The 283,586-nt window shown below is 39.5% G+C and overlaps 20 protein-coding genes across 27 annotated transcripts; 8 read left to right on the top strand and 12 right to left on the bottom strand.

Annotated features, from left to right (window-relative positions):
• Window positions 1-31,720: 31,720 nt before the first annotated feature.
• Window positions 31,721-38,053, bottom strand: LOC121192180 (transcriptional repressor scratch 1-like). Its single transcript, XM_041053759.1, has 2 exons — window positions 37,930-38,053; window positions 31,721-32,493 (listed from the first exon to the last, which is right to left on the bottom strand). The coding sequence occupies exons 1-2, from the start codon at window positions 38,051-38,053 to the stop codon at window positions 31,721-31,723; spliced, it is 897 nt and encodes a 298-aa protein (XP_040909693.1).
• Window positions 38,054-68,697: 30,644 nt separating this feature from the next.
• Window positions 68,698-70,519, bottom strand: LOC121192138 (CD59 glycoprotein-like). The gene is made up of 4 exons (XM_041053711.1): window positions 70,488-70,519; window positions 70,000-70,077; window positions 69,208-69,315; window positions 68,698-68,975 (listed from the first exon to the last, which is right to left on the bottom strand). Exons 2-4 carry the CDS (start codon window positions 70,052-70,054, stop codon window positions 68,815-68,817), a joined length of 324 nt encoding a protein of 107 aa, XP_040909645.1. The 5' UTR covers window positions 70,055-70,077; window positions 70,488-70,519; the 3' UTR covers window positions 68,698-68,814.
• A 10,640-nt stretch (window positions 70,520-81,159) lies between these two features.
• slc39a4 (solute carrier family 39 member 4) lies at window positions 81,160-88,948 on the top strand. Its single transcript, XM_041053679.1, has 12 exons — window positions 81,160-81,369; window positions 82,778-83,119; window positions 84,481-84,682; window positions 84,978-85,192; window positions 85,653-85,836; window positions 85,990-86,162; window positions 86,447-86,644; window positions 86,859-86,957; window positions 87,170-87,224; window positions 87,329-87,481; window positions 87,577-87,764; window positions 87,863-88,948. Exons 1-12 carry the CDS (start codon window positions 81,160-81,162, stop codon window positions 87,989-87,991), a joined length of 2,148 nt encoding a protein of 715 aa, XP_040909613.1. The 3' UTR covers window positions 87,992-88,948.
• A 4,174-nt stretch (window positions 88,949-93,122) lies between these two features.
• On the bottom strand, window positions 93,123-104,653 carry recql4 (RecQ helicase-like 4). Of its 2 annotated transcripts, none has more exons than XM_041053357.1 (28): window positions 104,288-104,653; window positions 104,072-104,105; window positions 103,844-103,941; window positions 103,460-103,606; window positions 103,143-103,300; window positions 101,448-102,543; window positions 101,258-101,340; window positions 101,070-101,169; window positions 100,585-100,750; window positions 100,352-100,447; window positions 99,855-100,022; window positions 99,664-99,756; window positions 99,422-99,558; window positions 99,227-99,310; window positions 98,953-99,141; window positions 98,375-98,557; window positions 97,998-98,199; window positions 97,599-97,792; window positions 97,136-97,219; window positions 96,536-96,673; window positions 96,303-96,422; window positions 95,834-96,080; window positions 95,528-95,657; window positions 95,205-95,371; window positions 94,946-95,123; window positions 94,296-94,449; window positions 94,086-94,194; window positions 93,123-93,468 (listed from the first exon to the last, which is right to left on the bottom strand). In XM_041053357.1, exons 1-28 carry the CDS (start codon window positions 104,369-104,371, stop codon window positions 93,347-93,349), a joined length of 4,761 nt encoding a protein of 1,586 aa, XP_040909291.1. In that variant the 5' UTR covers window positions 104,372-104,653; the 3' UTR covers window positions 93,123-93,346. The 2 variants fall into 2 exon arrangements, with proteins under 2 accessions (XP_040909291.1, XP_040909292.1); XM_041053358.1 differs by having other exon boundaries at window positions 95,834-96,077.
• A 1,004-nt stretch (window positions 104,654-105,657) lies between these two features.
• cndp2 (carnosine dipeptidase 2) lies at window positions 105,658-112,259 on the bottom strand. Its single transcript, XM_041053910.1, has 12 exons — window positions 112,086-112,259; window positions 111,080-111,160; window positions 110,548-110,691; window positions 110,137-110,299; window positions 108,726-108,814; window positions 107,806-108,006; window positions 107,585-107,669; window positions 107,287-107,447; window positions 106,989-107,153; window positions 106,724-106,865; window positions 106,083-106,230; window positions 105,658-105,861 (listed from the first exon to the last, which is right to left on the bottom strand). Exons 2-12 carry the CDS (start codon window positions 111,137-111,139, stop codon window positions 105,795-105,797), a joined length of 1,425 nt encoding a protein of 474 aa, XP_040909844.1. The 5' UTR covers window positions 111,140-111,160; window positions 112,086-112,259; the 3' UTR covers window positions 105,658-105,794.
• Window positions 112,260-112,859: 600 nt separating this feature from the next.
• On the bottom strand, window positions 112,860-116,905 carry LOC121192243 (zona pellucida sperm-binding protein 4-like). Of its 2 annotated transcripts, XM_041053836.1 has the most exons (13): window positions 116,742-116,905; window positions 115,909-115,953; window positions 115,633-115,878; window positions 115,429-115,538; window positions 115,081-115,258; window positions 114,707-114,829; window positions 114,407-114,579; window positions 114,197-114,294; window positions 113,859-114,007; window positions 113,555-113,732; window positions 113,328-113,463; window positions 113,006-113,080; window positions 112,860-112,929 (listed from the first exon to the last, which is right to left on the bottom strand). In XM_041053836.1, exons 1-13 carry the CDS (start codon window positions 116,890-116,892, stop codon window positions 112,921-112,923), a joined length of 1,671 nt encoding a protein of 556 aa, XP_040909770.1. In that variant the 5' UTR covers window positions 116,893-116,905; the 3' UTR covers window positions 112,860-112,920. The 2 variants fall into 2 exon arrangements, with proteins under 2 accessions (XP_040909770.1, XP_040909769.1); XM_041053835.1 differs by having other exon boundaries at window positions 115,633-115,953.
• Window positions 116,906-117,464: 559 nt separating this feature from the next.
• On the bottom strand, window positions 117,465-122,826 carry dus3l (dihydrouridine synthase 3-like (S. cerevisiae)). Of its 2 annotated transcripts, XM_041052573.1 has the most exons (17): window positions 122,783-122,823; window positions 122,551-122,682; window positions 122,015-122,124; window positions 121,511-121,781; window positions 121,066-121,417; window positions 120,824-120,900; window positions 120,607-120,696; window positions 120,355-120,396; window positions 119,972-120,124; window positions 119,724-119,840; window positions 119,224-119,289; window positions 118,858-118,968; window positions 118,650-118,746; window positions 118,410-118,485; window positions 118,089-118,277; window positions 117,847-117,975; window positions 117,465-117,757 (listed from the first exon to the last, which is right to left on the bottom strand). In XM_041052573.1, exons 3-17 carry the CDS (start codon window positions 122,089-122,091, stop codon window positions 117,685-117,687), a joined length of 1,920 nt encoding a protein of 639 aa, XP_040908507.1. In that variant the 5' UTR covers window positions 122,092-122,124; window positions 122,551-122,682; window positions 122,783-122,823; the 3' UTR covers window positions 117,465-117,684. The 2 variants fall into 2 exon arrangements, with proteins under 2 accessions (XP_040908507.1, XP_040908505.1); XM_041052571.1 differs by having other exon boundaries at window positions 122,551-122,826.
• Window positions 122,827-123,105: 279 nt separating this feature from the next.
• LOC121191942 (transcription termination factor 1, mitochondrial) lies at window positions 123,106-125,480 on the bottom strand. Of its 2 annotated transcripts, none has more exons than XM_041053424.1 (2): window positions 125,404-125,480; window positions 123,106-124,516 (listed from the first exon to the last, which is right to left on the bottom strand). In XM_041053424.1, the coding sequence occupies exon 2, from the start codon at window positions 124,465-124,467 to the stop codon at window positions 123,307-123,309; it is 1,161 nt and encodes a 386-aa protein (XP_040909358.1). In that variant the 5' UTR covers window positions 124,468-124,516; window positions 125,404-125,480; the 3' UTR covers window positions 123,106-123,306. The 2 variants fall into 2 exon arrangements, with proteins under 2 accessions (XP_040909358.1, XP_040909357.1); XM_041053423.1 differs by having other exon boundaries at window positions 125,385-125,467.
• A 4,062-nt stretch (window positions 125,481-129,542) lies between these two features.
• On the top strand, window positions 129,543-186,154 carry akap9 (A kinase (PRKA) anchor protein 9). 3 transcript variants are annotated; one of them, XM_041052596.1, is made up of 55 exons: window positions 129,543-129,761; window positions 137,924-138,196; window positions 141,021-141,065; window positions 141,823-141,885; window positions 142,920-143,069; window positions 143,307-143,462; window positions 143,690-143,887; window positions 144,009-146,894; window positions 148,280-148,363; window positions 150,182-150,329; window positions 150,584-150,654; window positions 150,759-150,876; window positions 151,147-151,244; window positions 151,337-151,442; window positions 151,836-152,070; window positions 153,332-153,392; window positions 154,327-154,674; window positions 155,040-155,318; window positions 157,011-157,120; window positions 157,453-157,667; window positions 159,202-159,434; window positions 163,871-164,033; window positions 166,657-166,751; window positions 167,485-167,602; window positions 168,719-168,757; window positions 169,743-169,975; window positions 170,743-170,862; window positions 173,583-173,759; window positions 174,312-174,416; window positions 174,615-174,767; window positions 175,237-175,323; window positions 175,791-176,825; window positions 177,083-177,220; window positions 177,307-177,351; window positions 177,461-177,601; window positions 177,769-177,813; window positions 177,955-178,803; window positions 179,027-179,084; window positions 179,614-179,735; window positions 180,086-180,274; window positions 180,413-180,580; window positions 180,828-180,933; window positions 181,030-181,225; window positions 181,416-181,566; window positions 181,696-182,040; window positions 182,245-182,544; window positions 182,667-182,899; window positions 183,124-183,229; window positions 183,403-183,597; window positions 183,918-184,112; window positions 184,266-184,498; window positions 184,617-184,711; window positions 184,806-184,953; window positions 185,274-185,404; window positions 185,622-186,154. In XM_041052596.1, the coding sequence occupies exons 1-55, from the start codon at window positions 129,714-129,716 to the stop codon at window positions 185,663-185,665; spliced, it is 12,483 nt and encodes a 4,160-aa protein (XP_040908530.1). In that variant the 5' UTR covers window positions 129,543-129,713; the 3' UTR covers window positions 185,666-186,154. The 3 variants fall into 3 exon arrangements, with proteins under 3 accessions (XP_040908530.1, XP_040908531.1, XP_040908532.1); XM_041052597.1 differs by lacking the exon at window positions 141,823-141,885; XM_041052598.1 differs by lacking the exon at window positions 175,237-175,323.
• A 64-nt stretch (window positions 186,155-186,218) lies between these two features.
• On the bottom strand, window positions 186,219-190,357 carry LOC121191456 (lanosterol 14-alpha demethylase). Its single transcript, XM_041052599.1, has 10 exons — window positions 190,004-190,357; window positions 189,824-189,922; window positions 189,508-189,684; window positions 189,198-189,324; window positions 188,686-188,860; window positions 188,419-188,538; window positions 188,104-188,299; window positions 187,890-187,985; window positions 187,504-187,672; window positions 186,219-187,379 (listed from the first exon to the last, which is right to left on the bottom strand). Exons 1-10 carry the CDS (start codon window positions 190,163-190,165, stop codon window positions 187,201-187,203), a joined length of 1,500 nt encoding a protein of 499 aa, XP_040908533.1. The 5' UTR covers window positions 190,166-190,357; the 3' UTR covers window positions 186,219-187,200.
• Window positions 190,358-191,022: 665 nt separating this feature from the next.
• krit1 (KRIT1 ankyrin repeat containing) lies at window positions 191,023-197,010 on the bottom strand. Its single transcript, XM_041054123.1, has 17 exons — window positions 196,840-197,010; window positions 195,812-195,981; window positions 195,529-195,685; window positions 195,201-195,293; window positions 194,953-195,082; window positions 194,622-194,865; window positions 194,412-194,527; window positions 194,114-194,257; window positions 193,845-194,001; window positions 193,492-193,599; window positions 192,860-193,016; window positions 192,598-192,749; window positions 192,337-192,503; window positions 192,008-192,095; window positions 191,699-191,905; window positions 191,480-191,596; window positions 191,023-191,336 (listed from the first exon to the last, which is right to left on the bottom strand). The coding sequence occupies exons 2-17, from the start codon at window positions 195,911-195,913 to the stop codon at window positions 191,247-191,249; spliced, it is 2,229 nt and encodes a 742-aa protein (XP_040910057.1). The 5' UTR covers window positions 195,914-195,981; window positions 196,840-197,010; the 3' UTR covers window positions 191,023-191,246.
• A 1,226-nt stretch (window positions 197,011-198,236) lies between these two features.
• Window positions 198,237-200,351, bottom strand: LOC121191460 (protein rapunzel-like). The gene is made up of 2 exons (XM_041052604.1): window positions 200,286-200,351; window positions 198,237-199,309 (listed from the first exon to the last, which is right to left on the bottom strand). Exon 2 carries the CDS (start codon window positions 199,254-199,256, stop codon window positions 198,570-198,572), a length of 687 nt encoding a protein of 228 aa, XP_040908538.1. The 5' UTR covers window positions 199,257-199,309; window positions 200,286-200,351; the 3' UTR covers window positions 198,237-198,569.
• Window positions 200,352-200,903: 552 nt separating this feature from the next.
• On the bottom strand, window positions 200,904-203,078 carry LOC121192071 (protein rapunzel-like). The gene is made up of 2 exons (XM_041053615.1): window positions 203,013-203,078; window positions 200,904-201,912 (listed from the first exon to the last, which is right to left on the bottom strand). Exon 2 carries the CDS (start codon window positions 201,857-201,859, stop codon window positions 201,173-201,175), a length of 687 nt encoding a protein of 228 aa, XP_040909549.1. The 5' UTR covers window positions 201,860-201,912; window positions 203,013-203,078; the 3' UTR covers window positions 200,904-201,172.
• A 2,681-nt stretch (window positions 203,079-205,759) lies between these two features.
• On the top strand, window positions 205,760-208,535 carry si:dkey-266f7.9 (uncharacterized protein LOC100006223 homolog). Its single transcript, XM_041052656.1, has 4 exons — window positions 205,760-206,192; window positions 206,690-206,767; window positions 207,128-207,698; window positions 207,947-208,535. Exons 2-4 carry the CDS (start codon window positions 206,718-206,720, stop codon window positions 208,328-208,330), a joined length of 1,005 nt encoding a protein of 334 aa, XP_040908590.1. The 5' UTR covers window positions 205,760-206,192; window positions 206,690-206,717; the 3' UTR covers window positions 208,331-208,535.
• A 1,491-nt stretch (window positions 208,536-210,026) lies between these two features.
• LOC121191491 (transmembrane protein 272-like) lies at window positions 210,027-211,707 on the top strand. Of its 2 annotated transcripts, none has more exons than XM_041052660.1 (4): window positions 210,027-210,295; window positions 210,426-210,476; window positions 210,573-210,764; window positions 210,981-211,707. In XM_041052660.1, exons 1-4 carry the CDS (start codon window positions 210,235-210,237, stop codon window positions 211,139-211,141), a joined length of 465 nt encoding a protein of 154 aa, XP_040908594.1. In that variant the 5' UTR covers window positions 210,027-210,234; the 3' UTR covers window positions 211,142-211,707. The 2 variants fall into 2 exon arrangements, with proteins under 2 accessions (XP_040908594.1, XP_040908593.1); XM_041052659.1 differs by having other exon boundaries at window positions 210,028-210,295; window positions 210,879-211,707.
• Window positions 211,708-212,046: 339 nt separating this feature from the next.
• Window positions 212,047-215,764, top strand: mrpl9 (mitochondrial ribosomal protein L9). The gene is made up of 7 exons (XM_041052657.1): window positions 212,047-212,526; window positions 213,679-213,838; window positions 214,015-214,139; window positions 214,254-214,307; window positions 214,480-214,581; window positions 214,715-214,798; window positions 215,126-215,764. The coding sequence occupies exons 1-7, from the start codon at window positions 212,446-212,448 to the stop codon at window positions 215,444-215,446; spliced, it is 927 nt and encodes a 308-aa protein (XP_040908591.1). The 5' UTR covers window positions 212,047-212,445; the 3' UTR covers window positions 215,447-215,764.
• Window positions 215,765-215,852: 88 nt separating this feature from the next.
• Window positions 215,853-221,703, bottom strand: prcc (proline rich mitotic checkpoint control factor). Its single transcript, XM_041052655.1, has 7 exons — window positions 220,881-221,703; window positions 220,744-220,791; window positions 219,798-220,286; window positions 219,440-219,535; window positions 219,043-219,189; window positions 218,472-218,537; window positions 215,853-217,467 (listed from the first exon to the last, which is right to left on the bottom strand). The coding sequence occupies exons 1-7, from the start codon at window positions 221,190-221,192 to the stop codon at window positions 217,381-217,383; spliced, it is 1,245 nt and encodes a 414-aa protein (XP_040908589.1). The 5' UTR covers window positions 221,193-221,703; the 3' UTR covers window positions 215,853-217,380.
• A 679-nt stretch (window positions 221,704-222,382) lies between these two features.
• On the top strand, window positions 222,383-227,993 carry LOC121191490 (hepatoma-derived growth factor-like). The gene is made up of 6 exons (XM_041052658.1): window positions 222,383-222,849; window positions 224,808-224,884; window positions 225,302-225,440; window positions 225,848-226,006; window positions 226,110-226,298; window positions 226,826-227,993. The coding sequence occupies exons 1-6, from the start codon at window positions 222,763-222,765 to the stop codon at window positions 226,844-226,846; spliced, it is 672 nt and encodes a 223-aa protein (XP_040908592.1). The 5' UTR covers window positions 222,383-222,762; the 3' UTR covers window positions 226,847-227,993.
• A 1,740-nt stretch (window positions 227,994-229,733) lies between these two features.
• On the top strand, window positions 229,734-233,698 carry mrpl24 (mitochondrial ribosomal protein L24). Its single transcript, XM_041052584.1, has 6 exons — window positions 229,734-229,787; window positions 230,055-230,241; window positions 230,651-230,746; window positions 231,172-231,275; window positions 231,770-231,900; window positions 232,374-233,698. The coding sequence occupies exons 2-6, from the start codon at window positions 230,059-230,061 to the stop codon at window positions 232,508-232,510; spliced, it is 651 nt and encodes a 216-aa protein (XP_040908518.1). The 5' UTR covers window positions 229,734-229,787; window positions 230,055-230,058; the 3' UTR covers window positions 232,511-233,698.
• A 5,288-nt stretch (window positions 233,699-238,986) lies between these two features.
• Window positions 238,987-256,739, top strand: LOC121192172 (brevican core protein-like). The gene is made up of 14 exons (XM_041053748.1): window positions 238,987-239,142; window positions 244,551-244,630; window positions 244,872-245,246; window positions 245,789-245,963; window positions 246,262-246,389; window positions 246,723-247,016; window positions 247,201-248,073; window positions 248,601-250,262; window positions 253,532-253,639; window positions 254,210-254,368; window positions 254,481-254,563; window positions 254,969-255,113; window positions 255,301-255,483; window positions 255,873-256,739. The coding sequence occupies exons 1-14, from the start codon at window positions 239,123-239,125 to the stop codon at window positions 255,992-255,994; spliced, it is 4,407 nt and encodes a 1,468-aa protein (XP_040909682.1). The 5' UTR covers window positions 238,987-239,122; the 3' UTR covers window positions 255,995-256,739.
• Window positions 256,740-283,586: the final 26,847 nt, after the last annotated feature.

The following is a 283,586-nucleotide window of genomic DNA, read 5'->3' as shown; positions in this document are numbered from 1 at the left end:
GCTAAGATTCTTTAAGCATTCCCTCAAAGAGGGAAAAAAATCTGTATAATATTTGCTAAAAATGCTCAGTTACGTGATGGAAGTGTCTCTGACTGACCTGCCCGTGTGATTCAGAATTGTTTAAGATGTGACGAACTGTTCCTTGGTTCTCAGTAGGACGATTGGAAGAGAGAGTTTTAGACAAAAACCTCTGGCTCCTTTTAAATCACGATGAGGCCAACACGTAAAATTAGCCGAGCATTTGCACACAGCAGTACATGTCAGAGAGAAGCTCATGTGTGCATGTGTGTTTCTATAAGACACTATGAAAGGTTACATACAAATACGGGCTGACAATCCCAACTATTACACCGCCTACACACACACACACACACACACACACTGGGAAGGAGCCCTGACATGCACAAAGCACAGAGGTTTTAAAAAAATTATTAGCTAAAGTTGCTTGGCTGATGGTCGATGTTCTAAAAGCCCTGTGCAATACAACTTTAATAGCACTGGCAACAGGGTACACACACACGCACACATGCACACTCAATCACACTGAGCCATTTTCTCTTTCCTTATTTGCAACGTCTGGTTTCTCTGTCTCCTCCACTTTCTGTCTCTGTTTCTCCTTCGTCTGTCTGCCCGCTCTGTAGCCGAGGGCTAACTGTAAAATACAGCTTCTCGCTCATAAAACCAGTGAAAAAACACACAACCAGTTATTGTTGTGTGAGCGACTGTCAGCAAACTGACAAACGATACAGAATTAGTGCTTCACTGACACAGTTAGATCATGACATCAAAAGTGCAAAGCCTGTGTGTGGATGTGTACAGTGTGTGCGCATGTGAGTAGGTGTACGTGCGTCAGCATGTTTGTGTATCTTACATATTGTGTGAGCCGATAATAATATTAAGCCACACACAATATGTTATGTTTCAGCATGTGGCCTGTATGTGTGTATATGTGAGAGGTTATATGTGTGCATACAGCGCCTGAGGGCTTAGTTCTGTACTGGTGCAATAAAAGACACATTAGAGAAAGAGAGAGATTACAGGAAAAAAAAAACATTATCAGCCATAAATGGTGTTTTTTTTTTCATCTCAGAAAAAAAAAAAAACAATAAATCTGTGTGGGTGTGAGAAGCAACAGAGCAGAGTTTCACATGATGTGTCTGCCTGGAAATCCTGGAATGCAATGATCAACAGCAACATACATTTTTGAGGAACATGACATTGAGTTTGTTGTAACATAATGATGCAAACAAACATTTTACAGCCTTCAATGTACGAGCTATGACACACTGTCAGTCGCCTCAGAGGAGAAAAAAAAAATTACACGGGTCTGTGCACAAAAATCTTGAGGATGAAGAAAGAGAGAAGAAGGTGATGAAAGGAGGAGAGGGGCTTAAAGATAAGGAAGAGGGGAAGGACTGGAGGGGAGAAAAGGAGGGTTAGTGGGGTGTGTATGTACTGAGTGAAGGGTGGAATCAGTTTCCCTTGTCATGCTTAACACCTGTCTCACCCTCGCAGTGTGTGAGGCAGGTGTGTGAGCATTTTAGATTCCCCATTGGAAAGGATTCAATTTATACCCAATCTATCCTCTGCCTCTGTCTCTTTCACACACACACACACACACACACACACACACACACACACACACACACACACACACACACACACACACACACACACACACACTCTGGACAGCTCTTACACTTCCTCTTGACCTCTATGTGACCTCTGTCCGTTTCCTCTTACCTGAGTGCCAGTCATATGAAATCAGACTGACAATGCTGCTCTGCTTTAGCTCAGAGTTCCCGTTCTGTTCACCATCCCGCAGTTATGCTTGAGAATGAGTTTTTTCCTCCCAAGTGTGTGGGGTTAAGTTACAATACCAAGTTTGGTCACTGGGAAATTTAGGGCCAAGGCAGACTTGATGTGTACCCAGCACATGTAGTACATTGATGGAGAGTACAGTCCAGCCTGGTGGTTTAGCTTATTCCTACTGACCTGCTGTAGCAGGCAGGGTCTTCCTGCAGAATGAAGGATTATTGTTTCTGTTTTACCTTAAAATAAAGTGGTTTAGATTATTGGCTTGTTTATAATATGTCTGATTGTCTGACTGCTCCTTCCTTCTCTGAACACACGGTACCTCTTCCATCTATGAAGAAGGAATCTCCCTGAATTTTTTTCCCTTTTTCCCCATTTTCCTCATTCAAAGTTAGCCTCTAAGAACAGAAGGTGATGTACAGTCTCTTTTCTGCCTATATGCTGTGCTGCTTATGCTGTGCACCAAACAATCTTTCTTTCCATGCTGTACTAAAAACAAATTCCACCAACTCCTGTCATGTGGGCATTAAAGTGAAGTGAAGTGAACTGTGAAGCCCTCTCTGACTGTGATTTTGGGCTATATAAATAAAACAGACTTGACTCCACTTAACTTGACTTGCCTGCACTTTGGCGTAGCAATGTTGCCATGTTCCCAGATCTCAGCAATTACTTTAGTGAGCACAGTGTTATCAAAAGTGACAGAAATTATGGCCAAAACTACAAAAGTTGTTGAAATAGCCAAATTATCCTTTCATAACATGTTAATAATAAAGCAACTTCAGAGGCAAATTATCTTGCTGACATGGCTGCACTGTGTTGTTAGTATTGCATGGACACCATGTGCATGGGTGGTGCTGGTTGTCCTCCTCCTCCTCCAGCCCTCAGCAGACTTGTACCCAGGGAGAGACTCCTCTTTTCAGGCTGTTGGTGCAACAGCCTCGCCTGACAGCCCAGGAGGTCAAACCACTGTCAATCACACTGATATGGAGAGAGAGAAAGGGAGAGAGAGAGAGAGAGAGAGAGAGAGAGAGCAAAGTGAATATACAGAGAGGAGATAAGTAGAGAAAGAGGGAGAGTGAGAAGAAAGGGCACATACAGAAGGGAAGAGGAAAGAGAGGAGATGAGAATCCAAATGAATCTTCTTCACCCAACGGACAGACTGTCAAGCTCTGTGTGTGTGTGTGTGTGTGTGTGTGTGTGTGTGTGTGTGTGTGTGTGTGTGTGTGTGTGTGTGTGTGTGTGTGTGTGTGTGTGTGTGTCGTACCTACTAATTGAAATGCGATGAGGTGTGAAACACCCCCTTAAAAGACCTATCACCGTGTGTACGTGCATGTGTGTGTGTGTGTGTGTGCAATGCATCACTCATTTTGACCATAGTACAATAAATTGTGTGTGTTCTTGTGTGTGTAAGTGTGTTAAATGCAAATTTGTGAGTGCCATACTCAAGCACTTTTACATGCAACATATTTGTAGGAAATAAATTAAGGCATATTGGCAATGTGGGCACAAATTTACAATGCAACATGTACACGAATGTGTCACAATATGCATCGTACAAGTTGATATGCATGTTTGTTTACATGTGTGCAACAGTAAAGCATGAAAGCTTGGCAGTTCATCTGGATGTCAGCGTGTGTGTGTGAATGCGATAGTGCATGCGCATGTGTGTATAATTTCATTTTGCTGTCTCAGCCTCTTGTTAAGGAGCCATTTAGAGCTCAGGTTAAGTTTCTTCAGCGCCTCCTGACACTTCTTTCCTCCTCACTGCCTCTCTGACTTCCACCATCTTTTCTCCATCTCTGTCTCATTATCTCTGTCTCTACCTCTGCCTGTCTTCTCTCATCCTCTATTCTCTCACTCTCTTCGCTCTTCCTGTGTGGTTTCTTCACTACACAACGTTTTGCCTCTGATTTCAGCCTTTGCCTTTCTTTTCGGTCTTTACAGTTGAAAACGGGCACAATCACGACCTTGAAAACACTTTATTTTACAGATCTGCAATATCCTCACAATTTCTTAGAAGTGTCCTGGAAGGAGCTGTGTAATGTGGTACTGTTACAGTGAAAAGAGATGCAAAGATCTGAGATCATAATTTGAGTTTAGTGACTCGTGTTAAGTTTGTAGACAGGAATTCCTGAGGAATTTCCTTGAAATAACTCCTCCATTAAAAGCAAAAAATATCCACAAATAATTTTTTATATAAATATTTCTAAATCATAATTTCACATTTTTTACATATTCAGACCTACTGTGCACTGACTAGGTTACAGTAGTAAGTAATCAGGTAACACTTTATTTTAGGAGTCCTTATTTTCCTAATAATATATCAATGACATCCAGTTTCCAGGCACTACTAATTTGTTCTAATGAAAAGGGAAAATAGACACTGCGTTCAATTCATTTTCAACTGAGCAATTCCAATGAATTGCTAGTGTAACCTTTAGAGCCTTTTAGTCAGTACACAGCAGGTCAGCTCAGCTGAAACAGCAAAAATGTCAGAATTTGCCTACAGGCATCAATTTAATATACAATGATCAGCCACAACAGTGAAACCAGTTACCAGATTTAATGTTGTGGCTGAATGGTGTATGCACATATGTATGTATATACACTACACTACACTCACATTCCAGCAAACATCCTAGGAAATAGTTGTGAAATTACATGGACCTGTAAAAAAGAAAGTCAGTGCAGTGCATTATGCAGTTTGCATGAGTTTTCACTTAACAGTGGCAAATTACTAAAGTAGTTTTTGACGTAATTGACATTATTTAGTTGCAGCACAGTCCTTTAGGAGCACGCACTGTATGTATGTTTATGAGTGTGTGATGTGAACTAAATGCGTATTTGCTGTATGTGTGAATTTTCATTGCTTTGCTCAAAAAGTGATTAGATGTGTTTGTGAATGTGAAGTGAGTGTGTGAGGGGACCCTGGCTCACATGCATGCAATCTTTGTGCTGCAGGTGTTTGCATATAGATGCTCATGTGCATGTGTGTGTGTGTGTGAATGTGCTTGTATGTGTGTGTTTAAGAAGTCCTCTATATGTTCCCTATCAGATTGGTGAACCGTGATATTACACTCAAAGCTTATATACATATTCATAATATTTACACACACTGACACTGGAAGTCACTTGCCCTCGAAGGCCCTATTAAAATGATGCTGTGATATCATCAGGCATAAATATCCATATAAAAATAAAATTAAAAAAGGGACATACAGATTTTTGTTCAAAAAGGTAAACATGGTTTTCAAAGTATCTCTCACCTCCTCATTTTTATCTGCACACTCAAATTTACAATTTTCCACGTTTTTGCCATAGTCTTCCATCAAAATAGCTGCAACAAATTAAAGGTGAATCTTGTCTCTTGAGACAAATGGTTATGTCATGTCATCATACTGCTAAAAATGTAATCTTACAATAAAACGCAGAAATTTTAAGCAGAGACATTGGTTGGAAAAGCCAGGGACACAAGAGGATACTATATGTTGTTAATTTACGTATTTGGTAATTTGCACATATGTAAATACTGAATATAATGTTCACAGTGATGCAACATGTTTATTTACGTTTAACCAAAGCCACAACCCAAAACAGTAGTTTTGTTGCCATAACCAACCACAGATGTGACTGTGGATGTGAATTTCAGTCTCAGGTGTGACAGTCATCACCTTGTGGCTACTCTGCTGCTGTCTGCTGCTTCATCTGTACAGCGCTTTCATTCATTCATACAACAAATATATAAATAAACGTTACCACTGAAAATAATCCAGCCAGCACCCGAGAAAACACTTTAGTCGTGATTTTAAGCGACTCCTTTACACCACAGCATGTGATATCAGCCATGAATAAATATGAGACAAATCACCTGAGAGCATCTGAAACCCATTTCATTGTGGGGTGAGCTCTCAGTTTTTAACCACAGGGGATCTTACTGGTATGAAGGCACATCATAGTCACTGATAGTAAAATCAAAGATTGCCTTTGGGCTGTTTTATCGACTCATATAAGTGAAGGAAAGCATATTTTTCAGTAAAATAATGAAGCAGCAATTCATGTTAAACAGGCTTGTCATACAGTTTTGTGTAATGTTTTAGAGTCAAAACCTCTCTCAGTGAGTTTATTTGCTAGAGTGCAAAAATAAGACTGTCCGCTCAGTTTTAGGTTCACAGTCAGGTTTAAATCCTTCTGCTTTATGCATGATTTAAAGTGAAAACTACATACTGCAGGGACGGTGTATGAACTATTTAAACCTTCACCTGCTGAAGGCAAGAAGGTCAGGCGTCATGGGAAACAGGAATTAACATATTTAAAGGCTTTGGGGCAATAAATAAAATATTCGCTGTGTTTGGCTTTTCTACTCATTTTCTGTGTTTTTATCTGTCTTCTTTCCCTCTTCTGTCCATTTTATGCAAACAGATAAATTTCATTTTATTTGGAAATACGGTAATTTTGTTTGTTTACCAGGTTCCTGATTAGTTCTTGAGTCACAACAGTTATTCTCCCTGGGGTCACAGAATTTAACATTTTGATAAATCAACACAGCTGACAGCCTGATTTTAAGATAATACAAAGTAGGGCACTAAAACAATGTCAGACGCTGATCCCAGACTTCAAAATTCACTGACCCTCATAAAATGTGAACCTCCTGACTTACAAGCAGTCCTCTAGTATAAGTTAGATTGTTATTTGGTTAAGAACCGTTTCTCTCTTTTACTCAGAGCTCTTATTCTCTCCTTTGGGTGCTGACTTTTGGCAGGTCAAGCTGGCCAAGTGGAAAGGTGTTGGAGTAACAGGACCTTTCAGAAGTTTTGAGGTTGTGGACTTAATCCTCAGGCAACTTGTTGTACTTTGCAGTCCAGCACCCTGAGGAAAGACTGAAAGGCTGTAAGAAAGGGTTAAGTTTGAAGTCCACCACCCAAAAATTAAACATTCAAAGGAAATAAAGGTCACCTGTCTGACCAAATAGTTCACGGTGTTAGAGGACTGCTTGGAAGATTTCAGGATGTGAGTTTGATCTTTATGAAGCTCAGTGAATTTTAAAGTCCAAAACCCAAAGTGAAGACCAGAAAGTGCACAGAGAGAAGCTCCCAGTGTGAAGGGGAAGCAGGGGGTTGTGTTATGGAAAACAATTTTTCTGGACCATGGAGGTGGAAGAGTTTTATACACGTACAAGTAGCAATCTGTAATTTTTTTTTTTTACAAATACTGTGCTGCTGACCAATGTCTCTGTAGTGGTCCTGCACTATGCCTCCATATTGCATAGGTATGCGAGCACAAACACACATACACTGACCATAACCATTATAGCTCGGAAGACTTTTTTTCAGGTCCAGTGAATGTTAAAATTAGTATCATTAGTGGACCAAAGGCAATATAAGAAAATCAATATCTTTAGTAGGAATGGGAGAAAATCAATCACCTTTTAATAGAAGGTCATTTGTCTATAGGGTTAAAGTCCTGGCAGATGGTAAGCTGTCACAGTCAATGGGGTCTTCCATGTGGCCAATAGTAATCTAACTTACACTGTTATGGAGACTAACTTCAATAAAAATTATTGGAATCCAGTGAGAGCATGTGATGGTTAGTCATGCTAAATTTACTCTGGAGCTAAAGCTGATCTGGTGGTGTTGTCTGAGCTTGGATGGGTTAAAATTATGTATTGGGGTTTTGGACATAAAGATAAGTACATATGCAAAAAACTCACAGAGTCACTAACATGGCTGTAGACTTATCCTTGTTTAACATAGACTGAAAGGCCCAGTTAGAGTTTAAAAGGAGTTTTACACCACCACTTGATGCTTAAGCAATGGCTTAGAAAACTTACGGTCACAAAACTAACATGTGCTGGACCGTCACAACCTTCTCTTCACACAGATACACACACACACCAAATGTAAAAAGATACACAATCATATCAACATATAGACATACTCATATAAACAAGAGAATACACAGAAGTTAGCCATGTAGCAACAGTGTGTGTGGCAGAAAATACAGGGAATACAAGCTAAATTAAAGCTGCAAGCAGCGATAGGCGGGCCCTTGAACCCCTTGCGAGCCCCGGGAGTCACAGCCAGTGCAGCCACGCACAAGAGTCCTCCTATGTCCTCTCCTGTCTCCTGCTCTTCTCCCCAGAGAAGCACAGCAGTATACAGCAACACAAAAGACATGGCCCCCTCCCAGCAGGGAGCGCTATGAGTGTATCATCATATGAGCGTATAAAAGAGTTGAGAGTGTGAAGGTCATCCTGAACATCTGTGCAGAGCAAATATGTAATTTGGTTTACTGGACAGTGTGTTATTTGTAAATTACTTTAGTGTTGTTTAGAGTTTGTGTAAACATTTCAATGGTGTTATTTTCAGCCACATATGTTAAGAATACCAGGATGTCCTTGGTTAAATATATCCTGGTATTTGTGGATGTATATATATGAAAAAGTTAACTTTAATGGACATTTCTTCTTCGAGTGAGTTGTGTTTATGTGATTACATGTGTAATGTGACCGAGTAACCCAGACCACAGCTATTCACAACTTCGTTCACTTTATTCATGAAGGCCTTATGAGTAAACAAAGCAATTTTCAGCATGATCGGACCATTCTCCTAGGACGAGGTTGTTAAAGTACAAGCTGTTCGAAACGCAGAATGGCAGCATTTTTCCAAAATGGCTGACTTCCTGTACATCGAAGAACTTTCCTCCAAGAGAGTTTTTTTAATGTATGGACGTGATGCATCTGTGTATTGAATTTAAAGTCCGTGGGTCATAAAACAAAGTCATAGTATAGTAATGCGTCAAAATTGGCCAAAAAAGTCATATTTTAGTATTATTTAGTATATTTCATTTTTTGAGCTCAAAATGTCATAAAAAAATGTCATAGTATAGTAAGACGTCAAAATCGGCCAAAAAAAGAAAAAAAAAATTTTTGACCTCAAAATGTCATAAAAAACGTCATAGTATAGTAAGGCGTCAAAATCGGACAAAAAAAGTCAAAAATTTTTTGGACCTCAAAATGTCATAAAAAACGTCATAGTATAGTATGGCGTCAAAATCGGACAAAAAAAGTCAAAAATTTATTTGACCTCAAAATGTCATAAAAAACGTCATAGTATAGTATGGCGTTTTTTTCGGGCAAAAAAAGTCAGAATTTTTTTTGACCTCAAAATGTCATAAAAAACGTCATAGTATAGTATGGCGTTTTTTTCGGACAAAAAAGTCAAAAATTTTTTAGACCTCAAAATGTCATAAAAAACGTCAGAGTATAGTAAGCCGTTTTTTTCGGGCAAAAAAACTCAAAATTTTTTTTGACCTCAAAATATCATAAAAAACGTCATAGTATAGTATGGCGTTTTTTTCGGTCAAAAAAAGTCAAAAATTTTTTGGACCTCAAAATGTCAAAAAAAACGTCATAGTATAGTATGGCGTTTTTTTCGGACAAAAAAAGTCAAACATTTTTTTGACCTCAAAATGTCATAAAAAACGTCATAGTATAGTAAGGCGTTTTTTTCGGACAAAAAAGTCAAAAAAATTTTTGACCTCAAAATGTCAAAAAAAACGTCATAGTATAGTATGGCGTTTTTTTCGGACAAAAAAAGTCAAAAAATTTTTTGACCTCAAAATGTCATAAAAAACGTCATAGTATAGTAAGGCGTCAAAATCGGACAAAAAAAGTCAAAAAATTTTTTGACCTCAAAAAGTCATAAAAAACGTCATAGTATAGTAAGGCGTCAAAATCGGACAAAAAAAGTCAAAAATTTTTTTGACCTCAAAATGTCAAAAAAAACGTCATAGTATAGTATGGCGTTTTTTTCGGACAAAAAAAGTCAAAAAAATTTTTGACCTCAAAATGTCATAAAAAACGTCATAGTAAAGTAAGGCGTTTTTTTCGGACAAAAAAAGTCAAAAATTTTTTTGACCTCAAAATGTCATAAAAAACGTCATAGTATAGTAAGGCGTCAAAATCGGACAAAAAAAGTCAAAAAAATTTTTGACCTCAAAATGTCATAAAAAACGTCATAGTATAGTATGGCGTTTTTTTCGGGCAAAAAAAGTCAAAAATTTTTTGACCTCAAAATGTCATAAAAAACGTCATAGTGTAGTAAGGCGTCAAAATCGGACAAAAAAAGTCAAAATTTTTTTTTACCTCAAAATGTCATAAAAAACGTCATAGTATAGTAAGGTGTCAAAATCGGACAAAAAAAGTCAAAAAATTTTTTGACCTCAAAATGTCATAAAAAACGTCATAGTATAGTATGGCGTTTTTTTCGGGCAAAAAAAGTCAAAATTTTTTTTGACCTCAAAATGTCATAAAAAACGTCATAGTATAGTAAGGCGTTTTTTTCGGACAAAAAAAGTCAAAATTTTTTTTGACCTCAAAATGTTATAAAAACCGTCATAGTATAGTAAGGCGTCAAAATCGGACAAAAAAAGTCAAAAAATTTTTTGACCTCAAAATGTCATAAAAAACGTCATAGTATAGTAAGGTGTCAAAATCGGACAAAAAAAGTCAAAATTTTTTTTGACCTCAAAATGTCATAAAAAACGTCATAGTATAGTATGGCGTTTTTTTCGGACAAAAAAAGTCAAAAAATTTTTTGACCTCAAAATGTCATAAAAAACGTCATAGTATAGTAAGGCGTCAAAATCGGACAAAAAAAGTCAAAATTTTTTTTGACCTCAAAATGTCATAAAAAACGTCATAGTATAGTAAGGCGTCAAAATCTGACAAAAAAAGTCAAAAAATTTTTTGACCTCAAAATGTCATAAAAAACGTCATAGTATAGTAAGGCGTCAAAATCGGACAAAAAAAGTCAAAATTTTTTTTGACCTCAAAATGTCATAAAAAACGTCATAGTATAGTAAGGCGTCAAAATCGGACAAAAAAAGTCAAAAATTTTTTTGACCTCAAAATGTCATAAAAAACGTCATAGTATAGTAAGGCGTCAAAATCGGACTAAAAAAGTCAAAAAAATTTTTGACCTCAAAATGTCATAAAAAACATCATAGTATAGTATGCCGTTTTTTTTGGGCAAAAAAAGTCAGAATTTTTTTTTACCTCAAAATGTCATAAAAAACGTCATAGTATACTATGGCGTTTTTTTCGGACAAAAAAAGTCAAAATTTTTTTTGACCTCAAAATGTCATAAAAAACGTCATAGTATAGTATGGCGTTTTTTTCGGACAAAAAAAGTCAAAAAATTTTTGGACCTCAAAATGTCATAAAAAACGTCATAGTATAGTAAGGCGTTTTTTTCGGACAAAAAAAGTCAAAAAATTTTTTTGACCTCAAAATGTCATAAAAAACGTCATAGTATAGTAAGGCGTCAAAATCGGACAAAAAAAGTCAAAAATTTTTTTGACCTCAAAATGTCATAAAAAACGTCATAGTATAGTAAGGTGTCAAAATCGGACAAAAAAAGTCAAAATTTTTTTTGACCTCAAAATGTCATAAAAAACGTCATAGTATAGTATGCCGTTTTTTTCGGACAAAAAAAGTCAAAAATTTTTTGGACCTCAAAATGTCATAAAAAACGTCATAGTATAGTATGGCGTTTTTTTCGGACAAAAAAAGTAAAAAAAATTTTTTGACCTCAAAATTTCATAAAAAACGTCATAGTATAGTAAGGCGTTTTTTTCGGACAAAAAAAGTCAAAATTTTTTTTGACCTCAAAATGTCAAAAAAAAACGTCATAGTATAGTATGCCGTTTTTTTCGGACAAAAAAAGTCAAAATTTTTTTTTACTTCAAAATGTCATGAAAAACGTCATTGTATAGTATGGCGTTTTTTTCGGACAAAAAAAGTAAAAAAAATTTTTGACCTCAAAATGTCATAAAAAACGTCATAGTATAGTATGGCGTCAAAATCGGACAAAAAAAGTCAAATTTTTTTTTGACCTCAAAATGTCATAAAAAACGTCATAGTATAGTATGGCGTCAAAATCGGACAAAAAAAGTCAAAATTTTTTTTTCCTTCAAAATGTCATGAAAAACGTCATAGTATAGTATGGCGTTTTTTTTTCGGACAAAAAAAGTCAAAAATTTTTTTGACCTCAAAATGTCATAAAAAACGTCATAGTATAGTAAGGCGTCAAAATCGGACAAAAAAAGTCACAATTTTTTTTGACCTCAAAATGTCATAAAAAACGTCATAGTATAGTAAGGCGTCAAAATCGGACAAAAAAAGTCAAAATTTTTTTTGACCTCAAAATGTCAAAAAAAACGTCATAGTATAGTATGGCGTTTTTTTCGGACAAAAAAAGTCAAAAAATTTTTTGACCTCAAAATGTCATAAAAAACGTCATAGTATAGTAAGGCGTCAAAATCGGACAAAAAAAGTCAAAAAAATTTTTGGACCTCAAAATGTCATAAAAAACGTCATAGTATAGTAAGGCGTTTTTTTCGGACAAAAAAAGTCAAAAATTTTTTTTGACCTCAAAATGTCATAAAAAACGTCATAGTATAGTAAGGTGTCAAAATCGGACAAAAAAAGTCAAAATTTTTTTTGACCTCAAAATGTCATAAAAAACGTCATAGTATAGTATGCCGTTTTTTTCGGACAAAAAAAGTCAAAAATTTTTTGGACCTCAAAATGTCATAAAAAACGTCATAGTATAGTATGGCGTTTTTTTCGGACAAAAAAAGTCAAAAAATTTTTTGACCTCAAAATTTCATAAAAAACGTCATAGTATAGTAAGGCGTTTTTTTCGGACAAAAAAAGTCAAAATTTTTTTTGACCTCAAAATGTCAAAAAAAAACGTCATAGTATAGTATGCCGTTTTTTTCGGACAAAAAAAGTCAAAATTTTTTTTTACTTCAAAATGTCATGAAAAACGTCATTGTATAGTATGGCGTTTTTTTCGGACAAAAAAAGTAAAAAAAATTTTTGACCTCAAAATGTCATAAAAAACGTCATAGTATAGTATGGCGTCAAAATCGGACAAAAAAAGTCAAATTTTTTTTGACCTCAAAATGTCATAAAAAACGTCATAGTATAGTATGGCGTCAAAATCGGACAAAAAAAGTCAAAATTTTTTTTTCCTTCAAAATGTCATGAAAAACGTCATAGTATAGTATGGCGTTTTTTTTCGGACAAAAAAAGTCAAAAATTTTTTTGACCTCAAAATGTCATAAAAAACGTCATAGTATAGTAAGGCGTCAAAATCGGACAAAAAAAGTCACAATTTTTTTTGACCTCAAAATGTCATAAAAAACGTCATAGTATAGTAAGGCGTCAAAATCGGACAAAAAAAGTCAAAATTTTTTTTGACCTCAAAATGTCAAAAAAAACGTCATAGTATAGTATGGCGTTTTTTTCGGACAAAAAAAGTCAAAAAATTTTTTGACCTCAAAATGTCATAAAAAACGTCATAGTATAGTAAGGCGTCAAAATCGGACAAAAAAAGTCAAAAAAATTTTTGACCTCAAAATGTCATAAAAAACGTCATAGTATAGTAAGGCATCAAAATCGGACAAAAAAAGTCAAAATTTTTTTTGACCTCAAAATGTCAAAAAAAACATCATAGTATAGTATGGCGTTTTTTTCGGACAAAAAAAGTCAAAAAATTTTTTGACCTCAAAATGTCATAAAAAACGTCATAGTATAGTAAGGCGTCAAAATCGGACAAAAAAAGTCACAATTTTTTTTGACCTCAAAATGTCATAAAAAACGTCATAGTATAGTAAGGCGTCAAAATCGGACAAAAAAAGTCAAAATTTTTTTTGACCTCAAAATGTCAAAAAAAACGTCATAGTATAGTATGGCGTTTTTTTCGGACAAAAAAAGTCAAAACATTTTTTGACCTCAAAATGTCATAAAAAACATCATAGTATAGTAAGGCTTAAAAATCGGACAAAAAAAGTCAAAAAATTTTTTGACCTCAAAATGTCATAAAAAACGTCATAGTATAGTAAGGCGTCAAAATCGGACAAAAAAAGTCAAAATTTTTTTTGACCTCAAAATGTCAAAAAAAACGTCATAGTATAGTATGGCGTTTTTTTCGGACAAAAAAAGTCAAAAAAATTTTTGACCTCAAAATGTCAAAAAAAACGTCATAGTATAGTAAGGCCTTTTTTTCGGACAAAAAAAGTCAAAAATTTTTTTGACCTCAAAATGTCATAAAAAACGTCATAGTATAGTAAGGCGTCAAAATCGGACAAAAAAAGTCAAAAATTTTTTGGACCTCAAAATGTCATAAAAAACGTCATAGTATAGTAAGGCGTCAAAATCGGACAAAAAAAGTCAAAAAAATTTTTGACCTCAAAATGTCATAAAAAACGTCATAGTATAGTAAGGCGTCAAAATCGGACAAAAAAAGTCAAAATTTTTTTTGACCTCAAAATGTCATAAAAAACGTCATAGTATAGTATGGCGTTTTTTTTTCGGACAAAAAAAGTCAAAAAATTTTTTGACCTCAAAATGTCATAAAAAACGTCATAGTATAGTAAGGCGTTTTTTTCGGACAAAAAAAGTCAAAAAATTTTTTGACCTCAAAATGTCATAAAAAACGTCATAGTATAGTAAGGCGTCAAAATCGGACAAAAAAAGTCACAATTTTTTTTGACCTCAAAATGTCATAAAAAACGTCATAGTATAGTAAGGCGTCAAAATCGGACAAAAAAAGTCAAAATTTTTTTTGACCTCAAAATGTCAAAAAAAACGTCATAGTATAGTATGGCGTTTTTTTCGGACAAAAAAAGTCAAAAAAATTTTTGACCTCAAAATGTCATAAAAAACGTCATAGTATAGTAAGGCGTCAAAATCGGACAAAAAAAGTCAAAATTTTTTTTGACCTCAAAATGTCAAAAAAAACATCATAGTATAGTATGGCGTTTTTTTCGGACAAAAAAAGTCAAAAAAATTTTTGACCTCAAAATGTCATAAAAAACGTCATAGTATAGTAAGGCTTAAAAATCGGACAAAAAAAGTCAAAAAATTTTTTGACCTCAAAATGTCATAAAAAACGTCATAGTATAGTAAGGCGTCAAAATCGGACAAAAAAAGTCAAAATTTTTTTTGACCTCAAAATGTCAAAAAAAACGTCATAGTATAGTATGGCGTTTTTTTCGGACAAAAAAAGTCAAAAAAATTTTTGACCTCAAAATGTCAAAAAAAACGTCATAGTATAGTAAGGCCTTTTTTTCGGACAAAAAAAGTCAAAAATTTTTTTGACCTCAAAATGTCATAAAAAACGTCATAGTATAGTAAGGCGTCAAAATCGGACAAAAAAAGTCAAAAATTTTTTGGACCTCAAAATGTCATAAAAAACGTCATAGTATAGTAAGGCGTCAAAATCGGACAAAAAAAGTCAAAAAAATTTTTGACCTCAAAATGTCATAAAAAACGTCATAGTATAGTAAGGCGTCAAAATCGGACAAAAAAAGTCAAAATTTTTTTTGACCTCAAAATGTCAAAAAAAACGTCATAGTATAGTATGGCGTTTTTTTTCGGACAAAAAAAGTCAAAAAATTTTTTGACCTCAAAATGTCATAAAAAACGTCATAGTATAGTAAGGCGTTTTTTTTCGGACAAAAAAAGTCAAAAAATTTTTTGACCTCAAAATGTCATAAAAAACGTCATAGTATAGTAAGGCGTCAAAATCGGACAAAAAAAGTCACAATTTTTTTTGACCTCAAAATGTCATAAAAAACGTCATAGTATAGTAAGGCGTCAAAATCGGACAAAAAAAGTCAAAATTTTTTTTGACCTCAAAATGTCAAAAAAAACGTCATAGTATAGTATGGCGTTTTTTTCGGACAAAAAAAGTCAAAAAAATTTTTGACCTCAAAATGTCATAAAAAACGTCATAGTATAGTAAGGCGTCAAAATCGGACAAAAAAAGTCAAAATTTTTTTTGACCTCAAAATGTCAAAAAAAACATCATAGTATAGTATGGCGTTTTTTTCGGACAAAAAAAGTCAAAAAAATTTTTGACCTCAAAATGTCATAAAAAACGTCATAGTATAGTAAGGCGTCAAAATCGGACAAAAAAAGTCACAATTTTTTTTGACCTCAAAATGTCATAAAAAACGTCATAGTATAGTAAGGCGTCAAAATCGGACAAAAAAAGTCAAAATTTTTTTTGACCTCAAAATGTCAAAAAAAACGTCATAGTATAGTATGGCGTTTTTTTCGGACAAAAAAAGTCAAAAAATTTTTTGACCTCAAAATGTCATAAAAAACGTCATAGTATAGCATGGCGTCAAAATCGGACAAAAAAAGTCAAAATTTTTTTTGACCTCAAAATGTCAAAAAAAACATCATAGTATAGTATGGCGTTTTTTTCGGACAAAAAAAGTCAAAAAAATTTTTGACCTCAAAATGTCATAAAAAACGTCATAGTATAGTAAGGCGTCAAAATCGGACAAAAAAAGTCACAATTTTTTTTGACCTCAAAATGTCATAAAAAACGTCATAGTATAGTAAGGCGTCAAAATCGGACAAAAAAAGTCAAAAATTTTTTTGACCTCAAAATGTCAAAAAAAACGTCATAGTATAGTATGGCGTTTTTTTCAGACAAAAAAAGTCAAAAAATTTTTTGACCTCAAAATGTCATAAAAAACATCGTAGTATAGTAAGGCTTAAAGATCGGACAAAAAAAGTCAAAAAAATTTTTGACCTCAAAATGTCATAAAAAACGTCATAGTATAGTAAGGCGTCAAAATCGGACAAAAAAAGTCAAAATTTTTTTTGACCTCAAAATGTCAAAAAAAACATCATAGTATAGTATGGCGTTTTTTTCGGACAAAAAAAGTCAAAAAAATTTTTGACCTCAAAATGTCATAAAAAACGTCATAGTATAGTAAGGCTTAAAAATCGGACAAAAAAAGTCAAAAAATTTTTTGACCTCAAAATGTCATAAAAAACGTCATAGTATAGTAAGGCGTCAAAATCGGACAAAAAAAGTCAAAATTTTTTTTGACCTCAAAATGTCAAAAAAAACGTCATAGTATAGTATGGCGTTTTTTTCGGACAAAAAAAGTCAAAAAAATTTTTGACCTCAAAATGTCAAAAAAAACGTCATAGTATAGTAAGGCGTTTTTTTCGGACAAAAAAAGTCAAAAATTTTTTTGACCTCAAAATGTCATAAAAAACGTCATAGTATAGTAAGGCGTCAAAATCGGACAAAAAAAGTCAAAAAAATTTTTGACCTCAAAATGTCATAAAAAACGTCATAGTATAGTATGGCGTTTTTTTCGGGCAAAAAAACTCAAAAATTTTTTTGACCTCAAAATGTCATAAAAAACGTCATAGTATAGTATGCCGTTTTTTTCGGACAAAAAAAGTCAAAAATTTTTTGACCTCAAAATGTCATAAAAAACGTCATAGTATAGTATGGCGTCAAAATCGGACAAAAAAGTCAAAAAATTTTTTGACCTCAAAATTTCATAAAAAACGTCATAGTATAGTAAGGCGTTTTTTTCGGACAAAAAAAGTCAAAATTTTTTTTGACCTCAAAATGTCAAAAAAAAAAACGTCATAGTATAGTATGGCGTTTTTTTCGGACAAAAAAAGTCAAAATTTTTTTTTACTTCAAAATGTCATGAAAAACGTCATTGTATAGTATGGCGTCAAAATCGGACAAAAAAAGTAAAAAAATTTTTTGACCTCAAAATGTCATAAAAAACGTCATAGTATAGTATGGCGTCAAAATCGGACAAAAAAAGTCAAATTTTTTTTTGACCTCAAAATGTCATAAAAAACGTCATAGTATAGTATGGCGTCAAAATCGGACAAAAAAAGTCAAAAAATTTTTTTCCTTCAAAATGTCATGAAAAACGTCATAGTATAGTATGGCGTTTTTTTTCGGACAAAAAAAGTCAAAAATTTTTTTGACCTCAAAATGTCATAAAAAACGTCATAGTATAGTATGGCGTCAAAATCGGACAAAAAAAGTCAAAAAATTTTTTGACCTCAAAATTTCATAAAAAACGTCATAGTATAGTAAGGCGTTTTTTTCGGACAAAAAAAGTCAAAATTTTTTTTGACCTCAAAATGTCAAAAAAAAACGTCATAGTATAGTATGGCGTTTTTTTCGGACAAAAAAAGTCAAAAATTTTTTTTACTTCAAAATGTCATGAAAAACGTCATTGTATAGTATGGCGTTTTTTTCGGACAAAAAAAGTCAAAAATTTTTTTGACCTCAAAATGTCATAAAAAACGTCATAGTATAGTATGGCGTCAAAATCGGACAAAAAAAGTCAAATTTTTTTTTGACCTCAAAATGTCATAAAAAACGTCATAGTATAGTATGGCGTCAAAATCGGACAAAAAAAGTCAAAATTTTTTTTCCCTTCAAAATGTCATGAAAAACGTCATAGTATAGTTTGGCGTTTTTTTTCGGACAAAAAAAGTCAAAAATTTTTTTGACCTCAAAATGTCATAAAAAACGTCATAGTATAGTAAGGTGTCAAAATCGGACAAAAAAAGTCACAATTTTTTTTGACCTCAAAATGTCATAAAAAAACGTCATAGTATAGTATGCCGTTTTTTCGGACAAAAAAAGTCAAAAATTTTTTTGACCTCAAAATGTCATAAAAAACGTCATAGTATAGTATGGCGTCAAAATCGGACAAAAAAAGTCAAATTTTTTTTTGACCTCAAAATGTCATAAAAAACGTCATAGTATAGTATGGCGTCAAAATCGGACAAAAAAAGTCAAAAAAATTTTTTCCTTCAAAATGTCATGAAAAACGTCATAGTATAGTATGGCGTTTTTTTCGGACAAAAAAAGTCAAAAAATTTTTTGACCTCAAAATATCATAAAAAACGTCATAGTATAGTATGGCGTTTTTTTCGGACAAAAAAAGTCAAAAATTTTTTTGACCTCAAAATGTCATAAAAAACGTCACAGTATAGTAAGGCGTCAAAATCGGACAAAAAAAGTCACAATTTTTTTTGACCTAAAAATGTCAAAAAAAACGTCATAGTATAGTATGGCGTTTTTTTCGGACAAAAAAAGTCAAAAAATTTTTTGACCTCAAAATGTCATAAAAAACGTCATAGTATAGTAAGGCGTCAAAATCGGACAAAAAAAGTCAAAAATTTTTTTGACCTCAAAATGTCATAAAAAACGTCATAGTATAGTAAGGCGTCAAAATCGGACAAAAAAAGTCACAATTTTTTTTTACCTCAAAATGTCATAAAAAACGTCATAGTATAGTAAGGCGTCAAAATCGGACAAAAAAAGTCAAAAAATTTTTTGACCTCAAAATGTCATAAAAAACGTCATAGTATAGTATGGCGTTTTTTTCGGACAAAAAAAGTCAAAAATTTTTTTGACCTCAAAATGTCATAAAAAACGTCATAGTATAGTAAGGCGTCAAAATCGGACAAAAAAAGTCAAACATTTTTTTGACCTCAAAATGTCATAAAAAACGTCATAGTATAGTAAGGCGTCAAAATCGGACAAAAAAAGTCACAATTTTTTTTGACCTCAAAATGTCAAAAAAAACGTCATAGTATAGTATGGCGTTTTTTTCGGACAAAAAAAGTCAAAAAATTTTTTGACCTCAAAATGTCATAAAAAACGTCATAGTATAGTAAGGCGTCAAAATCGGACAAAAAAAGTCAAAAAAATTTTTGACCTCAAAATGTCATAAAAAACGTCATAGTATAGTAAGGCGTCAAAATCGGACAAAAAAAGTCACAATTTTTTTTGACCTCAAAATGTCAAAAAAAACGTCATAGTATAGTATGGCGTTTTTTTCGGACAAAAAAAGTCAAAAATTTTTTGGACCTCAAAATGTCATAAAAAACGTCATAGTATAGTAAGGCGTCAAAATCGGACAAAAAAAGTCAAAAAATTTTTTGACCTCAAAATGTCATAAAAAACGTCATAGTATAGTAAGGCGTCAAAATCGGACAAAAAAAGTCAAAAAATTTTTTGACCTCAAAATGTCATAAAAAACATCATAGTATAGTATGCCGTTTTTTTTGGGCAAAAAAAGTCAGAATTTTTTTTTACCTCAAAATGTCATAAAAAACGTCATAGTATAGTATGGCGTTTTTTTCGGACAAAAAAAGTCAAAAATTTTTTGGACCTCAAAATGTCATAAAAAACGTCATAGTATAGTAAGGCGTTTTTTTCGGACAAAAAAAGTCAAAAATTTTTTGGACCTCAAAATGTCATAAAAAACGTCATAGTATAGTAAGGCGTCAAAATCGGACAAAAAAAGTCAAAAATTTTTTTGACCTCAAAATGTCATAAAAAACGTCATAGTATAGTATGGCGTCAAAATCGGACAAAAAAGTCAATTTTTTTTTTTACCTCAAAATGTCATAAAAAACGTCATAGTATAGTAAGGCTTCAAAATATGACAAAAAAAGTCAAAAATTTTTTTTACTTCAAAATGTCATGAAAAACGTCATAGTATAGTATGGCATTTTTTTCGGACAAAAAAAGTCAAAAAAATTTTGGACCTCAAAATGTCATAAAAAAACGTCATAGTATAGTATGGCGTTTTTTTCGGACAAAAAAAGTCAAAAATTTTTTGGACCTCAAAATGTCATAAAAAACGTCATAGTATACTATGGCGTTTTTTTCGGACAAAAAAAGTCAAAAATTTTTTGGACCTCAAAATGTCATAAAAAACGTCATAGTATAGTAAGGCGTTTTTTTCGGACAAAAAAAGTCAAAAATTTTTTGGACCTCAAAATGTCATAAAAAACGTCATAGTATAGTAAGGCGTCAAAATCGGACAAAAAAAGTCAAAAAATTTTTTGACCTCAAAATGTCATAAAAAACGTCATAGTATAGTAAGGCGTCAAAATCGGACAAAAAAAGTCAAAAAATTTTTTGACCTCAAAATGTCATAAAAAACATCATAGTATAGTATGCCGTTTTTTTTGGGCAAAAAAAGTCAGAATTTTTTTTTACCTCAAAATGTCATAAAAAACGTCATAGTATAGTATGGCGTTTTTTTCGGACAAAAAAAGTCAAAAATTTTTTGGACCTCAAAATGTCATAAAAAACGTCATAGTATAGTAAGGCGTTTTTTTCGGACAAAAAAAGTCAAAAATTTTTTGGACCTCAAAATGTCATAAAAAACGTCATAGTATAGTAAGGCGTCAAAATCGGACAAAAAAAGTCAAAAATTTTTTTGACCTCAAAATGTCATAAAAAACGTCATAGTATAGTAAGGCGTCAAAATCGGACCAAAAAAGTCAAAAAATTTTTTGACCTCAAAATGTCATAAAAAACATCATAGTATAGTATGCCGTTTTTTTTGGGCAAAAAAAGTCAGAATTTTTTTTTACCTCAAAATGTCATAAAAAACGTCATAGTATACTATGGCGTTTTTTTCGGACAAAAAAAGTCAAAATTTTTTTTGACCTCAAAATGTCATAAAAAACGTCATAGTATAGTATGGTGTTTTTTTCGGACAAAAAAAGTCAAAAAATGTTTGGACCTCAAAATGTCATAAAAAACGTCATAGTATAGTAAGGCGTCAAAATCGGACAAAAAAAGTCAAAAAATTTTTTGACCTCAAAATGTCATAAAAAACGTCATAGTATAGTAAGGCGTCAAAATCGGACAAAAAAAGTCAAAATTTTTTTTGACCTCAAAATGTCATAAAAAACGTCATAGTATAGTATGCCGTTTTTTTCGGACAAAAAAAGTCAAAAATTTTTTTGACCTCAAAATGTCATAAAAAACGTCATAATATAGTAAGGCGTCAAAATCGGACAAAAAAAGTCAAAATTTTTTTTGACCTGAAAATGTCATAAAAAACGTCATAGTATAGTATGGCGTTTTTTTCGGACAAAAAAAGTCAAAAATTTTTTGGACCTCAAAATGTCATAAAAAAACGTCATAGTATAGTATGGCGTTTTTTTCGGACAAAAAAAGTCAAATTTTTTTTTTACCTCAAAATGTCATAAAAAACGTCATAGTATAGTATGGCGTTTTTTTCGGACAAAAAAAGTCAAAAATTTTTTTTACTTCAAAATGTCATGAAAAACGTCATAGTATAGTATGGCGTTTTTTTCGGACAAAAAAAGTCAAAAAAATTTTTGACCTCAAAATGTCATAAAAAACGTCATAGTATATTATGGCGTCAAAATCGGACAAAAAAGTCAATTTTTTTTTTTACCTCAAAATGTCATAAAAAACGTCATAGTATAGTAAGGCTTCAAAATATGACAAAAAAAGTCAAAAATTTTTTTTACTTCAAAATGTCATGAAAAACGTCATAGTATAGTATGGCATTTTTTTCGGACAAAAAAAGTCAAAAAAATTTTGGACCTCAAAATGTCATAAAAAAACGTCATAGTATAGTATGGCGTTTTTTTCGGACAAAAAAAGTCAAAAATTTTTTGGACCTCAAAATGTCATAAAAAACGTCATAGTATACTATGGCGTTTTTTTCGGACAAAAAAAGTCAAAAATTTTTTGGACCTCAAAATGTCATAAAAAACGTCATAGTATAGTAAGGCGTTTTTTTCGGACAAAAAAAGTCAAAAATTTTTTGGACCTCAAAATGTCATAAAAAACGTCATAGTATAGTAAGGCGTCAAAATCGGACAAAAAAAGTCAAAAATTTTTTTGACCTCAAAATGTCATAAAAAACGTCATAGTATAGTAAGGCGTCAAAATCGGACAAAAAAAGTCAAAAAATTTTTTGACCTCAAAATGTCATAAAAAACGTCATAGTATAGTAAGGCGTCAAAATCGGACAAAAAAAGTCAAAATTTTTTTTGACCTCAAAATGTCATAAAAAACGTCATAGTATAGTATGCCGTTTTTTTTTCGGACAAAAAAAGTCAAAAATTTTTTTGACCTCAAAATGTCATAAAAAACGTCATAGTATAGTATGGCGTCAAAATCGGACAAAAAAAGTCAAATTTTTTTTTGACCTCAAAATGTCATAAAAAACGTCATAGTATAGTATGGCGTTTTTTTCGGACAAAAAAAGTCAAAATTTTTTTTGACCTCAAAATGTCATAAAAAACGTCATAGTATAGTATGCCGTTTTTTTCGGACAAAAAAAGTCAAAAAATTTTTTGACCTCAAAATGTCATAAAAAACGTCATAGTATAGTATGGCGTCAAAATCGGACAAAAAAAGTCAAATTTTTTTTTGACCTCAAAATGTCATAAAAAACGTCATAGTATAGTATGGCGTTTTTTTCGGACAAAAAAAGTCAAAAATTTTTTTTACTTCAAAATGTCATGAAAAACGTCATAGTATAGTATGGCGTCAAAATCGGACAAAAAAAGTCAAAAAAATTTTTGACCTCAAAATGTCATAAAAAACGTCATAGTATAGTAAGGCGTCAAAATCGGACAAAAAAAGTCAAAAATTTTTTTGACCTCAAAATGTCATAAAAAACGTCATAATATAGTAAGGCGTCAAAATCGGACAAAAAAAGTCAAAATTTTTTTTGACCTGAAAATGTCATAAAAAACGTCATAGTATAGTATGGCGTTTTTTTCGGACAAAAAAAGTCAAAAATTTTTTGGACCTCAAAATGTCATAAAAAAACGTCATAGTATAGTATGGCGTTTTTTTCGGACAAAAAAAGTCAAATTTTTTTTTTACCTCAAAATGTCATAAAAAACGTCATAGTATAGTATGGCGTTTTTTTCGGACAAAAAAAGTCAAAAATTTTTTTTACTTCAAAATGTCATGAAAAACGTCATAGTATAGTATGGCGTTTTTTTCGGACAAAAAAAGTCAAAAAAATTTTTGACCTCAAAATGTCATAAAAAACGTCATAGTATAGTATGGCGTCAAAATCGGACAAAAAAGTCAATTTTTTTTTTTACCTCAAAATGTCATAAAAAACGTCATAGTATAGTAAGGCTTCAAAATATGACAAAAAAAGTCAAAAATTTTTTTTACTTCAAAATGTCATGAAAAACGTCATAGTATAGTATGGCATTTTTTTCGGACAAAAAAAGTCAAAAAAATTTTGGACCTCAAAATGTCATAAAAAAACGTCATAGTATAGTATGGCGTTTTTTTCGGACAAAAAAAGTCAAAAATTTTTTGGACCTCAAAATGTCATAAAAAACGTCATAGTATACTATGGCGTTTTTTTCGGACAAAAAAAGTCAAAAATTTTTTGGACCTCAAAATGTCATAAAAAACGTCATAGTATAGTAAGGCGTTTTTTTCGGACAAAAAAAGTCAAAAATTTTTTGGACCTCAAAATGTCATAAAAAACGTCATAGTATAGTAAGGCGTCAAAATCGGACAAAAAAAGTCAAAAATTTTTTTGACCTCAAAATGTCATAAAAAACGTCATAGTATAGTAAGGCGTCAAAATCGGACAAAAAAAGTCAAAAAATTTTTTGACCTCAAAATGTCATAAAAAACATCATAGTATAGTATGCCGTTTTTTTTGGGCAAAAAAAGTCAGAATTTTTTTTTACCTCAAAATGTCATAAAAAACGTCATAGTATAGTATGGCGTTTTTTTCGGACAAAAAAAGTCAAAAATTTTTTGGACCTCAAAATGTCATAAAAAACGTCATAGTATAGTAAGGCGTTTTTTTCGGACAAAAAAAGTCAAAAATTTTTTGGACCTCAAAATGTCATAAAAAACGTCATAGTATAGTAAGGCGTCAAAATCGGACAAAAAAAGTCAAAAATTTTTTTGACCTCAAAATGTCATAAAAAACGTCATAGTATAGTAAGGCGTCAAAATCGGACCAAAAAAGTCAAAAAATTTTTTGACCTCAAAATGTCATAAAAAACATCATAGTATAGTATGCCGTTTTTTTTGGGCAAAAAAAGTCAGAATTTTTTTTTACCTCAAAATGTCATAAAAAACGTCATAGTATACTATGGCGTTTTTTTCGGACAAAAAAAGTCAAAATTTTTTTTGACCTCAAAATGTCATAAAAAACGTCATAGTATAGTATGGTGTTTTTTTCGGACAAAAAAAGTCAAAAAATGTTTGGACCTCAAAATGTCATAAAAAACGTCATAGTATAGTAAGGCGTCAAAATCGGACAAAAAAAGTCAAAAAATTTTTTGACCTCAAAATGTCATAAAAAACGTCATAGTATAGTAAGGCGTCAAAATCGGACAAAAAAAGTCAAAATTTTTTTTGACCTCAAAATGTCATAAAAAACGTCATAGTATAGTATGCCGTTTTTTTCGGACAAAAAAAGTCAAAAATTTTTTTGACCTCAAAATGTCATAAAAAACGTCATAGTATAGTATGGCGTCAAAATCGGACAAAAAAAGTCAAATTTTTTTTTGACCTCAAAATGTCATAAAAAACGTCATAGTATAGTATTGGGTTTTTTTTTCGGACAAAAAAAGTCAAAATTTTTTTTTACTTCAAAATGTCATGAAAAACGTCATAGTATAGTATGGCGTTTTTTTCAGACAAAAAAAGTCAAAAATTTTTTTGACCTCAAAATGTCATAAAAAACGTCATAGTATAGTATGGCGTTTTTTTCGGACAAAAAAAGTCAAAAATTTTTTGGACCTCAAAATATCATAAAAAACGTCATAGTATAGTAAGGCGTCAAAATCGGACAAAAAAAGTCAAAAAAATTTTTGACCTCAAAATGTCATAAAAAACGTCATAGTATAGTAAGGCGTCAAAATCGGACAAAAAAAGTCAAAATTTTTTTTGACCTCAAAATGTCATAAAAAACGTCATAGTATAGTATGCCGTTTTTTTCGGACAAAAAAAGTCAAAAATTTTTTTGACCTCAAAATGTCATAAAAAACGTCATAGTATAGTATGGCGTCAAAATCGGACAAAAAAAGTCAAATTTTTTTTTGACCTCAAAATGTCATAAAAAACGTCATAGTATAGTATGGCGTTTTTTTCGGACAAAAAAAGTCAAAAATTTTTTTTACTTCAAAATGTCATGAAAAACGTCATAGTATAGTATGGCGTTTTTTTCAGACAAAAAAAGTCAAAAATTTTTTTGACCTCAAAATGTCATAAAAAACGTCATAGTATAGTATGGCGTTTTTTTCGGACAAAAAAAGTCAAAAATTTTTTTGACCTCAAAATGTCATAAAAAACGTCATAGTATAGTAAGGCGTCAAAATCGGACAAAAAAAGTCACAATTTTTTTTGACCTCAAAATGTCATAAAAACGTCATAGTATAGTAAGGCGTCAAAATCGGACAAAAAAAGTCAAAAAAATTTTTGACCTCAAAATGTCATAAAAAACGTCATAGTATAGTAAGGCGTCAAAATCGGACAAAAAAAGTCAAAAATTTTTTTGACCTCAAAGTGTCATAAAAAACGTCATAATATAGTAAGGCGTCAAAATCGGACAAAAAAAGTCAAAAATTTTTTTGACCTGAAAATGTCATAAAAAACGTCATAGTATAGTATGGCGTTTTTTTCGGACAAAAAAAGTCAAAAATTTTTTGGACCTCAAAATGTCATAAAAAAACGTCATAGTATAGTATGGCGTTTTTTTCGGACAAAAAAAGTCAAAAAATTTTTTGACCTCAAAATGTCATAAAAAACGTCATAGTATAGTATGGCGTCAAAATCGGACAAAAAAGTCAATTTTTTTTTTTACCTCAAAATGTCATAAAAAACGTCATAGTATAGTAAGGCTTCAAAATATGACAAAAAAAGTCAAAAATTTTTTTTACTTCAAAATGTCATGAAAAACGTCATAGTATAGTATGGCATTTTTTTCGGACAAAAAAAGTCAAAAAATTTTTGGACCTCAAAATGTCATAAAAAAACGTCATAGTATAGTATGGCGTTTTTTTCGGACAAAAAAAGTCAAAAAATTTTTTGACCTCAAAATGTCATAAAAAACGTCATAGTATAGTATGGCGCCAAAATCGGACAAAAAAAGTCAAATTTTTTTTTTACCTCAAAATGTCATAAAAAACGTCATAGTATAGTATGGCGTTTTTTTCGGACAAAAAAAGTCAAAAATTTTTTTTACTTCAAAATGTCATGAAAAACGTCATAGTATAGTATGGCATTTTTTTCGGACAAAAAAAGTCAAAAAATTTTTTGACCTCAAAATGTCATAAAAAAACGTCATAGTATAGTATGGCGTTTTTTTCGGACAAAAAAAGTCAAAAAAATTTTTGACCTCAAAATGTCATAAAAAACGTCATAGTATAGTATGGCGCCAAAATCGGACAAAAAAAGTCAAATTTTTTTTTTACCTCAAAATGTCATAAAAAACGTCATAGTATAGTATGGCGTTTTTTTCGGACAAAAAAAGTCAAAAATTTTTTTTACTTCAAAATGTCATGAAAAACGTCATAGTATAGTATGGCATTTTTTTCGGACAAAAAAAGTCAAAAAATTTTTTGACCTCAAAATGTCATAAAAAACGTCATAGTATAGTATGGCGTCAAAATCGGACAAAAAAGTCAATTTTTTTTTTTACCTCAAAATGTCATAAAAAACGTCATAGTATAGTAAGACTTCAAAATATGACAAAAAAAGTCAAAAAAAATTTTTGACCTCAAAATGTCATAAAAAACGTCATAGTATGGCGTTTTTTTCGGACAAAAAAAGTCAAAAATTTTTTGGACCTCAAAATGTCATAAAAAACGTCATAGTATAGTATGCCGTTTTTTTCGGACAAAAAAAGTCAAAAATTTTTTGGACCTCAAAATGTCATAAAAAACGTTATAGTATAGTATGGCGTCAAAATCGGACAAAAAAAGTCAAAAATTTTTTGGACCTCAAAATGTCATAAAAAACGTCATAGTATAGTATGCCGTTTTTTTCGGACAAAAAAAGTCAAACATTTTTTTGACCTCAAAATGTCATAAAAAACGTCATAAAAACGTCATTCGGACAAAAAAAGTCAAAAATTTTTTGGACCTCAAAATGTCATAAAAAACGTCATACTATAGTATGGCGTCAAAATCGGACAAAAAAAGTCAACATTTTTTTTGACCTCAAAATGTCATAAAAAACGTCATAGTATAGTATGAAGTTGTTTTTCGGACAAAAAAAGTCAAAATTTTTTTTTACTTCAAAATGTCATGAAAAACGTCATAGTATAGTATGGCGTTTTTTTCGGACAAAAAAAGTCAAAAATTTTTTGGACCTCAAAATGTCATAAAAAACGTCATAGTATAGTATGGCGTTTTTTTCGGACAAAAAAAGTCAAAAATTTTTTTGACCTCAAAATGTCATAAAAAACGTCATAGTATAGTAAGGCGTTTTTTTCGGACAAAAAAAGTCAAAAATTTTTTTGACCTCAAAATGTCATAAAAAACGTCATAGTATAGTAAGGCGTCAAAATCGGACAAAAAAAGTCAAACATTTTTTTGACCTCAAAATATCATAAAAAACGTCATAGTATAGTATGGCGTTTTTTTCGGACAAAAAAAGTCAAAAAATTTTTTTACCTCAAAATGTCATAAAAAACGTCATAGTATAAAAGGATGTTTTTTATGACATTTTGAGGTAAAAAAAATTGTGACATTTTGAGGTAAAAAAAATTTTTGACGTCGGCCAAAATAAGTCATACTTTTTTTTGGGGTGAGGTTTTCTCAAGCTACAGTTATTAATAACAATATGACTTAAGCAACTGGTTGTTTGTTTCTGACTAAAATTGTATAATTTAATATGATTCACTACTACCTATTTCTTGTGTGAGTGTTTCTCACAAAGTGTTCAGAGCTGAAAAAAACCTCAACACATAACTTCTTTAAACTAATTTTTATTTAGGAAGTGAAACAAAATGCCCAGTGTTGTCTTTGTGCTTTACATTGTTTCAAAAATCCTCAGAGGAAGAACTCAAAACACTGCAGGAAGCTCCAGAAAAATTAATCATCATCATCATCATCATCATCATCATCACTGTCAGTCTGTATAGATCTGTAGAAATAATTGGACTCCAAAGTCACATCAGTGCTTATTTACAAGGCCTCTTGCCGCAAAAAAATTACAGGTTTCATTTGCTCTAAAAAAAAAAACGTGTGGTGAAGATACTCATACAAGTGTATTAAAAAATGACAGAGGATGTATTGAAGTTGTTGATTTACACCATGTGTCATTTTTACCTTTATTTTCATGTGTAATTTTAGAACAACGCAGCATGTGTTATACCAGCATCTTGTTGTTTTGATATTGTTTTTACTTTTGAGTCATCATAGTAGAAAAAAGAGGAAAAGATTGATATTTCTACATACAAGGCTTTGTCTACCTGAATCTAAACTTTTTCATTGTGCTACTATCTTTGAAAAAAAAACTGTTGTAAGACATAATTCGTAAGAGGAAGTGCTTTTATATAAGAATAGGTAAACTAGCTTGTGGCTATAGTAGGCTACAGTAGTTCATAGTAGAATCTAAGTGTTTGTCAATGCTCTCTGGTGCTGAAATATTGACCAAATGTCTCTTCCTTCTCAACAATCCTTATAATTGCATTGGAGATCACCACAACAACCTGACAACAGCAAGAGGTGATGGAAAGAAAAACAAATGAAACTGTGCAAGGTATATAATGAACTGTGTTGGCTCTAGAGTTCTCACAGGGAGGTTGTAAATTAACATCTCATGCAAAGCCAAGGAGCAAAACTGGTCCTTTGATGAGATCCAGATTGAATAAAAAGGTTGCTCATTGATCCTGATCAACTCAAAGGAGGAAATTTGTCCTTCAACACCAAATAAAACTCACAGGGGACAAGCAGGGACCTGCTCAAGGACAACTCAGAGTCAAAGAGACCAATGTTCAGAATCACAGCTGTTGTAAAGTTGTTTCACTTTATCAACAAAGAAAACCATGTAAAGTACCAAAACATTCAGTGGTTCTGGTTCTGGGTTTTTGTTTTCATCCATGTTTCAGCACCAGAGGCCTACAGTAGTACCTTCTACTTTCTACAATATTTTAGAGTAATAATACGAGGCAGGCAGTGCATAAACCATGTACAAAAAGACCCGTCCCGACCCAACCCACAGCCCTCCATCTAAAGGAGTTGTGCCATCTGTGTGAATCCCTGGAAGCCCCAACAGCTCCTAATGGTTGTACAAACGTAATTGACAATAAGTTAATGATGCCAAGATATAATTATAACTGGGAGACATTTTGGATGATATCACATAGTGAAACAGCAGAGGTTTGAAAATTGGAAAACTGACTCACTGCTCTCCTTAATTTGATCTTTCCATTCTGTTGAAGCACTTAACATTCACATTCACAAAATTCACTGGAGAAGGCCTCAAAGAATCACAACAGTGTCACGGTTCCTGTAAATATAGAGCTCTTAACCCAACCCTCCATATTTAACATTAACTTGGTTTGCTAACTCCCTGAAATTTAATTTCTCATAACTATATAGAATAGTGGTACTTGAAAAAATCAAGATGTTACAAGCAGTTATGACTCACGTTTCTTCAAAAAATATCATGCATTATTGCTCTATCGGATATGAATGAAATATTGCCCAAGACAGAAATTTGCTTAATTTGCCTGTTATCTAAGAGGTTTGGCAAAAGATCCCAAAGATTCATAAAATTGGCATAGATTCCATTATTAGGCTATTATTTTTTTGCATGCAGTAGTTTTTCTTTTAATAATTAAAGTGGCGGACAAAAGTAAAAAGGTATTCGGTAAATAGAAAGTGTCAAATGCTTTGGCATATTTGTAACAAAGGCAAAAAAAAAATAAGAAGAACCTATAAGAAAGTGCAAATCAATACAAAAACACAAAAATAAATAAATAAATAGATTAGGCAATAAATAGACATAAAAAAAGACGGAAACCTCAAAGCTGAATACCGTGTGGTCCACTGGCGCTATTTTACAACAATTAAGAAAGGTTTGACCTTTTGAGGAAAATCAGGACATTTTTAATGTCTGGATCCTCATCTGACTTTGACAAGTAAAAATAGATAACATAAGATTTAGTTTATAAGAAAACACTGTTTGTCAAGGAATACCCTGGTGGCTCAGTGGGAGTTTTCAGCTGTCTGATCCTTAACTGGAAGTCCAGTTTGCCTCACTAATTCCCTCTTGCTTTCCACTGTTTACTGTCAAGTAAAGCACAAATGCCAAAATTAACCTTTGAGAAAAGAAAACAGTATTAGTGTCTGTGTCCAGATAAAACATTGCTTTAAAGAAAAATCACAAAACAAATCATTATTTTCCCACTACACTGGTGTACTTGGCCATATCTACTATGTTATGGCAGGTTTGCACATCTTATTTTCTTCACAGTTCAGTGTAGTTGTGTCAGTGGCCATAAGAGACACAGTTTACAGTAGGCAAAGTATGTCACTAGTGTAAATGAGAAACATTAAGTATTTTGTTTACTTGCAGAGAACAGATACCGTGTGTTTTCTTTGTTTTGATGCTTTATCCCCTTGTAAGTTCAGCCCAAGGTCAGTTCCACTAAAAGCAGGATACCAGATGTATCATGAGATTTTGAATGTTTGTTTTTTTAAAAAAGCATAAAATATAAGTTCATCGAATCTCTTTGTAAGAAAATGAAAGGTGTGATGCATGCTTTAATATGCCTGTCACAGATAGACAGAGAGATGGAAGAGGAATTGTGCTTCAGTGTTGTTTCGTCATGGGTTGGGAAAAAAAGAACGACAAGGATAGATACGGACATAAATAGATCTAGGTATCTTCAAAAACGATGAGCTAGATGTGCTGTGCTTTATTTATCTTCACAGATGCTCAAAACAGCCTCCGAAGGGGACGTAAATTATCGAAGCAGATGACAATCTAAATCAGGCATCAAAAACTTTTCTTTCCAGATAAGGAAATAGGAGACAAAGGAGGGAATGGAGGGGTCCTGACAAAAACAAACAAATGTTTTCAATCTGTTTTTTGTCATTCGCCCCATGATCCTTGCAGAAAAAAACCTCCTCCCCTGTAGCTCTCAGGCATACTGGTCATCTTGTTGGGGGAAGCAGAAACAGCAGGGAGTGACTCCAGTAAAATCTGATCTAAATAAATAAAATAAACCTCAGCTGTCCCTCATGAACCCATCATTCCCCCAGTGAGCTCAGAGGTGAGAAAGCCCCCTTGAAGCACGCAGACTCGTAATGTTTGTTCAGGTAACTCTTGAGTGCAAACGTCTTGTTACAGCGTTTACACTTGTAGTGTTTGAAGGCCGAGTGCGTCTGCATGTGAGCGCGTAGGTTTGACCGGTCAGCAAACGCTTTCCCACAGTGCGCACATCCAAACGGTTTCTCGCCCGTGTGCGAGCGCATGTGACCCTGCAGCAGCCATGGCCGGCTGAACGCTTTGCCGCACACGTCGCACTTGTGCTTGAGGTCGTGGGTCAGCAGGTGCATGGCCATCGCAGGCATGGAGACGTACACTTTCCCACATGTGGGGCACTTCTTGGCCATCTTGCTGTCTATGCTCCTGTGCGTCTGCTTGTGCCGGCTCAGGTTGGAGGACGTGGCGTAGGTTTTACCGCACTCGCTGCAGGTGTGCCTCTGGGTTGTTCCTCTGTTCCCCGTGGCTTTCCTCCGTGATCGTCCGTCCATGATGAAAAATGCATCCACTGTGTAGCCCTCGCTCACGGCTGCATCCCCGTTGATGTATCCGCCGGCCGATGACGAGACCTCGGACCGTGGGCTGTCCGGCTGGTCCGAATCACCATGGATGTCACCATGAATGCCGGTGTAGGTGTTGTTGATGCGGCCATAGATGATTGACGAGTGGCTTGGGGAGGGTACTTTAGAGATTACAGATGAGTCGCTTCCCACCACATCATCATACGGATTTGGACTCAGATAATCGCTGACATAGCCTGAGGAGACAGAGGAAGAGGTCAATCATTTGGCCAGTGGCAGGGGGATTGATTGGAAATTAGAAACTGATTGATTTGAAAATCTTTATAAGGATGCTACATTAGTCCTACAAAAGTGCTACAGAAACTTGAAAGGGAAAATCCACTCCTTGAAAGGATTCCTTTCCTTCCTTTGACATCTGAGTGTAAACATTTGATTATTGACAAACCTCTCCAAGACTAAAACCTAAAACCTAGAGATGCTCTTTCTTAACTGTTCCACCATTTCAAAAATAGATAATAGATAATAATTATTACATGAGGGCTACAGATTACCACTGTCATTAGGACCATGGGGGCTCTGTAGTATCCACTGCTTCCAATACAGTTCTTTCATATAATTAATCTTTCATATAACTGTAAAAACACAGGCCACAAATCAAACTCATTCACCCAAGTTCATTCATTATTAACAGAGCTGCTTCACATGTCTGTCTCCAGATAATATTACTAATTGCAGCCTGGTCTCTCTGGTTTCTAAATATCAGTTGGGCAGCCCAGGATCACATTATGTACATTATGCCTTAAGACAAACTTTTGTTGTCTCATCAATACATGCATTCATATGAGACACAAGTCTGTTCTTAAGAAACACCCTCATACTGAGAGATGTGTCTTAGGCACAGCCATTTTTGGAGGCGATATAAAGCAAAGAAGAAGGAGAAGGAGTTGTGGTATTTATAGTGGTAGTAAAGTGCTTTTATGTCTTTGCCAGCATGGAGGAGACACTTTCCCCATGAGTGGGAAATCTTTATTTTTCATGGAGGGGTTCAGTGAGCACACTTTCTCCTCATCAACAGCACCTCTCCTGACAGGTCTACAACTGCACACAGTCACACCTCGAAGCTGTCAAATCTTCAGCTGTTGTACACAGAGCATCTCTATTACAGCAGCCGGAGTCCAGTGCTTTGCTCAAGGGCATCCTGACACAATTGCATTTAACTGTGTAACCTTTCAGTCTCACTCTTGAGCTAAACTGTAAGTGTATTTGCCTGAGACTCACATATTGCTAAGCAATCTGCATATTTTTGCACCGCTCCTGACAAATCTGATTATTTGTTGCCGTGTTACAATGTGAGCTGCTTCATTATTTCTATTATTGGGTTCTACACTCAACAGGCTGGAGTCTAACAGACACAAGGAAAGACTGGTAGCTAATACCCCACAGCCATGATTCCTGTAGATCTATGCCGATCAATAGCTCTCCATTTCAATTAGCACTCCGTGAGCATTTAGACACAGGCAGCAGAGGAGATACTATTGCTGGTAATATAATTTCATGATGCAGTTCTGAGAAAGGCTCAGAAGGTGATCGATAATGTGATGAGAACAAGAGACAGAGAGAGAGAGGGAAAGAGAGAAGAGGCACAGTGAGAGTGAGAGATGGCAAAGAAAGAACAAACAAAAGAAACAAATAAACAGGCGAAGAAACAAAGAAAAGACAAAATGCTGAAAGAGGAGATGTAGCAGAGAGAGAGAGCGATGTTACACCCAATGTGGTTAGGTGGTTTGGCAGAGCTGTTTACAGCTCTTGTGCTAATTTAACGTTTTGAATTAAATGAAGATGTAGCATTAGAGGAAGACAGAAAATAGAAGAGGGAGGCAAGAGAGGGGAAGTCGGACAGAGGTGGAGAGAGAGAGAGAGAGAGAGAGAGAGAGAGAGAGAGAGAGAGAGAGAGAATCATGAATCATGAATATTCAATCACTGCACTCTGGAACAAAGTACAGTGTTTGTGTGTGCCTGATTATGTGTGTGTCTTGTTTTATAGAGCATGAGTAAACTTTTGAAAGATGACCAAGTGTTCGTTTTAACCCTTATTTAACCACATCAGTTGACTAAGAACAGCACTAACTATGGACTTGTGGACTATGGACATCTCCACTGGAGCATTCGCTGCCTTGTTGAAGGGCACTTTCACAGCAGATGTCATTTACTTTAGTCTTACAGATGTTCTCCAGCTGTTGCACAGACATTTAAAGGGGTGACCAGTATACCTGGCATGTGTTGCTGTCCCTCGCTCTCTGGAGGATCTAGTATAGTTTCCTGTATGAAGAGACCAAAACTGAAGATTCTGTTGGGCCAAAATATAACGTTGGGGTGTCCAAAATAAAAGAGGCTCATCCTTTCAGAAACATGAATGTGCTAGGTACAGATTATAGTAATGTGGCCAATAGATTTTTCCTGTGTACAAGTGGAGATTCTGGCCTGAACAGTGGTACTGGAGTAAAGGATGAACTCACCAACAATACTGGATTCATCTTCAAGGGATTATAGGTACAATCTATAACTAATTTTATGCAGTCTTCCCACAACAGTTACCAAAGCACAATGCTCTGGACTGGTCTGTTGAATGGATGAGGGAGAAACAGAGGAAAATATACCTTCAGCAATTTTATTCCCTTCCAGTACTTAGTAGCTATCATTTCACCTTTTCAATAGATGTATTTGTTTACTCTGCTGTGAAGGTACAAAGAGTCAGACTGATTTGTGCATATGTGACTGAGAAGCAGTAACGGAAATAAAAACAAACTCCATCCCTAGTTTTAGGATGCAAAAGGTTAAGGTATAAAAACAGTGTGTACCGCTGGTTTCTCTCACAGACTTTCTTTCTATGATCCCTGCCAATTAAACATGACCGTTCCCTGGTATCCTCTCTTTCTAAACTGTAATCGCTGTACGTCTCAGCATCTGTACGCCGTCTCTGTTTGTTTGTCTTTGTCTCTCTCCAACTGTCTCAGTCTCGCTGTGTCAACTCTGTATTCATTTCAAAGTACTCTGGCGGCATTAGAGCTGATAGCTGTTCTAAATGCTTATTAAAGATTAAAATACTCTGCCAAACCAGAGCCATCCCTCTTTTATGTGTCTTTGAAATGCAGAGGCAGAAAGACAGAGAAAATAAGAGATATAAAAAGAGAGAGAAAAAAATTGCAAGCTACAATTTAATTTTTGATCCACACCAGAAGTAACTGACACACACTTGTGTGCTTTGGACACTTGTAGGTCACTGACTGCTTCCGCTTTCTGTGTGTGTGTGTGTGTGTGTGTGTGTGTCTAATGCTGTGCACTCAGCTGTGCAAGCTGCCCAGGAAATGTGCCGAGTTGACAGAAACACAGTGTGTATGTTTATGTACATTTGTGTGTGTGTGTGTGTGTGTGTGTGTGTGTGTGTGTGTGTTTGTGTGTGTGTGTGTGTGTGTGTGTGTTTGAGCAACAAGCTGCAGTTGCTTCAGTCAAACTCTTGTTATATTTATAACAAGGGATAGCAGTCTCAGTCTTTACATGCTTGCCGCACTGCTGCTGCTGCTGCTGCATGTTCCTCTGTTCACTCAGTCATCAGAGCACCTGGGATTTCTTCCTCTCACATTTGACCTTGGTACAATGTGAGAACCACCAGGCTGCTCTGACACTAACACACTTCTCACTGTGCACTGACAACCATATTCTTTCTTTAGCTCTTTAAAGCCGCATTCATCAGATTTTGGGCCACTGGAGGCCACAAAAGCTGATAGACAAAGTATTGCCTTATAAAAGTGGCTAACAGGTTAGCAGACAATTATCTATTTACAGAGCATTGTGCTCAGACTAGGAGCAACTCAATTATCCCACTCAAGACATATTTTTTTTTGTCCACCCAAAGTAAACTCCAATTATCACTCCTCGTTCAGTGATGCTTTGGTCTCCACTAATTCCTGAAAAAATATCTGGTGCTTTGGCCTCTGAGTGTTAGATTTTCTCCAGTTGACTTTGACTGAGGTTTTGTGCTGTTTGTCACAGTTAATCTGCTGAAAACAAATGCTTGCTGCTGGAAGCAGAGTTCATGAGAATGTTGAGACTCACCCAAACTGTAAATGTGCTGTACAACCCGAGCAATGAAGCTAAAAGGCTTCCTAAAACTGTACATTTGGACAGTTAAATCTTGCATTTTGATCTTTTTAAAAATTATTGCTGCTTTGACATGAAGTCAGGCTGCTATCCCTAAGTCTACAAACCTCCCGTTGCTGTGGTTTTCAGATGGGTTTCACTCACCAAAAAAACATAAATTATCCTCTGTTCAGAAACTCTAGGCAAGAATTTTATCAATGCTTGAAATTTTCCACTGAGCGTTTGACCCAATATCGTCCATTCTTATACTGACTATTGTATTTTGCCTGTGGATCCAGGATTATATGGTGCGTGGGAACCATTTATAGTCAGTGTAGCAGGGCAATATTGTCGAACACTTGAAGAGAGACTCACAGCTGCTGGAAGCAGCCTGATTTGAATAATATACTGGGCAAAAGAACAACAGAGAGTCCCACTGTTTGTGCGCTGGTGACATAAAGGATCAACAGCATAATTATTTAACATTGCTTTCTGCAATGATCTTAGCTCTCTGGTTCCCTGTTACTCATCAGCTGTCTTCATCTTTCCTCTAAGGAGAAAACTGGCTTCTCTTTTCCCACATAACTTGTTAATGTCAGCATAGTAGCAACTACTACTTTATACTGTATACTGTATCTAAATAGCTATATCTAAAAAGATGAGTAATCAGAAGTACCTTTTCTATTTAAGCTGCATCAAAATTCATTCAAGCATGATAGAAGTGTGGGGGAACCAAAATACAAAATGTTACAGTTAAACTAAGAGACTAATGGAGTCTGATATGCTGTTTTAAAAGTTGCTTCTCGTGCTGGAACAAGGAATAGCCTGGAAATGAACCAGACTTCCTCTAAAAAAATCTCTTAAAAGAACATTGGAATCACATCATTGTCATAGACAACATTCAGTTGTTGTTGAATGTGTGAAAATGCTTTAATCTGCCATCCCACACAGTATTCACAGGGGTGAACATTCACACATAGATTTGGTTTGTTTAACCACTGAGTCATCAAGAATCTACCCTGATGAGATACCTTTGAGAAAGACCCCTGTCCTTTGCCCTGACCTCTGACCTGCCAGTGGAAATGTTCAATATTTATCACAAATTCATCAGTACATTACTTAAACAGCGCTTGTCTCTTTTATACCCCTGAGAAAGTGGGGTTCTTAATACTCTAGGTTACTGAAACTGAATAATTTCATGCTTCCTGCCACCTGTCTGATCTGTTTCTCCACATAAAAGCCAGTGTGACATGGAACCAACATTTGCAAGAAAAAGAAAAAAATCAGTAAAAAGAATTTCAGAGCTTGCAGTTGGTATATTTTTGTGTTGTGACCGAAGTTTGACCCTGTAATTCCATTTTCCTCCTCCTTTTGAAACAGTCATGACTAATGCTTTAAATCTGGGGATTAAAATAACTGTGGAGGGTGATGTATGGCAGACATTCTGTGTGTGTGTGTGTGTGTGTGTGTGTGTGTGTGTGTGTGTGTGTGTGTGTGTGTGTGTGTGTGTAGGTGTAGGTGGCAGGTTGACTGACCTTTGTCATGATGGTGGAACTGCAGACTGAGCTCTTCTCTTCGGCTGTGACCATATGAGCTCTCCAGCTCTGTGGCCGAAAAATCGTCCAGTTTGACTTTTTTCACCAAGAAAGACCGAGGCATGATGGGACAGTAGTTGCTCCTACACTCATACAATAAACACACACGCTTTCTCTTCTTAGTGAGCCACGTCAAACTTAACCAAAACCTATACGATACACTTTACGGCCTGATTTAACTATAGCCTAATGTACTCCCTTGTTTCAGCTCCTGAAGGTGCGTTTGCTTCCTCCCATCAGACAGCTTCGAAAGTGCAGAGGAGACATGGCTTTTAAAGATCAAATCAACCAAGTGCTCCTCGCGTGCCACTGTATTTTTAGCATACCTAATATTTATTTTTGCTGATGTTTGTCAAACACAGGTTGTACTTGTGTATGACTGTTGGATGATAGGATGGGGGGGGGAAAGTCAGTTTTCATTCCGATAGCTCGCAGCTGGAAGACCTGTAGAGCTCTAAAAGGTAAAAAATGGAAAGTAAAATAAACCAGTTCCTGTGGGACTATTGCCCCAGCAACACTGAAGGCGGAAAATCCAGGGGAAAAAACGTCTTTTTGCCTTGTTTATTTGTTTGTTTTATTTCCGTATTTGTAAAAAAAATAAATAAATAAATAAACAAAAACAAACAAAAAACCGTTTATGTTTGCCGTAGGTCTTCAGCACGCGGACAGCTCCCAGCAAACAGCTCCTAGCGTGCCCCTGTCCAGTCTCGTGGGTTCAGCACCGGACAGCTCCCCTCGTCGCGAGACTCTTCCCTTTCTCCGCGTGCCACCGCTAAACCGCCCCTGTTCCCGTTCAGCACCACCAGAGGAAAAAAGAGAGAAAAAGAAAGGGAAAGGACCACTTTAACGGTTTCCGTCGGTTTGGGAAAAAAAATGGCTCAAGTCGGAGCAAAACACACTCCGGTGGAAATTCCCATGCAGGTGAGTCAACTCAATCTGGATAATTGCCGAGAACAAACCGTTGGGTACACCGATGCCCTCAAAACAAGCAGAGGGACGCTGTTAACGAGTTATAACGGTCTGCTTACGGTCAAAGAGAAACGAAGGTTAAAGGGGTTCAATAAGACAGCCGCTGAGTCCAAGAAACGTTTCGACACGTTCAGAGCAACACTTCAGCTTCTTTTAGAAGACAAACTCAAACCCAAAATGTCGCCACAGTTCCTTAGAAATATTGCTCAAAATATGTTTTCGTTTTTTACAAAAAAAAAAAAAAAAACTGCAGTTGGAAGACCGGAGCAGCTTATCTCCCCGTTGCTAACTCTCTCTCTTCACTCTCCCCTTCTCTCCTCCTCTCTGCCTCTCTCTTTTCCTCTCCTCGGCGCGTGCGGAGCTGCTGCTCTCTCTGATGCACGAGTTCAGCTGTTGCGGCTTTATAGAGAGAGAGAGAGAGAGAGAGAGAGAGAGAGAGAGAGAGAGAGAGAGGGATGAAAGTGCTTAATTTTATTCATCAGAAGAAAAAAGAGCATCTTGTCTTGTGGGACCAGCAGCGGCGCGTTGTGATGGCCTGGGAGGGATTTAATGAGGCAGTTTTAAGTGCTCGCTCACGCTGATTTTTATGGCAGTGAAATGAAAAGGTACACTTAGTTGTTTTGGTTTGTAAACTGGGGGTCAGACACCAGCCGTGAATGCCTATAAGAAAGGTTGCAAGAGGTTACTCTGAAATTCTAGGTTAGATATTGCTATAGGTAAAAAAAATATATATATATAATCAACCAATGGTTGTTTGGTTGGTTTGTGTTCACATTTCATTTCATTTCGTTGGTGGGGATCCCCATGGCTTCACCCAAACAGAGAAAAACCTTCTTCCTGGGGTCCATACACTCCTTACATCAACATCTTTGGCAGTTCATTTTTTTTTTTATCACAACTCATTTTCAAGGGGTACTTTTCAAGGGGATTTTCTAACAGACATCTTTTAGGATTCAAAACCTCTATTGGCTACATGCGCACTACAAGCCTATTATATAGTTGATAATCAGACTGAGTTTGAAAATTTGATCTAAGAATAACATGTTTCATTGTAACCATGATTCATTTAAATTGTGTTATATCCACAAGGATGTGGGGATCATTAAACATGTAAACAACCAACAAGAGTAAAATCAAAATAAATTAAATGATGAGAATATTGCTGTAACCATGCAGCTTTGAATCTGATTCAGTGAGTGACCTCTCTGACCCAATTGCAGAACAGCCTGTTTGTATCACAATCATTACTGTGAAAGCAAAGACACAGCACTAACTGTTGCTTTAGGGGAAAAAAACTCACCCTACCACCTAATGACTCTAGCCTTTCTGAGGGACTGAACCATCAAACCAACCACTGAAAACCAACTTCTTGTGGCACTGAACACAGGTCAATGCTTTCACACTGCAGTTGACCAATTGAGTTCTTTATGCAAATCAGTGCCCCTCCTGGGCCAATCAGATCCTTTGTGTGTAAATCCATACTCAGCATTAGCCAATGAGTCCAGTCAATGTAACTGAGGTGGAGGTGTTTTTGCTGAATGGTCTCTCACAGAGCCAGAGAAACAGAGGGAGACAATGCCAGAGCTTCATAGGACTTCATAGGCACACAGTGTTCATTTGTGTGTTTATGTGTCAGAGGAAAGGGACATAGTGATAGGAAAAGGACATAGTGATGATGCACCGTTTTGGTGTTTGCACACTCATGCAAACAGACTTCTCCCTCTAGCCAGTAGACAGCAACACACACACAAAGCCCTACCCCCATTCATACACATACAGGCGAGCAGGATGATGGTGTGTGATGTAATTTAGTGACGTGTGCATTTATGTAAGATCTATTCAGTGAGGTCCTTGGAGTTAACCCATTTTTATAGTTCATTGATAAATGTTTGAGAGAAATGGAGAGTATGTTTGCGTGTGTGTGTGTGTATTAAATTCAAATTTGTGTGTGTATGTGCATGCATAGCAAAGTGAAGAGTATAGTCTTTAAACTCATCATCAGGCTGTCTGTCATGTTGGTTGCCACTTATCATTCCTCCTTTATTTATGTGTTGATGCACTGTATTGATAGGGATTCTTGTTTACTCTCAGATGGACTGTGTGATATCAGATGCGGAGGCTAACAGGATGTGTCTGAACATGGTTTGTAGTATTGAAGCCACTGAGAATCAACATCTAACTCTGCATCCTTATGCAGCTCTCAGCCACTATTCAGTGATTTTAACTCACTGTTGTGGTTTTCCGGCCCACATATAAACTGTATTATGTATAGCTTGTGTAGAGTCTCGCTTCAATGGTTCTATAATCACATAAACTGTGAAATATGCTGGCTTAAACCATGGTGTGATAAGGCTGCCTCTAATGTGCCCCCTGATGGCCAGAAATCATCTATTGTTACTTTAAAACATGAGGTTAGATGGGAATTTGTTTAAAATTAAACACATAAAATGACTGTTTTGTACTTTTAGAAAATGTTTAAAAAATGTTACAAAAACATGCTCTCTACTCACCAACGTAACATCTATGTTTTATGCAGTTTATGTTGTCATCTACTATACACATCTGCGTACTTGTTGAACAAAATGAACAGACTCTAATTAAATCCTTTTCAGCTCATTTTATATGTATTGTTTCTTGACTGCAGACACAAAGACAAATGCAGAAAGAGCAACAAGCTAGATAATGTAAGATGTCTGTCGCTGTGTCGGTCGATGATGCACCAGGTAAAACCAGTTCAATCAGGACTATTTCTACGATGGCGAAATTGTCCACTCCTCGTTATTTTTCGCACTAGCCTGCGAGTGCTATACTGCTGAGCTCAGCGAAACATATCTGTGTGTGTGTATGTGTATGTGTGAGGGTGTGTGTCTGTGTGTGTGTGTGAGTGGAAGATGTGGGGACATGTGGAGACTGGAGACTCATTAGCATAATAATAGACTCGGATGCATGTAGACAGGCAGGCGGTGTGTGAGCATGTGTGTTTGTGTGTGTGTGTGTGTGAGTCCTGTCAGGAAACACAATCGGAGGGTCCTTGTTGACTTTTCATTCCTCTGTCTTTTAAAAAGCTATTTAAATGACAGGGTTTTAAATAAAACTCCATTCAAATAGAAGGGTTTTACATATAAAGCAATATCCAGATGAAAGGGTTTGTAAACAAAAAGTGACAGAAAGAGACACAGAGCAGAAAGGGAGGAGGAGAGAAAACAGAAGGAGGGTGAAAGACAAATAGAAAACAAAGAGAGGGACCAAAACAGTGAAGAATAAAGGGACAAAATACTTATAGAGGACAAAAGGAAGGTCAGACGGGGTTTAAGTGTAAGGAGGCAGAGAGAGAAGCAGTTCACAGTAACATAAGTGTCACACTGGGTTGATAAAGGTAGTGATGAATGACCCTGACTTTGATATCAACCAACATAAATTTCTTACATTAGTTTCTTGTACTTATCACTTTGATCATGAGGCTGACACTACTCTATAGAGTCTGTGGGCTACGATATTGTACAGAATCACGAGTTTCCAGTATATTGTTTAGAGAGAGAGATTATTGATCCAAGATGAAACTGACACAAGGGTGGGACTGAGAGAAAAACGGTCAATCACAAATCCGTCTGCTACTTCAGCAGCATGGTCAGTGCCATGGATTTATCAATATATACTACAGCACGGTTCAGTTACTGATGTTTCACAGCTAAATAACAATAGAAATTCCATGCGGTCGATATGACAGCCCATGGTCGAAATGGGGAAAAATTGTCATATTTTCCTTGCCTTTTGTGTAACTTACACAACTTACATAACTTGACTGTTAACAAGATTATGAACACAATAAGAAGAAAAAAATGTGTCTCAAATGTGTTGTTTAGTTTTTTTTTTCTTTTCTTGTTTTTTTACCGGATACCTAAAGTGGATACTTACATCTTCAGGCCTCGAAAAAACGTCAGATAAATGAATAAGAACATTAGAAATCACTGCCCTAATTCAGAGCAGTCCTACTCAGTGTAACACAGTATATCATGTGAACATTACAGACCACAACAGAAATGCAATACAACAGATGTAAAAAGACCAGTACACAGATGGTCATAATAAAGAAGTGAAGAGAATATCACCAGTAAACCCGTCATGTCCATGTCATTAAGATGCATATATGACCCTGCATGTGTGCTATGAATATGTATGTTGTATGTATAAGATGTGACCCTGGACATTAATATGTATTGGGTGGTAATGAGGCGAATGGGCAGATCAGATGGGTCCTTTTTAACTGGTCACATGTGGCTCATTAGGACAGGGCCACACAAAGCACCTGACACCCTCAAGACGACTACTACACCCCAAGAATTATTTTATGTAATTTCTGTTTTACTAGGCAAGGCACAGAGAGACAGAAGGGATGAGAGACAGAGGAGAGATGACAAGACAAATGTCAAAATTTGGATCTGAACTCATTTGACAGGTTTGTGGTGACTCACTAAACTGACAGGAAGGGTACAAGGAGGTAGAGTGAAGTTCAAATGTGAATGATAGTGTCCTCGAGCAAGACTTTCAAGTATCAGCAGAGTAGCTGCTGCTCCTGTAGTTGACCCTGACCTCTATTTGTGGACAGGGGAACAGAAATTATCATCACACATCATCACTATAACCCAGGGCTTGACTTTTTGAGGCATAAGAAATGGACAATGTTACCTTCAGGATTAACGGTATTTAACAGGTATTTGAGTCAAAATCTTTGTGATTTACTTACTCTAATCATGCTTGCAATTATTTATTGAAATCTCAGGAACACAAACTAAATGTATTCCAGGAGGGAAGTGGATAGAGAGCAGCAGGACAGATAGTTGGGTCCATATTAACTAGTCACATGTGTGTCCTCATAATAGGTTGATATATGACAGCTGATACCCATGTGAGGAATGTTGGGAGACAGAGCTATATCACTGAAACCCAGTGTCTCTCAGTGTACCTCCAGATCAACTGTCTTTCTATATTGCTAGAATCTGTGATTTGATAGCCATGCATAAAGAGGAGCAGATAGATGGTATAAATGTTAGGCTGAAAGATAATTAGGTCTGCAAAAATGGAGACACCTGATACTAAAGACATCAAACAGGTGATGGTACATCAACTATTTGCAGTTAAAAAAAAATAAATAAAACAAAGACTTACAGCTAGTGTGATTATATTCCCTGAACATTTTCTAACTTGAAGCAATCCCTGTGTCATCATCTAGTGGCTAATTCAATGATCTTGCTTAAAAATACCATGAAATTGCAGTTTTAACAGAGCAAATAATATTGCAATTTTGCTACATATGACAATGAAACACCACTCCAATCCATATCCAAGATACGCGCCTCTGCCCTGATTTTGCAAGGGCTGATATTAAACTAGGAACACATTAGTCATAATGAATCCCCAGCTCCGCTTGAAAACTCTCTAATACTTGAGAATTATCTGACTTGTTGGTGTTCTCTCTGCATTCCTTACTACAAGGACAGAAAGCTGTGCTCTTCAGTGATGCTTATAAACAATGGCAGTGCCTTAATCCTACTCTCATTACCATGTTTCAAAAGTTTCAGTGATGGCTAACTTGTCGGGAAATGATGAACCTCAAGACCTCTTGTAGATGCTGATGGTATGGTGAGACACCGTTAGGGAAAAGCCTTGTAGGCTTGTAAAAGAAGTAGATAAATGTCTGTGACAGTGAAATGCCGTCCCTATGTCCTTCACTCAAGATTTTAAAACTTGGCAATTAAAGAAGGCAAACCATTGCTCTCTGTCAGGGTTAAACAATGAACAGCAGCAAATTACATCACTCTAAACTGTATGAAAGTTTTCTAACAGCAGTAAGGATTCATTTTGAACAATCTGCGCACATTTTAATTATTTAAATCTTTGTACTATCTAGGATAACTATGTTTATTGGATTTTATGTGTCTTGGCTCTCCACAGTTTCATTTTAGGTCTTTACCCTGAACAGAATTTCCCTGACAATGATCTGAACACCTTGTGATATAACTGAAATATTCGTCTCCCAATACAATATGAGCACAGGCAATTTTTGGAGGAAAAGTTGCATGCTGGTAATTTGCTGCCATGGAAAGTTACTGTTTTTTTATTTTGTTTTGTTTTAATGCTTATTCTTTTTAAATATGTTTCAAACTGCAACACACTAGGTCAGTAGACAATGGTGGCATCACATGAACATATCGCATTTTATTTAGATTATAATAATAATTTTAACATTGTTTATTTATGAAAAAAATTGTATTTCATCCTGGGTGTGAAAACTACTTTCAAATCTAAGACGATTGTAACACATGTACATAGACAGACAGATATATAGATGGGTTTATGAGTCATTAATTCAAACACAGACGGCTTATTAACCAGTCTGTGCTCACAGCTGGCTCACACCTGATACCTTAAATAGCCCCTAGACACCTTTAACTGTGTGTCTGTCTGTGTGTGTCTGTGCGTGCATGCCTGCATGCGTGCGTAGGTGCATGATTCTGTGGTGCGATAAAATTATAAGAAATGCTTTTACAGTTTCCTCTCTCCTTACTGTGCTAGATGCATTTAGACACATTTTAAATTGTGAACAAATATTTCCTTACACTGAGTTACAATGAATACAGCACATGAGACTAGACTGCATAAAATGAGACACGTGTAGAAAAAGTGAAGAGGAACAGGACAGGAAATCTGAAACTGCAGCACATTTGTGACTATGATGTCAAGTTTTCAATATATTACACATGAAAGAATTACTGTCAGAGAACAGAATAACGTGTTCCAAGATGGGGTTTCACTCATTCAAATGAAGGTTGCGCATGACTTAATAGGTGCATTTGTCAAAAATATTGGTCTGGGCTCCTCAGGATTTGGGGTCCATAGAGTCATTTTTGAGTGTATCTAATCCTCAGAAAACTATATTTTTGTTTTATAGCTGTTCTTTTCTAATGATTATATATGGGGAAAAGTCTTTTTGTACCATGAGTGTCATGTGACTTGCAAAACAAAGAATGGCCGCTACACTGAAATAAGCTACAGTTCAGCTGTTGAATTAAACTGTCATATTAAGTGAACTCGGACTCTCTGACTAGGAAAGAGAACATTTTTACTTTCCAAAGCAGGAAGTGTTTGCATTCTCAAATCACTAAGAAAAGCTGTCGAAAAAAAAAAAGTTTGTCCAGACACAAACTCTCCTAATAATCCAGCAGGAAGTTTCATTTCAACCTCTGGTGATTGCTTTCAGAGCTCAGTGAGAAAAAAATGTGAAATCTCCATTACAAGATATGCATGTTAAAATAATAGTATGTCTGTAAAATATTAAAAACTACATTGATTTTATTTCAAATTAAACCGATATCCCCATATTGATACTAATTTCTTGCTCCACTGAGATTTGATGCTTATTTCCTGTAAAAATTATCAGCAGGAGCTCTTCTGGTTAAATGCATTCACTTAAATAATACTTCCAATTCCTATTAAATGTTTGTTTATTTTCTAATTGGAATGAATACAACCAGCAGGAGCACCAGTGATCCATTTACCCTCCCTGCTGTTTCGTACAGTAAATTAAAACATCGTCAACACTCATCAATATTAATTTTATTATTCTTATTGCCATTAATAATTGGTGCTGCTATCAGTGCTCCTGTTATTATTAATAATGTCATTACACCTAGAAGTATCACTATTATTGTTGCCATTGTAACAACCAGTCTGACAGTGCTTGAATACCACAGTGTATACAGCTGTTCCTGGTTCTCTCCACCTCTCCCCCTGCTTTCTCCTCTCTCATACATTTCTCTGCTCTCAACCCAACCAGTCGAGGTAGACGGCCGCCCACTCTGAGTCTGGTTCTCTCGGTGGTCCCTTGCCATTAAAAGGGAGTTTTTCCTCTCCACTGTCGCCAAGTGCTGCAGTTCATGGTGGGTACTGCAGAGTTTATGTCTATGTTACTGTAAAGTCTTGATCTTATTCTGTAAAGTCCCTTGAAATAATGTATGTTGTAATTTGGTGCTACATAAGTAAAACTGAATTGACCTGAACTGAACTGAACTGAACTGAACTGAACATCTGATTTTCACAGAGTCAGGCATAGTCACCGCTCCAAAATTCAAAAGAAATGACATGAGTATGGAAATCGGCTAAAATTAGAGAGGCAACGAGCAAAGCAGAGACAGTTTTGATTGGCATAGATTCTGCTGTTATCAAACTGTGATGTTTGTAAAGCAATCCACCTCTGATCTGAGCTGTGTCAACAAGTCAACCTTCAAATGAAGAAAAGACAGTTCAATGATCCTCCCTCTGTGATCTCGGACAATTTAGTCTCCATTTGCAAACACAGAAACGTCACACATGAAGCTAGTTATTTAAATTGTCTCTCATTTTGTTTAACAACTAAGCAGAGAGGAGAGATTCAGGGGGTTAATTGGGTCTAGGGACAAAGCGCGCACACACACGCACACACACGCACACACACGCACACACACAAACACACACACACACACACACCACCACCACCAAATCCTCTTAGCTTTATAATGAAGGAAGTAGAGATGGGTAGAAGAAAAAAAAGCAGAAAGAGAAACATGGTGACACAGGGAAGAAGAGAAAGAGGCTGAGGATGGTGGGATGAGAGAAAGGAAAAAGAGAGACAGAGATGCAGGTCAAGATAAAAGGATAAACACAGAGGGATAAAAAAGGGAGGGATGCTGCGATGGAAGGAACAGCGAAATAGGAGACGGAGAAAAAGTTGAAGGGGTGACAGTTAAAAGTGGATTGTAAAATAACAATGCTTTGTTGCCATGGAAACAAACATTTTTATCAGCCCCAGAGGCAAGGAAGTAACCTGCTTGTTAAACCTCCTGTGCTATCTTGTTAAGCTGTTGTTGTGTTTGTGCGAGCAACAGTATGTTTGCAGTCGTGGCATTCCCTAATGAAACACTGTGGGCACACGTCTGGCTTTGTTCTGTTTTGGGTTTTGTCCCACTGGATTTTTAGATTAATTACTATTTTTGCTCTCAAATGAATGTGTGAGGTTGTGATATGTTTACAGTGTCAGTAAAATTATCCATTACATTTTTGTTTCAGTTACACAGTGAAGTTCTTACTTTCTCTTACTTTCCATTACATATCAAACTCTTCGTCCTCCTTTTAAGCATTATTTCTGTGGATGTTTTCAAAGATTGAAAGGTTGTTACAACCCAACAAAGGCTGGAGAACTTTTTAAATCCACAGAGGAGCATTTAGTGTTGATCTCAAATCATAAAAATCACCAAAATCAGTAATCTTTTGAAAGAAAGTTTCTATCATGGCACCAACAAAGCTGGGGGGCCTCTGTTATCTAGGATCAAAACAAGCCACCAAACTGCAAAACTTTTATGTCTTCAGAGTATACTGCATCGACTTGTATTCATTCAGAGGATTTATCTAATCTTAACCATGACCTCTAACCCCAAAGCTAAAGAATTCAATATGCTTTAAACAAACTTGTTCATACAAAGTGTCATCCAAACGTGTCTGAAGGCAAAACTGTTTCTTGCTGTTCTGAATGGTGACATTTGTGGGTGGATAAAAGGTCTGCCATCATGCAGTGGGTGAGAAGTGATGGACTATAGAAACGGGCATAAGGGTGCACATTTACGTCCCTCCTCGAAGGCATGCATTGAGTCATGCACTAAAAAAGACAGAGATGTTTCGTGTGAAGAATGAAAAAGAGGGTTTAAGAGAGGTGGGTAGATCTCATATACTTTCTCACCTCTGTACACCTGGATTACTCTTGAATTAAATAACAAGTCTGGACCTTACAGTTTTTTCCTTCCTTTGCTTTTTTTTTGTCAAGATCAGTTGTCATCAGACTTGCATTGTTACCAGTGTTATGTAGCTTGGACACAATAGAAATGATTTGTATTCCTGCAGAGTGAAGAAACTTAGAGAATAATAAAGTAGCACTGCTACAGAGTTAACACAAATACCACCCATTTTTACAAAGAAAAATATGTCTTTCTGAGCTCTCCAGGGAGCACGGTGATCACAGACAAAATGCTAAAATCAGGTCAGGTCATATCAGCAGCTCCCACACCTCACATCACAAGCTAATTTGGCACATCCCTTTTCAGCACAAAGCACTGTCAACAGAAAGATCAGATCTAAGTCCTCACCTGATGTTCTGAAAGCAGACTGATAGCTTATTTGATGGCCTCCACACAGCCACAGGGGAGTCTGCCATTTTCAGGACGTGTATGAACATACAGCGACGTAAGAAAAATCTAAATCAAAATCTGTCCCCCCAGCATTCTGTTCACTGTCTCTGTGCTGCTGAGTGCCACATCTCTCACCTTTATATGTTAAATATCTTTAAAATTTTCATCAACTCAAACCCCCTTTTTCCCTTTTTGTTACTATTTATGACCAGTTGCCACACTGGTTTTGTTTTCACCTTGTGAGTTTGCGTATGTGTCATCATGGCAAAATGTGGTCCTGGAGACACCAACTGTAGCAGAAACTACCACAAAGGTGGTCTTGAACACTTTGGCAGTGATTATATGTCTGTCTATGAATCTGTCTGTCTGTCTGTCTGTCTGTCTGTCTGTCTGTCTGTCTGTCTGTCTGTCTGTCTGTCTGTCTGTCTGTCTGTCTGTCTGTAGTGACCCATGAGTGCTGGGTTTTCATGTACTGATGCAGTGATGACTATTCTGTATTCATGGATCGGAAGGTCAACGTGTTGATGGACATCGTGGCTGGAGTGATCCCATTGCATCAAAAAGAAACACAACGAGCTGTTAGATGAAAAGCTATATGCAACAGGCTCTTATGGTTTGGAGCACCAACACACCTCCAGTTCATGATGAGGCAGACAGTATCCATTACAAAAGAAGTCCTCCAAATCAAACAACAGAACACCTGATTTGCCCATGATCTCTAGAACAAAGTGTTTTCTGATCAGACTCCCCTAACAGCAACAAAATTTGCCTGTTTTCCAAAACTATAACAAATCTCTTAGGAAAAACAGATTAAAAGAGGGGTTAAAAGAAGTACTTTGTTAATGTTATTATCACATTTACATTAATAAACATACAGTAACTTGCTAAAACAGGTGATGCTGTCATTATTCTCATAACCATCTCACTCATAACCCAGAGACAGAACAAACAAAATGCTACGTGAAAAAATAAAGCACATATATAATCAGCCAATCTACGGACATGCTAACAAGCGCCAAATATCAAAGGGTACTAGTCGAATCATGTTGTGAAAGTATTTCTCAAAGTCGTGCAGTTTTCACTCTAAAAAACTTAAAATGAGGACATTATGAACAGGACAGACATAAAATCACAAAATTATTTTGGGTCCTGTATTGTGTTTGAAAAGTGACTCATACACACACAGTGATATGACGCAGATGATGGAGCTGTATTATCTTCCGTCATTGTCAATGTCAGTTTATTTATATGGAATTTTAATCTTATATGCGATATAGAGGGTGGATTATTGCACAGAAATTTCTTGGTCAGCTAAGACAGTAAATGGATCAGAGGAGAATATCATGCAGACGTTTGGCACAAACGCACACACACGCATGCACCAGCCAATCCTTCTCTCTCAGTTTTTCTTCATTCCCAGTGAGCCTCTCTCTGCCTCTCTGTAATACTGCTGATTCCAGTGAGACAGAGTTGCAGAGCCATGCACTTATTCCATTGAGTTATCCTGTATCTACTCTAGTGAAGGAGAACTGGATCATATCTTGGTTTCTTTCAGTTTGAGACAAAGATGAAAGGCAGAAGTTATGTGTTTAATTGCCAGAAACCACACAGACCTCACTGAAGGTTTTTCAAAAAAAAAAGACAAAATTAATGATAAGGGATAAAAGGCTTTGATATCATTATTAACTAAAAAAAAACTTTAATCTTTATTTTTTATCGTTATCTTTTTTCATCAGGGTATTAAATTTAATTTATTTGCCTATGAAAAGTGAAGAAAAGAGAAGACATAATTCTTACTTCTCTTTCCAAAAAGATAGAAAGATATTTATTAAGATATTTGTTAATTTTTCATTAACAGTCTGACAGATATTTGGGTTGTTTTCACTCGGAAATGTCCCTGCTCACTTTCCTATTTTGTCAGACAATGCTCTAACAAAAGACTGTCGCTGTTAGATAGATGATGAGGCTCCCTAAACAGACTGACTCACTCCATCTGTGTTCGTGTGTGTGTGCATGTGTTATAGGGTGCAGGGGGAACAAAGGATTTCCATGACACAAGGGGCCCAGGACAGGACTGAAGGGGGGTTAGAGGAGGAGGAGGAGGAGGAGGAGGAGGAGAGGATAAATTAGGAAAACGCACCCCACGACCAGACTCTGGAGGAGTCGAGCCAACAGAAGAGGGGATCAGAGGATAAATGAGGAATAAATGACAGGGAAGTTTTAGAAAGACATGCTTTAATGGTTTTATGAGCTTTTTTTTTTTCCTTCTTTTTGCCTGTGCAGTTTCTTAGCCCAGCGTCATTCAACTTTGTCACAAAGCTCAGGAGAAGTCTGGTTAAGTCAGCTTAGGTTAGCTCAGTTAATGGGAGGCTGCAGCCAAGTTAGTGTAAACCGGTTAACTGAATTTAGGGCTTCCGAAGTCAACTTCAGCAAAGTCATTCTGACCTTTTGCTCAATGCAAATTTTTAATCCTTGTCTGACATTGTCTGGAGGGCTCTTAGTTTCTGCACTGCAGTTTCTTCAATAAATTCACAAGTAAACATTACAGGTGCAGTGCAGGTTGGAGCCACATGAGTGCAACTTGATAATAATAATTTCAGCTTAAGACACTGACAGTCTTTAACTGCAGTTTCTACAAGGTTTTTTTTTTCTTCCTCATTAATTGTTGTACAATTTTGTGTGAAATCTGCTGAATTTGTTTTATGGGACCAAACAGAAAGAGGCCTCTGTTCTACGTGCCTTCAAAATTTCTCTCAGTGGCAGATGGTGAAACAAGTGAAAGACCAAATAAAAACTAATTTCCAATGCAGTTATTCTCTTCACAAAAGCTAAAGTGAAAACAAGCACATGTAGAGTAACACCAGGAATAAAAGGATCTACGAACAATTGGGTTTTCATATCTGAGAAACACCAACATTAACAGTGACTCTGATGTTAGAAATGTGGCTTGTTTCCTAAGACGTGTTTTACCAACCTGTTAAAACGAATTTGACAAAAACCTAAAGTGTTATATTTAGCAACAAAAAATATAAGGAAATTTATAACAGAATTTCTTCTAAAGCTTTTATTAGCTGACATTTTATTTTATTTATTTTCATTTTTAACTCTATGTTTTTACTGTGTGACTTGATGTTTTTATTCAGCTGTTGGTTGTGCTGAGCTTTAGTAGAGCATGCAAACGCTTTTCCATGTTGTCACGCTTTTCTAGAAAATGCTTTGTAAAATCTGGTTTGATGGCTGATTATCAGCACTCACCCAGACGTCTGTTGTTCCCCCAACAATAGACTACCACCACCGGCCCCTCTCTCTGCGCGCATGTGTGTGTGTTAATCATGCAGCTCTTATCAGCAACCGTCAGACCTGCGGAGACTCCGATGTGCTCCCTGCTGATAGCTGCACACACAGAGGTCTCCTCCCCCCTTGGGGTTTTAAATAGAGAACTAATAGACCCCAGCCTGGAAAATAAAAGCCGAAGATCATTACCGAGCAAGAATAAGAACTCAGTAGAGCACTAACTACAGTAACAAACAGCAGATGATACACTGGCCTCTTGATGTGCTGTACTGAGTAGGAAGGAGCTTAGAAAGACACTGCTGTACTAATCTGTCTGACTGCAACTATGATTTCAGCAACGGAAACATGATTCATCACCCAAAAAGATCTCAGTTTTTTGTTTAGTGCTGCACTCTCCTATGCATATATATGATAGTGAAAATTTGAAATTTTTGAAAATAAAAAGGCACTTTGCTCATTTTAAATAATAACAAGCACAAATGATGCATTATAAAGCATTTCCCTTTTTTTGGCAACCTGAGGCATTAGAGGTCAGACTGAGTCGACTGTGTGTGTTTGAATCATGTCCTGCAACTCCTGTCTTTGACTCTGATTTCAGCTTTGACGTTGAGAGAAAGACGCACAGAGAGGGGGGTGAAAGGATAAAATCAATCATTAGAGTCTATTCACTCTGTCTCTATGGTGCCAATGGAAAGGCTCTTAACCTGCTGACACACACACACACACACACACACACACACACAGAAAGAGAGAGAGAGAGAGAGCTGTAATGAACAGTCGAGGGAGTCCATTGCCCCTTCTGTTCACATTTAGACTCTTGATTGGTCGAGACCTCTGACCATGAAGGTCAAAAGGTCAAAATTTTGACTCTGAGGACAACACTCTTTGTGTGTGTGTGTGTGTGTGTGTGTGTGTGTGTGTGTGTGTGTGTGTGTGTGTGTGTGTGTGTGTGTGTGTGTGTGTGTGTGGGTAGGACAGTGAACATAAAAAATATAATAATTAAAAAAACAGAAGGAGGTCCAGGGGCCATACCAAAATTTATCCTGAATATTTTGATGGAGAACTTTAATGATCAAATCTTGATGAGAGTTCACACAATTTTTTATGAACAAACACATTATAAGGGGTCAGTGTGAATAGCAGGTCAGCGGCGCATGAACTCAAGGGCTGTTTGGATGTGTGGGAACTCCAGTCTGCAGATGACAGCTCGTTAACGGAAGGAGGTCTGACCGTCAACCCAATCATTCTCTTTCTACCCCCAACAACCCCCCCTCCACCCCCAGGCTCTGCAGCAACAAGGTCAAACACCAAGGCAGAGGAGGAAAGCGTGATCCGGGCAGGAAGGTATTTGTGCTGGTATTACACTTAAGCACACACACATACACACACAACCACATGCCTGACATATCAGTGAATGAAGCGTCTGTCTCCAACATATTAGAAGTTCACAGCCCACAAAAACAGCAAAGCTTTGAGGATGGAAGATGAGGCTTTTTGTCTGCCTCTTCCTGCCTGCAGAGCACTGAGAAACTGCCAAACAAACACTAAGGAACTGAGAAACGCAGCACCCTAAAAACCAAGGGAGGGATTAACAGCACCGACCAAGAACTGCAACGTCACAGGTTCAATCTACATCAATCTAGATACCAACGCTTTTTCTAATAAAGTATCACATTACAAACTGAGCTCAGAAATGAGTTTTGAATAATTTACAGTCTAAACTGGAAAGGTCAACAGTCCATAATGACCCTCATAACTACTGCTTAGGTTCCTTTGAGCAAAGCACCCTCTCTGTCTTGTATCTGACCCTGACTATACTGTAACATCATCATGTTTCACCCAGCCGGAGAGGGCCTTTTAGTTGTTTGATTTGCATTTCCCTCTAGAAATGATCATGTAATCTGGTCACAAACGGCAGTACATGCAACCAGTGAAGTTTATGCATTTCTTTAGCTAAACTGTGGCAGGAAAGCTTGACAGCCTTGTTTAATAAATTTCAGTTTTCTTTTGTCACCACGCAGTCTCTCACCTGCAATAATTAACATTCAAATGCAGCCTTTAGCCAACGGCACCACTTTAGAGGCATTGTTCACCCCCAAAATGTCAGTGTAATAGGGGCAAATGACCAGTTTTTTAAAACCCAAAACAACTCTGTTTGCCTGCACACAACGTGAGTATGGGTACTGTAATTGAGGCAACTGGTTGTTGTTTATATTTTCTTACTGCTGCACAGTTTGCTCATTTGCAATACTGCAGTACATCTTAAAAACAGGCATTAAGTGGAGGCACACACCAGCCAAAAGTTTTGCAAGGGGCAACTTGGGGTCAAACTGCTGAATGGAAACGCTGCACTGCTTAATGAAAGGTAAACAGAACCCAAAAAAAAGTATCATTAAAAAAAGTACCTGCTGGATGTGAACACGATTGTCAGACAAATACCTGACATATTGTTAATAAAATCACATCACATCCTATTGGCGTATCATTCCACCCTTCTGTCTTTAATCTTTGCCAAACATGACAGTAATTGTGGGGTGCAGAGGCACATGTCAGCAGCTGGATCACTACATGCAGAGAGGATGAAAGGATGACAAAGAGAAGAGATAAAGGAGGAGAAATGCCTGCAAAAATATACAGTGGAAGTCATAATCGAAATTTAAATACCAAACTTTAAGTTGCAGTTGCAAAAAATTAATCAGCCTATAGCAGAATGCATGGCAAAACAAAAATAATAATAATAATAAACAGAGAAAGGGATGGAGAGGTGTAGAGATAGAGGGAGGTAAAGAACTGGGCCAAGCAGGGATCAGCTTCACACCGAGATCACAGGCATGGAGAGCTGCCTCCCTATCTCTTATTTCTTGTCTGTCTGTTTACCTCCCTCGCTCCATCTTTACCTCCATCAGTGTCAGATTTTTTTCTCTGTCTGCGTCGCTCCGTCTCAGCTCATCCTGGGGAGAGAGAGAGAGAGACGGGCAGAGTTAAAGTGAGGGAGAAAGTGAGAGAGATAAAAGAGAGAGAGAGATAAAAGATGAGTGGTGACAGAGAGATGGGGTAGTGAAAGCAGGCAGTTAGAGGAGAAAGAAAGAAGAGAAAGGAAAGGGAACGAAAATAGTAGTTTTATAGCTGGGTCAATGAGAGGAACAATGGTTCTCTCTCTCTCTCATTTTCTGTTTTTCTCTACAGGCTGTGGACAGACCAATAAGGTCAGAGAGCAATTTACAGAGAGGGAAAGAGAAGGATCATGACCTGATCAATAGATGTGTCACACAAACATTTTTTTTTCCTGTTTTGTAGAATTCAAAAATGGTTTTGACATAATCTAGCACACATTGCCAGTAAATAAATATATAGTGTAAATCAAGTGCATATACATACTAACATTTCAAAGAAAGAGTTGATTGAGTCTCATATTTTTATATTTTCCCCCTTTGTACAATGAAAGCCAAAGAGCAAAAGGTGCGTATGTTCAGTTTAGGTCTGTGTGTGTGTGTGTGTGTATGCGTGTGTGTCTGATTGTACAGATTGTGAGCAGTGCAGAAAACGAAAAGAGATTGTGATGACAAAAAATAGCACGCACACACTTAGACATATACACAGGAAGAGAGGGAATGAGAAGTGTAATCATCTCCAATCATGATGTTATTGATTTTCTGCTTGATTTCTCTCTCTCCCTCTTTTTCTCTCTCTCTCTCTCTCTCTCTCTCTCTCTCGCTCCCACCAGCACCTGGCTCTTGTCACAGTAGGACACTGAGGCTCAATAGCAGCAGAGACAGACAGTTACACATCATTATCTTTCCGTCTTACACACACACAAACACACTTTCTCTTTTGAAGTACAGTACACACATATAAACTCTCTCAGTCTGTTCCCTGGCCATTGGCTCTGAAACGAAACACATACAGATGTTTTCTGCTCCCTTCTGCTCTCTAATCACAATTGGCTGCTTGTCTGCAGCCACAACAACTGAACACAAACAGAGGAACATGCAGTTTCTGGGACACAAAGTGTTTCCATCCAGGACCGAGTGTCTCTACACGTCACTTCTTGTCTAAAGTACAATAAACCGGGTAATATCATGTTTCATCATCATTTTAAATTTGAACACAAAGGCAGGAACAGGCTGTATTGCCGTTTTACTGAGTGTATCCCATTCCATTCAATATGTTCATATTAAAACATGCACAGTTTGTGTTTTAAAGTAATGTGCTTATGACTGTTAGTGTACAAGAAACTACTCTCAGTTCTGTTTTGTCATATCATCCTATTATATTTGCATTTGGTGTGAAGATGTGCCCATTTTTCATCTCATAGCAGCTTCAGATCAGACACGCAAAAGCAAATAGTTTACGAATAGGAGCGGCTAACTAGAATGTTTTGTTACATAATTCAGAGATGCACGAAACTAACTTTTCATCCACTTCTCAGCGGTAAAATTGCAGTTTTCAAAATTTCACCTCCTATCAAGGCCAAGCTAGACCATATTAGCTTGAGTGCAATATTTAAAGTAAATTAAGACATAATTTTTAGCAACTTTCAACAGCATCAATGGCATTTTATGTCGAAAGGTAGAATTTTAATTTTTTATTCTGCACCAAAAATCAACTACAAAATCGTATGTGTTTATGTGCAGGTTGTGTCTTTTGTATTTTAACCGATCAACAAAACCCAGTTGCAGGCAGGAATCACAAGGGGTCCCCCAGATGTGTGTGTCAGTGTGTGTGCGTCGGTGTGCCTATTGCCGTATGTTAATCAATGCCGTTAATGTTGCAATGAATTAGTAGTTTAGATGTCACGGGACGCTTAACACAGCTGATCCTTACCAGACACCCACTGAAACACAGACACACATACTCTCACACACACACACACACACACACACACACTCAGCCCACAGGACCCCTGGGGACCACAGGCGGACATTGTATAGTAGGCTAATTATCCCAAATTGCTAAAGTAGTAGAGAGGGTGTGTGTGTGTGTGTGTGTGCTCTCACAGCTGCTCCTGGTGTCAAGCCTTTGATAGATGAGAGATAGAGAGAGTGTTCATTTACTGCTCGACACTCACACACACACTGACATACACACACACCTGACTGCTCATTTATTGGTCTAACAGATTGGTCTTTTGTTGCTCGGTCGCTGGTTCACGCTGGAAGAACCGCTGAAGTTCAGACTACGATGCTCGGGGGAAAAAGCACCCTGTCGTCAAGCATAAATGCCTTAAATGCTGCAACCAGACCTCCTATGAAATTTGTGGTTATAATTAGGAAATAAGAGGAGTCATGAACAGACAATAGTTTGACAATGAACAGACGCAGGGGAGAGTAAGTGTGTGATGGATGAATGAATGTGATTGCCTTCAGCTCCAACAACAAGGTCTCCACACATTGAGTTTCTGTTGTGATCAGTTTTCATTTTCTGCAGAAGTCTTTTTTTTTTTCATTTAACTGTGACCACACGTTTAATCTAAATGTGGTTGTTAAAGGATGAAGCTGTTGAAATTTTTTTGAAAGATTTTTTTCTTCAGACAGACTATATTGACAGTAAAAACAAGCTGAAACACGTGCTGAAATCTTTCTTCTATTTATGGAGCTGTGGATATGATCCATATGTACGTATTTTAAATGTTTGCTCACAGCTGCTGCAGCAGCTTTATACCCCCTGAAAGTTTTCATTAATACTAAAAAAATATCCCCAAAAACTACAGTATATGGGACATTTGGCTACTTTGCTCTCTTTTGTTCAGTGTACGCAATGTAAAAGCAGCAGCAAACAACCAATAATGGATCAAAGGATGATTTCTTCTTTTTTCATGTAATATGTTGTTGCCCCAAAGTAAAAACAAAATCTTGTCTCTTTTTCTATCTCTCTCAACTTTCTATTAAACAGCGCTGCCGGGTCAGAGCAAAACTGAACTTTATTATTAGTTATATCTATCTATAGATAGATACATGGATGGATAGGTAGGTTCCCAATCTTTTGTTCTCTTCCCATTATTTTTTTTGTGATACAATGCTTTCCCCTCTTTCATGTCCTCCTCCCACCCATCCATCCATCTCCTCATTCCACCGTCCCTCCATCTCTTAGATATTGATGAAGCGACAGGGCCACAGGCTGAACGACACCACCTCATCTGGTTTAAATTACCTCCAAACCACACACACACCTGCACCAGCACCACCAAGGCTGTGTGTGTGTGTGTGTGTGTGTGTGTGTGTGTGTGTGTGTGTGTGTGTGTGTGTGTGTGTGTGTGTGTGTGTGTGTGTGTGTGTGTGTGTGTGTGTGTGGGCGGGGGTTAGTGCCTTTGGGATAGGTGGTGGGGGAACGCCCATGACCCCAACCATACAGATAAACACACACACAACAGGAAGAGAGCAACAGAGCAGGTGGGGTGTGACATGAGCTGTAAGGCAGGGGATATTAAGCTGCCACATGTGTTCTGTTTACTATTCTCTAATTAACCCCCAGGCTGTCTTATAGACTACACACACACACTCTCTCTCTCACACACACACACACACATTATCTTGTCTACAATAAATTAACTCTGGTGTTCTATAGTCTGAACATCATCAGTGGTGACATTGTGTTGCTCCAAATTCATATTTAAACTGATGTGCTGGGACAAAGAAAGAATCTTTTATAAAAACATACTGGACCTACAGTTAAAAGTACATAAAGGACAAGTGTGTGTGAAGATCCTGACCTCCAAGTTTGACTTCTTTACCCGTCCCATGGTGCACAGGGGGAAGCCGTCTTACTTAAGGCGATGATGGATGGCTCACCGTGAAACACAGACTGGAGATGTATGGGTTTCCTCCACCTGCAACATTTTGTATGTCCAAAAGAAAGATTATTGTTGGGCTGCAGGACTCAGTCTAACTGGCTGAATGTCTCAAAGGCAAAGACAAACTGTACCTTGTTGTTCTCCCTTGTTGTGTCTTGTTAAACTGTACGCGACCAGCTCACTTCGTTTTCTTTGCCCATTCTGTTAGGCGCTTGAAGCTGCTTGTGTGTTCTCTGCGCTTGGGTCCTATTAAGTAACATCACAGTTACACATTTACATTTTCAACAAAACATTTTGTGTGTATCACTAAGGTGTGTATGTAAAAAAACTGTGCTACCCCACTTTGATGAAATCCATGTTTCCAGTGACTAGCAGTCATTAAAACCTCCCATTTACATGAGCTAAGTAACCATATTTCTGAGATTTTGTAGCACTCTTTGCAAAACTGTTAATTATTCAACTATCTGGTATCTGGTAAGTTTTATTACACAGCTTGTATCAGGTTTGTGTTACTCTAAGCATGTCTCATGGTGTCTTAATGAATGCAGAAACAGTTTCCTCTAAAAATGTTTAAAAACACTCATTAACTTTGGCTTGCAACTAACCCACAGCAGTGGAATAAAATAAAAAAAGAACAGAAGTTTATCTGAACCCTTCACATTTGCAACAAGTAATACTCAGAAACATGTCTCCAGTTATTTCTGCCCAGTTCTCACACTCAGCATCTGGATAACAAATTCAATTTGTTGGCTGTTAACTTTAACACATTAACTGTAAAAAATGTTTGGGGAAAAAACAAAAACAAATTAGTTCTATGCAGTCAAATTTTATTTCTGTAATCATAAGCATTTAAAAGGGAGATAAAGATGGTCCCTTGTTGCTTTCATGTGAATGCGATAATGTCACCTATAATGCAATCAGCTGTCACCACTAATGCTCTCATCTGCCCTAAAAGAGTGAGTCAGAGAAGAGAAGAGACGAGAAGAAGAGTGGGCGGACACTTGCTGCGTTTTGAGTGTTGGAAAATGAGCGGCTTCTTAATAGAATTCACCATGGTGTCTTTTCCTAAGGTGTCACACACAGATACATACACACTAAATGCAGAATTACACAATGACTTATATGCACACAAACACACGCACAGAGGGTTGGAGAGAATGGGCAAGTCTAATTGAAAAGAACCAAGCAGAGAGAAATCTGATATCTGCAATTTGGCCTGAGGGGGGAGGAAGAGAGAGAGAAGAAGAGGGAGAAGAAGGCAGGAGTTGAGGCAAAAAAAAATGGGAAGAGAGATGGGGTGAGATGAGGAGAGAGGGAGAGATGAGAGAGAGGGACAAAAAGGAGCGTAATCCATGCTTACACACTATATTAAAGGGTAGGTTCACCAAACCAACAACAAAACCTTTGCTTCTATTTAATATCTCATTAGATATTCTCCACTGAAAGTTCTTCTGCCACCTCAGTATAAAGGAGATTAATCTTAAATTAATCTTGAATCTTAAATGTGCACTGAAAAAAATTAAGGTTAAAAGGCATCTGTGTCTCAAAAGGTAAATATTAAGCAACATTTCAACACACATTCCAGTAGATAAGTGGGGGAAACATTTTTTGTGCGTGCCTCTTTTTTTACATCTTATTTTGGCCATTTGTACACTATACATTTGTAATCGCTACTGTGCGCTCAGTGAACTCAGCAATGAAATGATTTGTATTCATTCAGCCTATAAACTTGTATTTATTCAGGCTCTGCATGCATGCAGTAAACTGTGTAGTATATGCATGTTTTCATGCTGGAAACAAAATTTTTGGTCAGCACAGCCGTCACCAGTGTTTCTTCAATGCTGACTCAGTCCGAGTTGTCACTGTCAATGTTTCATATTAGTGACTGATTTATGTTTGGCTCATGCGGTGTGCAATCATTTTTTAGCTGTGACAAATGTGACAGCTTGTGTACAATACAGTAAGTCACTGGTTTGATCAAACCAAAATAAGCGTTCAAAGTGATGCCACTAAGAGTACCTTTTAGAATTTGTCTGCAAAAGGTTCCTCGGGCATCAGCATTAAAAAAAACAAAAAAACAAAAAGAACTTGTGCCACAATAAGTTTTTTTGAGGTCTATGTGGACACAAGTGTTTCCACATTTTAAAATAATTAAAGTGGGCTTTTTTGGGTTTTTTGAAAATTTCAAATTGAACTACTATGTTTGTGTTTATGAATGTAGCGGTTACCATTAGTTAACAATTTATTGGCATTTCTTTAAAAATAAAAAAACATTTTCAATTAAAATATTTCCTGTATGCCAAAACTGAACACCTTGACAATGTTTGATAGTATTAAATAAATAAAATAAAATTAATTAATTAAAATAATAAACCAATGGTTAATTTACTGGGTTTGTTGGTTCCTAGAAGATCTCACACAGAAATACAATAGCATAGCAGAGATAAAGAACATTGCTGCCTTATCTCACTTGTTTCATGACACGATTTGAGAGCTATCTAAAGACAATAAATAGGTTCTATCGTCTTCCTAACTAAATTCTGTTCTCTGCAATACAGCAGAATAATTTCTGACTTCTTTTCTCCTTTCTTTTGAGGTTGTTGCAGGTTGCACAGTACGGACAACAGTACTGTGATAAAGTGGAGAGAAAACAGAAAGAAAGGTCTGTATAATGTCCCTTTGTCCTGCCCACACAAACACACACACACAATGAGATGGACACACAAAGTTTGGACACCGATATGGGCTAATGAGGGGTAAGAATAATTTGTGTTACTGAGATGTCGTAACAGCAAAGGACACAAAGTGAATTATATTATATACCAAACAAAGGCCATGCACACACACACACATACACACGCACGCACACGCACGCACGCATGCACGCACGCACACACACACACACACACCAGCACAGTCTTTGTCTTGTTTCCACTGTCTTAACTCTCACATGTAATTAGCCTCACTCTCTCTGTCTATTGCAGATACTGATAGCACACAGGAGGGGGTCAGTGTGTGTGTGTGTGCCTGTGTTAGCATACCTCCCCAGAAGTGGACATTTCAGGGCTCCATTGTTTGTCATAGCTTGAATTGTGCTATAATTGTCTGTAAAAACCCTCTGATGGAGTTACTTTAATTTTACCCAAGAGGGGACCTGCAGGTGTTTGAGTTCATACACAATGCTGCCTCTGCAGGCTGGATCAAGTGTGCAGGCTTATTTGTCAAAGGCCCTAAGGAAAAGAGTGAAACAGTCCTTAACTAAATTGCTCAGCATGTTACAGGACTATTTGGACTTTTTGAGGATGTGGGTTGAATGCTTCCAAGCCTCAATGAATTTTTAAGTCCAACACACAAAGTGAGGTGTCAAAGCCAAAACCATGTGCACATTTTTTGCTCCACTCTTGTGCTGGAAGATTTTTGCAACTGTTACGAAACACTAATACAAAACCAGCCACAACATTTTTTCAAATTATTAAAAATAGTGGTCCACACATGGTCCACTGTTGGTAAGGTAGGAGTGTCTGTGTGTGTGTGTTTTCTTCTTTTTTGTATGTGTGTCTGTGTGGGTGGGTATGGGGGCAGGGGGTCCAAGCGTCTCAAGGGACAGGTTATGACAAATAAGATTAATGTGTCCCCTATTTCCAGACTGGTGCACTGGCCTCTCTTCTCCTCACCCACACTCACATCATAAAAAACACACATACACGCCTCCCTGATAGCTTTTTCTCGCAGGAGAGGGTCCATATGGGGACTAAAGGAGGGTGGGAGTGCATGTGTGCCGCACTAGGACTTCACCTCTCTGTCTTTTTCTTTGTTGTCAACTGAGAAACAATTACATCAAACATTTGCAGTCCGGAATCAAATTTTTGTCAACGTAAACACATCTTTGAAGAATTTGATTCATAGTTGCCTTAATTTATCCTCGTATCAAAGTTGTAAACAAAGAAATTTTACCCTTAATCCAATCAATACAGAAAATATGTTAATAATACTGTATTTCGAATGTTTCATCACATTCCATCTCTTATTTGTGTTTATTTCTTAAAGTTGAAAGACAGTGAGTGAGATCATGCAGCAACAGCACATGGCTGCAGTTTCACAAACAAACACGACATGTCTTCTCATGGTTCAGTAGACATGACTCTTGCAATGATTCAAGATGAGAACTGATCTGAGTTCAGTGCTGATAATGCTGCCAGCATGCACACTCTGAAGTCCGTTTGCGCTCACTGAGAGAAAGCACACACACAGACACACACCAGCAAGTCTCTGCCCCTTCTTTACCCTTGACCTCAGGTCTTTTGGCCCTCCATGCTTGAGTGGTCATTACATATCACCAAGACAAAGAGAAAATCTGTCTGTGTGTGACACAGAGAGAGAGAGAGGGAGAGAGAGAAACTGTGAATTTAAATGTATGTTTATGGTAGTAAGTCAATGTTTGTATGAGGTTAATGAACCTTGGTTTCTCCACTAAGTTTTCATTTATTGTTGGATACACAGAAAAACTCAACTGTGAGATTAAACTAAGTAGCATGAAAATGGTTTTATATGTACTGTAAATGTCAGCTTGGTGTTTTTCTGCTTGCACGAATCTCACTTCACTGCAGAAAGCTCAGAGTTTGGTTTGCTGTGTTTGTGCGAGTCCAATGTATAGTTTCATGTGTTTATTTGTTTGTGTGAGAGAGTGTGTCAGCTTCAGAGGTATAATCGTTTTTCCCTTGTACTCCCACTGTGCTTTTCTTGCCCCCAGATCTGAGCCTGTACCCCTGACTGAGACAATGCGTGTATATATGTGTGCGTCTGTGTGTGCTGTGTCCCCCCAGCGTGTACATGTTGCAGATACCCAGGAGACATGCACCCCATGGGATCTCTGACACACACATGCCTGAGGGCCCCCAAGAGAGCAAAAAAGAGAGACAGAAAGAGATAAATGAATAGAAAAAATTAGTTTTCAAAAGCAACGCAACTCAGTCTGCGGGTGATGGTGAAAACCATGCACACAGCTTAATTGCTGTGGTTTTTGTTAGGAATACAGAATTATTATTGTTGGAAGTAGTAGAAGTAGAAGCAATAGTAGAAGTAGTGAGGTTTTCTGCAAAAACCAAGGAAGGACTAAAAAGAGGACACGAAAAAAATGCGACAAGAGGAGAGAACAGATGAAACCAATTCAACAATTTCTTAGAACTAATTGGATTAATAGGAAGCTAAATTAATGTGGGACGATCTGGTGTGTGAGCGTTCATATGTACGTGTCTGTGTGCAGCAGTTGTGTAAAAACAAGCTGGAGAAATAATATGCAGAAAGAAATGAGAAGACAGATTTAGATGGACAGCGAGGAAGAGAAAGAGGGAGAGAGGGAGATTTGGATAAAGGAAGATCGAAGACAGAGAGAAAATCATCAAAGAAAGGAGAGAGAGATGCTCTTCCTCTCTGTCCTGGCCTGAAACTAATTGGTCCAGGATTAGAGGAGATTATATATAAAAAATACACAAAAATTATACAAAGCCCTCCACAGGTCTGGTTTCCATGGTGATAGTCTGCTATGCAACAGTACAACAGCAACAGGGACAGAAAATAAAACCAGTTGCTGCCTTGATTACCAGATCAGCACAGTTACAAACTGGTCGTACAAGACTATTTTCGAGGAACAGCAAAGCTCATTAGAGATCCGTTCAGGTGGTGAACCTGTGGCTTTGCTGCAACTGTTTAACAGCCTCCTGACACAGGCAGCCACACTGTATCATCTAATATAAAATTAAGCAAAGGGTGTGTATCCTGCAAACACAACAAAAAATCAAAAATTCTTTAATTATCAAGATACATCAAAGACATTTTAAGAAGGAAGTGCAGGTAACTATAAAAGTCAAATCAAACTTACTGATGTCGTAGCTAGTTTTGTTCTTGTTTAAGTTCAGAAATTCACCAAGCTCATGAGTTAATTTATTAAGGCTCATCCAACCAGTTCAACTTGTCATTTTTAGCTTTCTGTATTTCTAAAGTTTAATCAAACATATAGGGCCTAGCATTTTGGTCCTATTAATCTGAACACACAAGGTAACCATATTTCTGAATTTTGAAGCTGTCTCCCCTTGGTTCCAGTCTTTATGCTAACCTAAGATAATCAACTCCGAACTCCAGCCCCATATTTATCTTAATGACAGAATGCTATTCTCATCTAATACTTGGCAAGAAGGTGAATCGGCACATTGGCCAAAACTATACCTTAAATTAGCCGTCTGAGCCCATTAACAATACATTTTGTTAGCTGACAAGTTACACTTCTGACACGGGGTATTTAATGACTGAACTCATAAGGAAACAAAATCTATTCCTTCCTTTTAAATCAGAAGGTGTTTTCTGCTAAATATTGTTTGTAAAGAACAGACTTTATGATGATGACACATTAAAAAAATATATATATCCTGACAGACTAACAAGACTGGACACACAAAAAAAGTTCTGGACAGCATATAAAGTGAAGAATCACAAGCAAAATACTTAATAGTTTTTTAGAGGAAGTTTTTTATAGTTTTTTAAATCAAGTTTAATTGGTTGCATTAATCAAAAAAAAAAACGTCAGCAGTGGGAGGACTGTCATTTCTTTTTCTCACGCCAGTGCACATGGCAACAGACCACACACTAACAATCTTATGAAACTCAAAATTTGTAATCACTGATATTTAAAAATAAATAAACAGTTTTCTGTCTCAATAACTATGTTCAAATTCAATGAGAGAGAAAGACAGAAGAGGGCAGGAGTGTAGGGAGAAACAGAAAGCTCCTGAGGCGTCACACAGTCTGAACAAGAACACTTCTCAAAAATGTTAAACTTCAATTATTTGCTGAGGCATCTTCTTGTTTCACCACCTAAAAAAACATCTGCTGTTAATTAAAAACAGGCTTCTACCTCTCAAAAAGCAGCTAATTCTTTGTCTGGCCTTGGTTGCTGTTCATGGATCTCAGCTAAAACACATGTGCTGCTTTAGGCTTCAAATCCAGCTCAGTATATATTTCAGTGCTTGAACAAAGGTTTTACAACGTGTCAGCTCTTGTTTTTTCCGTCGGTGTCACGCCACTAGTTCATCTGTCAAATGCACTCAACTCTGAAACAACAAGCTTTCAGGCTGAGACATCAGTTTTTTCCTGTTTTTTCCCTCATTGCTTCTGAAATATTCTTCGATCTTTACAGACGATTTCTGAGCACAGACACGTACCTTTGACAAGCAGATAAACCATTTTCCATTTTACAAATGAAGAAGAAAGTGTTTGGTGGTTACTGAAATGTGACACGTTTCCATGACATTTTGTGCATGTTTTCTTCAGTTGCAATGCATTGAGCTCTCAAGGTCACGATATATGTTAACATGTATCTTGTTAATTCATTTTTCTGATTACATAACCAAAGGATCACTAATCCCACCCAATACAGGCCATTGTGGTCTCTTTTTCACCCACCCACACATACACACACACAAATACAAGAACACGTGTATGAACACACACACACACACACACACACACACACTCACACACACACACTCACACACACACACACACACACACACACACACACACACACACAGGGTCTGTCCTTCTCTTGCTTGGCCAGATGTTAGCATTGAGATTTCTATGTAAAATCAAGTGTGAGAAATGTTTTTAATTATCTAGCCACCTGGACAGGGTTGTAGCATGCACACATACACACACTCATTTTGCGCACAATGCCATCATGATTCGACACACATTGATATAACAGAATACCCTACAAGGCTTTACTTCAGTTAAGTTAAAATATATATTTTTTTTCCAACATAAATGCCCTCACTCAATCTCATTTTGTGACTTGTCAGGACCTCATGAGGATAGAACAACACAGACACACACACACACACACACACATACACATACACATATACACACACAGTGTTTCAGGTAACAGATGCCGTCCTTCTTTTAATTAAAGTCAATAAATTAAGACATTGTACTTACTCACTGCTGCAGAAAGAGGCCCCAATACACACACACACACACACACACACACACACACACACACACACACACAGACACACACACACACACACACACACTCACACGTTCTTTTCTGTCCTCTCCACATTATCCTATAATTGGCTGTAGGGGAATACTGCAGCTTGTTTAGAAACTCAGTGTGATTTTAATTATTATTCAAGGACAGCTGCAGACAGTTGTACAGTCCTGGACTTTGATGTGGTTCCTCGGACTGTTTTCAGGCTGTTGTTGTTGTGCTTCAGTGGGTTTAAGACTCTCACTGAGAGGTTTTGAAATCATAGGTTTGAATCCAGCCATCACACACGGCTCTCAGTGGAAATGGTCTGTGCTGCAGCCCACTGAACCACAAAGAGCATCATGGTGTTGACCCATCTCTCTGCATGATCTGTTTTTCTTTGTCTCTCCATCCATTTGAGTTTTTTCACACTGTGGATTAATAAGGAGCAAAGTGATGTATAAAGTCAATCACCTGAGATGGTGAATGTCACCTAATTGTTTTAGCTCAAAGCTGCCTTGAACTACCAAACTAAAATCCAATGCACGTTTAAAGATGTAAAACAAACTGAATTCCAATAAGGTACCTTCTATAAATTTGTAAGTAATTGCTTAATTACTTGTTTTAAATAATTTAATTAGGAAATATTGATCAGTTATATGCCACAATAAGAATAACTTTAAGGAACAGTAGGCACATGGGTAACACTTTAAGTCAACCTACATAGCATTTATGATTCATTATCTGTCACCTGCCTCCACTTACGGGCATCCACAGGAGGAGTCACAGTGGTTAACAAATACATTAATTAACACTTACATCTGCTTGCAACTACATTATAGTGTGTAATAAACTATTTATTAAATATATAATATAAAGCACTGCTTTTAAAATGTTAAATATGGAGCTTTAAAGTAGAGGCTTCCCAAAAATAGGAAACAAATTTTGATTTGCCAGGTTTTAAAGAATCCTTTTGGTTCATCCCTTATGTTGCTAAATGGTAAGCGATCACTGTTAGATCATAGTCCAATCTAGACTGAGGGCAACTCAACTTGTTCTCACTCCTGTTTATAATTACTTCATGAAAGGATTATTACTGATTTATTAACTTTTCTATGTATAATTGTTATGATTTAAAAGTTCTTCATGAAGAGGGGCCTTTACAGAAAGTCGTTCCAACCTCAGTACAAATCAGCTTTTTATGCAGTGTGGATGAATGTAGAAAGACACGTGCTGTAGCAAACTGCACCAGTATGACTGGATCAGTGATCTCTCCAGTTTCCTTGTCTATGTCCCCCCAGCATCAGTTCAGTCAAACATGTCACTGTTGCTTCGTAGATCCCTGTGTCAGTAGATGAAAGTCCACAGTTTCCTCTAGAAAGCAACAAATCTAACAAGCAGTGACTGTAACCAAAGCGTTTCATGGATCCAAGACTTTATTGTTGAGTGTTTAACTATGTTTTGCAGCATAAACTGTAATTTAGTGCTACAAATGTGGATCAAGAATTCCACTGTATTTTCTTATTTTTGATTTCTTAACCAAACATTTTTTTTAATTTTTCCAAGAAACTTAATTCTTGGCCATTGCAGAGTTCAGACTGACAGCAGGAGAAGGTGAAGTCAGGGAGGGAGTATCTGGGAGCAAGAGTCATGAAGTCACAGTCTGTATACCTTATACATCCAGTGTAAGTCTTTTCTGAGGGGAGACAGTGAGAGAAGCACAGCATGAGTTTTGTGGGCTTTTAGTTTAACAGAAAACAATGCCTGTAATGTACATGCAACATTTCAGAGAAAGACTAATATCAGACAGATTCAGAGACGTTTTCCTCCTGAATGATGAGTGTTAAATAACCCCCGGGTTGTTGTATTACTTGTCCAGTCCTATCTAATGCACACTTCTCAAGCTTTGTTTCCTTTACTATGCTTACCTCCACTGGTGAGTTTGAGGCAGGAGTCTTCACCTTGGTTACATTCCAGTTTGACTTCACAGCTGCTGGAGGAGCCGTCAGGGCAGGAGTAACACTCCAGTGAGTGGCCTGTAGAGACAGGGTTCATTTGGCTCAGGTTATTTAGGTACATAGGTCCCAGGATTGACTACCTAGTTTAAAAAATGAATGAGATACTGTCTTAAAGAAAGAAAAAAAAAAGTGTTTGTGCAAGGCAAACGTCCAGGCTCTCTGTGCTACAATCGATTCAGCACCCATGCAGTAAGAAAGGGACACCATCCTGTTGCCACCATGTCCTCAGGGACCTCCTTGGGAGATAAGCCCTTGAGCCTGAGGTAGCAGATGATGGCACAAAGGCCTTTGTTGTCCATTTTCTCAGACAGTGCTGACAGAAATACTACAAAGGTTATTCATTTTAAACTCTGCATATTTGCTCAAAGAGTTGAACTACACATGCATGTAACGAGGGCTATAGAGATTGAAGGAGAACTCCGTCAACCTTAGGCTACGAACTTACCAATTGTAATATGAATGAATATTATGCCACTGACTCTGAATACTGGGAACTAGAAGCTCATGACGCAGACTCAGCAACACATGCAACCTGCACTCTGACCTGCCAAAATGTTTCTTCAGGCTGTTGCGTGTCCTCTTTATGAAACATGTAATCTCTCTGACTTAGCCCCACTTGTGCTTTTCAGGAGAAAACAAAACAAAACCAAAAAAAAAAGCATTTCTGAAAGCGTTTTTTCTTCAGCCTTCCTTTTTTCTTACCAAATCCAAACATGGCAAAGCTGACAGCCAGGCAAAACACCACAGAGCTCCTCATGGTGACTGAAAGCACTGTCACGTCTGAAAATCAAAACAAAAGGCACAGTTTCCAGTGTTGTCACAGCAGGATAAAAGGCAGAGAATTAATTTTGTGGAGGTAACAAAGGAATAACACATGGGGAGTCAAAAAAAACAAAAAAGATAGACATTTGCACACATACCACCTCTGTATCTTTCTTACTGTTACATTGGTCAAGAGATTTTTCACAAAGCAAAATCAGTCTGGTTTATTGCTTTGCAGTACTGTCTGGAGTTATGTATTACCACTGTTTTGTTAAACAAATTTACAAAACTTACAGAGATGATTAATGTGAAGGAAATTCCTTCCAATAATGGAACTAAAAATAAAGGAGTATTAATTTTTACTGACTTAGCTATGAAATAAACGTTTTCGCCACAAATTGGTAGAGCTGCAGTCATCTGACACTCACCTGTGAATTGGAAGAAAATGACTTTCAACCCATGAAGAAGAGCCTTTTTGTAACAGCAACAGAAAAAGTAAACAGCCCATTTGTTTGGGTTCAGAGTCTATGTGTGAATTTGATTCATTGTCTACAAATTGACCAACACAGTGCAAAGTTTATGTAACAGAGAGAAAGAAGATATGTACTCATACTCATTTTTTTTTATGATTCTTACCCTTATTATCTGTATTTCTTATGAAAAGCCAAGTTTTCTTTTGCATCAGGTGACATGTAATTTGGCTTTTGTTTGATTTGGAAATGGACAGATGAGAGAAAATGAGGGCAGGCAGGGGAATGACCGATTACGTGTGACACAATTGTGGTAATTCAGCTTGTGGAAAAACACAGTAATATTATCATAGATGATTAACCAGAGATTTCTTGATGACAGGGAGAAACAAGGAAGATCAAAGGGAGGAATGTAAGGAGGAAGCAAGGAGGAGTTAGGTAAGAGAAAAAGAAGGAAGAAAAGGAAATAGGAAAAGGAAAAAGATAAAAAAGGTAAAAGAGTGGTTTATAATGCAACATAAAGTGAGTACCGGCGTGTTTTGTACCAGTTGAGCTCACGGTCCAGTTCATAACATGTCCACTCTGCCTGAACAGAGGAGTCATATTGGTGTGAGCTGGCAAACTGTTATTGCTGTAGGCTTTGGCCCTAAAGTCAGATCTGTGTAATATCTCTGTCCATCACAGAAGGAGGGGAGTCAGCACATTCCTGCTGAGAGAGAGGCTGAAATGAATCAGTGTAAACTCTACCAGAGTTATAACAGACCCCTTCAGGAGGAAGAAAACAAACAGAACAGTGACTGACAGCAAACTTTCACCTGCTTCAAGCTACAAAAATAACATCAACAAAAGATATGTGTGCTTTATGTGGCTAGGTGATGCCACAAACCATATGTGTGCATCAGATAAGGACAAAAAGACATCATTTTTTTCTTTTACTTAATCTCTTTTTTAACATTGTAAAATAGTTCAACAATAGGGAGGTAAGAAGGGGCTTAAGTCTACGTACTTTCCTGAAGAAAGATAAGGACCTTTTCAATTCAAAAAGTAACTGTTCTTTGTTTTCAACAGATGAATGAAGACACTAAAACTAACTGACTGGGACCGAGACCTGAATCAGGACAAATCGGGTCCTGGAATTCACAAGACATCTTGACCTCAACCCCATACTGTGTGTCATACTGTAGTTTTTTATTACCAATGAAAACTGCCAGGAGAGCTGTTTTTTATTATTAAGTTTTCACTCTGTAAAATGATGCGGCCTCCCACTCCTGTCAGCAGTGACACAGGTTTTATGTCAATAAACATTCAATCAAGACTGAAACTCTCCTCCGGGTGTTATGAGTTTTATAATCCTGAATTCATATTAAGTCTTCTTTCTTCCCCATCTCTCTCTCTCTCTCTGCAGATCAGTGTAAGCTTTGGAGACTACTAGAAGCATGAAATCAGAGTTCAGACACACACACACTCATATCCACGCACCAGAAGCATGAAATCAAAGTTCATGTTACAGTTTTTCTACTCCAAGTATTTTCTTTATGGACCGGCAGCTTTTTGAATCAGTTTTAGCCTCGGTGCAGAGATCATTTCAACATGAATAATAGATAAGATTATATTGTAACCTGTAAAAGTTAAATAAAACCTTAAAAATTGTGTCTTTAAAGAGTTATGAGTAATAAGAATTAAAAAGAATATTATTATTTGGGATTCCGGCACTTGTTATGTTTAATTCAGAGGAGTCTTAAGTATAATTGTGTATCATTCTTCCCTCGGGGAAGCTTCACTTTTTCTCACAGAGGTTTAAACGTTGCTATCTGAAAGTAACATGACTTTCCTTTGCCATTGCAGCTACAGTATTTAGGTTAATGACTGGCTGTCCTGGTGCTCATTACTTCTTGTCTGAGGCCAGGCTAAATCCTGGTGTAATGAGGCAAACCAGCGCTTTTCATTTGTTTCTGGTGCCAACTCAAGCTTCAGTGGGGTTTTCTTTGTACCTCTGCAGTGCTCACACCTCAGCTCCATAGATGTTTGCTATAAGCTGGGCAGGATTTTTTACTTTTTTAGTTACATGTCAAGGAAACTGTTGACACTGGGATGATGTGAGTTACCATAATTGCCAGTTTCCCACTTGTAAATAGCGTTCACAACAACATCTTAGATACAAGCTACAGCTGGGAAAGTCAATTTTGTATACTGCTTGTAACTGCTAAATAAAAGTAAATGAAAAAAAAGGGAAATAACAGTTTGTGATTTTATGTAATGTTTAACTATAACTGTTCCGCATACCACCAGTCCATGTTTTTGTTTTTACAGTTAAGTTTAATTCTAATTTCATCATTGCAGGTTCAGGAAAACTGCCCAGTCCAGTTCTGATATACACAAGTAGTGGAACAGCTCCTTCAATATTACTTGAAAGAAGATTTTCACACAAATGATGACCTATGTAAATGATCTGACAGCTTCAGCTGACAGATTGATGCAGTTATTGATCGGTGAGCATTCATGGACACAGGAGAAATTTTCCTTTCCTTTTCCTTTTCTCATCTTGTCCTTCATTCAGTCACTGCCTTGTTTCATTTTTTCTTTGCTTTTTTCAAATGTCTCCTCTCTTGCTTTCTCCTTCAATCTGCCACCATTTCTCTCTGTCTTTCTCTCATTTCCCAGTCCACTGAGTTAAATATGGGAAAACCAAACCAATCAGGCCATGACATGGTTATTATTTTTAACTGATTTTTTTTTAATTCCCTCTCTCTCTTTTTCTGTCATTACCATTTGTTCTTTTCTTCCAGTCAGTTTTCTGTCCAACTGCAAGGTTTCAACACCTGAAGATTTAAACCCATGAATTAAAAAATCATTAACATTTGACCAAGGTGTGTGTGCCATGGGTGCCTTTTTGAGGATTCTTGACAAAAAGCCCACCATGAATCAAGAAACCATACCTGTATATGAGCACGCGCGCGCGCGCACACACACACTCACACACACACACACACACACAAGTACGTGCTGATCCAACTGAAACTCTAAATGAAAGAGGTTCCATACTAAGTCCTAAATACATGCAGATTTACACAGACTACATGTATTATGCAAATTGTGCTCCAAGTGGGCAAAATTACTCACCTCATCCAGGGAATAAAGCACACGTTAGAACTCACCCCGTTGAGCTGATTCAAAGTGAGCGGTGAGTATTTATAATTTCTTCTGCAGGGATGGGGGGCCTACAGTTCTTGGATAAATGATGCAGCAGAAAGGTAGGATGAAAAAGAATAGATCAGGAATGATTAGACTTCCTGTTGTTTGACTTGTGTGCAAACCCATGGACTAAGTCATAAAATAAATTATAGAAGAAGAAAGAACTGATTTCTTTTGTTAGTTTGTTTTTTTCTTGGCCACTTGGGGGCAGCGGAAACCAGCTGCATGCACAACATTAACATATCATCAACCTTGGGTTGATATGGTGAACAAAAAAGTTGCCTCTTTACACATCCAGCAGCTATGGAGCAAGATTATCACCAAATCCTGAGGGAAATATCTGGTTCTTTAGCCACTAAATATACAGTTGTGTTCACAAGTTAGTTTGACAACAACGCTATGAGAGTGGTGAGAGAAGTGTTGGGTCAGACTTCTAAACAACGAACTGTCAAAAGTCAAGAGGAGCTGCAGATTCAGGTGATAATTCCTTGTGGGCTCATCACCATATGTAACTGCTTTCACAATGTTTTTGCATTTTAATTTCATGCATATTATAAAATATAGATTATAGCCACTAATCTTTTCTGTTATTACTTGTTTTGGTAAATCTCATGACAGGGGACATCATCTAGCAATATCACACAGTTAAAGTGGCCACTAAGATGATTTCTGCCTGATCTGTCTCACGTTTCCTACAAGGCAGCAATTTTAGAGGCTCGAGTAATATAATTCAGGTAAGTAATAAAAGTACTGTATCATGACCTGAGCTTCTTCCCCTCCGGACAAAGGTTTAGAGTGAGAGGGTGAAAAATTATTTTACAGCACTTTATGTTTCGTGGATGTTTTTATGTTTTGTGTATCTCATGCTGAAGCACACCCTCATTTTATTATTTAAATGGGGTTAAAATATAATAGAGAACACATTAGAGTATAAAGCAATACAGTTCAAGAGCACCACAAACCACAGCTTCCAAAATGACCATATGGGTGAATTAGCACTTCTCTAAAACAGTTACTGCAAGAAGTGAACATTATAACCTTCATGAAGGAGGATTTACTGCAGTACTGTGGCATTAGACCGTGTGTATATGATTAAAGTTGTTGTTGTCTGCTCTTTCTGTGGCCAAATACCATCAGTGTTCGTTAATGTTTTACTTAATATTACAGTTTGCCTTCAAAGATCTCTTGTATAATAACATTTTCCCTTTTATATGCTCACAAGGTCAGTGTTACCTGTGATGTCCTACTTCAGCCTGCATGTATGCACAACACACCAGCCTGTGTGCGACACAGAGATCCCTGAACACTGACAAAGTAAGGACATTCACTCAAACGCTCAGATCCCACAGGACAGCAGTTTTCAACTTGTCCGGTCATTTTCAGGACACCGACAATTAAGTGGTGTAACTATCCTTTAATTAGATATAGGAAGAAATAGTGTCCTCATTAAGGACGTAATTAACTCAATCAATGAACACGAAAGAGCTCTGTAATACCAATTAAACTTCACATACATGTACAGTAGTTGTAATAATGTAGTGTGTGTGTGTGTGAGAGAGAGAGAGAGAGAGAGAGAGAGAGAGAGAGAGAGAGAGAGAGAGAGAGAGACACCTATGTTTTTATGATCTTTTGGGGTCCAAATGTCCACAGAGCAAACTTGTGTTCAGGCGTGTGAGGGTTAATACAGTAAATTAATAAATGTATGGGGGTTGACAGAGGGAGAGAGAGAGAAAATGCCATAGGTAGTATAATTATCTGGAGTGACCTGAGTGTCCATGCATGTAGGACATATCTGCTCTCTCTGTCTCTGAATCTCAGTGTTTTCACTTTCTCTCTCATCCCTTCCTGCCTCCATCTTCATTGTTCTTCCACACTGAAACACCTCAATAACTCTCAACCCTTCACTGTCCCACTTCACCTCTTCTTTGATTCCTCCTTTACTACTCCCCATCATACCTCTATCTCTGGACTTTAACTCAAAAAACAAAATGTTCCACCTGAACAAAGTAACAGTTTAAGATCTGTCTCAAAAATTCTTTGTGTCCTTTCTAGGGAACAGTAGCTGACTAAAACAATAGAGAGAAGGTAAGAGCAGCATGTTAACAAAACATTAAGCAACTAATTCCACAAAGAAAATTTGGCATTTTCAGTTTAAAGAATTCATCTTGCTCAAGTCATGTTTTTGTAGCCCTTTAACAGCCACAGCTACAAAACATGTCATACTGTAGATGAAAAGAACACAGTCTAACCTTTGACCTTTACGCAGACAAAGGGGCATACACTCAGTTTCCAGTTTAGGAAGTACAGCTACAGTATGAAATAAACCCAGTCTTCATGAAGGTTGTAACGTTCAGTTTGTTGTGATGTTAAATTATGTTGACTAGTGTAGTGTATGAGGACAGATGTGTAGTCATGACGGAACTGAATCCAGACTGTGGCTTCTACTCAACCTCCTACATCTAAATAACTAACTAAACTCTAAATTATTAAAGAGAATTAAAGACAGGAAGCAGTAGAAAGATCTTACATCCTTCCTTCTTTTCCCTTGTTTCTCCCTATCTTTTCACTGCATTGGAAGGATGATGTGCAGCTCTGTGGGAAATTGTCTTGGGAGATAATCAGTGTGTGCATGTGTGTGTGTGGTGAGTGTGTACATGTACTCATGTGGTCGTATGTCCTGGTTTGTGTAATACATTTTTTATGGTTTTTTGTGTGTAGTGTGTTCATTTTGCCATTCAAGGTTCTTGTGTGTATATGTGTGTGTGTGTGTGTGTGTGTGTGTGTGTGTGTGTGTGTGTATGTGTGTGGATTACCGATGTTTGGTATTTATTTCCAGAGCTGCAGAAAGCTCTGTTTGACTTTTTCACAACAGGGGGTCTTGCTTCAATCATGTCCCCCGTGTGTGAGTGTGTGTGTGTGTGTGTGTGTGTGTGTGTATGTGTGTGTTTATGAGTGGTCTGTCTGTAGTTATGTTTCTATGTGCGCCCATATTTGCCCACTTGCAACATGTGTGTGTCTTTGAACTTGTTTTCTTGTGTTTAAGAAGCTTGTGCGTGTATGTGTGAGTGTGGGCTTGTTTCACTGTGACCTCTCTATACTTATAAGGCCCGACAGCTTTGTGAGGACCAAAGTGGTTGACTCTACAAGTTCAAATGGCCGTTTGAAGGTTAAGGCCTGGTTTTAGGATTAGGTTTGGAATTAAGTTTAGGTTGTATAATGTCAATGACAGGTCCCCATGAATATAGCGAAAACAAGATGTGTTTGTCTGAAGGATAATGTGCATTCATGTGCATGCATATGTGTGTGTGTTGGGGGGGTTGTCCAGGGAACATATAACTGGATTAGCCGTCATGCTTTTATTTCTGTAATGGAAACATCAGCTTCAGAAAGAAAGTAGGGCTGAGACCAGGCAGCGAGAGTGTACGAGACAGTGGGGGGTGGGGGAGAGAGGGAGACGGGTGTAAGCAGTGTAAACTGTGAGAAGAACTTCTTTGTCCAAGATGTTTTTCAGCTTCATGTTTGCTTCTAACTGCAGCACTGAAGCTGAAAGCTTCACATTAAAATCTGGGTAAGAATCTATGAAAATGCTTTTTAATAGGTCCATAAATTTAAATTTATGGAAAGCATCATATAATTTGGTGCTAATTACAGGTAAAACAGAGAGTAATCAGTTACACTTCCAGTTATTTCTAAATGCTGAGATGAGCCCATGAGATTTTCATTCAGAGGACTGAGCTTCTTCAGCTGGTACCAGACTGCATGGTTCTTTCAAGGAATCTTTCAAGAAACAACATAATAAATACCCTCAAACTCCATGACCCTACAATATAAGTTCATGTTATATACTGTGTGTTGATGTGAGGACATGTAGTTTTGGTTTCATATCCATTTATTTGCTTTGGCATGTGTTTTTCGTTCATGTTTGTTGTTGTTGTTTGTTTAGGTTGTGCTTTTGTCTCTCAGAAGGAGGTTATTGAGCATCAAGCAAGCAAACATCAGTTATAGTTTATGCAAATTTAAGCACTGATAAACAGATGTGTGTGTGTCTCAGTACAGTATGTGAGTGTGTTTGTGTTTTTCATAGATTTAATAAGCATGTGCTTTGACCCACCAGAGATTATGTGTGTGTGCGTATGTGTGTATGTGTGTATGCACACTGGTGGACTTGATGAATGTGTGTGCTGAGAACATCTACAGGTTTGCATGACAGACAACGTAACAGAGAATGACATGACGATGGGGGGTGTGAAAACAGGTCACCGGACAGTGTGTGTTTTGTCTCAAAGATTAGCGGTGCGGGGGTCACCATGCCTCCGTGTGTATGTGTGTGTGTGTACAGGGGCAGATGTACAGGGTCTCATGCCATAAGCGAGCTTGCGTGTGTGTGTGCTGCTGTCTGTTCGTGTGTATGAAGTGATGTGCAGCCAATCAACTCAATATCCTTCTCTCCAGTGATTTCTGCGGCCGACAGCGAGTGACTGCTAACATGATTTCAGTTCATGTTTCAGATCTGACGCAACGGCAGCAAAAGTCAGGGTCTGTGAAGCTCAGCGCTCTGAAAGTAAAAACAAAACAACACTGCAGTAACAAAAACTATGGACTGACACATAGGGAGGGACAATTAAAAGATTAATTCCACAAGACATTTCTTGCTGTTTTCTTAATCCTGATGACTTGTTTCAGTCCAAACACCAGGGAAATGAACTGGCGGTTCACTCATGTGCAGGCATACAGTACAGAGAGCAAATTTTGACAACAACAGGGAATGAGACTTAGCAATGTAAGCAATTTTGGCAATGCTGCAGGGCTGAACAGAACTGTTAGAACAGATTACAAAACCAGGCTCTGCTGTTGCTTGTCATTTTGCAGCTAAATGAAAACAGAACTGAAACAACAACTTTTCCCTGCAATCTTACTTTATATATGTAAGCTGGAATCACAATTTCATGTCGTAATGAAATGTTAGAAAGATTTTAATACACTGAACAGTGACTGATCGTGGATTTAGTGAAATAATACATGAAATAAAAGTAGCAAAATGTAATTCTCTATGAAGAAATTAATGACAGGTGTATGCTAAACGTTTTCTCTTTCAGTATGTAGAGGGAATAATCTTGTATGTTGCTGTGTTGTTTTCTACTGCATTGTTTTTGTTGGAATAAATTTTCTTTTTTTTTTCTATTTTCCCAGATTGTTTGTGTAATTATCTAAAGGCAGCATTTTCAATGCCCAAAACATGTAATTCAACTGTACTATAGCAGTGATTAACAAGTTACTAACCTAAATAATAACAGGATGTATTGAAATCCAGTTTGACACATCGCTTCAACATACATTCATTTATTTTAATTCTGACAACAATGCCATATTTCATGCTGTTTCTGTAAATTATTTTAACATTTCCAATAAATCCAATTCAAACCTTAAAAACATTAGATATTTATATTTCTAAAACTGAAATTTAAAGGCTATGTTTTAATATTTGGGGACTAAGAGAGGTTTTATAGGAAAGCGCAACACAGGCGCACTAATTGCCTAAGTGATGTCACATAAAGCAACTGCACCATCTAGTGGTTAATAGAGTGACATGCAGACAGACAGAGAGCCAGACACACTCACATGAAGGTATTTCAAATCTATTGATTGGCATGATACTGTAATGTCAGTATAATATTAATATTCAGCCAGAGAGTGTGTTGATAAAGAAAGATGAATTTGTGTTTTTGTTCTAGAAGATAAATATGTATGTCAACTGTATTCTCTCTGTATGAGCTGTGTTATCAGCTCGTTGCTTTAACCCACCAGAGATTGTGTGTGAGCTATTGTTACTGTATTTATCCTTGTTATATTGTAAATGTCATTATCATTTGCTTCTACATAAGGCACATTGAGTTGCATTTTATGTATAAATTGCCATAGAAATAAAGTTTATTGTTATTATTATAATATTCTTATGGATACAAACTCTTTTTTGGGGGGGATTGGCTATAAAAAAAAAGAAGAAGCTTGAAATGTTTTGTTAGTTTGGTTAATTGTGCAAACTGAAAGGATGTCTTTGAGATAAAGTATTTGCATTGTGTTGATTCCTTACACAGCTGAAATTGAGCCAGTGAAGGTACAATTTCAAGTTCAAAAACAAAACTTTTTTTTTTTTTAATAGCACAGTATCATTATTGTTTTGTATTTCCTCGTGACAAACAGATGCCATGGAACTACATGATGTCTTTTAGATCTGTAATCCAATATGATAATACACAGACAGTGCTGTTCACATTAAGTCCAGTCTAGTTTTAGGAAGTGTTAATCAAGCTGTGCAAGCACATTCATAAGGTTGTTTACTTTCCATGTGCTTGATGACTTGGTGTACCCATTCTTGTGCAAGGACAGCCAGTCCAAATACTGTGAGTCAGTGTTTTTGTGCTTTACTCTCAAACCTGGGCAAATTTTCAGTGTCTGTAACTCCATGATGATAAAAGCCAAAAGCTGCTGCTCTACAGCAGAGACCCACTTTTTCTAGTCTTCTTTCACTGCTTTGGCTTAAATCTATTAGGCTAAAACGTGATTACATTTGTGTGTTAATGTTAAAGAGCATTTATCTTTGTACTATGCCACCAACCCAACATATAAATCCTTACAAGAGACAATAACCTACAACCTCTTTAACCCTTGTCCCTTAGATTTTATTACTTACATTTAGTTTGATGAACTTCTAGGAAGGAAAGTTCTTTACCTTTAGTTGTTGCCAGTAAAATAAAACAAAATTTTAATCATCATCTTACAAAGAAATGTACAGATATTTAACATAATATTACTGATTAGGGCAGGAGGTTCTCTACGTACTGATTTACTGGTGTAACAAAACTTCCCTGAATATCACCTGAATGATGGCAAGAGTTGGTCTGTGTGATACACTACTTGGCCACAAGTATGTGGACATCACAATACTACCCCAATTTCTATAATATGTGCAATATGCCTGTTACGATCACCATGTGAAACATCACATACTGGAAGTGACAGTGTGCCTATATTAGGCACCTAATTTTCTTAATTTTCTGAATAGGGGTGCTTTTAGGGATGCTCTGTAGTGTGGAATCAAGTTAAAACAAAAACAAACATCACATGAATCACAAGCCTAAACTCTCATGTAAATGTGATGTGGAGATCTCCCCTGCCCTGTATAGGTTTAATAGACAAGTAAAGGTCAGCACGACCTACGTCTCAGCCAATCACAATCCAGAGTCCAGGTTCAGTGAATCCGCAGTGGTTTTTAAACTGATAACAAGCGTGAGCCGAGCTCTATACAACTCAATGTGTCTGCAGAAATACCTGGGGACTGTATCAGCCTCTATCTGCCTGTTTAGCACTGATTCCTTTCCATTTTTACTACTTAGTTTTTAGTATTTTTTTGTAAGTAGTTTCTAAAGAAAGTTTTAAGATGGTTTCCTCTGCGCTGTTCCTTCTCTATCTATTTGCCGGTTGGGGTTCGTTCGGTTCTGATTCGGCCTCTCCCGCTGTGGAGGAAGCCTACAAGGATGTGGTCAGCGTCGTGTCTCCGGGACAGCAGTTTCTGACCGGGGAATCCCTTCGCTCCCTCTTTAATACACTGGAGAAACGTGTGCAATGCGGCGAAGTGTCGTGTGAAAAGGTAAGTTTTATTGGGCTAACTCCGCAGGTTGGAGAGCCAGGCGGCCAGGTGCAGGTTCTGTGGAAAGAGGTCAAGGTCCAACAGCTATTAACCAGCTATACATACCGACCCGACGACCACACTGATAAACTGGATTTCTTAATGGGAATCTTGCGATACACCCATTTACTAAAAAGCAAAATGTTCACAAAGTTACTTTTTTTTTGTGCGGTGCGCACCTGAATTACAAAGCTATTAAACAAGTTTCTCAGTGAAACCTGAAATATTTAGCACGCTGTGATCTTCCTATTGAATTTAACCAGCAGGTCTGTTTTAATTGTATGAATACCACAACATAGAAAAAAAAAGAAAGAAAATAGAAAAAAATCTAGGCCTACGGTATTTATTATTATGATTATGATTATGATTATTGTTATTATTATTATTAAATGACTAAACTATTAAAACTTTTGTTAAGTTTGGCTTCTCAGTATGACTCCCTGGACACTGTATCTGCACTTCACTTGTAATTTTCAGAATTTTGCAATATTTATTGATCAGCTATTTTAATTGTTAAATCTATGGAGGCAAGCTACATAGTTTGATCCAATGCAAATATTTACTAATAAAGCCAAGCTTTCAGTCACTTTATCTGGGCAAGTGTTTGCAGGCAACTTGGATAAACCCACTGTACCAGTGATTCAGAGTAAAGTCCGTGAACTTCCTTCATGTCCTCTGTAATCCGTATGAATCGGCAGAGCATGATTGATAAGTATCAAGTGGTAATCAACTATAGCTGGCAGTCAGTATAACAGACAAAACAATAAGATGGATACACAGCTTTACTGCACTGGTGATAGCCTGGATTATAATACACTTAATATTACTAATAATTAACATATATCAAATAAAGCAGTGAGAGTTTCAGCAGTGACAGAGGCTTGTAATATGAATCGCCCATAGTAATATAACAGCTAAGACAAACAGGTTCAAACAGGCTCAATAAAACAATAAACACTGACATTTTAGACCCATAGTAAAAGTCTAAAATGTCAATGGCAATGTCAATGAGTTTGTAAAATAAATTTGACCTTGTTTTGACAGTTTAAAGGGTCAGTTCACCCAAATTACAAAAGAGAAAACATTCTCCAACATTTTCACACTTATCTCTACTGGTGTGTATCCATGTAGTATTATAAAATTACATTTAAAAATCCATCAGTAATGTTACTGTCAGTTAACCTGCATAATCCACAGACAACATGCTGTTTTCATGGGGACTGTCTCATTAGTTGAAGGTAGTTATAAAGAAATAAAATTAATACAACTCTGGGAAATAAAATTAATACAACTCCCCACCAGCCCCCACTGGAGTTTCTTTACTTTTCATCTGTATGTATGTTTTGTGTGTGTGTGTGTGTGTGTGTAGTGTGATCTAACAGGTGCTGTTGACCAGCTGATCGGCAATCACTCCATCCACAGAGAGAATGATACAGCAGAAAACGTAACCATCAGTGTATCTCAGTTCTCTGACCTTGCTGCCGGCAGCGTCCTGTACCTAACTTCTCCCAGCCTGGTCTGCAGCGCAGTAAGGCAGGGGAGGTGGGGAGAGGAGACCGAACACTTCCTACACAAAGTCACACATGGGGACCACCATGATCACCGGCATGAAAACCGCGGGGAACACCATGAACATGATGACATAGACATTCATGGATTAGAAATTGTACTTCAAGAGCTGCACCACCACTATGAGCCATCACACAATGAGGTAAAAAATTATGTTGGTCCATCAAACCCAAAAGAAATCTGTTTTTCTATCATGCCCCCTTTTGGAAGCTAGATAATGAGTATGCCTATTTTTCTATTTAACACCTGTCAAACATCTGTCCATCTTGTCCATCTCTAATCTTTCTGACTTGCTAATTGGTCTGATGAGCCAGAATCAGAGCATTTTATATTAATCAGATTAAGACGCCTCTTTTCACTTCTGACATTCAGGCTTGACGTAGCAGGAAATGCACAGTTGGAACCACTAGCATTAATTGAGGATCAGTTCCAGCAATTATTGCAGTGCAGTAGAGCAATTAATAATGTTGTTGTTGTTGTTTCACCTGTGTTTGAGAAGTCAAAATGTCTGCTGTAATTGACTTTTGTAGTATTTATCACTCAACATAGCTTATCATACTTGGGTGATCAGTATCACCCAAGGCTTTGCCCTGTACTCGGCCACATCACCGTAGCACTCGTCAACACAGTAATGGAAAAAAAAATGCCCTTTGGGATCTGATTCTGCTGCACTGACACTGAATATAATGACAGAGGGCACGCAAAAGAGCTTAAAGAAAGTGAAACTAGTAAGTCATCACCACAACAGTAATCAATTAGCTAACAATTATTTTTTCTGTTTCCTGGAGGGAAAGCCTGTATTTTCCTTTCTTTTTTTTTTGGTGAATGCATTACCTACTTATGATTTCACAAACATCTAGCCCTGCTTGTATTTAGTTTAGTTTTTAAATCATGTTATTTGTTCATATTGTTGAGTGTTCCTGTAGCTTCATCAGTTGTCTTCTGTTGTGAAATATATTATATATATTATTATTTTAATGTTGTGTGGTGAAGACAGTTTTCCACACTAAGGACAGCAACAGTAACTAACTTAAGCAAAGTGAAGAGAACAGCAACAAAATAGGAATCCTTAAGACAGTGGCCCCTCTGAGAAAAGGCACCCTGGGAAGTATGATAATGTGCTGATGATGCTTCTTTTAAAACTTAATGAAATGAGTTGAGTTGAGTCAGAAGGACTCATGTTTATAAGCTCTGAAGTGGTATGAAAATTAAAAACTAGAACTTGCAAGTTTAATCAAGTTGAAATGAATGAAACTTGTATTTTGACTTTAAGTTAATGAGGACAGATAAGTTGATTCCCACATGAAACTGAACAGTGGATGAACAAATCAAACTCCCCCCAAAGCTACTGCTGGATTAAAACAAAAAAGTAGAATTCGGTTAAAAATATTAACACTATTGACACTGACAACTCTGCTGTAGCTGAGAGAAAACCTAAGAATAAACCTCTGTTTCATACCGTTTCTCCTCATCCGTCCTCCTCCTTGTCACCATTGTAACCAGAGTTGCGCAACAGCCGATGGCATCATGACAGAGGTCAACGCGTCATCACCACACCAGAGACTGGAAGTGGGTGCAGTCTTGGGCCGCGTCCTGTATCACGCTCTGCAAGGTCGCTGCTTCACCAGCCACTCCCTGCCTGAGGAGAGCTTCTTCCTGGACTACATCATGGACCGTCTGGGGTCAGAGAACTTTACTGTCAAGGGTAAATGTCCTGTAGAGGTGCAAAAAAACATGGACACAGACACATGCATTGACAGACTTGCAGAAATAAAATGCAAATTATAGTGTAACTGCAGAATTTGTGAGACCAACAGATTTCAGAATCTGTTGGTCTCACAAATATTTGACTGTTACAGATTTTCTTTATGTTTATCAGCACAACTTAATAGTTTCTGTATTACCTTTCTTTATGTGCATTAGTCATGTGACCAGTACTTGCTGTTAATGTTGTAGAAATCCACATGAATCTAATGGTTGTTTCTGTTTGTGCTCTGTAGATTTGGGTACTCTCATGAAGAGTCTGAGCTTAGGGCCTGACCACGAGCATGACCACGAACATGACCACGAGCATGACCACGAGCATGACCACGAGCATGGGCACCCCCACCAGGAGGATGAACAAGCTGCTCATAATGAGGGTGGTGCAAGACGGAGGAAGAGGAGCAGCCACAAACGTCATGAGGGGCATGAAGGAAACACCACCTGGGATCAGGTATAAATGCCAACAAAACAGTGCAGAAAACAAGATCTTAGTCAAAAAAAAAAAAAAAAAAAAAATCAGCTCCTGCACATTGTCAACACTCACAGTATCAACTGATCTCAGTACTTGTGGGTGAGGGTTGTTTTGCTTCTATCTCCCTCCCTTCACGGATAAAGCACTTGTGGCAAAAAGTAACATGAACATAATAATTAATTGTAACCCAAAAATAATAAACTGGCATAAAATAGTATAATAGGTGGCAGGTGTTCTTCCAATGGATATCACTGTCTGTCAGAAGACAACATTTCCTTGATTTGCATTCATCTTGACAGAAAAACACAGGGTAAAGTCCACAGTGGTTGTAATGAACACACAATATGTGAAGAGCCGCAAGTGTTATTTATTTTACTACAGTACCTCACAGATCATCAGGCAGTTACATCCAATACTTAAACATTTTGACTTCTCCCAGAGCTGTTTCTCAGCTGAGGAGCTGGTCCTGATCTATGGTCTGGGAGACAACAGCCCTAACTCCTCTGGTCTGGGACGGTCTGACATGGCTCGGCTCAGCCCCGCACTCGTCCAGCAGATCCTGAGCGGAGCCTGTACACAGACCACAGAACAAGTGAAACAAGACGGGCTCACCCTGACTGAGAGTAAGTGTGTGTGTGTGTGTGTGTGTGTGTGTGTGTGCGTGTGGACTGGAGTCACAAGGTGACAGTGATCCTGCCTGGTATGCTGTCTCCATCACAGAGACTGAGGTGTTCACTTCCTTTTCTCATGATATCTGTTCTTTTCTCCTCTTGTAGGATACCTCTATGCAACCATCGCCAATGCTGTGATAACACTGATGTCCATGTTTGGCATCGTGGTGCTGTTGTGTACCTCCTGTACCAATGTGTTCCAGTTGTGTATCCAGTTTTGCATCAGTCTGGCTGTAGGTTCACTGACTGGAGATGCCTTACTGCACCTGCTGCCCATGGTGGGTAATTTAAAGACAAACAGTTTTAAAGCTGTATCAAGACATTAGCAGTAAAAAACAAAATGAGTTTAGTAAAACTAATGGCTTAAACACCCATGTCACAAACTTCATATTGTGGCTACATGAAAAAAAAGGATTCACTTAAATTTTAGTTTTGGTTTGGAGACTTTGCAGCTCTATTGCATTCTTCATAACCATTAGGCCAGCCAAGGGCTTATGAAATCATACTCATGTCGATTTTTGTGCAGCATACACTCATTCTGACATGCAATCTCTGTGTCCAGTTTCTCGGTTTACATGTGCATTCAGACGGAGGCAGCAGCGTAGATCACTCACATCACAATCACAACGAAGGAGTTCCGGACTACATTTACAAGATGTTGGTTGTGATGGCCGGGATTTACTACTTTTACCTGATGGAAACCATCTTCTCTCTGATCACAAATAAAAATAAACACCACCATCACCAACATCATCATGCGGTAAGAAAAATATATATATATATATATATTATATACAATTATTAATTAATAAGTTTTATGTTCACTTTGAATTATAAATCATTTGTGCTGCATGTAGGTAAATTTTCTTATATCTGTCCAATTACTTCTCTTCCTCTAATCATTCTCGTTCTTGCAATCTATCCTTTTCCCGCTCTTCTTCTTTGTCTTTAATCAGTCTTTTCTTTCTCTTTAGGAAGAATCAGAGCCTCACCACTGTGACCACGGGGGCGTTTTAGAGATGTATCACCAGGAAAGGAAACAAAAAGACAAGTCGGCATCAAAGACAGACCTGGTGAGAAACGAACATCAACACTTTTACCTTTCAGGTGGAACACCAACAAGAACTGGAAATAAAAAAGACAAATGCAGAAGTTAGACAGTACAAATAAAAATGTACAGACCTGTCCACTGAAACTTGTTTGTATTAGTACTAAGCTGAAACCTGTACATGTGTTACTGGATGTTTTATGTGCAGTTACATTGCGTGTTACATGTACATTTCAGGTCGGCTATGAAGACGACAAGAAATCACTTCCAGAGCAAAACGAGCGAACCAGAGGTGAGTAAAGCGATTTCCAACACAAAAATAAGAGTGTGATAATGGTGTTAATTATCGCGGCTGCTCCACCTCTAACTATAACTTTTGTCTGCCTGCCTCTGCAGAACAGCGTCTGCTGCCTTACATGATAACTATCGGTGACGGGATCCACAACTTTGCAGACGGCTTAGCGATAGGTGCAGCTTTCTCCCTGTCATGGAAATCTGGTTTGGCTACATCACTGGCTGTACTCTGCCATGAACTACCACATGAACTGGGTAAAGAACACGCCCAAAGGCAGACAGTGTCTGGTTTTGATCATTTTTTAAAAACATTTTCTTAACATCACCTTGTTGCTTTTGTTTCATGCCAGGTGACTTCGCCATTTTGCTGCACAGTGGCATGTCTGTCCGCAAAGCGTTGATTTTAAACGTCGGCAGTGCCATGACCTCGTTCATCGGACTGTATATCGCTCTGTCTGTTGCCACTGACCTCGCAACCAAACAGTGGATAGCTGCCATCACTACAGGACTCTTTCTGTATGTGGGACTGGCTGACATGGTGAGTGATTGTGTTTACAGATAGTGAAAGACAACAGAATGAGTAACACATAAATGACCTTCACACTTACCTCCATCTTATTTTCTCTCTCTCTCCAGCTCCCCACCATGGTCCATATCAGCAGCAAGAGACCCTGGCTGATGTTTCTGCTGCAGAACGTCGGCCTTCTAACTGGGTGGGGGATTCTGCTGTTGTTGTCACTTTATGAAGAGAGGATCAGCTTTTAAAGTAGAGACTCTGTCAAGACACATACGCCAACACGTTGGTCTGCTCAGCCAGTGTCCCTTGTATCTGGTATAATCTATGCAGACTGTAAAACTGATGAATAAACAACTTGTACAGTAACAATTGTGCACGTTAAACATAAGCAACAAAGATGAGACCCCTGAGACAGACCGAAAAAGCTGAAGTAGACAGACCACTTCCTGACACTCCTGGTTCCCACCTACAAAAGTGTAAAGAACCTGTCAGATAAGGAACAAATCCAGTCATAGAAGTTGTTGAAATGTGATTCAAATTAAATCCCTTCAATCCCAAAACCTCCTGACAACAGATATAGGTTAACTTATCATGCTTTTAGTGCTGTTCTCCAACAGGAAAATTACACAGTGACCTTCCTGTCCCATACATTTTAATAAATACAGTAGGTTGCTGTATTATTAGGTACAACAATAGTGGTGGGAAAAATATTAGAACAAAAAATAACACTCCCCTGACAGTCTCAACAAGAACTGAATATGATAAACTTTATAAAAGGTAAGATTTATTACAAGACTTCTGTCTCGATGTACAGTACATATCAGTGTTTTTGAAATTAAAGCAACATATCAATAATTTTCTGGTAAAAATTAAAAAAAGAGAAAAAGAAAAAAGTTGACTAACTTTTTTTAACATTATATAACTGATTTGGTTGTTCCTCACTTTATGACGCATTTTCTGGACACGCACATGCACGCACATCATCTTCACTCAGTTGACTTTTTACAGACAAAGTTAAACAGTAGTAAAAGTGTCAGTTCTGATTGTTCTTTTTTTTTGGTTTTGTTCTTTTTGCAGCACTGATAAATGACAGAAATTACACTGTGTTGGTTCCCTTTGAATTCCTCAGTGATACTTGTATCATACAGCTTTGATAATGATGAAAGTAAATGTATAAAAACTTGTTAATATGTTGGTACATACTGTACGGTATATCTTGTATTTTTGCCTTGTTTGAAAAATTAAAATTAAAAAAACTGTTTTCACTCACTTCCTGCAGTTATGTTTTAGGAGGGGCTCTGCTGGATCTACCAACATTAATGGTGGAAACAAGTCTTTGACAGAAAAACTTTAAGCACTTTTTTGATTTAGTTGTCTCATTTTAGTCGGTGTCATTTAAGAGCTGTCAATCAATTTAGGAGTGAAACCAAGTTCTAATTCTATGTTCTGAATTTTAGAGGTGGATTTATTCTTTTCCTCTTGCATTAGATCATGGATTTTGTTTTTAAACCGTTGGTTAAATTAAAAAATTAAGAATTAATTTTTTAAAAAATTACATTTGAGACTAAGTGAATGAAGCCGGGGGCACAGTAGAAACTCGACTTTCTTTTTATCTGTGTCATCTAATCTCCTCGACTGACAGGTTATGTGATCATCTTCGTTAAGGACAGAGTCCATTGACAAGTCATCGTACAAAGAGGGAGACGTACACTCACTTCATTAGGAGCACCTGTGCACCTGCGTATTCGTGCAATTGTCAAGTCAGATAATCACGTGGAGGCAGTGCATATTAAGGTCAGGAGCCTCAGTTAATGTTCACATCAAACATCAGAATGGGGGAAACAATGTGATGTCAGTTACATTAACTGTGGCCTGACTGTTGCACAACAGCCTCTAGACGTTTTACTCAGAGTGGTGCCAAAAACAAAAAAAAAACATCCAGGAAGCAGCAGTTCTGTGAACAGAAACACCTTGTTGACGAGAGAGGTCGGAGGAGGATGGCCAGACTCGTTAAAGCTGACAGAAAGACTAAGGTGACTCAGATAAGAACTCTTTACAACTGTGATGAGCAGAGAAGCAGCTCCGAATAAACGACAACCTGCCAATCACAGTTTGAACACCACAGCCTATCTAAGTGTTGCTGCTGACCATCCCTTTACAGCCACAGCTTATCATCGTCTAATGGCTACTTCCAGCAAGATAATGCACCATGTCACAAAGCAAAAGTCGTTTCAAAATGGTTTCTTGAACATGACAATGACTTCAGTGTACTTCAGTGGCCTCCCCAGTCACCGGATCTGATTTCAGTAGAACACCTTTGGGATGTGGTAAAACAGGAGATTCGCAGCATGAATGTGCAGCTGACAAATGATGTGACGCAATCGTGTCAACATGGAGCAGAATCAAGAAAAAGGAATGTTTTCAACACCAATGTCACAATGAACTGAGGCTGTTTGGAGAGCAAAGAAAGGCCCTACCCAGTATCTGCATGGCGTTCCTACTAAAGTGCTCAGTGTGGGCTCGCACCTTGACATACATGCAGTACGTATGCTTAGTCATGACTAGTGTTTACTTTCTCTCAGACAAATTAACCCATTTAATGACAACATATAGGTCATGTACTGATCCTTTAAGCATAAGTCATAAAAACAAATTACTGAGATTACATCATGTGGCTGCTGACAGAGGAAAAGTGGATTTTCCTGAAGTCAGCTTTACAGACTGGCATCCATAATTCTGAACCTCTACAGAACATTATAATAAGCCCATTGAGTCATGTGACCTTTCCAGTAAAACCATTTATAAATAAGTCTAAAACTGGACCTTTGAGATTTTCATACATCATACTAGATAATACAGTTTTTATGGTAGTGCTGATAGGCGCCGTCTGAAGAAAGACAGACAAGAGAAAGACCAAGACAGAGAGATCTAGTTCGGTTATAGCTGTAAGTCTTGATAGCTGGGTGGGAAGTTTTACAGCTTGAAATAAAAGAAACAGTAAAGGACTGAAAGAAGGAGCCATGAATAAAAATGTTAATGGACGTTCAGGTAAGGCGTTCACAGTGTTACAGCAGTTTCTGTAAGGTTGACTGGTGGCAGCATGTGAATAAGGGAACAACAGAAGCATACGACTGTGGTTGGACTGGTCATAGCCCACATTTAGACACCTGCAATTGAGAGAGTGTGTAAATTGTACTGAAGTCTTGAATTTGAGTCTTTGACATCTGTAATCAGTCATACACATCGCCAGTCTCTAAAAGATGATGGGTGTCTACTCTGTAATGAGCACCTACTAGACAGAAAAAATTGTCAGTCTTCCTCTTTGAAAAAACAGTCAAACATCTTTGTGCTTTGAAAGAAACTACACTGTGGGTTGGGACAATCCAAGGGGTCGCAAGATTAATCTGAGGGGTCATTAAATGAGGTAAATAAGGTAGGAAAGACACAGAAACGATGACTTTTCTCTGATCTTTTCTTTTTCATTTCTAGTTCAGGTTTTGAACAACTTTTCAAATTGCTGGTTAAACTGAACTGAACTCAAGCCAACACAGTAGGAAGCCATTGCTATATTGAATGCGAGGAAGGTCTTACAATATTCTTGCATTTTGAGACATTCAATATTCAAGTAAGATGACACTGATTTTAAATAGAAAAACTGAAATGTACGTATTCATGCTGCTGAGTTTTTATGTCTCTACCATCTCACACAGTGTGGGTTGATCTTTTAATGCAGAAAGAAAAAAGAATCAGGGTCAGCGGTGCTTCCAGAAACCTATTTTCACATTTCCACATTATTCTAAATCTACTCAAAGCTGCCATAGCGATGGACTTGTTGGAGAACAAACATTCCTTGGGAGTGGCTGCTGACTGTGCATCGATCGCTGTCACTGACCTTCTTTACCTAACCTTTCCGGAAAAGGCTGATTTGATGGCCCAGTTTTTCTGTTTCACCTATAGAGGAACGTGTATTATGTGAACGCTAAGTCCAGCGTCTTCTGGTGTTGGCCACTGGGTCAAGCAGTTTCAAATTAAGGGAACAGTTCACTCAGTTTGTTTAAATTACCCCTCCACCAACATTAACAGATGATGGAAAGACAATCATGGGAACTGCATTTCACTCAGCCAAAGCCTCCCCAGTGTGCATATGATCACTGGACAGATTTCTTGACATTTTATGACATGCTGTCAGAGTCAACGCAGATATGTAAAAGCCAGAGTCCAATGCAGAAGCACAACGAAAAAGAAGTTCAGGCTGCCACCTGAGCCGTGCTTTTATCTTCTGCTTTAGAAAATCATTTCAGGCTTCATTTCTCTCCCCTTAACATTCACTTGCCAGCGAAGGGTTAGATGAGAAAATCGGTACTACTCTCATGTCTGCAGAGTAAACATGACGCTGCAGCTAGAAGACAGTTAGCTCAGCTTAAACTGGAAGCAACTGGCAGGTAGATGTTGCAAGTCAGGCTAATTGTTTCCCCCGTTTCCAGTCTTTGTAGTTAGCCAAGCAAACCAGCTGTTTGCTGTAGCTTTAACATACAGACATAAGAGAGGTACTAATCTTCTTATCTACCTCTAAACACAAAAGCAAATAAACTTTTGCCAAAACAATTTCTTTAGGTCAGAAAATTAATGAGAACCTTTTTCCTTCCCAGACGGATGCACTGTTCACTAGGCCCCAAAAGTTCTTTGCTCTTAAATTTTCAAACAAATAAAATATGGCAACTGCTTTGAAAGCAGTTGCCAATTTAGTTACATTAACAGCAATAGTCAGGTCATGCAGTTGCAGAATCATACCTAGTTTAAATGTAATAAACAGATTTGCTTACTTATTCCACTACTTCTCTTTACACTAACGTGAAACAATTAAACTTTGTGTTGTTAAAGTTTATGATTCACAAGGTCCATGTGTGTCTGCTGAAGTTGAGAAAATGTTTAACAAAAGGCAAGACAAAGGATTTGAGGAAAATCCCGCACATGACTTGAGAAAAAGGCTCGCCATAAAAGACTGTTTTCAAACATGAGTCACAAGGTATTCCAGTCAATACAAGGCAGTATTTATATTTCTTATCCAACTGTTCGCTTCTTGAGTTAACAGTAACAGATACTGTTTGTGCTCTTCTATTTTCACTTCCTCATACCAGTTCACTTCTGGGTCAAGACCTTCCTTTCTCAGCTTTGAGTGTGTGAATAAGTGCACTAACCAACCCCACGACATCCAAGATAAGAGTTTTTCTGTCAAAAAAATCTAAAAGTTTTTTAAAGTTTTTTTTAAAAAAACACCTACCGGCTTTCTGAAGAAATATTCCTGAGGCATTTTACCTAAATGTCACTATAAAACCAAGTTAGAAAAATAGAAAGATTTTATTTAATTACAGCCCACAAAGAAAAAAGCTTTTAAACATATGTACAAAAACCTAACACTGTAGAAAACAGTATAAATTAAATTATTCAACATGATGGAATTAAGGTTTTATGTGAAAATAGGTGTTTTATCAAAATTTACCTAATTGAATTGGGTAAAAATCACAGAAGTGAGTGACAGAGTCAGTAAATCCACACATGGTATGCATGTGCAGATTTTTGTATGTGTGTGCATGTCAGGTGGGTCACTTGAAGCAAATGATCTCCTGAGTGGCCAGTCTGATGAGCTGGTTGAAGTCAAAGTGGATGTACTTCCGCCAGTAGCGTCTGTCTTTGCCGTAGGTCTGAGCAGGATAGCACGGACTGCCTGAAAGACAGACTGGCATTCAGATTGCAGGGTTTTTGGATAGAATTACCCCTGATTCATCTCTCCTGACAATCCAGGGAGATTCACATGGGGCCAAAAGTGTTGGTGCCTGTACACCTCATTCAAACAAAGCTCTGTTCTTCCTGAGAAGTGTTTATGTCGTACACACCTCAGAATCAGAATCAGATCAGATCAGATCAGATTCTGATTCTGATCTGAGGTGTGATCTGATTCTGATTCTGATAATTTAATATTCTCCAATCAGAACTCAGTCTTTGTGATACTAAACAATGTATCTCACATTTTTCACATAAGTCCTATAACGCCCTCTAGAGGTTCAGAGTTTCTATGGTCACTGTCACTGGACAGCCTGGTGTGTTTGTCTTCGACAGTGTTTTGAGGCTCCGCACTCTACATGATGGCTGAATGAATCAAAATACTGCAGTCTCCAGTAACCTGTCAGGTAAACTGATTTTGTGATAAATCATATAAATTAAAAATATTGTTTAGGTGCATAAAATACTTGCCCAGTGCGCAGGGTTTTTTTTTTCAAAGGCCTGGTGGTTTCATGCATCTACATGATGCAGGAATATGCTCAGATGCTCGTGTGCCCTCACCTATGCCATGGAGGATTCTAGCAACAGCTCTCCCAGAAAACTTCTCATCACTGCGGGTGGAAAGAAAACTTCTGATGTCCGCTCTGATTTGATTTTCCCAATCCAGCAGCTACAAACACACACAAACACACGAGTAAACCAGAATATTTAACACAGCAGACAAGACACAAATTCAGCTGAAAAGCCTGAAAACCGTCCTGTATGTTTTACTTTGTATCTGTCAAGCTCCTCGATGTCCACTGGTTTGCGTGTGTGGTCTCGGTCTCTCCTCTTGTCAAAGTACTCAGACAGAAGGTTTTTCAGCTGAAGACTGCGACTCGCATCCAAATCATCAACACAGGACAAAACACTTTGGAAGGCAACACTGGAAAACGACACAGCACACACACAGTTTGGAGTCAATCCTCCTAATCCTCAAAGGCCCCAAAAGAGATTGTTTGAATGTGGCTCTATTATTCTACAAATTATTAGCTGAGACTTTTGAAGGTTTCTCAAGAGCCTCCTCTGGATTTTACAAGAGTTTTAAATAATAATGTGAACAATGTGGAAGGTTTGATAGCAGAATAATAGACTGGAGAATCAAACATTCAACAGCAACCTTTATAGACAAGTACAGAACAACTTATTGACCAAACTGAGTCAAAGTATTCATAATTCATTTGTGACATTAATTACTTACTCAGTCTCTAAGTACAGAATAAACAGCAGCAACCTACCAATGCAAGCTATAACATGTCATTAAAAGAACTAAAAACTCCCCTAATTTATCTTTCAGAAACAAAACCCTTTTTAGCTGAATAAAATAGTTAAAGATAAATTTAACTGGAGGGTTAAACATTGAACATTTTAAAAGTGTGTACCTCTTGAAGGCCTTAAAACAGGCGGTCAGCTGGTAGAGCTGTGTTCCCTCTTGCTCCTGCACTCGATTATGGAGGAACTGACAAACTCTGTCCATCTCCTCGTCGCTAAGGTCACCATAGGAACGGAAGTAGAAAGATGGGGAGGAGAATTCGACGAGGACACCGCTACGGCCACCAGCTGTAACGCAGATACTGATAACCAACTGTTGCTGTATTTTTAGTTCACAAAAATAGTTCACAAACACACTCATAAACAGACCTCTATCAGTGCTCCACTGCAGCTGTCGGAGTCCTCTCTTGACAAGAGGAAGCTGCCATCCCATAGTGTCCGCAACCTCGACAACGTCAAACTCCAGCTGGTCACACGTCTCCACTCGCTCGCCTGCCATCCGCCTTCTGGCCAGAACCACAGCAATGGGAGGACAGCTGTCGAGGAAAAAAGTAAAATAAATTAAACCTGACTTCAATGTAAACAGAAACACAGATTCATGCACACATGGTGCAATCTGCCACATGCAGCCTGTATAGCTTTTTGTGATGCACTGTACCAGAATATCTTTAAGACCGACAAACATTTCATACATTTTAGTGATTTTCTGGAGCTGTCTCGGTCCATCATAGCAGCTGACTTTGCACACAGACATGGTGGGGTGGAGCAACTCGACAAAGCGCTGAGGATGCAGCTCCAGATAGCAGAGCAGCGTTTCCACACCTGAAATGCACATTAATAAAGAGAGGCAAAGAAAACAACTTGTTTTGTCTTATAATAAAAAGGTACTGGCTTTCTGCAATGCACACACTGTATCTATCTACCCACTAGCACACTTTTTTATTTTTTGTTTTGATTTATTTATCCATGTACAAGCCCTAGTGTGCGTTTCCATTTACCTTCCTCTGTGATGTCCAGAGCCTCGACAGTCTGTTGGATGGGAATCGCTCTCTCGTGCGTGTGACACACTCGCTCTCTGGGCCAATCATCAGCTGCCGTCACCTCCGCATCCTGGTGTTTCACCAAAGCAACTGCTCCCTCGTCTTTTACTGCCTGTTCATCTTTCCTATCATCCTCCTCCTCCTCCTTTTTCTTTCCTTCATCTCTGTCTTCTTGGATAGGTAAGTCAGCTGAATCAGACGTCTCCTTGAGGTGAACACAAGGTCATGTAATGCACTTGTACTGTCTAAAACACTGGTCCCTTACATATATATATGTAACTTTTTAAAATGTGTCCTTGTTAAAGTGAACTGATATATTATTGACCATAAATAGCTTATAAACTTTCTTCAGTGTTACCTGCATATTATCTGTCTTTTATTGAGTAAAAATTAAAGAGTAAAAGATATTAAAGACCATTTTAATTACCTGTGCAGCAGCTTGTTTTGGTTTGTCTGTAGATCCTATGTCCTGCTGAGTAGGAGGGTTCAGGCTGTCCTCCTGATCACACAGATCCATCATTTCCAACAGCTCAGAGTCTTCAACGTCCTACACATAGAGACAGACATACCATTTTTCACTTTATAGACAGTGCTAGTTTGAGTACCATGGACTCAAAAACTCTTCTTGGAACAGCAGGGTCTGCAGACAGACATACACACCTTGATGAGCTCCTGTTGTTTCTGGTGTATCTGTTTACATTTGCAAGGAGGGAAAACCTTCTGGACCAGCCTCTTCACTGTGTAGTAGTCCACTGTGTCTGCATAGATATGACGACGGAGCTCATGGAGGTCTCCACCCTACACACAAATACACAGGCGGTGCATTTATTTATAATTGGAATATACTGTGTAAGTGACAGGACCAAGTGGCAGAGAACCACAAAGAATGAAAATTAAAACAGACAGGTGTCAAGAACAATGGTGTTGTGGGGAAAAAACTGTACCTTTACTACATAATATATTTCCATATTTCTAGGCTAATGTTCGGTTGTGAGTTGGACATATTTAGGCATAAAGAAAATAAAAATGATTCAAGACACACAAGACATAGAGATAGGCTCTTTTATCAAAAACATCCTGAACTATTTCTTTCTGAAGACCATTCGATTTGTAAGCTTAAACGCTTTCATAAATTAGTTCAAGGAATGGCATTCACTGGAATAGACAGCAAGACAACACTGTCATTTTCCAATAACAAATCCAGCGTTCTGTGCTGTGAGTCAGATTAGTTCATTACTAAATGAACAGTCTAATTCTCACCTCAGGGTCCAGGAAGAGGTGACAGTGGGCCGGTTCTCCATCTCTCCCTGCCCTCCCAATCTCCTGAACGTAGCTCTCAAAGCTCTGGAAAAAAAAATACAAGTAAGGGAACACAGATACAGATAGGGCTTAAAAATAAAGTAAACAAACTGCCAGGGAAGCAGTGAGTTCCTTAGTCTTGCCAGAGTTTAGATTTTTGTTGTGATGTCTGGGTTTAAGATAAAATGGAATCTATGTGACAAGGTACCTTTTGGTTATATTTCAAAGTTTATAACAAGCAGCGTTTTGAATCTTCTCCATCTATGTTTTATTCATGCTCATGGCCACAAACATTTAGACTGTTGATATGGTTACAAATTACAAGCAAGTGTTTATTAGCTGCACACTGGATATGAGCTGCAGCTTCACTGGGATTACAAAGTTTGAAGAGCCACTGCTTTAGATGAATTAAGAAACAACCCACCTTTGGCATGTTGTAGTGGATGATACCACGGACATCAGATTTATCGAGGCCCATGCCAAACGCCACAGTGGCCACCACTATTCTGAGCTCCCCACACATGAAGTTGTTCTGGACACGACGGCGCTCTGATCCCGACAGGCCGGCGTGGTACGACTCGGCCTGCCATTTCAGTGGTTTACGAATCCTCTTCCTTGCTGAACATAAACAGACAAAAACAATGAGTCAAACATATCAAGTGGAGTAAATAATTTTTGTTTAATGTAATGTAGCAGCTTTCCATACCATGTTGCTGACTGAAGTTTATCATGTCTATTGTTATCATTTTACATTTCAGCCCCTTCCTCTTATGTTTTTCTCTCTCCTTTTTAGTGAGAAATAAACTAATCATTCTGCCCTCACCCAGCTCTTTCTTTTTCTGTCCTACAGGGTTGTTTTGTGTCTGGCTGCTGCCGTTGGTTTGGGTGTTTTCTTTCACCAGCACTCCCTGCAGGCAGGTCCTGAGTAGAGCTGCCACACGAGCAGTCTCCTCTCTTCTGGTGCAGTAGACGATGATGGAGTCCAGACAACCAAAACGATCACCTTTCAACAAGGACACTAAAGCCTTAAAACATGTAGAGAGGGGAGACAGAGACAAAAAAACTGAAAATTATAAATATTCCAGACAGTTCAGATTCTGGAATAATGGAAAAGTATACATTTGCACACAACTGCTGTCAATCTAGGATAATGATTTCAACGATGCACAGTCACAAGCTGAGACATATTAATTAACAAACCTGATCCTTCTCTCTATCCATGGACACAGACAGATGCAAGTTAGGAGGCACTGCTGCAGATCTAACTGCAATGCCGTCTTGATCAGTGATGCCCAGATGCTGAGCGATGTCCAGAGCAGTAGACAGCGTGGCCGTAGCAGTAAGTCCCAATAAGCACTGCACTCCCAAACGCTCCCTTAGTACCTACAAACGCACACAAATCACATACTTGACCAACAGTGGTGCTCAAGATTTCAGCTGTGATCAGGAGACAGTCTGAGATCTAAATGTACAATATTCTAAAATATAATATTGTAGAATATTATGTAGAATAATATTGTAGAATAAAGGATTGTAGAATCCTTTATTCTAAACTCAGTTTCATTCTTTTTTGAGGAATGTTCACATATGGTAAGCATGGTGATTTTAGATTTAGATTAGCTAAAATTGGGTTGTTTACATTCCTTTACCTTAATTAGTGACGGTCTGTTTGCTAACCATCTGCCATAAACTGCATATTCTCTTATAATGTTCTTTTCTCCCCCTTAAATTAACCGCTGTCCAGGAACCTAAACACACATACACCATCACTGACCCACCTTACAGAGCCTCAGGTAACAGGGTCTGAAGTTGTGTGACCACTCAGACACACAATGAGCTTCGTCTATACAGGCGAAGGCCACAGGAGGGAGCTCCTGGGCAGAGGGCAGACACCCTGCACCTGAACCACCCCCACCGACCAGAGCCTCTGGAGAGAGAAGCAGTACACACACCTGGCCTGACTTCACCTGGAGAAACAGAGGGAGAAGATAATGTGGATCAACCTCTGAAATCTTGTAATTCTACTGCGGAGACTCCTATTATGTGTGTTACCTTTTCTATCGCAGCTTCTCTCTGTTTCATCGTCATGTTAGAGTGGATACAGGCTGCCTTCAGCTTGGATGGCACGCCAGAAAGCTGGAAACACACAAGAGACATTCACAACAAAATGTGTTTACTATTCAAAGTAAGAGGGTATATTTATATTTGTACTGTTGGCTAATTTCTTCATGTGAATTTCTGGATTACCTGATCATCCATTAGTGAGACAAGAGGTGAAATCACCAGCGTGATGGATTTTGACCTCTGAGCGTACAGGTAGGCTGGAAGCTGATAGCACAACGATTTACCCATCCCTGTTGACAACACTACGAGGGTAGAAAGACCTAAAGAGAGAGAGAGAGAGAGAGACAGAGACAAATATGAACACAGATAACAGCTACACAGATACCGAGAGAGTGTGTTGAGTGTTCTGTGTATCATGTACGTACCTGACAGGATCCTCATGATGGCCTCCTCCTGCCCTGGTCTAAATGACTCATAGCCGAGGTCTTGCAGCGCTGCATACACCTCAGCAGGTGTTGCTGAACACACACATACACAAAGAGATGCCTTTTGAGAAAATCTGTACATTTTCATTTGCCCTATTTTTAAAAATACAAGGAGTCACATGTGTGTTTACCCTGGACTTTCCCATCATCTGTGGGATGATACAGCGGTGCCATTGGTGGTGGAGGCGCAGGCTTCTCATAGTCAGGACGAATCACATTCAACAACACCTTGTCTTTCTGCTCATGATCCGCCTCATTTTCTTGGTCTTGCTGCTCTTCTTTGACACGAGGAGATGACACTGAAACACACAAAAACATCAGGATTCACACCAACCTGACAAACACACAAGTATTTGTGATAGTAAAACTAAAATTTCTTGTATTCACAGCAGCTTTTTTCCCAAACTTGTGATGAGCTTTATAAAGTGTTATTAACTACAGCAAAACTGAAAGACTTATTTATTACTGATCAAGAAAATGCAAAAAAAGCAATAGCAAAAATTTAAATTTGTGGAATTATTCTATTTGAAAGGTATATTAATTATGCACCGTAACAAACAAACTGGTCAGCTGAAGTGGAAAGCAGAAGGCTCATTAGACAGACAAAACAAAAGTTCAACAGACATACCGAGTGTTCCTGTTGCCCTGGCCACGTCCTCCAGAGTTGGCAGCTCAAAAGGCTCCTCTTCAACAGGCTGGTCCTCAGGAACAGGAGGTGGAGGGGCTACAACATAGAGCTCGACTTTGAATGTGATTTTTTTTTTTTTTTTTTTGAGAATTTTTCTGGAAGTTTAGATTTGCCAGTTTTGATTCATCATTCAAGGAAATTAATAAGTCGTTAAGTGTGTGTCTCTGTGTCACCTCGTCCCTTGCAGTCGATGGCCCAGTGTCCAGTTCCTCCGCACTTGTAGCAGGTGTCACCCTGGCGACTGAGCCCCCCTCTGAAGCCTCCTCTCCTTCCTCTGCCAAAATATCCACCACCTCCACCAAAACGCTCACCTTTCAGCTGGAATTTCTGCATGTACAGCTGAAACATAAACGATTGGTTTACACATAAAAACACAAAAATATAGACATATTTGGTGCCATTATTTAAGAGTAATTGGAAACAGGATGCAAGATACACTAATACAGGTTTTATGTATTTAGGCTTATTTTCAATTAGCAAAAAAGCAAAGCTGACTTAGCGTTTGGCCAAGAATTACACAACAAACAAGCTCGTCTTAGCACCTTTAATACTTTCATTTTTTTCGAACAGTTCCAAGCACTAAGGATTGACTGTAGACAAATCAAAATGTTGGACAATCCTGCATGCACACATATACACACACATACACAAAACAAACCTGTTTGCGCAGAGCTACCCCTCTGAGGGCATATCCTTTCACATGAGATTTCTTCTTTAGATTAATCTTCACAAAGTTACCCTCTGCACCTTTCATGCTTCTGTCGAAATAAAAAAAGAATTTTACCCAGGATACAAACAGAGATGCTACAATACCTTGTTGTAGTAGAGGGTTGTGTATGATCTTACCTGGCTCTGACAGGCTGGCTGTGATACATTCTCTTACTTACAAATTCTTCCTCTATTTCTCCTAACAGGTTCTCCTGGGGCACCTTAACAAAAATAACACCATACCTGATGATCTTCACTTTATAGATTTGCACAAAATACTATGAATCATACAGCATGCTCTGGGATGAACAGGAATGTAACTCCTTACCTTTTTTGGTACCTGGGTTTGTTTCTCCTCTTCTCCCTCTCCATCTGGCTCTCCCTTGGTCTTGGCTCTCCTCTTCTTCTCTCCTCCTTGACCTGGGCTGGAGTTCAAACCAGAACTCTCTTCTTTGTTTTTGCCATTCCTCCTCTTCTTTTTCACTCCTCCTTCCTGTGTCATCTCTCCCTCCATGTCCTCTCCCTCTCTCTGCCTCTTTCTCCCTCTCTTTGTGCCTTTGGACTTGTGACTAGTCTCAACATCCCCTCCTGATGCTGGAGGTGGCGTTGACCCTCTTTGCATCTCCTCACCTCCTTTCCTTTTCACTCTTTTTTCTGCTCCTCCTTTACTTTTCCTAGTGGGTTGTATAACAGGTTTTGGTGCACCATCACTGCCTGTTTTGTCACTGGTAATGCTCTTAAAGCCATCATCTCTTCCCAAGTCAATTACCCCTCTTTGTTCTCCTTCTGCATCTGTTTCTCCTTTTCCTACTCTTTCACCTCCTTCTGTTTCTCTCTCTCCTTGTCTCTCTACATCTATCTCCTGGTTGCCTGCTCCAGGCGTCTCCTCTGTCCCCATCTCTCCAAACACCTGACACCTCTCCAGCCACTTCCTATCGATAACACTCAGCCTGCTGGCAGGAGAGGGCCTCCCTCCAGTGCCTTTACCTCCAATTCCTCCTCTGAAACCTCCAAGAAACTGTGGGCTTCCTCTCAAAGGACCGATATCCTGATGTGGAGTTCCTAATGTTTCAGAACTCTCTTTTTTGTCCCTTGAAGCGTCTACACTGTCATTTAACTCTTCTGTGGCTCCAACATCTTCTCTTGAAGCTTCTATGCTACGTGTAGGAGACAAGGATAACAACAAGGAAGAAGATCTGGCTGAAGAGGGACCTAGACTAGAGTTGTTTTGGTTTTGAGAACTAATGACTTTGCTGGTACTACTATTAATATTACTTCCACCACCACTAATACTCCAACTATTTGCAGGAGCTGAAGGCTCATCCCCAGACTCTCTGACAGGTTCGAATGGCTCAAACGGCTCTTCAGTCTCCACTGGATGCAGCATCTTTGAAACCAGGGACCCCAGGGAAGTCTTTGCTCTCCTGTGAACAAGAACATAGTTACAAAGAGGGTTCATACAAAAGTTCAATGGGTCATTACTGGCCAATCCATTCAAATAAAATAGCTTGGAAATTTAAGATGGCTCATACAACACACAGGAATGTGAAGTACATAGCTCAGGTTCCGAAGTCATGACAGACTGCAATTTCCAAATTGCTAGAGGTTTCAATTAATTAATCACAGTGGTGCCTGACTATTATTATCTGCATATTGTACAGCGAATAATAATAGCTGATATAAATCAAATAAAAACAAAACAGTAGAGTATAAATTATCAGCAACTATTTTGATTATCGATGACATGTTTCAGTCATTTATCAAAACAGTTCTCTGGTGTCACTTATTCAATGTGAGGATTTTCTTCTTTTTGTATCATTGTAAAGTGGATATCTTTGGGTTTTAGACAGATGGCTGGTTAAATAAGACGTGAAGAAAATAATTGGAAGACTAATCACTAATGACAATAGTCATTAGTTGCTATGCTATGCAATATTCATCAAAATTGGGTCATATAGCGGTCTGTGAATAATGCAATGATAGCATGGAGCTACCATTAAAATACTTTCTTTAATATAATTACCTTGGAGAGAAGGGGCTGGATGTGGGGTCAGTGGATGTGGTCTTGTCAGTGGCAGCAGCAGCAGCGGGGCTGGTTGTGTGACCACTCTGTCCATCTTTTAAGGAGTTTAGAGCCACCCGACCAGAAAGGACAGATTTCTTCAGTGAGACGGGTCTCTCCTAGAACAACAAAAAGAAATCATGTCAATAGTACAAAAACAAAGAAATTACTCTTACCATGGTGTTGTGGTCAAGCTCTGGTTGTTTTTATGGACACAAACCTTCTCTCTCATTCTAACCATAGTGAGCATAGTCAGGTTTTTTTTAAGTGTGCCTCACCTTACCAAGAGTAGCCAGGTTGTTTTTAAGCTTTAGGCCATAGTATTGGGCCGATGCCTTAAGACTGTCTCTGTCCTGGGATGTCAGTCTGGGAGAAGACGCTGGCAACATACTGCGATTCAGATGAGTGCCCCAACAGTCTGACTCCTAAATAGACAGACAACACACAGACAGAGGGAGAAACAATGGCAGAGAATAACAAATAAATGAAGGGAAAAGGGAGAAGCAGTGGACTCCTGCACATGGCTACTTCTCTAATATGTAACACTGATAGGCTGTGACATGTGCACTGACTGTGAACACATTCATACACACAAATATACAATATGTATATGTGAACAATCACAAACACTATTTATTCAGTACCTTGTGGCCTGCACTGACCTTAGTGTTAGGTCTGGACTGTTCAGCGTGTTCGCTGGCTGCATCACCGCCGCTGTTCTCTTTGGCTTGTTTCAAATTGCGATACTCTTTATACAGCTCTGAAACACAGTCACACAAAGTGAATCTCCTCTGTCTCAAAACAGATGATTTATACCGTAGCTGGACAAGATGTAAGGGTCAAGGAAATGCATCTGGGTATCTGTAATGCAATTCATGGCCTGTACTCACTCCTGGTCTCTTCTGGAGCTTGGTCAATGTCCTCCTGGAAATGAAAGAGCATTACAATATCCAACTTTTCATTATCATTACCCAAAGCTAAATAAATTCATCTCAAAGTGATCAATCATACATATCCTGAAATGTATGAATTTCAAATGTGCAAATGAACTGCTGCATACTTGTTCTTCGTGCAGCTAACTGACCGTGTGCTAACATGTAAATCACCTTGCTGGGTTTCCTCTGGTGCTGCTTGACAAACCCCTGCTCCCAGCTTTTCAGCAGAAGCTTCACTTCGTTGTAGCGGTCCATGTTGACTGTCGATGAAATACTCCGACCATCCGACAGCTTTAACGCCACCTAACTTCGTAATAACGCATATATAATGTGGGAGCACAGCTTCGGACGAAACCTGCATCGACTCCAAAATACGTCCTTCTTTATAAACACCGCGTTCTTCTTCGCATTTTTTCCCCGAACTGGGCAGCGCAAACCTTTGTGTTTTTTAATTGGCCGTGTCTCTTTTTAGTTTCTTCTTCCTCTAATAAAAGTTAGTGCAACTTCAGAAGACGCTAACAGTTAAATTTGTAGTGCAAAACAATCGTATTAGAGGACTGTACTTCCGCTTTGTAGTGTTTACGATTTTCCCGCGCCGGACAAAGGAGTGCGTGTTGCCAGGTTCGGCCCTTTATCCCCCAATCTCACAAAACACACACTTCATTACGAGCTGAAAATATTTCTTCATTATGATGATTTTATTTAAAAAAGACAACAACAATGATGAACATAAAGATAAAAAAATAAGATAAAAACACCTGTTGAAGTAATAGCTGTGGATATCTCTAATATCTGATCCATCCACTTAAAAAGCTGTTGTGAGGCAGCAGCACTTCCTCCAGGGTCCACACACACACACACACACGCCCCGCCTCCTTCATTCATTAAAGGGACACAGACGGTGGAAAACCCCAAAGTGCTCTAACTGCCAATGATTCCTATAGTTTGATATGTCAGGTTATAAGTTACTTTTTATAACACAACCCTGTTTTTTGATTTCTGTCCCTGCAGTGATGCGTGTTATGATATACTGGTATAGGTCAATATGTAAAAAATAAAATAAAATACTAGCAAACACCAAAGTCATCAACAATCACTATATGTAGTCATTACATTATTACAGCATGCAACACAGTGTTGCTGCAAAGCGAACCAGATTGCCTTGTACAGTCAGAATGAGCCCAGCTGTTCAGATGGCACATGTGCTTGTCTCGGAGTATCTGGCACTCTCTTGACTGGTCAAGGCAACATGCATGGCTTTACCCTTTGTGGTGACTGTGGGATTATACAGTTTGTGCACTCTACTGTGCCTCATTTTTGAATAAAGTCATTTTAAGATAGATTTGGCTTTGCCTTAAAGATTATAAACACACATCTTAGCTTTTGTCAGGCTGTTGTCACTGAGGCCTCAAACCTCTGCTTGATCATTCCTCACTACACACTTCAAGAGTTTTTTTCTAAATTAGGTGACATTATGGTTTACTGTGACAGCAGATAATTAATGTTATGCAAAAACGCAAAAGCAAAAACAGGACAACAACTGTAACAAAGAAAAACACTTTTATTATTAGGAGGCAGTGTGTATAATATACTGTGGAAGATAAATCATACCACTAAGGCTATGGCTGTGATAGGGAGGATGGAGGTTATTTTTCAGTTTTCATGATGAGGTATCATTTCATTCCAGCTGGGAAACCTCATGGAAGTATGCACCCAGCATCTTGATTCCCTGAATGTAGTTGGATCTAAAAACATAACATTTAACATAACATAAAAAATATGAAGGTGGCAGACAGTGATCAACACACTTATAACAATCTTTCTTTTGGCTTGAATAGTGTTATTTCTTTTCCTCAACATAAAACCTAATTCATCCATAGTGATGCTTATTCAAGTGACCAACCCACTCTGCACAATTACAATATTTCAGGTAGAAAAGGAAATTAAACTGTGCACTTTGACATACCTGTTGATTTTCTCGTTCTGGGAGTGGGCTCCATCATCAGAGGACCCAACAGGAAGCAGCATGACATTACGCCCTGTGGCCTCCTGAAATGTCAGGGTGACGGGGATGCTTCCCCCTTCACGAGTCAGGTCAGGCTCCACACCAAAGACTATGGCACAGCAAGGAGGAGGAGACAAAGGGGACTAATAGTCAAGTCGTGAAAAAGATGACAACAGCCTCTGAACTGTACCTCTTTCTTTAACTAAAATCAGTTGAAGTAAGGAAACAAAAACTATATTCAATGACATTTTAAAGTGATCATTAAAATGTAATTTCACCCAGGTTACAAAAACATTTCCCAGTTATCCCACGTGGTATCCAGTTCTTCAGAGTTTCAGCTTTATTTGTGGTTTAAGGGTTTAAAATAAGCTTGAATTATCACTGTTTTCTAACTTCCATCCAAAGTGCTGACAGTGACGTCTGTGGATTAGCCTGAGCGACCAGGACATTGTTTCTGGAAAGACACGCTACTTTTGTCTTTCAAATGTTTTCAGTGCTTTGAGCACTACAAACAAATCTCCTTTACCCTCCACTGTAGAGCCCTGTAAGAGTAGGCCAAAAACTTTGTTTCTGTCATGCTCCTGTCACTCCAGTCTTTGTACCTGTCTTCATGGCCTTTCGACCAGCCATGTAGTGCGGGTGGTTGAAGTCGGAGACCCAGGCCTTTGCTCCGTGGCCCATGTACACTTTCATTTTGTTGGGGGTTCCCAGTTCAGCAAATTTCTTCTGCAGATGGTCGATAACCTTGAAAATAAAAAAGTATTAGTGATACAAAAGTATAAAAGCACTAAGAATACTTTTAAAAAACTTGTCTATGGGGACAAATGTCAGATATTTTTAAGTAATTAACAGTATTTCAGGGTCTACCTGCTTCTCCACAACTTTGGGGTCCATGTCAGGGACGAGGCGGATGGAGAACTTGCCGATGACCTTTCGGGGGATAACCGTCTTGGCTCCTGCTTCAGAGAAAGCACCCTCAATACCATGAAGAGAAAGAGATGGGTACCTCCAGCGGTGCATCAGGATTTGCTCCTACATGTCAAAAAAAATGAAGAACAATACACCTTAAATTAGAATGAATTCTCATAAAGTAACTCAGAGTAAGGAAGCTGTATTTTTTTTTTTTTACTCTGAGTGATGTAAAGAACAGAAATCAGTTCCTTGCCTTGGTTTCATGCAGCAGGTGTTTAACTCCAACGTCTTTGCAGTACTCATCCAAGTCAAAATCAATTTTTTCATACAGCTTTTTTTCGTCATCTGTCAGAGGGGCAACATCGTCATAAATCCCCGGAATCAAAAGCTTCCCCTTCTTGTCTACTAGGGAGCCTGTTCAGGAAGCGACAAACACAAGATTAAAACTCCTCCAGTTCAAAGAAACACACATTTGTGACCAGAGTTTGCCTTTAAAAACTGCAATCAAATGGGTTTTATGAGATTATATTGCAATAATCAGCTTCACTTGCCCATAAGTGTAATAAGGTCAGTCATGGCCTCATGAACAGAGCCACCAAACACCCCCGAATGTAGGTCCTTCTCACAGCACTCAACCTTTAAAGTTAAGAATAAAGTGCCATTTTAATACGCTGCATGAAAACACAATTTTACAAAATGCTGGAGTACACTGGTGTTATACTGAAACACTGCATTACAGCTAAAAATGAAAATCACTGCGATCCGACTCCACCTCAATGAAGAAGTAGCAGATTCCTCTCAGACCGTAGGTGATGCAGGGTTTGGTCTTGCCCAGCCAGTAGTTGTCAGAGATGCAGACATAGTCCACGTCTTTTAAGAAGGTGTCTTTTCGAGAAAACACCAGTTCATCCAGGCCCTCAGATCCAGATTCCTCCATCCCCTCGAAGCAGAATTTGATGTTGATGGGAAGCTCCTGCAACACGAAGGTTGCAGGTGACATGAGTTGGTTTAATCATTAAGTGGTAAGTAGGTAAGACATGCAACAACGCAAGACCATTAATGACTGCATCCAGAGACCTTTGACCACTTATCCTGCTAACAGCTCTCAAGTGATCAGCAAGTAATTACCAAATCAGCTCTGTACTTTAGCACAGATAAATAATTCATTTCTCAGAATGATGCAGAATCATTATGGAAAATGATAGTTGTTGCGTGCTGTTCAAAATAACAAACATCTCCAGCAACTGTTTATGTAAACTCAATATCCAAAAATCTGAAATGACTGTTCAAAATGCAGCTTTGAAAACAAAAGACAATTTGAATTCTGTGAATCTGCGCAAGAGATGGGTGTAATCTAGAATTATCATTCCATTCAGTTTGTATAAAGTCCAAGTATAATAACATTCCCCAACCTGAAATAAATCACCCCACCTTTGTAGGTGGTCCCATCACTCTTGACCCACACCCAACTTACCAAGTCATACATAAGCAGCCTCTGGTTATTTCTGGACAAATTCAAAACAGAAACCAAACTAGGTCTGATCTCAGCATCTCCAGAGTTTTCTTAGCACAGAGAAAAGAGAAAGTTGGGTTTCTGAGCATGTGGATGGGTGACACAGGCAACTCGCCACACACTGAAAGAGTCTCTAGTGCAGAGTTTTCCCATTAAACAAACTGTGACAGTAACTTTACCTGTTGGATCTTCTGGTAGGCCTCGATGCAGTTAAACCAAGCCAACACTGGACCCTTGTCGTCAGTGGAGCCTCTTCCATAGAGTTTACCTGCAAATAGAAAACACCGGTTTAGTTTAAAGCCCCTGTAAGAAGAACTGACTAGCCAGAAATGCATGAAAAATTCCAAGTCAAACTGCTTAACGACAAAACCAATAGAAAAAAAAAATAGATAGTAAAACATGACGTAAGCAAGAACAGAGCTGAACAGACAGGAATGAGACAGGGGGAAGTGGATGTGGTGCTTACTGTCAGCTGACTGTCACCAGAGAATACATGAGACCATGTGGTATTAGGAGAGCAAAGAATCCAACAAAAGAAGGAAGTAAAACGTTGTCCCAAAATCTATTAGAAATCACCTAATACAATGTGACAGAATACATGACAGTCTTAATCTGTGCTGCTTTATCTGTCAAGCACAATGGTGAAAAAGGAAGCTGGTCGGGTCAGTTTGAACTAAATACAGTACACTGGGTTACAGGGTTTAAAGGAGTTCACACACAGTAGAGTCAAGTCATTCGAGGTTGTTTAACACACAATAAACACACCCTTGGAGTTTAAAATTAATCCAGTGCAGCACCTGAATTATTGTGTAGAGCATACGCACCAATTCAAGAATGCTGCAATGTCTTAGTTGTGCAAAAACAAACCAAGGGATTTATGCATGCAGCACACCGTGTGAAGTGAAGTAGAAGGTCCTGAAATAATAAATATGGAATCTAAGAATACCCAAAAAGGCTGAGTAACATCTGTCATTGCGTAATATACTGACTAGGTAAAATGCTTTGCCCTCTGAAAAGCTCAGCATTTTACTCATTCTTCTTAAAAACAACTCCACTGATTAAACTTGACCTGTGAGAATAGCAGATGTGAGATAAGAACACAGGTCTGGGCTGGACTTTGGAAATATGCAGCCAGCTGTGATATGATCACAAGCACAAAGCTGATAAAAGCTCAAAGAACATTCAAACAGAGTTACATTTAAGTAATGATGATGAAAACTTCTCAGCTTACCAAAGGAGCATGATGTTGTTGTTATGCCATACTGAGGTGTGAATGACATTACACACCTTTTGATAAATGGTTCTGATACTAAACTGCCAGTTTCATTCTCTTCTGTAGGCCAGTCATGTCCCAGTTAAACTAAATTTTCAATCATCCTCTTTGCTGGTCTACAGGACATACTGGCCATTTATTTCAGTTTTGATACTATGCGAAGTTAATCGTATCATGTCTCATCTTGCAGCATTCCGCCTACTCCAATAACTTCCAGTAAAGTGCTTTCATTTTCATTTTGAAAACTGTACGGATCATACCAAAACAGCTTCATGGTAATCTCATGCCCAGTGTAGCTGAAAAACTTCCACTCTTACCATCTTTCTCCACCAGAGTGAAAGGCTCCGTATCCCAGCCGTCATCAATACTGGCTGGCTGGACATCAAGGTGGCCGTAGATACACACAGTCTTCTTACCCGGGTCTGACCCCAAACGCCCCAGGACAATAGGAGGCAGGGGGATCTCCTCTCCAGAGTGAAGCTGCATGAACAAAATGTGGAATATAATGACTATAAAATGCAATAGCTGTAGAGAAATGGCCTAGATCTGAAGAAAGGTTAAGGTTTCTAAAACACAAATTATATAGTAAAATCAGTGAACATGTTATCCATTACTCCATGTGACATATAAGTTAACTGGCAATGCAAGTAACAAATTACTGAAAATAACCTTTTTACTAACAAATGCAAACAGTAACAGCACAACAGCACACTCTCACAAAGCCTTACCTTCTGTTTGCCAATGTCCACCATCTCCACTGTGCCCCCCAGCTTCTCAATGTCCTTGGCTGCCATCTCCATCATCTTCTTGATCTCCCCTCGCTTCTCTGGCCAAGCAGACACGCTCTGGACTTCGACCCATTCAGCGAGGCGCTAGGAAACAAGAACGAATTCAAATAAATTCTAATATTGTCTAGGAAAACATAAGTGTTTTCATTTAGCATAAGTTGGAGAACTGTAAGGCTCACATTTAGTTAAAGCGTCACCCAAATCTTTAGACTGGAGCCAGCGTTTCTTAGCACAGTGGGATTTCCATTAGCTACAGCTACAGTTAATATGACACTGAAACTGATGTGATTTCATAAGGTCCACTGGCTCAATGTGAATGACATTTGGCACACTAACTATGCCCGATGGTCCTCAGTATTTCAGACAAACACAACACAATCTCAAGTGAAGACTATATACCTGGCTGCAGTCTAATCACTGCAAAGATTAGTTGTCCATTATGGCAAGAGAACCTCAATCAGAATGTGCTTACCTGCACATACAGATCCTGGTGTTCGTCCACATACTTGAAAAGTGCAGTAAGGTGAGCCATCTTTGCCAGCGACAGGAGGAGCTGAGGGTTTAACACGCAGAATGGTGTGAGAGTCTGCCTCAAACCCTGTGCTATTTTATGGGAGGAAAAAGACCACTCCCTCCCGCTAACTGCTGACTGCTGCTGTATTTCCAGCTCCTCTATCGTGCACATAAGTGGTGAGAGTTGCAGAAGAGTGAGTAGAGTGAGATTCATAGCAGGAAGTTGAGCTGATGTAATTTTGGACACAGCTGACCGGATGCCTACTTTGTGCATCTTGTGCTTCTGAGCTTATAGTTTCTAAAAGTTTTGTTTGTTATGCCACGAGGTGCTGGAGTTTGCACTTTTATCATGCATTTGATCCAAATAATCCATCGCTAAAAAGGACATCAAATCTCAAACTCCTTACCTAAGAAGGTAGGGATGGATGATCAATGGGATCATTGCAAAGTCAAAGACATTGCACTGTCTGTATCTAGTGCTGTTTTGGATGTATTTATTCCGAGCTTTGTGCATTTGAAAATTTGAAAGACCCATACATGGGACACGCAGGTATTTGGCGTATCGGTTCGCGCAACATACCTGTACCTATACAAAAGAACATTAAAATAAATACATTTGTAACTGTGGCCATTTGCTGACGTACTTTATATTTACACGTTTAACTGTAAAGTTGAAATTAACCTGACACTTGACTGTAAAGATTGGTTTTGCGAGTGCTGGGCTAACAGAGATTTAAAAACAGGCCTTTAACCAACAAAATCTCCAGCTTAAGTGACAGCCCAGAACAGAGGGGCGACAGATCGACTCAGTGGTGTGATATTGAGCTGGCTGGTCGACTAAATGCCTCAAAAGAACAGGAAAAGTTGGACCACTTGAGGTTACACTGAATTACAGCTAGCTTCTACTGCTAATCTCTGCAGTAGATCAAGAAACGTTGACTCCCCGTTCAGATGTAAAGACTTACTCCGTGTTTATCCCCGTACAGCTGATGTCCACATGAGACTCGGATCCCCTCACAGGCAGCTTCTTGCTTGTGCTACCGACGGACGGCACAGTCCGCGGTTGAAACGAAAAAAGACGATTTGCCCCGAACAGCGGACACAAAGTGGATGTTTAAATGTATTCAAGCCGCAAAGAATTGTGGGCCAGCGGTAAATGCTTCGTCATGTGATCCACATAGTCCAGAGACGTTTTTAAAGCCCCCCTCTGGAAAATGAACCTCTATTTACAGATTAGGAGGGTTAGAGGTTTTTACTCCACAACATTTATTTGACAACTTGCTCATTTAATGTGTATTATTGTAGGCTAAGATACGAAATTACGTTGAACCCTCCCCAACACGCACGCGCGCGCACACGTATCACACAACCTATGGGCAGGTGTTTACTGTCATTTCTCTCTGAGCTTTTCTCCAACACCACTACTCTGTTAACATACATTCTTATCTTTATTCTTCATGTTCCCATTTTCCCTGCTTTTATCATTCCCCCTTTATTTTACACTTGAATTGTGTGTACAAGTACTTTTAGTGTCTTCAATTGTCTGTTTTTCCATTGTTTTGCTTTTTATGCTGCCTTGCTGCAGAAAGATCCCTGTGGGACAAAGACCTGAGCAGTTTGTGAGTGAACTTGTGAACTCTCAGATATGCCTAATCAGATCCCCAGACTAAATTTACACCAGTAGTAAAGCCTTACATCCACATTTTAAGAAAGAAGCCATTAAGAACTGTTACCTTATCATAAAATGTTGCATTTATTTTTTTGCAGTTCATTATCTTAATTGTCTTCTACTGCAAATCCTTATGGTGCCTAGAAGCAAAAGAATTCAGCATTTAATTAGACATTTAAAGAGTTGTTAGCACATCTGCAAAGTTTAGAGACTCACCTTTCCATCAAAGCACCGCTCTTCACACGTCTTTTCTGTTGGCCTACAAACTTCTGCAGAGCACATGAAATAGATCTGCAGGGGATAGACATTTAACGTTTAAAAAGTTCATACTTACTTTAGTAACAAGCTGACTCTTAAAGAATCTCAAACAAAGGCAATTTGGATTTGCATTCACAAATCCACACTTCTGGGCAAGAGGTAATCTCACCATTTAGGCCTACAATGGTTTTCTCAACTTACTGACCCAAAACATTACAACCACCCCTACATAAACTCAGTGAGTGGTCATAATGTTTTAGCTCAGTGTACTTTGACTCACTTCTTCATCAAGGTATTTGTTTGTCTTTTGATCCATAAACTGGAAGGCCTTGACCACGAAGCGCCTCTGGTAGCGATTCTTGGGAAGGTCACTGACTTTAAGGATGGACACATTTGGATCGTAAGGGTTGGCACACCTACAGAGGCAAACAGAACTTATGGATAAATGGACAGAGAGCAAGGATATGTTTTTATATACATGCAGTGAGTTCAGAGAGTCATGCTTACCCTTCATAAATAAGCACCAGTGCATTCTTTGCAGAGCGAGGGTAAGCTAGACAGTAGTTGACCAGAATTACTGCATCCGGTTTGGGAGACTTAAGGCTAAGTTCAAGATACACTGGATTGCCAAGGAGCAATTGCAAGGGCTGATGGTAAGTGGGAAAGTAACTTGAATATGTGCGATCTGTTGGGATTACACAGACAGACAAACTTTCATTAAAGCTGACAACTGAGAGCTACTTATGTACAATACATTCCAGTCAAACTGACAAACAGACTTATTGCATTTGGTAAATGATGAATACCTGACCTTTAGCAATTCTCAGCTGAACACCATATAAGCCATTGAAGATGACTGATGATGGCAAGATGGAACTGGGGGTCTTGACCATGTAGCCAACACTGGCCAGTGACTGCTGAGCAATGCCCTCTTTACTGTAGCGGCACTCAACCATGAATCTACAAGACAGTGTGTTTAAACTTGGCACTATATGTATGTACTGATACGACAAGAAAACAACAACAAAGTGCAGCTGTACAGCAGAACCAGATTTTTTAAATTACCAGAACTACTATTAAACTTTGTGATAAATAACTTTTGGGTAGAACTGTGCCAACAGAGTTACATGTAGTGTTTAACCAACCAACCTGAGTGGATCGCTTCTTGTAATTACACCATACTTGAGGTTCAGAGCTTGGACAACAGTCTGCACCTCAGCCAGGTAGATCTTTGTCTCACCGACTTCCTGCAGAGAAAAGTCATTTTCTCCTCAGGTGGTGGCTTCAGGTCTCCCGGGTTACACAGTATGTACAGTGTGATGCCCTGCCTGAGGCAGTCAAGCAGGGAAGACAACTTACATAAGCACGAGTTCCACATTCTGTAACTTTGAACTTAAAGATGGCAACTTTGTCATTAACAATGACTGGTTTACAGTTTGTATTTCCAGGAATAACAAGCTTGGTGGGGTCCACAGGAAAGGATAAAGAGTCGTGGCGAATGGCGAAAACAAAGTGTTGATCCCCAGTGCATTCTAAAGTGAGAAAAGACAGTTGTGGATAGCAGGATTGTAAGTTACCCAATTTTCTGGAATACATACACTATGTTTTTTTCTCTTATTAGAAAATAAATAAGAAAAAGTACCTAAACAGAATCCTTACCATCCAGTGGATAGTAGCAGGCAGATGTAGACGAATCCACACAGCACCCCATCTTTTCACAATCTGAGGAAGATATTCCTGACTGGCCACAAGTCACCTGCTCCCCCGTGGTGACAGCACAATCTGAAACAAAGACATATGAGCAACATGCAGCATTAATTGATTTCCTTTTAAAAGTGATAATTCTAATAGAAAGGTCAGTCTGTACAGCCAAGACAGTTCAGCCGTATTCACAACAAGGTGCACTATTTGTCTAACAGCTGTGGTAAATCCATGGCCATCACATCAGCAATATGCCATTTATTAAGTGCTTTCCAACATCATTGTATTCAGCTCAATTTCTGGATTTTTAGTTAGAGTTTGTATGCACTCACTTTTGGCCTTTGATGGTGAAGTGGTTGGGTTACTGCACGTTTGCTTGAATTGGGGTTCGCCACTGGAGCGAGGAGATAGGTCTGGGTCAAACTCTGGATTTTCCTCACAAGATGCAGTAGCAACCTGTGTCTGACCCAACTCATTGACATACAACAACTGCAGACTGTAGCTGTCATTCTGAAATAATTTCAAAACAGAGCTTTTGCATAAGACATGAACCAAAGTCCAGGTGTGAAGAAAAAACAACTACATGCACGAGTACAGTTACATATTCTACCCATCTTAGGATTTTTTTTTTTTTTAAATTAAACATACTGAGAGAAGGGAATTACTTTTCAGTAACTTACATGTTTCACATAGCACCCATTGAAGGGTACAGTCAAAGTGTTCTTGAGAGGGTTCACGTCATAGCCACAAGACTCTGGAGCATCCATGACAGACAGCAGATCCTTAGAGCCTGGAGAGGGAAAATAAATCCTATTAAGCAGAGAACATGAATTCAGCAAAATTAAGACTCAGTTTCAAATGAGCAGAAAAGTCTAAGTACATACCTAAAACTTTTACTTCACTTAATTGACCTGGCAGAGTAATTTGGAAGCCAGTGTCACTACAAACAACATCTAGCCCAGTAGGACTGATACTGCTCGGCCAGCTCCTTGGAGGGGCTTCTACAAATTCCACATGGAATCCACTATCTGTACTCCCAGCCCAGTTTGCTGGACCAGAATCTCCACCTCCCACATGGAATCCACGGCCAGCAAAAGGATCCAAATTGTCACTGGTGGCAGCACCTTCAACTTCAGGAATTTCAACTTCAGGAATTGCATCTTCAGGAATTGCATCCTCACCACTGTTGTAGTCACTGCTGTCATCTGGAGGAGAGAAGGGGAAGATGTAACCAGCGTCAGATAAGTGCATTCAAAAAACGCCAGTCTTTTACTGAGGTAGGATTTATCCAGGCTGTCCAGTTAAATTTGTCCTTGCCAAAAAGGATCTGTATTCATTTGAAGAAGAGACCACATTGAGCTCCAGCCCCAGAGAGACTTTGATCAAATTAATTGAACATTTTAGCAACAACAAAAAGTGGTCAACTAGGGCTAAAAACCTTCCACAAGCCTCAATTTTATATCTGATCTGAAAAGGTAATTATGAAAATGAAATTTTACATTACATAAAAATCTCTGGTGATCTTTGTTTTTAATGTAGTTATGGAAATACTCATTAATTTGAGTATTTCTTTGAGAGTTAAACTGCATACGATTGCTTTAAGCATTTAGGCAAATAAAATGCAAAAGAAACCACAGAATGAATGACCAAACACATGACTCGAAGAACAAAAATCAAAGAACATTAAAGATCAGAGTTTTAAATGCTTAGTTTGTTCCAAAAATGTAGCTGTGCTGGTTAAAGTATATGAATCTATTACAGGAGAGAGGTTCAAATGTAGTGTATGTATGAACAGAACGTGAATAAGCAGCAAAGTGTACAGAGATGAGAAAAGGTAAATTTTATTGTTTATTAATTCAACTTTTCACGTAACACGGGAGGAATTCATTACTACTTCCTTACAAAGTCACAGTCTCACTCAAAATGAGTACATACAAGCCCACTTCTGACACCTTCTCATTATCCGATAGCTGTGTCACTGGTAGCATTTTACCTGGCGATGTAATGCTAACAGGTTCACTCCACTGCCCAGTCTCGTAGAAACCGAGTAGCTGAGATTCGTTGATCCGCGTCCAGCCCCGGACTGAAACCAGCATCAGAGTCCCAGTCAGAACCGCCAGCAGCTCGACCCTGAGCCCAGCCATGGATCCAAGTGAAAGCCCGCCTGCAGCGGCTGAACACCGGATAAAGACGCCGCCTCCTGCCATGTTTACAAGTAGTGGTTCGGAATTAATTAGTTGCACCTGGTGGCTGCTAATTGGCACTTCCGGGGCCAGACATAAAGTCTCACGTGTGTAATTAAAGTCTCGCCTTGTTACTGTGAAGACGGGGAAGTTTTATTTCGTGTTTTTAGAGGTTGTTTTAAAACAAATAAAATAACCAAAATTTGATTATGTAAGTGTATTATATTTTTTATAGTGTAAATCAATTTAGTGGCCTAAAGGTTTAAAATACTAATACGTCAGTGTCGTGTGTAGACATGGATGGAAAAAACATTTGAGGAAAATACCACCTACTGAAATCTCCAAAAGCTGAATCAATGCCTCTTTGTGTTAAAAGCATAACAGCAAATGTATGTTGACAGAACATCCTGGAATTATTACTGGGTTTTTGTGTCAGTTATAAAATAATTCCATAATGACTGATCATAAATCACAATCTTTTTCTTTAACCAGTCAAAAAATATCTAAAAAGAATAGAACATGGAAACATCTTAGTCTGGCCAAAGACTTTATTGCATATATTTCAAGTACACAAACACTCATGTGTTCTACAACAACACCACAGGTCAAATAAACAGACTATTAAATAGCCTTTATCATTTAAAACACAAAAGATTTTCTTTCTTTTAACCTTACGCTCCACAGCCAATAAAAAAAGCAAACAACAAAATTAAAAACGTGGATGTTTTTTTTAGTAGTCAGACAAAAAGAAAATCACTTGTAGGCATTGGCTTTATGTTTGGGCAAAAAGTTGAAATTCTTCGGTACGGGTCCAAGGAGCATTTCACTGGAGAGGAGAATGGGTAAAAAGGTTATAATCACAGAATACATTAATCGTAATACACCTTGATGCTGGGTGGTGTTCTTTCTGCCCACCTTATCCTGACCCAGTCCCCAACGTTTTGACTGGCCATCAGTGACTCTAGGTAGGTTCTGCCCATGTAGTATGGAGGTCGCTCATTGATTTTCTGAGGCACTCGCTCCAACAATCCCACTGGAATATATCTGAGACAGAAGAGATCGAGGAGGAAGGAGAATCATAAACTTTAATTTCTCTCCAGTCCACTTTGTTCATGGTAGAAGAAATGAAATATATTTAAGTGCATGTTGGTGCCCACCTGCACATGAAGGAGAGCCACTCCAGCATAAAGGTGCGGGTCTTCTCCACACCTCGAGTGTCAGAGCCCCAGTGCTCCAGACCGAAGTTGGTGAAATCCCTGAGGATGTCCAGTCGCTCATTGGACGAAATGTCCCAGTGTCTGTTCTCCTTTATCTCAGTGAAGATCCAGGGCTTAATGAGAGCACCTCTGAAGAGACAGATTTCAAAAAATTCAAAACCGATAGAACATTTTATTCAATCTTCAAACTATAAGTTCAAGTTCAAGCTCACATCATAACTAGGATCTGTAAAATGGAGTTTTTTTTTCCACACTGTGTACCTTGCAATCATAATACCAGAAACTCCAGTCTCTTTCGCTTTCACGGCATCTTCATAGGACAGAATGTCTCCATTTCCTGAAACAATAAAATCAGGTCACCTTAGTTGACCTCAGCACCCGCAAGAAATTATTCTTCTATGGCGTGTGGATTTTTTTTTGGCGCATTAGTATTTGTCTCCTTATTAACGTTTTGCCCTTATTAACACTCTATGCAGCTGCAATCATTACAAATCCACGTACCAAACAGTGGGACAGGACTAGCCAGCTTGGAGCAGGTGGTGATGTAGTCCCAGTCAGCTAACTTAGTGTAGCGCTGCTCTCTGGATCGGCCGTGCAACTGTGAGAAAACAACAGCATCAGCTCAGTCTTAATTTGACGCGGACATCTTTTCCCACTGCTCCATATCTCTTTTTATAGCTTCAATAGCTTCCGCTACTAAAACACTTACTGTGATCATGGAGACACCCCAATTTTTCATCTCTGGGATGAGTTTGTGTGCGATGTTGCACTTCTCCTGAACACCAGTGCGGATCTTGACTGTTAAAGGGACATCAAGGACCTTAAGGAAGAAAAACCTATGTTTTCATTCAGCCTTTAACTTCAAAGTAAAATTTTACACTGTTGGATAACACTGTACATGTTATCCAAGCCAAAGAAACACATGGTTTTCATGGTACACTTACATTTACCATTTGTTTTGAATAATTACTTGATATATGTCTTTCTAACAGCCAACAAAACTCAGCAGCATAAGATTGTCTTCACTGGAAAATACAGTAAATATAATGCTCTACTTAGTAAAGCAGACACTTACATAGTTCATTCCCTTCACTATCTGTTCAAACTTTCTCGTGCGTGTCATCAAGCCGCAGCCTCCACCCTGATGAGGAAAAGCATACAAACACCATCTGTCACCGAATGTCATATTCATGTTTAATATATCCTGTCAAATGTTGATGTCCGTGCTTTTCACATCGTCTTGTAAAACAGAGAAAAAACTCATCTGAGCACACACTCATCATGGCACCATGTTTGTTCACCTTAACTGGACTCCCTTATTTATCCAAGTAAAAGTAACAGTGCATTAACATTTGAAGGATGGTTATTTTTTTCACGTCTGTTTGCTGAAGGGGTTGTCAACTTCCTTTTACTTGAAAAAATCAACAAAATATGCAAAGCATGGCTGTCATCCTACTGCACACGGTGATGGTTATTCAAACCAGATTAGATTTGCTCAAGGGAGGGAAAATGTGAAAACCAGACCAGAAACATCCATTAATCTGACTGGGCCAATCCAGCTAAACAACGGTTTACCTTCTTGTAGACAAGATCGATGGGGCATCCAGAGTTGATGTCCACAAAGTCAACTTCAGTGTTGTTGTTGATGAGCTCTGCACACCTCGTCATGGTGTCGGGGAAGCAGCCCTCCACCTCAAGACACAATTTGGATTTCAGAACTGAGGCAAGTCCAAAAGCGATGTTTATAGCCACAACATGAGCAGAGTCATTCAACAACTCTGTGGAGCTCAAAAGAGTTTCAACATCTTCTACGATGACCTCACCTGGACGCCGAAAACATCTTCACTTTCGTGCCTCTTGAGGAGGGCCCACTCTGACTGCTGCCCTTGCAGCAGGTTTGTGCACATGGCCATCTCCCCACAGGTGATGTCTGCGCCAAAGCGCTTACACACACGACGGAAAGGCAGATTTCCACACTGGGGGAAGAGAGAAACATTTAGTCAGTCCAAAAGATCATTTATGCGCTTTAATTTAATATAACTTGTTTTTTTAGTAGTCTATCTAACCTGTTTCTTTTTAATTAGACATAAAATCAAATACCCTACACTTCAACTTAAAAATAATACAATTATTGTAAGACACTGTATTGAATCATTTAACATATTAATACAGATTTCAGTATTCAGATTAGTCTGGTAGCACTTACAGTTGTTAGAGGAGCAAGGTAGAGCTTGTCTTGAAAGTCCACCTTAAACATAGAAACACAAAAACATGAACCTACACTGCTAGTGCAGAGACTTTGTTTCTCTTAAACATTCATCAGCTGACTTTTATTAATTTGTACATTTATTTAGCAAGAAAAAAATGATGGCGATATTCCTTGTGGTATTTAAAATTACTAACCAAATTACTTTAAGAAAATGTAATTTTGAAGCGGAGATATCTGGCTGAGATTTACCTGTTTTTTTTCACATGGGCGCAACTTGATGACATCTTCATCAGTCAGTGGGCCAACAGTCTTCACTGGAGGCTGCTTATCTGGGCTGGACTGCAGCATGTCACAAAGAAAACATGTAGAAATAGTTGGAAAACACCACACAGTGCTCTACATGTGCCTTTATCAGCTGACTGATAGACCGGGAATCAGAGGTAGTGCTCTGAGTAGATGTTTGTACCTGTGTTTCTGCTGCAGTAGACACATGCTGCTCCCCTTCTGTTGGATCTGCAGATACTTCAGCTGCACAAGGTTCACCTGGGTGTGTCAAAGAACTGAATTATAAAACCAAATTCAAATAAATTTGAATTTCTTCACTTAAACTCGTGACAAGACTAAGAACAAGCACACTGGCAGAACACAAACAATATTCTGGGGGATTTACTCAAGTAACTCTATCTAAAACCACTTGAGGCTTCTTACCGCTTCCTTGCTGTTCTTTTTTGTCTCTGTTGTTTGAAAGCGTTTTCAGGTACTCTGCTGACTTTTTGAAGGCCACCGAACGCTTCCTCAGACGATTCTGGAGGTCTTTACTCAGGCTGTTCTTCACCGGGTTCCTGCCTTCATAAGCTTTAACTAGATCTGTGTCCTCCATGGTTTTGAAGTCCGGCGTAGTGTGCGCCTTGGCGAAGCGGCAAGAGAGACCATAAGTACACTTTCCAAATGTGTCATAGAGGTAGCAGCTTTCCCCGATGTCAGCAGGCTTCGAGGCCATGTACTCAGCAACGTCATGATGAAAGTGGCACTTGTCTCCAAAGGGGCATTCCCTATTGTCCTAAACGGATGGATTAAGACAGTAACTATCAGCTGACACAGTGACTGAAAACTACTACGTTTCATCTGTGAATGATCAGTTAAAGCCGCATACCTTAATGACTGAGAGACACAGTCGTTTTTCATCATAGGCGGTAGGCTTAGTGTGTGGCCTTGACTTATTTTGTCCTCGAAGGCGTTTGCCATCTTGCTTCCCGGTTTTAGTCCTTTCCTCTGGGTCCAGTTTGAGCTTTTTAGCTTCAGGTTCCTCCACAAAGGTCTCCTTTGTCTCCTCAGCTGTGCCATTATCACTGGCATTTTCTCCTTTTGAGCCCTGCCACTCAGAATCTATAACCTTGTGAAATTTTTCTTTGGTTGTTAGGAATCTGCAACGAGAAGAAGGAGAAGAATGTAATCATCCCGCTGCTTCTGTATATTACATGTAACGTACTTGAAGCAAGTAGTTGTATCCCAGTTTGGCACTACAACCTAAGTCTAAGCAATAAGTCAAGTGCATTTACTAAAAGCTGTTAAGCCTTTTTGCAGACAGTGTAGTTCTCTTAACTTCATCAAACAAAGCAGTAGGCAGTATGAAATGGTTGTGTGGAGAGTTGCTTACTGTGGTCTGATGGCAGCTTCACCCTTTACGGCCACATCTGTCCCCTTTTCAACAGTGCTGTCTGTCGCTTTTTCCATCCCACCTTCACAGGCTTTTCCCCAATCCTTTCTCTGAAACATGTGGTCACATCAGCAGAGCACTTTGGATCAAAACGCAGCATGGCAAGAATAATCATCTCATGATCCTGAGCTTCGAGTATGTCTCGCACACAATTAACCAGCATATCCTCAGGTAATGCTGTAGGTATTTTATAATCAGAATCAGCTCTATTGGCGAAGTATGTTGTGCATACAAGGAATTTGGCTCTCACTGTATTCACACACGGTATCAATAATAATGTTCAGGAAGATAAACCTGGTCATACAGCAACAACAAGGACACCAAAGCCGAACAAGAAGTATAAACTGATGAATATTATGTACAAGCAAGCAGATGAAAAATAAAACAACACACATATAAACATAAGAGACATAAACCTATTAACATGCACTCCGTTTAACTTTAAACTAATGATCCATATTGGCCGAGTCACCTACCTTTTGTTTCTAAGGTTGTCCGAGTACACTGCTACTGTGGCATATTTTGTTGCAACAGTTGAATTAACCGAGTAATCCAGACGCTGCTAACAAGCTAGCAGCTAACGGAGGGCGGTTGACGCTTGCGACACCCTGAACAACAAATGTAAATTTATGCTCTTTAAACGTCTTGTCAAAAAATACTAAAGCTAACTGAATTAAAGTTAACTCGGATTGAACGTCTGTTTCTCACCCTGAGATGCACAGCAACAACCCTGCGGCGTGCGGAAACGGTTGTGCAGCTGTTAAGCAAGGTCCGCGGTGAACTGGCCTGTGAACATTGGTTCCGTGGAACACGCAGAATGGTCTTATAATCAAACTATTCGATATATCGGTAATCAAGGGTTGGAATATAATCAGATTAGTCCTGTTATTTGAATATGCATAACACGTTTCACTTTCAAAATAGAACAAAACCATCTTCTATATAACTAAAAACGAACAAAACAATGCTCCACATAAGTAATTAGATGTTTATACAAGTACATAAAAAGAACAGGAACTATGGATGAAACATGTTATTAAATCACTTTTATTTCGAGATTGCATCTTCACATGTAGACTCATTTACAAAAATATATTCTGAAATATTGCAAGAGATTACATTTTAGTGACAGGTTTAATTACTTAATATTGGAACCAGAATCCAGATTATCCTGATCCCAATCTCAAGTTAAAACAGCCTCCAACATAATCTAACTTTACAAGCAGCTGCATTCATTCATCTGTTGAGGCACTAAGTTTTTCTATCTTTGCAGCAAACCGCTTTCGGCTGGAGTCCAGAATGTTGATGCCATTCTTCCTGAAGTCATATCTCACTTTCTGCAGTTCCTCTAATCTTCCTGTAATGTTCTGTGTGCTGTAGTCCAAAACCTTGGGCTTCTCCAGTATCTGCTTCATTGTTATTCCTCCTTTCAGAAGACAGTCCAGTTTAGAGCTCAATGTGTCCGGCCCAATATACAGAACCATTGGATAGCTAATGATCAGTTTTTTAAAATCAGAATTCTGACAGCCAAGTGAAGCCATCTTCTGCTGAAGGCTGTTAAAATTCTTTTTCAGATACTCATTTGAAAGGTCCAGAATTTCTGCTCCAGGGCCTTGCAGAAGACCCAGCAACTCTGAATCGCTCAGTTTAAGAGACGCTCTCAGGTTATCGATGTTTGCCTTGACTCTCTTTGTGCTTCGGATGAGAATGTATAGGTTTCTGGATATGACAGCTTTGACAAACTGCTCTGGACTCTTCCCACCGAGCTCTAAATAGATGTCTTCCAGAAACTCCACCATCTGCCTGTTAAGCTCTAAACTGTTGGAGAATGTCCGCGGCGCTGTGGTCAGCAGCCGATGGAGGTCTTTGGTGTTTAGTCCCAGGGATATCAGAAAAGCTATGTTCTTCTCCAAGTTCCCATTGTCGCTGGATCGGAAGAAAGACTCAGGCGAACGATCCAGAATGGTTACAATTTCTGCATCCGTCTTGAAGATGTTCCTCCATAGGTCCCAGCGCTGTTCCATGTGCTCCATCGAGCGGGTGATAGCACGAGGATAACGGGATATGATGCTGGCGATTACTTTGCGGCTGGCACCTTTGCCTTGCAGAAACTGGGCGAGGCCTTGCTCGTTAGTGAAGGCCTTACGAAGCACCCCAGGCTGACGCCGGCGTGCCATCTTCACATCAACTCCCAGGAGATTTAGGTTCTCCAGCAGAGATTCATTCTCTGGATTCACTGACAGCTTCAGGTCATCATTTTTTGTAGAAGTGCTGCAAAGCCTCCTGGTAAGGCACGCTGATCTCAACTGGACTTTAACTAGCCCAAAGCTGTGCCACAATGTCACTGATTGATGGAGGCTGAGGAAAGCCCTCACTCCAGGTATCGCTGCCATTCTCAGTGAGGAGGCCTATTCCGTAATATAACTGCCAGTGTCAGGGGAACTAAAAAAAAAGGATAAATAAGCATGGAATTATTTAGCTGAATAATAACAAATTAGTCTAGCCAAGTAAACAAAAGAACTTAAGTTATCATAGCCACTTGGTAATAAACAGTGCAGGTTTTACAGGTATCTAACAGATAATAATGAGGATGTCTTTGACAGTATTGTTTAACTAGCTTTGACCTAGTGTTGCAGTGGTGGTACTTAGATCCTACAGATGCTTTAAACAAAAGGGGTCCATGCCACTCTATAAATATTCTCTATTACAAGAAAAAAAAACGCATTTTACTTACTGAGAGACAGAGTTATATTACATTTTTTTCATGTTACAATTATATATGAATAATTGTTTTAATCATTGTTTTTACTGGTGTACTAACATGTTTGCAGCATTTTAATATTGTAGCTGGTTGGATCTTATTTTAACAACCAATGATGAATGAACGATAAGGTGAAATACGGCTGCATTAACTGAAAGTTGGCAACTTATGTTGTTGTTGCCACCAAAGCAGCGCTGACACGAAACTGAAACCTCGAACACGTTAGTCCCACTACCGGCTGTGGTTTACCCTGAAAGACCTTCTGCAAACTGGCCATGTTACACCTGACACAGGAGCCGTCATACATGTTATTTATTATCATATACAGCGACTAACATTAAAGTGAAGCCGCATAGAGCCGATAGTTTCCCTCCGCTTCATTAACGACATTGCTTGCAATATTGATCCATTGAGCAACTGAATGTAAAGTCCGAGTCAAACGCACAACCTTAACTATTACAGCTTTTAGCTTGGACAATTTATCATTACTCTATCAATGACTAAAGCCTTGGCGCGCTTGTAAAATTTAAACAAAACCACAGCTCATACCATTTATAAACATACGCACGGCTGGTGACATGCTGGTGAGACGAGCATGGTTTTTTTTAGAAGCCTCCGAAACCGTGCGGAAGAGTGGACCTTGACGTTTGTCTTTGTCGTCTGAAGACTTTCGCTTGTTAGCGCCACCTAGTGTTTTGGAGGTAAAGAGGCGTTCACGTTCCACCACCAGATGGCAGCAAAGGGCTGACGTGTTTGGTTTACAAGTTCCTACCTGTCATCATTATCCACGCGAGATTATAAAGAAACCATTAATTAATGATATAATCAGAAAGAATTTGGAATAAGATGCGGTATGTGGTCATAGGTTACTGTTTACACAATAATGATATTTTCTCCGTTTAAACAAAACACACAGGTCACAGTTCTGTGAACCGTTTTTTTTAGAAATTCCCTTTAGTATTTGTACTTTTTGTAAGACCAAAAAGTAAAGTAATTAAATCGTTCTTCTAGATTCCTGCATTATGTTTTAAAATTAGTCTGTAAAATACTGGACTCAGCCTTAAAAATTCACCATTTATCATTTGTGTGTACATCTCCTAAGAGGAGTTCACAATAAAATCCCCAAATTCCAAGAAACAGTATAAAGAGCATGATAAATAATGAAAATACCAAGTTGTAGTAGTATATTAGGCTGGGGTTTACAGGCATTACTCAGTTTTGTGTCAGACATATGGCTGACGTGCTTGTATGCCCATGAGATACAAGAGACCATTTACCATGTGTTGTTGCTCACAGCATGGCAGGGAAAAACCTACTGACCCATTGCTTCTCTTTACTGATGAGTCCCACCACTTATGAATATTTTAAAACAGCACAGTGATATCTTCATCATGCAAATGAGCTTTCACTCCGCTGCTGTAAGATTGAAGTGAGTGGTGTGTATTAGTCAAAACAGCCTCCACCATGACATCCTGAAGACTGTCCTAATTTTTTTTTTGTCACAGTCATCAACAGGACGCAGTTTGTTTATCATTTACACTCCCAGTTCCACTTTTCTCACACTTGTCCAAAGCACTTTTGACTGTATTTGCATAATGATGTGATGGGGAGAAACTCTCATGACCTATGCTGCTGCCTGGGTTTAATAATTGCAAATGGTGAAAAGGAAGTTGCAGTTAGATTTGATCTTACACTAATAAGCGGGAATGAATCAGAGGCTATTCATACGTTACATCTTACCATTTTTTGAGTGGCTTATTACTGCCTTCACAGCCACTCCAACTAAACCTAATGAGGTCTAATTATTTCTGTGTCATGACAGAGATTAGGCCAATGCCACATGCTATTTACAGAAAATTGCTGTTTTCCAAAATAAAAAAATAAAAAAATAAAAAAATAAAAAAATACAACATGCATCTTCCAGTAACACATACACAAACCCAAAGGAAATAACACCATCTACAACATCATATGCACTTCAATGTTTTTTGAAATAACATATTTGTGTCAAAAATTTCAAGTGTATTTTACAGCAAGTAGCAAAAGAAAGAACAGAAATACTATAAGAGGTCATTATTTTGATGAGCTTTTTTCTCATCTCACAGATGTTCTCCAAACAACTGGTTAACCAAATGTTTCCACTGTCAACTCAATCTTTGAATCTAAAATGTAGTGTATCTAATAAACTGGCAAATGAGTGTATAGCATGGCTCTCCCTCAACTCAGGTATGCTCTTATTAAAAACAGGGGTATCATGTCAGTGCTCTTATTTTCTTGCTGTGTCAAAATGTCTTTGAAATGTTTAGTGAATTATACTACTTCAGGCATGTATTATTACTGCTGTTGTGTTTTTAATATTACATGGAATCCTGTCGTGATCCATTTGTTGTGGTCTACTTGGTAAAGTTGCTTGGGTAACTGCTGACATAGTACTCCTTCAGGGAATCAATAATTTACTAAGTGACGAAACTTTCAAATGCTCAGTGGTTCCTGCAGATGTTGTTGCAGTGAGTGTTCACAGGTGGGATTAAATAGGTAAGGATGTCCAAAAGAAGATGGGTGGAATTCAAGATCTGCCAGACAATAAGCTGTTCAGCTCCTGTCAGCCGAAGACACAGAGCATCCTCTCCTGCTGCTGCTGCTACTGGTACGTTTCCAATCCAATTTTTTTTCTTTTGAATGTACGTGAATTTGTAGGATGTAAACCTTTACATCCTTACATTTTATGAGCAGTGTGCATTTTAGTTTCAAGATCTTTGATTTCTTTGTTTTTAGGAGAAAATTAAAACTACATCACACAGTGATGAAATTTACAGAAAGTACAGTTGCATGGTTGAATGGACAAATCTCTGAAGAAAATATGACAATAATTTCTGAGGGAGTAAAAAGTCTGCAGGACATGGGAGGAATTTGGTCTCAGTGTAATTACAAAGTTTATCTGCATATTATATTTGTGCAAAGATACACAAATTAAGTAAACAAGACTGAAACTATTACAGACGATATAGGCCTTCCTTAAATCCTGCTACAGCCCTGGTTATCAATAGCCCTTTTCCAGTCTTCTGAATTGCTGCCCACATCTTCCTTTATTTCAGTGATTCATATGAACGAATGAATAAGTTAAGTGAAAACAATGTTTCAGTCTAAGTAACAGTCTTATTTATCACTACTCTATTCTGTAAACTGTGTCCTGGAAATGTCTACAGAGCAAATACAAGGTAAGCCTTCAGCTCACAACAAATGACAATGCATCACTATGTCCTGTTGTAGTTATATGTGAACTATTTGTTGACTCAGATTAATTCCAAATAGAGTCTGTAAGTAAAATATTGGCCATCCTTTCCTTTATCACCCCCATCTGTCCTAGAAATTGATGCTCAGTCTCTCATGTTACCTGTTGCCCCATTCAGCCAGGACAGCTCAAATGTTTCCACTTTGAGGGAATAAATTCCACTGTTGTTTGAAACATACCCAGAACAGCCTAATCAACTGTTGTGCTGCAAAATATGAGGTGATGGCTGAAGCCTTTATTAGGAGAAAACACAGCTTTGAAATGAAAATATTTTGTGTTTAGTCTCAACTGGGACAGCTCTGGCAACCTTTCTTCCTGTTACCATAGAAACTGTGCAGCCGTTTTAAGCACAATTCAGGCTGCATACAATACACTGAAATTTGTGACATTGTGAGAATGATTAGAATCAGATGTGTTGATTATATTATTGATGAGCATTAAGATAAATGGCTGTACGTGAACAGGGACATTTGAGGATTCTTCCATGTCTGTATTGTCTCTATAAATAACTGTTTTCTTCTAAACTCTCAGAGACTGAAAAATGAGAAAAGACAAAGTAAATACAGCAAAATAACAGAAGCACATGGTTTATTTAAGGGCAGTCAACAACCGTTCAATTACTAGGCTATGAGCACAGTTACTAAGGTGCTGTACTTAAACAATTTTAAAGTACGTTTACCTCCATTTAATCCCACTTTATACTCCAGAGAGAAATATGGCACTTTTAACCCCACTGAATGTATTTGTCAGGCATAATTTCTTTACAAATCGAGATTTTAAACACAATATGATGAGCTTTTAACACATGGTGGATTGTTATGAATTTAACTACTCAACAGTACATAAAGTGGTTTAGATTAGTTTCACCCTTCCCCATACATACATTTGCTAAAGTGTAAATTTGAATGCTGGGCCTTTAGTTGTAATGGTATTGCTTGACCAAACTCTTCTGACCGAGTATTTCTGTTTTATGTTTATCTACTCCACTACATTTCAGAGGCAAGTATTTTACTTTTTACTGCTCTACACTTATTTAACAACTTTAGTCACTAGTTACTTTTAAGATTAAACTTTTACATTAAAAAACATGAGTTATTAAGTTACAGCACGTTGTTAAAGATTAAATCAGTGGTTCCCAACCTTTTTTGCTTGTGTCCATGATTATCTCCCTGAACATTGTTACTGGTACTGTGGACTGTGTGTTAAATATACTGAAAGCCACAAGAACCCGGAATCAAAGTCCTTGTATGCACAAAATGTGCATCCAACAAAGCTGAATCTGTTTCTGAGAAATTCCAACATTTCTCGTGGCCCCTAAAGGCACCACTAGTGGAATGCCAGTGGGCGTGGCCATAGAGGCACCTACACGACGTCATCATGGTTGGGTCTCATGTTTACGTGGAAAACATGGCGGCGGACTACTAACAAGGAGACAGCACCTAGCGTAAAGCGAGTAGAAGTCTCTGGCAGCGAGCTCCAAGGCGGACGAGAGACATTTAACCGCCGGCCTTTTTTTTTTAGATTTTTCTCGCTGGTGTTTCGTATGAAGCAGCTTCCCTCTTGTTTTCGCTACAGGGACAGCGGTGATGGAAGACGAGGAGAGGCAAAAGAAACTGGAGGCCGGCAAAGCAAAGGTAGGACTCTCAGTTTCTCATGTTAGCTTAACTCAGTAACACTGCTATCGCGGCGGTAAAGTAGTAACTTAAGGTCGTGGACAACTTATTTTCTCACAGCTGGACCTGTCAGCTGTTTTTTGAACACCCCCCCCCCCCCTCCTCCTCCTTCAAACCCCCTCTCAGCTGTCAGTCCCAGCAAACATGCGCCCCGCTCTGACAGCCGGGGGTTGGCTTGCTACAGTTAGCCACAGCCTCCCTCCTTTGTCATGCTGCATGTCTGAATCTTTGCTCCAGTGTTGCCTTTTACTTTTCTGAAACTGGCGTGTTGGAGTGTCCCCGCAGTGCTAACTTACTCACCCCACGAGTCTTGAAAACGCCAGCTGAAGTGAGGCTGACAGGCAGGTGGAACAGGATTTACAGGACACATCCCCTCTAGCTGCAGCAAACATTGCTCCACATGCCAGACTTGTGCTATCATTGGCTTTATCAATAAGCAGCATCAAGAATTAGGTCAGGACACCCCCTTTCTCACCCAACCAACCATCCAGCGACTCATGTAAAACAACGTAGCTCCAGAGAAGGATAATGCTGGATCTGATTTTTGCCTTGTTAACTTGAATGAATGCCCATGCCGGTTTTATTTTGTCACAGAAATGAGCAATGAAATGAGTGGCACTCTGCTCTACCTGATCCATGCACTTTATGTAGTTCTGACTAGTAAGGTGTTGCATGACCTTGCAGCAGATTTGTCATTGGAATCTGTGTACTCAAACATGTTGGGTATTAGTTCTGTCAATAACATGCCTGCAAGGAAATCTGAACAACTTACCATGATATATGATAGCTGAGGCTGGTCAGAGCAATGTGTGATGGGCAGACCTTCTCTTTGGTATATAGATAGATAATATACTTTATTATTCTAATACACCCTGAAGACGTGGCTAATTGGATAAATCACGAACAGCAGAGAGGGGGATTCAATAGAAAAATGCCACAATCAGTGTAAAATCTATTTAGTGCAGAATTCATCCTGATCACTCTTTACTATAAAAATCACAAATAGTTGTCACCACCATTATGAACTATTCATTACTCTCCAAATTACACATTTTGTCCAGCAGTGACTCTCTATAAACCTCATGCATTTATAGACATTATAATTAGAGTTGGTATGAGAGAATCTTGACTTGAAAGGGTGCTGTGATCCAAACACTTTCCACCCTGACACTACAGAGAAACATCTAATGTACTCTGTTTGGTGTGTCATTTGGTCACTTTTGATTTCACAGCAGTCCTGGTGCTCTGGCTTTTAGATTTGCACAGTGGGAGAGATCCTAAATAAAGACCATCTCCCTGGTTATGCCTTTGGCATTTTGGTTCATAAAAGGTCCCTCTGTTCTGCAGGGGGATTTCACTGCTGTTTTCTCCACAGCACTGTGTCAACGTGTGCTCACATGCAAGGGAGAAACTTAACAAGTAATGTCACTGAATAACACATTGTTAATGTTGTGCAGGAATATCCAGGACATTATTATTTATCCTAATAGCCTCCCAAACTCTAACTGGACTGAAGCTTAGACTAAATCCAAGCTGATATATGTCAGAGTCAATTAGCAAGCTATGGGAAGTGTTCAGACAATAACTTGACCTACTTTTGCTCTAAACTTCCAAACCTTAAGAAAAGTTGTTTTAGACCTAAAATAAATAATGAGTCTTCATCTTTCAAAAAAAATTTCTACAGACTTTGATTTTGGTGATAGCTCAGAAGAAATATGACTCTTTTTTTTAGACGGCTGCTGTGATTTTCCAGTTTGAAAAGCTGAAGCAAAGACTAGTGACAGGGTCCAGCTGTTTCTTGAATCAGGTGTAGGATGCGTCCATGTTGATGTCTGAGTGAAGGTAAAACTGTCAGTTATCTATTGTATAAAATGTGCTTGAAATGATGTCTGTTCCAAGCATGTGCCTGCTGAGTCATACCAGACAATGAGCTAAGCGCAAATTGTGGGCTGGTGTTGCCAAGCTATTCTTCCAAGACATTAGCTGCAGCTGTATTGTAGTTTTCACTTTTCTCTGTGGAAGAGTGGACCATATTGATCAGTGCATTACCAGCATTACAGATTTACTCATGCAAGACTTGGGCTCCAGTTACATGATGGATATGCCCTTGAGTTTTGTCTTTTGAGACTGTTCTTGAAAAGCGTTCATCCCTGCAGTGATGAGCTGACGATGGTGTAAGATTTTGTGTCAGGTCAAAGCAACTCACAGGCTCAGATACTGAATGGCACCTTTTACAATCAGGGTGGGGAATCTGTGACGTTCTCTCTGCTTGGTATAGGAAGAAACTGTGTAAACTTTCTGTCGTCCAATGCAGTTGCATTTTATCAACTGAAACATAAAAGAGACGGTTATCACAAGTTAAGGTTCAGATGTTTGTTTCTTTTACTCTGCTTTTTTTTTTGTTACTGCCTGAGGGTTATCTCTCCATTGAATAAACGTTTAATATTAATTTCACCTTTGAACTTTTAAAACTTTTTGTCTGTAGATCAGTCCCCTCCTCTGTCTGTCCATCAGTGCGTCACACTCTGTACTGTGAGCAACACTGATCTTTAATGTGACTTCAGGGAATAACGTGTGCCAGTGAATAACGTGTGCAGTCTTTGTTTAATTTGACCCAAGGGATGCAGAAGTCACTCATTGGGGATGACTTGCTTATATGTTTCTCCACGTCTCTGTGTGTCTGCAGAACACAGATTAAAAATATGTTAGGAGCTTTACCATCTTCTACCTTTATGATACTGGGTTGATGTGTTTAACTTGTATCCATGCAGAATTTGCCATCCTTCTGCAAAATGAGGAGTGAATATGTGACGCACAATTTGCAGTGCTTCTCTCTGTGCTTTTGACAGCTAATACTGATGCTGAAAAACGCCTTATAGTCATTATTTACTGATATATATATATATATTATTTACTGATATATATATATTATTGCCTCAAGCGAATATATGCAGCCCAAATTTTAGAGACTATTTGCTGAGTTATGTATAACACATTTTATTTTTATAGAAGGCTTTTTCAGGGTTTCCAGATAGCCAAAAGGTCAGTCTCACTGTCAGGCAGCATTGGCAGTTTTGAGGACAGCAAAGGTACAAGTTGATCTACTTAGCTGAGGCCTGAATAGTTAATCCTTGAGGTGACTAAGCATGAACATACCCTTCATCGCTCCATGTGATGAATGGACTATGACCACCATGGCTTATTAACTGTCTTAAATGACACTCGAGGGTTTTACTTTTAGACAACAGTATTTATCATCTAATGCAACAATAGAACACTGGTTACTTTTGAAACTCTTGTGTTGGCATGCTGCACTGCTTGAGAAGGGATTGCAAGGTGATTAATTGAATGTGATGGTCAAACAGCTGCCCTGTTTTAATTAGCTGCAACCTGGATGACGACTGAACCTACGTTTCTGTGCAGTACGAGACACTTTCATGATGACTTGTGGGGAGCACTTAAACCTTCTTTGATATTTACAAAAACCTTTTTGCAATATTGTAACAGTCATTATCTTGCAGAGGGCTCTAGAGGCAGGAAAGTATAGATGTAATCTCAAGCTGCCGTCGCACACCATTGCTGGAAACAGATACAGATACATACATACATACAGAAATCATACCATGCATGAGGCTATCTGGGGTTCACTGTCAGTTTAAGAGAAAAGTTTTTCAGGATTAGAACTAGTATCTGTATGCCTGAAATAGATCATTCATCACAGCTTTTCCAATAGTTTGCTTTGTTAAGATCAAGATTTAACTCTTGGGATGCATCCACACCTTCTCGGTTTTTCATTTTTGTTTGTTCGGTCACACACTGCAGTTTTTATGCCAGTTTGGTTTGTGCCAGTTAACAAGCTCGAGAGTGTTAAGTCATGAGTATTCTTCCAGATCAATGGCAGTTTGTTATGGGTGGAAATATATTCTTTAATTTGAACGAACTACAATAAATAATACCCAGGTGCTGCAGTTTGCTGTAAAAGGGCTTTTAAAAGCCCAGCACATTAAACATGGGTATGGAAGAGGGTGAAGACAGCATCGTCCTATAGGTGAGATTCAAACCCAGGACACCTACATGTCATGCACTTCAGGTGGCCAAAAGCATACAGATGAAGTTACTGAACCTGACATTGAATGATTTTAATATAAAAGAAATAGTTCAGGTTGATGCCACGCAAAAAAAAAAAAAAAAAAAAAACATCAGACGGGGATGCAAATGTGAGAGAGTTTCCGTTTTTGTTCTTCTACCAGTGTAGGTGCGCCTGATGTAATGCACTATTCTTGGTTTTGTTTTTTTCGTCCTTTTATAGGAGCGTCCTTCTCTAAAGTAATTTCTGCGTTGCTTGCTGCTCTGTGTTGTTTCTGGGGTTGGGAAGGAGACTGTGGCTGCTGTCATTAGGAGAGCAATGGTGCACAAGCACCTCCGTACTTCTTTGCAGAGGTTACGAGGATACTTGACGTTGATTGTGGCTTAGAGTTCATGAAAAGGCAAAGGCATGTGGGGTTGTGAAAAATGAGAGTGCATTTCAGAGTTAGACAAGGGTGCTTTGTCGGTCTGCTAATGTAACTCCAATCAGCCACAACATTAAAACCAGTTTTAATGTTGTGGCTGATGTTACACTGCCTCTGTGTTGAGCCTCTTGAATGTTTCACAGACACAGTATATCTCCACTCGCTGTACTGGTGATGAACCAGGTGGGGCTGATGCTGTTCCAGTTGCTGTTGCTTTGTTTTCAGGATTGTTAGCTATTGTTACTTGTTAACAGGAATGTGTGTGTAAAGCAGAGGATTGAGGCCCTCCAGCAGCTGTATGTTGACTAACACAGAGTAGCTGGCCCTGTCACCGGCACATGACATGACACTGGAGGCAGTGAGCTTCCCTTCTGGGAACCAGTGGACTTCTGTTTTCAGCAGCTCTGGGAAATTTTTTGCAGTGTCTTACAGGCATAAATCAAACTACAGAACTCCACTTTGTTAGTTATCTACTTAATTACACACTTTGTAAGTCACACTTATGAATAGTATATTCAGCAATGACATAAGTATCACATGTACCCAACTACTTTTTCAGTTGATTTGAATCTAATCCAACACATACTTCATCACACTGATGTAAAAATCATATAAAAAAATCAAAAACCTGGTATAGTCGTTGATCAGTCCTGGTCATTGATTACAACACTGTCCACAATTACTTGATACACCCAGAAACAATAAAGGTATAGCTACGGCACTATTAAGTGTATGGTAAAATTGATTTTATAGTAGCCGATTTTATAAAATCCAGTGGTATATATCATAAAACAGTCCAACCCTGTTACTGTGTGTTTGTGTGAGGTCGTTAAACTACAGCATATTCTTCCGAAAAACAAATTTTCCTTGTGTTTCCATGGTATCATAAGATTAGGCATACACAGGTGTTAAATCTGACAGTCACAACATTGATTTCTGTAGCCCCATCACAGTTCAGTGGATCTCACCACCTGAGAAAAATCAAAAACAGTTTGCTGGATGCTGTTGTTGATGCTGTTAGTCAGATACTATTAGACACAGATTAAAAAAAAAAAAAAAAAAACGAAAAGCCTGTAGAAAAAATATGGTTGTGTAAATGTTTTCAGACAGCAGATGGTGATACACCTACGTAGTTTCTGTTTCCCAGATGGTGATACAGCTACACAGGCTCCGTTATTCCATATGCTCAGCCAATGCTCTGGTCTGCTCAGCCAAATAGGGCAGCCCGCTATGATAAGCAGCTCAACGGAAGACTGGGGTTCCCTAGACATTTCCAAAACCCAGGGTGATTTTTGCTGGCAGGTCCACTGCCTATTGCACATTACTGCTTGTGTGTTATTCTGATTCAGTCAGAAATAAAAGACAGCCTTGTTGTTACCTCCACCAAGGAGGTTATGTTTTCACATGTCTGTTTGTTTGTTTGTCAGCAGGATTACACTAAAAGTACTGAACCGATTTGCACCAAGCTTGGTGGAGGGATGGGACAGGGGCCGCAGAAGAACCCATTCAATTTTTAGGCAGATCCGCATCATTTACTATGAATTCCAGTTTTTTTCTATGAAGTTTGGTGTATGCTGTTTGACACTGGCCTTGGCGGAGGTCTGTGTTCTCTGAGTGCACTTTTAGTTGTCAGTGTAACATTGAAGCACTGAGCATTGAGTCCCCATTCTATAATCCTGGCATTCATTCATATCTCACTCTGTGTGCTCTGGTATTTGCTGGATAAAGCTCTCCTGAACATTTAGATAGGTGGGTATATTTGGATGAGGGGTGGAGCATGTGTGGAGGTGCAGAGGCACAGATCAAGAGCCCTTTGAGCTTTTTAGCTGTGTGTTGTAGGTGGGGGACGTGATAAAGACGCCCACTCTCAGCTCTGTAGTGTCGGCCTCTAACCTTTTGTACAGCATCACCAAGTCAGACCTGTCAAAAAGTGCCTTCTTTTGTGCTGCCTTTGCTGCTGCAGGAGTGGCGTTTGCCAGAAAGGTGCATAAAACCTGTGCTGCAAGTCTTAGTGAGAGCAAAGTCGAGCTGCAGCGATTAACCTATTAGTTGATCAACCAAAAATGAATCGGCAAGTATTTTGATACCTGATAGTTGGGGGGTTTTTTTGTAGTTTTTCAAGCAAAAATGCCAAACACAGTGGTTCCAGCTATTCAAACATCAGTATTTTGTTTGTGATATATAAAAGTAAACTAAATATGTTTGGATATTGGAGTGTTAGTTGAATAAAACAAGCTATCAAGATAGATCACCGTGGGCTGTGGGAAATTTTAAGACCTTTTTATATCAAAATAATAGTTTAGCAAAGTATTTAAAGTCAATATACAGTAGTTGACTGTACTTAAAGGCAGCGTCTGGAGCTCTTGTAAACAAACAAAGCTGTGTGTCATAGTTGCTGAAAAAATTTCTGCTGATTAACTAATTGATTAATCATTTGAGCTCTAGTTTAGGCCTGTGGTATCTGTCATGGGGTACAGAGGCATCTCCCAGACAGGTGACCAGGCATTAGCACAGTATCCTTGGCAACAGCCTATCTATATCTATGGCAATCCATGCAGCACCTGTGGTGTGACACCTGTAGCCCCTGCTGTCTGTCCTGCTCAGCTGAGCCTGCCACCTATTTTCTGTCAGCCAGTGCTCATACATAATGGATATCTGTAGTACTGACTGTTCGGAGAGAAACAGAGGGAGAAGGAGAGTGAGTGATACCTCACGGCTAGTTGGAAATTAGATTAGTGCAGCACATGTGCTCATATTACACGTGTGACTTCAACTCATAATTATAAGTGTGCACCAGCTGGTTGTATTGTTTAAATTTTCCTTCACAATAAGAAGATGTGAAAAGATTTCTCAGCAAGACACAAATGATGATACTGGATTAAGGGAAAATTGAGACAGTATTTAATTAGCACACTTCCAATATGTGACATTCTCTACAGGCAAGCATACACTTCAGTATGCTTGCCAAAAAAAAAGTTATTTCTATCATAACGTTTTGGATCTTCTTGATTTAAAATACTTAACAGGAGACAAGAGACCTCAGTGACATAAAGGGTGTTTTTGTTGCTGAGTAAAGCAAAGGGTAAAATTTTGAAAATGGTGAAGATAACAAAATGTGTTATTTGTTGCTACGACAGATCGTTGACATAGTTTAAAAATGTAATCCCTTTAGTCAGGATTAGCACCTGGCACAGCAAGAAGCATGTGTCGGGTCATATGGACTCAGGGAGGGAGGATTGACTCGGAGCAGGGAAGAAGCCTTTTTGGGGCACACAATGTTTCGCTTGAGTTTCACTAAACTGTGCAGACTCAGAGTAGGTTGATATGTTCTTTTTTTAAAAATGTATTAGAAGTATTAACTATGTAGGCAGAGTAATGAGTTGTGAATTAGGATGAAGTAGGTGATTATTTCACTAAAGCCTGAGCCTTAGGGTCAGATAAACAAAGATCTGAATGGAGGCAACACCTTTGGGTGTAGATCAGAATAATACTTAAAAGGGTGACTGCGAATGTGTTTGCAAATGCGTTTCTTTTTTCTTCCAAGGACAACTTTTGAAGTGTACAGTGTAATGTTTATCTTTAACGCTGCCTGTTTCTGTCTTCCCACTCCAGTTGGCTGAGTACCGTCAGAGAAAAGCTCACGCTGACTCCCAGAAGAAACAGAAAAAGAAGAAGAAAAAGAAGACAGCGGAGGACTCGGAAGGGGATTCACAGGGAAGGGTGGAGGTCGAGCCGGATCAGTCTGTGGGAGGAGAGGAAGTATCGGGGGGAGGACGAGATGGATCACAAGAAGGAAATAAAGACCCACCCACCACGGAGTTTACCTTCGCAAGGACACTGCGGAGCGGAGAGACTGTCAAGCATGACCAGACCTACACCATAGAGGTAGACACTGCACTTCCTCTTCGCATTTTATTACTACCAGTAAGGACTGTCAGAAATATTGACACATACATAATAAATACATACATTCATTTCCTTTTAATGAATATTATGGATTTGTGTGTGGCACCACAACTCATTTCAGAGAAAAAAACTGCATCTCACAGTTAAGACATGCTGCAATAAACAGCTGTCATTCAGGAATCATTTCTGGGTCTTGCCATGTTGAACTTGATGGGGATCACAAATGTGTTAAACCACACAGAAACAAATAGGTGATATTTCAAATACTCACACATTAACTAAAGTAAAAGCCATAAATGCATAATATTAATTTTTTTGCACACATCTAACAAAACCAAAAATTTTGATAAAGATCTCTTTAAATTTGATCAGTAATGAATTGTGATTGAGATCTATATGGACTGAGTGGGACAGTTAATAGTTGACAGGATCCAACCAGGACACTTTTTCTTTCTGCTCTGTTTTTTATCCTCTGACGCAATGAGCTAATTTAGATTTGATTTACATAGTTTTAATTCTTTGATACGTTACAAAAGCTCTTATGTTCATAATGTTTACAGTTAGCTTTGAGCCAGACCCCGGCAGAGATACTTGGCTGCTTTGATGCCATTTTCTTTTAAAGAATACACTCTATAGCATTGTTGTGTACATTTTAAAATATTCCAAACTCGTGAAAGTTTTTAGTTCTTCTGGGGATTTGGTTGGACTTTCAGCAGCTTAGTTCTTCCCTTGCATAATACATCACTGAGTCAAGCATGCTTTTTGAAACTAAACACGAGGATGTTAAAATTCAATGTTGTTGCATACTGTGAATTAATTTCATATTCACAAATACTACTGTAGCCCCTCTTGTGTTTAAAAAGAAATAACCCATATGCTTTTACCTTCTTCTGTGATAAATTCCTATAGATAAACGTAAAAGTTGGAGGCAGAACTTTCAGGGTCTGTAATGATTCTGATAAATAAATATTCAGGCAGTTACATTATTATCCTGTAGATAACCATTCATGTAAAACCAAGACACGAGGGCCCTTACATGTTTTCTTTTTTTTTCATCACTCGAGCCCCCTCAGTCTCTTTTTATCGGCACTGTGCGGACTCTCTTTCCCTGAACCCACTGTACATTTGATGAAGTACATGCCCACAAAACTACCGGTTGCCATGGAAACAGACAATTGCCTTTAAACAGGTTGAGATGCGTCAGTCTGTGCGACCAGTTCCTGTGGCCTTGCAACACTTTTCAGCAGACCTTAAGGTTGATTAAATGTATGAATGTTGGGTTGCGCGGTGATTTTTTAATTTTTTTTTTTAACCTTGGGATCAACCCCCATCCTCTCTGTTACTAAAGGCTGTGGAACATGTTGTATTTTTCTGCTGAAGGCACAGGAGCTGTTATGTATTCCTAACAAATGAAATTAGTACATTTACAACAGGGTATGTGTGAATTATTTATGCAGACAAATTATTTAACCACTTAAAGTTAAATAGGTTCATTTCCCCTCTGTCTTTGTTATTTTTCTCACGTCAGTTTCTGCTCTTATCCCAGAAAAAATGGTCACAGTGCTCTGTTCTCTTCAGAGATTTTGTGGTGGTGCTGCTTTCTGTGAGCAGGAAGGGGTTGCTGTGGAAACGCAACAGGATCAAAGTTTTCCATACTGTCAATACAGTCTTTCGCAGGCATCTGAAAGAGATTATAACTGCAAATACAAATGCGTTAACTCACTGATTCCTCTTAGATATCAGCAAGTGCACTAAAATTCTCTGCAAAATTTCGTTATGTTCGCATAATGACAATAAAGACTCTTGAATCTTGAAAAGGTTATAATAAAATGCCAACATATTATAGTCACGTGCAGGGGTTCAACAGCTTTTTATCAAATTTAGATCCAGTGTCTAGTCCACGTATCGAATCTGAATCCTTTCAAATCCCTTATTGAATTTTTATACGTTTAATTTTCAACATTTGCAAATAACTACAACTTAAAGATGTCTCATCAACTTTTTTTGGCTGCAAAGGCAGAAACTCTAGAGATTTTAGTAGCAGCCTAAATAATGTTCACAGACTGTACCCACAACCAGAAAATGCAGCATAATTTATGAAATGCAAATCTGTATATTTTGCAGATGGGGAACTGGATCCAAAATGGATCCGGCCATTGGAGCCATCCCTAGTCATGTCGCATATTACTAGACCAATAATCTGCTTCATCCACGTTGCTGCAAACAGTTCGACGGGTTGGTCAAGTTCTGCTGTCAGTTAAAGCAAAACCTGTCATTTCTCTTCTGCTCTGGCCCCCACATAGTTTCAATTTATGACCTAAGAACTAACCCGAAAATAGATTTCAATAATGGCCCTCATTACTCTGTGGGAGTGAGGAAGGAGCTGTGTGGCAGAAGTAGGTTAGACCCATATTTGTATGCAGAGTGCCTTCTGAAGTAGGACAAAACTCAGGCATTGTTTCAAATTATTATGACTGAACATTTTAGTACGTGCATTTTAGATCGCATTGGAAGACTTCTGTAAATGTTAGGACTACCTTTTTCATTTCACAATAAAAGAACCCACAACTTAGATTATGTTCTGACTTTGGTACATTGTGGACTGGGTGGCAGTCGCCACCGCGACCTGGGCCCAGACCCAGATAAGCAGTAGATGATGACATGACATGACATTTGGGATTAATGAGATGCAGTAATTTGTCTTGGGTTATGTTTGAAATCACTTCTTTTATGTGGTTCGTATATTCTGTTAGTTTTTAGTGTCCAGTGTTGATGAAACTGCTTTGCTTTTTTTCTGTTGCAGCCAGAAAGTGAAGTGTCCACTACTGCTGAAGATTACTCCTCAGAGGTGAGAGGGAAATATGTATCATCACTTTTTGAGATGAACCTCTGTTTCCTTATTTTATGGTAACTCAAAATGTTTCTCACACAGCCAAGTTTACATTAACGCACACTAAGCTTCTCTGAAAACAACTGCTAGTGTGGTTTTGATTTATGGTCACACCTGCGTCTCAGTGTCTGTTTTGGAAAAGCCTAATTATGAAGCCACTGATGAAGAGGAAGATTTAACATGTGGCTAATTACCTGCCCGTATTTGTCAAGGTTTTCTATTATTTATATTATTCTACGGAAACAAGAGTGGCAGATCACTATAGTCAGTCTGTATCATGTCTTATCTCATCAACAGTATCTGCTGACTCAGGCCACTTGACAGGTGATAGCATGATCAGGTGCTGAACTTGTCTTTGGTGCATAAACAGCTTTTCCTTTTCTTGAAATGGGTCCCTGCTGGCTACCGTACACACTCTCTGACCGTGAGCCAGTCAAATAAAACATTCTTCAAAGATTTTTTTCTGATGCCATTTTGTCACTTAACACTACAGGTTACAACATAAAAAAACTGAGGATGATTTAAATATGATTTTAGTTCATGCTTTTAGTAAAACCAGCATTTAAGATCTGAGATATCTTCAAAGAGGATAAATCATACAAATCATCGGACCTAGTCCAAATCTGCCCAGGGGTGACTTCTGAAATTACATGGCCTTTCTGGTCACACACTTCCCAAACCTTAACGTGTCACTGACAGCATTGTGAATTGACAGGTAAATGGGTGCCACGATGAGATGACAGAGAATCTAATGATGTCTTCGAAGGATTTTATCTGGGTACAGTAATCTGATCAAGCAGTTCTTTCAGCTCTGCTTTTGGCTTTGCTAGCAAAACCTCTGGCTGCTGGATTTGACTTTCTGCTTAAGGTTTTAGTCGTCTGCAAGACTTCTTGTAACCCACTAACCATGCCTGTTTTATGCTGTACTTAACTTGACTATATACCGACATACACGTACATGTTAGGTATATGGTGTTGGGGAAGGAGAAATATCTTATAAATTGTCATTTTTGCAAACAGAAACGACTCAGGAGATTAGGCTTTAACGGGGCTTGGTGACATTTTAGAGGGGTAAATTATCTCTGAAAGCTGGAGGAGAATAAAGTGGAGGGTGAATGATGGAAAAGGAGGGAGAGGACAGTGAAGTGTTTGGAGGAGAGAGAGGACAAAAACCTGCTCTCTTTAGATTCACTGAGGTGATATTCGAACAGAAGGGTGACACTGAGGTGTTAGGGACGTGTTTTAGTGCATAAAGTTGGTCAGAGCTGAGTTATAAGGACTAGATATTGTTTGAAATTTATCAGTGCTTAAGAACGTACCAGAACATTTTTTAAAATTTCTTTCATTATTCAAATTGAATTATTTAAATGGCTTTAATTTCATTGTGTGGGATGAAACCTAGTAATTAGTTCCCATACAATCTGCATTTAACAGAATTGTAGACTTACAAAGAGAAAGTATGATCACAAAGCATTTCTGCCCCCTTTCTAATTTTATTGAATTTTGCATATCTGGGGGATTGAGTTAGGTCTGATAGTAGTTCTGATAGTAGTTAAAGTAAAGTCAGTAATGCCCACAGCAGTACCCTTTTTTGAAAGATCAGGAAAACGAACAAACAACAAAACATTTTTTAACAGGAACAGTTGGTAACATTAATATATTTACTTCACATTCCTTCATGTGGCTCCTGGCTCTTATAACTAACCACTGTTGCTCTGGGGTGGTGACTAAATGCTAAGCTAATTCTCATCCTGTCCTTTATCGAAACCTTATAAATGATATGCTAGTTCTTACTGTTATTTTTCACATCAGGAGGAGACGGAGCCTGTGCAACAGGTGAGGAAGGGAGGTACATTGCAAGATATGGAGGATGCACTCGCCGCCAAGACCCAGGCAGTGGAGGAACTGAGTCGAGAGCTTGAGGAAATCAGGGCAGCCTTTGGTACAGAAGGAGTACAGCAGGTAGACACTTGATTGATGTTTACTCTTGTATTGATGATACTTTTTTCATTTCTCCTTCATGTGTACATTAAGGCTGAACTTCTGCGTAATACCCTGCGTATAAGGTTATTTTAACTGTTCCGGTTACCACAGCATTTCACCATTTTGAAATACCCACTCCTTACTGCTTTATAATACCTTGGTCAACCCTAAGCTGTATGTGAGGTAATTTTACTTAATGCCATTTTACTTCTATAGCTGCAGGACTTTGAAGCTGCTCTGAAGCACCGAGATGGCATCATCACCCAGCTCACAGCTAACCTTCAGCAGGCTCGGGAGGAGAAAGACGAGATCATGAAAGAATTCCTGGAGCTGACAGAACAAAGCCAAAAACTGCATATTCAGTTCCAGCAGGTGGGAACCCAGAAAGTTTTTTTTTTTGTTCAAACAGTTATGTTATTTTCCTCTATTCTAAGTTTTTTTACACTTATTATTTTGTACTGCTTATAATCCATTGGTCCAATTAGCAATTAATCTGTGCGTGGGGGTGAGTTTATACATATTATAAACAGGAAGTAAAATGTTTTCCCTCTATTTTTTTCCATATCCTGACTACCCTCCACTCTGACTAATAATCACAGCTGCAGGCAGGCGAGACACTGAGGAATACCAGCCACAGCAGCACCGCAGCTGATCTTCTGCAGGCCAGACAGCAGCTCGTCCAGTACCAACAACAGCTGGAGGAAATGAATGTGGAGGTCAGAAAGCACCAGGAGAGAAGCAGTGAACAGCTGGAGCACATCAGCCAGCTCCAGAACAGACTCAGTGAGATGGAGATGGTGAGCACTTGCCTGATGTTTTAACTGTAGATCATCACAGATAAGTTTTAGACATTTATACATTTAAATTGAAATAGTTACACACTATGTTCTCAGTTTAACCCTCTGTTTTCTTTTGTAGTCGGGGAAAAGATCAGAAGAGTCAATTACAGAAAGCTTAAACAAAAAGGACCTGCTGATTGCTGAACAAGAAAAAATCATTGTGAGTCAGGAGCAGTCGCTGACGGATTTAAGAAGGGCTGAGGCATCTTTTGCACAAACACTGAAAGAGAAAAGTCTGATCATTTCCGAGCAAACTGCAATAATCACAGAACATGAGCGGTCGTTGATGCTGCTCAGGGAGGAACTTGCTCATGTGGGAAGGACTACAGATGAGAATACTGCACACCAGTCAGATGAGAAAGAGCTGATCATAGCAGAGCAAGAGAGAGTCATTTCAGAACGTGACTGCTCTCTTACACAACTCGAGGATGAGCTCGAGTCCTCTGAAAAACGACTGCTTGACCTCCAACAGCGAATGGCTGCGAAAGAATCAGAGATTGAAAGGTGCCTGGATGAGTTGGAAAGCACTAAGTCTGACTTAGAGAGCTGTAAAAGTGAAATGGAAAGTTGTAAATTAGAATTGGAGAAAGAGAGAGTAGAGTTAGAAAGTTGTAAGGGGGAGCTCGCAACATCCAGACAGAAAGAGCGAATGTCTTCAAATGAAATCATGCAGCTCATGGGCACAGTAGAGGATCTGCAGAAACGCTGTCACCAGGGCAGCCTGTCTGAGAGTGACACCATCCCAAAAATGCAGCAAGAGACCGCGAGGGAGCTCGAACATCTCAGGGCAGAGCTGGATGAGATGTACGGCCAGCAAATTGTCCAGATGAAGCAGGAGCTTAATTTGCAACATGCAGCCAAAGTGGAGCAAATGATTGAGCAACATCGTGCTGAGCTTGAGCTTCTGAAAGCACAACTGTCTCAAAGCTCCACTGTTAGCACTGTTGAGGTGGACACTCTCAATACCAAGATTAAGGAACTTCAGGAGACATTAGAGCAATCCCAAGCAATGCACGATAAAACCATACAAGAGCTAAGCCAAGTTGCCCAAGAAAAGTTCAACCTGCAGGTCAAGGTTGAGGATCTTCTTCAGGATCTTCATTCCGCTAAAGAAAAAGAGGAGCTGGTCTCCCACAGTCTTATCTCTCAGGAAAGCCAGCAAGGTGAACTGCAGCGCCTCCAGGACACGATTGACAATCTGAGGAGCGAGCTGGCCGCTGCTCAGGAAGCTGCGCAGGAGGCAGAAACAAAACACGAATCAGAAATAACCAATTACAAGATCAAGTTGGAGATGCTAGAGAGGGAGAAAGATGCTGTGCTGGACCGCATGGCTGAGTCACAGGAAGCAGAGCTGGAACGACTGAGAACTCAGCTTCTGTTTAGCCATGAGGAAGAGCTCACCCATCTGCGGGAAGAATTGCAGAGGGAGAGCTTCCTGAACACAGAAAACCTTCTCAATGAAGCTGCTATCAAACATGAGAGAGCGCTGCATGAGCTGCGCGCCAGCTATGAAGAAGAACTGCATTTGTTACGAAGAGAGAAGTCAGGTTTTGCCACAGAGCGAGATGAGCTTTTGCACCAAATTCTTGGCCTGAAAGAAGATCTAAAGCTAGCTTTGCACAGCTCCAAAGCAGACGAGCTTGTCCAGCAGCTCCAAGAGCTTCAAGTGGAGCTTGAGGAACTGAGAAAGGGAGGAGAAGAACGAGCTAGAATGGAAAACGAAATTAAGACTTTACTAAAAAAGACGGAGGACCTTGAAAAACAGACAAAAGAGAAAGAACAGTGCTGGGAGAACAAATGGGCAGAGGAGGAATTGGAAAAGAAGGCATTAATAGAATCTAATAACACTTTAAAAGAAGAGTTGGACTCAAAAATAAAGAAAACTGAGACACTCACAGCAGAGAAGAATCAAATACAGCAACAGATAGATGAGCTTAGAGAGGAAATTGAAAAGCAGAGGACTACCTTCTCTTTTGCTGAAAAGAATTTTGAAGTAAACTACCAGGAGCTGAAGGAAGAGTATGTGTGTCTCATTGAGGCAAAGACGCAGTTAGAAGAGAGGACACTGAAGGAAACACTTGAGTTTGAGGCGAAAATTGCCAGCCTTCAGTCACAGATTCGGGAGATGGAGGAGAGCGGCAGACATATCAAAATGGAGGACACAAGTCCAGATAGTAAAGCTGTGATAGAAAAAGATACTACTGAGCTAATGGAGAAACTTAACGTTACTTTGAGTGAGAAGGAAAGCCTGGCTGCTAGGCTTTCTGAGGTTACAGAGCAGCTGATGTTCACAGAGAGCAAAGCAGAACAGCTGGAAGAGGAGCTGATGAAAGTGAGAAAAGAAAACGCAAAGGTCATCGCCCAAAATCAAAGCCTGGGGAAAGAACTGGAAAAGAAACAAGAGATTATGAGAGAGCAGGCGAGGGGGCAGGATTCCCAGAGAAAAGCTCAGCTCCAGGAAGAAGAGCAAGCTGTTGAGCCAGTTTGTTCTTTTGAGGATCATCACCCTCAGATTCAATCTCTGCAAGAGGAGGTAAAGGCTCTCCAGTCCCTCTTACGGGCAGCTGAAGCCGAGAGAGACGGCATCCGGCAGACCCTGGAGCTCCAGAGGCTTTCACAGACTCCATCTCCAGCAGCAGTCCAGTCCTCGGGGGAGGGACCTGTTGAAGGACGATCCTCCCCGCAGAAATCCACAGCCTCAGGGTCAAGCAGGCGCAAGAGACGGCAGAGGTCGAAGCAGGAGCGCAAACTGGGCACTTCTCTGTCAGACAGCCGAGAAGAAAAGCAAAGGGAGGAGGAAGAGGAGGCAGCGGTGGAGGAAGAGAGAGCTACAAGTGCCGCAGAGCAGGAGATACAGCCTCAGATGGAGAGCCAGGTTATGTCATGTTCACAGGAGAGGGCCAGTAAGGAGGACTCCACTGACGGGTACCACGGAGACGGAGGCAGAGACTACACCAACAAACGGGTAGGCACTCACATGCATCTGCTGCACCACTCTTCACTAAAACGGCTGCACTGCGTTTTCTCTCCCTTTTCTAAGTCTGATTAAATTACATGTTTGATTGATTCGAGGGGTTTTCAAAAACTGTGCCTGTCAGAAGAGAGCGCAGTTAGAATTGCATGTATCACATTTACAATTAGTGCTGTGATGTCTGATATTGTTATTAGCCTCATCCAAAAATGTGTGCAACTGCATTCAGAGCCAGATTAAGCTTTAACATTGAAGAGAATGTGACTGAGGCATTTCAGCACTGGCATGTTTTCTCTCTAGTGACAAATAGTCATGATTGCAAATTGCCTGAGTGTCTGCAGGCTTGCTCTCAAAGGTATCACTGAGCAGCACAGTCAGACTGTTGTGTCAAAAGGTATTTTTTGTAAGTTCGTTTAGACCATTCAGTGATATTAAGTGGAGCTATTGTGGGAAGAAAAACATAAAAGAGAAAATGCACACACAGTACAGCCTGCACGTAGCGATTGACTGTCAAGACTATCAATATTCTGCTCATTTCTACTTTTAAAGGGGCATAATACAATATTTATAATGCTTTCATTTGATGCTGCTCTTCCTCAGGCTGAATGTAACATTGGTTTTGACAAGGACTGAAAATAAAAAAGGAAAACAGTCACCCACAGTCTTCTTATAGCTTTGAATCATTGCCCTTGTGTAGAAATGTGTACATTCTAGTTTCTTTCCATCCTGCAGGGAGTGAAGGGTTTGAGGTGAGAAGCCATTTTACCCCAGTCACTTCTGTGTCTGTGTCACTTCAAACTGTGTCTCAGTTACACCAGGCAAAAGACAGTTTACAGTGTCCGTCTGCCATTTCATATCTGTGTTTCATATTGTTTTTTTTGTCACCTCCTGGGTTGGAACACTACACAGGGTGCAGGATCTGATTTTCAATATACTGAACCAAAAACGTTTTGAAGACTTAAAAAAAATGATTTTAACATTTGCTTTTGATGTTTAGTGACGTGAGAAAATGGCATTTTATTAGACATGTCTTTGATGTTCTGTGCAAGACATTCAACGTTTGTCCAGTCAGCACCAGAACTTAAAGCAGTTGTTATTTAAATGAGGTTCTGTGCATGGTGACACACACAATGACTAACTTGACATAAAGCTGATACAGCGCTCTAGAGTAATTCTTCAGTGTGAAACAGATTTGAAATAAAGTGTGATATCGGCACTTACTATTCAGTTGCTCTCCTCTCCCTCTCAGGAAGTGATCCATAATGGCACATCTTGTCTTTCTGTCCATCAGTGTCATATTTGTCTGCAATTGTACTGGGATAATATTTCAGACAATTTAAGGAAAAACTACAATATTTTTCTTCTGCTTGCTTATTTAGGTGACCAGACATGGAATGGGAGGTCGCCGCACAGACTCTGTCGTGTGTCAGGGAGCAGAGGAAGAAGCAGAGACTACTCAGCATGTAAATGCCACTTAAGCTCACATCCTGCCTTTTGCTTTGCAGTGTCAGTAGCTGCTTTGATCTAGTACGTCATACAGTGTAAAGGTCAATATATAGGTGCTCATGCAGCTGAAATACAATGGGGCCTCATGTAAGAACAGTTCTCAAGAGCTTCCCCTCTCTTAACCGCGCACATTCGTCAGAAAATGCTTGTTTCAGCCTGACGAATTCCACCCGTTCACGAGGAGGCGTGCTTTCATGAGAGTTGATCATTTGCATTACCAGTGCCCCCGTATTGCCATGTAAGGCTACCTGTTCCGCTTGGTTTGTGGACAAGTTTCACTCAAATCACACAAAAAAGAACAACTTAACTGCAGAGCCTCAAGTTCTCGGGTCACAAATCAGCACCTAGAAACATAACAAATTGAACAGTGTCAGGATATGTGTTAAAGGACTCAAAACAGCTGACAGTGAGGTGTCATCAGAGCTGTGCTGCACTGTGACAGTAGTAAAGAAGGAATATTCTGACATGGAGTAAAATGCTAAAAAAACATCTTTCTAAACCAAAGCAGTCCGTGACATTACACTGCAACAGTGTAATGTTATGGAGGATGATCCTTGACAGTGCCCTGAGGCAGCTTTCAGAGTGACGGAAATTTCCCATCAACTACCAAAATGTATAAGCTTCTGTGCCAAAATATGCCAGTAAAATCTAAAAAACTTCTGAAACCTCTCAGTAAATTGGCTCGGGAAAGAGAATCTTAATTTTGCCTTGAGTTTATTTTATTTATTTATTTGTTTATTAAAATGTTATGTTTAAACTCCAAAGTAATTCATATTTAGGCATTATGATTGATTGTAAGGGATGTGTTTTTCCCTCTGTAGAAGGAGGCAGAGTATCTGTACACGACTCGTACAACAGGTTTCGAATGCTTGTGAATAACATCATTTGTACCTATGAAAAAGTTAAAATTGCAGAATGCCACAAATTCCTTTTAATCACTCAGTGTGCCTCTTAAGAACAAATCTTTTTGTAAGTTCCTGCACAAGGACAAATACATGCAGCATATTTGTATAGATTGTAGTTATTCCTTCTTTAGTTTGAGTTATGTTTCTTGGTAAACTTATGTAATTTTCATCATCACAGTAATTCTGCCTTTTTAATGTCGTGTGTGTGCAGCAGCGGCACATCATAACACAGCCGCCATCTGTTTGTTAGTAGCTGACCGTTTCTTATCTGCATGTTGTTAAGCACCAACATCTGAGCGTTTATAGCTTTGAAAGGACTCTCTTCACTGCACCGTCAGATGTGGTACGGATGGGGAGATTGTATCATAACAAAGCGGTTTAAATACAGCCTAATTAAAATGTAGAGTGCACTTTAAAAACATCTGACATCAAAGGTAACAGAACTGCAATTTCATAATTGTGTAACCCTAACGAATTTGTGCTGATGCATAATGCCTAATTAGAGAAAGAGGCCTCTCCGTGTGCCTTTTGTTCTCTGTTACAGAAGTGATATCAGACCTCTCATCCTGAAAACAGATGGCTTGTAGTATGTTATTTAATCATTTGGCTCCTCTCATTAGCAAATGGATGCTGTATACTTTAATTTGTAATCAATTATAAGCAATATGTATCGTATGCGTTTTACAACTCTATCAGTCTCAACAGCATTTTCTTTTTATCGGTGTTGTTTAGTTTTGTCTTGTTGGCAAGTTTTTAGGAGTGTTAAGACAAACACTCCAGTATAAGATCACATGTATACATGGAAAAGCATGTTCCCACGTGTGTTATTCCAACTCTGTTAATGTGATGATATCTTCTTCCTGTGGTTAGGGTGAGTGTAGGCTGCAGATGGAGGCTCAGCGCATCAGCCTGTCTCAGATCCACGCCGCCCAGCTCGAGCTGCTGCAGGAGGAGACGGACGCCCGCACACACTCTCTGGAGCTGAAACCGCAAAACCGGAAAGATCACGGTGACCTGGGTGAGCGGATGTGTAGCTGGTTGCCTTTGTGTGCATGTGTGTTTGAAGCAAAGCAGTGGTCTCCTCAGATGCCGCTCTGTTTTGATCTATCATTCATGCTTAATCAAAACAGAATGGTATTTCGGTTGGCTGATGTATCCAGCATTTTTTTGTACTTTTTTTGTTATAGTTGACGTGTTTGTGAGAGAAACATTCAGAACATTTGAAATATTAATTAATTAATTGTGTCTAATTTTCTGGGTTTTTCCCCCTAGACAAGCCACAAATCTTCAAATATCAGAACATGTTACAAGCCGTGTCAGAGGAATGCACTGAGATCATTCTGGTAATTACTGAATGCAAATACTGTAGTGGGTTAAAAGTTTTCAAAATGAATTTAATTGACATGTGTTTCCAAGTTACCATACCATGCAACCATGTCTCTTTCAGTCTTTTCAAAAGATGTTTGGGGAAGATTTCATGGAGAGTGTTGATGTGGGCCTGCTGCCCCCTTCAGAGGAAAGACCAGAAACTCGTGAATCCACCTCCATTTTACTGGAGGCCAGAGGTACATTTAAAAAAAAAGTTTTAAAGAAAAAAAAAAGATAAAGTATTACAGATAATAAAATATGTTTCAAGTGAATGCAGCACTGTGGGAGAGTGTGAAACACATACAGTGTAGATGTCTCCATATGTACAGTACATCTATATATAACTGTGTATTGTCAAAACCCAGCAACACATTTGTACATAATCAAATAAAAGCAAAAGAATCTAAAATGTGGTTCATTAAAGTTTCATCTGATCTAAATATGCACATTGCTTTCTCTTGTTGTAGAGCTCTACAGAGATCTTCAGCAGGTGAGGGAGAGGATTGAGCAGGAACATCAGCGACTGTCACAGCTCCAGGCGCTGCTGAGAGCGGATGGGAACAAGGTAAACAAAACCTGTAGACTTTTTTTTTGTGAACAAATAGAAAGGATAACAGTATTAACAGAGACGCACTAACCAATCTGCCGGTGTCTTAGATGATGGAATTGCAAATAGCGTACGATGAACTGAAGAGCAGCAGCGAGAAGGAGATCTCTGACCTGCGAGTGCAAGTTGCCAGCTTAATCCCCTCCTCGAGCAAAGGTAAAAATCAAATAAGTCAAGCACAACCATCAAATCACTGAGTCAAACGAGGTGTGTAATAAGGTGAAGGACATATTTAATGTAAGTTATTTATGTTAGTTAAATATTCTGTGGCATTCTTTGTGCCGCACAGTACTGTTGAACAGCAACCGCAGTTCCTCCATCATTATTAAATAAACTTTCAATTTAGACTTTAATGGGGTCAGAGGTCAAAATCTATTTCTTTCACTGCTCTCTGTGCATTCATTTCTAAGTACATCTACATTAGATGTTATTTGCCTCTGCAGAGACTCATTCTCCCCAGAAGAATCATGAAAGTTTCATCTGTTTCTCATCTTAAATGCTGTCCAGTTGAACATCCTGAATTTGACATTTCACCCCTCTATCGGTTAGATTCAGAGGAGCAGGCTGGTGCACCGTCTACCTCTATAACCAAGGAACTGCAAAGGCTGAAGGCCGAGGCTCAGGAGAAGCAACTCCAGCTGGAGGAGAGCCACAGACAAGAGATGGAGCATCTCCGAGCTCACTACCAGCAGCAGGCCACAGAGACCGAGGAACGATACGCCACTGAGCTCTTTCTGCTGCAGCAGCGACTGCAGGAGGTCACAGGCACTCAGACCCACTACAGGTGACGACACTGAGAAAACACAACACATGACAAAGTCATGTGTCAAGTTTTCAGATGTAGGCGAATGCATTTGATGTTTTAAATCTTCAAAATTCTAATCTCTGTGAAGTTTATAACAGAATAAGAGAGTATACCTTTAAATTTGCTCCTGTACATCCATTTATTTCTGAAGTAAGTACGTAAACAAATTTCTTTTGGCTCATCTCAGGCATGACAGATGTTTGGAAAGAGAAAATAGTGATACACTTACAGTGTTCTTTAAATTAGAAGAACTCATGTTAATAGTTTTCCGCTTAATGGATTCATACATTGCATGTGTTAGAAGAGGCTTAGAAGACTGGGCTACATCATCTCCTGCAGATAATGTCTAAGACAAGCTGGTCTGCACGTGCTGCATAGCATGTGACCCACTTCAGTTTGCAACAGAGACTTGACTAATGAAATATTCACTAGGTTGTTAAGGTATTATTCAGGCCTTTTGTTAGCCCACTAACCTATAAAAGTACCTTTTTAGCCATTCCAGATGGCTTCATGAGGGATGTGATCTCTGAAGCACTGACTTTCTGCATAGGGAACAAGAAGAATGTGACCCACTAGATGTGAAGCACCCAGAAGGTTAAACTGAATTAGTTTTGTGGTGAACTTAAGGTTCAAACTGAAGTGGCAAAAGGATCAGGTGTTTGCTGTCAGGTGTATGTATAAACCATAGACTGTGTATTGAGGTATACTAAGATATTCATATATAGTCTACCTGTGTATCACACATTGTTTATTACACAAGATATATGTTAGAACAGCAAATTGCACAGAATACAAAGGAGATCTCTGAGATGCTGCTGCCCTCCACTGTTTGATTTAGCAAATACACTGACTACTGTGATTTTAAAGATAAGTTAACTTCTTTAAACCTTGTTGTTTAATCCTGGCTCAAGAAAAAGGAGAAGACATACAGTAAAAGGTTGATTCCTGTCACATACATATACATTATATACTTAATACAGTATTATGTAATATGTTTGCCCACTGACTTGGGATTTGTGGTTTTGGTTGAGTAAAGCAAGGAATGTGAAATTGTCACAAACATTCCCCCCAGTAAACTGCTTTATGGTCTTTATAGATACAGTTTAAGAATTTATATCAATTTTTACCTGTAATACAGTAATATAACACTTCTGGATACCAGGACATCTCTGTATCAGACTTTTAAACTGAAATGAGATTTGCAGAACAATTAATTTTGACATTACATTTTGTCTTTCAGCCTGACAACAGTCCCAGAGTCCAGCTCTGAGAGGATGGAGGAGCATAGTGAGGAACTAAAGGTTTGGCTGCTACATTTTGCCCTCATCTTAAACTCCCATGTCTCATGCATCACATCTTAATATGAGCAGAAACGTGTACATGCATTAAGACGCTATGACAGTAGGGGTGGATGAGTGGGGGCAGTTGCTGCCTTTAGGCTAAAACGTGCCCTAAATCCCCCTCTCATGCAGACCTATATCTAACGATTAAAAGGATTGGACGTTACATAACCCCCCATTTCAGCGTGTTACTCGTGAACCAAGTGGTCTTACTCTAGTCTTAGCGGCTGCATGAAAGGAGAATCCTGCCTTGCGTGAATGAACTTAAACCACCTCTCACTCACATCACTCCAACTTCCATCCTTGCTTAGTTTGTCGTTCTCATTCCCTCCAACCTCACAGCTCTGCAGCTTGTTTGTCTGAGGCTCTTACATCCTCGTGTAGAGATCAGAGAAGAAGATAGTGGAAGATTGACAGAAGCACAGGAGGAGCGAGAACCGGAGAGAAACCGAAAAAAAACTGGGCATGATAAACTTTAAGATATTACATGGTTGGATTGGAAATGTTAAGCTTGAGGCGAGTGGTACTGAAGAAGCTGAGTAACTGTGAAACAGACAAGACAGGGATTCATCATGAGACAGAGCAGTAGTGTGTCAGGAAAATGTAGCTGTAATGTAATGCAAGACATCTCTTTATCGCTCCATCATCCCTGTGGGGCGGAGAGAACAAAATGGTGTATTTATCAGTAGTCAAAGGGTGGGTGGGGTTTAGCTACAGTAATGAAGACCTGTTTATTTTAGGAACAGTCTTGAGGAACTTTTATTATCCATAACTTGATTTTTTGGTTTCTGCCTTATTTTACAACATATAATTCTGCAGTTATCTTGTACACTCGTTTAAAATTTGTATAACACTTCCTCTCCTCCTCTTTCTTTGCTTTCTTCACTCTTCACAGGACCTGGGTGAAGAGGAATTGTCAGAGGAAGGTGTGGAGTTGCGTTGGCCTACCAGGTCCGCAGGACTGACGGCGCAGCTGCAGGCACTGAGGAAAGCACTCTACCACAAGTATGTCCAAGAAGTAGCCACTCTCAAAGAGCAGCACAGCAACGAGTTGAGGAGACTGAGAGAAGAAAGGGAGCAGGAGACGAAAAGAGAGAAGAGCCAGGAAGAGAGAGGAGAGAAAGAGCAGGATCTCAAGGGTATCAACGGCACTGGAAGCTCCACTGAGAGTCTTGGGGTTGCTGGGCACCTTGTGCTGGAAGAGAAACAACACTGGGAGAGAGTGGAGGAGGAAGTTGCCAAAGTAGGTGGCCATGCATTTTGTATTTTCATGCAACTCTCATGTGTAGCCACTGTCAATAAAACTGTTAATAGTCAGACAATTATATTTTTTTTTTATACAAAAGTGCCCAAAATTCACTGGTTCTAGCTTCTCAAATATGAATATTTGCTGATTTTGTTAGTCTTGGATTTTGGACTGTAATAACATTTCACTTCTCTTCTCATGTTTTATAGATCAAACAATTAGTCAAGAAAATAATCAGACGAATAAATAAATGAAAATAATCATTGTAGCCCTAGATACTGTGCAAACCTGAAAAGGGACACACATGTCCCAAATCAGTTAGAGTCCTAAAAGAAAATCTTTGTATCCATGTTTTCTGACAGGCCATAGTCCAGATGTCAGTGGAGTTTGCACAGCAGACCGAGTTGGCTCGACTCAACAAGCGTGCCTGCCAGACGAGCACCTCCATGCAGACCCAGGCTGATGAAGAGGGGGTGGAGGAGAGGGAGAATGAGGATCAGACTCCCAGGGCTTCTCAGACCCCGGGCGCCTGGCTTGAGGAGGTTGAGAGGGAGAGGCTGGAGAAGGAGCTCGAGGAGAGGAATGCAGAGGTCCGAAAGTTAAAGGAGCAGCTGCAGAAAACTGAAACGGCACCTGAGCAGGTCAGTGTCGCTAACTGAGCTGTCACACTGATTGTGTTCATTTAGTTTCACCACACATTTTATCCATTTCAACTGAGAGAATTCACTTTAGCTGTGTCTTAAATTTTCAGATGCACTGTCTCACAGTGCAGGTGTTGCAGTGATTGGACTGAATCTAAATACTGTGTCACTGAACATGTTTGCTTGAGCTATGATTAAGGTTCTGCTTTTTACCTGCTCACCGTGACTTTGTGTCCATATACTACAGTCAATAATGTGGTTAAGGATGTTTTATCTTTCTTTGTTTGAGCCTGGATCTTTGTGCAAACTTGTACAGCAGCATGTTTGTTTTCAGAAACATTGCCGTTGTGGGTAGAGAGGCTATTTTAATATTCTTTATCCAGCCTTTTCATCACAAGAGCAACACAGTAACATATAAAACAAGATGCACACAGTTGGTCTTCTGTTTAAGTAGGGTACAGCATCATGACTCTTCTATACTTACTAAACATTGAAACAGTTCTTTTAATAATCACACGTAACCATAACCTGTCTAAGAAGAAAAATAATTTCGAGAGTTTATTTATTTGGCAGGAGGAATATTTGTTTATCCACTTTGGTCAAAAAAGATTATAAATCATGCATACCTTCATAATGTGTCTACTCCTTGGTTTCCTCATGTCAATTTGGGATTATTTTTTTCAAAGCTGTTCTCGTGCCTTGAAAAACTAATCCCAGGGCCTGTTAGCCTTTCACTAACCATTTATTGCATGATTAGGCTTTAACTGTGTGATAGCAGTGGCTGTCAGGTTCAGTGTTCTTTTAATGATGATTCATTTTAATGATGAGAAAAATTGCATGTCTTCTTTTGTTTCTGACCACACCCGACTGCGATGTTTACAGGCTAAGAGAAAAGAGATTTACCAGAGATGAAAAACAGTGATGATTACATTTGGTCTTTGTATGTCCCACAATGCATAATTAATCTCTAGTATTACAACTTTGCCCAGTTAATTACCTTCAAGTTTTGGTTGACTTTTTGACTTTAATACCACAGTCATGTAAATTTAAATCTGCTAAATCTGTTAAAATAGACACTAAAATACTGGCTTGCAATATAAACAGAATGAACTGTACCACAAACCAGAGTCCACGATCAATACCTCTCTGAAATATAAAGAGAATGTAAACATTTTTTGTTTGAAACTCCTGTGTATACCTCACTAAGTGTACGGTATTGAGTACTGTCTGTTAGGAAAGCTATGAAAGTGTCATTCAACATGTCCTTATTTCTGTCCAAAAAGTCATTCTTTGGCTGAATCCAGTGCCAGTCTCGCTCATCTGCAGTCTCTGCACAGTTGTCGTGTCTGTGAGACCCAAGAAGCAGAGCTGCATTTCTGCAGTTTCCCCAGGAGGTGGAGCTAGTGTCTCTGCGAGTCACTGTGCCTCAGGTGCACCTGTTGCCATAGCAGCACAAAGATGGTAGTGTTTCTCTCAGCACCAAGGGAGTTAGAAGTGCGTCTTTGTGTGTGCGTGTGCGCTCATAAAAGGGCAGTGTGACTATGCGCGCTTTACTGTGTCTCATTTGAATTCACTTTTGTCGCACATTCAGCCACACTGTCCACTGCTGTTGAGTTTTCAGAAGTCTGTTGATCCAACTACAACTTTGCAATGACGGGACTGCTGTCTGTGTTTTCTCTCCTGCCTGTCCAGGCCTTAAAGAAGAAAGAAGACAATCAGGAAGAAGATGAGGAAGAGGAAGATCCAGGCGGGTCGGGAATAAAGCAGACTTATGGAGATTCCTCTGATAAAGACACTGAAAGGTAATATTGCTTTCATACTGCTCTTTCATAATCTAATAATCAAATCAACTTTGGACACATAGAATATACTGAACTTTTTATAGGATCAGTGTGTGGGATTTAGTGGCATCCTCATCCCCGATGAGGTTGCAGATTAATTGATGAAGCCAAAGTAGAAACACTTTTTACTGTATTGACTGTTAGAGAGTGACAAATGAGTTGTTGATATAATCTTAAGTCTTTCTTTTAACTGACTGACATTTCCTTTTTAGAGTTACACTTCAGATATTTAAGAAACTCTTTGTTACTGTGGTTGGTTGGTATTAACTCACACATTGTTCTCTTGTTTTCAGAAACCTGTTGCGTGAGGCCAACGAGAAGCTTAGCCAGGTGCTGGTTGACGTCCTGAAGACAACAGCAGCAGCGGAGGAAACGATAGGCCTCCACATGCAAAGTCTGCGTGATGCTTCTGGTGTAGGGCAGCAGGCTGCACCGCCCCACTCCACCTCACAGAGGGCAACCTGGCAGAGAGTTAACACACAGCCCGTCAGGCCTTATGCTGCTGCAGGCAAGTATCCCAGAGCTTTAGAAATAGTTTGGGTAAATTCTGGTCTCCTTATACCTGCAATGGGTCCAAAAGTCAAAACATCTCAAAACTAATTTATGACATGTAATAGTGATGAGTCCACTTTTATTAAGTCTTTAAAAGAAAAACATTTGCACACCAAGTACTGCAAATGGGATTTACACCACATTTATTGAGGTTTTGAAATTTGTTTTAAATTGGGTTTGGAGGGTTCAGCTTTGAGTGTAATTTGTGAAACTCACAGCAAAACACGACACATTGACAGCATTCAAAGTCACAGCCAGAGTGTTGTTAGCAACGATGGCTGCAACTTAAATAAACCTCCTCTGCTGTTAATGTTGTCTGGTGCAGTGGAGGTGCACCATGACTACATCATGCTATTGCATGGCCAAGGAGTTAGAGATTTTTTGTTCAGTTTCCATATTGAAAAAACACAGCAACATTCAGGGTATGTTTACGTGCACAAATTCAATGCGATTGCAAACTGTACAAATAGCAGCAAGAACAGTTAGTCCCATAATTCAGATGTCAGAAAAATATCGGATTAGTCTGCAGTCTGAATTGTTCATTATGACTGAATGTGGCGACTCCATGGAAGCTGGAGACAACAAAGTCTCATGATAACAGACTAATCCTAAGACTTTGCCAAAACCATAGGTGTTGATTAACTGAACAACCTGTCATGAGGCTCTTTCTTTTTTCTTTTCCTTTTTTTATTTTGAAATATAAATTCTGAAAAGTCAAGGCTTCATTCTGGCCTTAATAGTGTCTGTTCAACGCTTTCTGTTACACACATTACAGTATTACATCTATAACTTAATTGAAAACTGGGATATCTGTCACAAATCGCAGTTGTTCTTGGATGCTAGGTGGACTTTCTCGGCTGCTCTTACCACATGCTTGCATGCAAATTATGGCTCATGCTTGTCTAGTTACTTACCTGTGTGAGAATTTGTATGTGGAGCGGTGGCAGCACTTAATCTAATCACGTGTCTGTATGTAAATAACGTCCAGTAAAATACACTAAAGCACCAAATACAGACGTGTAGCTGTATCCAAGCATCATACCACAGAACTTTACACCTCATATGGGCTACAATACTGTATTCTATTTGACATACTGCATTTGACCATAGACCTGTTTTTCTTATCAACTAACTGGGCGTAAAGTGTTACCCATATTGCCGCCTCCTGCTGTCATGAAATTTGTCTGAAAATGTGAACATTAACCAAGTCAAATAACTGAGTGTGAGTGACATGTAAATTAGCTCAAAGGCAGTGTGAGCATTGAGTACTCATTTGAACCAGATGATGTTCACGCCTACACCCTTATTATGGTTTTATGTTTTAGCGCTGCTATGCATCTTGTCCTCAAAGTTGCATTTGTCCTATAATTGTTTGTCATGTAAAACTCAAATAGTTGAAATAAATCTATTTATCACAAGATATCTGAGTGGAGTATTGCATTAACCCTCAGGTCTGTGTGTGATGCATTTCTGCTTTCTGGTCACACCAGGCCACGCTGCAGAAAGTTGCCAGGGCAGTGAGACCGATGCGGACGATTTGAGTTTGTGGTCCGGGGAGACGGAGGCTGACGAGGGTCTGGAGGTGTCCCAGCAGATGATGGACAGCCTGCTGCTGGGGGCGGGGACACAGTTAGAGAACGAGGAATACCTAATGGGGATCAGCAACCGACTCCAAATGGCTCTGGAGAAGATGTTGATGGCCATCACTGACACCACCAACCAGGTACAAAATAGAGATTGTTGGTTAAGTGGTCTGGGATTAGTGTTGTTTTCTCCCATTCACAGCTCTGATTGGCTAGCTCACCCCATTTTCCTACCTTTCTACTTGTCAAGAAACTTTCATTGTGTTTAACCTTTTTTAAACAGGTGTATAAATGGGAGCACAGAGCTCTGAATTGCTGCTTGCATCTCAGATTTGTTTAGTGATTTATCAGCAGTTCTAAAATCAATAAATGTAAGTTAAAGAAAACAAATCTAATTCTCAGTCACAAGTCCCAAAAGAATCCCAAAACAATTTCTTTAAAAAAACAGCTTTACCTAAGAAAAAGAAAAAAAAAATATGATCCTGTTTTTTGTAGATCAGGAAAATATAATCAAATAATGCTTACACCAGCCCAAGAATTCTGACCAAGTTGCTCATGCAACCTTCATATACTTGACATTTTTCATTACTCAGCACTATGGACTGTTAAGGTTCTCAACACCCATCCTAGTTTGTAATCCTCTGCCATGTGAAATGGATTTTTAGTAGGTTATGGTTTCAGAAGCATTTGTCATGGCCGGTTCTGTGTGTGTTTGTGCCTAAAAGAGACCCATAAACAGAAAGCTCTAGTGACACTTTTAGCTTTTGCCAAAACATTTAAATGCCCCCACTCAACACTGTTAACCCCCTCTGTGGGTTTCTACGCCTGTTCATGGACATATAATGGGGATGAGGCTGCAGAATGTGGCCAGCAACAAAGTTGGCCTGTCTAGAATTCACGCACAAAAGAGCTGCCTCATTCCCAGTGGTTGCCTGTAGATACGAGCTGTATTTACACTGGGCTTTTGTTTGGCTGATCAGCCTATCATAGTCCAGTGGGACAGAACAACTCCACCCCCCCTCGGGCTGTCGATGCAGCTCGCCCGCTGTGTCCAGTGTCAGCCCACAGAGAGGGGGCCAGTTTAACTAGGCCACTGAATGTGTTACTGTAACTGACTGCACGGCACATCTTCCCCTTGGCTGAAATTCATTCGTTACTCACGCTGAGATGGGTTTTATCTTGGTGATCTAAAAATAGCTTTAAAGACATTTCAGGCTGAGCATCATGACAACAACAACATAGACCACAGAGTGCATGTTGGTTGAATGTTATCTAGTGAATTCATGTGCTTTGGGGCTTTGAAAGGCTTAATTCACCACATTTTGTCCACAAGAAACCCCTTTTGCTTTTTCTCTTCACTTAATTAATTTTGAGTCAAACTAATTGATTTTTTATTTTTTTTTTGGTTTTCATGATCTTCTGTGAAAGTAAACTGAGTATCTGTGAGTTTTGGACTGTTGGTTGGACAAAATAAGAAATTTTTATTTTGCATATTTAATATGCGTAATGTATTTTTAAAATTATTTTTAGACATTTCATAATAGATTAATAAACAAAATAATCAGCAGATTAGTGGAAAATGAAAATAACTGTTGTGTGCATCCCCAGTGAGGAACCACTTTAGTTTTCACAAGCTGGTGACATGTAACAGTGTTTACGTGTCTTCCAAGTACACACAAGTAACAGCACAATAAACTTGTTATCAACAAAAGCGCTAATGGGTTGTTCAATAATTTTCCTGCTGCTATTGATCCAGTACGCATTAGTCTTTCAGTGGTGCTGGATCATCACGTCTTGTCTGTGAAGCAGCGTTGTGAACAGAGATTGATGTAACAAGCCGATCAGGAATGTTAAGTGTCTTTGTTGAACTACTGCTGTAAATTATTTGCTCGGGGAAGGTGTTTGCTCACTCATTGCTCACCTCCCATTATCTGCTGGTGAGAAGCCTCAGTGAGACGTGGAAATTGTTCATGTGCAGTGAGTATGACATGCCAAACAGACAGTAGGTGGGACCGAGAGGCAGAATGTCAGAACGCCTTAATTGTTTCTTCTTGCGGCTGCGTAGGGAGGGAATCCGGTTTGCCAACTTTTTTTGTGGAAAGGGTGTGTGTTGTCTGTGGTTATTTGTGTGCATGGGAGACCTATTTGCAAATCTACCTGGCCCTCTGGCCCTCAGGATTGAAGCCACGCCTGCTTCCCTCCCACTTTTACGGAACAGTATCCTGCTGTGTGCGACCAATGTAGGAAGTGGAAGAAAAATCCTCCTGTCTGAGTTGGAAAAAACTGCCCTGGAAGTCTGGGATTTGATCTTTTTTTTCAAGCACGTGGGTAGACGGAGGCAAAGTGAGTGCAATAGAGTGACAGTAGCCCGGTTGGGGTAAGTAAGCCTCGACTGACAGGAGAGATATCTGGCATCAGTGAGTAATGATATGGTGTGAGCAAGGGCATGTGGAGAGAGGGAATGACAGTCCTAGAAGGAAGCAAGAAGGGACGAGTGAGCGACTTTACATCTGAGCGCTGTCATTTCACCCTCGGCTGGCTGCCGCTTGGACTAAACAATTAAAAGGGGCCCCTGGGAGGCTTCCCTGCAGGTTGGGGTTGCTACGGTGGCATAGTATTGTTAATGAATCTCCAGAGAGAGAACAGAGAGAGAGAGAAAGAGCTGGAGCGGACGTGGGGGTGTGAGCTTTACAGAGCGGCATGATATGGTTTTACTCTGAAGGAGGAAGGGCAGAAATATCACAGAGAGGGCTGGAGATCTTCAAAGAGGACACGAAGAGGTGAAATGCTGGCCTTTGTGTTTACGGACCTTCTGCGGTCATGTTCAGGAATGCCCTTTAATCTGCCGGACCAATCTGTGGCTTCCACCTGCTGAGGAGGATGACACTCTATGGTAGGACTATCAAAATTCTCACCGTTGCCAGATGATCTTAATATTTACCTGGGACTTTTCCTACCTCAACCAGGCAGCATGTGATTGAGATGACGTGAATGTCACCCTTTCCAAATGCTGTTTACTCTTCTTGTGTGTGTGGCAAACACATAGAAACAGTTGCTTGGAGCTATCCACAACGTTCTCTCGCTGCTTTGTTCCCCACTGGACTTTATTCTCATTTGCGGTTGCACAGCTCAGCCTGACGGATCATGGCAAGTTGAGACATCCTTTAATGACTCCAGGGAAAGTGCTTCAGTATAACAGAAGGAGGTTGGAAGTTCTTCTTTCATTCATCCATCCTTTGCCATGGATTCCTACCGCTCTTACTGGAACTCGAGCAGCACGTGGGTGGAGGGGGAGGATCAGGACGTGTACGAGGTGGAATCTCGTGTACCCCTTCCCCGACCTTTCCCAATCTGCAGCACTCTGAACGAGAAAAATGCTGTGTTGGTGCAGACACAGATCTCGCATGTCAATCACAGGACTAATGGTCACCTGCTTAAGGTTATCTCCAAAATTTCCCTGCCCACCCCTCCTTATACAGTAAGTTTTATCCTTTTAACCCACAACTGTACAGTTTTTAAATTATACATATAGAACAGGTTTATGCAATTTTAAACAGTGTCTTGATTGCATATGGGGCATGAATATCTTATAGGCACATTCTCTCACAGCCTGTTTTATGTAGTTCAGGTCTACACATGCAGATGTGATGAAAGTTAAAGGTCTCTCTGAGCAGGCGCGGAGCTGCTCTTTCTGTGCTACTTTTGAATCAGTAGGTGAAAGATTATATGACTTCTATGTGGCAGGGTCACGTTACCACTTCCCACTTCCCGTAATGTTACAATAAGACCTTTGCTCAGGGAGATATGGAAAATGATCCATATGGTAAATCTGAAATGAATGCGAGCATGTCGGCAGTTTATTGCATCATGATGATTTCATAGCAGTTCCCCAAGGAAAATATGCCATCTGTCATCTGAGCAGGAGGTCAAAATAGAAATGTGATCTCATTATCTCAGTGCATTTCTCTCACGTTTGCATATCACCTCATTTTGTAACTGACTTTTGTACAAGTCTTTTTTTTGTACAGCACAAGTACACGTATGTTGGAGACTGTCTGAAAAACATTTCACATTATACATAGAGGCAGTGAACCACTGTCAAGCCATTTGCAATAGTGGCAGAACAACAAAATGCTTTTCTTAATAATTAAGAATAACTTCCTTAACATGATTTATCAAATGGCTTTCCGGCTACAAATCTTTGAAGTGAATCAAACTGGTATAGAACTAAAATCTACCTCATATGTGAAGTAGGCAATGTCAATCAAAAAAATAATTTAAAAATTCTTCATTTCAAGAACATAAATCATCAAAAAAATCGTATGGTTATTGTTAAAATACAATTTGGCTTAAAGTCAATACATGAATGAAAAAATCTCAAGACTTCACATTTAACACTGATTTCACAGGCTGAGTAGTTCTGCTTATGACGAGTAAACTGATCTTCAGATCTAAACTGGTGGAGTGCCCCCTGAGGGCAAACGATTAGCATTAAAAATATTAAAAATTAATGTTTGCTAAGATTATTTTAATGCCAAACCATTCTGCTTGCGCGACTCCATCTCTTTCCCCTCAGCTTGAACATGCCCGAATGACCCAGACCGAGCTGATGCGGGAGTCTTTCCGCCACAACCAGGAGATGAACGAGCTGCTGCAGAAGCAGGAGGAGCTGCAGGAGAGGTTGTCTGAGGAGGCTCGGACACGGGAGCAGCTGGCTCTGGAGCTTCACCGCGCTGAGGGTGAGTGTTTTTTGGATAGACTTTTTTTTTTCTCAACAGGAACAAACTCTGTGTGCATTGGTCGTTTTTACAAAATAGGATCAGAGTGAAATGAACTGAGTTGTATCTTAGTTTGATTTAAATGTTGGATCAATTTTTATGTGCTCCTGGAGGTCAGCACAACAACAGCTGTAAATGTTTACAGGCCTTCTAAAAGACATTTCCTTCAAAGCACTCTCCTTACAGGAGGAAGTTGCAGTTTTGTGCGCAATTTCTCTATGGATTCAAACTGGTGATCTGATAATGATTACAGAAAATAGAGAGCACTGCATTAGAGACCATAAGGAACTAAAGTGAAAATAAATATGTGCATGTGTTTGGGGGGTGGGAGGGGCTTGTTACTGCGAGTGAGGGGATCAGCTGTTTGAAAGGGAGAGTAAAGGAGTGTGAGACCATCTGTGGTGAGAAATCGACAAATGGTGATTAGTGTTTATGAGTCTGTCTCAGGTTCGTGTTTGAGCGTTTGATTGTATCAGAGTGACAAGTAAATTATTGCGTATGTAGGTGAAAGTGTTTGTGTGAGAACGAAGACAAATTGTCAAGACAAAAACCTCAGTAGGAGGCCAGTGGGCAATTTTGCCTTTTGAGAACGGTTTAAGTGCAGTGACAGATTATTTTTTTTGTCCTTGGGGGGGGGGCTAACTTGCTGTCCCATCCATGTCAGAGACAGCTGACAGCTGGTTCATGAGGGTCAACTGTTACAACTACATCCAGTCTCACACACACACCAAACACTGTCGACTTGGCTGTTTTCAAGTCCTCGTTTGTGAGTGTACAGTACACAGCAGTAATTTCTTACTTTCTGGCTTTTTGGACACACTAAATAATGGTGAGTTTACAGCTATTTCTAATCTTATATCGTCTTTTACTTGAGTAGGATCATTTTACGATGATTGTTTTTCAGGAATCCTGCAGAGGTGCCCAAGAATAGCAAATATTTGCCATCATATAAAAGCTTTATAGTTTTATAGGACAGACCCTTAAAGGCGGAGACCATGTGGAAAATAAAACAGAGAACGGCATTACATAGACTAAGCCTGCAACTAATAGTTATTTTTATTATTGATTAATTTGCTGATTATTTTCTTGGCTTCTACCAAATGAAAAATGCAGCCTTAATAGAGGATAAATGCCACTTTGCAAACCGTCAGCCGCTCCTCTCTGGTCATGTGGCATGCTTCTTAATTAACTCAGGGAGTGTTTGAAATCTGTTAAACCTGTGTCTCTTGGACATCTGCTTCAGCAAATGCCAATGGAATGAAAGCGCAATGATTCTTCTCCTATTGTGTGGATGATCCACACTGGTAAAAGCTCAGGGTGTGGTCTTTTCAAACTGGTTTTGAATTAACCCAAGTGATAGGCTTAACCCGAAAAAAAGATCCTCTTCTTTGATTGATGGAACGTATCATATGTCAGTGAAAACACTAAACAGGATGAGAAGTCTTCCTTTGAAGCAGGGAGAAGGTTAAGTCAGTTAAGTGGCTGTAATTTAACAATAATGTGTTTTTGTAAAACTAAGCTGTGTATTTGGCGGACAACATGTTTATTTTGTAGCCGGTAGTCATGTGCATCTAATAGTTGTGTATCGTGGAGGGATCCCTCCTTAGGCAAACTTTACTCACAGCTTTGGTTCCTGATCACATGTCTGAAATAAAATGATCTCCTGACACAGGTGACATTTACCTTCTGTCTTTCTCGGTTTAAGATAAGATAGAGATCTCTTCGAGCCCACACAAGCTTCAAGCGCGATGGGATCACACCAGATAGTCAACACGTTGTCGTTCCAGCCCATGAGTACTCAGTAGTCATTATTACATTATTACATGAGTAGCCAGCACTCGTGGGTCGGACCACACCCATCTTCAAACTCGGCCTTCATTTTGATCTGTGCTCTGTGAGAACCAGTGCCAAAGAACTGAAAAACCACCTCTGTCGTAGTTCCCACTACATTAGGTGTCTCCAGGACCAAATTTCACTCTCAGACTCACAAGGTGAAAAAAATACAAGCCATGTTTTCACAGTCGGTCATAAAAAGATTTTACCATAGAAGTGGCCTCATTCGTCTCAGTAACACTAAACGAATAACCGCTTTCTGACCAGTGTGTCTGTATATCTCCTTTCTATGCTCTGAATGTCATCCTGGTGCATAATGCTTGCTGACCTGTGACAGAGCAGTACAGTAATCATAGAGGTTTGCATTGTGTTTACAGCTCAGTCTTGTCCTTCATGTCAAGCAAAATGGGTCAGATATGCTCACTTGTGTTCGTCTCTCCATTTGTGTGCTTGTTTGTGCACCTTGGTTTGTTCGTATGTTTTAGTTTCCTTTTGTGTTGTTGGTAACCTTGGATTTTGTATCCCTCTGTTAAGTGCTCATTCTTCTGGATGGCTGCCCTGTGTGTGTGTGTGTGTGTGACTGAAGCTTGATAACAGGGCTTACGGTATATTAATTCCTCTAAATATTTCTGTTGAGTGATTGCAAGAATGGGGCTTTAAGACAGATGCAAAAACATTATAAAAGGGAAGTTCCCAGTCTGTATTTCAGCACCATTTATAAGTGTCCTTCTCTCACTTTGTCCACATTCAGGTCTGATTGATGGCTACACGGGTGAACGGGCTGCGTTGGAGGAACAGTTGCGTCAGAAGGAAGAGCTCCAGCTGAGCCTCGAGCAAGAGCTGCAGGTATTCCAGGCATTCCAGCTGCAGAGAGGAGGAAGGATAGTCACCTTTTTGTGTGACATCACATGACTTGACCATGTTAAGAGTATATTTCTGTATTTTGCTTCTAGCACGGTATAGTAGTGACTCATGTGTAAGCACAATATCTTCAGGTTGAATTCAATGTCTGCTAGAAAAAAAAAACATAAATGTGTTTGCACAAAATAAAATGTGAGGCATCAGGTAGGTTTGATTCTCTTTAGTGTCATATTCATGTGTGATCATGTATATGTCCAGGGTATAGAGCTTAAAGGATAAGAATGATGATATACTACATTTTGTCTTTTTGCCTTTTTTCCTCTGGTGCATAGATCTCCATTGTTGTCCATTAAAAACACATAAATTAGCCTCTCTGTTGCACTGGGTCGCATTCCTTCATTACCACGAACATGAGTTTATTTTGAGTCAATCCTACATACACTGTACTGTTGCTGTAAATACAACTAGTATTTACAAATCAGCTACCAAATCCGTAGCTGAAAATAGTCAGAATTAATACTGTATTTTCTCATGCTTGTGCGGGAACAAATGGGCCACACATAGGGGAAGGGAAGTTGGAAATTATTGAGAGATGAACTAATGGGTAATTGGTTTTAGTCTTTTTTTATGGAATTTGAAAAATGTAGAATAGCCTTATCCTTTAAGTAACAAAATATTTTCTCCTGTGCTTTAACTGAACATCATTTTTTCCCTGCAGGTTACAAGTAGCCGGCTGCACGAGTTGGAGCAGGAGAGGCTTCAGATGCAGGAGGAGCGGGAGCTGCTGTCACGGCAACAGGACGCTATGAGGGAGCACGCCGGGCCCCGTGAGCTTCGTACGTATCCCAGAACCACCTTAACAATTACAGGAAAAAAATAGACATTGATTTTTAAATAACCTGCTACACTCAGATGTAGTTAATATCCTTATGGTTGAAAGGAAAATATTTGGGAATGAACTTATTCAAAATGTTCTATACATTAAGTGTAGGTGTAATTTAATTTTGTAAATTAAGAAAAACAGTAAATGACAAGTCAAATATCATATCTCAGCTCCTTTGTGGCTGTCTGAAGATCTTCAGTTCAAGTTTCAGGTGATAGTTTGTTTAGTATGTTGTATTAAAAGGAGGACAAAAGTGAACTGAAACATAAATTGTTCTTTTAATGACTTGAGATATCTCGATTTGGCGTGAATCATTAACCCAGGGTCACCTGCATGTCATACAGTAGTTGCAATCATTGTTTTAGCTCCTCTTTCAAAGCCCTGGACTGTACACATTACATTGACAGTACACAGTTCCTAGATCTGCATCCACACTGGTTTCTGGGAAAGGTCTAAAGCTGATTTAGAGGTGTGCAGCCATCAAATTGATTTCCTCTGTAGTTCTGCTGTGGCCCAATGAAAGTGATTTAAAAAAAATATGGGTCTTAGATAATAATAATTGTTTTCAGTGACAGGTGTAAAGACCAAGGGTCAGTAAATCAATAAAGTGTTTATTTTTGTGAATGTTTTTTCAGTGTAACGATGCTGACGCAACTCTTTGGGCTTATCTACATTTCTTTCTACACTTGCTACTGGTTCTTGTGATACAAGTTAGAAATTTACAGGTATTTTCCAAGAAGTGCTCCAGAGACATAAAGCTTCATTACTGTATCTGCTAATTTTGCACTGTGTAACCCTTGTATTATCAAAAAAGGTATTCAATGAGTCCATTCACTGATAAAGAGGTGAGTAATCTATATCTGAGGGTATAAACCAAAACGGGCTATTTCCGAAACCTTTTCCTTTCACAGCATCCTTTCTACAGCCTTAACCTACTATGTGAGACAGACAGAAAAGCACTGCCAGACTGTCTTCACCTTTCTCTCTTCTGTTTCTAAAAGTTTTCCTGTTCATGACAAAAAAAAAACAAGAGCATGTTAAACTCCTGTGCTTTCTTATTCTCCTGTAGGCCTAGTTGAAGCTGCATTGGTTGCAGCACCTGAAGCAGGTGTGTCCACTTTGAGCATGGCTCAGTCATATCTATATGTTCTTTTAATTGTCTACTGTAGCTGAGCGACAGTATGTCTCTCTAACCTTAATCCAGCAACTCACCAACAAAGCTTGGAGCTTGCTTGCTATGGGCTCACAGACTCACTCAGTCCAATCACTAACCTCTGCTTTGGCTTTTCATTTTGATTGATTTTGTCCTGGTTTGTCATTTTTAATGTCTTGGAGTCAATGTTAGCACTCATTTTAGCATGATGAAATGACAGTAATCTTCAGACATTTATATGTAGTCATTGCTTCCTAATTGCCAACCATCTTCACTCTAAATTAAGGTACTTTTTTTAACGGTTACATATACTTTGGATCTGTAGTTTACATAATTTCTTTGAGTGACATGATTGGCCGTTAAGGAACTCCCTCTCCCCTGCCTGTAAATGCTTATTGGGCATGGATATTGCAATGTCTGGACTGTCCACGTGTTTGACCTGTCATCTGCACTCTCTCACCTTATAACTTTTGCACTAATCCTGCGGGGTTTGATCCTTGGGTGAACCAGCGGGGTGGGGGGTATCCTCTGGTGACAGCAGAAGGGCAAAGAGGCACAATGATGGGTGGTCATTTTTGGTAACGGGGCATTATGTTGGCAACTTGACTGAGATGTTAGAAGAGTCTGATGTCAGCCATTTAATCAGATGGAGTGGAGTTGTAAAAGCAACCACTATTTAAAATGAAAAGCTTTTTAAGGGAAACAAGATAATTATTCTTTTATAACCACAGTGTTGCATGGCAAAGATGATCGACATGGCAAAAAGAGAAATCAGCATTAAATCTAATCACAAGGCTCATGGACCTCAGACTCTTCAGATCCATCTCAGTATCCTGTTCATCAATGAAATCAAACCTGAATAACTAAAGAAGTCAGTTCAACCACCTTTAGTTGCCAGGCAACATTTAACCTCTCCTCCTTCCTGTGTCGTGTCCTATAGACCTGCTGGAGGAGACGGAGAAGCTGATGAAAGAGAAGGTGGAGGTCCAGCGTCAGGCAGAGAAGGAGAACTCTGACCTCCTGAAGCAGGTGAAGCTGCTGGAGGCAGAGCTGGAGGAGCAGGTCAACAGGGTGATCGAGCTGGAGAACGCTCAGAGGACAGAGAGCGGAGACCTGCGACAACAGATCCAAGCTCTGGAGAAACAGCTGGAGAAAAACAGGAGGTTCCTCGACGTAAGTGACAAAAAAAAGATCTCTAATGTCATGTAGCTGTAGCTGTGTAACTTGTAACAGGATATACTGTACTGTAGGCAACACCTCTAATCAAATGTTATCTTACTGTAGAACTGATTTAAATATTGGCAAATCAAAGCTTACTGTTCACATGCAGGTGGATAATTTGAAACAGGAATTAGGTTCAGGCAGGGGCAGCTGCTAACAATAGGTTTAGGCTCAGCCCAGTGAGCTTATCTGAAACTAAACTGATGATTTTCTTGTTTATGGCGGACTGCTACCTCATATTTGTCTCATGGTCTAATGGGTTTTGTTCCCATCATCATAAATAGGCCACTTGGCCAGGAGGTGGCACGTAATTGTCTAGATGTGGTCTGAATGCAGATCCCTTTTGTTGTGTCCTTTTGATGTCTGTTACACACGAATGTTAAATAAGTATGAACATGTAATTTTCTAATTAAGTTATTTGGCCAATCCTTTATCAGACACAGTCTTTGATTTCTTGTGCATTGCTGTCGACAGCTAAAGATTCAACCTGCTTTTCTGTTTACTTGTGTTTTACTTTCATTTCACTTTCATTTTCAGGTCATTTATATCTCAGATTTCACCTGAAAGACCCTTTATTGTCTTTTTCTATGGAAGTAAACAAAGAAAATGTGTCAAAAATAATGTAATCCTCTTTGTGGAAGTTCTGTTTTAACATTTGCATGTTTTACTATTATTTATTTGTCTGCCTCTATCCATTCTGTCTTTATTTTGGTGTCCAGGAACAAGCTGTGGACCGGGAACACGAGAGGGATTTCTTCCAGCAGGAGATCCAGAAACTGGAGCAGCAGCTGAAGAATCCACAGAAGCTTCAGTCTGGCTCTGAACAAAGAAACCAAGAGGTAACAGGAGAAAGCTCTGTTCTCTGCCAGAGGACCAGGCAGTAATAGAGATGCTCATTTTCTGAGCATAGCAATGTTGTAGCAACAACACCAGGCTCTGGGTTGCACAGCAGAACAATAGAGCTGGTAGAATTACCTGTGCTGCCTTAAAAATGATACCAAATAGTGGGAGTGTTTTGCAGGTAAAAGAGTGAGAGTAGGGTTAATGTTTGCCCTTGTGATCTTTTGTAAGTTGTGTAATAGTGGGTTTTATTTCCATAATCATCAAGTGCACAATACACTGGGAGGCACTAAGACTTCGCTCATGTTAATCAGCTGCACTGGTGCAGCCTATTCAGAAACAGATTTTGTCTAAAATAAAGCCATGTGTCTATGTCACCTGCATTTTCTCAGGAGGATATTTACATGATTATGTAATGTGACTCCTCGTGTCAGATCATGGCGACAGTTTACAGGCTAATTTCATATGCTGTTACTTAAAGCTACACTAATCAATATTTTTAAATTAACATGGATTGAGTGACAGCGGGTCGTTTGTTGTGACAACCTCATAGGAAATCATCGCCCAACTCTGCAGCTTTATGGAATGTTTAAATTTTGGTTTTACGGTCTGCATCTTTGCTTACTATCACTGCTCTCATTAGACTGCGCCTGTGGTGCTTTTGCTGTTCTGCTGCTCAAGTAGTAGTCATTATTTACTGTCATTATTTTTATTCAGATCAGCATCTAGCCTCCAGTTCTCTCAGCAACGAAACGTCGTTTTGAGCAGCACTGTCTTCACTGAATTGCAGCACATTTGAAGAGTTAATTATGTTTTGAAACCAAATCGATTGAATCCTTTTACCACCTCAAAGTCATTTGCTTGTCAAGGATCGCACCCTGTTTATTGTCAAGACGCCTTGTTTATTCTAAAGACAAGAAACTGTGAGATTCAAAGTCTCCTTTAGATGATTTAAAAGAACTCAGCTTTAGAAAGTTAGCTGTGGTGGGATATGGGCCCTCAGAATATTTTGACAAGATAAGTCAGTTATTCATTCGGAGGAGGATGAATCTGATCCTCAGTCATATCACAATATTCTATCCTTTCCTACAAAACTGTCTTTAATAACTGACACATCCTTTTTTTTGCGCCTGTTGTTTATTCGTCTTTGACCTGCCTGATTCCCTCTTAGGTTCGATGAATACTTCAATAATATCATTTTGATTGCAGGTTTAACTTGTGCTATAGTTAGGTATTCATTCTGTGGCTTCTTGTGTTTGTAGCACATATTTTATACCCCACTGGCACCTCTGATTTAAGCTTAAAGGCTAATCCCCGTAAGATAACTTCTACCACTTCTTTAATTTCCAGAGACTCAACATTTTTATCACTAAGTGCTTTTTTCCTCCCCTTTTGTCCTTGAACTCTCCATCCTCTGATCCCTCATGCCGCTGCCTTTTCTCTCCCATGGCTATTGCAGGTGGATGGAGTAACCTTAAAGGTATTGCTTCTAGCTTCATGTAGACGTCTCCCCTGAGAGAGCAATTAGTGCGTTTTAGTAATCCTGGCCAACCCTGTAGCGATTAATGACCTGTCCACCTCTCTCATCCCCATCCTTCTCTGTTCGCCAGTTTGACCGTCCTCTACTGTATGTCTTGTTCTGGAAGTGTCAGGACCTCAAAACACCATCCTCTCTCACTCTGATCCACCCTCTTGTCTCACCCTCCTCCAAAGTATGACAATTCAAATGATCACTAGATGTATTTTGTAAAATTAGCCACTTGGCTTGCTGTAACATTGTTTGCCACATTAGCAGTGCTTTTGTAGAATTTTTTCCTATCAGATGCCATCTTCAAGTAGCTTTAAAAAAACAGTTCATAAACATGTGTCTGTGCAGAAATAATGAGCAGGTCTCAGTTTTTTCCTGAATGTCAGGCGAGAAATTGGACAGAAAAATGCTCTCAAGTTGACTATAATTCCATCCACACATGAACCACAAAGGATGTGGTGATAAAATAAAGCTTAAACAATAATAAATGACCCGTTCTGTACTCTGTTGAAGAGTCCATCCCACACTCTAGTAATATTAATATTTAATAAAGGACTGCCAGTGAAGCGCATTTCATCTTCTTTACTACAGTTTCATCTTGATTTAAGTAGAATCTCATTTTTCTGTGGCACAAGATCCTTAAAGATGCACTTTGAAACAAAAGCATTCATAAAATTCAGTCAGTTCTTTTGTGAGACAACATCATTTTCTCTTTTAATCGAGCAGGGGGAGCAGTTTACCATCTAGATTCTGTTCCTACATGATTTTCATTTCCCTCCTTTTGCTTCATCCTAAACAAATCCTCCTCCTGTTGACCCCTCTTCCTCCTCCTCCTCCTCCTCCTCCTCCTCCTCCTCCTCCTCCTCCTCCTCCTCATTGATCTGCTGCTGTTTTCCCATCTCACAGGTGGATCAGTTACCTGCCAGCCGTCCTCCCGGTTATTGTACTGCTCTGTGGTTTGTGTTCCCCTGAATGAAATCTCTCTCTCCCCCTCTGTCCCTGCACCTCTTCTCTCTCCCAGCCCCCTCCTTTCTCAGGTGGATCAGCTGACCTCCCAGCTAGCTGTACATGTACCAGCTATGCTGTAGCGAGTGTTGTCTGAGAACGACTCTTTAAACGATCACCCCTCTCTCGCTCTCTCTCTCTCTCCCCCCTCCTCTCTCCCTCTCTCTCTCTTCCTCTCACTACCAGGTGGACCAGCTGACCTCCCAGCTGAAGGAGAAGGCGGATTGGTGCAGTGAGCTGCTGCTCAGCTCAGAGCAGCTGCGTCGTGAGTTGGGAGAGCGCGACGAAGAGATTGACAAGCTGGAGAGCCGCATCCGCGAGCTGGAGCAGGCCCTGCTGGCCAGTGCTGAGTCCCTGGAGAAGGTTAGGGAGGAGAGGGGGACGGGGAGATGAAGGATGTGCTGGAGACTAAAGCAGAGACAGCAAGAGGGAAAAAGCTGAACAATAGCTGTGAGGCATGGCAGAGGGTGTGTGTGAGAGCGTGTAGATGAGGTGACAGCTAGTGGAGGAGCGGGAGGAGGGACAGGACGCACACACAGGGAGAACAATGTGTGGGTGGGTCTACTTCAGCCGCCTCGGCAGTTTACTGCTTGTGATGACACTGAGCTATGGCTAGCAACTGTCAAGATTGCCCCCCAGTGTTCATAGAGGGCTGTGGTGAGTGAACAAAAAGAGCAGTGTAGGAAATGCTCCTGTCTTCTGTGCTGCTGCTCAGCTGACAAATTGCATTTTGAGTTCCAGTGGCAAGATACAGGATACAATATGGATAAAGTGCATCTTTTCAGTCCAGTCCATGTGTAGCTTCCTTAAAAATCTATTCAATTACAAGACTTTGTTTCTTCGTGTCTTTCTGCACATGTTGTTAATAACTGCTGAGCTAGTTTCTTTCCGTGTGTGTGTGGGTGTGTGTCGCAGGTTGAACAAAAGAAGCAGCATGCATCCATCACCGAGACCAGACAATCCACACTGGAGGCTCAGTTACAGACAGAGCGAGAAGCTCTCGAGCGAAAAGAGAAAGAGGTAAAAGAAAAAGAGGTGTGATAGCCAGTCTGGTTATTTTAAAACATTAGCACTATAGTAGCTTATAGTAATAGTACATTTAGCAGCTAAGAAAAAAATGAGATAAATCTGTGTAAGTTTTTTTTTTTTTTAGTTCTAACATTGAGGTGCACGTTGCATCTCCTCTGAAGTACTTGCCATGTTTACCTGCCACCTCAGATCTGTAACCTGGAGGAGCAGCTGGAGCAGTTCAGAGAAGAGCTGGAGAACAAGAGCGAGGAGGTGCAGCAGCTTCACATGCAGCTGGAGATCCAGAGGAAGGAGATCAGCAGCCAGCAGCAATACCTAGAAACAAGGGACAGCATGCTCCAGGTAAACAGACATTATATTGAAGTGACATTATATCTTCAAAGTTAATTGTGAAATCTGGCTGTTTGATGACAGTGGATAGCACTGTCAGACACACAGTGACGATTAAACAGTTATACTCTTTACACTTCTAATGTAAACAGGACTTTTTTCTGTAATAGATTTATAACATGATTATGTTCAAATAAGACTAATGTTTCTGCTCACAAACTTCAAATATGCTTTTGTTCAGATCAGGTCTGTTTTGCTCTCTGTTGCAAATTTTTGTTTGCATATTTTCAGGAATTCCTTTTTTTCTTTTCTTTTTTTTTTTTTTGCCCCATCATTTTGCCATGCAAGTCGCGAGACTGCTACTGCAACATGTTTCTTCTTTGACTCAGTTTTTGAACTTTTAAGTTGTCCACCACAAGGCTGACTTCTCGCGTGACGTGTTTATTAATAGCCCTCGCATTATAATCTCTGACTTTTGAAGGTGATGGAGGAGAAGGACAGGGAAATAGCACTTCTTAATGAACAGATCACTAAGCTTCAACACATGGAAACAGCTTCCGATAACAAGGTAACACAATATGCATATACGAAATAGAACCAAAGTCTATTTCGAATACGCATAGCTCCGTGGTAGTGCATCAATGTGTGTGTTCTCTGGTTTCCTTTTCGCTTTTATTTTTGTTGGGTCCCTTTTTTTTAGTTTTTTTTGTTTTTTCATTTTTTCGTTTTTCATTGGCTTGTTTTATGCTTGTTTTGTCTCGGTAAGTAGATCCACAGCACCATCTTTTGTTGTGAGGTGATCATTTGCTCATGTGAGGTGGCTTATTAAACCTCTGAGTCTCTCTGTGTCTCTCATAACCCGATCAAATTCGGAAATTTTTATTAAAAATGCCATTGAAAACTACATTATCAAAGGCCCAGGGAATCTTTCTAGGCACAGCAGGGACTCAGAGGTTTAACCAAACAGCGGGATAGCCATGGATTCCTCAAATCTGATATTTTATGGTTTAGTAATGTGTGTGTTTTACTCTGTAGGAAATTGATGAGAGGGATGAGCTGATAAAAGACCTGGAGTCCCAGGTGGAGTGCCTGAGGAGTGAGCAAGAGCGCCTGAAGAGGAATAATGAGGAGGAGCTTGACCAACTGAATGCAGTCATAGAAAAACTTCAGCAGGAGCTGGCCAATATCGAGCAAAAACAGGCTGCAGAGGAAGACGAGGACGTCAAGGGTGAGTCAGAGAGCGACGCGTGGGGGCCAAGTAAGGAAGAGTACGATGAAATGAAGCAGAGGATGGACCTGGCCAACAAAGAGCTCGGTACACTGAAAACAGAGCACAGTAAGCTGTTGGAGACATATCTGCGTTTGAAAGAGAGCGCAGAAGCTTTAGCTGAAACCGAGAAATTGGATAGTTCAGAGGGTGAACTCGAAGAAGCTCTTAGAGAGAAAACTGCAGGTCTTGTAGTCATGCAGGCCCAGTTACAAGCTCTAGAGCAGAGTGCTACATCCAGGGTGGAGGAGTTAGGGCTCCGTATCCAGGAGCTTGAGGACGTGGTCAGTGAAAGAGACAGTGAGTTAAACCGCTGTCAACTCCTCATGGAGCAAACACAGAGCTATGCAGATGGTCTCCAACAGAAGGTCGCTAATCTGGAGGAAAATCTGAGGGAGAAAGTGGCTGTTGCGCTGGTCAGCCAAGCCACCTTGGAGGCTTTCCAGCAGCAGCAGCAGTCACAAGGATCCAAAGGAAACCAGGACCTGCAGAGACATACAGAACCACATGCAAAACCCATTGTGGAGCCACATGATTACGACTTTGGTATTCCCCAAATGGATTTCAGTGGACTGGGTCAAGCAAGGCAAGTTCCTACTGGGAAGGTGGTCCATCTGACCCAGAAGCTTCAAGAGCTGGAGGTGGGACTCAGTGGGATGCAGAAAGACCAGGAGCTCCAGAAGCAGCTGCTCTCCAGCTCTGAGGAGGAGGTGCTGGAGTACGAGAGGAGGCTGGCTGTGCTCATGGACCTGCTCTGTCAGATGAAGGCCAAGGCTCACCAGAGGACTTCTCCAGCTGTGGAGGTAAGAGATCAACCAGCCAGTGTGAAAACAGTTGGGCCTTTTGAGCTTGTCCAAGAAATAGTCCCACAAATAACGTCCCATAAAACCACAAATTGTTGTTCTTACTCCTTTGTAGTTAGTTTGTAAGCTTCAGAGATGCTGGTTGGGAAATTATATTACTTTCAGGCACAGCAAGGCTAGCTTTTCCCCTGTTTGCAGCCCTTTTGTGAGCCTGAGATTGGTTGCTGGCTGAAGCTCCATATTTATTTGTTTATCAGGCCTCCTCTGGTGATCACCAGCCGGCTGTGTCAGAGCTTCTTCAGGAGTTGCAGGAGGTTAAAGAAGAGACCTCAGCCACCAAAGAGCAGCTTGACAGCTACAGGGAGAGCTGCAGCAGACTCCAGGAGGAGCTCCAGGTATGTCACATTAAAGAGCTTCTCAGTGCTCTTGCTTCTTGTGAGAGTATTTATAACTTTTGGTGATCATCTCCTTTTCTTTCTAGGAAAAGACAGTGACAATAGAGAGACTACAGGACGAACTTCAAAAGGTAAAATATGATCCTACTCAGTTTACATTTTTTTTTAAACCAATATTTTCTCAGAAGCAGGCATGCTTACTGGCTGGTCCTGTCTAATGCTACAACCTGGTCACTTTAGGCGTCAACTAATGGCCGTGAAGAAGTCAAGCTGTCCGAGCTTCAGCAGGAACTCGTGGAGGCTCAAGACGAGGCAGCAGCCACCAAAGAGGAGCTGAACAGCTGCAGGGAGAGCCTGGAGAAGCTACAGGAGCTGCTGCAGGTACAGAGCCAGCTGGACATCAGTCATATCTTCTCTTTGGGGCTGAGTTCTGTGAAATCCATCTGTAGAGCCCCTGTTGCTGCTTAAACATTTTTTCCTATGTGTTTTTCCATTTTATCCTGTCAGAAAGTTGTAATTTTACACTGCTTTCACACTTGTTTTTAAAGGAGCGGGAAATGACCATTGCTCACCTTAAAGGAGAACTTTTCCAAGTAAGTCATTCATTTTTTACACTGACATTACACATATTTCTCTAAAACCGGTGAGATTGTTGGTTTTTATGAAGACTCATATTCTTTCATGATTCCTGGCTGTATGTGCAGTATTTGACCGCCTCCCCATCTGCTCACCAGGTAAAGTCACAAGAAGAAACAGCGGACAGTACAGAGCTTCTACAGGAGCTTCAGGAGGTCAGAAAGGATGTGGCATCCACCAAAGAAGAACTCAACAGCTACAGGCAGCATAATGAGAAACTGCAGACGGAGCTCCAAGACCGCGAAGTTTCAATTTATAATCTCAAAGAAGAGCTCCAGGAGTTGAGAAAGAATATGGATACCACCAAAGAAGAGCTCAGCAGCTACAGGCAGCACAATGAGAAACTCCAGGAGGAACTGCACGTCCGTGAACTGTCTATTTCTAAGCTCAAAGAGGAGCTGCAGGAGGTACAGACAGCTTTGATGAAGACAGCAGACTCTGGCCCCCCATCTCCATCTCCATCTCCCTCTCCTTCTCCGTCTCCTCAGCCTCAGTCCTCTGCTTCTTCCTCCTCCACCACCCAGCCCAAGAGGAAAGGAGCCAAACAGCCGACTGGTAAGGGAAGCAGTGCCAAAGATAAACCATCCCTGTCCAAGAAAAACTCTGCTTCTTCCAGCCAGTCCTCCAACAGATCCCACAGCTCGCGGCTGAACAGCAGCTCTGAGCAGCAACATGCGGCTGTAACAGACTCATTCACACAGACCGAACCTCTCCAAATGTCTGATCTCAGTCCAGAAAGCAAGTCTGCCACCAAAGAGGAGATGGAAGAAGTGATCGAAAAGTTTCAGGAGAAGATTGTGCAGATGCAGGAGCTCCACGCAGCAGAAATCCTCGACATGGAGGCTCGGCACATTTCGGAGAGCGAGAACCTGCGGAGGGACACGCAGGCTCTGGAAGATGAATGTAAAGCCCTCAAGGCCGTCATTGACAAGCTGCGCTCTGCTGAGGTGAAATATTTCACACTTTTGTTTAATCAACTAAGTTAATCAAGTATCAGAACTATTACAGATCAATTTTCAATCAGCTAAATAATACATTGTTTTGGCTCTGTTTTAATTTTTAGGAAAGGAAGTTAAATGTTTTTTTAGCTGTTAAATGCTAACTCTCTATGTACAGAAAAGTGTTTTCTATGTTACAGAGAAAAAATTAAATCTTATTTCATCCTTCTAGGCCCCAACGTCAAGACAGGACCGTCCTGCACCACAGTTCAAAGACGGGTACACCAGTGGTAAGATACAACACATCCAATACTCCGATGAACTCCTCTGTTCACATCAGTGCTTCAGTTGTTTCAAAAATGTTTCTTTCCAACTAGATGAAATTCTTTCATTTTTGTTAAATACCCTAAAACTGACAATGATGAAATAATTTTTTCCAGCATTCTTTGTGTGGTTTGGGGTTTTGCTTCAATAAACAATTTACAGAGATAACCTGAGGGTTGCAAACAACATAGTCCTGAGAGAACAGTGTGCTGTTCTGTTCTGTTTACATGGCAGTATAACTCGGGGGGGGGGGGGGGGTTTGTTTTATACAAGAACAGTATTCCCCCGGGAATTTAGTTCTTTGAATACCTTTTCGTAATAAATCATGAAGTCAAAATAGTTCATCATGACTTCTCATGTTCATTTCATATATTTCCATTAGCAGCGATAATAATTTCCGTACTGTGATGGGAAACGCTGAGGCAGATTATCCTGTTAGGCAAATGTGAGTGCTCTGTTGTCATTAACCATTTTCACTATGTTTGTTTTTTGCAGATAGCAGCTCAGACTACAGCCAGCGGACTGGGTATGACCTCCCCAGCTTGCAACAGGAGTTCAGGACGACTCCAGAGGGTGCCAGGAGAGAAACTGATGATCCACTGCCTGACCGGATCAAGGTAGAGCCCCTACTTATTATAAACATTGGCCTAGAGCTCTGAAAAATGGTATGAGACTCAATATCATCTGGGATTTTAGTTATTATACAGATGAAAACATATATATATTAATGCAGCTGCGGCTGATACCCATATTGTGTGTTTTGTGTGTGAACCATTCAACTGCTGACCATTCAACTCAAATTTCTCAAGAGAAATTACATATTATTTTGGGTGTTGTTTTTGTATTTATTTACTTTACATGTAAGCTTTACTGAAAATATGACTCTGAGGGGCATTTTCTTTTCCTGAACTAGAAAAAAGATGAGGCTAATTCCAGAGGTTTTTATGTGTGGTGTTTGTCTATTTAGATGTTGCTCCGCGAGGTGCACCAGGAGGGCATGCAGGTGTTGTCTCTGTCCGAGCTTCCTCTCTCCGAAGGCGAGCCGAGCAGCCAGTTCAACGTCCACGGCTGGGTGAAGGAAAGAGATGCTTTGCTCGCAACCGTGGAGTCTCTCAAAGGCCTCATCACTCAGATGCAGACACACAGAGAAACACAGGTAGAAGACACCTGCCAAAGAGCCTTCACAAACATTTTAAACAGTTTAAACAATTTAAAGCGGCAAGGATGATTCAGATGTCAAGTTGTCTTGCTTGTGTGTTAATGTGTTGATATCGGTGTCCCTGACTTGCTGCAGACGTCAGGTAGTGCAGACTGGCGTGCAGAGCTCCTGGACGCAGTGAAACAGGTGTTTCTGAGGGAACGAAGCGTTCTGAAGAGCACCCTCTACAGCCAGATGGACCTGCTGGACACCAGTGATGCCATCATCCACTTCAATCAGCTGGAGCGCAGACTGGCTGAACAGGTCAGTAATAACAACTGTAAAAACTATTTGTGTTGTAGGAGGTGAGTAAAAGGTATGTGAACTATGGCATTTAAAGTTTTTAAGACTATTTGTATACACTGACCCCACTTGATGATTGACATAATATTATTTCACTCTCTTGCTTTTACCCAGGTGATGACAGAGACAGCCTTCTCCAGTTACTCTTCTCTGTTATCATTTCAACCAAAAAATTGTTGTTGTTGTTGTTTTTGTGTTCCTGATACAGGACGCACATCACAGAGACGCGATGAGTTCACTCCACACTGCAGAGAGGTCCAGTCTCATCTCTGAGATTCATCAGCTCCGTGGTCAACTAGAGCAACTCCATCAAGGTCAGCTCCACTGAAATATCACACAGCCTGATCATAAATCCCATATATTTTTGTTAATTTTTTTTAATTTTTTTTCCCCAAATTGTTGTCATTTAGGTGTCCAGCCTGCAGCGTCTTTAGGTGGTGAACGCAGCATGAAGGAGCAGAGGGAGGGAGGAGGAGCAGATGTAGCGGCAGAGGCCGACAGGCTGCTGGTGGAGGAGCTGAAGGGTGAACTGTCCCAGACTAAACTAGAGCTGGAGACAACACTCAGGACTCAGCACAAACACCTGAAAGAGCTGGACACACTCAGGTTAGACATGATGTTTGCCCACAGATAGGTATCCAACACACCTGCATAGATTTCAGAAACTACAAGGGTAAAAATGCTTTACTAAGACAGATGCACTTTAACAAAGGTATTTCAGTGATTGGAAACTTAATAAGAACAGTGTTTTAAATGCTCTTACAGATGTTCAAAATAATGTATTATATGTCTACAGGGCAGAGGTATCAAAGAAAGCTGCTGAGGTGGACGCGCTCAGTGACCATCTGACAGAGGAGAGAAAGAGGAGCAGAGATCTTCAGTGGGCCATGGAGAAAGAGAAATGTCGAACTGGGAGAACAGAGGAGAGTAAGCGAGAAGAACTGGAGGTAAGAATGGAGTAATTACAGGAACATTTATATTGGAAAAATTTCAGGATCTTTTATTGTCTACTTTTACTTCAACCATCTCAACTTTCATGCTATTTTTTAAGAAGTTGGTTTCTGTTCTTCTTTTAGGACCTTCACCTCAGTCTGGAGGAGCAGAAGAGCCGTGTTGCCCAGCTGACCCTGACCCTGGACCAGGAGCGCCAAGCCATGTCCCAGCTTTCACAGCAGGCTGAGCAGGAGCGTCTGAGTCTCCACAGACGCCTCCAGGAGCTCCAGGTCCAGCTGGAAACAGAGCGAGCCAAAGTCCAGGAGATGAGCACTGCGCTGGGGAGAGAGAGGGAGCTGCGGACGGGAGTCTCCACCGACAACGGTTCCTCAAGTGAGGAGCGGGTAGAGGAGGACAGGAGGGATCTCGAAGAGGAAGGGGGTCTGCTGGAAAGACTGCAGAGGGAGCTGGATGACAAGCATGCACAGGTGGGATGATGACATTTTTGATCCTAGCTGGATCTTTGTCGGGTCAAAATATTTTCTAATAGTAACCACAAATGAGTAATCACTTTGTTACTGATTTAAGTCCTTTCCACTCAAACACATGCTGAAACATTATTAAGTGATAAACCTCTACCTTGATCAGTAGAACCATTTTTATCTTAGTTTAACCTGATTTTTCTTCTTCAGGTGGTGCATCTCCTCAGTCAGGTGGAGGCCCAGAAGCTGGAGGTGGTGCGAAAAGAGGAGGAGCTGACTTTGGCAAGCCAGAGGTCAAGACGAGACCAGGAGGCGCTACTGGAGGCTCGGGCCCAGCTGGAGAGCCTGGAGGCACGAATGTCGGAGACCCAGGAGCTGCTGGAGAGAGAGATGGAGAGGAGGAAGAGCCTGGAAGAAGAGAGGGAGAGACTGGAAGAGAGATTAGCCCGAATAGGAGAGCAGAGAGGACAAAGGGAGGGGAGCGGAACTCAGCAGACAGACAGCCACAGAGTGAGTGTCACAGCATCACACAGTCCTTACATTTTGGTGATTTGCCGTAACTCTTAAATAGTGTTATTCATCTAGTTTCATGTCTCAGGACAAGTTAAAGCCATTTGTGTTTATCTTAACAGCAGGCGGTATGGCACAGTGAGTCCACCGACCGTACCAAAGACTGGGTGTTCCAGCAGAAGAGTGGACTTGTTCAATCTGCCAGCCCCAGCACGTCCCCCCACCTGGAGGTCTCCCCAGCAGGTCACTCCAGCGGGCCACATCATGGTCCTTGGCGCACAGTCGACAAGATTGTGGGCAAACTCCACCTCATTTCCTCGAAGGTCCGCAGCATGGCGAGCAAAACTGCTGGCAGGTAATTAAAGTGGCCCAACTGTAGTCACTCCCAGCTCTACAGAGCTTCTGTGAAACATTTTAAATAAAACATTTTAAATAAACCCACTGTACACAATCTGCTCAGCACCAAAGAGAGACAGAAATATATTAGGGATTAGCAGGTGAACATAGTGCAGAATTTAGCCACATATTATTCTACCAAAAAAAAAATTAACTTTATTAATTTGCACATGTTCTGTACAGGCTGACTGCAGAGGCTGACAGTGAAGAGTTATCCTGGGTGCAGTCCAGTATTGATGAGGTCATCGCTATGCTGCAGCAATTCCCAGGTCTACCCTCCGTCCCAGAGGTCAGTAAATGTTGTTTTTGTTGTGACGGCGTATTTGAGGCAGAATTTATTTCATTCAAACCATGAGCTAATGAGCTCGGATCAACTGTTCATGTTTGTTTTGGCAAACATTTGACAGACATCTGCTGAGGTCTAAGCATGGTTGTGACTGCCCTGTGTGTTGTTTCCCTCAGAGTGTGTCCCTGCTGGCAGGAGGCTCCTCCAGCTCCTCCAACTCCCTGACAGAGCGGCTGCTGAGGCAGAACGCCGAGCTGACAGGTTTCGTCAGCCGTCTGACCGAAGAGAAGAACGATCTGAGAAACCACACGCTCCGCTTGGAAGAAGAGCTCCGACGTTACAGGCAGGCTGGACTGGGATCAGGAGACAGCGTGAGTACAAGTACAAGCAAAACATACTGATAAGAGACTGAAAACAAATAATAATAATGATAATCTGTATAATAATAATTTATAATGCACAGGAATATAAGAACTTTGCTTACTAGGGACATAATATTTGTCTCCTACATACAAATAATACTTTCTATATAATATTACATAAAATTAACACCATTTTTAGATACTGCAATTAATCTTACTGCATATGTTCAAATAGGCTCAAATATCAACTTAATTTTTGTTTTTAACCACATCGTGCCATGCACCAGGTTTTAAATAAAAACTTTAAATTGTTTTATTTCCTCCTGCAGTCCAGCAGCCGGTCAAAGATGGACTCGGCAAGCATGCTGCTATCCCAGGAGCGGGAGGCTTGGGCTCGAGAGAAGGTCCGTCTGGAGAAAGCTTTACACCTGGCTCAGTCCCAGGTGGCCCGACTCAGGGGAGAGATCAGGACCGACACCCTGCGAGAGATAACTGGACCCGAGGCTGACAATGCTGCACTGAAGGTTGGCTAATCGCTGCTAATAAGTCACTTTAAGTCAGCTTGTATTGAGGAGTTTGTAGTTTTTAGTTAGTTTTTTTTCTTGTTAAACCACTGTTAAGAAAAGCTCACCTTTTTACAACTTTTCCCTTCTCTTGTCTCTGTCTGCTTCTGACAGAGGATGTATGGGAAGTACCTGAGGTCAGAAAGCTTCCGCAAAGCACTGATCTACCAGAAGAAGTATCTACTGTTACTGCTGGGCGGCTTCCAGGAGTGTGAAGAAGCCACGCTGTCACTGCTCTCGAGGATGGGCGGCCGGCCTTCTCTCTCAAGCCTGGAATCCCTCAGCCAGCGCCGCCGGGGGCTGATGCGCTTCCGCTCTGCCGTCCGAGTCTCTATTGCCCTCTCCAGGTAGACAGCTGGAGCTCTGGGTTTTACAGTTTTTATAAGTAGTGAATTAGGAGTGATAAAGATTGCAGCTTTTACTGTCATCTTATTAAATTTTTTTTTTTTTTTCCTGTTAATGCAGAATGCGTTTCCTAGTGAAGCGATGGCATAAGGCAACAGGGATGAGCTCCACAACGTCCTGCAGTGTCACCAAGAATGGAACAGGGCAGACTTTAGGTAACCAAAACATTTTTTAGGACTTCTGCGTGTTGAAGAATAAATATCATTTGAAAGTGATGTTCAATATATATTTTCTTTATATCTCTCTCAGGTACAGAGGTGAGAGATTCACCATATCTTCATCCGGGCAGCGTGGAAATGTACAGAGAAAGAGGCAGTGGAGGAGGAGGAGTGTCCAGCAGTAGGGGGAGAAGTGGACGGGAATCCCCCCGATCAGCCGTCTCCTCCACACACCACAGGTAACTTACAGGGAGGCTGCTACTAACAATTACTAATATTATCAATCAATCACTCATTAATTTCAGTTAGTTTGCCTAGTTAAGTCTATAAAATGACCATCACAGTATATCAGCCCAAATTCTTTGGTTAATGCAGGTCACTATTATCAACAATGTATTTTAAAAACTCTTTAACATTATGACAAGCATTTTGCATTAAACGTTTATCTAATTTTTACAAAATTCTTTAAATTAGATGTCAGTCCAAAGCAGAATTTCTGTTGTGGAGAAAAACTGTTCCAGTTCTGTTACTGAGGTGGTGATTACTGTTTGTTTCTCAGGTTTCACATGGCTGGAGACCACGGAGCTCTCACCTGTTCCCACCTGCAGAGCTACGACCCTGACCGAGCGCTCACTGACTACATCTCCAGACTGGAGGCCCTGCAGAGGAGGCTGGGGAGTGTGACATCAGGTAACACAACCAGTACGGCAGTGAGCTTACCTGCACCTAGGTGACAGGGTTTCTGCAGGAATCTGATTTCTTTTTTCTTTTTCTTTTTTTTTACATAACCTCCACAAGAAACCCTGTTTCTGTACTCACGGTAGAGGATTAGAGATACCCGAGTCCCGAGCCTCCGTGTGGAAATTTGTTTTCTGATTTATTTCACTAACTTTTATCTTCTTCACAGGTGCTTCTTCATATGCTCAGTTGCACTTTGGCTTGAGAAGATAGAGGCTGACAAGTTACTTTGGCTTGAAGAAACTCAGTTGCCTTTTCTCGTGCTGAGCGCTCTGCTGTTTTCTATCATTCTAGTGTGGACTGTATCTTTCCATGTGGACCAAAACACATTTTTTATTAGTGTACGACATGTTGTATTCAGGCTTTTTTGTCGCCAGCACTTGAAAAACAGCTATGTTTGTAATTTAATCTGCCTCTTTGTTGTGGATGAACTACAATCATGTATATTTGTCTAATGCTAATTTAAGACCTTGTGATTAATTTATATGTTTGTGTCGTATGGGTGGAGCGTTACGTAGAGAATGTTTGGGTTTAATGTTAAGGAGGCTGCTACTGGATATCCTACACTACACTGTGTTTTATTTAGGCCGGACAGACTACAGAGGACATTTGTAGAGAACGTATTTTTGTAAAGTGTAGGAGCTTTGAATTTTCTGGGTATTTTGTCAAAAACCGAAATAAAGAGGACTACATTATTTGAAAGAGGGGTGTATATTTCTTGTTTGTAAATCACAGTCCAAACAAGCTTTAAGTCAAGTAAGGGCAAAGAAAAGTTTGAAAGTTTATTTTTTTAAGAAGACATCATCATGCATGGACATTTGAACATTATCAACACAGTTTTTTTTCTGGAACTTTAAAAAACAAAAAGGGGAAAAAATACTAAAGAACTAAGTAAATCAAAATAAACTGTTGATAAGCACAACTTGTAATGAGGATATGTAGAATATGAAGTAATGCCATATTACTGTGTCAATGTACTGCACTCTTTGTTACACCTGTTTAGTGAACAACAGCTCACATCTGTATCATGAAGGAACAGAGTAGCGTTGCAGTTTGAGTCAGTGCTAATGGTCTGTCTCAGGAAGCAGGGTTAATAAAACTGGCAAAACAATCTCACCACAAGGTTTATCAGTGGCTGTTCAAACAGATCTTGTGATACAAACTTTTTGGTGGATTGGTTTTGCCAACTGCTTTTTCCAAGGTCAAGAACAAACTTTTATCCACAGGCGTATTAAAGTTTAATGGACTGCTGAAAAAAAAAAAAAAACTTTTCCTCAATGCAAATCTGAAACATCAAACAAAAATCAATGTTCTTCCTGGTTTTACTCAGCGTTGTTTTTCACTGAATAAAACCTGCCCGATAACATGGAACCACAGGCTTAATTCAGTCGACAGACACATCTCCCCTTCATCAAGGCACTCTATTATTCCTAGATTTCAATATTTTTTAAGAATTCACATTGTGAATATGAGCATCAGTGTGCAGAGTCACACTACAAGTGTATTTTGCTCTGGAAACACAAGTTTCTAAAAATTACCTTATTATGTTGACATTCAGAAAAAAGGACTGGACTCAAGATCTAGATAAAGGAAGCACAAAAGCTCAGGGTTGATATTTAGACAGGGCATTAATCTAAAATTTCCCGTTTAAAGTCCCAGGAGGTTCGAGATCCACTTCAGACACTCAGGATGCTGGACTATTTGCTCCTGTCTTAGCTCCTGGCCTTTCACTGTCTTCCTTCAGTCTCTCACTGTTTTCTCCTCTTGTATCTGATGATGGGGTTGTTAGGGGTGTGGATCATTGTGGTATAGTTGATTGTGGGGAAATATCCGTCCACCAGGTCGAAGTCGTACATGCGCAGTAAAGTGGACCAGATGGTTTTTATCTGGACATAGGCAAAATTCTCCCCGATGCAGCGATGACGGCCTGAAATACAGACAAGAAAAGATTAGTTTTGATTTGGTTTACTGTAGTGTGACAGCGTTTCCTGTACAACATTTAATTTCACGTTTGCTCAGTTTTAATTTCACATTTAAGCGTATCTTCTCACCGGCTCCAAAAGGAACGTAGGCAAATTTCTCCCCTGCGGCAAGGTTGTCGTTAAGGTAACGGTCGGGACAGAACTCCATCCTCTCCACCCAGGTGTCGTGCAGACGGTGGTTCACAGTCGGTGAGACGCAGACCTGGTGGCCCACAGGGATGGTGTAGCCTGCTGCAGTCTGAGAAAGAAATAAAGGGACAATATACTCAAAATGTTGATTGTAGTGTACAGCACTGCAGGGAGGAACTGGTCATGTAAGGAGGATGTGGAAAATGCCTTTTGTTCAAATGCTGGAGAGCAGAGCTACTTTTTGCACACAGATGACTGATTCAGGACTTGCAACTGGAACAAATGTAGAGAATATACAATGTGAGCCCTCATCCAGGTGGATTTACCTGAGGAGAGCGAGCCATCCTCATCATGGTCATGATGGGTGGGCGGAGACGCAGGGTCTCCTTTAAACAGCGCTCCAACAAACTGAGATCCTTCAGCTGGGGGCGACAACAGGACAACATACTGTATTAGGACTATTTAAGTGAACCTATAGTGAATTTTGTCCATCAGCACATGTCGCCATTACACTTACTCAGGTAAATGGGAGATTCTTACCTGGTCAAAGTCAAGCGGAGGCAGGTCTTCTCCACACACAGCCTTCTGCTCGGCATAGCAGCGCTCCTGCAGAGCTTTGTCTTTGGCCATGAAGAAACCCATCCAGGCGCTGGTGGTGGAGGACGTGTGCTGACCCGCCAGGAGGAGACCAATCAGCATCCCAGCGATCTCGTCATCATTCAGGGGCCGTCCATCTCTGAAGGCAGAACAGTGATTAGAAATCGTACAGTCGTTGTGTTGGTACTGCATTTTATAATTGATCGGTGGACCAATTTATTTTCAGGGAAACTTCCTGAATGACTGAAGGTGTCTTACTTGTAAGTGGCATCAATGAGGGTCTGCAGGATGTCATCCACTTTCTCTCCGGATCTCCTGCGTTTCTGAATCACCTTGAAGAAGATGTTCTTGATCTCTCTGTGAGCTTTATCCCTTTTCCTAAAAAAAAAGAAAAAGAAAAAAAGACATATTTTAGTGCTCTTCTCTTTTCACATATGTCTTTTCTCTTACTAGCTACAGCTTCATCCTGTGAGGCATTGGCTTTGTGCAAGACGTGTTCATTTTAGGCTCTTCCAGCAGTCCTACCTGAAGCTAGGCAGAGGCAGCCAGCCGGGCAGGAGCCAGGCAGCGTGGCTGAATCCCCCGTCCAGGTCAGCGTAGAGCTGGGCCACTCGCTCGTTCAGCATGCTGCGGATCTCCTTCCCGTGGAGGCAGCTGCTGGCTGTCAGGATGATCAGCTCAGACAAGGCCTCAAACAGATCTGACACAAGCAAAAGTTAATTCAGCGAGAACCAGCAGCAACAGTCACAATCCACATCACTCAGACAAACAGTGAACATCCTCATATTCACAACATCCCTCGTAAATGGTTCTATTTGTTTCTATTTGTTCCAGCTAAGTAAATTAATACATGACATGCAGTGACAGTATGTTAATGCAAAAACTGCAAACAAAAGTATCATTTCACAAATACTACGCACAAAAAATGAGTAGTGTCTGGTTATTACTGCAAAATATTTTTTAAACTGCATGTCTAACTGTATTACAAGTCACTGGTCAATTTTCTAATACTTATGTTCTAAGTAAAATGATCTTACTTCTCTCTCCGCTGTCTCCCCATCTCTGAAAATATTCGATGGTCTCTGCCTCAATGATTTTCACATGTTCTTTGAAACGAGCAATGTTCAGCCCGGTCTTCAGCATCTTCTTTTGTTCCAGAAAGATCTGCAGCATATTAAAGGACGTGTGTATTAGAGATGATTTGACACAACTGCACTATACAGTGATTCATTTTTAGGCAATTATGAATGTGGCAGAATCATTACTTTTTCAGTGATTTGACTCTTTCTTCCTGATGTACCTAGGTGTATGCTGATAATTGTGATCTGATAGTTCTGATAGACTCACAGGGTTTGGCACATCATAGGCTACTCCTTTGCCAAACACTGGGGTGGTCAGTCTGGAGTAGACGTCCTCAGCGTTCAGGTCCTCATTCTTGCTGTTGAACAGCAGTGTGGCTGCTTCACTGCCCAGCAAGTAGGTGAAGGTTTTCCCCACCATGGTGAAGCTGAACACAGGGCCGTACTGTGAGAGGACAGCCGAGATACAAGGGTTAAAACACAACTGAAAAGTTGGAACGGTGATTTTTTTTTCTTTGCATATTTGGTGAAAATGTACTTAAAAATTACTTATGATCAAAATAGCTGCAGATGACAATACTCACTTTGTCATAAGCATTTTCAAGAAACTCAATGGGACTTTTCCCAAATGCAATGGCATGACCTAGGAAGGGGATGCTGGAGGGTATGTAAGGTGGACATTTCTGCAAAAAAAGAAACAGTGGATAATGAATGCAAACTGAAAGTACATTTCGGACACATACGTTTTTTTAACGTTAACTTACCAGATCCTTGTCAGTGGACTGTTTGACCAGCGTTTTGAAAATATATGCCAGGGTGAGGGTGATGACAGAAGCTGCCAGCACTGTGGAGGTCAGGTTGTCGTTCATTTTCCCAACAGTGTCCCCGAGCAGTTTACTGCTCATTTGATAAAAGTGCATTGACATATTAATTCCTTTGGCTAAATTTGATATCTCCCTCTGGAAGAAAATCGCTTAGTGGTTGATCTAAAAAGCCTCCGCTGTATTGCTTGAAGTTTAATAATCACTTCTCCAGACGTCCAGCGGCTGATAACGGACCCTCGGTCTGGACTTCTTGTTGGGGAACCGTTTGGCGTTGTCCCCTAACATCCCTACCTGTCAACGCTTGTCCTGCCCCCGCCTGACTAGCGGAGGCCCCCTATTGGCTGTTGACGGCGTGTCCGTCAAGCAACAGCCACTGTGATTGGTTGCAGCTACCTGAACCGATGTCTTGCTATATGATGTCACTGCAGGACCACCATCGACTTGTAAGGATTTTCGATAAAACGGTCTTTACAAAAACTGTTTTACACTGTTTTAAACGTGTATATTTCCCTAAAAACTCACTCAGCTGTGTGGTTAAAACTTCCTCTTATTTTGACTGCCCCGCAGAAGTACCGAAATATTCCTGAGTGTCAAGATATTAATCATTTATCGGAGAAAATTTGCTAAGTTAGCTATTTTGTGTATTTGAAGCTAATCAGTAACATGTAACTCCGACATACTGCATCAGGTGAGTTGGGTGTTACTTCAGTGGCAACTTAAGATTCATGTTCATCTCAACAAAAGCACAGAGTTAAGTTTAAAAATGTAGATATGTTGCGAGGCTATTAAAGAGTTTTTCCAAGTGAAAAAATCATTACAAACAAGCCTGAAAGATGTTAATGTTAATGATGCACTAACCATACGTGGACTTAGTTACAGATTATTCCGTACCTGTATTGTTTTATACTTGCAATAAAACGAACTAAATTTCCAACAAAAACGAGCAATACAAATTCATCCATACGTCAATCAGTTTATTAAAACAAAACATTAAATACTAAAAATATTTACATGCAATGAAAATATATGACCTGTCAAAAATATACCAAGTGAAGTTGTGAAAGATGGTTGGTAAGCCTAATATACAAAAGGCGTTTGTGGAGAGACTGACTTTGCTCTCCATCCACATTTATTGCAGTCGATGAAAGTCAGCAAGAAGAACCTGTGCTGCGTTCAACAGGTTTCAGCCATAGGCATATTTGTCTGTTATGGCTTTATCATTTGGATTCATCTGTCCACTCAGCTTCATTAAAAGCTTCACAATAAGGCCGGCCTGCGAAAAAATAATGAACATTAGGATGACAGCATTTTCATACTTAAAACTGCCGGCTTTCATTTTATCATATGAAAAAATATTTAACTTTGTAAATGAATTCTTAGCTGCATGCCAATAATGAGTCATCTTTGAGCAGTTACCTGTTTTGTGTGCACAATGAAGTTCATTTTGTTGTCACCGCTGTGTATCTGGAAGTACTGGTCAGCATGTCCAAGCTGCCACATGAATGTGCCATACTCTAAACTGATGAGAAGGACCTAGGAGTGCAGATATTTAACAAATTATCATATCAATCGTACACAACACATATTCAAGTAAAACAAAAAAATTACCTTAAACATGCTAAACTTGCATGATACCTTGGTCTCCATGTTCATGAGGTGCAGCCCCTTTGTGTTGACGCCAACGTAGACACGGATGACTTTGTGGTTGCTGGCGCTGGCCTTGGTGTAGACCTGGCCTGTAAAGAAAGCTGCTCCGTAGGTTGGGATGTCCCAGCAGTTCTGCAGGAAGAGTCGCTGCAGGTGGTGCATCTCCTTGCTCACCCCCTCGCTCGTGCTCAGGGCCTGTCGGAGGGCAAAAAGGCGTTCAGTCATAGAGAGCACTCGGGTTCCATTTAAAATGTGAAAAGAATTTTTAAAATGAAAAAGAAAAAAAACTGAGCGTACTTTGTACTCATGAAGAATCCTGTTGGTCCAGTGGTACGCTTTGCTTTTCACCTTTGATATCGGCACAATAGATTTCAGGTTTTCCTCACTGTTGAAAATGAAACACAAAGAAATTCAGATTTTTCCTTTGTACGCTAATGAAGCAGAATTCGAGACACTTCTAAAAACACAGAATTTAAATTGAATTAATGTGTTGTGAATGTTATTCATGCAATTCCCTTATATTACTTAAGCCTGACATACCACAGACAAAAAGGTTTATTTTATCTTATAAGAGGTCACAGCTGTATGTATTTAAGCAGAAACTTAATTTGAAAACAGTCTTTTACTTGAGGAACCCTTGCTTGTGCTTCTTGCTCTCATAGTTGCCGTAGATGATCTGCAGGAGGAGGCTGGCCAGAGTGATCAGCTTGCTGTCGGGAGCAGGAAAGAAGCCCTTCAGGAGGCAGTGACGCGCCTCGTCAAACAGGATGAGGATGGCCAGCGGATCCTCCACCTGGAACAAAACAGTATGTATCAGAGTGAGGAATTTTTAAGTAACATTTTCACTGTAAACTGAAGTTAGTAGCCTCTTGTAAAATGTGAGCTACCTTTTTCTCAATTTCAAGAGGCAGCCGGACATCCCTGCGGAGAAAGAGCTGAGGTGTCTCCCTTTGAGGATCCAGCACTGTCAGGTCTGTCACAATTTCAGTCCAGATCCGCAGGTGCTGTAGGGGCTTATGGTACGGCTTCAGCTGCAGGTCTGACACACCATACACACAGACACCAATATTTTTTCTCTTGAAGTGTTTGGATATGGTTGGCTTCATAGCCATTGAATGAATGTAAGAGCACGTTCAGTGCTGGACTTACGGAGGTTCTCGGAGCAGATCCAGATGGTAAAATACTGCTGGGTGTCCTGAGAAAGACGCATGCCCTCCATGATCTGCTGTACAGTCGTATTGTTGCCATGCTTTAGCTCCACAGAGCGATATGAGCCATCCATACGGTAGATACGCACCTTCTCATACTGTGAAACACAAACACGCACATTTCATATAGAAAACCAATTGAAACAGCTAAAAAATAATAGTAAAATAAGTTTTTAAAAAATCCACTTTGATCTATGTTTGAGGAAACAGCACCATCTAGTGACAAGAATATTTAACTGTAATGGAAACATTTGTCACTCTCCTTCATGAGCTCTTCAGCATGTGCACACTCCTGCTTCAAGTATGTATTCATACTCTTTTCCCACATAGACCAAATTCATTTCACATACGTAAACACAGGTCAATAGGGCATAAATAGTCCTTAGACTGTGTCCTGTGCATAAGTTGAGAACAGTTCAGACACAGACATAAATATGAGATGTAACAGTCGGATATGTAGGCATACGTTGCCGAGACACTGGTCTGTTTTGTAAATCGAATTATTTCCATAACATTTGTCATTTCCTTTGTTGTCATGTTTGCAATGCAAACGGCGTCTGATGTGCGACTCACAGGTTTGCTGCTGGCTTGCTGCAGAAGCTTCACCGTCTCCTCCCATTCATTCTGTTTGTTCTCCTCACACACTTGTAGAGGTGATCTCTTCTGCTGGTCCTCTATGTGCTGTTGGTGGTGATATTCACTGTTGATTGTCTACCAGTGTAGCTCTATCATGAGTTTTACTACGGTGAATCATTGAACACATATGTGTACATTTCCGATATCAAGCAGTTACTACGCAAGTCAGTACTTACACCAGTATCATGTTAAAACTATAAGGGCTATTTGATAATCATCCACAGTAACTTAGGGGAAAAAAGAAGAGAAGGAAGAACACCTAAAGACAACACCAGCATCACATTTCGTACCCGGTCGATCTCAGGATGCTGCAGCAGGAGTTGCACTATCTCTGCGTGGCCTCCTCTGGCTGCAAAGTGCAGAGGGGAGCTGAGCTGACCATTCAGCAGGTTCGGATTACAGTTACCTTTCTCCAGGAGAAGCTTGGTTGCCTCGACTTTACCGTGCCTGGATGGAAACCGAACAAATACAACTCATCATTAATGAGACACACCAAAGACTAAGAAAACAAAAAAAGTATTGGATACTGCAGACTTTTTGTGACAAGCGTCAGACTCACCAGCAGGCATAGTGAATAGGAGCCCAGTGGTCACTGTCCAGCTGCTTGACTGAGAAACCACTGTCCAGAAGCTTCGAGAGCAGCTCTGTGTCTCCTTCACAGGCACTACGATGGAGAGGAAAGTCGTCCACCCACTGCCGCTCCCTGCAGAGATGTTTGTGTTGAGTATCATTTTAGCAGTTTATCAATTAGATTTCATGGAAAAAGAGAAGGAATACAAAGATACAGAGAGGAGCAGAAGTTGTCAGGAGATGACAGTAATGACACCGTGGTTCATTAAGAAGTGTAAACTCCTCACTTGTCTTCTGTCACACAGTTGGGGCCATGTTGCCACTTTTCCCTCTTGGGGATCTGGATCTTAGAGTAGTCTGGGGCTCCGAGGCCAAAGTATGGGTTGATGATAACTTTGTCCACCTGTATAAAAAAAAAAGGAACAGGTAAGCAGAGTTTCTCCCATCACAAGTAGCTCTTTCTAAAGACCACCTCCCTGTCTGATGAGCTCTCTCACCCGGTTGGTGTACTGCAGATCGGAGCCGTAGAGTGGGTTGAGGATGCACATGTCTGCCTTCTCCAGGGACATCATCTTGCTCTTGATCTCCAGGGCAGTGTAACCCATGTGCAGACCCTCGTCACTCAGTTTGCCCTCGCTGCTGTAGGCGGGGTTGCTGACGTTGGTCTTCACACGCTCTACGGGTGCTGGCCTGAACAGAGCGGGGATGGCATGAGGAACGGTGTGTTGCTCTGCTAACCATCTGTGGAAGTCAAAGAAGAAAAGTGGAAAAAAAGCCTTAACCCAGTGTCATTTACATGCAAGAGTATGTTTTCAAACATATCCTCACTTGTCTAAGGCCAGGAGCATCTTGGAGGTGATGGAGCAGAAGTGAACGCTGGTCTCACTGCACACCCGCATGATGTCCTGGAAACAGTAGAAGCTGGGGCTCCCAGCGCTGTAGACAGGCTTGCTGTTGTCTGTTAAGAAGGACTCATTAATTTACAATATGCACGGTTTAAGCTGTGTTTAACAAAATCTGTGAGGTCAGTTTACATCCAAGATACTGTTTTTTTGTTTTGTTTTTGTGTTGCTCACCTTTAACACTGACCGGCACAACAAAAAGTGAGGCCTCTTTTCCTTCATTGTCTCCATCGAGGGGAAATTTCTTCATGTGCACCACTCGCTTTCCTGCAAAACCAAAACTGTTTAGAACAGTGGTTTCCAAGCCTCTAAAATTATTCAGATTAAACAACCTGGCAAGGTTAAGCCAGTCTTTGGTTGCACTGCTTGCAACACAGACGTGCAATCTCTGACGAGGGGTCTCGAACAGATCATTGCTATACTAAGTCGGAAGATTTACTGTATTCATTTTTAAAAGTGGAAATATGCATGAATGTAAATGCCACAAATTTTACAGACTCACCTATGAAGCCTTGATTATTGGATATCGGTTTGATTGTTTCGTCAACATAATCCAATATGGACTTGGATTTGTCTCCTCCTGATTGGATTTTTGTCGCCAGTAGGACTTTTTTTCTTTTCTTCTCCTTCCCTTCCAAAGGCACTTCTATCAACAGGATCTGTACAGGAACCAAAGGAAAAAAGCAGTGTTTTTTATTTATTATGCTGTTATATTTAAGATTTTAGCCCTTTTTTCTGTGGTTTTGGACTCAGGAGAGTAGGTGATCAACTGTCAGACTTTTTACCTCATAGGCTTTGGCTCTGTATTCCTTTGAGCTCAGGCTGACTTGACTCTTCGGGCGAATGACAGCAACAAACACATCCTCGAGGCAGTCCTCGTTGCCCATTGTGCCACCTTTTCCTCAGTCCTGACAAAACATCCTATGCAAAGGCCAAATACTGTGCAGAGGCATGCCTGACACAGAGGATCACAGGGGGAGAAAACATTATCAAGACACATAAGATGAACCACTTAACTTTGACTGGACTGATATCTACTGTGTACATTTTGGTTAAAGCTGGACAAAACTTATTAGTAAAACTTATTAGTGTAGTTGTTGATACTGTAACACATAATGTAGGCTGGTGAAGAGAGCATCTATCTAGTGCTGAAGCAATTGATTAAATAAATTGATCTCAAAAATTTGAGAACCAGTAAATTAATATCTCTCTCCATATATATATATATATATTAATATATTTTAAATATATTTTAAATATATATATATATTTTAATTCTAATCATATTGTTGCTATACGACTAAATACTACATTAGAGACTTAGTAACGTTTATAATGCATTATGAACATGTTATAATGTATTTCACACAATACACTACAGACTTCAGGTTTCATTTGCTCTTCAGTTTCAAACAGAAGTTGACTGAAATGATGTACGCCAATTTCTAAAGTTAAATAGACAACAAGCGAATAAACCACACCTCGGTGGGCTGTAGCGAAAAGGGCTGTAAAGGTTTAAGGTAAATTAATTTGTCATAACCATCAGTTCAAAAATCAACTTGTTGAGTTCAGAGGAAGGTCACGCCCCGGAAACCAAACTCTCTGTTGTCTGTAAACTGTTATTACACAAAGTCTTATATGTACTGTTTTACATTACACGCCGTGCTGCCGGATCTATCACAGCGTTGATATATTTTCCTTTCCACAACAGCCAGGATCAACTTTTAGCAGTGAATCAGCAGCTGTAGCCGGGATGATACTAACTCTCATCATCAGCACCGCTTTTTCCGCTCGTTGGGCAGCTGAAACTTACCGAAAACACCGAGACTTGTCCTCAAGCAGACCAAACACAGCCTTTCCCAGCTCCCAGGGAGTGTTTACCGGGTTCAGTTTAACAGTCCCCAGCCGGGGACAGTGCTCCAGGTAATCCACCAGAGCAGATATATGTGTTGAAATGGTTGCAGGCCTGTAATTTGGGGCAGGGCTGCAGAGACAAACAGAGGAATCACGTTACGTTTCATTACAGCGGCCTCCGTCGGAAAACAGAGGACTCTGGCGGTGAGGGGGACTCAGTGCGGGCTGCAGAGCAACACACTGTATGAAATTGGCCCAGTGCACGTTTTAGTGTTCATCTGGATGTGAAGAGCTAGGATGTTTAGGCTAATGCATTTTAGAAAGGTATCACAGGGCGAGCAATATTCTGAAAAAACAAGCCTTTCGGAATTGAAACGGTCTTTAAAGTACCTTCTCTACAGGTCCAGGATCATTACAGGGATATTTTATCAATAACTGATTTTTGGTGAGAGTATATTCTTCTAAGATTTTATTCTGGGAAAACCGTGAAACTATAAAAGAAAGTGATTAATACAAATCTACCTGTGATTGGTAGGCAATTATCTAATCATTATAATTCTAAGTCCAATTATAATTTTTATTCCGATTGAGAGTAGTTTCTCCATCAGCATTGTAAGCCCTGTTATACATGACTCACGAAGTACATCTTAGTCTTATGGAAGCCCAAAGTACTCAGTATTAAATGAACAAATAACGCATTATGAAAAACACAGCAGACAAAAGATCTAACCTAAACTGAGCAATAATCAGATGAATGTTTAAAACTCAGCTTGCTGTCATGAAACCTTATTTCATCCTTCATCTTTCTTAAAATGTCATTAAAATTGCCACTTTTCACAAACAGGGTAGAGCTGGTAATATAAATCGCTTAATATAAAAAGCCAATAAATTATTGTTTTGTATTGTATTGTTGTATTTTATATTTAGATTTTAATTACATTTATCAGGTTATTTCATAATGTCGGAGTTATTTGTTTACACCTTATTTTGGATGCGTTTTCCCAAAATTCATCTTGACATATCCTATTCAAACTCAATATATGGTATCTTTGGAAACTTTAGGATCTCCATTAGAATTTAAATTAATGCTCTGGAGGTTTGAACAAATTTTGGCTGCACAGCATGGGGTTGTACAGACTGGAACCACTGGTTCATAACAGATGTATGAAGAGCTGGTTTTTCTAGAAGAGGTGGGTTTGTGTGTTCTGTGCAGATCCTATTCATACATTTTGAAGTCAGAGCTATGCCCCCACTTGTAACTTTACAAGTTACACTTGTAAAGTGTAACTTTTTAATGTATAAGTTATTGGCTTTAATGTACTGTAGATAAAATAATTTCACAAATGCACTGCCTAATCAACTAACAATCTATATATTTTAATTGAAGAGATTGTATAAAACATCAGCATTTATTGGTATGTAACACAAAGCAGCTGAAACATACAGTGGTCTCTTTGAAACAAAAAATAACATGATGATACAATAACTAAACGCTGCAATCCAAATATCAGGTGCAGCTCAAGTGCACATATGCAAACATGGCTTTGGCTTCATACATACAGTATATATATATATTGATATTATGATGTAATTTGTCTTTTTAATTGGTCCACAGCTGAGAGTACAGATAGTGTTCCCTGTGTTGTTGCCTTCAAACTCAGAGGATGTCCTCTCTCTGTTGGTCCATGTTCAGGTTGTTCTGTCTTTGCACTGACTGAGCACTTCCTGCATCTTTTCCTGGATCTCCTTCACCCTCTTATCCCACTTCTCTCGGACCTCATCTTCATCGTCCTCTGTAACAGCTGTATAGCCCATGAGTGCGATGAGGCCCATGTGGAACAGGTGGGCGATGTGTGAACAGTGGTGCTCCATGATTTCACGGTCGCCATCGCAGTTTTCCAGGTAGACCTTCAGCAGGGGTCTTCCAAACAACGAGCCCGTACCAAGCACACCGCGATAGTAAACATCCAGGCTCATTTCACTCTTGTCCCTCTCATATATGGTCTCAAAGGTCTTCATGTAGTGCTCGGTTTGGTCCGGATCCTTTTTCATCTTCCTCACCATTTCATTGAAAGCAGCGTACTGGTGCTTGATGTACTCCTCATACTTGCCAAAGGTTTCATTCACCTCACTGATGTGGATCTGCCTCAGGCATTGTTGGTTCTTCTGGGAGATGCTCTCTAGTTTGGTGTGGATTTCCTGGAAGTCCTTGTCTAGAGCGTGGACTTTCTCATCCGTCAGGCCCTTACGAGCCACTCCGACCAGGGAGGAGACAACGCCAAAGATGGGGTCAATGGAGGAGGCAAAGGAGGACACCTTCTCCACACACAACAGCACCTTGGCTGCTGTTTTCTTCATCTGTTTTGCATCAGCCATCACTGGTGCTTTTCTTTTGCCACTTAAAGGTCCACACAAAGTGAGTTTGGACGCTGGAGAGATTAAAAAAACGGTACAATATGTTAAAAATTAAGTTCTTGGCTAACTCTGAGGTCGCTGGGCCTGCAACCCACATGACAGCTGCTGCACATACACCATATAGCAAACAGTGTCATCTTACACTCTAATGTTACTAGCAACAAGTCGCCCATACTGAGGGCTTATGGTGTCTGAAGTGATGTACAGAGTTTCAACATGTGAGCAGAGGAGGACACAAGGACTGAAAATTAAGAATATTTTCATTATTGATCAAACTTACCATTATTTTCTTGATAAATCAAAAAATAGTCCAAACAATAGTAAAATATCTCCATCACAATTTCCTGAACCCCAAGTTTACCTATTAAAATTACTTGTTTTGTTTTACCAGTTCTTTGAAACCCAACAATATTTAGTTAAATATCATAAATGATAAGAGGACAGCAGCAGATACAGAGCAAATGAAAGTATTTTGTGACAATGTATTATAAAATAATGTTGTTGCACTTTTATAATCAAGTGCAGTATTACAGATGAGCATATCCATAATCTGCTATTAGTTTCTGAGACCACAGACCCAAGTCCAACTGTAATTTTTTTTTTTTTTTTATTAACCATCTTTCTCAAACCTGTCCTGCTGGAAAAATAAGTCTGGGACACCAGTGGGTGTGTCTTTGTTCGTAGCAACACAAGACAGAGTAGAAATAAACAAATGGTTACAGGTTATGACCTGTATGACCATCTTTAACAGTTCAGCTAACCTCCAGCAGCTATTTGGCACCTTTAACTTTAACTCAAGATGTGCTTCTGTTTTGTTTTTGAGCTTACTTCTCTAATTTCCTGCTTCTGTCCACACACACACACATATGAATCCATAATCATTCACTTGCTTCACTTTCATCATTCCCAGCTGACTCAGCTATCACCCAGAATTCAAACATCCTTCACATCAGCGAATACAAAGCACTGTGGCAGCAGATGTTTACTCACCAGAGATAAAACTGTTGGTATCTCTCTGTCTACTGAAGCCGTCTGACTCTCCTTTCCACCATTTTCTTCCCTAGTAGAAAAAAAAGGGACAGCCCCCTCCTGCCAAATAAGGGAGTAAAAACCAGGAAGTGACTTGTGCATGCCCTGTACTGATTGGAGGAGGGCAGTTCTTCCGGCTGCTTCACAACTCCAACCAGAGGCTGCAACAGACACTGAATGACAGGGAATTCTTTTCATTGGGTGGTTTCAATTATAGGTTTTCACACCTTCCAAATTAGTGCCACTGGCCAGATACCACAGAATTGTATATTTATATATAAGATATTTATATATAAGCAATTTCTTTTACACTGGGATTTGGGTACATTCAACAGATGTATGAAGAGCTGGTTTTTCTAGAAGAGTTGGGTTTGTGTGTTCTATGTGGATCCTATTCATACATCTTGAATTCAGAGCTATGCCGTTATAGAAGCCTGACTTGTAAAGTGTAACTTTTTAATGTATAAATTGTTGGCTTTAATGTACTGTAGATAAAATAATTTCACAAATGCACTGCTTAATCAACTAACAATTTATATATTTTAATTGAAGAGATTGTATAAAACATCAGTATTTATTGGTATGTAACACAAAGCAGCTGAAACATACAGTGGTCTCTTTGAAACAAAAAAAAAACACGATACAATAACTAAATGCTGCAATCCAAATATCAGGTGCAGCTCAAGTTCACATATACAAACATGGCTTTGGCTTCATACATATAGTATATATATTGATATTATAATGTAATTTGTCTTTTTAATTGGTCCACAGCTGAGAGTACAGATAGTGTTCCCTGTGTTGTTGCCTTCAGACTCAGAGGATGTCCTCTCTCTGTTGGTGCATGTTCAGGTTGTTCTGTCTTTGCACTGACTGAGCACTTCCTGCATCTTTTCCTGGATCTCCTTCACCCTCTTATCCCACTTCTCTCGGACTGCATCTTCATCGTCCTTTGTAACAGTTGTGTAGGCCCCGAGTGCGATGAGACCCATGTAGAACAGGTGGGCGATGTGTGAACAGCGGTGCTCCATGATTTCACGGTCGCCATCGCAGTTTTCCAGGTAGACCTTCAGCAGGGGTCTTCCAAACAACGAGCCCGTACCAAGCACACCGCGATAGTACACATCCAGGCTCATGTCGCTCTTGTCTGTCTCGTATACGGTCTGAAAGGTCTTCATGTAGTGCTCGGGTTGGTCTGGATCTTTTTTCATCTTCCTCACCATTTCATTGAAAGCAGCGTACTGGTGCTTGATGTACTCCTCATACTTGCCAAAGATTTCATTCACCTCACTGATGTGGATCTGCTTCAGGCATTGTTGGTTCTTCTGGGACATGCTCTCTAGTTTGGTGTGGATTTCCTGGAAGTCCTTGTCTAGAGCGTGGACTTTCTCATCCGTCAGGCCCTTACGAGCCACCCTGATCAGGGGGACGACGAAGCCAAATATGGGGTGAATGGAGGAGGCAAAGGAGGACACCTTCTCCAAGCAAAACAGCAACTTATCTGCATTTTCCTTCATCTGTTCTAGATCAGCCATCACTGGTGCTTTTCTTTTGCCACTTAAAGGTCCACACAAAGTGAGTTTGGACGCTGGAGAGATTAAAAAACGGTACAATATGTTATGTAAAACTGGATCCATACTCTGCATGGTACCTCAGCATCGGACTACAACCTTTCTGGATATAGTAAACAAGAGCATTAACACAAAACCAGGTCAGAGTCAAATATTGCTTCATGCTGCATTACCCTAAAAATTAAGTTCTTGGCTAACTCTGAGGTCGCTGGGCCTGCAACCCACATGTCAGCTGCTGCACATACGCCATATAGCAAACAGTGTCATCTTACACTCTGTTACTAGCAACAAGTCGCCCATAGTGAGGGCTTATGTTGTTATGTTGTCTGAAATGATATACAGACATTCAACATGTGAGCAGAGGAGGAAACAAGGGCTGGAAGTGAAGAATATTTTCATTATTGATCAAACTTACCATTATTTTCTTGATAAATCAAAAAAATAGTCCAAACAATAGTAAAATATCTCCATCACAATTTCCTGAACCCCAAGTTTACCTATTAAAATTACTTGTTTTGTTTTACCAGTTCTTTAAAACCCAACAATATTTAGTTAAATATCATAAATGATAAGAGGACAGCAGCAGATACAGAGCAAATGAAAGTATTTTGTGACAATGTATTATAAAATAATATTGTTGCACTTTTATAATCAAGTGCAGTATTACAGATGAGCATATCCATAATCTGCTATTAGTTTCTGAGACCACAGACCCAAGTCCAGTTTTTTTTTTATATTAATCATCCTTCTCAATCCTGTTCTGCTGGAAGAATAAGTATGGGACACCAGTGGATGTACCTTTGTTCGTAGTAACAAAGTAAGACAGAGTAGAAATAAACAAATGGTTAGAGGTTGTGACCTTTGATTTATCATCTTTAACAGTTCAGCTAACCTCCAGCAGCTATTTGGCACCTTTAACTTTAACTCAAGATGTGCTTCTGTTTTGTTTTTGAGCTTACTTCTCTAATTTCCTGTTTCTGTCCACACACACATATGAATCCATAATCATTCACTTGCTTCACTTTCATCATTCCCAGCTGACTCAGCTATCACCCAGAATTCAAACATCCTTCACATCAGCGAATACAAAGCACTGTGGCAGCAGATGTTTACTCACCAGAGATAAAATTGTTGGTATCTCTCAGTCTACTGAAGCCACCTGACTCTCCTTTCCACTATTTTATTCCCTAGTGGAAAAAAAGGACAGTCCCCTCCTGCCCAATAAGGGAGTAAAAACAAGGAAGTGACTTGTGCATGCCCTGTACTGATTGGAGGAGGGCAGTTCTTCATCTGCATCACAACTCCAACCAGAAACTGCAACACAGATACTGAATGACAGGGAATTCTTTTCATTGTGTGGTTTTAATTGCAGGTTTTCACACCTTCCAAATTAGTGTCACTGACCAGATAACACAGAAATGTATTGTATATTTATATATAAGATATTTATATTTATAATAATATATAAAATGTTATGTTTGAAGTGGTTGGCCTTCAGTAACATTGCTGTAATGGATTTCAGCCTGAGAAAAGAGAGAAACTGTATCACATTGATCATTTTTCAGTGCCTGGTTCGCAAGAAAACATATGTCTGCACAGCACCTGAAGTGCAAGCTCACCTGTATGATCTTGTTTCACACCTTTCTGAAAAGCAACAGACTCAGGATGCTCTAGCTGCAATACGTGATATCTTTTCTTGTTATGTGAGGACTTACTAATATAATTGCAGAGCTAAGCTGTTCTGAAGATGTAATGTACTCTTCCTCCTTTTAGGTACTTAATATTCTCAGTATTGGGTGTTTCTGTTATTTTTTTCACTTCCTATAATTTAATTAAAACTCTTTTTTACACACAATATGTGTGTAGACCACTGTATATTCTTTTTCTTTTTCTCAATTGGGATTCTTTCTTTTTTTCATATCTTATCAATATTGGGTTTATTTAAGGCTTTTCACAAACTGATAAGAAACACTGTGGGAAATCATCCAACTGCAGTCAGTGCACATGGAGCCTTCATTACTGTCATTGCTCAAGTTTTTTTTAAAGTCATTCTACTGACCAGATTCAAGTTTTGTATTTTAAATCCTCTTACCTTTCACAGTCTGTACTTGTATTTTAAAACAAGTTACTATGGAAGTGTGTGTAGCAGGGCAAACAGTCGTGAAGTGGACTGTAGGTTACCTTTTGCTCTGACCAGAACCAAAGGCCGAATTCTCAAGATAAATACGTTCCATATTCTTTATCCTCTTCCTTGACTTTCTTTGATGCATGAAACTGTAAAATACTGATACAGTGTGTTTCTCAATCAGGTGAACACCCTTCACACGCATACCCCCCCCCCCCCCCCCCCCCCATCCTCACACACAAACACACTCTGGTCACACATGTATGCATGTGAGCAGACAGCCCAGCTCTTCTGGTGTATCAGGAATTCTCATGAAACCCACATAAGAGAATGTTACACAGGAATTAGAAACACTTTCTGTATTTTTTTTTATCTTTTAGTATCACAGAGACTGCTATCAGATGACAAAGATTAAGAATGTCACTAACATTTCCTCGTTTTCACCTGGACTTATCTGGCCTGATTATTTATTAAAATAGAATTACTCTTCTGCACACTCTGAAATCTGTAGTTACAGCTAAACAAATATTATGCAGCAGGACAAGGATGAGCCTGTTGTGTAATGTTTGACTTCCCACATAGTGATATGAGACAAAATGGGAAAACATCTGCAGATTTTTCCAAGTACTATACTCACACACACACACACACACACACACACACTTCCCAGATACACTCCCTGATCTCTCAGAGCTCAAGACCTCATGCTTCCTCAGCCTATGTCCTTTGAGGGGTCAGGGGTCAGGGTCCTGAGATCAATGAATCTGCGGCATGCTCGTCCAAAAACATTAATTTCAAGCATATTTGTCATAATGATGTCACTCATACAGCAGAGGAGCTCTGAGATGTGGTGCTCTCTGGCATTGTTTCTGTTCATGTAGGTGTTTGGCAGATGGTTGTTGACCTGAGTCAGTGATGTGATCTACAGTTTTCACTAAACTGCTTTCACAATAGGTTGAGAGAGAGATCATTTCAGATACAGTACATATTGTGCTTCTACTGCCTGAATGGAGGAATTTTACTTGTAAAGACATATTTTTACATTGCAGTATTAGTATATTTACTTTAGTTAATGAGCTGAGGACTTTTTCCACCACTATATACATGTCTTATATATATTTATATATAAGATGATTATATTTATAATAAAACTGTGCCTCATATAAAATGTTATGTTTGAAGTTGTTGGCCTTCAGTAACGTTGCTGTAATGGATTTGATCCTGAGAAAGGAGAGAAACTGGAGCACACTGATCATCTTTCAGTGCCTAGTTTGTAAGAAAACATATGTCTGTACAGCAACTGGAGTGCAAGCTGACCTGTATGATCTTATTTCACACCTTTCTGAAAAGCAACAGACTCAGGATGCTCTTGCTGGGTGGCATGATACATTTTCTTGTGATGTGAGGACTTACTAATATGACATATGACATAATGTACTCTTGCTTATTTTAGATACTTGATATTCTCAGTATTTTGTATTGGGTGTTTCTGTTATTTTGTCCACCTCCAATAATTAAATTAAAACTCAATCACTTTTTTACACACAACATGGTTGTAGCCCTTTCTTACTTCCTTTTTTTTTTTTTTTTTTGCTGTTTTCTCTATTGGAATTCTTACTTAGCTTATCAATATTGGGTTTATTTTAGGCTTTTCACAAACTGATAATAAACGCTGTGGGAAATCACCCAGCTGCAGTCAGTGCTCATGGAGCCTTCATTGCTGTAAGAAACAATTTCAAAGTTTTTTTCATTCTACTGACCAGATTCAAGTTTTGTATTTTAAATCCTCTTATCTTTCACAGTCTGTACTTGTATTTTAAAACATGTCACCATGGAAATGTTCCATATTTTTATCCGCTTCCTTGGCTTTATTTGATGCAGCAAAACACTGAGTCAATCTGATGATGCAATGTGTTTCTGAACCACGATAAATGAGGGACGTGACCAGATGAATACCCCAACTCCCCCCACCCTCACACACAAACACACTCCTCTACTCACATGAGCATAGAGCTCAGCTTCTCTATGGTATTTCCCACAATAACATCCCGCGTCGACACACTGACTCTGTCATTTTGTCTCTGACCCCTCCACTCTTCTCTCTGTCCCTCTCTCTGTCCGTCACCTCCAGGGACCCGGACCAGTCTGAGGACAAACATCTCCTGGTTTCAGGTATGAAGTAGAGTGCACGAGAGAAGCATATGGACACATCAGCAGGTTTGACACAGCAGCGGTGGATGGTTTGGTTCAGTTTTGGGATTAGAAAGCTTTAAGCCTGTCATTGAATTTGCCTGGAGGGGTGAACTGAGGTCGCCCTCAGCCTGGATCAGGATCGAATTGTTTCCACTGTTCCATTGCTTTTTTTATTGGCTGTGTTCAGCATTCGATCACACAGCATCCAGTGATCAGGAGTGCAGAGGTCAAAGTCATGACATAAGGCCGTGGAGTTTCAGGTTGAAAAAAATTATCCTTGTTTCATTTTTCTTTTAGTAAAAATCTGAAACGGGTCCATTTGATCCGAACACCGCATAGAGGTTAATATAGCTAATCTTTTTTTTTTGTTTGCACAGGTTACATTAATGGTGTTTGGCGAATTTGTTGTTCACTTTGATTCAATAAAATGTTGAGCTTAGTTCTGTTATTCTTGTCTTTACCTGTGCTGATCATAGACCTTGTCCTTATAACTGAGAAATCAACATGAGCAACATCAGAGGACGCCCAGTGAAAATGCTGATGATCCTGCTGGGGTGAGTATGTTGAAATCATGCCACAGATGGATCACACATAATCCTAAACAGACTGAGTTGTATCTGTTCCTATTTTAGGTTTGAATTGAATTCAGCTTTATTTATCCCTGCAATTGTTTAGCTCTCCACTCAGATCAACAAATACACACAACAATGAAAAGGAAAAAAAATCAACAATCAAAGGCTATGAGCATAAAAATATACAGAATACATTAACAACTAAATATATGTATCCAAAAAAAAAACACACAAGGTAATGAAATTGTGCAAAAGTAATAATTGCTCATGAACAAAAGGACCAATTTTTAGGTTTTATTTCACACTATTATATGTTTCTGATGAATCTCTCTTACATTTTAGTGTCATTGGTTTGAGTTATGCTGCCATTCAGAGACCTGACTACGATGATACACCCAACCCGGAGTTCCTCAACCCGTCCTGGATGGCCAGTATCCCTGATGATCGTCTGCTGTCTGAGATCACCATGCCTGGGACACACAACGCCATGGCCCTGTACGGCGGTGTGTATGCTGAATGCCAGACCTGGAGCTTGGCCTCCCAGCTCAAAGCAGGTGTCCGCTTTCTGGACATCCGTGTGCGTCACGTCAATGGGAACCTCACCATCCATCATGGGGTGTCATATCAGCGGGCACATTTTGGCGATGTGCTGGAGGGTGTGGCTGACTTCCTGCAGGAGTATCCCAATGAGACTGTGCTAATGCGTGTGAAGGAGGAGTTCAGCGAGACCTATGACATCTACGGTGCCGTGGTGGACCACATACATCGCTATGCTCACTGGGACCTGCTGTGGCACAGCCGGCTCGTGCCAACCATGGGAGAGGCCAGAGGGAAGCTCATCATCCTGCAAGACTTTCCAGGGCCAGACTTGGGAATGCGCTATGGATCCATGGACATAGCAGACAACTGGAGGGTATGAAAAGTTATGATTCTTAAAATATTTTCAGAATTGACTTAAATTGCCTATTTATTTATTTATTTTTGAATAATGCTCTTTATTGAATTTTCATATGATAGACCTGAATTATCTAATCTCAGAAGAGAGAAGTGACTCAATACATTTAGAAATATTGTGTTGGTCCAGATCTTTTGCAAGATCTGAGTAGTTGGAGATGATTCTAATTTGTTTTTCTGTGATTTAAAATTTGCTGTTCCCTGCAGGTTCCCACACTTCTGCACGTGGAGGAAAAGTGGCAGAGCGTCTATGAACACCTGGAGGCTGCACCTGCAGGAAACATGGCCCAGATCTTTCTCACCTACAGCAGTGGAGCTGGCGTGTTTGCATACCCCAGAGCCGTCGCTCAGCGCATCAATGCACAACTGTACGACTACCTGAGGGCCAAGACAGACCTGAACCAGCGCCTTGGAATCATATGCATGGACTTCCCTGCTGCTCCCATTATTCAAATGATAATTGATTTCCAGCTAAAAGAGGTCACAAACAGAAGACAAGCCTTTAACCCACTTTCTAGCAAGGCAAGTTTGAAATATAAAATTTCTTCTCTGAGAAAGAAGATGAACAAGCATTTTAATATTAATGTCTGAGCCAAAGTCAAGCATGTTAAGGGAAAAGTAGACCGATCAATAACTGTACAATCAAGGAGGCCTCACTATGGATGCCAAATACAGCAGTTGTAGCTTGGATGCAATAGCGAGGTGTAACCTTTCAGCTCTACTGTTATGAATATATGATTTAAATTATACCTCAGATTAAACTTGTCATTGTGTCAGTCACCAAAGACACTGGAAACAAAATAAAAGTCACATGAAAATAAATCAGAAATGGCATTGTGAAGAATTTGTGCAGTTTTAAACTGCTGTGGAAACTGATTTATATTGTATTGTAATTGCTTTTTTCACACATCTTGTGAATATACGTCACTGATCAGGTCGTTTGGTAAATGGTGGTAAATAACAATTTTCCTTTCTAGCTGGAAGAATGTGCGCCAGTCAAACATCTGATACTGAGGTTTGTAGACTTTGCAGGGAGAGGTCACCTCCAGGTTTTGTGGCTCTGTGTTTTTTTGAATGGCTATCACGAGTTGTGCTTGAGCCAAGGCGGAGGTAAGCAGTCACATTTCAATGGGTTTAGTGCAGCCACAGAGTCACTTGGTGTCAGATCATGTTGCCACTAACATCCTGTACTGGCTCACTGGTGGTCAGCTGTCTGATAGGGAACAGGTGTGTCAACCTTTGCATCACAAACCCTCTTCAACTGTCACACTGGTGTTTCTCACACTGAAGCATAAAGCAAATGTCGCCTTGGATTTATTGTCTTTGTATGGTTTATTTTTTAAAACAATATTTTATAATTTTACTCAGCTCTTTCAAAAAGGCACTCTGTGGATGTTACACATCAAAGTGTGTTTACAGGTATTGGGGAGTGTGACTAAGTGTGTGCAAAAAAAAGTGGTTTAAATCCTTTTGGAGTTTCGTAAAATCTAATAAACTGCCTTAAGTGATGTCGCTTGAGTCAGCGTCAGTTGGGTCTGAAGACCACAAATTGGAAAAACAAAGAAAAAAATCTAAGGGTGTAGAATTAGAAAGAGATGGGTTTACCAGATCTCTGCAGCCCTCTCCTCATCTCTGCCTGAGGCTTGTAGCTTGAGGCTACATTACCTGCAGCTAGCACAGCATCTCCAACTGACAAGTTGAACAGTTTGCTTTGTACTACATTGTTAGATCTAATCTGTGAACAGTGCCATACTGGAGCCACAGATTCCAAACTAATGAGGGATGGTGCTATTGTAAAAAGCCAGTGCTCTCTCTCTTGTTAAAGTAAAAGACATTTTCAATAAATCAATACTGCACATTATTCAAATGAGACAAACTAATAAGACCCAGTTTTTAGTGTCTAACGATTCTACAGAAAATATTACATGATAAAATGGGTGATGAAAGTGCATCCTGTGCATTTTACTACCACACTGATTAGAGACAATAATACTGTTTTTCTTGACTGTGGACTGTACTGCGTATGTGCACCACAGAATCTGCCCTGTGCTGCATTACATCGATTGAGCTGCACCATTCAATCCGGCAAAGATGTACTGATTATGTTTAATGAATTGCAAAATTTAAAAGAAAAACATTAAAGAAACAGAAGGACACCATGAGTTGCAATTTGTTTATATCAGATAATGGTAACAGATTTTATCAGTATTTCCTCTTAGTTAGCTGCAGAGGGCATTGCGAAATAGTTGTTGAAACGCCTTGGTTCAAAACCGTATGTCTTAACATCCTGCCAAAGCAGCAAAGGGCGTTGAGCGTCAGTTTTAGTAACAGGTGACTAATGCCGTCTCATGCACAGTTCTATATCTAGTGTCTACTGGAAGAAGAAGAAGGTTTTAAAGTATCTCCATTCACAGCTGGAAAAGTAGAGTATAACACTTCTGCTGCAGCTCTCCTTGTTGATATCGCATCTGACTCCTTCTTCCTCTACAGTAGATATGAACCCGTCTCCAGAGGTGGAAAACAGGTCTCAGAATGCCGTGAGGATTTCATCAGTTGGTTAGACCACATTTCTCCATCTTATATTCATGCCTTCCTTTCTGCATTATTTTATCTGTTTTACTTGTTCCCATTTTTTTATTTCATCTGTTACACTAAGTCTTAACTCGTCTTACCCTCTTTCTTGTAGTTGTGGTCAATATAATTTGGTGGATGGTCATGATTGCAGGCATTGCAGTGGGTAGGTTTATTATTTTGTCATTCTGGGCAGCAAGTGGTGTGTTTTTATTCTTTGTCAAAATGTTAACTTTCATGTTGTTGTTCTGCTGCATCACAGGGGCTACACATCTGAGCCGTTGTCCAGTACAGCCTAACATCCCCATCTACTTAATAGTGATGGGAGCGGCCAGTCTCCTTTCTCTTTCTCTGACCTACACCAGCAGCACCTGTACAGATGGCGCAGTTCACATCCTGAGCTTAGTCTGCACGGGCTTCCTGCACTTCTTCACTTTCTGCTGGTTCATTGCAGGTGGGAGAAACTGTCAGAAAAATGATATGTAGACCAAGATAAAGCTTAGTGTGTAGGTTCAACTCAAAATTGAATTGAAACGTTGTCTAATATGTGCTCTCTGTCCCCCGGTAGGTAGTGTCTGGGTTTATTCTGTATATCCTCCCAGCTACACACCAGGGGAGGCTCGATACTGCCACAAGACAATCTTCCAGTTTGCTTTTATTGTCATCACAGTGACTTGGGCGTTAATGGCTCTCATCTTCTTCTGTGGCTGCTGCTTCGGTGCACTGACCTGCTCTAAGACTGTGATGGCGAGAGGCCGCTTGATACCCAGCCGCACTTCCTTCTATGGTGGGATAAGTGATTTTCAAGAACCCATTGGTGGTAAAGTGTGATTTAAATCCCGGTTCATGTCTTCACAGTGGTTTTTACAGGAGAGAAACATTTCCCAAATTTTGCTACAAGTATTTAAACAAATACTCTCAAAACTGATAGAGGATAGTTTTCTACAGTCTTCCTGTAAAGCTTGAAGAAAGATGCCTTACTTCAGCTCAGGCTTTAGTCGTATTTTTGCAGCATTTTGCCATGTTGGTTTTCTGTCACAGCTCACAAATGCCAGACAAGAGACAGCTCTGTTCAGCGTCATTAAACATCAGGTTTTCTACACAGACCCAGTGTGGTTAGCTCTAACGTGCTGAAACCTCTCATCACTGTCACACAACAGCGCTGTCATGTCACTTGTTTCCTGTTTACACCAATGACAAATGGTAAACATCTGAGCCAGAAGATGTAATGTTGTCTAGTTGGAACTAATATTGATCTAGTACTGAGATGGCATGGACATAGATTTTAATATTTTATATTATAATCTTATGTGTGACAGATGTTTTTTTTTGTTTCCTGCAATGCAATGCCGTTTTTGACTGCCTGAAAATAAAAGTTTGATATCTTGTTTGCATCATTCACTAGTAGACTAGTAAACTATCTATATTCCATAAAACTGATGTTTTTAATGAATCCTGAGTACTATTGAGCACCCAAAGATTGTCTTGTCACTAGCATCAGTAGACAATGAATTTTGCAAATTAATATACTACAGAAACTAATTTAAGTATGACCCAAAATAAATAAATAAAACCTAATAATATGAAAAGCCTTTATCTGCATCTGTAGTTAAAAGTTTCAGATGTGTTGCAGTTGAGACTTGGGTAGCTGTAACCAAACAGAGTGGTGTCACTGCACTTACATAGGGTGGAGCCATAGGGGTGCACACAGTACAAGGCAGTGTGAGATGTGTGATCTCTGGAGGTTAGGAGGTTTGGATATTTCCTTTTTTAAACATTCTCAGCGAAAAAAAAAAGCAAACAAGAAAGACAGACTTTAGACTTGGTAGATTTAATTATACTGAAGTGAAGTTGGGATAAAGTTTACGTAGATTATGATATTTTCCAACGTGCTGTCCTTTATTTCAGGGTTTTTTAGAGCCTGCTACTTCAGTTGGTGGGGTCCTTTTACGTCACTAAAGCCGACGCTAGTTAGCTTTAGCCATTGCTAGCATGCACGCTGCGCAGCCTTGATCGGTGTCCGAGCGATAAAGTATTGGTTGTGCTGGATGTGCAGAGACTTGTCTTTAAGCTTTTAGTGATTCTGTCTGGGTGAAACAGTTAAAGGCGGTCGTCTGCGGTGTTGTTGACCGACCATGTGGAGCTCAGGCCGCCGTGTCCTTCAGGATTTGCTCAGCCAGGCTGCTGCCAGGAGCTTCTCTCTGACTCCACCTCAGGTCAGCGCCCGTGCACATTTTACTCAAACATCAGTAGCATCTGTCTGTCTTTAAAACTGCTCTGACCCAGGTCTGTACGCGTACCAAGCAGTCCCACAATATCTTCCAGTAAATGTTAAATTATTCATAATATGTAGCTAGCTGAAACTAATGCCGTCTAATCCAACAGTCCTGTAATAAATTCAACTGTCGGGAAGGTATTAATGTTCAGTTTTTGTTGAAGATCTTGAGGCGTTGATTTAACTGCATGATTATTTTGAAAGATGTAGTTTGTGGTGCAGCTGATTTGTATTACGTTATCTATTATTTTGTCCACTGGTTTCATATCAGTGAATCTCTGTGTAATGCAAGTTCAACAGATACAGCGGAATCAACACCTCTCTACAGCAGTTACAACAAAAAATTTAACATTATAAAAGTTCACGAAGGGAGCATTTATTGAAAAGCTGTTGTATAAGACTGCATTTGTTATAGCTAGATGTTCCTAATAATAATAATGATAAAATGTGTGTATAGATCCATATCTCTTCTGGTTCCGTCTAGTCAACATTGTTGGGATAATGTCCACTCCTTGCAGTCTCACAATGTGTGGCAGCTTTTCCATTTACTACATTTTCCCTGACTATTTGTGTCCATTGATCCAAAGTTGCTGGGTCAGCTTTGCCCCATTTCTGTGTTATTGCCCTCTCACAAACCACAATTACACTTATCAGTATTCATCATTTCGCCATATGGGGTCATTTGTAAAATTTCAAAGATAAAGCAGAGGAACATGCACAGAAACATTCAGGTGCATATTGTTTACTAGAATTTGGTTTTAGGGCATTTCTAGAATATATAACCATGATAAGAAGGGTCTACTCTTTACTTTGGATGTGATAAAGTCACCTTAATATGATTAATTATTGTGATTTTTTTTTTGTTCAGCATGTCACCAAGTGCATCTCTTAATTTAGAAACAATGATTCAGGGTCTTTAACAAAAACAACTATCTTAATATGGGCATATCTGAAAGTGATTTGGAGTTTAAATATCAAGCATTAGGTCCCAAAATCCCATACTGCTTTACTCCTACAACAAGATATGTTTTTCATGTGAACATGACAACAAACCTAAAGTGACATAACTCCTGGGTGCTTGATGTTTCCACAGAATACAGTTGTGGTGGAGCGATGTTGGCAGGTCCCCTTGTCTAAAGTTGGCCGCCCTCCGAGGCTTCACCCCCGAAGACACAGAATCTACAAATTGGTTGAAGACACCAAACATGCTCCCAAGGAGAATATGGAGCTCATTCTAACTCAGACAGTACCAAGTGAGCATCTTCATTCATTTAACAGATCTAATCAACCTAAAATCACTAACTGAAGTGACCCATCATGGAGTTGGAGTTGGGGGAAGCAGTAAAATATATCATGGGATGATGAATTCAAAATAGCTGAAATTGGTTTTCTCTTCGCACTATTCAAATTCCTTGGTTTGTTCCTTCAGAGCTTGGTGGGCGAGGAGACACTGTGTTTGTGAAAAAATCAGTCGGCCGAAACAAGCTGCTGCCCCAGGGTCTGGCAGTGTATCCATCACCAGAGAACAAACACATGTTTGCTGAGGAGTTAAGAGTGAGTACTGCACTGAAATTATTTTTGTAATATTTTCCACCACAAATTAGACAGCAGAGTTCAGCTATTTATTACTGTCACTTTTTAAATTTTATTTTTGCAATTTACCCACAGCTTTTGCGTGAGGGGCGGCCAGAGGACAGAATCCAAACCCGCACTGGACAACTGGTGAGTCTTCATCTACTGAAGATATTATAATAAAAGTATGTCACTTCTCAAAGACTGTCCTCACTACCAAGTTGCTTTCGCTGAGTCACAGTTGTTAAGAAGTGACTGAAATCAACATCTGATAAACAGCTGTCAGTTTTTTTTAAACAAATGTTTATCTGTGTTTTTACAGACAATAGAATTCCTTAAACGCTCCAAACTGGAAATAAACAAGATGCCCTCTGAAGATTTCCAGCTCACCAAACAGGTCGTCTGCAGGCAGTTTCTCAAGAAGGTATGTAATTCGTCAGATTCTTATCCTCAATTTTGTTTGTACTTCTTTTTCATTGCATTATCTAATCACAACTCTGAGGAATGTGTGGTTTGACTTGAAGTACAGGTTCTGTAATTGTTTCACTTTTTCTTAGTTGGGAGTTGTTGTGCCACCTCATGCATTGAGTCTTCCATTTGAACCAATCAAAGACTTGGGCGACTACTGGTGTGAAGTTAAGGTAAAGAAATGTTCTTTTCCTGTGTATCATATGCATGAAGTTCCAATTTACAGATGCCTTTTTAGTAGTTAGTAGAGACTGGTTCCAACATGTGGGTTTTTATATCCCTGTAAAAAAAGATAGATTTAACAAACACTCAGTCTTTTCTGGAGAGTTGAAGTAGTTCCTCACTATGACCCAGAAAGCACCATTTTGTTGTGTTGCATTTTACTTAAGCTGCATGGATAATATATGAATACACTTAAAAAGCTAAAAAAAAACAGCAGCTGGTTTGGCTGTTGTTCTACCAGATTGCTCATTCTTCTTCTTCTTCTTTTCATCTTCCAGGTTAATGGAATAAACACAGTTCGCATCCCCCTGTCACTGGTGCCATATGAAGACCCATCTGCAAGATATCAGCAGCAGCTGAAAAGACAAAAGCAGGAGCAGCAGGCAGCTGAAGACCTTTCAGAGGCCGCTGATGAAGATGAAGCTGTAGAGAAGACATCAGGTGACGCAGCAGCGAAGGCTGGTAAAGACTCTGTGAGTCAAGTTAGTGAAGTGTCACACTCAACAGGAACTTCAGCTGCTGAGGATACAATCACCTCAGCTGCAAAGACAACTCAAGACACAACAGCACCACCAAGTGACAGCCCGAAAAAAGATTAAGAGACTCTAAATGAAGATGTCCACACAACTACAGTGGATTGTGTTTACCTGTAATACACATTATACATGCATAAAAACAGTTGTCGGTTTAATTATTAACATGTTTTACATCCGGCTTATGCAGAACAAGTGTTTTATCAAGTAAACACAATTCCTGTCCTGTCACTTCAATCAGTGTATCCTTTGGATGGTTGTGGATGTACCATAAAACAATAATGTAGTAACATGTAAGAAGAAATTTTTATCTAATTTTAGGACCACTGTTAACACAGTGTTGTTCAGTATGGTGGAAAATAAAAGGTTATCCGTTTCCTCTCAGTAGACTGATGTCCCACAGTGTTAAACAGAACCTTTTGTTAAGATTTTAAATCAAAGGAAAATGCAGTGTGAATGCCCAGTGGCCTTCAAAGGTACAGAGCCAGGAAAGGAAAAGATTTATTGACCAGTTTTAACTGCACAACATGCACAACAAAAGTATAAGGTAAACAAAAAAGATCTTTCCCATCGTTGCTCAACTAATTAACCACAATTAGGAGTGATCCTTGGACTGCTGGTATGTTTAAGATATTTGCGACTGCCAAACATCAGATTAAGCTTTGAGGCAGATCAGGTTGTACATGTGTTGCTACAGTGAGCCACAACCGCCACCAAGCGGTAGTTTACACATGGCGCTCTTTGCAAAATCCAATGCGTTTGAAATATAGTGCAGGTAGAAGCAAGCTGGTCCGTGACATTCGCATTGCTACTCTTGAAGAACTAACAGAAATACTGACGGGAGGGTTTTCAACCTATTGCTTTGATAAAGGAGATGGAAAACATGATAGATTTAACACTGGTGTCAGTGTCTCAATAAAAAGCCATAAAACAGCTTCTTAGCAGTGCTAGTTTGTGCACCTTTAGACCCATCTAAAATAAAACAAACGCTTACTATAGAATGACAGTACTTTGTTTCACCCCTGCACAGTTCATAGTATTTTCCCTTAACAAAAGTATTTCTCCTATTCAAAACGTTCTGGCACACTGGCAGAGAGAAATATAGTAAAAGCCTCCTCTCAGTCATCTAAAATAAAACATCAGCTTCAAATGACTGTATTCCCCATTTTGGAAATATGGAGGATCAGGGACTCATCAGTTCAGGACTCTGTAAAGTAGTGAACCTGGAATTTGCATGCTGGATTCAGCCAAGTAAAACTGAGGTAAAGCTCCTGTTTAATGACCAAAAAAAAAAATAAGATGGTGCTCTAGACTGATCCTTGCTAAAAACTGAAATGCATATTTGGTTCTCTGGCAATTTATTTATTAAAAAAAACAGCTTTAACAAGCCAAAGCAACATGTTTGTTTTGCAATATCTTTATTTTTCATTACAAAGTTGTTGATTTAATGTATAAATATGTGTCACAGCTTTCTATTGACTCCAGTTCTTTTCTCATAATCAACCGCAACATTTTACTAATATCTGTATGATTGCCAGAGAACCAAGCTTTTTATAGTCATACGTGTTCAATGTTCATCATCTGAACAGGAAAAATATGCACTCGAAGGAAAGCATTTGTAATGGCTACTTCAGGGTCACATCACATCCTGAAAGGTACCTTAAAAACACTGTTATATGCAGGTATAGTACCAGTTTAAAAAATTATTGAAATTACTGTTTATTTGTGGTAAATTACTGTCAAAGGAGAGTTTAATGGCTGTAACTGGAGTTTCGTTGTGGAAGTAACACATTATCAAACAGCTGACCAAAACAACTATTGAATATTAACAGTTCAACACAAATGCAGGATGGAGGGCAAGAGGGAAAAACTGTATTAAGGTATGTACACGTTTTCTTTCCCCAAACACAACCTTCCACTTGTCTGGGAAATCTGGAACGTTCTACTCTACTTTCTGATGCAGGGTTTCCACATGCCACCAAGAGTCCGCAGTGTGACAGTCAGAAACCATATTTGGCCTGGGTCTGCCGGCGGGTTAGCTTGTTATCTGCCCAGTTGTTCTTCAGCTCCAGCTCACGTTCCTTTGCCTATGAAAGAAGACCGTAAGTAAAATTCCTGGTAATCTTTTATAAAACTAAATGTGATATAAATAATGACTTTCAAATTGGTAAACAAAGATTTGAAAATATATTACTTTTTGTCAAATGTAACCATTTTTTCAAAAGAAAAAGATCCAGTGTCCAATCTGTTGTTTTTAAATTTCATCTACTATAATTTGGAAATGCTTGTGACCAGATGTCAGGGGAAAACCTCTCTTTAGCCAAAAGCCTGAGTGAGTACACACACAAATATGAGCCCTAACAACCAGCTCAGCAATGCAAATAAATCCCCATACTGTGTGCTCATCCAAACACCGTGGTGTGTACAAATAAAACATGTTGTGTGACAGAACAACATTACTCAGCAAATAGCCAATTTCTCTGAAAGTTAAGACAAACTCAGCTACTTTTACAGCTTGTTTGATTGATGCAAAGTTTTCTTTGCAGCTTACTGTACAAGCTGCAGGCATTTAGTAGTCAACACAAGGCTTGACATTTGCTCTGCACAGACAGGCATGGCAGCCAGCAACATGGAGCTGAATGTGTGCAGACATGTCACACTGGGAGTGCACACTCCTGGTATGTGTAGAGACACTCTAACTTCCACCCTGCTCTGTATCTAGTTCAAAATCAACTGAAAAAATAATTTATGAATTCCCAATTTTCAGACTTGCACGATATCTTGCCTTAGCTACAATATGTTCTCTCTGTACTTGGTTGTGTTATTGAATCATTTCAGGGGCTACGCTGACTTTTCTCTGTTGATCCAGACATTTAGCAGAATAAAATACCAACAACTCTGAATAGGAAGATGATAAAATTATTTTGGTGGGACAGTTTGTACAAAGTAAGCCAAACAAAAAGCCAATTTCAAATATTAGGTGTGGCCCTTTAAAGGCCCCTGATGTACATCTGAACAGACATCAGTGGAGATATGAGCACATGATTTACATCACAGAAAGAGTATTAATTTAAGCTTTAGCAGCGCTCACCTGGTGAATGAGATATGTTATCTGGTGCTTGCGCCGCTGTTGTCCTGTAGGTTGTTCTCCTTTTTTCTGTAGGAAAGTAGGGAAAAAAAGTAGAAGTTACATTAAAGCATACCACAAAACTATTAGTGCTTATTATTTTACAGTCCTATAAGTTTACTAGTTTGTGTGTCCACCCAGCATGTTTTGTTTATTTGCAAACCTGACAAGGGATTCAGACATCTTTGGCTTATGCTATTTGATTGGCATGAAATCATTCTTCAGCTTAGTAAATACAAAGGCTATCAGCATTTTGTAGTTTGGGAGAAACCTCATAAGCCAAATGACTAAAGCTACTGAAACATGAATCCTGTCAAAACAGCCATCAAAGATTTTATGGCTGGAGGCCTTTACATGTTCCAAATAATCAATAGTAAGTAGGAGCATACAACATCCTGTCCCTCCAATGACAGACTTCACAAGCCCTCTACAACTGAGCAAAAACCTCCACATGAAACTGAGAGCAACCTCACAGTCAGCCCTGTCACATGCAAAACTTGCAGCCAACGCCCCACTGTGACAGAGATCAGGTCACCTTGCTGAAGGACTGACGGTTCTGCTTCTCTTCTGTCATGCTCTTGGTCATCCACTGCTGGTTGCCACTCAGCTGGTCATCTCCCTTAATCTCCAGAAACTTTACCTCCTCTTTGCCTCTGTTTCTCTTCCCCTGCAGTCGCATGAACTGAACATAGAAGGGAAAAAAGCCTTGATCAGTCACAATGTTGCAGCCCTGTCATGTTTTTTTTTGTTTTTTTTTGTTTTTGTTTTTTAATTTGGGAGCTATTGTTGAACTTAAATTGAGGGAATGAAACAGCTGAACACAAGCTTAACAACATGACAGAGGACAGATGCAACATTAGCTACAAATAATAAAAAGTATGCTGTTGTATGACGTCTACACCGAAAAAAAAAAACAGCAGCGCACTTCTTACCGCTTCATCATCAAACATGGCAGAGTGGCCAGGCTCTTCAGCCTCCTCTGACAATCCGGGGTTAGGATCTTGGTAGTATGACTCATTATAATATTCCTGCCCAAGGAGAAAAATGTTTGGAATGTCACTTACTTAGTGATTGCTCTCTTTGGTATAAACACTACAGTATGAATGCATGAGGATTTAAAAGCTAAACCTTGTATGTGGCTCTGTAGCTTTTAAGTGTATTTACATTGTATTGTGTATGAACAGTTTGTCGTGTTAAACATGTTGACAGTTTGAAAAGAGAGTGTAATCTGGGTCTAAAGCCATTCAGTCAGGTCATGAGGTTATGAGCAACTGTATAAATCATGGTTACCTGAGGGAAAGCCTCTGGGCCTGTCATGGGCTGGTGATAGTGAGAATATTGACCTCCCCATACACCACCTCCCTCATGGTTCCCCCCAAAGTCGAGTGGGGCATCTGACTGACCAGGCTCATCAGCAGGTGCGATAGGAAGAGGCTCTGCAGGGGCTCCTGGCTCAAGGTCCAAGCTTGGGACGACTGCAGGGAGGGGCTGGGAGCTTTCGCCTAGGGAGAAGTAGTTTTGTGGGGTTATGTCCTCCTCATTATCCTGGTCATCAGCGGCTATTTGTCTAGCCAGCTGCAGAGTGGCCGACTTTGCTGCAGCTTTGATAGCAGAGGGAGACGCGCTAGAACCAAGCAGACCCTGCGCAGGCGTTCCAGGCTTGGGTCCTTTGGGTTCTTGCCGTTTGGTGAGAGCATGAGGAATTAGGGGTCTGTCTGTCTCCTTCACTGTCAGGTTTTTGGGTTGTGGTAGAAGGGCAGACAGGCCTGAGCCTGCACCCTGGAGGAGACGAGACATGGATGGAAAGGGGAGGTGTGAGCTCAGGGAATCACTTAAGCATAATACTGTTAGTCTACTATGCAAATGGGATAAAATAATACATTCTGTGTCACTGGTTTCCTCACTTTTTATGTATTTTTAGCTTAACTGTCAGAGTAGAAAAGTTAAAAAGAACATAACTGGAGACACAAAGAAGGGAGGTAAAAGAGTTGAACCTAGGCTGGCCATGGGTACATTTACTGCTCTGTATGCTGTGTTTACACACAAAACATTCTGAATGATAGTTCAATGCCAGTATTTTCTTTAAACACATACAAACACTGTATCATGTTTACACAATCCTATAATTTTATTAAGAGAAGCTCAGACATGACAGCTGAATGATTCCTGTATTATCTGAGATAGAAAGATGAGGTGACATTTTATTCTGCCATCTGTCACAGAGAGATTTTCTTACCTGAGGTTGTTGCTTCTTCCTTGCTGGTTCATCATCATCAGAGTCTGACTATGGACAAGAAATGCATAGATACGGAAATTACAACCACGAGAACTGCAATATGTATAAGCAAACGGTCGATCCGACTCTGTACTCACATCCTGTCGCTGGATCTGTGGGACAGTGATCTTGACTGGCTCTGCTCGCTTCCTCGGCTTAGGCAGACTCGAAAATAAGCCTCCTTTAGATGGTTGAGGATCTAGGTCGTTGTTTGACGTGCTTTCCCCTGCTGAAGGGTTCGCTTTTGTCTCCTTGCTTGTTCCATCGTGTCCTCCTGCAGATCCTTGCTTTTTAGGAGCAGGCAGGAGTGAGAAGAGCCCTCCTGCGCTGACTTTGCTCTCCGGTGCGGTAGAGGTCGAGATTTCCTCCGAGTCACTATCATCACTGCTGCCATAAGCGACTAAAGACATGTTTGCTGATGTTATTAAAGATTATTAATCTGGAGTGGCTCGTGGACATGGATAACCACTTCCCCTTTATTTGGTCTCAAGAAGCCGTACTCACGCTGGCTTTTCGAGGAGCTGACTTCAATTAAAGGTACGATAATTGTTATTTTCAATATAGCCACAGTGATAGCGAAATAATTCCAGGTGGAGCTATAGTATCATAAAAATTATATATAGCAGGTTAACAAGGGGCCTCACAGTGAACTAATGAAAGGACTGTCCCAGCTCCACAGCGCTAGCTAATGTTAGCTAGGCCGTCGCAGTAAACGTTATAAGCTAACCGACCACTTCTTACTTAATCTTAATTAAAGTCGTCTCAAAACTGTTATTGCACATCGGTTGATACAGCGGATATATTTCTGACACCACAAGACGGCGACTATAAAGTGGTATTATGCCAACAAATATATCTGGTTAGTCCCTAGACTCCATCAAAACATTCGGCTCCATCATTTATGGTTGAAGAAACGACAGCTGCGCAGTTTTCTGCGCAGCCTCTTCTTCTTCACCTATTTATTTTCAGTTGGTAAACAAGCTACCGCCCCCGATGGGCCGAGTGTGCACCAACGTCAATTTACAGTATCTGAAAAATCAATACCTCTAACCTTTCGGTGAGCTACAACTGAACACACTGATTTCATTTTTAGATCGGTGTTAACATTTTACTACTTTTGGACCAACTAAATCATAAATGAAAAACACTTTGAAACACTATTTAGATCTTCATGGCAGAAAATGAGGTGAAAGGATAATTAAACAGACATGATAAGGCCATAATTTATTACCTGATCGTGAGGCCCCGTATTATTTGTTGCATATTTCTAAATTAATGTTTTCTTCCATTTATAGGTCCAGGTATTTTTGCACTGTAGAAATGTGCACAGAATGTACAGATAGTGGGAGGAAAGAGAGGAAAGCAGTTCATTTTTGCCCAGGTGCATCCTAGTAGGTTCGTCCAGCAAATATTTCCGCTAAACACCCGAGAGGGAAAAAAAATATTTAAATGAATTTCCCTGTCACAAATAATAAATCTCCCTCATATCATCAAGTAAATGGCTGATTTCCTCGCTGCTCTTTGGCGCTGTTATTTTCTACACAAGAAATTCTCAGCAAGAGTCAACAGGGGCGCTAACTGTGCAACTTTATCAGGTACAGGGGGCGCGTCTGCAGAGGGAAGCGGGTTTCAATTTCAAACCCAAACAGTCCGAGGGACGAGTCAGTGTATTGTGGGATAAGGTGTAAACCAAACATTTTACAGCGTTCAAGTAGAATTTGTAACGTTATTTAAACACACACCAGAACGGCTTTGCTACCGCCGGTCGTGGTTAGAGTCCACAGAATCCGCGAAAAAAAAAAAAAGTCGCCCGCCGCGTCTTCGCTCCAGTTTTCCGCGCCTGGTCAATTTGGATGACAAACCGACGCTTGGCTTGTTTTTTGCAGGTGTTGGCCAATCCGGGTTCTGTACCACATTAAAACTACAACTGTGTTTTAAATACACATACATCGGACATAGCAAGCCATTTCTGCAAGAAACATGCCGAGGTCCAACAGGCAAAAGGAATACAAACCTGGTGATCTTGTATTTGCCAAAATGAAGGGGTATCCACACTGGCCAGCGAGGGTAAGCACCCGACGTTAAATTTGTCATTTCAAGCTTTAGGTTTGGTTTTCATTTCAGTCAGTGTGTCTGCCTGCTCCTATCGCTTGTTTACCTGCGAGGCCTAACAGTAGTTAGCTACCATGAGTTAGCCTAGCTCGGTCGTGTTAGCTAACGTTGCCCAGCATCCACACGCAGCTAGCCCCGGGGTAGACGATTGCAAATTTCTTTCGGGTGATTCATCGTGTAGGCAGACACCTCACTGCCCTGCACGGCTAACTAAATATGAATGCTGTTGCTAGCCGCTCTTTGCCACCAACTCTGCTTTTCGTGTGTCGCGTCGGTCTCCCGGGGGGCCTGTTAGGCTAATGTTAACTTTGAGCTTAACCGTTAAAAAGAGCAGTTGGGTAACAGAACGTAGGCTGCAAAGTAACGGCCATGTCACACACAGCGGTAACGTCTGTCCAGTAGCTAATGTTATCTTAACATTACATTTGGGCCATTGACACGAAGCCACGCTGTAGCTCAGCTAAGTGTTCAATAAGTTTTAAGTTTTTTTTCATTAACTGTTGCATTACAGACTACACATGGTTGCTTGGGTGGCCATATGCCTTGGTACTTTGTAAACATGCCAGCCTAACAACACTAGGTATGATAAGTAAGTGTGTTATATTCTTAACGTTAAAATCACTTTAATTAGTTTAAAATTGTCCCAGGCTAATAAAAACGGTGGTGTTACACCATAACGTAATGTCTACCTGTAAACACGGTAACCTAACACTGACGCTTTCTGATCATTCAGCATGGGAGAAAATGGGAACTTTTCAAGTTAATTACACTAATTTACCTCTGAAACGCAGCCTTACTTGGAGTTGTATAGATACGAAATATGAAAAAAGGGGGATAAAATAACCAAAACTGTGTGGGACGTGCTCTACAGAAGCACTGGAGCCAACATTAAAACGGAATAATGTGGAAACCAAAAAACACGCAATCCTCAACCACAACTAGCAGTTGAAAAGGAAACACTGGATTGCAGTCTAAGTCAGTGTTTCTGTTTCTGATGCAGCAGCCATTCATTACAGTCAAGTAAGACTTAACGCTTCCACTCGTTCAAAAATGGACTTTTGGTTCATTAAGAATGCCTCTAAATAATAGTGAATTTGTGCTATCTCCCAAAATAATGAAGTGACTGTTAGCGTTGGTCTGTGCCTCTTCCCTCCTTTTTCTCAGTCTTATCAGCCCTGTCTCATCTCAGTAGGCGACAGGCCCCACCTATCCTGACACAGTGGCCCTATCTGGGAATGCCAAAAGGCCTGTCTGGCAGAGGCAAACGGACACCACGCTTGGTCATAATAATAGCTCTTTCCTGTCCCTCGGCGTCTTTTTAAAACACAAATAAATATTTGCAGAGTGGTGGAGCCAAGCAGTACACTGCAAGGATGTTCAACATAAAAAGGGAAACAAAAAACAGCGTGACCCCTGCTCTCACTGGGGCTCATTAGGAGTTAAATTAGAGGAGATTTTACAGTAACCAGTAAGATCTTGTCAAGCTAAGATCACTCCATTTTGTTGCATGACTCTCCCGTCATATTGGCCTAATTTAGCAGTAGGACCCCAAATGTTAATTCATTAATATACTGAAAGATAAATGGTCAACAATTTTGATAATCGAGTAACTAACTGTTTAAGTCATTTACCAAATATTTTCTGCTGTTTTCAACCTGCTCACACTTGAGAATTTGCTGCTTTTCGGTCTATAATTATAAATTACATATATTTGGCCTTTCGTATTTATAGGGGGAAAAAATCGACTTAAATCGATTAATCTATAATGAAAATAATCCAACTGGGCAGATCCATGAAACTCCTTGCACGATGTGTGATTTGGTAACTCAAAGAGCTGTCAGTTTGGGAACACATTCACATTAAAATTTCAAGGATTTTTGCATTCTTCAACATCCTTTGTTCTTAATTCACAGATCGACGAGTTACCTGAAGGAGCAGTGAAATCGCCCTCAAACAAATACCAAGTGTTCTTTTTTGGAACACATGAGACGTGAGTATTTTAATTTGTAGAGACATTGCAATGCAATTACTATGTATATGTAAAGGTCTAGATCAACACATCTGTTTAACTACTGGCCATACTGTCATCAAATTCCTCACAGATATGTATGGTCCCCAGAAAATGTTTTTTAACAACTTTGGTGACTCTATGACCTTTCCTCAACAAAGTTTTGCTTAATCCAGACCTTGTCCAAGACGAGTTACCTTAATCTGACCAGAACTGTCATGGATAGATTCATGTAAATCAAGCAATGAATTGACTAATCCGTTTTAATCACTGAAATATATAGTGATGAAAAGTAATGTGTCATCATTGATGCAAATGTCAGAGTAGACACTAATTGCGAACTTCACTGGATGGGTGTATATATTTAGAAAATGACCGATTAATGTTTAACCTCTGTAGGGCATTCCTGGGGGCCAAGGATTTGTTCCCATATGATGAATGTAAGGAGAAGTTTGGTAAAGCAAACAAGAGGAAAGGCTTTGCTGAGGGACTCTGGGAGATTGAGAACAACCCCACTGTCACACATGAAGGCTACGAGGTGGGTCCTTTGGACAGAGGCTGAATGTTAGGCTGTGTTGACTGTCAGTTTATTTTACTGTATTGTGAGCACATCACATTTCAGCCTGTTCACACACTCAGTGGGCCAGTGCAACACTGAAAGGTAACCTGTAACACTGATGGACAAGTGGCTTTTAACCTTCCAAGATGTTCTACAAAGCACTGTCAAAGCCAGGGAAGAAAACCACTATGAGCTCGTACACATGGATGTAGATAATGGAGGGGTGGATTTGCAAAAAAGCAACCAAAACCAAATTACATTCCACTCTTGTCATCCTCTCTGAGTCTTCCACCTTTTTTTTTTCTGGAAACACTTAGACTTTAGTGTTTTCTCTGTTTGGTCTAGCCTTTGTTTTCTTTCACTAATATATAAATCTCTGCCTTTAGTCATCGAAGAAGGACAACACATCAGAAGGAGCAGGGGATACAGGTAGTTCGGAGAAAGCAGATGCCGAGGGCAGCAGTGATGAGGATGAAGGAGCCCTGGTCATCGACGAGAAGAACGAGAGGGGGGGAACCAAACGAAAAGCAGAGGAGTCCACAGAGGTGAGCTCTGAGCCTGTCATTCACACAGTGCGAGTTGAGAGCTTCACAGTCAATTCCTTGTTGAGCTGTCTGTCTCTCTAACGCTTCCTCAAACCATTGGTAGGCATCTCCCAAGCGGCCGAAGGACACAGGAGCAGAAGGTGACTCTAAAGTAGACAGCAGCAAGTCCAATGCAGAGGCCAAGCTCAACGATGTGGCTGGACCCAAGGCAACTGCTCCCTCCTCACAGAGCGAGTCAAAACCAGAGGCCCAGGAAAATGCTCCAGCAGGAGGTCAGCTAACAGCAGATAAGGTGAGGCTCTGTTTACCTTGCCGTTCATGTCAGTAAAGTATGAAAAACCAAACTGCAAATGTATGAAATTTGTTTTAGATCAGTAATCCATCACCCTGAATATTTAGTTTGCTATAGTTATCATATGCTTGTGTGAAGCTCTGACCTTTGTGCACTTGGTGCAGAAAAGAAAAACATTAACATTTATTGGTCCCCCTATGAAATTATCCTACTTACCTTCTTTCTTTAAGCATTCTTTAAGTATTCTTTTGTAAAAGTGAAAACATGAAATACTTCCATTAAAGCAGAACATAAATCCCTCATTTGTGCAGCTTGTCTCTTAGTCACACACTTTAGGCCTGACTAGCTTTTAACACTGTAGGTGGAAACTTTCCACAAGCATTTGAATGCACCAAAAACTTTGTATAAACTTAATGAAATTAAATATGTATGTGCTATATTTTATAGATTGTCAGAAGAAACTTGAATGAAACAATAAGAGAGATTGTAATAATTCTTTTAATGGTTCTCAACTCTTCTCCCTGCAGCCTGTGACAGATAGTGCTTAACATCAACTCACAGAAGAAAACCAAGAACCTTTGACGCTTTTCTCTGGAATTTAAGCATCAACATGATTACCTGCAGGATGCCAGATTTCAGCTGTTTAATTAATAGGAGAGTTTAAAATTAAAAAAAAAAAAACTAAGTGTTTGTATTGAGAGACAAGCAAATCCTCATTTGCCATTTTTTGGGATATCATATATCCCAGAAACAAAAAGTTTGCTAATCTGATTTCAAACAATTGAACTGAGCACTTTAAGGCTCATTTATAAATGGGATTTTGGTGTGTATATATTTTTTATTTCTAAGTGCAATTACATAATTACAAAGACTAAATGCTAGGTGTCAAAACATTTTTTTCAGTTTAGGGGGAATAAACACTGAATACGTATATAATAAATTAAATTAAAAAAAGAAAACATTTAAACAAAAAAAAAACGTATTTGACAAAGGCTCCCATATGATGGTTTTAAACGTAAATATTGTACAGGAAAAAGAACAAAATTTCACCCACTCTCTCAGCTTTAGTTCATAAATGACACATTTTACTTTGTTTTGCCTAGCTTCTCAGCCTCATCTAAATCATTTATTCACTCGTTGGACATATGAGTTGCACTTTTTTTCCCCCCACTGCCCCATTAGTCTTTGACTAGTTCACTATGATATTTTTTATGCAACACAGGTTTTGTTGCATTGTAGTGTGCTTCATTGCAGGTGACCAAAATATGTGATTAATTGCACAGGATCCCACATGTGGCCTACTTGGCTTTTGAACTTATGGAATAGGTAAACCCCATTTGAGAAAAACTGTTTTAGGATGTAAACAGTTGCTTTGTAAACCCCTCTATGACCCCTCTGTAATCTTTCACTGATGATATGCATTATTGAAAGCAGAAAGACATTCCTGAATGTTATTGTGTCTGAGCTCGGTCTTGAAACATTTCAAGTCAAGGTAGGTAATGGCATTTGTGAAGGGAAAAATTAATAGTCGCCACTTCTTTCTGGGGAAATTATCTGGCAAACTCTTTCAAAACCATCAAGTTAACTCTCCGTTTTATGTTATAATTTCACATTTAGCTCACATTAATGCTGCCATTGCTTGATACTGGAGATTGGAGATTTAATTGTGAAGAACACTTGATTGCATTCAGTAATTGGTTGTACCAAATACGTTTCTTTTTCAGCTCTGAAATCTATTGCTGACATTGTTAATACCAACATATGATCTACACTAATTGTGTTTTTTTTGAAAGAAATTGGATCGAGAAAGAATCTAGAGAGTGAACAATCTGTAAATCTTAAGTTTCTGACTTTCTGGTTTCCAACCCTCCTAACTGGAATGACTCTGTTTTACTTCAATGGTCTTATTATTTTGGTTGTGAAACAAAGTTGTGATGTTTTAAAAATGTGTTTTATTCAAACATTTGTTTTGACATGTTGGTCAATATGTGGTGTTGTTATTTTCCATTATGTGTGATTTTTAAGGTTCAAGTCTTTTTTTAAATACTTGGCCTTTTCACCATGTTTCTTGAATGTCCTAGTCATTGCTTCAGTGTTCTGTATTTGGCAACATGAGCCCACAGTTGATCAAATTATGAACCTAAGGGAAATCAAAGCTCTTAAAAGTGAACATATTTCTGGCTGTTGTGTCTAAAATGGCCACCTTCCTATCACCATGCCACTGATTTCAAAATATGAGATGCCCAGAGTGCCCCACTCAGATCTGCAGTTAATTCCACGGGTATAATTTGGTATTAAAGTGTAATTCTTGGTTTAGCTTTCTGTGTTACTTTCGGAAGCTGCCATTCATCTTAATCTGCTGCTTAGTTTACTATTGTAGTTGCCAGTCCATTTAATAAACCTGTTGATTACAAAAAACCCTTGTCTGTGTCATGTTTACAATAAACGTGGTTTCTGTTTTGTGGATTATTCACTTCCTCTGTCTGGAAAGCACCTAAAATAATTAGATCTTAGACACTGTAGGCTGTTTTCACCAACAGGGTTGTCTGCAGTTACTTTTCTCTTTCTTAAAAATCATCCTCTTGAGTCATATGGTTCTTTCTAAACCACATTGTTGAGACTCCCTGGCTCACAAATCAAGTTTCAAGCAGGGGAAAATCTACTGCTGAAATCCACTAAACCCAATTAATCATTTCACATCCCGTTTTTCACTTTGTTATACATGCATGAAACTAACGATGGCACCTTTTTGTGTGTATGCGCACTTGTCATAAATAATTTGCTCCCAAGGGAGGCTCACAGCACAGTTTAGGGCTTTAGGCTGTGATAGCTGAACTAGATTTCATGTTATATAACATCCTGATATCTTTGAAGTTGTCGTAGTGTTTGGTTGAGTATGCGTTCTTTTAAATACAGTGTTTGGGTGGTGTCACAGAGTTTTAAAGCCATGCTCATTACAACTTTTATAATGTCCACGAGGTGCTGGGCTGAGGGTTTTTTTTTTTTTGGTTTTTGTTTTTTTGCTGATGTGGTTTTGTTCTAGTATTTATATCTAAATGTTCTCTGTGGCAGTTGGTGCATTTAGTTCACAAAATTAATGACCGCTTCTTTGTACTTACAGCATTTGATTGCAGGTTTTCAGAAACTGTAGCCTCTACAGTACAGTTACAGTAAAACTGTAATTGCAATAAATTTCATTGTTTACATTCAAAATATACTATGACATCTGCAGCAACCAGCTTATTGTTATGAAAATGTATAAAAATTTGCGCTGTGACACTCAGCACCGTGAAGGCCATCTTGTTGTCAGTGGCCTGCATCCTGTCTACAAATCATTCTCCCATCTCTGCCATAGATAGCTGCACTACTTGGTAACTGCGCATGCGTATGGTCGGTTCTGGCCCTCCCGTCCAGTAGGCGGCGCCGCCTGCTGATGCTACTGGTGTCAGCGCCGCTAACTGCTGCATGTGACATTGACATCAACAGAGGGTAATGTCTCTTTGCTTATCTCTAACTTCGTTTTCTTTTATATCAAAGCTTTTGCAGGGGGGCTATTGAAAAGACAAATATTAGTCCCCTTTGAGATTTTTGCGTGTTTCAGAAAATAGTTGTGTATGTTTGGCGGCTGTAACACAACGTTTATGATAGCTACTCCGCAAGCTAACGTTAGCCTAGCATGGAGTGTTGTCGGTGGAGACTGTGCATCTTTTGGTACTTGAGTTAACTCACAAGCCTTGATTCATTATGTCCCTGCAGCACAATGAGGCTGACCACTCTCCTGTCGATGGCAGTCAGGGTTGTTGTGCCCAAAGACTACCGATACAGCACCAACAGACCGTGGACGGTGGCTGCTAAAAGGCAGAGTCTCCCGGGGAAGAAGAGGAGAAAGGTGTTTGTGGAGCCTATAGCACCTGAGGCTTGGACTGTGCTCAGAGGGGACAGGGTGAGACTCACTCAGGGCAGCCGTGTTTAATGTCCATAAGGGAAAACCCCATGTAAAGTCCCCAGTCTTTAAAAGCAAGTCGCTCAGATCAATGAGTGTTGATCAGTAAAATGATTGATCATTTGAACATTTGAGTCTTTTAATCGACTTTTTCAGTACATAGACACAATATTAAAGCTGTGCCAATATTCAAGTTATGTTCCAGTGTTGTTGAATTGTCACTGCAAACAAATGGGGCCATTTGTTGTTTTTGTTGCTGAAGATAGTTCTTCATGACTCTCGTTGAATGTTTGGGGTTGTCGTCATGCTGCAGAATGAATTGTGGGCCTAACAGATGGATTGCTAAAATTGGTAGATGAAAAAATGTTTCAGTGCAGCATATATTTAAGTATTTGCTTTTGTTTCCCAGGTCGAGATTCTCGCAGGGAAGGACAAAGGGAAGCAGGGAAAAGTTGTCCAAGTCTTCAGACACAGAAACTGGGTTATCCTGGAGGGACTCAACACAGTAAGGAAGTAAAATTTCTGTCAGAGGAAACTGGACTGACTTTGCTCATAGGACCTTTACTGGTATATCTCCTATAACCACTTATTCTGTAATTTGTTGATCAACTCACTGTTGCCTAACAGGAAGATTAGAAGCTGTTTCAGTTGCTATGAGTCCATCATTTAGTGTCCATTTAGTGTATTGCTGTTAAGAAGATGGAAAAACTTGCAGTATCTGTTTTCTTTGTGGTGATCCTTCAAAATGCATATAAACAGTAAAACTTTCATGGTCATTAATTTTAATTACCAGTGTAAAATCCCAGTGTATTTATTTATTCGCTCCACCAGAGGGAGCCAGATGTCTGTGTTCAAGGTTGACAGGGTGCTTACAAAATGCACTATAAAAAGCCATTTCACCTGACTGTAAACTATTGTTTTCTGTGTTAGCATCACAGGTATGTAGGAAAAACTACGGATTATCGTGGAACCTACGTTGCCAGTGAGGCTCCCATCCTGGTGCGCGATGTCGCCCTCATCGACCCCTCCGATAGGTACAGTAAGCCCTGCGACAATGCAGGGTTATAGTTGCGCCTATGCATGTGCACTTATCTCAGGACCTTACTAACAGCAGAGTCACAGGTTAGCAGTCAAAATGAGTTGTGGTGTTTTTTTTCTAGATGCCATTTTATTATCTTCAGCCCTAAGTCCTGTATCTTCCACTAAAGTTAAAGCTATAATTTCTGGAGTTGATATGATTAAAAAAATTATAAAGAAGAATTTTACTTTCATAAATAGTTTGTTTGAGAGAAAATTTTAGGACAAAAGTATTTTGGGATTTTGCATGACAGGACTGTGTTTGTGTGTTGTAGTTAATGCTTGTTTTATTCTCTATACCACCATTAAAACAAATGCTCCATGACAACAATCTTCAAGTTACTTCTGAATGTTAAAACACAGTCCAGTGTGATTTTTAAAAAAATATAAATTCTCCTTATCTTTGGCATCTTAATAGACCAGTTTTGACATACTGACATTGATCTTCCAGAAAGCCCACTGAAGTGGAGTGGAGATTCACGGAGGAGGGTGAGAGAGTCAGAGTGTCTGTCAGGACGGGTCGAATCATCCCTAAGCCTGTTGTAGAGCGACGAGATGGCATCGTGCCAGAGCAGTGGAAAGGTGTGTGTGTCTGTGTGTTTGTTTTGGTTGGAGAGGCATATGCAGTTTAATCCATGTGTAGTTAACATTCCACACATAAAAGCTGCTTTTTTTCGTTTTCCTACAATGTGCAAACTTCCAAAAATAGGGTTCAGAGTGACTCAGTTTATGTCTTTGTTTTACGCTGGAAAAAATGTGTTCTGAACTAGATCATACACGAGGAGCACCTTTACCACTGCTGAGTAGCCCTCCAACTTGTAGATCTTAACACATTGGTCCTGTTACCTAGATTTTGTGTTAGTTAAAGTTCCTCTTGTTTTGACACCGGTAGTTTTGCTTTATCGTTGTGAGTTTCATGAGAATGTCCAGAACAGCTGTTTGTTAAAGTAAAAGTTGTAATTTTGACCAACACTTTCCTTATGGACACATTGTTTTCACTCTTCATAATCTGATACATTTTTGGATGTGACCTGTTTTTCTTACTATCCTCACAGATGGTCCCAAAGACACACATCCTGAAGACACTCTAGAAAAGACCTATGTACCATCTCTGAAAACCCTGGAGCAAGAGGTCATGGAGAAACTGGGTATTCAGGAGAACAGGCAGCACAGACGGTCATTCTGGTACTGACCAGAGAAATCAGAGACACTCACGCCCCCATCGTGTTACCCAGATTTCACAGTTTTGGTGGGAGACGTGCTGAAGGACATACCAGGATGGCATGAGTAAGGCTTTTTGGGTGGTAAAATTCTGGTGCAACATACAAACTGTTAAGGAAGTGAAAGCTTTGTAAAAATGCTTGGAGCTGAAACAAATGTGCAAACAGAGCAGCTAACAGACATGCTATGTAAATGTTTCCTGAATCATTCTGATTCACAGAGGTATCAGAGTTTGTTTCTTTATAGTATAATGAATAAATGTCACATGAACCAGTAACTAAAATGGTTTGTATTTTGCTCTATAGTTACTTCACATTTTCTAAACTCAGTACCACTAAATAACTAGGTTGGATATAAAAGTGCTAACTTAAAATCACTACCTTCGTGCTCTAACAGATCACAAACAGGAGTCATAAGTACAGGTATTTTCTTTTACTGCAGGTTTGGATTTGCTATATCACCATTATCATACAGAAGAAAACTTCAGATTTCCCACAGTCATGCAAATGCTTGAATACTATTCACTGAGGTATAAATTGGTGTCATTGAGAAGTATGTGAGGCTGAGAAGGCAATGTAAAATAAGGTTGTTATTACATCAAGAGAACAACAGTGAATTCTGGTTGATACTGATGTTCAGGCGAGTTCAAGTAATACGGTAGCTTCTCTCCCAGAGAGAGTGAATTACTCAGCATTAAATGTTATAGAATACTTCATACATGCAGTCTGGAAGAGTGGAAAAGTTGGCCAAACTTGGTATTGGCAGGGTTAATAATGGTAATGGTTGCAGCCTGTTTGGATTGCTCATAAGGCTGAAAATAGTCGTATTATTTTACAGAAGCCCAGACGTCCTGCTCTCCAAATCTTAAACCCTTTAGACAAATGATTCTGTCTTTCCAACATGTCTGGGAAACAGTGTGGAGAAGGAAATGGCTGGGGAGGAGACTATACAGACTGGATAGTTTCAACAAAGTTCTAATTCACCTCATTTGACTTTTTATACACTGGCACTGCGTGTTATTTCTGTGGTCTGTGACTTGTTTTGCGTCACGTTTCAAATATGATCTCACATGTGAATTTATAACCCGTTATGAAAAATGACCAGGGTATCATGGAAGAAAAAGATTCGTAATGAAAAATCACTGTACATTTAGTAAAATTTACATCTTAACAGTTTTCTTTTGTACACATGAAGATTTTGTTTTAATATCAATTTCATTTTACCTTTTTTTTCTCCATCATTTCTATTTGTTCCGGTTAAAATGTTCTCAGTTTCTTCACTACAGGCTTACACCAACATTTTAATTTTAATCATGTTGTATGTCCTGGCTCACTGTCACACTCTCATGGCTTACTGAGACACTAATCGTCCAGACACATCGTTAATGTCCTTGGTTTCTTCAGAGTTTCCCCAGCTAAAGCTAGTCCATCAAAATGGTGAATTTAAACATTAAAGGACATTTTTATAGCAGCTGTTGAAGAAGGATAGAGCATTAATTGTTCACCTACTCCAGTCTCTCCAGCTGGTCGACACATTCAGACTGGCAACCTCTAAAGTTTCCCTCACTTGTCCGCCAAAAACATAAAACGGCTAAATACATATTAAGGGTTTCTTGGATCTCAAAACAGCTTTACACAAATCAACATGATCCTGCAAAGATGTTTGATAGGGAGGACACCACAGTTAAATTATGTTTTATTAGCTTGTAGGTCATTACAGTAATGTCTGTAGTATCATTACAGGAAATGGTAGCAAAAAGTAGTTTGATATGAATTTCAAAAAATTGCATTGCTGTTTTGGTTAATGTCAACATAGATAATGAGGAGTTTAATATTCTTATATTATTATATTCCTAATTACACATTGTGGGTATTTATTTTAGATATAAAATTTTATAAAGTAAAAATTAAAAAAAACATTTCTGAAAAAGTATTTAAACCAACATGTAGGGAGATAAAACTCTGTAGGAAATTTTTTTTTGGTCCTCCATATATGTAAAGTTCTGGCTACAATGCTGATTAATTAGTAGTTTTCACTTTTAAAAGAACTGGCACTCCGTACAGCAACACTCGCTTCACTTAAAATATCCTGCTATGGCTATAAATGTCCAGTTTTATCTATATCTGTCAATAAAATACCCAGTCTTTTCTTAAGCTCATCCTCAGCTGTGCATTTAACAGTGATATATGAGGGATGCGGCCTATGAAATGTATGAAGTTTCTTTTTCCTTGCTGGTTAACCACGAGTATTGATTTACAGAACGACCAAGTTAACTTGTTGCCAGATCTCCAGCTGCAGAAGCAACTAGCCTCGCTTCCAGGCATTGACACACACACACACACAAAAAAAACGATGTGTCACAGATTATATAATTGCGTCAAAATTTCACAGTGGCTCTCCATACCCTAATTTCTGGTCAGCGCAGTAACATCATGCAGAAAGCATGGTCAGCCGTTGGTTTGGCCGAGGAGTGGAGCAGCTTTCCCACACCCGTCCCTCCTGAACCAGTTTGCCTTTGCCACTTTGCATCCAAGAGGGAATAAAAGCAGCCAGTCAGCGGAAACAGGGTTTTGAGGTTTTGCTTTTATGGGAGAAAAAATGATTCAAAGGCTGGTCGTCTTTCCTGTCATTGCGTGTGTGTTGTATGGATTTCAGTCTGGGATTATATCAAGGTGAGATGTAAAACTGGTGAAGTGGAACCTTTGTATAGCTTCATTTATCCTCATTTTTTTCTTTCACACGCACAAAAGCACAGATTTATGGCCATCTCAAGCTGTGCTGGGTAGAATGAGTTCTAAGAATGCCCATCTTCTAATTTCTACTTTGTGGTGAGTTGACAGCCATTCTGGTAACCCAGTTAAATGAAACCACTGAACATGACTCAAGCAGAATTAAGAATACATAAAAATAAACTGCAGGCTGTACTCTGTGTTTCAGCTGAGTCACATTTGCTTCTTAGCCACTTAAACTAATGAATCCCACCTGGTGGTGTTGGCTGCACGTGTCAGAGTCGAATTCACCAACAAAAGTCTTATTGTTTGTTCATTTAAAAAGTCAGATTACACTATGTGGCATCCTTTGAAAGTACCTGAATTTGTTTTAGATAAGCACTTCAAATCATTTGGTACTCTTTCGCTTTGTACATGAGATAAACTGAGTTGCTTTGCTAAATTTTGCACATAAAAACGTGATTTTAGAAATTTACCCTTTCCCTGATAAGTGGCATCAGGGTCTCATGCAGAAACAGAAGAATCTGTGATCGTTCAAACATCTCCAAAACATCTGAAGACACTTTCAAACTAAATTTCAGCGTTGCTCTTGACTCACTTGATGATCTAAGCTCAGCTACAACATAATGATAGTGTCTAATTACAGGCTGGTTGTTTGATGGCTGCTGGAAAATGTAACGTTAGCTTATATGTAGGTCTGAGGCATGGCTTGCATGCATGTTTAACTATGTTTGGTCTAATTCAGCTGGCTCCCAACAGATTTTTGTATGTGACCTCAATGTGTTACAGTTACGAGCTTGAAAAAAAGCTTCTGATACTTTTGAGCTTTAATTCTTTCATCCAGGCATGGTTTATGAATTTTATGCTTTGATTCTTTATTTTCATTTATATAAATCATTGGAAAATGTATCTGTGGTCAACAAAAACCCATCAACATGTCATACTGTGAATAATCCTGTAGTTCATCATCTCACTCCTGCTCAGAGACATCCTTCGAAATTTCAAGAGTGAAATTATCTTTCAGTTAGGCATTAAAGTCTCAGCTGGCATCAAACCTTTCTTTACTATGGTGATTCTGAGCAAACCCAAACTTGTTCATAATAACAGTGTCACTAACATTGTTATTACGAATCATGCAGTATCCGCACAGAAAATACACACCGAGTAGTACACTGTTCACTCTCTTTGTAAGATTTGATCTGAATGGACATTCTCAATCTAAAAAGCAATTGTTGTTTTTTCTGATCATTTGCAGCCAGTTTTCTTTTGTGAAAACTGTTCAACCATTAGGTCTATTTAGTAGCTGCTGCAATGCTTTTGGACATATCACATGATCATCGGCAGACTGAGTTTGTCCAATTGTCATGGAGCTGTCCATTTTTTCCCCCATGTCATATTGGACTGAAGTGAGACTATGTAACTTTGGCTAAACAGGGGCAACAGGAGGTAATTATAGGGTAACGTCTCATTGACTGTCAGAGCATTCTCATGTCAGTTGCTTTGAAGACATTGTAAGAGACATGACTGAGCTGAATGGATGGACTTTGGAAAGCAGGAAGTTTCTGCTTGAGGGCCAAAACCCTCCTAACCACCATACTCTACGACCCTGCTGCTGAGGACAAATGGCAACAGGGAGGATGACGTCTTACAATGAGTTTAACTGCTGATTGGACTTGAATCAATCTGGGTCAGTGTCACAGTCAGTAACTAAAGCTGGACTGGAACGCACCTCTGATCTTTGTCTGCTCTCTTTGACATTTCCTTCTCAGACAGTCCTGCTGGTATTTGGGTGTCAGATTCCTCAGGTGAGCAACACCACCTGCCGCTGCCGAGCCACAGGACGACCACAACAAAGCTCCATTCACTCTGTCTGTACAGGGCACAGGTACACACTTCACTATTCATCTTCTGTATAAACATGTGCCAAAATCCAGACACGGGTCGACTTTTATACTGTATGTAACTGATAATGACCACAGGTTTCACCTCTGTGCTAAATCTTACACATTACAGACTGAGATGAGATTCTCGTCAGCTCTGCACTCTTTCTGTCCCCACTGATAATTTTCTTTATTGTTAGTTCTGTCTTTTCTTACATATAACATCGCTTGCATGACTGTCCTGTTGCTCTCCTACTGGTCTCTTCCTTTTTGCTGTAAGGAGGAGTTTTTCATTTTCTGAGTCGGGGGTTGGAGGGTAGAGGGTGTCATTTGTTATAGGGATTGTTAAGCCCTTTGTGGCAAATTTGTGATGTTTGATTTTGGGCTGAATAAATGACTTGGTGACAGGACCCAGGATTGGGTTTTGCCTGGGCAAAATCAAACTGCCACTTAAGTCATTAGGGTGAATCATAATGACTTGCATGGTCCACTGACCTTTTCTCCAGCACCACCACCACCAGGTCAGAGTTGTCATTTATCCTGTGAAATATCTCAGCATCTACTGGATTGACTGGCACCATATTTTTGAACAGAAATTCATGGAGCTGCATGCACGGCTGTGGACTCTTTGTCTTGCTCATTCTTTGCACAGCCTCTGTCACTTTTTGTGTGTAGAAATGAGAGCAACGCCATGACTGGTTTTGAAGAGCGACTGCCCAGAAGTCCACATCTCGCCCTTTTCAATGACGGCAGGCTTGTTCATTTTTGTTGAGGGACCCTGTGTCGAATCTACTTTTACATGGTGCATTTTACTGAATACATTTTTGTTCAGTTTCCTTACTGGAGGATGACAGGACACATAATGCACAGAGAAAGAAATGGGTGGGGGTGTGGTCAGAGCTCGTTTTTGTCCCATGCAGGTTAATCTGGCCATGAACAGCAGACAAATTTATGCATATTCCTCTTCAACAGCATTTATATAGAAAAATAATCCTTTTGAGGTTGATTTTTGATTCACAAATAGTCAAAGCTAGAAAGTAACAACAGTATAAAGATAACTGATGTTATGTTTGTATAAAAAACATAAGGTACAGTTTGTGCTGGTAAAGAAATATGTTTGTGACTGTTTTGGAGATTTTTTTTTTCTTGGTTATATTTTTGGTCATATCTGGGTTAGCTGTATTTAGTGACTATGAGTTTGTTTATTGTCAAATCAAATGCAGGGATCAAACACACCCTGCAGACCAAAGTTGGGCAGGATGGAGCAGCTGCTGTGGCCTGTCACACAGGGACTGTTCCTCTGATGTTAAGATGCTGCGGACTACTATTTACTGCAGTGGTGATGCATGCAAACTTATTCAATGTGATTTAGAAAGACCAACAATCCTCTTAAGTAATCTAGCAGCAAAATAAGAGGATGAGTCTCTGTTCTTGTCGAAAACTAGAGAGACAGCTCCCTCCTCCACCTTCTCCTGTATAGGTGACTGTGCTGCAATATCACTACTTGCAGCAGCATCAGCTGCTCGCTCTCTCTTGCTGCTGCTGCGCTGACTCAACTCAGCCTGGTTTATCCAAATGACGCGCAATGCATGTGTCGTTTCCCTGCAGAGAAAAAAAAACATATAGGTCATCTCCTGAGTGCACCCTTCACTTCATAGCCTATAACATCGGTTATTTTAGATGTCATCCCTCCCAACCCCCCTTGACAGGCATGCGCCATCTCCATCCCGATTGTTGGGTGAAAAAGTGGGCTGTTCGAGATGTCATATCTGGCTTCACTTTCTCCCAACTCCCTCCTTTTCTTTCCAAGCGTCGGAGTCGGTCGGACAGCAGTTCCAGCTCCCATATACCTGCGCAGAGCATCCACAGCGTCTTTCCCCTGACAGAACAGCAGTCGCACTGCAGCAAGCTGAGAGGAGCTGACGGAAAATACTTTTTACGAGCAAGAAGTCAGTCCATCCTGCATCAGCTGAAATGCTGCTGAGAAGAAGCCGGTAGGTTTATGGTTTGGGTTGTTCTGTTAGCAATAGTTGCTGTCCTCAGCGAAGGTCCTGAAATTGTGGCCAGTTATTTTCTCCACGTGTCATTTTGTGCTATTGACGCAGTTAGTTAACTTTTTTCTTATTAGCTTTGTGTTTTTTTTCTTGCACAGTATGAACCCCCCCCTTAGCAGAGCATGTACCTGGGTGATGTGTTTCCAGAATAATTAGTCATCTCCACTCTCTCCTCATCAATCCCCATGATAGTCTGACCACTGTGAAGCACTGTAATGATTTTTCAAACAGGTGTGAATAAATGAAAATTTCCATGAAACTAAAAGACACGTACGAATGATTGATACCTAAAACTAACTGACTGTCCTCTACATTTCTATCCAGCCGCTCTTATCCATAATCCATTCAAGTGCCAAACTTTTTTAATTTAAATGTTTTTTTGGGTGGAGTAAAGCAAAGATGCTGCTGTATTTAAGCTCTGAAATGTTTATCCTCTGCCCTGCAGGAGATGCAAGAAACTGCTTTGTGTCTTAAGTGCACATTTAGCCTCTTCTGTTCATTTTCTGTGGTGCACCTCGGGGCTCACATGGACCTCAGTAATGGACAGGTGGAGAGACACTGAGGGCAAACTGAATGATGAAATAACAGACTTTTAATGATCATCAGTGTGAGGTAGCCAGTCTTGTAGGAAGGGCTCAGTCAGTACAAGATGTAATAAAAACACAAGTTTATCTATTTATTTGGTTAAAGTAGCCTCAAGACCAGCTGAGGCAGATCATGAATCACTGAATATATGCTGGTGTTTTAATAGTTTAGTCTTTAAGAGCCTCAAAATAAAGAGTTCTTCATGGGAAAATGCAATTCATTAGACCATGTATTCCTTTAATTCAACTCAATTCATTGTCTGCTGGTGACACCCTGGTTGGCCAGGCAAAGCGGGACTTCACAACCAAGTGTGTCTTTGCTTGGTTTGTCATAGGTTGGCCACGTACAGGCTATGGTCCATCCATGGAGTTGTTGAGTCAGGACTGAGATCAGGTGTTTGTTTGAGACATCCATTGACTCTTTCCCAGGCACATGGGTGGTGAATCATCTGGTGGGTGGCTTTGCCAAAATAGCCATCTTGTTAGGAGACAGACATTTGGTTTATTGGGGGTGTCTGTGAAATGTAGTTTGGGAGGTGGGGGGGGGTGAATCCTTTGAGTATGTGCAACTCATCGGATGTGTGGAGGCGCTACGTTTGATGGTGCTGGGAGCCAGAGGAGTGGTGTTGAGTGAGTAGTCTGACTTGGGCCAGACAGGGGCAACTGAAATACACAGAGGCCATGTTGAGATACATAGTGAGGAGATGACTGTGCACTGTCTGCACGTTCACAGATCAGGTTGAGTCAATAAATCTGAAATCTAAAATCTGAAAAAAATGGAGATAAAAAGAGAGGCATAAAGCCACAGTGCTCATGTGGTGGGCAGAAATTTAGACTAGAGTGGATTTCTGCCTTGTAAAAACCCAATTACTGTGCATTTTAAGAGATCCCTACTGTATTTTATCATAGACGCACTAGTGCCAAAGCCAGTTCCAGCTCAGCTCTCTACAGAGCTTACATCAGTCAAACCGGTGTCTCTGCATGTTTGACCTGTCTAAACTGGGATCAGCAGTCATTTTCCTGCTTCTTGGTGGAAATGAGGTTTGCCTGACTTGACCTTGGTGCAGACTGCTGCAGGGACCACCCACAAGATGTACCCAGGAACATTTTGTTGTCAGTGCAGGACTGCTGTGGATCTAATTGTATGTTTCCTGGTTATAATTACTTCTCGCATTAACAATTAAAGTTGACAGTGTTATTTTCACCCTGATTTTTCTTGTTTTGCTTCTACTGATGGCTAAAATGTCAGTCTACTTTCGCTCACTCACCTGTGTCTGCAGGAGGAGGAGACTGGATTAGTTCTGCTTGTGGATAATGCACTGGCTGCAGTTTCTAGACCTGTAAATGCAGTGGGTGGCATTGATTTTAGCTTGACTTGCCTTCGTTGTTACTCTCATTAAAAAGAGCAGAAGTGCAGGAGGGCTTGGTGACGGTGAGGCCAAGAGACATTAGTGAAAAATGCAATCCAAAAAAGTCACAAAATATCTCCTCTGCACAAACCCATATGTAAGCACACTCTCACAACAGTTATGTTGAAACAGTGCGCTGTGTCTTAATGTAGCCGTTCCCTTTGTATGAAGCCTGCTCATTCTTAGTGGTTTAAAACTTCCTTTTCCATCCCTGAAAAGAGCGAGAGAAAAGAGGGAGAAAAAGCAAGCAAGTGTGCCAGTGCCCTGTCCTTTAATTTCGCCTGAGGCCTTTTGTAAGGGAGTCAGTATGAAGTGAAAGCACAGTGTGCAGCTGTCCTCCTGGCCCACTGCTCGCTTTTTTGTGCGACGTTTTCTTGTCAAGAATACTAATAGTGATACCAGCTCTGTGGAGTCCACCCAGCTGGTGAGGAAACAGACAACAATTATTCTGCCATCAAAGAAGGCCATTCTATATGTCACAGTTCAGTGAGCTGTGTTTACGTCGATTCCTTACGACGGATGTGTTTCATATACAGATGCGGAAAAGGTCGAATTAATTAGCACCTCTTAAACCTCCTGTGTCACTCCAGAGGCTCTGATCTTGTCAGCGTTACTATTTTTTAACTTTTGCGTTAAGCGGTACAGCTCCTGTGATAATATGTGTAGGTTCTGATGAATGTCTGTGTATCTGAGTGTGAGGCTCTCAGGCTCATAATGAGGCTGAGTGTGTCCAAACTGAGTGGCTGCCATCTTGTGTTTATTAAAACCTCATCCTGACATAAATGAAGGAGGCTGGCACACACACACACACACACACACACACACACACACAGTACCTCCTCTGTTCTTTGCTATGGGTTTCTTTGGAGGCTCTTTTCAACATTTGCCCATCAAGAGTTTTGTTGTGTCAGTGGTATCAGCAACAGTCAAACTCTGATCTGGGACTTCTTTGTCAAGAGTTTTTCTGGACTGTGACTCTGAAACAACATGAGCACATGAGAAACCCCTTTGTTATTTCAAGCTTCTCCCTCATTTTTATACTCAACAGCTATTTCCCACACCCATACTTCACACTCTCGGGTGTGAAAAGTGACATGAAAAAGGTATACTCAGTACAGTCAGCATGCACACTAAAAAAAAAAAAGCACTTGACTTTTGAGAGAGCTGTCCCACAGTGCAATGCACAAAGGAAATTGGTCACAGCTGGAGAAAATTAAAACTAACTGCTCCAAGAACACCTCAGAAAAACCAAAAAAATAGTGTTATATTTTTGGGGAAACATTTTGATGTCTCTTTGTGAAGTTTAATTAGCAGTAGCTTTCTATAATGGTAGACTGGTTGATGCCTGATGGTGCACATATTGTGTAATTTCCTGTTGGTTGTAAAATATGTGCAAAAATGTGTTGATTTCTTGTACATTAACTGCAAAAACAGTATGATGCAAAGATTATTTTGTAGTACATACAGTGCTTTATATGGTTAGTGTGTTGTATACAAGTTAATTTTTAAAAATGAAAAATGTCATTGCTATTTAGTTCACTGATAATTTCTCTTCTAAAAGGAAGTCAGTCAATTTCATGGAGCATGATTATGTATAAAATCTTACACTCAGTATTTCAGGTACAAGAAATTCTAATTTGTAGATTTTTCAAGTGTAAGGTTGGCTGGATAAAAGCAATAATACATATTTAATGTTTAATATTTTTTAATCTAGAAAAGATCATACAGTGTAAAGCTGAATGTAGTAAGGTCTGTAAATACTATAAGCAGCGTGGTACTGGGCATACTATTGATTTAATCACCTGAGAAGGAAGAACCACCTTGATATCAACATTAAAACGGTGCCATATTTCTCAATTAGAAATGACAGTTTTGACTTTATCAGCCCAGAAAAGTAATTTGTAGTGACTATGCCGCTTTTTAATGACGAATGAACATTTGCAGCTTCATCATGGCCGCTTCAGGAGGTTGTGTGAGGTCATTGTGAGCGTCCTGCCATGCCTGCTGGGTTAATAACAGGGCCAGACTGGTGACGGAGAGCTGGCAGGATGCCGCTGGGCTGAGACGCCGTGTCATTAGCTCCCGGAGGTGATGAATGGCTTGTGGTCGAGAGCCTGTGCTCCCAGTTTCCCTTTGAAAACCAGAGAAGTTGCTCTTTTATACTGCATGGCTGAGTTTTGACATACGTTTTTCAGTATTTTATGGGACTTGTATTTCAGTGTTTCACTTAAGATTTTACTTCAGTGTAATGATGTCTATAATACCAAGAACCGTACTGCCTAATCTTGAAAGTTTTCTCTGAATGTATGATGTATATACTCAGTTACCAGTTTATGAGGTGCACCTAGGTAAAACTAATCAGGTTTATTACAACTGTTCTGCAATAAATACCTTTGTGATGGTTGAAACTGTTTTAGAGAGGTGTTAATTTAAATTTATGACATTTTATTACATTATACACAGAGGTCTTTCTGATTCTATTTTAATAAGATGAAAACTAGACTCCAGACTTATCCATTAGAACTGTCCTTTACAATTATACTGATAAACTAAACAGCATTTTTCCATTCCATTTATATCAGTGAGAGCAGAATACTAAACTATGGGGAATGTCTGTCAGTATGATCCTTATACTTATTTCTGTCTTTACCCAGTATATAAATTACAGGCATAGTAACTACTCCCAAAGGGAAATTCTATGGTGAACTGTGTTGTTTCTTTGAATTTCTAAGTTATGCGTTTCTTCCCCAAAAAACGATTTGAATTCCTTCAGTTTTATGATCCTTTTCCTCGTCTTTATTGTGTATATCTGCCCACATAAAGTTTGTTTTTACATCATGTATCTCCTGTATTTCAAGTTGTAAGATTCAACTCTTAAGTATATTATATATACATATAAGCAGAAAATCCTACTAAATACAAATTATTAACAGCTGAGACTCAGAACACCGCAGTGTGTGCGGTGTGCAGAGTGTGGCAGACTGCCTTTTTACCCAGCTATCTGTACATGTGCAAGACTAAAACCACAGTAGGTGGATGCTGTGGTGCAGGTATTGTAATGAAAAGGTTTGTGGGTTGTGACCTTTAATGTTACAATAAATCAATTTTGTAAGATCAATGGAGCATATTCCCCTGACTAGCTGAACCAACACAATACATGACCTCCAGAATCAGAAATTGCTCCACTTATTAAAGGTTAAATATGTGTGAAATTGGAAACTGGAAATGAATTGTTCATTCATCATTTTTGTGTCCTTTCCCACCTGAATTTGCTTTTAGATTTTTTTTTTAATCTTCATCTTTGTCAGAATGTATCTTATCCTATATTTTATTGTTTGCCTCTTTATCTCTTTAGATGTGTCCAAATTCTTCTACTTCTCTGTGCAGTCTGCGGTCTTACTCTGGCCTTCCCCACCCAAACACCATCTGCATATGGTATGTCTGCATTTTCCCTTTATCTCATGAAAATATTCACGATTCATAATGAGGCATAAAATTATCAGTAGCAGAGAAACCAACAGAAAATGAGAAATAATTACCAGATCTGGTGTTTGTCATTCAGTTTTAAGCAAAGAAGGTGCATTTAAAAGTAAGGGCATGATTCACTAATCTCAGCAAATTTACAGAGCCACTCTGCTCTTCACGCTCTGTGTCTTCAATCTCTTTTTTTCTGCAGATGATGTCCGGTCCCTCCAGGTGAACATCCCCCACTCAGATCTTGTTTTGGCTCCACTGGGCAGCTCCATCTCCATCCCCTGTTCGGTGTCTCTGTCCTCCATCCCCACCACCTCCTCTTCCCCTCTTGTGCCACGGGTCAAGTGGACTGTGGTGTCCGGTGGGGTGGAGACGCAGATCTTGGTGGCGCGGGGTCAAAGAGTGAAGGTCAACGAGGCGTACAGAGATCGTGCTACATTGCTCAACTACACATCCTCCCCTGATGACGTGTCACTGTGGCTGGGAGATTTGCGCTCCAGTGACTCGGGTCACTATCGCTGCGAGGTGCAGCAGGGCCTGGAAGACGCCAGTGACCTCGTACAACTCAAGGTCAAAGGTAAAAAAATGACAGACATGGATCATCAGTGGAGCTTTAGAAAGATTAAGAGGAATATACAGTATAATCTTCCTGTTCCAAAATATTGCTCACAAATCAACTATTTTTGAAAACCTTCCATAAATTGAAGATGACAAATGATCTCAATTATCTGAAAACGGTTTCCAGCAAAAAGGCTCAAAAGTGTGTGAAACAAAGGAAAAATTTATTTTACGTTTCAAAATATTACATGAACTTTCTCAAAAAAATATTTATTTTCATGTTTGTGTCTTGGTTGTAGATGTGGTCTTGTTATCTTGGTCGAGTAACTCAAAATGGTTGAAAATAGGTTAATTTCTCTGTGCATTGCCAACAGTCATTTATCATCTGTTCTCTATGGGAATTGTTCTAAAATGTTAATTAGGTTAAACAGATGTTCCTGTCAGCATGCTTTTCAAATAATGCCATATTGCGGGCTGCTGCCACCTGGATCAAATGATCCACAGTTGTTTGATAAATTTAGCTTTGTAACAACAGGAATGTGTGCATGTTTGTGTGTTTAGGTGTCGTATTTCACTACAGAGACGCCTTGGGCCGTTATGCGTTTTCCTTCAAGCAGGCCCAGAGGGCTTGTGAGGCCATCGGGGCAGAAATCGCCACTGCTGACCAGCTGTTGGCAGCTTATTATGACGGATATGAGCAGTGTGATGCAGGCTGGCTGGCAGACCAGTCCGTCAGGTATCTCGTTACCTCTCTGTCTTCTGCATGATTCTCACACTCTGCACAACTGCACAAATACTCAAACCAATGCTTTGAAAATATTCTAGATTCTATTCTATTCTAGATGTTGTTCATTCTTTTATTCACATTTTCCCAGAAGCAAGCCTGATTACTCTCCTATTTTTGGAAACTACAGTCTGTGGGTTTTAACAATACTCAACATGACTGAACTGTAATCACTGACTTGCTGATGAGTCAGACAAACTTTAATATGTTAATGTTGTATAAGAAACGCTGATTGCTTCCATGCTTCCAGGTACCCAATCCAAGTGCCCCGTGAAGGTTGCTATGGAGACATGGATGGACAACCAGGAGTGAGAAACTATGGGACAATGGATCCAGATGATCTTTTTGATGTTTACTGTTATGTGGAAGATATAGATGGTATGAATAATAACATATTCCTAGAGCTACAGCCTCACCGATATTAGATTTTTTTAGGCCAAAACTGATACCGATATTTGGGAGCTTAGAAGCTACAATACCAGTATATCAGCAATTATTTATTCCAGCATTCTTATCCCTTAAATTAAAGTTAGTAAAGTAAGTGTAGTTTAGTGTAACTTGCCACTAAAAAGTTACAGTCGAATACTGTACAATCAGCCAATAATATTGGTCACACCATTTTATCACTCAGGCCATAGCTACATACAACCATGAGAAAAGTACTGATCCAACAAAGTAATGGAACTTTATAAAACTGATTTATGTTTGTAGGAGAAGTGTTCCACGACCCCGTCCCACAGCAATTGTCATTTGATGAAGCACAGTTATACTGCAGAGCTGCAGGGGCCAAGCTGGCTACAACAGCACAGCTGTACTTGGCATGGAGTGAAGGTCTGGACCGCTGCAGCCCTGGCTGGCTGTCTGATGGCAGTGTGCGCTATCCTATCGTAACCCCCAGAGAACGCTGTGGAGGGTCTCAGGCAGGTGTCAAAACCCTCTACCGTTTCAGCAACCAAACGGGTTTCCCTGAGCCGTCCAGCCGCCATGACGTTTATTGTTTGAAAAGTGAGTTTGTTTCCGATATATATGTAAATTTTAGTAATTTACTGTTTGTTTGTTTGTTTGTATGTAAGTAAGTAATTAAACTGTAAGGAGATGGACTAAATATTTGAAGTTCAGAAAGCTAAAGAAAATTCTTGTTTTGTACCTTTTTACCTCTTATTTTTAATTACTTGTCTGCCGTCTACAGATAACAAAGATGCTCCTACTAACTCTCCTATGGACTACATGGCCACAGAGCCTGAAGACCTTGGACAAGATATTGTTATTCTTACGGAAACAGATAAAGAGTTGCAACTGAACCAACATGCAGAGCAAGTGGAACGAGAGGCTCAAAGTGTGCTTGAATCTTTTCCCTTTGTCACCCGCCCTTCCACTGAGGAAAATCTGACTGACACACACCCAACAGTTATATCAGATGCAACAGAGTCTCCCCTCAACACTGCATCTACATTGGACCTGTTTCAGCCATTTGATGAAACTTTATCTCCGACAGAAATTAGCTCTCACTCCCAGCATCGTACAGCAGTGATGAACAGCACTATCAGCACCACAGAGACCAACGATTCCCCACAAAACACATCAGTACTACCCAGTGTTTACAATGAGACAGATTCCCACCAGCACTTGAATTTCACCTTTCAACAATTTGAACTTGAAAACACCACAGGGTTTCCTGAGCCATCATATGAACCTCATACACATAACTCGACAGAGCCAGACATAAACCCTGAAGAACAAACTCAGCCATCTGAGAGGCAGAAGGATTCTGAAGAAATTCAAGAGACCAGCTTGGGTTTAAACAGGTCACAAGCCAATTTCAGTGAGACAGACAGCAACCATACTCAAGAGGAGAATATCCTGGAGGCAACCCCAATGACCACTGACGTTATACTCCAGGTGGAGCTGGAGGAAGCAGCAGTTGCGGGGCCTAGGCAGATGTCTTTCTCGACTGAGTCGCCAAGAGAGGAAGGAGAGCTTCTAATACAAACTACCCAAGCTCCCATCAAAAAACCAACTTCATTGTGGCGCCCTCTTGAAGGGTCTGGAGATGTTTCCCAAGGTATGAATTTGATAGTATTATGACAAACTCTGTGAGGTTGTATTAGCTAAATGCTAACATCAGCATGCCAACATGTACACAGTGACAAGGCAAACATGCCGATTATCAGCAGGTATATTATTTACCATGTTCACCATGTTAGTTTAGTATGTTAGTATGTTAACATTTGCTAAATAGAACTAAACAAAATACAGCTGAGGCTGATGGGACGGTAATTAGCTTTACAGGTGCACTGTTTGTAAACCCACTGGACGCCTGCAAAGTCATCCTTTGGGCACTGTCTTTGCAGTCCATCGAATAGTAGTCATGACATTGTCAACTGGCTTTTAAATCACAATGCTGTACAAATCTTGAATGATTGAAATCTACAACCAAGACACAAACACTGAAATCTTTTGAAAATGATATTTCAGTCTTGACCAAAGTGGTGGGTGGACTGACTGACATTGTAATCTATATGAAACGTCAGTATCAGAATAGATACTTATCAATCTTAAATACTTACTTCTCCATGTTTTTTTTTGCAGAGAGCGACCTTGACATTGAAGGAGTCAGTTTCATCTCGACATCAGACTCTTCCAGTCTTGGCTTCACTACTCACCCGCCACCTTCTGCTTCAGCTAGCAGCGCTCCTGCTGAGCCTCGGACTGCACTCCCAGATCCAACGTCTTCATCTGGGTCACAAAATATTAACAAGATGGGCTTTGTCATCCTCTCCACCGCAGCACAATTATGGGAGTCCTCCATTTCTAAACAGGAGGGAAGTACAAGCTTAGAAACTGAAGACACGATCACCATGGAAAGTGAGGAAAAACAGCTGCAGCCGACAAAGGCTGAGGACAGCCTGGTTTTGGGAGTAAGTTTATCTACAACTGAGTCTCCAGATGGGTCAAACACCTCTTATTGGCCTACTGATTCCACCACAGCACAGTATCAGACATCAGAGTACAGAGTGTATTTGGATACTGTGACCACTGCTTATGAAGAGGCAAGTGGACAGGAACCTGGTACAATTATTGCAATCCTTGGAGAAGACGATAAAGTTGCTCCAACCCTCGAAGAGGATGTTACAGTTATCCAAATCCTTGAAAAAGAAATTAAGGTTCCCCCATCCGTTGAAAAGGAGGCTAAAGTATTATTTTCACTGGAACAGGCCATTAAAGTTTCCCCAACCCCTGATGAGGATATTACAGTTACCCCACCTCTTGTAGAGGAAACTAACATTGCCCAAACCATTGGAGAAGAAGGTGAAGTTTCTTCTTCACTGGAAGAGAAAGTTACCGTTGCCCCTACCCATGAAGAAGAAACTAATGTGTCCCCAGTGCTTGAAGAAGAAACAAGTATTGTCACAACTCTTGAAGAAGCCAGTGTCACCTCAACCTTTGATGAAGCTAAAATTGTCCCAATCCTTGAAGAAGCTAACATTTCCCCAACCTTAGAAGGAAAAGTTAATGTTGTCTCAACCCTTGAAGAACAAGCTAATGTCACCACAACCCTTGAAGAAGAAGCTAAAGTTGCTCCAGCCCTTGAAGAAGAAGCTAGCATCCCCCCAACTCTTGCAGAAGCCAGTGTCACCCCAACCCTTGAAGAAGAAGCTAAAGTTGCTCCAGCCCTTGAAGAAGAAGCTAGCATTCCCCCAACTCTTGCAGAAGCCAGTGTCACCCCAACCCTTGAAGAAGAAGCTAAAGTTGCTCCAGCCCTTGAAGAAGAAGCTAGCATTCCCCCAACTCTTGCAGAAGCCAGTGTCACCGCAACCCTTGAAGAAGCCAGTGTTGCTTCAATACTTGAAGAAGAAGCTAATACTGCCTCAGCCTTAGAAGAAGACTCTAGCGTTGCCTCAACCTTAGATGAAGGAGCTAATTTTGCCCCAAGTGTTGGGAGCAGAAAAACCTCCTCCATCACCTCCACAGCTGCTCCACATTCCTCAAGTACAAAGCCCATCACTACTACCACATCAACAACCACCGCCACCATCACGACCACCACATACTGGGCCAGACGCACTTGGAGCCCGACCACCTCAGCACAGAGAGTTTTCCAGAAAACAACAGAGCCCCAGAAGGTGACGCACCTCATACCACCAGTGGATCAGGATCTGGTGGATGTTGAGTTTAGTCTCACCCAGCCTCCCACCCTGCTTATCTTGCCCAATGAGAGGGCAGCTATAGGCGGTACAGGGAAAGCTTCAGGTAATGTTAAAGCCACTCTCATCAGTCTAACCGTCCTGCTCTTGCTACTCGACGCAATGATGCACTAAAATCCCTGGTCTGTCTTCTGCCCCAACCTGCCTTTACTCCATTTTCTGTAAAACACCTCCCCTCCTTTTCAAACGACTTCCCACGTTTGTTTCACTTGTCTCAGAAAGCCCACTCACCCTTCTGACTCCTCCCGCTTCTCACTTCTGTCCTTGTGATCCCACTTCCCCTTCAAGATACTCACACTTGGACAGCTCCCATTTGACATTTGTCAACAGTCCAGTCTTGTTATGCATGATGTTTTCTTCCTCATCCAAAGATTGACTTCTGTGAAGTATTGTAATATAGTTGTATGCTTGAATGAGTGTTTCAGTGCTTCTTCTACATGGTACATGGTTTTCTGCAAGAGTGATGGTTATAGCATTGGTAAACCTTTCACAGAACCTTGATCAGTGGATTTTGTTTTCAGAAAATTGGTCTCTTCACCAGACAAGTGCAAATTATTCCCTTCAAAATCAGTTTCTTCCTGCTGTCAAAACTCACCATGTTTTTTGCAATAATCTGGAAGCACCATGATAAAGGGACTTTCTCTCTGTAACAGCAATTACTTTGAATGTAACAGCACTGACCAGTGCAATCGCAATAATGTTTTATATTTAATCCATATCTATCAGGTCATCAACTGTTAAAAACTGTTCTCTTTCGTCAGATTTTTAGACTTCTATTGCTCTTTTAGACAGTCTAGTACTAGAAGCACAGGTTATCACTATGAGCACATATATTGTTCAGTGTTGATTTGCTGTGAGTGGTAGCATTTAGCAACATGTTTTTAAATGTTCTTTATGGGTCATTAATGTTTCACATTCAGATCATGTCCTGTTGTTTAATCATAATCATTCAAGATTTGTACAGTATTGTGTTTTTTAGGTGCAATAATGATAAAGTCAACTAACTGATGTTTGTTTCTGGTCTCACCATCAGTCAATCTGTTATTTTGTTTTCCTTCAGTCTCAAACAACTTCAACTAAATAGGGCAGCTGCAGAGATTTGTAAGGAAATCCATTTCTGCCAAAAAAGAAAAAAAGGTTAAAAATGAAAGTAAAAATCATGGTAAATCAAAACTTTCACTCCATGTAACTGTCTCATTTTTTAAAATATGTATTCTATTCTAGAAAATGTTATTTACAAAGTATATTAACAAACCAATATACACAGTAATTGAAAATATAATGAATCACTTGAACATCATTATTCTTGGGAGGGCAAAGTTAATTAAAAAGGGAATTACAGGAAACAGCAGCTGATGTACAAGAAGTGCTGTAAAAGTGTTTTCATTTAATGGAGGACAAAATATTTCACTATTCATCATGGTGGTGATGCCACTTATGTCAGATTTAACCACATCTGGTAAATGTTTTCAAATTCCTAAAAAACTGAAACCTACTAACAAGCAAGTTTTGGTTTACACTGTTCTATTCATATCCCCATATATACACTTTTTACTGTTAGGGCAAAGAGTTTGCCTCAACTAATGAATATTGCACAGATCAGAGTGAGCAAATGATTTTCTGTGTTTTCACATTTAATTGCAAGTTCTGCTTCTCCAGTAAGCCTTACTTTGGTGAGCGGTTTATATGTTGGACTGTTCGTAGTGACAAAAGACTGGAGGCTCTGCAGCTTATAAAGGCTGAGAAACCCAGTGGGAAAGCCACCACTCATTCAGTGATTCAAATGACTAACCTCACATCATCACCTACAGGCGATTTATTGTCATGTGAGGAAAATTACACGACAATTACAAAACACAGGAAATCATGCAGACTCTTCACAGAGAGGAGTGAAAATTGAACCAAGGTTCCTGTTGCGGTGCAAACTTGAAAGAGAAATTTACTATTGTAAAGATGCCAAAATGGGTTTCATTGTTTTGTACTTCAGAGTTGGAAGGCATTTCCATGCCCTAGCTGTGTATTTTTCTACAAAACTGAATGATGGTTTCACTTTGACTGCATATGATTCTCATTAGACTTATGTAAGGCAGTTATTACCTTTCATACACACTCTGACACAAAGAGAGCTGTCTAAATAGCACTATGTGAGTGTTAAGTGTAATGACAGACACCACAGAGTTCTTGTTTATAGGGTGTTAAAGGAAACAAATAAAGTAAATCCACTTGTAAGGTTTAATTTCAGTTTAGATACACATGCCAGCATTTTGCCTTCTTTTACAAATTTAGAAAATCAAACTGAAACTCCACTCCCTCTTTTTTCTTCAGGACTTCAAACAACTAGTTTACCTTCTAATCGTGGCACTGAAGTTTAAGCTGAAGAGTTTGACAATTTAAAGTCGTGATTTTCCAAATATGTCAACACAAAAATATCAATCTTGCATAAGAAAACAAATATTTTTTTTAAAATGATTATTAATTATATTGTTTAAGAGTTAATTGAACTGTCACATGATGCAACAACAGCCATGAAGTCCTTGAAATAATCTACAGTTCACTGTACCAAAAGGACCAAAGGAAGCAATTTCCAGTGTCATGTACAGGTGTGAGCCACAGTTAGTAGCTCCAAATCACAGAAAATCAGGCTTAAACTATGCGGATAGAAACTGATTATAATGAAGAAAATTGTGCTGTGTTTTGAGTGACCTATCCATTTAAGCCTTTTTAAAATAGTAGGGTCAAATAGCCTTAAGGCCCCACCTCACACAAGTCTGGTATGAAAAGTTGATCATTAAGGAAGAATGGGAGTAAAAAGATAGAAAGAGGATCTAGGAAGACCCACCCAAACCTGCTGAGGAGACTGACATCACGACTCTGTGAAGTTCATCCTCTGCTGCCATCTGTTGGCTCACGTGGATCGTGATGCTTTGTTTTACCTGAAGATGTGTCCTGAATGTGCCACTCTCACAATATTTCAACATGTTTATTTGCCTCAACTCATGTAAATATACATCTTAATTCACATTGCCTTGTGTTAAACACAATTAATATTTGTACCAAGGATGTATGCACAATAGAATGGACACGATTTCAGGATTTTTAAAGAGAGACAATACTAATTGTTATTCAGTATTCTTTACTTTTTTTGATCCACCAAATTCACCTTTTCCTGATAATTCTCTTCCATTTGTACTTGCACATCCATGCAAATATTTCCTTTTATGTGCACTTTTAACAATAACATACTGTATCCTGTGCTCTCATGAAATTTAAACAGCAGAATAATCTACCAATAACTGGACCTCGTTTGTGTTTCAGATGCTTGCACGGACAGCCCCTGTCTCAATGGAGGGACCTGTACAGACCGAGATGGGCAGATTAAATGTCTCTGTTTGCCCTCGTATGGAGGAGACCTCTGTCAGTCCGGTGAGCTCTCTGCTGTTTTTCATTCATCATCATCAAACTGTACCTAGCTTACATGTATGGTTTGTTCACATGTTAAATTACCACAAATTTATTTCTGTTTTCAAACCAAGCAAATTTCTTGTATAAAACAAAAGGCACATTCCATCCAATATTTCCAGTATTCATGGGAAAAGCAGGAAGATGCAGCCCCAGACCCCCAAGGGCATTAAAGCCCCTAGTGCATTGTCAGTTGTTTTATGGTAATTTGATTAATTTCAAGTTTAAAATTTTTTATCCATGATTTTATACTCACATTCTTTCAGTCAGATTTGTGGCTGCTTTCCATCTTCTTTCCTTGAGAATTAGATTTTTAATCAAAATGGTTTTGGTGAAAAAAAGGGAGAAATTTGTGAAGCAGTTGTACCTGTATGAAAGTACAGACTGTAGCATAGTAGTGGCCTAATGGCTTGTTTCTGGGTCTCTGTGTTAATCTGTCCATACATTTACTCGAAGCAATCAACATTTAGGGTAATTCACACATGTATGTCTCCAACTCAGTGTCCCCCCTCTCCTCCCCTGTGTTTCTTTCAGACCTGGAGCAATGTGAACCAGGCTGGGATAAATTTCATGGTTTCTGTTACCGACACTTCAGCCAGCGTCTGAGCTGGGAGGTCGCAGAGCAGCACTGTCGCATGCTGGGAGCTCACCTGGTGTCCATCATGACCCCTGAGGAACAGAGTTACATCAACAGTAGGTTCACTGTGCTAACAGCTTGTGTATACAGGAAAACATAGTTTAGCCTATATGTATTATTTTTTGATTGTTTCATAAATACTGAATAAATTATTATCCTCCTCCCCAGGCAACTACAAAGAGTACCAGTGGACCGGTCTGAATGACAAGACCATCGAGGATGATTTTCGCTGGTCTGATGGCAACCCACTGGTGAGCAGTATCAGTAACCAGGAGAAACAAACACACACACTTGTGTATAGGCAACAGATCTGTGATCACCAAACATTTCACAGTGCATCACAGAAAGATAAATACTACTTAGATGAAGGAGGATGTCCATACTGAGGTTTTTCATGGAAAAATGTTTAGAACCTTAGCAAACATTTAGTATTTTCTTCTTTCACATTCACACTTTTATTAGATTTCTCCATGTTTTGAAAGTGGTTGTTTGATTTATGTGGATTCTCTAATTATTTTACACTGAGCAAATTATTTACCTATTTATGATCCACTTGTTAGCTAATAGGCTTTATAAACTCATAAAAAACATGGACAGACTTTCCTTGCATGCAAATAAATCTATACAAAACATATCTTTTCTGTCCATGTTTACAGCTCTATGAGAACTGGTACAGAGGACAGCCAGACAGCTACTTTCTCTCTGGAGAAGACTGTGTGGTGATGGTATGGCACGATGGTGGACGCTGGAGTGACGTGCCCTGCAACTATCACCTGGCCTACACCTGCAAGAAAGGCACCTGTGAGTGAATAAATGAGAATTAACACTGAGGTCATCACTTCAGGCTCCTTATTAATGGGTTGAGCTCCCTCGTGTGGTTGTTTTGGGTTATTACATCACGATACATCTGATTTCTACAAGTTGAACAATTCAAGGATGCAAAGCTGTGAATAAATATAAGATGTGAAGTGTTTGTGTCTTCCAACAGCCTCATGTGGTCCACCACCAAAGGTCCGAAATGCCTCCATATTTGGAAAAGCTCGGCAGAGATATGAAACCAGTGCAGTTGTACGTTATCACTGTGCCGAGGGTTTCCAGCAGAGATTAAATCCTCTGATCAGGTGTCTGCCCGGAGGAATGTGGGAGAGGCCTCAGATCCTGTGCATACCTGGTAAGATAAGAGATTAATTAACCCTGAAAAAAAAAACTTTATTTTTTAAAAACCTTCATGAAATGTACCTTCAGTTGCCAGTGATCTTCTTGTTGTGGCTGATATGAAGTGATGGTTAATTGGATTTATAGCCTGTACTTCCACAGTGAATTATCTCTGTTTTGTTTTGTTTTGGTTTTATTCTGTTATAAACGATTTACACATAAAAGAAGAAGAAAAACAAAAAGAAGAACACAAATTTAATCGAAGATGGGACCTGGACAAGAGACAAAAGGAAGGAAATGAAAAAAAGTCCCTAAAAATAACTAAATAAACAAGTTGTGCACACAAATAAAAGCATGATGGGATAAAAATCCTAAAACAAACTAATATAATTTATTTCTTTTCAGGGGTTGGGGGTCCAACTCAGCATCCTGAAGTGACATCTCCGACCAACAACAACTTTGCAGCGCTGGAAGATGACCTTGAAGCCACTAAGGAGGCACCACAGTACTGGGACATCAAGTTTTAAAAGTCAGCCATGCTTTCCTTGTCTTGTGCTCTTAAACTTTGCTGTTGTAACATGACAAGGTGTAAAGAACCGAGTGCTTTTACCAATGAATGCTCAGACTCAAACAGGACAAAATGAACCACAAAAACACAGAAACACAGGACAAACTCAAGTGAACTTCCTCTTTGCCAAGGAGCCCAAGTGCACAGAAAGGCTCTAATTTCTTTTGAGGGAGACACTGTTTACTTAAAAAACGTTTCTAATTTTTGATGTTTTTTAAAAAGACTTAATAATGTATTTGGTTAAGCAGATTTTAAAGGGTGGATGCAGCTACTGGCAGAGGTAAAAAGAGGTGGTAGTGATTACCTGATAAGCCCTTTTCACTAGAAAGAAATACAGTCTAAATTACTATAACAGCGCCAAATCTACATTAATAACTGTTGTCTTTATGGTTTTTTGTTATGTCGAGAACCTTTTCACAAAATGGTGCTAATGTCTTCAAGACCTTTGTATCCAACAGAGATTTTTGTTTTCAGTGTGATGTAGGTGTAGGGACATGTTCCTGCTTTTTCAAAGAATCGAACAACTCCAAAGCACAAAGTCAACCTTCACAAATAGTCAACAAATACTGTACATATATTAGTTTTCACGCCTGTGATTGCTGTCCGCATTTTCTGAGAGAGATCTTTGATTTCCAGCAGACACAGTTTTGTTCGTCAGCTTTATGTTGTAATAAAGTTTTGTAGAACAGAACAAAGAATAAATTGTTCTCATACTTTACCCTCAGCACTGTGTGGTCTTCATTTCACATGTGAGGTGGGCATGTGGGAGAGTCATGTTTTTTCTGAGTAGTGAAGCTACATCTATATTTGATCACATGGTATCACTTTCTATGATAAACGACAGTGACTTGTGTTACATTTTCTAACTGCACTAAAATGAGTAAATGTGAAAACAAACTGATCGGAAAATAACAAATCAAAGAGAAAGTGGGGGTGTAAAGACTTTCTAATTATATTTTGAATGCAAAGAGCAGCAAAAACAAAAACACAAACAAGGTCAGGTGACCAATATGATTGTGCGCGCGTGCGCCAACACCTGTTCAAAAGTGGCGAAAACGCCGCGTCACGGTTTCGTCACTCCGTCGGAAAATGGAGGGAACGTGACGGGAAACCGGCGCATAACGGAAAGTAAGTCGAGATTTGTTTGTAAATGTGTTTTTCGTAGGTAAAAAGTCTAGGTCTGCGAAATCTTAAGTCGTAAGGCAGAGAACCAGGTGTAATTGCGAACATATTTTTTGTTTGTGTGTTTGAGCGTGCGCGACCGAAACACCTGGCGCAGGTGAGCAAGCTATAGCTTCCCCAAAATATCCTGCTCAGGGCCGTGACGGAGGTTAAGGCTGCTGTTGATGAAAATGATGCACACTCACCTCCAACCGATTATTTTACTCCAAAAACAATCGGTTTGATACTTGAAAATCTATATTTATCAGAGGAGCCTTTGGCGCTGCGTGCGCCCTCTGCGGTCTTTCTTGAGGTAACTCACAGGTTATATTATTTCATTCTCATGGCACTTTCAAATGAGCAGTAGTTTTTTTTTTTTAAAGCCCAAATAGGTTGAACAGATTTCCGAGACTCTGTAGTGTTGTTGTTCATGTGATAGATAGGCCTCGGAGTCACAGTGACACAGTCAGAGTCACAGTGATTCTGCCACCAGATGGCATCGCTGTGCCGTGATTTATTTGAGAGGCTTAAAGGAAAATAATGGCAAAATGTCAGGGAACGCTGAAGTGTTTGGTATCACAGCTGAGTCCTTGTACAATATTTTGATCACGACCATGTTCGCAATAGAGAGGCTGAAACAAACAAAGCTGCTACCAAGACTTGCTCCTTGGTGAGATACATGGCGCACTGCAGATATTCAGGAACATTTGTGTTGAACTAAATATTTGTTTTGTAATTAAATGAAAGTTAGCTGTTGTTTACAGTATGTCATTTTATTGTCATCCACCCTTCTTTTAATTGTCCATTTAAACTTCAAAATTATTCTTTTAGTGATAGGTTATTTATTCATTAAACAAAATTCTAAACATCTACTGCCTTTATCTGTTTTATATGATTCTAAATTAAATATTTTTGTGGTTTAGTATTATAAATCAGACTAAACAAGCAATTGAAGACATCACTTTGGGCTTTGGGGACTTGTGATTCAACAGATTCAGATTAACGTGCAACTGTATTGTTAACTCAGAAATTCAGTAGTTTAGTGCAGTGGTGGAAGAATGCTCAGATTTTTTTAAAGGTAAAACTACCACAGTGTAGAAATGTTCTGAGTAAAAGCCTGGCATTTAAAGCTTTGTTAATGCAAGTGCTAAAGTATTAGAATCAAAATAGATTTAAAAGCAAAAGTACTCATTATGCAGAATGGCCCATTATACAGAATAATATATAGTTTATTACTGGATTTTAATTATTAACACTTTAGAGATGTAGGTGATAAGGGTGGATTTCCCCCTGGGGATCAATAAAGTCTTCAAATGATCTTAACCTGTAATAATAGATCAGAATTTATTTTCAGATTCAGATTAATAAGACAAATATATAATTGTCAGAGTAGAGGTTTAATGTAGCATAAAATGGAAAAACAACTGCAAAAGTACACTGCTTAAGTAAATGTACTTGGCATGCCAAAAACACATGTAACCAACGTTTTTATCATTATGATTTTTTTTGTATGTGCATGTCTTTATGCAGAATGCAACATTTGTGAGAGCAGTTTCATATCAAAGTAAACAAGAACCGCTTTTCATACTAAGCAATACGCCTCTGAGCAAGGCATTTAGCCGAAACTGATCCACATTACTTCTGCTCAGTGGCCAAAAATACAGGATTATAGTTTCCCCAGGCTGGTCCCCCGGTGTGCAGCACGTATGTGTGCAGCCCTCCTTCCTTGTGTTCCAGCTCAGTTAAAAAAGACAGATCCACATTATCAGACCTGATCAGAGAGGTGTCCGTGTTTGAGTGGGGCTGCAGTTCTCAGGCCTTCAATAGTGGCACGCAGCTCAACAGGATGAATGCAGAGGGTTGGTGTCCGTCCCCTTCGTCACAGAGATGATAACACAGCTCCAGATGGGAGTGTATTGTGGCCTGTGACCCTGAGGTCATGAGGTCAGAACGGAGTGAACAGAGGCCAGGCTTTAAGGACTCCTCATGGAGTTCCTCTTTCTTCCAAAGACGCGTGGCTCGCTAATTGAGGGCCCACCTCCCCAAACCCCAAGTGCGAGTCCTTGACACTCGAAAATGACCATTGGTGTGAACTGCAGTGAGAGGAGAGAAGTGTAGGGAATGAAAGGGAGCAAGTAGTAATTATTCTGGATGCTTTTCTAGAGCTGCAACCAATGTTTTCTTTCATTATTTTATTTGTTTTTTATTGTTGATTAATGTGTCTGCTGTTTTTTTTTATGAACCATTTAGTCTATAAATTGTCAGAAAATTGTAAAGAAATGCCCATCACAGGTCACAAGACCCCAGAGTTGTATCTTCAAACTTCTGTCCAAATCCCAAATATTGTCAATTATACTAATATAGAGAAAATATGTAAATTCTCATATTTTAGAAAGCAGAGCAAGCAAATGTTTTTGGAGTTTTTGCTTGATAAATGACCTCAATAGCAAATTAACTATCAAAACATTAATTTTTTGCAGATGGACTAATGAATTACTGGTCTAATTGCTTCAGCACTGTGAATTTGTTTTAAAAAGAGAGAAAAACCATGAGATTCAGATATGTGAATCTTATGGATAAATGTGAGATAACAGATATATAGAAAAAAAAATTGTTTATCCTCCAAATTCTCTTGCCAGAACTTAAACAAGTTTATTTTCCCAATGTTTCCCAATGTTTGACGATTCTGCTCCCAGGCAAACATAAAATGAACATATCGATATTCAGCAGTAATTGGTCAGTTGGTTCAAGACTTCATGAAATTCTGTTTGTTTCACACAATGAAAAGACAGAAGGGTGAGGAGAAGTCGAAAAGGCGTGCCAAGTTGGCTGGGAACCTCAGCAATAAGATTTACCCACAACCCCTCACCCCACCATTACTGCTCACTGGGATACAAACAACCTTTGTGGCTTCTCTCCCTCTGTTGAATGCCAATTTAGACAAATGCGTGAGTGTTTTGTGTTTTTGGGGACCGAGCAGCATCTCCTTCCTCTGGTATGACGACTACAATATTTAGGCACATACTCAATTAGAGAGAGAGAGAGAGTGTGTGTGTGTGTGTCAGAGTGTGTGTGTGTCCATGCCGTGTCCACTCACTCAAACTCACAAAAACACAGACTGGAATAAGTATTTTCCCATCGGTAAAAAATAAATCCAATCCTATAGCATTTACTTTTCACTTATAAAAGTCAAGATACAAAATTATTAAAGTTTCATTTCCCTCACGTAGGTCTGTACTTAATTGGACTTAAAATTTTTTTTACATTTTTAAGAGATTTATTTTTAACATATACACAAAGGAAAATGTGTATCTTCTTCTGTGCTCTTTAAAGGAACAGCTTAAGCCAGATTTTGCAGTCAATTTTTATATTTTTAGGTAAGTAATAAATGTGAACTTTACTACAAAGCCTTTGGAAGCACAGGAGTTTTAATGGGAACAATCTGGTTTTACTTTAGATTTGCTCATTATACAGAAATCAGTGTTCAGAGACCTTGAGGTATGTCACTGGAAAAACTGTGTTCTGCATGAAATGTACGATTGAAGGTGAAATTATTTGAAGAAATTGCCCATGATTCCCTTTTTAATCAAACCTCTCTAACAACTGGTAATGGCATTTAGTCAAGGCTAAACCTCAGTGTTCATCTTCCTTCTCAACAAAAAATAACATGTAGAGAAGACAATCAAATAATAATACATGAAGATCATACAATCTGTGTGGGGGCTGCAATTTCTCTTGCTGTCTTTGCAACCTCATACTCTTTCTCATTTGTAATGTTGCGTATTATGTACTAGTAATACAAATATTTCTTAAAATATCTGATTATAAACCTTATCTTACTTTACTTACTTTGTGTTTATATTTTCATAAGTGTTCTTTTTTTTTTTAAGTATTTATGTTATTACTCACATGTGTGCCTTTAAGCCGAGATTCTCTGAAAAATTTCGTTATGCTCGCATAATGACAATAAAGACTCTTGAATCTTGAATCATTTATTATCAAAATTAATAAATTATCTTTACCATATGTCATTCTTTGTCACAGTATTTTGAGTATTTCATTTTGCTTTACTGCACCTGATTCTGATTCTTATTCTAGCCCAACTGGTACAGTATTTTTGAGGCCAATTCCAGTATTGATTATTGACAACTTAAAAAAATCAAATAATATCAGCCAATATTTTTCTTTTTTCCTCTCAAACATGTATTGAGAGAGCTGCGATCAATCTGAGCGGAACATAAAAAATAAATTTGTCAGTTCTCTATGCTGTGACGGTATTGTTAAGTACCTCAAACATATATATAATGTCTAATTTATTGCTCCCTCTCTCTCACTATCTGTCCACCCTTACCTCAAATATACTGGTTCTGTTCAGCAGTTTCTTTTCATCTTGTTATCAGCTATAAGCTGTTAGTAACCCAATTATCATTCAGGCTCTAGATTCTATTTTTTGAAAAAGTGGTTAACAGTAAGCTAATTTATTTATATAACAAAATTTGGTTAATGACTAAAACCGTTAAACTGTATGCAGCCACATAGTGCCCGGGTTAGTGATACTGTAAAGTACATTTTTCTTTCTTCTTCATCCTCGTCTTTGTCTCACATGTAGAGTACAAACTTGCAGTGAGTTACAGCTTACACTGTAGCTGTTCAGCTGAACTAATTAATCAAGCAAGTCCACAGTGAGCAGTTACATAAATACACACATATATCTGTATATATATAATACATATTTAAGCAGATTTAATTCTGCTGACTGAAATCAATAGGCACCCAAAAGGCAACATCAGGTGTAGTGATGGTGTAAATTGTAATTTCCATTCTCGGATACAGTCATTGCAGCAGTTTTATACACACACTACCAGGAGTGCTGTGTGAGAACTATCCTCAGAAAAGTGAGAGTATGTGGAAGCTGCAGCAGCTGGATGCAGCTGTATCAGTTTCTCAGCATGATTAAAAAAAAAAAAAAAAAAGTGTGGGCTGCCTGCAGTCACCGGCTCAGCTCTCAGATCAGCTCCACTGATATAATGGCTTCTTTAATCCGAGCCAATTAGACCCACAGGGCACAGGGAGTGGCTGTTTTCACACTGCACCAATTTGCGCTGGGGGTGGGAGGACTGATTGACAGGCAGCCGTGTGAAAACAGAGAGACAAATAGGTTATAATTTGAACCCATGGAGAGGCAATATGGAGGATGCAGGATGCATGGGAAAAGATTTGTGGCAGTATCATCATCATTTGGATTTTCTTACTTTAGAAAGAATCATTCAGTGGCATTTGATCAAACCCATAAACACATAGGTGAGGCGTTTTACCACACTGATAATCGATATGAGCAAACATGTAGACAGCTTCGACAGGATTTTTTTTTTTATTTTCAAAGAAAAGATTATATCACACTTATTTTTCCCAGTGCATTATTTTCCAACCCTTCTATCCTTTGACCCTCTAAAAACAAAACAGGAACGACTTGTAACAGTTTGCAGACACCTGAGCTGTGAGCAGCTCAACCAAAAAATGATTTGCACTTCTTAGGTTGTTTAATTTGAATATAGTTGAAAGACCTGAAGAAATTAACTATCTATAATTCCAACTAGAAAATAATAATTTTGTCTAACAGAAGTGTTCTTTCTTTCTTTTTAATCATATCATGACCCCTGTGATTTATTTTGGTATCCCTTAGGACCACATGTTGAAAACCACTTTTCTAATAATAAAAAGAGGCAAAAAAGAAAATTAAGCATAATCTCTTATTACAGTTGCAATGAAAAAATAAAATTGTGTTTTTAATATTCCTTGCTTACTTGGATACTGACTTGCTTTTGAAAGCCAAGAAAAGTTGGCTTCAATTAGAACACAAAATCAATTAAGAAGTATGAGAATTATGATTCTGTGAACTTCAGCATTTCTTAAAGTCTCTTTAATAGATGATCTGACAAAGACTTAAACATCTCAATGTTGTCACCAGACCCTCCGTTCCTGCAGTGCTGCAAAAACCCCAGCTGGGGGCGCTCTGAACTGAAGTTGCACTAACAAAATTACTGCATCGGAATCACCTCTCCTCATTACTCAGCCTCTGTTTCAGTTTGTGTGATTCAACCATGTGGGAAAAGCTCCTGAGGATGATTGTTGAGTGTTAGTGTTGTGCATGTTTCTGTAGGGCTGTCCTATTCTCACTGCTGTTCCTGTACATTGTCCGTTGATTACCAATCTGAGGTGTGCGTCTGTGTGATTGTAATGTTACTATATTGTGGTAAATTATTGCCTTACTTATGATGATGGAGGAAAAAATTAAATATAAAGAAACAAATCAGGCATTTTGTGTGATATGTTTATGGTTTATATCCAGTCGAGGATGAATTATTCAGAGCCCTAAGTTAAGTCAAAGTAGCAATGCTGCAATGTAAGGCAAGTTAAGTTGTTTCATTATAATTTTCTCTACCATGTCATTCATGTTTGCTCACATCCATATTTTCATGTCACTTTAAAGCACATCAATTATGAACATTTGGCAACCCATAGTCCTTTATATCCACCAGTTAAGTAGATGTGTCCGTTGTACGTGAGATTGTGATGGATTTAAACAAACAGTGTCTTCACAATGTTATAATCACCTCTCTGTGTTTTCCTTGTGCTGCTCTGAAGCATTAACATGTGAAAGCCCTGAGTTCCTGTGAACTTATTTGACCTCTGACCTCCTCTCTATGCGTCGCAGACAACAAATAGCTGCAGCTGGGATGGAGGGTTCCCAGTCGGTTCTCACCCACAAACTCCAGTTCAGATCGACTGGGACATGTCTGCTCAGAGGCAACAATGAGTGAGTAAGAATAAGTGATTATTATAAGTGGTTCTGACTTGTTTTCACCATTAATGACTTATTGAGATGCACATTCTTTATCCTCTCTCACACACTGGCATAGTTAAAGCATGTTGGAGGCCATGCCAGTGTGAGAGCCTGGAGCATTTGAACTCTCACACACACACACACACACGCACGCACGCACACACATGCACACATATGAACAGTGCAAATTAACATTTAAACAGATGAAAAAAAATATGTAACATGTTGGAGTACAGATATTTCATACTAGAAATGTCAATAAAAGCTCCTCAGCTGCGCTGGAAAACAGTCATATGGTGTTTGGTAACCTGCAGAGGGTGCTGTGTTGAATTGAGAGGCAAAATATGACAACAAAGGAAACTGAAGAGCATGTCATGCTAGCTTTACTGGAAAGACTGTAAATACAGAGAGAATATCACTCATTGCAGACATTTAAATCCCTCAGTTTAAATACTGTCATTGCTGAATGGATGCAGAGTAGGTTCAGTTATGGTCCAATATTGACATCATTCACCATCTGAATTTGGTATATGTGCAAAAACCTTGTCATAAATTATGATATTGTCAATATTTATGAAACTGCAGCATCACAAATTTATGTGTTTGAAATGTTAAAGTCATGTGCATCCAAACAATCAGACGCACTAACTGAAGTACAACACGTTAAACTCTGGGATTATTTAGATATCATATATTCCCTGTAACAAGAGGCCTACAGTGTAGCTGAGGTAGAAAATATCAGCTGTGTTTGTGCAATGTAATGTAGTTATTGCAATGTTATTTAGCTGTTTACTGAAAGAGTGAAGGAATTTTTAATAATCAAAAAGAATCATGAATCATCTCTTTCCAAGCATTCCTGAGGTTCCTGAGATCTTAGAAACGTACGGGTCACTGATGTGCTGGATTTCTGTCTGTATGAGCACTGTTACTGTTTGCTCAGCACTTCCACTTTCTAATGAATGCAGGTACTCGGCAGTGGTGTAGACTAGTATTTTTTTTTAAAAAAAGCATTTAAATTGATGCAGCAGAAGTAGATGTCTTTTTTTATTTAATTCTTCCTTGTTTAAACCTTGCACCTACGTTACCCACAATGCAACTCAACCTCTGACATTTCTGTCACAGATTTGGGTGTTGTACACAAGTTGCTGGTAATGTAGCCTTGAGCCTTTAGCCTCAAGCAGAGATTAGCAGTGGGCTACAGAGGTCTGGTAAACTCACTTCTTTCTAACTCGAAGTAGCTCCAACTTGAAGCCTCTGGAGCCACTAAAGACACACACGTGGAGGAATCTTCCTTTACGTCCCATCACCTTTGTCATTTTCATACATTTTTGTTTTTTTATGGACGATAAAGTTTTTTACACTCTGCCACAGCAAAACACCTCAAACATGTTAATTTATAAATTCAGCACAGTGTAAGTAAGTAAGTAAGTAAACTTTATTTATATAGCACTTTTCACAGATAAAAGATCACAAAGTGCTTTACAATAAAAGTGCAAAGTGCCATAAGATAAAAATTAAAATAGGACAATTAAAATAACACTACATAAATACAACATTAATAAAATAATGTAAAACCAAACCACTAAAAAATAGCATAAAAACAAACCAATCAATTATATGTATATATATATATATATACATACATACATACATACATACACATACACACATATATAAGCAAGCCACCCAATCAACTAAAAGCTTGTCTAAATAAAAGTGTTTTTAGCTGTTTTTTAAAAGAGTCGACAGATTCGGTCAGGCGCAGGGTTAACGGTAAAGAGTTCCATAGACGGGGAGCGACAGACTGGAACGCTAGGTCACCTCTGGTTTTGAAATGCGTCTTTGGCACCGACAGAAGGTTTTGATTTGAGGACCTGAGTGAACGACCCGCGGAGTATGGGGTTAAAAGATCACAAATATATTTAGGGGCTTGTCCATGTATTGCTCTAAAAGTCAGAACTAAAATCTTAAAATCAATACGAGATTTAACTGGTAGCCAGTGTAAACCGATTAAAATTGGGGTAATGTGGTCCCGCTTGCGAATTCCCATTAAAAGCCTGGCTGCAGCATTTTGAACAATTTGGAGCCGGTTTAAAGAGCCCTTGCTAAAACACATAAAAAGAGAATTACAATAATCTAAACGAGACGAAACAAAGGCATGAATAATCAACTCCAGATCAGGCTTTGATACAATGTTTTTAAGTTTCGCAATGTTCCTCAAATGAAAGAAGCAGCTTTTCACCAACGTCCCTGAATGCTTTTCCAGGGACATTGATTTTTCAAACAACACCCCAAGGTTTCTGATGCTCGACTGGACTGTGGAGCTCAGTGAACCAAGGTGTTGTTTAATATGAGGGATTTTCTCATCCGGTGCGATAATCAGTGTCTCAGTTTTTTTAGGGTTAAGCTGAAGGTAGTTGTTTGTTAACCATTTTCTGATGGCTGACAAACAATCTAACAGGTTTGATAACCTACCTATCTCAGATTCAGAAAAAGAACAATACAACTGAATATCATCCGCATAAAAGTGATAGGACACATTTTTGAACAGACTTATGCACCTTCCAAGAGGGAATATATATAACATAAATAGAATGGGACCTAGCACTGAACCCTGAGGTACCCCACATGGCAGGTCATTTGGCTCAGACATAAAGTTGTTTACTGCAACTCTAAAAGTTCTGCCAGTGAAATAAGACGCAAACCAATCTAGTACTGACCCAGAGAGCCCAAAATCATCATGTAAGCGATTTAAAAACACAGTATGATCAACAGTATCAAACGCAGCTGTCAAGTCCAGCAGCACTAAGACTGTGTACTGGCCAGAGTCTGCGGCCATCAGTACATCGTTTGAAACTTTTAGAAGTGCAGTCTCAGTGGAGTGAATTTTACGAAAGCCGGACTGAAAATCATCAAACAAGTCATGGTCCTCCAGAAAGGAGGTAAGTTGCTCAGCCACGACTTTTTCCAATATTTTGGACATAAAAGGTAGTTTGGAAATGGGCCTAAGATTTTTTGGGTCAGATTGATCTAGATTTGTTTTTTTTTAAAATGGGGTTTACAACTGCCTGTTTAAAAAAGCTGGGAACAGAGCCAGTTTGTAAAGAAAGGTTAATGATCTCCACCAAGCAAGGGCCAATTTGATCAAACACTTTTAAAAACAGAGATGTGGGGATAAAATCTAGAGGACATGAAGAAGGTTTGATCTTTTTTATCAATGACTGAATATCCTCAAGCGTAACAGGTGAGAAAGTGGACCAAGTATGAAATGGAAGCAAAGAAATTCTGGGCTGGACATCCTCAGATGGACAGATGTTGGCCCTTAAATCTTGAACCTTGTTCACAAAATAAAAAAGGAGTTTGTTGCAGTCCGATGCTGAGTCCACTTGAATTTGAGATGCTTGAGGTGAGACAATATTATTAATTGTCTCAAAAAGAAATTTTGGGTTATTTTTGTTAGATAGGACTAACCGTCGGAAATAAGCAGATCTGGCTTGTTTTATCATTTCGTTCAATGAGGAAACCAAGTCCTTAGTGTCAGAGTGTCAGAGTCGGACCTGCAGAGCCGAGACTCAGACATGCAAACGACATGGTGCACACTTTCTCACAGCACTGGCCAGACACACACCCACAGTGTGACGCAGACAGTTTGAAGGGCCTCATCTCGCCTGCTTTTCTTTGCCTGTCTGCTCCGTCTGACCCAGCCTTTTTATACGTCTAATTAAGTAGTCAGACCCTCCAGCGTGCCATGACATACTCATGGCTGATTTCTAGCCATGTTTTGTGCCTGTGTCTTTGTCTGGATGGATCTGTTCTGTGTCACAATCTATAAGATATTGTTTTCCCATCGAGCCCGGCGCCCCCCTGTCAATAGTCTGAGAAAGTTGAGGGATAATTCACAAAATGTTCAATAGCAGCCACTAGATCGTTTTTGTGGGAAACCAGTGAATGGATGACTTTTAGACAGAGGAAGAAACTTCAGACAATGTTCATTTGTGGAGAGGTTCAGCTGAGCGTTCCCATGTATGATCTTTGTCCTGCATTTAAGAGCTAAACAATATGTGATAATGTGAGAAAAAGGACAAAGTCAAGAGATTCTTTTGTAAACCTGTGTGGTCAGTCTATTGTTTTTTCAACACCCTGTGCATACTTGCATGTGTTTAAAAAATTAGCTGTTAGGTTTGTATGTGTGTCCGTTTGAGCGCACGTGTGTGGAAATAAATTTCCACGGCCCGCTGGGGATGGACGACACACTTCGTCCTCCTGTCAGGCCGTCCGTGGAAGACATCCCCCCGACCCCTCCTGACTGAGTCACGACCCCTTAGCACTCATCAAAAAGGAGGCCAAGAGGTTAAACTCAGCAAACCAGCAGGTCAACAACCTCTTTATCCAGCCTTGACCCCCGTTCTGCAGTTTAGGAATGAACCGAGGAGCCTGTTCCTGACATTCCACATTTCCTAAAACTGACTGCCTCAGTGTTCATTTTCTCCAGACTACGCTTGTGTCATAGAGGCTAAATGACCTCAGGTGCTTTGAAAACCACAAACAAGCTGAACAGTCAAAATCTGTAAATAATGAAAAGTAAAGTCACTTTTTTACTCAGCTGCATTTATGTGACACATGTAGTTACCAATTACTGTTCAAATTACGATTTTACATTAATGGCTTGTGACCCCTCACACAAACTCAGTGTCTTGTTGTGGCTCTTGTTGTTTTGTCACCTTTCAAATGCTTGTGAGTTGTTAGTGGTTCCATTTACCCTCTAAACTTCTCAGGTGGTTTCATTTAAATGACTGTTTGAAGCTCGAAGTGGTAAAATGATCCAATATTTCACACAAAAGCAAAGATTAGATAAAACATCCAAAAAATTAATGTAAATAGGTTTAGCAGAACTTTGCTTTTTCTCTTTTCTATCTTGCGTTAATTATCTCGTGACCCCTCAGACCCTTTGCGGGGGCCTGACACCTAGCTTAGGAAACACTGGATTAAACTAGTTAACTGTATATACAGTAAACAAAGCCAGCTCCACTTTGAGCAGCCAGAACTGTAAAATGATGTTTGCACGTTGATGCATATTAACAAGCTAATAATGCCAATGCCTCTTTAATGCAGAATGAGTGCTTTTACTTTTGATACTTTAAGTACCTTTGGCTCCTAATACTTGTGTATTTTTTACTTATGTTGGATTTTGAATGCAGGGGTTTTACTGGGAATACTTTTACATAGTTGTATTGGCACTTAAAGTAAAGGGTCCGATTAATTCTTCTACCACCGACTGTCCATTTCTGCAAGAATTAATGGTGTTAGATCAGGAGGGTGTGTCACTATGAAAACTAAACAGCAAGACATCACAGGTGTCTTTATGAGAAATCCCTGAGGTCTGCGGGGACACAGAACGACAATCAAAGGGATCAAGGGTCAAACAACTTGTGCATTTAAAAGGCCATTGAAGAGGGTCACACAGAGCCACCTCCTCGCTACACTCTCTCCCCTGTCTCTCTCTCTCTCTCACACACACACACACACAAATTCAAACAGTCAATTGTGTGTTGAGAGGTGTTGAATTAGGGAGGAAGTGACCATTGTCCATCTGCCCTGAGGTCGGATCTCTTCATGCTGCACATAATTTCTGACCTCACATAAGATGAGGACTTTATTTATTCAGTGTTTTTGGGTGTTTGTTTTTCGCAGTATGTGTTTATCTGCCTTGCAGCACATAGTGTACATGACAGACAAATATTAGGAATTGCTGCACAAATATAGAGTTTGCTGTCTGTCACACTTTCCAATATAAAAACATAAAAAAGTCTATGTATTTAATTCTAATTAAATTTACTTACCATTACATCCTTAACTTGAAAAGAAAATCAAAATTATTTGGCAGTCCTTTTTAGTGAATACCCTTTTTAGTGAACTATGTCCACATGGGTTTAGAGTCTTTAGTAAACTGCTTTTGTGTTTGCCTCATAAGCAATGCAGCATATTCCCGTTAGGGCTGGGTATCATTTGGAGTTTTTTGATGCTAGAGCCAAGGGGTTTGTGTACCAACACCCAAACAATACATTTTTAGATGTCTTATTTTGATAATTACTAGCATCCTTTTAAGAACTGAAATAAATTACAGTTGCGTTTTTGGGCAATTTTGTAATTCAAATCAGATACTGGCTGATCAAAATGCTAAGTAAAGAAGAGTGAACATGTCACATTTCTTCAGTGTTTGCTTTTACTGAATTACATACAGGTAATTGAGTTTAATACAGTGGAAACCACGAGTTGAAAAGTCAGATTGTGTAACCACTCAGAGGGTTTGTAGCAACATTGTGACGTCTGCTAAGCATTGAATTTACAGTATTTTGTGTTTCTCTTACTGTGCCCATAAAGTCTAAATTTCACAGTTATTTAAATTAGAGTGTCTGATTTAAATCACAAGTAAACAAGAACTCAAATCAGAAGAAACATTTGATGGCAGCTTCTGGTACTTGGCATCTTTAATTTGTCAGTTTCACAGAGATATATACCAAAGAAGGTACTGAGGTTCAGTGCAGCCCAAATTCTCACATATTGAATTACTGTGAAAATTAACATGTTCCATCTATGAATAAGACAGAGAACTGTAGTGAAGAAAGGTCAAGTTTATTTAAAAAAGAAAAGAAAAGGATATACTATGTGATCTTGTTTTGTTCTCATTCTGTTGTTTTTCTTTTGTTTCTTTCTCATAGAGTGCTGTTCATCTTTAATATGGTCTCTAAGTATTTTCTTCGGTAGCTAATGGGCTTTTGTTCAGTGCTGAAACAATTAACAGATTAATTGATGTTTGTACAAAAGTACTAAACATTCCCCAGTTCCAGCTTTTCACTTTGCGAGAATCTACATCTTTCTTTCCTTATGTGACTGTACATTGAATATCTTTGGGTTTTGGACTGTTGATCTGACAAAACAGGCGATTTGAAGACAGGCTTTCGGATTCTGTGACAGGCTTTTTTTCTGACATATTACATCCTAAATCATTAATGTGTGAATAGTTGTTAGTTGTAGCCGTACTTGTCAGTGGTGTGTATTTGAATCTCAGTATGTTTTTCTCTGTGCTCTGTGTTTTAAATCAAATTTGACCTTCAGAGATAAAAGACATTGGACCACCTGAGATCAGCTCTAAACGTCGAGGAATCTGTGGCAACCACAAATTTGTCCCCACCCCTTTCCTCAGATACTTTACTCTCAGAAAAGTCATTCTCCGAGTTTTGCTCCAGTAACAGGTAGATTTAGTGCTAGTTAGAGCCAGACAGGATTCTTTGGGAGACGTTTTGTCTTCATCATCTCAACATGCAGACAAGGATTTGCCGTTGAACTTGAACCCAGTTCCCTCACACTGCCTGATTTCACGGTGGCAGCCTCAAACCCTCCAGCACCTCCCCTGTCCCCCCCCCCCCACCCCCACCCTCAGCACCATGCCTGTCTTTGTGAAGCTGTCTTCCTTGACTTTCCGCATCCCCCCGTCTGGCCCTCTGCAACCTCTCTTCCATCTCTGCCCCCTCCCCTCCCGCACAGCCATTCTTCACTTCTGGGTCGGGGGGCTCCAGGAGACGGCCTACGGGGACTCGCAGTACAGAATGCTAATCAGGCCCTCGGCGGCACTTCCCACGATTTTCCTCCCAGACATGAGCTATTGTTTTGTTATTGATTCCATTATAATCAGACGGTTCCCGTAACTTTCCTGCTGTCTGGAGGCCGGCCTGCCGCGCTGACTGCAGCACAGGGCCTACCTGTCATATGGCCCTTCTCACATTCATTCAGGATTTATCTTTTACTTTAAAGTCAACCTCTACGCTGCTAATTCTCATGTTTACAAGAGCTGTAGTGGCGGTTATGCTTGTGCTTAAACAGAAGTACTAATTTTAGCCCTCTTTTACTTTAATGCATTTGGACAACCCAAATATTATTTATGTTTCAATCTAAAGAAATGTTATTTTAAATTAATTGCAAATACCTTTATGTTAGAAAAAATTAGTGAACTGAGAAATCTTAATGTTGAAAATTGAAAGAGTCACACTGTAAATGGTCTTGATCAGTCTGTAATTATGCTGCTGTAACAGATCACATACTGTATAATTTGTGCAGCTGCTACTAGGACTGTGTTTTTCACACTAGGAGGGTCTTTTGCAGGGTCTTTTTTAAGCAACATTGCTGTTAATGCTCCGATCTCATGGAATAATCTGGAAAGGTCTTTGATCGGATCATATGGTAATTTTCTTAGTAAGGTTTCTCCTTAAGACCAGTCAGTGTGATTTACACTTTAAATGTTTTTAGAACAGATTAACAAATACACTGATTTATATAAAACCTAAATTGAGTAATTAGAAACATTTGGCTGTGGCTGTGGCTGTGGCTGTGGCTGTGTGTGTGTGTGTGTGTGTGTGTGTGTGTGTGTGTGTGTGTGTGTGTGTGTGTGTGTGTGTGTGTGTGTGTTTGTGTGTGTGTGTGTGTGTGTGTGTGTGTTAAAATGCATCTCTGAGTTTTAGAAACAAAAACATTTTTTACATCCAAGGAAAACCTAAAGTTAAAGCTTCATTTGGCTTTTAAAATGATTTTTCCCTGCATAAGCAAAGTCTGTTCTTCATTGTTATCACTCAAAGTCAACAGCACTGTGACAGGTTAAGTGGACACATGTTCAGACAGATTACATACGCACATATGCTCCTGACTGAAGGTGACACTAAAATGACACAAATGTTAAAGTAGATTGAAAAAATATTATTCTCTTAAATGTTTATTCTATAAATGTTTGTCATTGTCTTCCTTCACTTTCTTCACTGACAGATTGCTTCACATAAAACAGCCCGATGAAGCTTATAAAAGAGCCCAAAGCAAAGATCAAAATAATCAACATTCAAACTTCTCACATGACAAACCTTTCTAAGACATCAGATTTATATTTTCTGACTATTAAAGTTAGACTAGCTGTCTAACCTCAGTCACTCCTCTTGTTTTCATTTCTGTCCTGTGTGGTGTTTTGAAGGAGAGCCATGTATTACTCTGTTCTTTGAACAGTATTTTTTCCAGACCTTTTTGATGCTCAGAAACCTCTTTCCTTGATGCAACCTTTAGCCCCAGAGTGTTTGTGAGCTGAGCAGTTCGTCCTTCCAGATGTTTCCAGATGCTGCATGCAGCATAGCAGCAGCTGGATCCACTGGCCTGCACCTCCTTTAGAGCAGCTGTGCCACACTGGCCCAGACACAACACATCATCCAGATGTGACTCGAATTTTTGTCCTGCAAGTGTACAGTGCGTGTAAACATTGATCAGTGATTGTGTTTAGTGCTCATATGAGCATGTTGTGCTCTGTTTCTGCCTCCTCATGTTTCTAATGAGGGTTTTGTGTAATAGGTTGGGCAGTTACGTGCTTGTACAGTCGCATTGCTTTCAGTCTCTGTACAGCCATGTCTTGATCCTGTATTCATAAACAGACAATAAAACTCAATGGCGCCAGCTCAAATTCCAACAAATGCCTGTGAAATTACAGAATGCCTTAGTCCCAAGGGATTCACTCAATCTGAATAGTTTCTGACACTTAATACTCTGAAGTCCATCTTAAAATTTGCAGAAAGGCAGTCTCTCTAAGTTGCATTATTTATAAAATATAGGAAGTTTATATAGATTCTCCAGTCTCATCTTTATGTGTAAAGATGAGTAACAAAACTCATCATGTAAAAGCTGCTGTTAGAATTATAGATATCAAAACATACAGCTCTCACTTCCACATAATACCTCTTCTTAGGGCATTCAGCTGCACTGAATAGATTTTAACAAAATTTAGGTTATAATGGGGCCAGAATCATCGATATTGATGCTAATACTGATACTTTAATTGTTAAAAGCATCAAGTGTATTATCTTTTTCTTTTTTTTAATGAGTTTAATGCAGTTAACAGGCTTTTGCTACACCCAAGTGATATAGAGCATGCTGGCAATTAATCCACATCATATCTAAAATGTGTGAGGAGCTTCATCTTATAATCTTCTTTTTCATTGTGTCTTTCTGTAAACGAAGCCCCGTGCTCGACATGCATCACCGTGCGTTTTCTGTGCCTTTGCTAAGCAGAAAAAAATGTGTTTAATGTCTCAACGGCAGCGCTCTGCCTTCGGTGTGGATATATAAGAACAGGCTCAGTTACACTGACTAACACGCACTCGTTACCTGTCTGAAATAAACTTCATTAACAAATTTTTTTTTCATATAGCTGTGAGTATGAAAAAGAATTAGGAAGCCTCAGCTAACCACCAATAAGTCAATGAATTGATTTAGGTTCACATACGTTAGCTGCCAAGCTCTTAATCTCCTTATAGGTTGTTAATGTAAGGCGTCAGCAGTGTAGAAGGTACCGTGAGGCAGTTTTGTAAATTCAGATGTAATTTGATGATCAACTGTATTTGCAAAATTAGAACCCTACAGATTTGACTGTTCATCATCTCAATATTCATATTGATTGTGTCATGGCTTCCATTCTGAACTTAATGTACCTTTAACACACAGTGGAAAACATGATAGATAATTATGGTAGACATAATAAATCCACATTTAGACAGTTATTGCCTCATTGTAAACATTAATACTTTTATTGATTATATTAACTGCGGTAGAAACAGTTGCATAGTACAGACACAGTATCTCGTGCAAATCAAGCTTACATGACTCCTGAAACAGTCATTCATAGTGCATAACAATCTAATTATATCATCAACAATATTTAAACTGCAAACAAAAAATCTATTGCACATACTCACAAGTTCTCTACAATTGAAAAAAATGTATCCATGTAGTAGTACTACATTGTCAGAGGACTTGATATGACAAATGAAATGTGGACTAAATCAAGATTTTAGTCTGTGAGACTAACAGTGCAAGTACTGATTCAATCAATGGAAAGACCTACATTTCTGTTAGCAAAGACTCTAATCATTGTTCCTGCTCATTGTTTCCACTTGAACCTACAAAAACACACATCAATAACAACACACATATTGCACCTGTGCTCATTTAGTGCACATTAGTAATACATCACAATTTACCACATTTCTCTCACTGTGGACATAAACTGAACCCGTACATTTACCTCTTAATGTGCAAACTTAACTTTTGTGCAAACACTAACACAAATAGTGCAAACTTAACACCGCCTGCTAATTTTCTTTTGCATAGATAAAATGTAAACATTATACAGTTCTGAATTTGACAAAAATTTCCTGCAGTGATGGCTGCTGTCTTGGTCATAGAATAAAAATCATTAGGATTGTAAGAAGTTGCTGTGAAATTATGCTCAAACCTCATAGTGCTGTACATGGAATACACTGTGATGGAATAGAATGTGATGCAGCTAATCAAAGATTATTTACCACCAGTCACAGGATGATGAAATTTTAAAAATGCACTGTACTCTCCTGTATCTGTCTAAAAACAAAAATAATTTCAAATGTTTCAAGTAATCCAGTCACGCAGATTGTCAACAATGTGATTGAAGCATCCAGTTTTACATGAGACAGACAAATTTTATTACTAGCTAAAATAATTAACAAACAAATAAGATTCAAAATATGTGCGAAGAAATTATGAATCGATATGCATTACTTTAAATTAAAATTTTCTACTCTAAGGATATTACATTGTTTAACTAAATATACTACAGCTACTGTTTTAGTCATTATCTAACCTTTTTTTCCTTCTTTTTAAAATTATTTTGAACCACAAATGTGCATTAATCTCAGTTACAGCTCGTGTGTGTGTGTGTGTGTTGTGAGAGAGAGAGTGAGTGATCTAAGCTCTCTGACCTACATGAAAATCTAGTGCAGATGTTTCCTGAACAGCTGTGCAAAGCAGTTCCTGAGAACACAGTGTACAACACAAACACCCACTCACACACACACACACACACACACGAAGAATCCACCTTGCCGTCCTTCACTCTCACAGTTTCAACGATGACCGAATGTCAGTTTTTCAGTTTTGTGCATCGGATTCTTCTGTCTTCTCCTTTGTTTCTGTCATCAATCAGATGAAGAGGTTTTGTTGGATCAGCCGACAACAGTGACTTTTGTATCGGTTACCAGTTTTAAGAGCTGACAGTTTTAACTCTGTCCACTGTCGGTTGTTGGAGATGGCGGCTTGAATCTGTGTATTTGACCAACGTCTTTCAGTATTTAAAAAAAAAGAAAAGGTATTGTAGGAAATGGGCATCAAAAGTCCAAAGATGAGGTGATTCCCAACTCCAGACTGATCAGAAACCTTAAAAGAAGAGACAAAGTGGACGTTAAAAAGAGTCTATTAAATAGGTTACAAGAGAAAGCACAATCACATTTATATAGTCTCTCAAACTTCATCTGCATCTAGAGAGACCAAACTAGACAGTGATGCCAAATGTTATCATCACTCTGCTAGTGTAAATGTCCTGATAACATTTTAGATTTTAGATTAGTTCCTTACTAATAATAAATGTACACATACAGAACTGGAGCAACACAATATATGTGTATGCATTTTAAATACCGTTAGACTCAAACAATCCCCAAGTTACTCTGATTCTACTGGGTTCTTTTTCACAGCTTTAGCATTACAGGACTGGGAACAAATAAAAGATATAGATCACAAGAGACCGTCCTGGTAACATAAAGCTCAAAAGTACTGCAGCTAGACATGCAATTATTAATCCAACACATCCTGTATCCTGTACGGTACTCATATCTTATATTATCTGAGAGTAATCAGCCTTTCTGGTCAATCCCAGTTGGAAAAAACATGCTCCATTTAAGTGTTTTATCTAATTTTTGTGCATACTAAGAAGCTCCTGAAGACGTTAAATATGTGGAGTGGCTGGAGGTGGATTTTGATTATCGGATCTTGCAAAAACTCAAACATTTGTGGGACTCTGGGCTAAGCCTGGCGTAATTTATCACAACGCTCAGTGTTACGGTTTATTCTTTTGCCTCTGATGCTCTACTGTAAGCTCCCGTTCACTGCCCATAGATGGCACACTAATAACAGAGGCAACAAGCACACACACACACACACACACAGTTATCACAGACAACAAAGTAAAATATGACCCCCAACCCCCCAAAAAACACCAAACTCCAAAACAACCAGTCTAGACACAAGCTGCTCTACCAATCACCAACATCAACATCTTCTTTCCTCTCTTCTCCTCTCTTTTCCTCCTTTCCTCCTCTCCTCCCCACCTCCTCCTCACCCCCACCATCATTGTCTGAGCCACCAAAGGGTTTTTTCCCACGCTTTATTTTTCTCCGTCCTGTTTGCAGCCAGGCAGAAGGACGAGGAGGAGGAGAAGGTGGGGGGTGGAAGGGGTAAGGCAGGAGGGAGGAGGGGGTAAGAACTGATGAGGTCGCCATGGCAACCCCACATTGGCATGCCCCTGATTGGAGTATGTGGTGGCTAATTATTCAGTGCATATGCTTAAAAAAAACAATAAAGTAGGACGTATTGAAATGCAGAGCCAAGCATTGCATGGTGTGTGATTAACATATGAGCCCAGCACTGCTTTTGAAGAAAGACTCCTCAGTTACATCTCCCAATGTTTAACCAACATGAAATGACTCAAATGTTATATTATTAGTCCAATTATATGTGTATGGTAAATACATCAGGATATATCTTTAGAATTTAAACTGTAATCATGAATACTATTTTTTTTTCTTGTGAACTGTAAACTTTTTCTTCACAAATTCTCCATTTTTCAAAATTTTTTTGTTTCTGTTAAACCACTCAAAGTAATTGAAATTATTTGTGGAAAGTTTAAAAATTCACAGTTATGCACCCAAACTTTATGCTCTGAAAACTAAAACAAAAAAAACAGCAGCATGCTAATGGCAGGGCTCTGAGCACGGGCATGACAGACAAATTTGTGTGTGTGTGTGTGTGTGTGTGTGTGTGTGTGTGTGTGTAAGGAGGCGGTAGAGATGGAGGGTCTGCTTTGTGAAAGAAACCAGTGGGGTAGGGGTTTGTATATACATGTGTGTGTGTGTGAGGAGGGGGGTTACTTTAACAATGGCCGGCATTGTTTACCAATCTCCCTCGTCCATTAATCAGGACGATCCGGCTCTAATTGGCGTTTTGGTTAAGCTGGTCTCCAGACCCCGTTCCCTCCACTGGCCTAAATAATGGCGTTACGCCACAAGTGCCGCCACACATTCGGGAGGACAATGTGCCGCTTGTCTGAGGGCCCTGGATAGGATCCCCACCCTCTCCTCTTCCCGTCTTTTCTTAGCGCCCCCTGCGCCCCCAAAATAAACCTCACACAGAAACACAAAGAAGGCCTCTCACTATTGAGATCTCACTGTCGCAGGCTCCCTCTCCTTGTCTGTCTGCCCCCTCTCCTCCTTCCCACCCTCCTTCCTCCTGACTTTTTTCCCCCTCACTCATTCACTCATTACAGTTTTTCCTCCATGCACTTATAGGTGGGTTCCTTATTTTCTGGTGTTCGTGTTGAGAGTGGTCAGGTCAGAAAACCACATCAAAAGGAGGAGATCCTACTTAGTTTAGAATTGCTGTGTAAAGGTTGGGTAATTTGCCACTGTTGTATAAAAACCAACAACATGGTGTTTTTTTCTTACATTTAAATGTGACTTTATATTGTTACCTAACCATTTTTTCAATTTAAAGCCCAACGTTTAGACCTTCCTCGGTTTCAGAAATCAGTGAAGGTAAATTATGCTGTCTTGAATACATCATACAGTGTCATATTTTGGTTTTCATGTTTTCATACCAGCTGAGGGACTACAAGCTTCTCTCAAGACAATTAGGAATTTTTTCAAACTTGTGACACCATTTCAAAACCACATGGTTGGTGTCAAAATTCCATGCTCATAAAGCTAAAAATAAGGCCAGAAAAGCTGACACGATGGAGACACAAGGGTTTCAAAGTTTAGATGTTAACACAATTTGGGAATCTGTGAAAGTTAATGGCACTGTGTAAAATTTTCCATACGGCAGCACATTTTCTTTCAAAACCGAACTAGGAAGTGCACTGCTCGTGAGAAAACCGACTGTGTGATAACAAGTGGAGATTTATGAAAACCACTGTGTTGCTAATTATGGCTCCTTGTAGATGTCAGGGAGCATGTAGGTGTTTTTTTTCACATCATCAAACAAAGCTGTCTGCACATGCATGCGGCATAAAAACCGCATGGATGCTCCACATGCAGAAATCATGCCAGTAGTGCAAATTGTAGCTTTTTGTAATTAAAACCCCTAGAATAATCAAATTAACGTCGCATAAATAAGGCAATCGGAAGACTTTTCTGAGCGTCTCGGAAATCCACAAAATGGTCGACCGTCAGCGTCTGCAGCGTGACGACGGGCACAACGAAAGCGACGCAGGAACTGCAGCTGCCCTTAAAAATGCCAGCTTGTCGACACTCAAAAGCCACTGGCTCCACGGTTTCCTCCTATCTCATCCCTTCCCGCATGTCTCTTGGGGCAATCTCTGCAATTAACACACTGGCAGTAATTAACACTGTCTTGAGGCAACCAATGGCGCGGAAAGGATCGGGGCCAACATGAAGTGGGGGAAGGTGCAGCGCTGGCTATCCACGTTCCCCCTTTTCAGCTGCCATTTTGTGCCAGTCTTAACACCTAAGATGGTGGCAGGACTGTGACTTGCCGTGTGGGAGAGGAGGACAAACTGGCAAGGGAGGGGTCGACGAAGAGGAGGATTATGGGATTGAGGAGGGAGTCTCTTATTTTCATTCTTCTAGTCGGTGCATTGCTGAACGGTTACCAAGACAGGGGAAAGAGAGGCGGAGAGACAGAAAGAGGCATGATAGTCAGATTGCTGCCCTACATGCACCACACATAGAGGAGGAATTCTCCCACACATGAACACAAAAAGACTTTCACACACACACACACTGACATGTCAGAGAGGAAGAACAAAGTGTTTATACAGAGTGGGCGCGAAACACAACACCCTGTGATGGTCTGTTTGTCTAAAAAACGTGTAATTTACATGTGCTTAATATACGCTGCACACATATGAACACACACACATGTGCCCATGCATGAACACACACACACACACAAACAACCAACACAGCCGTTCTCATGGTATGGTCTGCCCCTGAGCATGCAAATGACATTCATTATGCAAATGCATACAAATCAGAACCAACCATCTGAGAATCCAAGCTGGGAAAAAAAAAAGAAAAGAATAAAATTAAATGAGTGAGGGGAAAAGCGTAGAAAAGAAAGAAGCGTGTTGGGAAGTGTGAGTGGAGAAAGTACGATGTCACTTTAAGGTGTAAAAAGCACGTGTGAACAAGTGTGTTCAACAAAAAATATCTTAAAACCTGCTTCATTGGAACACAGCTACCTTCTATCCACTGCAAAATGAGGTTTAGAAATGCAAAGCTGCATCAATAGTAGTAATGAAGTAATATATACAGATCAGATCAGTAAAAAAAAGAAATCTTGCAGCCTTACATATGGTCAGTGGGTTTTTTCAGATTAATACATTACGTGCTATAGTTCAGAATTAGCGTGGTGTTCATGCAGTGTTGATCGACCTTAAAAGGTTTGAGAAGACATTTTGTGGCCCATTTTATTTAAAGATTGTTTTTGTTCCTAGATTGTATTCATGCTCAACAAAGTTGCACTTAAGAGGAGAGATGTGATGACACAAACGCATTATCTTTCCTCACTGCCTTGCCGTGCCCCACTGAGGCCACACTGTCGCCTTGTTTGAGACAAAGTTCATTGGAAAAGCAGAAAATCAGCAACTGCAGAAGAGCATCAACTGGAGTGGAGATGCTCCAAATGATGGCAAAGTGCCACTAATTGCCTCTTGAGGTGTCCTGTGCTTTGTTTCACCTCTCTCACCACCACTGCCTCTGTAGGACATGCTCTCTAAAACCCCTGCATGACATTATGGGCCTGTTAAACATATCATCCAAACTCTGAAATTCGCCAAAAATAAAGGAGGTGGTCATCTGATTTTGCTTTGTGTAAGAGGAAGCCAAACACTGATGAGTCTGGATATCTCAGTGTGAAATTAATTACTATATTCTTGTAAAAAATATGAAATATCCATTATGTGGAGGTGATTAAGAGATACATGAATCTGCTTGCGCGTGCCAGTTACAGATGCCTCCCTTTAGCAGGTAGTTAAATGTAAGGGGCTTGAGCTACATGTCTCAACCTTGTGTTGTTCACACCTCATCTAAGGACCACAAAGAAAACAGATTTCCCTCCTAAAGAAAAAAAAATACCAGGCAAGAAAAACATGGTAAAACCAAAATTTAGCCAATTATCTGGAATTACAGAAATGGAAAAAAAAAAAAAAAAAAAAAAAAAACAGAGGCTAATTAGAAAGCGATCGAGGCCAAATTCTTACCCAAATCAAAATGCAATTAGACAAAGTAATTCCAGTGTGTATGGTCGTACGTTTGTGTGTATGTGAGGGAGAGAGAGAGAGAGGCAGGCTGATAAAGAGAGGCTTACAGGATGACAAACTGATTTTAAGAACAGGGAACGGGGATATTTATTTTACCTTTTTCAAGCCCTTTAAAACTCTTTGCTCCTTTGTTATTCTTACTCTCAAAATTACTATGGCTCCTGCAAACAAACAGTTTCATTTGTCACTAACTTATAGTTGTGGTGTTGACAAATTTTTCAGAGGCAAACCCACCAAAACACCCAGGTGTTCAGTGATCAGTCAGAGAGGCCTCTGAACCAAAAAACACAAGGACAAGATGTGACCAGGTGAAGGCCGGAAAACATCTGAGGCACACTGTGTTACACTCGTCTACAGACCACGGTGCGAGTAGATAATTTCACAGTTTAGTTCTCTTGCTAAATATAGCAATATATAGATGTGTGGGATTTGCCTTATAGGAAAGTGGCATAAATTTTGTCAGTAGCTCAGTCTGTTATACTCTTTTTTTTTGTTTTGTACGCTTTCATTTTAAAGACTATCTGAGATGTCTAACTGGGCACCAGAGTTTTGTCTAATCTGGTACAGCGAGCGTTTTAAAACCCCTGAGAACCAACTTGAAAATTAGGCTTGTCCTCAAGTGTGATTGTGAATTTGGCACTTTAACTGAGGAAAAGACATCAGTGCTGCAAAGATGTAAAGATTTAAGTCAAAGATTTTAACAAGTCAACGTGAAATTAATTTTCATAGCTTTGTACTTTGTAAATTTGAAGTATTTCCAGCTGAATGTTTGGACAGAATAGGAAAGGATCAGTTCCAAACTATGAAGCCAACAGGGTGTCATTTATGCAGAGAAGGCTGGTTTTACTTGATTTAAAAGGGGTGGAGGCAACAAGATTTCTCCAAAATCATTAGTTATAATATAGCTTGGCATTTTTATTGGGACACAGTAAAGTCACTACGGTTCAGTTTTCTACAAGAGAGACGTACATTTTGTATTTGTTTCAACAGCAGTAGGTCTACATACTTATTATTAGCTGTATCCGTCTTTTTTCATTTCAGCATGACTCTAAGTGCATATTATCATTTCCCTCCCTGCCAACCCCTTGAATGACGATGTGTGTTTGTGTGTGCTATACCAGTGGTTTGAAATTACCCTGCATGAGGAAATGTTCACACACACACACACAAACACACTCATGCACACTCCACATGTTACACAATCATGATGTCAGCCAAAACAATGTGCAAAAATCCAGCCCAGCAGCAGAACCTACACCCCACCTTCACTAATACTGTGGTTTGTATCGACAACAAGCAGATTTTGTGTATTTTGTGCTTTTTGGGATTATAATGTAGATATCGATTGTCCTTGTTGCCTTGAGTGCACACCCCCCCTCCCCTCAATTAAAACTGCCCCTTATGTAACACAGCATCATACCTTCACGTCATCGTCCACCGTCCGAGTCAGTTCCTCTCTGCTGGTTCTTTTTGTGTTTCTTGTTTTCTTTATGTTGTTTCTTACTTTTTTTTTTCCTTCCATGCAGGCGTGTAATGGGATTCTTGTTACTTTCGGTTATCTAGCTTTATGAAGAATGTACGTCACTCATACAGCTAGATAACCAAAGATAACAGACAACCCCTCAGGCCTGCGAACGATGCAGCTCTCCACCACCAACACACACACACACAACCTCCGACACACCTGCGAGGACAAACAATGACAGGGGAGAAAAAATGCTTAAAGAGCTAATTCACCAAAACAAAACTGATTTACTCTACCTACTGTTTTGCACATAATCCAGAGGTGGAAATAATGATAATAATAGTCATATATCTGGAGTGTTAATGCAGATGATTTATCACATGGTCTTAAAGACGCCTCAGTGAAATGAGATGAAAAACAAGCATGACTAAAGATTCACAGGGGATACTGCTGGGAAAACACATTTTCCAAGCTATTAAGTGTTTTTATATGACTGAAATGTGAATGGGCTCTTATAGGAATTCAAAACAAAGCATTACAGCCGACTATCCAGTGAGCTAAAGACAACAACAGTAAAGATCTTTATGAGGGCATCAGAAGCTGCAGATAAAACAGCACTAAGGGGAATA

Source organism: Toxotes jaculatrix, chromosome 13 (assembly GCF_017976425.1).
Source record: "Toxotes jaculatrix isolate fToxJac2 chromosome 13, fToxJac2.pri, whole genome shotgun sequence".
Classification (NCBI taxonomy): domain Eukaryota; kingdom Metazoa; phylum Chordata; class Actinopteri; family Toxotidae; genus Toxotes; species Toxotes jaculatrix.
Note: the sequence above shows the minus strand (reverse complement) of the source record. Positions and strands in the feature narration are given on the sequence as shown.

Coding starts and splice junctions, on each gene's coding strand:
- LOC121192180 (XM_041053759.1), bottom strand. CDS start 38,053: ATGCCTCGGTCTTTCTTGGTGAAAAAAGTCAAACTGGACGATTTTTCG. Junction 32,494..37,929: donor GTTCCACCATCATGACAAAG/GTCAGTCAACCT, acceptor CTGTCTCCTCAG/GCTATGTCAGCGATTATCTG.
- mrpl9 (XM_041052657.1), top strand. CDS start 212,446: ATGTGGAGCTCAGGCCGCCGTGTCCTTCAGGATTTGCTCAGCCAGGCT. Junction 213,839..214,014: donor TCTAACTCAGACAGTACCAA/GTGAGCATCTTC, acceptor TTGTTCCTTCAG/AGCTTGGTGGGCGAGGAGAC. Junction 214,582..214,714: donor GCAGGCAGTTTCTCAAGAAG/GTATGTAATTCG, acceptor ACTTTTTCTTAG/TTGGGAGTTGTTGTGCCACC.
- prcc (XM_041052655.1), bottom strand. CDS start 221,192: ATGTCTTTAGTCGCTTATGGCAGCAGTGATGATAGTGACTCGGAGGAA. Junction 220,792..220,880: donor CACAGATCCAGCGACAGGAT/GTGAGTACAGAG, acceptor TCTTGTCCATAG/TCAGACTCTGATGATGATGA. Junction 220,287..220,743: donor GGAAGAAGCAACAACCTCAG/GTAAGAAAATCT, acceptor CGTCTCCTCCAG/GGTGCAGGCTCAGGCCTGTC.
- LOC121191456 (XM_041052599.1), bottom strand. CDS start 190,165: ATGTCAATGCACTTTTATCAAATGAGCAGTAAACTGCTCGGGGACACT. Junction 189,325..189,507: donor CCTATGATGTGCCAAACCCT/GTGAGTCTATCA, acceptor AATATGCTGCAG/ATCTTTCTGGAACAAAAGAA. Junction 188,539..188,685: donor CTGCCTCTGCCTAGCTTCAG/GTAGGACTGCTG, acceptor CTTTTTTTTTAG/GAAAAGGGATAAAGCTCACA.
- slc39a4 (XM_041053679.1), top strand. CDS start 81,160: ATGGTTTCCTCTGCGCTGTTCCTTCTCTATCTATTTGCCGGTTGGGGT. Junction 85,837..85,989: donor CGGGCTCACCCTGACTGAGA/GTAAGTGTGTGT, acceptor CTCCTCTTGTAG/GATACCTCTATGCAACCATC. Junction 87,482..87,576: donor TGAACTACCACATGAACTGG/GTAAAGAACACG, acceptor GTTTCATGCCAG/GTGACTTCGCCATTTTGCTG.
- akap9 (XM_041052596.1), top strand. CDS start 129,714: ATGGAAGACGAGGAGAGGCAAAAGAAACTGGAGGCCGGCAAAGCAAAG. Junction 146,895..148,279: donor GAGACTACACCAACAAACGG/GTAGGCACTCAC, acceptor TTGCTTATTTAG/GTGACCAGACATGGAATGGG. Junction 185,405..185,621: donor GCTGGGGAGTGTGACATCAG/GTAACACAACCA, acceptor TCTTCTTCACAG/GTGCTTCTTCATATGCTCAG.
- LOC121192172 (XM_041053748.1), top strand. CDS start 239,123: ATGCTGCTGAGAAGAAGCCG. Junction 248,074..248,600: donor GTCTGGAGATGTTTCCCAAG/GTATGAATTTGA, acceptor TTTTTTTTGCAG/AGAGCGACCTTGACATTGAA. Junction 250,263..253,531: donor CGGTACAGGGAAAGCTTCAG/GTAATGTTAAAG, acceptor TTTGTGTTTCAG/ATGCTTGCACGGACAGCCCC.
- LOC121192138 (XM_041053711.1), bottom strand. CDS start 70,054: ATGAGGAGCTCTGTGGTGTTTTGCCTGGCTGTCAGCTTTGCCATGTTT. Junction 69,316..69,999: donor CTTTGCCATGTTTGGATTTG/GTAAGAAAAAAG, acceptor CTGTCTCTACAG/GCCACTCACTGGAGTGTTAC. Junction 68,976..69,207: donor CCTCAAACTCACCAGTGGAG/GTAAGCATAGTA, acceptor GTCTCCCCTCAG/AAAAGACTTACACTGGATGT.
- LOC121191491 (XM_041052659.1), top strand. CDS start 210,235: ATGAACCCGTCTCCAGAGGTGGAAAACAGGTCTCAGAATGCCGTGAGG. Junction 210,296..210,425: donor CGTGAGGATTTCATCAGTTG/GTTAGACCACAT, acceptor TCTTTCTTGTAG/TTGTGGTCAATATAATTTGG. Junction 210,477..210,572: donor GATTGCAGGCATTGCAGTGG/GTAGGTTTATTA, acceptor GCTGCATCACAG/GGGCTACACATCTGAGCCGT.
- si:dkey-266f7.9 (XM_041052656.1), top strand. CDS start 206,718: ATGAGCAACATCAGAGGACGCCCAGTGAAAATGCTGATGATCCTGCTG. Junction 206,768..207,127: donor ATGCTGATGATCCTGCTGGG/GTGAGTATGTTG, acceptor CTTACATTTTAG/TGTCATTGGTTTGAGTTATG. Junction 207,699..207,946: donor ACATAGCAGACAACTGGAGG/GTATGAAAAGTT, acceptor TGTTCCCTGCAG/GTTCCCACACTTCTGCACGT.
- mrpl24 (XM_041052584.1), top strand. CDS start 230,059: ATGAGGCTGACCACTCTCCTGTCGATGGCAGTCAGGGTTGTTGTGCCC. Junction 230,242..230,650: donor CTGTGCTCAGAGGGGACAGG/GTGAGACTCACT, acceptor TTTGTTTCCCAG/GTCGAGATTCTCGCAGGGAA. Junction 230,747..231,171: donor TCCTGGAGGGACTCAACACA/GTAAGGAAGTAA, acceptor TTTCTGTGTTAG/CATCACAGGTATGTAGGAAA.
- LOC121191942 (XM_041053424.1), bottom strand. CDS start 124,467: ATGGCAGCGATACCTGGAGTGAGGGCTTTCCTCAGCCTCCATCAATCA.
- LOC121192243 (XM_041053835.1), bottom strand. CDS start 116,892: ATGGCTGGGCTCAGGGTCGAGCTGCTGGCGGTTCTGACTGGGACTCTG. Junction 114,830..115,080: donor TTCACCATCAAAGGCCAAAA/GTGAGTGCATAC, acceptor TCTTTGTTTCAG/ATTGTGCTGTCACCACGGGG. Junction 114,008..114,196: donor ACAAGAAGCGATCCACTCAG/GTTGGTTGGTTA, acceptor ACTGTCTTGTAG/ATTCATGGTTGAGTGCCGCT.
- LOC121191460 (XM_041052604.1), bottom strand. CDS start 199,256: ATGGCTGATGCAAAACAGATGAAGAAAACAGCAGCCAAGGTGCTGTTG.
- krit1 (XM_041054123.1), bottom strand. CDS start 195,913: ATGGGCAACGAGGACTGCCTCGAGGATGTGTTTGTTGCTGTCATTCGC. Junction 195,083..195,200: donor TGTGCCGGTCAGTGTTAAAG/GTGAGCAACACA, acceptor CCTTCTTAACAG/ACAACAGCAAGCCTGTCTAC. Junction 191,597..191,698: donor TCATGAACATGGAGACCAAG/GTATCATGCAAG, acceptor CTGCACTCCTAG/GTCCTTCTCATCAGTTTAGA.
- dus3l (XM_041052571.1), bottom strand. CDS start 122,091: ATGGAAAAAGCGACAGACAGCACTGTTGAAAAGGGGACAGATGTGGCC. Junction 120,397..120,606: donor GCCCATGTGAAAAAAAACAG/GTAAATCTCAGC, acceptor TCTATGTTTAAG/GTGGACTTTCAAGACAAGCT. Junction 117,758..117,846: donor GGGGACTGGGTCAGGATAAG/GTGGGCAGAAAG, acceptor TCTCCTCTCCAG/TGAAATGCTCCTTGGACCCG.
- cndp2 (XM_041053910.1), bottom strand. CDS start 111,139: ATGGCTCACCTTACTGCACTTTTCAAGTATGTGGACGAACACCAGGAT. Junction 110,300..110,547: donor TGGACATTGGCAAACAGAAG/GTAAGGCTTTGT, acceptor TTGTTCATGCAG/CTTCACTCTGGAGAGGAGAT. Junction 107,154..107,286: donor ACCTGCTGCATGAAACCAAG/GCAAGGAACTGA, acceptor TTTGACATGTAG/GAGCAAATCCTGATGCACCG.
- LOC121191490 (XM_041052658.1), top strand. CDS start 222,763: ATGCCGAGGTCCAACAGGCAAAAGGAATACAAACCTGGTGATCTTGTA. Junction 224,885..225,301: donor TTTTTTGGAACACATGAGAC/GTGAGTATTTTA, acceptor TAACCTCTGTAG/GGCATTCCTGGGGGCCAAGG. Junction 226,299..226,825: donor GTCAGCTAACAGCAGATAAG/GTGAGGCTCTGT, acceptor TTCTCCCTGCAG/CCTGTGACAGATAGTGCTTA.
- LOC121192071 (XM_041053615.1), bottom strand. CDS start 201,859: ATGGCTGATCTAGAACAGATGAAGGAAAATGCAGATAAGTTGCTGTTT.
- recql4 (XM_041053357.1), bottom strand. CDS start 104,371: ATGGACCGCTACAACGAAGTGAAGCTTCTGCTGAAAAGCTGGGAGCAG. Junction 96,423..96,535: donor AACAACAGGAGCTCATCAAG/GTGTGTATGTCT, acceptor CTCTATGTGTAG/GACGTTGAAGACTCTGAGCT. Junction 95,124..95,204: donor GCAGTGGAGCACTGATAGAG/GTCTGTTTATGA, acceptor TCTGCGTTACAG/CTGGTGGCCGTAGCGGTGTC.